The 288,358-nt window shown below is 37.7% G+C and overlaps 7 protein-coding genes and 2 long non-coding RNA genes across 21 annotated transcripts; 6 read left to right on the top strand and 3 right to left on the bottom strand.

The window, feature by feature from the left end:
- The first annotated feature begins 8,954 nt into the window (after window positions 1-8,954).
- Window positions 8,955-76,377, top strand: LOC133534528 (embryonic polarity protein dorsal). 6 transcript variants are annotated; one of them, XM_061873692.1, is made up of 17 exons: window positions 9,469-9,710; window positions 28,116-28,181; window positions 37,535-37,691; window positions 45,507-45,659; window positions 46,016-46,197; window positions 54,070-54,302; window positions 54,490-54,645; window positions 54,868-54,946; window positions 56,540-56,617; window positions 63,382-63,420; window positions 63,546-63,643; window positions 64,047-64,205; window positions 64,781-64,948; window positions 65,006-65,230; window positions 68,969-69,052; window positions 69,373-69,533; window positions 70,307-76,377. In XM_061873692.1, the coding sequence occupies exons 1-17, from the start codon at window positions 9,695-9,697 to the stop codon at window positions 70,317-70,319; spliced, it is 2,067 nt and encodes a 688-aa protein (XP_061729676.1). In that variant the 5' UTR covers window positions 9,469-9,694; the 3' UTR covers window positions 70,320-76,377. The 6 variants fall into 6 exon arrangements, with proteins under 6 accessions (XP_061729675.1, XP_061729672.1, XP_061729676.1 ...); XM_061873693.1 differs by lacking the exon at window positions 68,969-69,052; XM_061873694.1 differs by lacking the exon at window positions 65,006-65,230 and having other exon boundaries at window positions 9,470-9,710.
- Window positions 76,378-79,425: 3,048 nt separating this feature from the next.
- Window positions 79,426-112,735, top strand: LOC133534529 (embryonic polarity protein dorsal-like). 3 transcript variants are annotated; one of them, XM_061873695.1, is made up of 9 exons: window positions 79,426-80,866; window positions 88,220-88,279; window positions 98,224-98,385; window positions 99,889-100,076; window positions 100,612-100,868; window positions 101,406-101,558; window positions 111,011-111,131; window positions 111,394-111,449; window positions 112,338-112,735. In XM_061873695.1, exons 1-9 carry the CDS (start codon window positions 80,733-80,735, stop codon window positions 112,668-112,670), a joined length of 1,464 nt encoding a protein of 487 aa, XP_061729679.1. In that variant the 5' UTR covers window positions 79,426-80,732; the 3' UTR covers window positions 112,671-112,735. The 3 variants fall into 3 exon arrangements, with proteins under 3 accessions (XP_061729679.1, XP_061729680.1, XP_061729681.1); XM_061873696.1 differs by lacking the exon at window positions 79,426-80,866 and adding an exon at window positions 80,900-81,029; XM_061873697.1 differs by lacking the exon at window positions 79,426-80,866 and adding an exon at window positions 81,093-81,215.
- LOC133534530 (uncharacterized) lies at window positions 85,263-86,320 on the top strand. Its single transcript, XR_009802047.1, has 2 exons — window positions 85,263-85,501; window positions 86,079-86,320. It is a non-coding gene; the product is annotated as an uncharacterized LOC133534530 (long non-coding RNA).
- Window positions 86,316-87,909, bottom strand: LOC133534531 (uncharacterized). Its single transcript, XR_009802048.1, has 2 exons — window positions 87,445-87,909; window positions 86,316-87,348 (listed from the first exon to the last, which is right to left on the bottom strand). It is a non-coding gene; the product is annotated as an uncharacterized LOC133534531 (long non-coding RNA).
- A 31,950-nt stretch (window positions 112,736-144,685) lies between the features above and the next one.
- LOC133534523 (embryonic polarity protein dorsal-like) lies at window positions 144,686-207,239 on the top strand. 4 transcript variants are annotated; one of them, XM_061873679.1, is made up of 10 exons: window positions 145,090-145,499; window positions 160,303-160,377; window positions 161,007-161,165; window positions 168,805-168,995; window positions 169,864-170,120; window positions 179,472-179,624; window positions 180,378-180,492; window positions 197,563-197,652; window positions 198,070-198,134; window positions 206,253-207,239. In XM_061873679.1, the coding sequence occupies exons 2-10, from the start codon at window positions 160,319-160,321 to the stop codon at window positions 207,141-207,143; spliced, it is 1,980 nt and encodes a 659-aa protein (XP_061729663.1). In that variant the 5' UTR covers window positions 145,090-145,499; window positions 160,303-160,318; the 3' UTR covers window positions 207,144-207,239. The 4 variants fall into 4 exon arrangements, with proteins under 4 accessions (XP_061729664.1, XP_061729665.1, XP_061729663.1 ...); XM_061873681.1 differs by lacking the exons at window positions 197,563-197,652; window positions 198,070-198,134; window positions 206,253-207,239 and adding exons at window positions 183,929-184,881; window positions 186,016-188,578 and having other exon boundaries at window positions 145,086-145,499; XM_061873680.1 differs by lacking the exons at window positions 197,563-197,652; window positions 198,070-198,134; window positions 206,253-207,239 and adding an exon at window positions 183,929-188,578 and having other exon boundaries at window positions 144,686-145,499.
- A 3,600-nt stretch (window positions 207,240-210,839) lies between these two features.
- Window positions 210,840-213,387, bottom strand: LOC133534527 (WASH complex subunit 3). Its single transcript, XM_061873687.1, has 3 exons — window positions 213,111-213,387; window positions 212,867-213,031; window positions 210,840-211,287 (listed from the first exon to the last, which is right to left on the bottom strand). Exons 1-3 carry the CDS (start codon window positions 213,162-213,164, stop codon window positions 210,970-210,972), a joined length of 537 nt encoding a protein of 178 aa, XP_061729671.1. The 5' UTR covers window positions 213,165-213,387; the 3' UTR covers window positions 210,840-210,969.
- Window positions 213,388-214,434: 1,047 nt separating this feature from the next.
- Window positions 214,435-238,773, top strand: LOC133534525 (pre-mRNA-splicing factor SPF27). 3 transcript variants are annotated; one of them, XM_061873686.1, is made up of 5 exons: window positions 214,435-214,544; window positions 220,623-220,786; window positions 223,629-223,841; window positions 238,154-238,307; window positions 238,585-238,773. In XM_061873686.1, exons 2-5 carry the CDS (start codon window positions 220,632-220,634, stop codon window positions 238,714-238,716), a joined length of 654 nt encoding a protein of 217 aa, XP_061729670.1. In that variant the 5' UTR covers window positions 214,435-214,544; window positions 220,623-220,631; the 3' UTR covers window positions 238,717-238,773. The 3 variants fall into 3 exon arrangements, with proteins under 3 accessions (XP_061729670.1, XP_061729668.1, XP_061729669.1); XM_061873684.1 differs by lacking the exon at window positions 214,435-214,544 and adding an exon at window positions 219,210-219,456; XM_061873685.1 differs by lacking the exon at window positions 214,435-214,544 and adding an exon at window positions 219,747-220,170.
- Window positions 238,774-244,348: 5,575 nt separating this feature from the next.
- On the top strand, window positions 244,349-249,873 carry LOC133534524 (putative E3 ubiquitin-protein ligase UBR7). The gene is made up of 2 exons (XM_061873683.1): window positions 244,349-244,745; window positions 246,645-249,873. Exons 1-2 carry the CDS (start codon window positions 244,584-244,586, stop codon window positions 248,292-248,294), a joined length of 1,812 nt encoding a protein of 603 aa, XP_061729667.1. The 5' UTR covers window positions 244,349-244,583; the 3' UTR covers window positions 248,295-249,873.
- An 11,542-nt stretch (window positions 249,874-261,415) lies between these two features.
- Window positions 261,416-279,770, bottom strand: LOC133534519 (ubiquitin thioesterase otubain-like). The gene is made up of 5 exons (XM_061873676.1): window positions 279,614-279,770; window positions 279,219-279,518; window positions 273,462-273,683; window positions 263,687-263,797; window positions 261,416-261,539 (listed from the first exon to the last, which is right to left on the bottom strand). The coding sequence occupies exons 1-5, from the start codon at window positions 279,719-279,721 to the stop codon at window positions 261,453-261,455; spliced, it is 828 nt and encodes a 275-aa protein (XP_061729660.1). The 5' UTR covers window positions 279,722-279,770; the 3' UTR covers window positions 261,416-261,452.
- Between the last annotated feature and the right edge of the window lie 8,588 nt (window positions 279,771-288,358).

Here is a 288,358-nt window from a genome sequence, read left to right as displayed (position 1 = left end):
CCGTAACACTCGTTTAGCAGTCCGCGTCTTAATAACCCGCTGGACCAGACGGACAGTGGCCGGCAACACGAAATTAGCGACCATATTCTGCGTCGAAAGAAAAACGCATGAAAACTCGAATACACGCGTTTTCCCAAACATAAGACTAATCTAGATAGATTATATACCCCCAAAAACCCCCATATACCAAATTTCAGCGAAATCGTTAGAGCCGTTTCCGAGATCACAGAAATATACATATATACATCTTATATCTTTAAACGAGCAATTCTTGTATATATATATATTACAATAAATAGTTATAACCGAGCGAAGCTCGGTCGCCCAGGTACTATATATATATACAAGAATTGCTCGTTTAAAGGTATAAGATACAAACTGAAGTCTTTCAATGAAATTTGTTTCAGTAGAGTAAGTACAATCATTCAATTGACCATCACATTATGAATATACCCACCCGCATTTCAATTACGTCTCCGTATTTGGAATTTAATTGGTTTAAGGGTCGTTTGTTGACCTTCGCAGTACTTCTTAGCGTCCCTGAAATTATGCGTCACGCATGGTGACTCATTTCTGAACCTACTGAAATATGAAACGCCCACGCCAAGATACGTGACTCATCTTAAAATCTTGCCCTCGATTCTCAGGGACGTGATATCGCGTCCAAAAATACAATCAAAACTCAGTTCTAGTTCTAATAGGTTCTAAGCTTAATTTTTTTTAACAAATATAGCCTGGATTTACGTTTAGACCCCTGAGACTCCAGGGGGCCTACCGCGATCTTTCACTTTTACTCTTACTAAGACTTATTTAGAGTGACAGAGAAAAATGCCCGCAATTGACGAACTTTGATTTTCGCGGTTATACCAGAGCAGAGGGCTTACCGCGAACCACGTTTGACGTATTGCCTGCTTGTCGCACTTACGTACGAATTTACAAATGCGACAGAGAGCCAACCCGTTGAATGTGGTTCGCGGTAGGCCCTCAGCGGTTTATTTACGAGATCACATTCGCATGCAGTCTTTGTTTTATTTTTTTATACCTATGTTTATAGTTAACGTTTTGAATTACTACCTAATAAATTATAATTTTCATACGCTTTTAACTTTGAGATTATTGCAGGTAATCTTATAAGTCCGTGGATTATTGAGAATGAGGAATGAGAATGACACCTGTAGCTTCAAAGATCGGAAAGTGGCGGGAAAGAGGAATTCAAAGAGTGAGTGAAATATTCGTGTTATCTCTTTTGCGCACATACAAAAAGTTTCTTGCAGAAGTCACATAAATAATGCGCATGCGTAAAATTGCGTCATATGAAGAAGAGGCGTTTTTATAGTTTGCCTTACTGTATATTTTTACTAGCTGTTGCCCGCGACTTCGTACGCGTGGATTTGTATGTTGGTGGTTATAAACATAAGCACAGAACATTATGCAGCAGAAGGTAGCTGTAGGGACGGTTAATCACTAGTTGATAATTATACAACGCATGAGATTTTTCTGACACAACCTACGAAGTTTCAAGCCCCAAAGTGAAAAATAATTGTCCTCGATATAATCCTTCTCAATCCCTCAAGAATATTTTCAAATCCACTATTCCGATCGAATGCAAACTTTTTTTTCACCAATTTAGGGGATTAATACAAACTTTCAATGAACGCCATTACTCAGGGAGTCAGGGAATGAAAGGTGATGTGTATCAGTTTTCGTCTATTTGAATAGAGGTAATGCCCGTTTACCAAGTTTCAAGTTCCTAGCTTAAAAGTTGTTTCCATCTACAAATCTTAGAGCAGAATTGTATCCCAATAAATTATTTTGGATTATAAGAACATGTTAAACTACTTTTAGGGGACCTGTAATGACCATATTTTTGTAAATATTGAATTTAAAATATCTTTTGGCACACGTCACGTGACCAAACTCGAAACGTCATTGAAGATTCTGATGACGTCACAACTCTCAGATTGACACTGTTGACAGTTAGGCGATAAACATCAAATGACAAATGTCAGTTGACAGTTCGTATCTTCTACTTATGTGTCAAACCGTAAACTGTGACGTCACACAATTTTCAAAGAGCGTTTTGGGCGCGAAAGCATCTGTCAAAATATATTTTGTTAATTTAACATATTTAAAGCCGTTTTTAGTATAGAAGTTGAATTTTAGGGCAACTTTAAGTTAATGTAGAACCTTTCAGCCCCTTATTCACCACCTTAGGGATGAATTTTCAAAAACGATGAAAGTAATTTTCATGTATTTTAATTATTTATCTTTATCTTAAAATAAAATTTGAACGCTATACATACTCTCATCCTCTTTTTAACCCTTTAGGGGTTGAATTTCTCAAAATCGCTTCTTAGCTCTTGTACACTTTATAAATGCAACCTAGTGTATAAATTTTAACCTTTGTAGTTGTGTTTTAACATTTGTAGTTTCGGCTCTGCGTTGATGTATCAGTCAGGACACGTGCATTTATATATATAGATAGATTATTATGGTCCGGTAGGAAACTCTTTACGAATAAAATAATCATGATTTCGGCAACATAGTTGCATTTCCATAATTTACATAATAGTATTTTATGCAACAGTTGTATAAGAAGGGTCAGAAAAGGCGAGTGGCGTGAGTAACAATGTGCAGCCGAACATTGTAAAGGAATACGCCACGAGCATTTTTTGACCTACTTATACAACGTTGCATACAATGCTTTTCCTACGAGTCAACAAAAATAATACTTTAAATTAGTGTAGAATCATATAGGTAAACAAACCAAAAGTATACAGCTAAGATACGCGAGGCGAGCATACATTCTTACGCGCCTGGCCCGCCTGACCCGGCTGGTCAGCGACACCTTCTCGTAAGTCATGAAAATGATTCATCAAGTAACCAATTTTTCAATTTTACCCGGTCGGTATCGGTTACCTTCGAGTGCCTTTGGAAGGTGATTAAATACCTGAATAGCTGTTACAAAAGTGCTCTTTTTGAATATTGATGTGTTTATTTGTGGTAGCATAATATTATATCTATATTGCGTCCTAGCGTTGCACTTTGTTGAAGAGAGAGAGAGAGCTGTAAAATAATTAGGCTGTTTTTTTACAAATAAACTTACTTCTAGAATATAGATTCCGGTCAGTGTAAGGAAACGTTTCTCTTGAAGTGAATCTCTAAAATTCATAAATTATTTTTAGGCATCTTTTTTGGAGTATGAATGTTTTATTCACATCCACAGAATTACTCCAGAAAATAACTCCGTAGGTTAATAGAGGATACATGTTACCATAGTAGGCACTAATAACTATATTTTCAGGGCAATTCTCTGCTAGTATGGATAAAGCGTAACAGTATTTGAGTAGTTTTTTGTTTATTTGTTCGATGTGAGTCTCCAATTTAAATGTGAATCTACTTGTACACCTAGAAATTTAATACCTGTTTTCTTCCTCTATAGTGGTTTCAGATTCCGAAATACTTAGAGAGACAGGAAAGGTCCCATAGTTTATAAACGGAATAAGCTTGGTTTTATTTAAATTTGATTTGAGATTTAACTGGTTAAGCCAATCTGAATCCTGAGTATTTTATTTTCCATTTTGTTCGAGCCTTCCTCTCCTGGTTATCTTAAACGTAAATTCACTTTCATCACCCTCCGTCCAGGATGTGAACTCCGTTCCTCCCGTTCACTCAAACTCTCGATTCCTTCTCACCGTACTGGTTTTATTTTATGTCTAACTCTTTCGCCGTTGAGGCAATCCGTCTCTGGAATTCCCTCCTGCTCTTTATTCAACAAGCCCCAAGCAAACCCGGCGACCGGTTTGGCCTAGTGGGTAGTGACCCTGCCTACGAAGCTGATGGTCCCGGGTTCAAATCCTGGTAAGGGCATTTATTCATGTGATGAGCATGGATATTTGTTCCTGAGTCATGGGTATTTTCTATGTATTTAAGTATTTATAAATATTTATATATTATATATATCGTTGTCTAAGTACCCTCAACACAAGCCTTATTGAGCTTACTGTGGGACTTAGTCAATTTGTGTAATAATGTCCTATAATATTTATTTATTTACTATAATATTTAAACCCGTTTTCAAACGACTACTTCGCAAGCGTCTTCCGTCAGAAGAACTTAAATAAGGTTCACCATCATGTATATGTAAATAATTATATGTATTAGTCTATCTTTTATACATCATATAAGTAGTAGTATTTAACTATTTATATATTTTTAATATTATTTGACTTCACGTTTAATGTTTTCCTTATTATTTGTTATTATTTTTCTCTGCACCAACATACATAAATGTCTCTGTTTGACCCAATGGTTGACTGGTAGAGAATGCCTTTTGGCATTAAGTTAGTCATTTGTACATTTTTCTATAAATAAAAATAAATAATTTTAGTGAGAGGTACATTTATATCTCTTTGAAAAGTAATATTGGAACGATCACAAGAGAAAAATATGGTGGTATCATCGGCAAACAGAACACACAATTGGTCCGCTATAGTGGGAAAGTCATTTAGATATATAAGGAATAAAAGCGGCCCAAGTACGCTTCCTTGAGGTACGTCAACAACTACTTCCTCATAGCCTGAAAACGGTTGCTCTATAGTTTTATTTTGCTTATTGTAACTATCCAATTGTAGAGCTTGCTTTCTATCACACAAGTAACTCTGAAACAATTTTAGGGCATTTCCCCTAATGCCAATATGATCTAACTGTTGTAGCATTATGTCATGTACAACGCAATCGAATGCTTTTGACATATCAAGCATTAAGGCAACGCAGGCTTTACCCGTATTTATTTGGTTGGTTTGGTTAAAATATATATTTTTAAATATTGAAAAGATTAATTTTGTTGATTTGCCTTTTTGAAAACCGAACTGTGAATGGTTTATCATTCTTTAATAAAAACCGTGTCAAACTTTTCAAATATCTTACTGAGCGTTGGTATATAGTAAAGTATTAAAATAAAATTTCCTATTTCAGTTTTTGCGCCCTGCTTATGTTTTAAGTCATCCGGGTAACATCCAGTCGCGAGCGTTAAGGTTAATTATGTACACGAGAGGTTCAACTATATAATGTATACATGCTTTTACAATTTGTGTTGGTATTTCATCGTATCCTGAACTTTTCTTACTTTTTAAGTTGTTTACAATCTTTTTAATTTCAAGAGAATCAACAGGAGTCAAGAACATACTGTTGCAAATCCGTTTGGACACAGATCTGTAGTTATTTAGTTGTAAGGTATCAGTCTTATTTAGATTGATGTATTATTTAGGTATTAAAAACATCTACTATTTCGATCGAATTTGTATAAGTTATCCCGTTATCAACTATCCTGTCAATTGAATCTGGAATAGAATTATATGAACTTGTCGTCTGTTTAATCAGACCCCAAGTTGCTTTGAATTTATTTACACTACTCTTTACAAATTTTAATGTTATTTAAATTTCATGTCGTTATTGATTTGTATTTTATTTTATTATGTAATGTAATTTGTTTTAAATGTATATGTAAATCATTTTCTGGATTAAATTAATTTCATTCATTCATTCAAAAAATTAAGATAAACGATAAATTATGAATTTCATTTAAAGAGGTGACATAATTTTATTTATAGTGGCCTTTTGTGGCGGAGCTTTGGTTGCAATTACATATTGAGGTTTCCCATTTATCCAGGTCCCAATTAACCAGGTTTCCAATTCTTCAGTAAAGAAGAAAAAAGAATCCTCACCCTTTTATTTGGTAGCTAGTATTAGCGTATGATTCTCTCCATCTATGTTTAAAAATGAGATAGTCCCTGATTAAACCGTATATAAATATAATATTCCTAAAGATGGAGATTAAGCCAGCTGTCACCGTAGCCTCACACACACAGCCACGTTTTTATGTACGATTAACAATGAGTAACCAGACGTTGTGGCCATGTCGATAAAATCATATCGATAACTGTTGGCACTTTTTAAAGAAAATAGAAATAGCAATAGTTTATTCGTGGCAAAAATATACAGATAAAAAGAGGAACAAAAAGAAACATATACATAACTTTACAACAAAACAATTTCAATTTTAATTTTACTTGACAAGATTTAAACTACCTAAAATGATCAGATAACCATTATAGCACAACTTTCAATATTATTATCAGGCAGTATGATTTTGCGAGTTTGATATTACAATTATCTATGGCAAAAATCTATGGTACAGTCAACATCAATAGTAACGGATGAAACAACGAGCCAAAAGTATCTGATATTCCGGATAACTTTTCCAAATCTAGATAAATATCTAAAGTTTATCTACAAAAGTATATCTTTTACAGTCTAAACTGTTCTACATATAAAACCATCACTTTTTGTTAAACTGTTACAGAATGGTAGACACTTTTGAAACCTTGTTTGATCCGCTACTTTTGATGCTGACTGTACATCGGCCAAAACCACCTAAATTATGTTTACTGCAATAATTGAGTTATTTTATTATACCATAAAGTATTCATTACCCATTAGCATTTCTATGATGTTAAATTTTAGTGAAGATATCGAAACTTCAATTAAGTTAAATTAAATTAAATAAACATTTATTTCAGAATTAAATTTCCATAATATATTAGTAACTTACCATTAGAAGTATTAGAACAAATTAAATTATTTTCAGAAAATATTTTAATTTGTTTATATTTGAAGTAGAAAGACTATTATATAAATTATAAACTGAAAATAAATGTCATATAAATAAATAAATAAATAAATATTATAGAACATTATTACACAAATTGACTAAGTCCCACAGTAAGCTCAATAAGGCTTGTGTTGAGGGTACTTAGGCAACGATATATATAATATATAAATATTTAAATACATAGAAAACACCCATGACTCAGGAACAAATATCCATGCTCATCACACGAATAAATGCACTTACCAGGATTTGAACCCGGAACCATCGGCTTCGTAGGCAGGGTAACTCCACTAGGCCAAACTGGTCGTCATATACTAAGAAAAAGTGACCAAGGCCTCCAGTGCCCCAGGCTGGAATCGAACCAGCGTCCTCTGCTATCGCGGCAGGTGCCTGAGCCACTCGGCCACCGGGGTCACGGCAGCATTGATCGAATTTTTCAAGTATATGCTTTCCTGAGGTCGGGCCAAGTCCCCGAGTCTTGGAAGCTTGCAAACGTACAGCCTGTACCTAAGAAAGGTAGTCGTGCTGACCCGTCTAATTATCGGCCTATCGCGATCACCTCCATACTCTGCAAGATTATGGAGCGTGTACTGAACACCAAGCTCCTGGCATATCTCGAAGGTAACGATCTCCTCAGTGATCGGCAATACGGCTTTCGCCGGAACCGGTCAACTGGGGACCTTCTGATTTATGCCGCCCACCTATGGGGCGAGGCCATCGAGAGACAGGGTGAGGCTATCGCCGTGTCCCTTGATATTTCCAAGGCCTTTGACAGAGTCTGGCACGACAGCCTAATAAGTAAGCTCTCCGCGTATGGGATCTCGTCTGGCCTGCGCTCCTGGATCACTGACTTCCTGAGGGACCGATCTATTCGAGTTGTCCTAGACGGATGCTCGTCTGATCTTTTGGCTATTAATGCCGGGGTACCTCAGGGCTCAGTCCTCTCCGCAACCCTTTTTCTGCTGCACATCAACGATCTGCTCAAGCCCGGCATCTTTGGGTACGCAGATGACAGCACAGTTACGGAGGGAGAGTTACGCGAGGGCCAGTGAAGGTGACACCAAGATCCTCAGGGAGACCATGGTGGAACGTTTGAATCTGTCCTTGAACGCCGTGGCCGAATGGGGCGAAGCCAACTTGGTCGGATTCAACGCCACCAAAACACAGGCGTGTCTTTTCACCGCAAAACGGAGCCAGTTCACCTTGGCTCCCACTTTCCGAAATGTGTCCCTTCCCGTGACTAACACTTTAGTGCTTCTTGGTCTAAGTTTAAAATCGAACTTAAACTTCGGGTTGACTATTGAGTCCAGGGCTAAAATTGCTGCCAAAAAACTTGGTGTCCTATTTAAGGTGAGGCGGTATTTCACGCCGAAACAGCTTCTCTCCCTATACCAAGCACAGGTCCGCTCGAGCATGGAATACTGCTGCCACCTATGGGACGGTTCCGCCAAATATCAGCTGGCGGCCCTGGACTCGATAGAGCGCCGGGCTCATAGACTTTTTGGCGATGACCCATCTATCAAGTCAAAATTACAGAGCCTTGAGCATCGCCGTCGAGTCGCTAGCCTATCGGTGTTCTATCGGATACATTTCGGAGAGTGTGCACAGGAACTGCACGATCTGATCCCACCTTCCCCTTTCCATCATCGGACTTCCAGGCGTGGGGAGCGAATGCACCCGTTCGTGGTACACATTCCATTTGTTCGCACTAAACGGTTTGCCTCCTCTTTTTTGTTACGGACGGCTAAAGAATGGAATGCGCTCCCGCCCTCTGTATTCCCTGATAAATATGACCTCGGTCTCTTTAAAGCAAGAGTGAATAGGCTACTACTGAATCGGTGAGCTCCATCTTAGGCCCTGTCTTCACTTTCCATCAGGTGTGAGTAGAGCCAATCGCCGATCAGTTTTTAATAAAAAAAAAATGCATTTCATACTGAAGGCTTATGGCGCCCCCTAGCCACCCCTAAGGTAGAACAGTATGGTTCAAACCTTCTAACTGGATCAAATCAGGTGATACCGAGCTAGCGAGGCCTTGGTCACTTTTTCTTAGTATATGACATTTATTTTAAGTTTATATTAGTAACTTATTACCTAATATATTACTAAACCTATATTAATTATGTTATTAAGAGCTATTCCGTTCTGCTGTGTAGAGTTTATCGATATATAAACATGATCAAAATCGACAAGTCCACATCCCTACAGATTTACACGCACACATATAGAGCTTGCCCACCACCAAAAAGGCTACGGCTTGAGTATTAAATTTTGTATTGAGAAGAGACAACGAGGGGGGCTCTGGTAATACAAGTAGAAATTACAAAAAATGTGAGAATTAATTTAACCCATACTCAAACAAGATTTAGTTTACAATAAAAATAAAAAACGCTTCATGATATTCGCTCAACTGTAGCCAATTGCCATCAGTCTTCCGTAGTGTGCTCGTGTGAGTGGTGTGACGTTGATGCTAAACTAAAGTTTCTCACGCACACTAACGCCCCACATTATTTTTGTCGTGACGCTCACTTCTTCCTTCTTTGTAAAGGTGTTTAAAGTGATATTTCCACCCAATCTGTTAAAGTTTGCAATTGTATTCGCGTCTCATGGGCTTACTTATGAACTTTGAAGTGTTTTTATTGTGATAATCAACATAAAGTGTCAGTTGTCAAGACCATAACCTCTGATTAATTTCTTGGAACCGTGCGTGCTACGTTCGAGACGAGACCTTGATAACTAGTTCCTTGGACAAACGAAGAGACAGTTATTATTATAGGATGCTCATGGAGGTACGTCTTTAGCTTACATCGGTATTGTGGTGGTCGATCGTGTGCGTTAGTTTTAATCGGAAAAGTTTGATCAGTGAGGTAGTGTGTTCGAGATTACAGTTTTTACATTTCGCTGTTAATAGTGCGTAGCGGTCAGTGATGTCGAATTTCATTAAATGTGTGATCTGATTATCGAGTGCGACCGCCGGAGCGCTGTGTGGCGTCGACGACGCATTTTTAATCGTATTAAAGTGCGATGGACGACATCGGAGGTAAACGATGCATGCCTGTCCTAAATTGCTTTGAATGCAAGGACACGGTCACGCTCATGGCACTTGTTTTATGGCATGTAGTTTTTAGAGGCTTAGGCACACTTGCATCTAGGTCTTTTATTTGTAGTAGAGATTGCATTGGAAGCTTTTGGTAGATGTAGTGTGCTGTGGTGGAGTGTTCTATAAATAACTTGAAAGCTGGCCGCGCACTAGAAAGTGATTACTTGCAACAGGTGTTTAACCATTATTTTGATGTTGTTGCCTTTATCAAATCTTTCTGGTTGTTTTCATGTTGTTGACTTATCATTACTGGCAGGATTTGTTTTATATTTATTTTTGATGTCACACAATTCACTTGATAATATATTGCTGGCCCAATATTACAGGGTTCTATGTTTCACTTTTATTGAACTGAAATTTGAACATTGTCGTAATGATATTGAGTCGAATTTCAACTATCTTGAAAATGTAACATAGAACCATGTAACATTGGGCCAGCAATATGGCACTAATTAGCATAATTGCATTATAAATAAACAATTTTTTTGTTAATGTGTTAAAATTATTTAGTGAAATTCTGCACCCACTGATTATCTGCCGCTGTCTAAAATACTGCAATAAATGGATTATTAATCAGTCATTAAACTAAGGTGTGGCAGACTAGCAGGCTACAATAGCTGCTTGAATAAGCATTGGTTAATGTTTCTTAAACCGAATGTTTATTTTGAATAATCTATTCACATTCAATTCTTGTTAATATGTTTTTATCTATATGTATGCCAGGTGTATTGTGATTTTGTGCATATTGTGTAATGATAAAAAAAAAAAAAATGTTTAATTTGTTAATAATACAGGGTACAATTGTATCTATAGAACTTATTTATACACCTGAAATTATTGATTTTTTGTTGTTACCAAAATTACTTCCAGTGGGTATGTGTTATTTATTATCTAGTTTTTTTTACTTTTTTTTTTTTTAATTTATTGAATAAACAAACAATTTACAGTCTAGAATTTAATACAAGACCCATCGTAGGCAAAACCTGAGGAGGTTGGTGTGCCGATGGGGAGTTCAGAGAACAATACATAAATTAATGTCTTATGTCTAATTAAAAAAAAAGAAAACATTGTAGGATTCTTAGTATAAGTAGCTTGTGTCGTTTGATGTCAATAAGTGCATTTTAATTACTTTTTTTATATGTTTACCATTTAAGTACTTTACACAAACATCTTCTGGCTGCATTGAATGTTTACATTAAGTATAATATTATTTATTATTATTGTCTGTCTTTTCATTAAGGCATCAGAGAGAGAGAGAGAGAGAGAGAGAATAGAACTGATGCCTTACACTTTGCTCAGAGCATGAAATGGAGATGGGCTGGTCATGTGGCAAGGCTCAATGATGGGAGGTGGACAGGAAAGGTGACTATAGAAAGAGAGGACATCCACTAGCTAGATGGCAGGACGAAATTGTTGCTACTGCCGGTAAGGAATGGCAAAGCGTAGCAAAAGACAAAAACAGATGAAGACAGCTGGAGGAGGCTTTTACCCAGAAGGCATTTCTACATCAGAAAAATAAAATAAAAATTTAAAAATATATATATCAAATGATAAAATTCTCTGTGGAATAACAAAGCTCTAATAATAATAAAAATAATAAGCCCGCAGGGCAGCTTGTGGCGAGCTGCTCGGGAGTAACGACCCTACGGACCCGAGTACTCCCGAGAGTTGGTCAGGGTCTCCGTTTCCGGCGTGTCTTCGTCGGTCGGAGTGGACCCCAAGGGGACCCGCAAGACTCTCAGGTCTGGCTTGCCTTCATTGGCCGTCCAGAGAGGAGTCGTTACAGTTAAATGCTCCAGGGTTGGAAGTGAAAATTTGCATAAGACGTGAGTTACCACAGTGGCTGTTATCAGCCATTGGGTAGAAAGCGGCGTACACCTCTCGACACCCTTTAGCCGCTCACACCGTGTTGCTCCTGGTCGTCTTCACGACGGCAGTTTCAGGGGCCCATCTAGTGGGCGGCAAGTTACCGCCTGCCTCGATAACTAGTGAAAACATTGTTATGGCAACCTGACGTCTTTGCAATAACTCAGTCTCATTGTCCAACCAAATTTCAATCCATAGACCGTTTTACTGTTCACTTTTTCTAGAAATAGTCCCAATGCCTGCTGCGTCCGGTTCATGGGTATCTATTGTTGCACCTGTGAACGGGTTCCAGCAGGCGTTCTACATGACATTAAATCTCTCCAAGGGGCCTCTACGTGTTGGATCTATATCCCCACGCAAGCCTGTCCGGGTCTTTTGGATTTATAGGCCTGTGAAATCCAAGGAGATAAAAATAATAATAATAAATGTCTGTCTCTTACAAATTCTCGGGACCATGGGGCCCCGGACATTTGGAAGGTGTGCGTGGGGCCGAAGCCAGCACGAAGAGGCCCCTTGTAATAAGACAATTTACTCTTTGTAATGTGACACCAACCGACGATTATCCCTGTTTGCACTATAGTAGTGCACCCAAGGACAAGCCCCGGTTAGTGTTAGTGACTATTGTAAAAAAAAGGGTACAAAAAGAAACAGGGCTATTGGGTTGAGTTGCAAGTGTAGACTAGTAACCGGGACTATGGATGATACTATGGCACCTGCCCTAATCATATGTTTCTAAAAAACACGACAAAATGGACAGGCGGTGACTCGCCAACTCGCAATATGGTTCCCCGAAAACGGTCACTTGCACGGAGCGACAAGGGGACAACATTGCGTGAGCGGCTCAGGGTGTGGAGAGGTATGCGCCGTTTTCTGCAAACAGCCACTGTGCCAACTCGCGTCTTATGCATATTTCACTTCCACCCTGCGAGCATATAGCTCTGACACCCCACTCTGGACGGCCGGTAAAGGCAAGCCAGAGGTGAGAGTCCTGCGGCCCCTGCTCAGTGTTCACTCCAGCCGGCCAATCAAGGCAAGCCGGAGAGAGGGGCCTGACCGACTCTCGGGGTATGTGATCCAAGGGACGTCACTTCCCATTCAGCTCGCCACAAGCTGCCCTGGGGGATTATTTATTATTATTATTATAATAAATGATTAGGTAAAATTAAGTTGTAAGTTTTACTATATTACATTATTTATCATTTACCAAATCTGCCCCACCATTACATTCTCATATTCTTGGCTACAGATTTCTCACAAATTTAATGAAAATTATGCAAGAAATAAACAATGGCAATAAAAAAAGTTTAACTTTGCATACAAAATTATCAGGTTTTGGGAATTCCATGTGGAAATTTCACTATTTTGGAAAGTTACAGATGGCACAAGAATAGATAATGACGGCTAATGTGGCCAGATATATCACAACAAAACTTTGAACCACAAAACACAGAAATAAGGATGTGTTCCAATAAATTTGGCATTTCTGCTGTCACAATTTAATGCTGGCTGCAAGCAAATAAAATGCAGACTCACATACTTAAATTCAATGATACATTTTTAAATAACTCATAATATATATAACTGTAAACCCATGACTGCTTTGAAAAAAAAATCTTCCCTTTATTGCCACATATTTTCTATAGTAAATAATTATTTTAAGTTAATAAAAAAAAACAACCAGAAATTAATTTAAATGCATTTAACTCAACACCACCAACCATAACATAAACCTATCATTATCTCGTTTCTTTTTATGTCTCATTGCATGGTCTGGCAATATAATCACTTAATTATTAATTGACTTAGTTGCAACTATATACCTGCACAGGTGTGTGAATTATCACAAAACTAACTAGATAATATTTATTTTTACTATGTTTTTTCTCCTTTCATAGATTAGGTCAGGGGCACCAACTAGTTTCTTCAGGGGTCCGGACTTGCAATCCAGAAGTAGCGGGTTCAAACCCCGGCTCGTACCAATATGTTCTACAGAACTTATGTACGTTTTGTTTTGTTTTTAATTTATTGAATAAACAAACAAGTTACAGTCTAGAATTTAGTACTAGACCCATCATAGGCATAACCTTGAAGAGGTTTGTGTGCCGATGGGGGAGTTCAAAGAAAAAAAACACAATATATTAATATCTTATATCTAAAAAAAACATTGTAGGATTGTTAGTAAAGTTTTATCATTTACCAGTCGCTTTTCGGTGAAGGAAAACATCGTAAGGAAATCGGATTAATCCCAATACAGCCTAGTTTACCCTCTGGGTTAGAAGGAAGATGGCAATCACTTTCGTAGGAAACTAGTGTCTATGCCAATTCTTGAGATTAGTTGCCAAGCGGACCCCAGGCTCCCATGAAAAATTCTGGGACAACGTTAGGAAGATAATGAGTGGCCGGTTTGTAAAATAAAATGACCATTGCATTCCGTTTCTACTTGCGTTTATTAAGCAAATTTATTGTAAGCCGAGCCTATAATTACATATATAATATTTACCGTACAACTCCACCATACTTTTTGGTATTTTAGTAAATTTTTCATGTACATCATAATTATGCACTTTGCCTGTTTTTAGGGTTCCGTAATCAACTATAGTATCCGTAACCCTTATAGTTTCGCGGTTTTGCTCCGTGATCGTTAGTGCTAGAAAGCTGCAACTTATTGGCATGGATACATAAATCATGCATGGCGACAGAACGGTTTTTTTTTGCTTGAATTCAATGGTGTGACGTATTGTTGAATACAGTAGCGGAAAATAATCTATCATATTTGTGTTTTTTTTACACATTCACTGCCAGGAACCCACCTGGTGGGCGCTCGTGAACTTTGTTCAGATGCCGGACTGTACGCAGCTATAGACCACCGGTTTCTGGGATAGTGCGCCGTTTTTTGTCTGGCAGTAAATGTGTTGTATTTTTTTATGAGAACAACTAAGGCTGCCTAAACGATTATCATGTGAAAGTCCTTTAGATGGCGAGTAAAATCATATACTACATTTGTATGACACCATATAAGAAACTCGTTTTGTACGAGTTTATTAAAAAGTGCATAAAATGACGAATACTCGAAATATGGGTAAAAGTGATTTATTAATAAAGAAAACAACAAAAATTACAGATTCTGCACTGAAAATCAAAATATTAGATTAGTACTTGGTACTGAAACCCTTTGCATCAAGAACAGCTTGGCATCTTCGGGGCAGTGATGCAATCAACTTCGCGAGGAAAGAACTTTGAATGCGTTCCCACTCTTCCTTTAATTGTTCAAATCTTTCGTTGACACTTCTTGCATTTCTTGCACTCACACGACGACCTAGCTCCTTCCATAGGTTTTCTATAGGATTAAAGTCCGAACTTTGGCTGGGCCATTCCAAAACCCTCACTCTACGTTTTTTGAACCATTGTTTAACAAACAATTAAAAACTTGGATTCATCGCTCCAGATTACCTTTTCCCACATTTCCGCAGTCCAAGAAAGATGTTCTTTCGCATATTTTTTTCTAGCGGCTCGATTTTTCTTGGAAATCAGTGGTTTCTTTGCAGGACGACGAGCACGAAGTCCACCAACCATCAGGCGATTACTTACAGTACGTACGGACACAGCAGAAACTGAATTTCCACACGATATTTCCCGCATAATGTCGCTCGCCGGGAGTCGTGGATTGTGTCTTGCTATTCGCAAAATGTTGCGGTCTACCAAACTTGATGTCCAGCGTGGGCGACCAGGTCTGGTGGGCCTTTTGACACCTCTGTGAGCTTTTTCCCGTTTCAAAACCTTCGATATAGTAGACTGATGAACTTGAAATTGCTTAGCCAGCGTCGATTGTGTGAAGCCATTATAATTGCTTCTTGTATAGCTACTGTTAAGTTTTTATTTCCACGAGGTCTCCCCATGACGGAACTGATATTTCTTACAAATATGATTATGAATTAGCCCGATATTTCGTTTTTTATCGAATTAAATACTACTAGTGACGGACGCTAAATTCCAGAAAAATGAATTCAAATTGAATTTCGAAATATGTACCGGCCTGTTAGCGTATAATTGGTTGAGAGAGAATAAATCACTATAACCTTTTTTGATTAGTTATCAACAAATCCAGTTCTTGGTTTCATATAATTTGAAATATTTTACAGAAAAATCACAGATTTTTTTCCGCTACTGTAGGTCTTTCAAAATGTATAAGGGTCCAACAACCATGTTTTGATTAAGTGAGTTATCGCTCCGTAAGAAAAATGAAACCGGCCAAGTGCGAGTCGGACTCGCACAGGAAGGGTTCCGTACCATTATCTATAAAAACGGTCACCCATCCAAGTACTGACCCCGCTCGACGTTGCTTAACTTCGGTGATTGGATGAGAACCTCAAGATTGGAAAGAAATATTTATTTTATTCTGTTTTTAGTATTTGTTGTTATAGCGGCAACAGAAATACATAAATCTGTAGAAATTTCAACTGGCTAACTATCACGGTTCATTAGATACAGCCTGGTGACAGACGGACGTACGGACAGCGGAGTCTCAGTAATAGGGTCCCGTTTGTTTGACCCTTTGGGTACGGAACCCTAATAGGGTCCCGTTTGACCCTTTGGGTACGGAACCCTAAAAAGGTGTCCCAAAAAATATGAAAAAACAAAAACTTGATACATACTTTCAATGAAAACTATGTATAGCGAAAAGTCTTCTCTTCATAGTAAACAAACGTACTTATTAATACAAAGCGCTGCGAAGGTAGGTGGTAGGTACTCCCTTATGCTTGTAATGTACATGATACTTACTAATAGCCCCTGTTTAGCCTATTATGATAGAATGGTAACTACGGTACCTAATAACACTAAGCAATTGAGCATGGCCCGACATGCTCCGCTTTTTTATCTTTTGTTTTAGGCATACCCTGATTACTCATGATTAGGTAAAAAAGGAACATTAGTGTTCTTTAATTGGTAGGATGATAAATTATTTGATGATACACATGAGTTATACAATACACCATTTGATTGAAGTTAGTGATGTGTTATGTACTTACACAGGTACCTTTCAAAGGCACTTATTCTACTGTGATGACTAATCTGTCGGTACAATAGATACCTATAGCGACCTGCATATGTAGCATCACAAATCACCTATTTAATAAAGTGCAATACAATATATACTTAAAATACCAGAATTGAATAAGGTTAACATTGAAAGTTAAAAGTAAAATGTTAGCGCGGCCGAAAGGTTCGAAGGTTTTTTGGCTGGAACTGAACGATTTTTATGCCGAAATCGAAACTTCAGTCGGACACTTACTTAAGTAGGTAGATGGAGTTATTATGAATAAATTTCTAATGTGACTAATTTATTAATATGGTCTTTCTCAAGGAACAGAAATGTTCGAGACGTTCGAAAGAGTCGGATCTTTTCGCCGTAATGTAATTAGGTAATCTAGGTACCTATATGATCAATGCCTACATGTATATAAATATTTATGTAGAAACTGATAGTTGTGTCCGTTACTAGCTGATCATTTAATGAGAAAAGTGCATTGATACCGAAATCTAATTGATGTCAACTTGATCTTATTTTGACATTTCAGCCGTGCATCTCGCTCGTAGATATTTTGTACCTCCTATTTTGGCATGAGTAAGATCGAGAGACACAGGCCGTACCCACGAATGCGAGCTTCACTTGGGTGCTATATAATTTTAATTGTTATGCGATTTTAAATGATTATAAAAATTGACATTAGAGTTATTAAGTTTATGCCAAGTAATAATATATAAATAACATTACTTATGTTATGCTAACGCAGCGGCTTACGGGAGCGAATATCTCGCGAATGCGACGCGGCGCGGCGGCCCAACGGCAATCGCCGGGTCCACACAGAGCGAGCACACGCGCGAGGCGATTTCCTCACCCACAATACGGCCAGTGTAGACTGTAGACGTGTACGTCTACACGGCGGTATTGTGTGTGAGGAAATTGCCTCGCGCATGTGCTAGCTCTGTGTGGTCCCGGCTATTCGCGTTCATAACGAGATCGCCCACGTAGGACACTTCCATAGGATTGAATTCACCCGCGCCGCGCCGCTTCGCGTTCGGGAGTTATTCACTCACGTAAGCCGCTGCGTAAAGGCATGCGCATATACATAATAAATTTTAATAAATGTGCGTAAAATCATTACGTGCCTATATATACCTACCTATTTCAAATAGGACATTTTGATTTATGTATTTTAATATAGGTATATACAGGGTGCTCGCGAGGAACCCATATAACTTTACCAGCATATAGCTGAGGTCGTAATAATTAAAAAACATTATATAAACATAGGTCGAAATTAGATTTTTAACTTTTTTAACTTTTCATACAAATTAAATAAATTATTTTTGGTTCACCAGTAACACAATGCCTTAGGACGAGCTGGCAACGTTTGTTATTGTCTCTATCTCTATCAATTTATCGTCAATAATGCCTGCCCACATATTGACTGAAAATTGATGTTGGTGCGAGGATTCCCTGATTGCGTGCGGGTTTTCCTCCATTCACATATGACAGTTGCGTGAATTGAATACCCCTGATCTCGTGAATTGAGCTTCATCAGTCCATAAAATAGTTTTAAGGAAATTTGGGTTCTGAAGAAGTTTTTGATTAATTCTCTAACAGTAGGCAAGTCTTGAAAAGCCGTCGTTTTCGATCAGTCCCTGAACTTTTCTGAGGTGGTAAGGATAAAGACCATACTTTTTCCAACATCGCCACACGGTGAGGTCGCTGACCCCACACATCATGCCTACGCGTCTAGTTGACAAGGAAGGATCTTCCGTAATTAAATTAAGTAGCCTGTCTTCAGTCGCGTCATTCAATCCCACAGCTCGCTCGGAGTTGTGCGGCCGAATTCCTCTTTCTCGCAATTGTCGAAACATGTCCGTAATCGTAGAATAATGGGGCACACGCCGATTAGGGTAGCTTCGCCGGTACTTCTCAACGGCCTGCACGGAGTTACCGTTGCAGAAGCCGTACGTAAAAATAATATCTGCGACATGTTCTGGTGGGAATGTACGTGGCATTGTCGGTATACTTTTTTTTTAAATGTACTTTTTGGTCTTCAAGCAATGCAACAAAAATATGACATTTAAAGGAAGTCATAATTAATAAGTCAAAGTAAGAAAAAATAAAATCCTAGGCAGCCATCTAGCTGTAGATACATATCACTAGAACTAAGTACCTATTGCATGGATCCAAAAGTTAAAAATATCGCACTGTGAAAATAAATGTTTTAAGTACGCATTAAAATTATTACCAGTCTATTATTGTCGATACGTAAATAATTTTAGTAATATTTTATCAATCTTCATGGATTATGATACATACTGGCCACTTGGAAATTTCCTTCGAGTGTGTTTTATAAGTACTTTAAATAATGACATCAGTCACATGAACGATGGATGACATTGTTGGTATTGATTCTAATATCAATATGATGTCTCACGTTTATAACATTTATTTAAACAGTGCGACGAATAATAATTTTCCTAATAATTGGACAAATCGTGCGGTTTAACTTAGACGGCAGACTTTTTAATCAGTGGAAAGGAGAGTAAATTGGTTTTTTAGTGCTGCTCAGTGAAAAATGTATTAAGGATGCTGTAATAGAAAATACTGCGAGTACTAATACTGAAGCAGTATCTAGTTGAGTGGTTACGGATTCACGGATTCTACGAAGTGCACGTAGACGAACAAGCTGGTAGAATGAGAAGGGTACCTATTGCAATTCCTGACAGTGATCATACTTTTTTGTTTGTAGGGTAATAAATAAATAATCTTATTAAAATTTGTGTTACTTTATTTAGCTTTAATACAATCAAACAATAATGGTATGGGTAATAAAAACACTTCGAACTGTTTATTTAGTTTCATGTGTAGTTTTCACGATTTAAACTGAATAGGTGTCCAATTTTTACCCGAAGTAGCAAAAACTTAGCTTCGTTGTTCTGCCATCATAAGAAATCAATCGATCATTAAGAAATATGCATTCTTATGAATAAATACGTGTCACTTCAAAATAAAACTAAGACGGTTAAATTTATCAATTCTTGGGCGTTAAGTAATTTTGTTTATCAATACTTCACTAATACCATTGTTTTAGTCGTGGACTTAACAAAAGCAATGATCATTGATCATACTTTGGATTAAGTGATAGAATTTTAAGATTCTACGTATTTATTTTCAATGACACATGTCGATGATAGTGACAGGAACGAGCTTCTGCAATTTACGTCAGACAGATAATGTGATGCGGTCTTGCAACGTCGCTATCCTAAAGGTGCATTATACTGGATTTTTTCTTAAATAAAAAATATTAATTACTCGCAAACTAAGCCGAATCCAGTTTACTTTATATGACATTTTATTTTCTAAAGATGGTCAAGAACATGGTGGTAAAGTTATATGGGTTCCTCGCGAGCACCCTGTATATATATATATATATATATATATATATATATATAGTTCTTTACGCGGTCACTTCCCTCTAGAAATACTTACTGTGAAGTTATTTCTAAAGGCTTGAAAGTACAAAACTAGGCTATTTCATAAATTCATATCCTACCTATTATTAAGCGTCTTGTAAGAGTTGTTGGACTTGTTGGCGGACATAAAAATGCATTCTCGCATTATTGCTTGCTACCGGTGTATTTATTCAATAAACATTTAAGGATTGTACGGTACATGTACCTATAATTCTAGTTACATTAGAATTACATCAGTAATTATTCAATGATGCCCATGTTTTATGAGTTGTGTATTTCGCTCGGTGTAGATAATGTGCAGTTGAGATAACGACGATAAGACCCGCATTTGGCATGAGACAATCATTTTTCAGACATTTTTTATTTTATTTTATTATTTAGCTTTAGAGCTTGATACACTTTACTTAATTCAGTTCAGAATCCTAAATGACTTGGTTACTAGGTGTAATGGCGCTTAGCAAGTAGGCTTTGTAGACCAGTTTACTAAAACACTAGTCGATATGATTATAATTGTTTTTTAAAACACTCCATATTTACCTACTATGTATATTGTATTCGTTTTGAACACTACCACCATTTTGGTGGTAACTACTGCGAAAAAAATCTTAGTTGTCCCCAGTGGTGAAACTGAGAAAGTCACATATTTTGACTAAGATGTAGAGTTTGTGAAGTTAAGGCATGTAGAGTTAGAAGCTTGGCTCTACATGAGATCTAATATCTTTGGGAGTGCGAGCCATATGGTCTCGTCTTGGCTTGGCGATATTTGACATGAAAATGTTTTTGGTGGGATTTCACTTTTTTTTACAACACATTGCATCTTCGCCGCCACAGGGCTGACACTAACAGAAAGGTACTAGATTTAATACTTCTGATTATTATGTGGTGGTTGCTTATTACTTATGTTGCGTAGTTTCATCCCCTAATTTAAATGATGGGGGTGATTTACTATTAAATTCCTGCAATATGTATTTTATTATTTATAACAAGGAGTCTATATGTCAATTTTCAGAACTCTAGCACAAAGAGTATTGTAGTCCTCTAGCATCTAAATTTGCAGAAATCTCAAACTTCCATCCCCTATCCCCATCCCTAGTTTAAGGGGTTGGGTAAAAGTTTTAGTTTTTTTTGTTGTTGCGTAATAATACTAGCTAAATGAATCGACATGGTATAACTCTTTGCAATCAACGATTTATTTGATTTTCTGTCTCATTCTTGACGCAGGTGCCGTATGCATTGCATTCCTCGATCGCGCATCGATAAAATAATTACTACTACTACTTACTAAAAATAGTATAAATATATATTTTGATAAAGTACGGAACACTACTAAAAATGTGTAATTTTATTTTTGATCGAAATGATCGATTACTTTTTCGTCAGTCCAACATGCTCATGTATAAGAAAACTAAGACTACCAAAATTATGGTGAAAGGATTGCAAGGCATACGTCATATCGGACCCTCAAAGTGGAGTGGCTATACATACTGGCTATCATGATTTTGCTAAGTGTCTTCGACGTGTCCGGATCGATGCATACGTAGGAAGGTATTTACCTAGTTCTTCTTATTGAACTATTGTTCTAAATTCTACTCTACACTTTTTCCTACACTAGATAATGGGCTAATCGTATTCAATTGTAACTCTTTCTAAACATACTATGTACGTACGTCCTATAGGTGTACGACTAATATAGCTAATATACGAAGGTGGAAATCTCATTTTATAGGAAAAAGTGTAGGTAAGTATCGACGTAGCTGTGTAAAAATATACGTTAGGTACACAGAGTTGCAAAAGTTCATACCCACTTTATGAATGAATTCCATTCATAAAGGGGGCATTCACTTTTGTATCTCTGTGTACCTAACTAACCTACTGTGCTTTCGTTGTAGCTTGATGCCGTATATCAGATATCATTTTAGTACAATGTTTAGCTTGTAAACTTAAAAAAAAACACTAAATATTGACAACTCACACCACACATAGGAAATATCTACAAATCTCCGTTTTATTTTCAATACATTAACTAGCAAACTACTAGTTAATGTATTGAAAATAAAACGTATAATGCCTGAATATAGGTAAGTAGTTTAGGTATTTCATATTTTATTACTTACCTCTTCATCATTATAACACGTTTATTTTTTTATGTTGAAAAACCGTTCTTAATAAGTTGTCTGAATGGAACGGAATAGCTGCCGAAACGCAGAGGCGTTTTTCTTACTGCAAGAATGTTTTAAGTTTCCAAAGGCAACATTCGATATTGTTTTTATACAATTTAAATATACCATACACAAATAATCGTAAATAACTCCATATAAACTCCTGCCTTAAAACCCTCCCAACGCTCAAGATTCCTCTTTTCGAACCACTCGCTACGCTCGTGTTTCAAATTTGGAATCTTTCGCTTGTTCGGGTATCAATCAACGCACGAGCGGTTAAACAACAACTTTGTAAAACAAATAACTAGGTATTATGAGTTCTAAGTGTATACCTAGCCCACATTCTTTACCCAAACAGGTAAAACTTGCCTCAATATAAGCCTTTCGATCAGTAGTAAGAGTAAGTAGGTAAAACGTAAACTTGTATGCGTAGGTGGTAAATTTAAAATTACACGTATAGGTAGATAAGGAAAATCTAGTGACTAAAAGCGTACACTTACGAATAGCTCTTAACACTGTGACTACCGAGAACCCACCTGGTAGGCACTCGTAATGTTCGCTCAGATGCTGATTAATCCCGCCTGGCGGGTTGTACCTATAAATCTACACGCCACGCCAAAGAGCCCGCTTGACGGGCTTACATTGCATCTTCGCCGCCACAGGGCTGACACTAACAGAAAAGTACTAGATTTAATACTTCTGATTATTATGTGGTCGATAAGTAGGTACAGTTGATATTTAAACAGGCATGCGGCATTGCGTTGCACGTCTTAGCCTGCCTGGTGAGTTCTGTCGGTTTCTGGGGTATTGTTCAAAATTTGCCCGGTTGCGAAAGTGTTAAATTAAGTTCAACTTTTTAAAATCTGACTGTTTGGGAATAAATTAGGTATTTCCACTTGCGTAAATGCGTTCTCTTCGATTAGCCCGGTCATTTACGTAAATATTTACGGATTTTTAAACGAATGTTTTTTTAATTAACCATTTGGTTCATATATTGCAACATTTCGACTGTTGTACCGAATACAACCGGCAGGCTGATGCCTCGCTTTATTTTTTATTTAAAAAAACTCATTGGTACGAGCCGGAGTTTGAACCTGCGACTTCCGGATAATGTTCTTCCAGGCTTCCATAAGGGCCGATACAGACTGACAGGAACCCGACTGCAATTTGTATGTATATATGTTTGCATGTACATATAGTTGCAGTCGGGATGCAGTCCGTACCGGCCCTAACGCTTGTGTTGTCATGTTGTGAGGTCTGAGACTCTTGTAATGACTAGACGACGATATATACCTATACTGCCCTCCTAATCAAAGAGCATATAATCACTACGTTTTAAGAGACGGGACTCCCATACTAGCGAGTGGAATCAGTTTGTTTCGCAGATCATTACCAAAATGTAAAAAACTGTCAAAGAACCATAGTACCAACATAAGCGGTTTAAATAGTGTAGTATGCTACACGCTTGCGTTTCTTATCGATATCGATAAAATGGGGAGGATTGAAACATAGACTCCTGTCTAAAAATGTTGTACTCGAAATCAGGTTAGAATCGAGTCCACATTTAAGTTGTGTTATAAAGTGGATAGTTCTATGAGTAGACTAATACGTAGTAAAGCTTAATGTGGGCCCGGATTTTTTTTTACAACACCTTGTTGGGTAGGGGCTTTTTCTTCCCCACTAGGAAGGCTCAAAGTAGCACTTTTCTTCCATACTAGGAGGGATCAAAGTGACACTTATCTGTTCTAGAACACATTTTTTTTCTCTTTTTGCATACTTTTTAGGTTAAATTAAATTTGTACCATAATAATTTCCTCATAGGTGATGAGAAAATCAGTTTGTAAATTTATCACGTGGTAGCAAAAATATTTCCACCTTAGGGTGGTATTCCACCTATCCAATTTCTTTGTCCAATGTCATTGCGTCTCACTCTCTCATTAAGCAAAATGTGAGACGCAATACACATAGGACAAAGAAATTGGATAGGTGGAATACTACCCTTAGGCGTTAACGATACGACCTTCAAACCTTCAAGAAAAGAGCGTACTCCCATCTTAAATGCCGGCAACGCACTTACAACCCTTCTGGTGTTGCAGGTGTCCATGGGCGGCGATAATCGCTTACCATCAGGTGATCCGTCTGCTCGTTTGCCTCCTCTACAAAAAAAAAACACTTGATTCCCTCACTACGCTAGGATTCTATTTTACAATACCTCGTTACGTTACACTCAGAATGTAATTATAAAATCCTTCGCTATTTTTTTTAATTAAAAGCTCTATTTCAAAATGATCTGCACATAGATAGATAGATAGATAAAATCTTTATTCAACCACAACTTACATGCTTTGTGACACAAACAAATAATATACATGTTTCAATAAATGGAACTTTTCTATGGGAAGATGTATCAGCTCTTCGTTCCCAGCAAATTTCACCCACTGCCTGCATCTGAAAACATACAGCCATGGACATACATGACTTTATCTACATTTTATATTCCAAGTATTTGCTAATGAGATGATCAACTGATTATTTAGCGCTAATATGCATCTATAAATCATGTATTTTTGGCATCCAATTATCAACAACCCTTTATCAATGCTCTAACTTTTATGTATTTATATATCTGTTAATCATGAGAACCGGTCTGGCCTGGCCTAGTGGGCTGTAACCCTGCCTATGAAGCCGATGGTCCCAGGTTCAAATCCTGGTACGGGCATTTATTTATGTGATGAACATGAATATTTGTTCCTGAGTCATGGATGTTTTCTATATATTTATATGTATATATCGTTGTCTATGTCTAAGTACCCACAACACATGCCTTATTGAGCTTACTATGGGACTGAAGTCAATTTGTGTAATAATGTTGTATAATATTTTTTATTTATCATAAAAACAGAGACTAATTTACTTACATTTCAGGTTAATATATTAAATAATATCTAGATACAAAAATATGTTAAATAATGGTCATTCATGCATAGATGATAGATAATTTTCCACTGAAAATCTTGGACGAATTAATTTTGTGTCATATTGCATGCAAGTTCTCAGGAAATTTCACATATTTTATTTAATTTTTTTTTGACGACCGGTTTGGCCTATTGGGTAGTGACCCTGCCTACGAAGTTGATGGTCCCGGGTTCAAATTCTGGTAAGGGCATTTATTCCTGTGATGAGCATGGATATTTGTTCCTGAGTCATGGGTGTTTTCTATGTACGAGTATATAAGTATTTATAAATATTTATTATATTATATATATCGTTATCTAAGTACCCTCAACACAAGCCTTATTGAGCTTACTGTGGGACTTAGTGAATTTGTGTAATAATGTCCTATAATATATATATTTTATTTTATTTACACTGATATACAAATAAACATACAGTTATCGATAGTTTTAGTACATCCCTAGTTCACAACTAAAAAGAATATAAAATATCAAGCTTTCGATGTGTTTAAAGCCTGCTGCACCAAAATAAGGTCAATAGTATATAAAGCAATACGTACCGGTCTTTATCCAAGGGAAATTTCGCTATAAAATTCCTTTTTTCGTGATTTTCTCGAGTGGCTCGTTTGGCAAATATTTCACACTTAGTAAACCGTTTTCTCGGTGGCATTGAAACAAACTCGCTCTTTACTCTGATTACGGTTCACTGTTTTCGATATTTTCACTAAATAAAAAAGAAATTGCACGAAATACTCGAACAAAACATTGAAGCCTTCATAACAAACAAAACAATTAGGCTGACAGTTGACTTGATGTAAACTTGACATAATTAATAACACTGACGTTTTCTTTTTCTTCGTTGGCAAAGATTTTCGAAACAAACTCCATACAAAACTTTTTTGTTCCTAGTTGCGTCAGCCTGCTCCTAATCGTCAATAGCTCTCAAAAAATAATCAATGTTAACCTAATAGTTCCATTTTCAAAATTTGTAATGGAGACAGCACTATTTGGCGTAGGCTGTTTGTTTTAATAAAAATAATAATTCAGCCTATATACATCCCACTGCTGGGCACAGGCCTCCTCTCATGTTCGAGAGGGCTTAGGCTATAGTCCCCAACCTGGCCCAATGCGGGTTGGAGATACACCTTTGAATTCTTCGCGGATGTATGCAGGATGCAGGTTTCCTCACGATGTTTTCCTCCACCGAATAGCTAGTGGTGAATATCATATGATATTTCGTACATAAGTTCCAAAAAACTCAGTGGTACCAGCCAGAATTTTTTTTTTTAATAAACTGCAATATTTTACGATGTGAATATAGGTTATACTGAACACACGAAATCACGAAAAAATAAATTGGCTGGTTCATACTTAATTGCTGGTCTGATGTGGATATTTTCTATGGGATAGTAAATTTTTTTTACGATTTCGGGGTTAGTAAACTTCCATAATGGACCATAACTCAAGAAAAATTATCCATACCATACTCATAATAATATCCCATACGTAATATTACGTTATACGTTTCCCTGACAGAACTAATCGAGTTATGATTGTAAAACCAGAAAAAAAAACGTACATTTCCTCATCAGTTAGCAGTAAGTGTAGCCCAATAGAGTACCATTTGAGTCATGCGGTCATCACTCATCACCTACCTCCTACCTACTATTTACTATACTCTGGCAAGCCAGCTTTGTCACTAGATACAGGCGGCAAATCTGAAAAATGTAGGCGTGAAGGATGGATTGCCAATAAAAATTATAATTTCGCGCCTTTTTCTACGGACAGAGTTAACTTGCCAGAGTATATGAAGTATTTTTTTTTATAAATAACGTAAACAAACACGGTGTCCCTGGCACGAACGTCCAAAATGTAAACCTCTCGAAATTTGACTCTTAGGCTGAATGATTTTATTTCGACAAGTCGAATGCTTTCGACACGAACAGTACAGTAGGCAATATAATATACGTACGTCTATATACAGCCAGCCATTGTTTGAAGAACTTTTGACACTGAAATATCCAATCCATATCGTATCTTTAGCAAATGTTTGAAGTATCTTAATGTTCGAATCGGGCCGGATAGTCTTTGAGAACTAATTTTAACTAAATTTAGACTGAAACGTTTAGTACCAAGTTTGTTGACCTTTTTGCAATGCATGCGTGGTGTGCGTGGGTTATATTTTTGCCTTAGAGAGCTTCCGCCTCCAGACGTTATTGATGTTAAAACTGTTCGCTATTATTCACCTTTTAGTATTTATCGTAGAGTTGCAGTGCCCAATTGCACTCACTCATTAAGTCAAATCATTAAGGGTCTTGTCTATGGGAAATCTGTCCTTCATTCAACATTTAACCTCCTTTCCTAAATTTAATTTTCTAGAGTTCCCGTTCCCGAATTATTGTGGTAAATACTTTCGTATTTTTTACTGACTCAAGTGCATGCATTAAGGCGGGATTCCACCAGTGTGCGGCACTGTGGCACAAGCATGTTCAGTACAAAAATGCAGATGTTGTATTCGGCGTTCGTACCTGCACTAAACAGATAGAGACTAGATTTTTGTCACCAAATTCTAATTCCAATAGGTCTGGGCCTGGGAGACCATTTCACTCGTCATCATGACACTATATGATATATAGTAATTAATGATTAGTCGAATAGGCGACCTGACTGTAAAAATCACCACGTGTGCTGATTTGACTGTCTAACTTAAAAATCGTCTTCTACTCAATTTATTAACTTTCACCTAAATTATTCATTGTACATAATGTCTTTGGGTGTAAGCTAATTCTTATAGTCAATAAATCAATATATGAAAGAAAAAATTATGACTAAGAGTGACGCCTCTGTTTTCTCCACAGACGCCCTGCAGGGTGTAACGCACAATGACGAAGAGGCTCCCCCCGACCTGAACATAAGTGAAGTGTGTAAGTATTATTTTATAATAAAATACTTATTTTCCTTTATGTAAATTATGTATATATTAGCACAGCCCATAGATTGAATTGGATGTAGCTGCATCCTCAATAGTATGGCAACGAAGAGTGTCGATGTTTGCATACCTACCTAACCTACAATGAAGCATATAAATTTTTGCATACCCACAATGACGTCACAAGAAGAACACTCACAGTTAGAATTAAAACTTAGAACGCATAGGGGAGCGCAACTGAGTGGTGCGAGCATTTTGCCCCTCTAAAAAAATGACAAGCGCAATACCGTTACTTGCTGTGTCTGTCAACTACTCCAGACTGCAGGTGCATTTGCAGCGTCTTGTAAAGATACCGGTCAGTTCAATATACCTATGTTCTGTGCATTAGACTACACCTAGTTTAAATATGGCGGATCCTATTTCGAGAAGATAAAAGTTATAAATTCGTTAAAATAAGCGTACCAAGAAGTGAACTTGTATTTTGTAGCTTTTTATTATAAAACCCGACCCTTTTCAATTACCTGTCATCTATCACTTATGCAGATTTCAAACAATCATAATATAGAGTTTCCTTTAATGCTATTAAATAGCTGTGAAAAGATTTTGTGTCATTTCGACAAAAATTGCATGACAGTGACGAATAAGGCTTGACGTATGAATGATCTACAAAATCATTCACGCCAACTGATGACGCTGGTGAACACTCACGCATTGTGTGTCAAATGACCACTTTGCTCACTGCCTCGGTAACAAGTCAGGTCTGTTTGTCCTGTTTCAGTAGATGCCCTCTTATAGTAGGAGATACGTTATAAGGAATACATATATACTCTTATCCGTTATTTATTTGTGATAAAAAATAAATGATAGATAATATTCACAATGACACATTGCCAATAGGTTGCCTATTAAAATTGCGTACGGACTCTACGGATAGAAAAAAAAACGCTTTTTTATATTGTTATTTAATAGTATATAAAGCTTATTTTATAAATATACTAACTGTAATAGGATGCCTTATTAAAAAGTTGGTTCATGGTGGCCTAGATTAATCGATCTAATTACAGTTAGATAATATACGATTAAATAACAATAAAAAACCGGCCAAGTGCGAGTCGAACTCGCGCACGAAGGGTTCCGTACCATTACGCAAAAAACGGCAAAAAAATCACGTTTGTTGTATGGGAGCTCCCATAAATATTTATTTTATTCTATTTTTTAGTATTTTTTGTTATGGCGGCAATAGAAATATATCATCTGTGAAAATTTCAACTGTCTAACTATCACGGTTCATGAGATACAGCCTCGTGACAGACGGACGGACGGACAGACAGCAGAGTCTTAGTAATAGGGCCCCGTTTTACCCTTTGGGTACGGAACCCCAAAAAGGAAAAAAAAACTGTCCGTACGCAATTTTACTAGGCAACCTATTTGCAATCAATGTGAATATTATCTACCTATCATTTATTTCTTATCACAAATAAATAACATATATAGTACATATTCCTTATAACGTAACTTAGACCAATAAATCAATTAATGGTATCTCATAAACAAATTATGTTGAAAATGGAATTTGATATTAATATAGGCATCTGCACGACAACCACGAGTTGGCTTTTGACATTTACGTTAGCGTCTGCGTGATACATCAGTGCGAGCGAGATGGACTGTGATCGAGTTTACGCAGTCGTTAACTTAAACGTCAAGTGTCAACTCGTGGCACCGACTACTTACGATTATCACATCTTACTATTACCGTCCAACTCGAGTGGTGAGCGAGAAACTCGAGAAAGACCGAATTTACTACCTTATTAATTAACGGCTCTTTACCCTTAAGCCGCCGGACATACTATACACATGTTACAGTCTCTGGATCCACACACTTTTTCATTCCGAGATATTTTCACAATGCATATTCCTAATTTGCTCAAGTGCCTGAATATGCTCAGGCAAGACCTTGTTCAACAAGCATCACCAATAACCGTAATGTAGTACCGTAGTCCTCCGGATGCAACTGTTACTCGTACAACTGAAATCACTCTACTTATAGGCCCCTACTAAATGGTAACTCAATGCGAATTAGCAACCAAGTTAAATCGAGCCCCTAACAGAGTAAGACGTGTGTCATTTTTGCTCTTCTGCATTGGTATGTACTCTTACTATTGGGTGTCTCTAGCATTGTTCCCAAAGGCAATTACATTCTCTAAATGCATTAAAATTGATTATTGGCAACTCCACGGTTCAGTTGGAGTTGCCAATAATTAATTGAGTTCAAAAATTAATTCATTCACATACGTGAATCTCTTCTTGCATTCGCTTGTATTCGGTCTCTGTCGCGCTGAAAAGCTGCATTAGCCCAGGCGATGTTTCTCTGAATATTGACGACAATGATCGCAGTTAGTATTGGTATCCTCACCCTACTAACCTAACCTAAAGGGCTAACACACAATTACACGATACGACGCCGTATCGTGGGACGATGCGACGCCATGTCAGGTTGCGTCGTCGTGTAACGTTGGCGTCGTGTCTTGGCACGATACGACATCGTGGTCCGGTACAATACGATGTCGTCTCACAGCACAATACGATGTCGTGTCACGTTGTGGCGTCACGTCGCGGGGCGATACGACTTCGTGTCATAGTATAATACGACGTCGTGTCTCGTTGCGACGCCGTGTCGTGGAAACCTACGATGTAAACCGAAAATGTTTATAGCATTAAAGAAAAAGACAAAATTATGTTCAAATCGGGGAGAGCGACCCGCACTAAGATACACCGATTGCGAACATTGATTAACACAGCATACGAGTAGGCTTGCCATCTCTAAAATTTAGAGTCTAGAACCCGGACACGTCAACAGGTTTTTTTAAACAGGTTGTGCGTGTGTCGTGGGCGGCCTAAGGCTTTAAGTTTTTAAACCCGGACTACAAATGAAGTCCTCCCCGGACGCCCTCTAAACTAGGACAAATCCGGGGAAACCCTACATACGAGTCATGCTAAATTGCATTTATTTATTTGGTGCTTATCGTTTGTTCGACCGCCATACTTTATATATATATATACACCGTGTTTTTTTTGATTTCCGTTAATTTCAAGGGTGCATCCCTGACCTTAAATTAAGTAACACTAACACTAGACCCTACTCATAGTTTTGTGTTCCTGCCGGTGAGTAAGGTTGCCAGAGCTCAACGAGGGGGGTGGGGTTAGGGTCGGCAACGCGCATGTAACTCCTCTGGAGTTGCAGGCGTACATAGGCTACGGAGACTGCTTACCATCAGGCAGGCCGTATGCTTGTTTGCCACCGACGTAGTATTAAAAAAAAGTAATTTCTCAAAGACACCGAGATATTCTAATTAACTCAATTTCGGAGATAATCAATATTTAATTTTTATCTTATAAGGCCCTTTTGAGCATGTACACTTGCCTTAGGGCCTGTTTACATATTGATTAGTGTTTAGTATGAGATAATATATTTGCTACTAAACGTAAATACTATCTCGGACGAATGATGTTCGAAATGATATTGATTTGTCACAGTTTTCAATTGTTTGGTTGAGTTAAATGTAATGCCCGTGTTACAACAACGCTATATATATATATATATATATATATATATATATATATTTGTGTTCAAAAAAAATTGTATTTAAAAAAAATAACTTTATAAGAAAAAAGTTTTTTTTTTTTTTTTAAATTAACTATGCCATTTAGTTTCCCTTAACGTTCTTACCGATAGCCCAAAGTTAACGGAATTCAATAAAACACGGTGTATATAATTTTATATATTACATACAGGTAAAGAAATTTATACTTTAATCGGTATACAATATAGGGCTTGCCCTGGCGCTATACTAACACACTACACAATCTACACATGGTGCGACTCCCGTCTGCATTACGACCGCGGTTATCTCCTGACACATACAACGTGACACGACGTCGTATCGTGCTGTGAGACGACATCGTATTGTGCTGTGAGACGACATCGTATTGTGCCGGAGCACGACGTCGTATCGTGCCACGGCACGACACCGCAACGTGACACGATGTCGCATCGTCCCACGATACGACGTCGTATCGTGTAATTGTATGTTGGCCCTAACACTTATGATTATGAGAGAGTCTAACTATGTCACAGATTCAGAAATGTGTGGTAGCATTGGAATAGTTATTTGTACAACAAGAGAGCAAAGTTTGATATTTCTTCGAGTGCTTGTTTTGAGTCCCGTGCAAGCGAAAGATTCTAGAATCTTGAGCGTAGTAAGGGACTCAAAAGCGCACGAGATGTAAATAACTTTGATCTCGTGTAGTACACAAAATTTTTCACGTCAGTCAGACATCAAAAAATACAACCTGAATAAATTTAATCCAGACGGACGGATCACTATTTCACTCATGTTTTCTGAAGGTATTCTAACAATTTACTTTAATTACCGCAATAAAACAAAACGAAAGAAATTTCAATAAAATAATACGAAAATAATGAATTAATGAACATCAATTGACAGTTCAATCGACAACTTTTTTTTGTAAAAAAAAACTTTGTAAGATACGGTCCGAATTGCGGATACTACTATTTTCCAACTATAGTAGAGATCGTTAAAAGTAGTTAAGAGCAATTCCTAGCTGAGCAACTTTTCAAATCTCGAATTTTTGAAGCTATGTTTCTGTCGCGCTGCGGTGGGCGGGAGCCGGAGCTATCTAAGTGTGAGTGCGCGCACACAGACGCGAGACTCGTGCGCTCGCTCATTGCGCGCCGTTCCGTCGACATCGCCCGCGAGCCAGACGGAATTTATTCTGCGCTGCCCGACGCAAGTTGTTTTTGTTGTTACCACGTAATATTGTTTTTCATTTTTATATTATACTGTATCTATTACACCCTAATACCAAACACCCTATCACCTGTACTAAATGTATTTTACACCTATGATGACGAAATAATAAATGATTGATTGATTGATTGATATTAATTACCATATAGGTAAAAACTGCAAAGAAGAATGATGTCTCAGCTTCGGTTGTCGTCGTACAGTCAAGTGCAAAAATATGTATCGAAAGAATCGTCTCATAAATATGGTACTACGCTCTTATTACACTGGAATAAGATGCTATGGGACATATTTTTGAGTAAGATGTGTACACCCATATTTTTACACTTGACTGTACCTATCCGTATCAGTAAGTTGGGAGTGATCATGGTGTGTTGTGAAATTTTGTAAGTAGGTATATACCTATGGTTACAATCTATTTAACTTGTAGTACGATGGGGCTAAACTTGGGCCGCCTTATTGAACAACGTATATATCGCAATGACAATCTGGGTAAAGTATGTTGGGATAATGCCGGACAATTTTGGGACCAATTGAGAGAACTCGTGAAAAAATGATTTTTCGTGATCGCAACACGTGACAGATTCTTGAAGTACGTAGCGAATTGTTAAATAATAACCGTAGATTCGGCCTGAATTTTGGTAATCTTCAATATAAAACGGTTTTAGTATTGTACCTGTGTAAAGATGAGACATACTTTTTTTAGGGTAACGAGTGTTTTGCCATCAAGGGAGAACATTGGATGGTGAAAAAAAGTTGCTTCTAATGGAAAGAGAATAAGGTATCACAAAGAAATAGGTCCGGTGTCTACCCTTTTGTATCCGATCTTAACCCGGATACAAAAATTGGTAAAATTGTGGCTCTCAAACTTTGATACCTATGTCATAAGGCAATTTGAATTTGACCTCTTATTGTAAGGTTTACCCGAAGTAATAAAAAAAAACCACTAAAATAATAGATACGTTGCGTAGTTTTGACAATTTAAGATTTGGTGAACTGTACAGGTTTAGGGAAAGTGTAAATGTATTGTTTATTGAATGGAATGTACTGGAAGATATTAAGTACTTAAGTAGGAGGGACAAAAATCAAAATAAAAAATAATCGTGCCCAGTCATTTTTAATGAAGGTCGCCAAAAAAATAAAAATCAAACTTAGAAATCAAAAAGACTAAGTAGTTCTTTAAAAAGGTCAAGGTCACTGAGAGCCCATCTTGAAGTGTGGAAAATAATTAAAATTGCGATTTTGTTGGTTTAATTTTGCAATTATGTATATATATATATATATATATATATATATATATATATATAGTTGATATACAATCTTGAAGCATTTTAAGGAAACTACTTTCGAAGCCCTATCTCTATTTTGTATCCGAAACTAGCAATGTATGTATGCGTGCACATCTACATATGCATCCGTATGTGTAGGTACTTTATTGCGAAAAATTGCTCATTTGCTATCTATTTTACTCGATTTTGTTATAAATTTCAACATGTATCATCATCCCTATACAATATAAATACTCTTTATTGCACACCTCAATAAAAGAAAACAATACAAAAGAAAACATACACATAAGCACAGGTAAACAACATGCGGTCTTATCGCTAAAAGGCAACCTTTGGGTTGCGGAAAGTAAAAAAATTACATTGTCAGTAACCGTCGCGCTGGTAGTGGTACTGGATAAAAATAATGGTACGAAAGTGTGATCAAGAAAACAATAAATGTGATAATTAAGGTCAGTAGGTAAATTGAAGTAAATTTAAAGTTTGATAATCACTGCTATTTTTTAAATAGGTAAAGATCTGATTGTTTCTGGTCCGATCTTTACCTGGAAGGGTCAAGATCGGATATCGGTCTACAGCAGTGCTAGGTCTGTTAACACAATTACAAAAACAAACACAGTTTCATCACAATACGCAAAATAAATTACAGAGCGAAGATCGGATAGAAGGAAGAATTCGCGAAATTTACCTTGCTCTCTGTGATTGCACATAGCACAAGCCCGACTCCCTGAGCGACGCGGGGACACTGACAGTCGAGGCGCAATGAAATGGCGTCTTACACAATACAAGATACAAGATACAAGAAATTTATTGGTAAAAGTCAATGTTTTACAGGTCATTTTGAGTTAGGTACATATTCAACTAATACTAGTAGGTACACAGCATTTTTTGGATAAATGTCACTTATTATAAATACAACGTTGCCAACACGTTGCTTACAATTTTGCCAACATTAAAAAATAAAGCCAAATTAGAGGGAAATGAATGTCCTACGTTCTTCACCCGCATCCGGTATTTACCCAACATACCTTAATCGTTGAACCGCCGCATTTCAAAATGGCCCTTATTTTGATATCGGATAGCCGTAATGTAATACGGCGGATTATACAATACGACTGCGATACTTATATATAAATCCCCTCGTCAATGTAATTTCATTAAATTTGCTATCTATGTAGTGGTAAACATCAAAGTAGTTATCATTTACTTGTGACGCACAAGTGTGAGCAATGTAAAATACTATATTTCTAAAAAAAGTTGCCTACTACGTAATAAAAGAAAATGTGATTATTAAATTATAATACGAAAGGTGGTCAAATCGCAAAATGCTGTCGTTTTATTTAAAATAATGAAATAATTAGACCAGTTCCGAAAGTACCGAGAAATCCCGGTTCTTTAAAACAGTACCGGTTCTGCAATCCCTAATAAGGATGTTATTCCCATCACTATTCCTTCTGTGTACGTATATTTAGAAACTGTCTCCGCCTCCAATTCGTGCGATAAGGACAACTGCAGCTCGGACCGAAATTCACTCGCAAAAAACTTAAAAATCGAGGTTTCGCTCTCGACTGTTTCCTCCTCCAAAACGCAACTAATCATTATGAAATTTTGGAAATTGCAAGAGGAAGAAGTAATCTATGCCGCTATGTTTTGATTTTTTGGATATTTTTTGTCATATTTGTATACTGTGCCTTTTTTTACAGCCAATTCAATTTAGCCGTTTTTGCGATTTTCGAGGCGCTGTATCTTTCTTCAAAATAAAATAATCCAAAAAAGCAAAACATAGCGGCACAGATATTGATGATATTGATCTTATTTGAAAAAATCACTGCTCTAGGTTAAAAATCCAGGGAGGAATCAGTCGAGAGCGTTTGTATAGAAAAATCGCAACTAGGAATTCCTCTTAAGTACAATTATTTACTGCGTAACAATTGCGTAAATTTGTATAAGTTCATTGTTTTGATTGTATAATAAAATACGTAAAATATGGTGTTTTTATTAAATTTTAAACTTTTATTTCATTAATTAATTGTTACGAATGAAGACTCGTAGGGTGTTTTGAAACGATGCGGTCTGACTTATTTCGGGGGTCTATTATAAACCGTCAATATACCGTTGAATTACGTATGCAATTTTTTTGTCTCTTTCTTTTTGCTAATGACGTGAAAGGGATAAAGACAATAGAATCCAAATATTTCGAACTTGTATTAGGCCCCGCACTTTGAAATGACATTCGAATCTAAAGGTCACTTGAATGTTATTTTGTCTCACTCGGTGAGCAAAATGCGATTTTGCTCACTGTTTTTAAGCAGCAAATTACCCTTGTTTGAGCTGCTGACGTGAAAAATACATTTCAAAACATTTTAGTGCCATGTTTATACAATATTTGCATAACTAGGCCATATATTCGTATGGGAAATAAATATGCAAATTATTACTTATTTTACATACGTTACGTAGGCCTGCTCAGACGATCGCTGGGTATTGAATATTACGTGGTATTTGTATTATTTTCCCATTCAACAAGTCGGGAAAAACCCGCGGTTTATCCAAGAGTCGTAAGCGACTACTAGAATGGTTTTTATACTTTGTTGTTCCTATCGTTGATTCAGTATTATGTTGATGGTTGGATGGTTTATTTGTGTGCTGAGTGTAAAATGTGACAAATACAGTAGACTCTTTTTAGTGAAATAATAGAGTTAACCGTGCGCTGTCCACTCTTGGTTAGTTTCTATGTGTACCTATTGTTTGTGTAAAATGGGTTATTGCTGTTACATTCACTCCATACGTGAGTATTCTCATTAAAGAAGTTCACTAGCAGTTACAGTTTTTGCTGGTTTACTGTGCAGTGAAATTAACACTAACCCCCTTATTCATAAACGTGTACTAAAGTTACGACGCCGCTAATCATCGTTTGTCCCTTTCCGACGTATGGTATGATGGAAAGGGACAAACGATGATTAGTGGCATCGTAACTTTAGTACACGTTTATGAATAAGGGGGTATATGTATTTATTAGTTACTACGGCTAGTACTATTGTCAAAATGTATAAACAAACAGCTAAGCTGTATGTAAATACACCTGTTGTATGCAAATTTACAAAGCTCTATCACTTAATCATTTACTAATTTTCTGTTGCCTCTCTTTCTATCAACCGCATTTGTTACCTTTCGCAGTGTTAATATTAATACGTGTTAAATAAGTATTCTCATGATAATGTTTCGTTGCACAGTACATGCCATCTCGATAGCGGACCCGACGTTCGGCGTCGGCGTGGAAGAGATGTACCGGCAGCCGGCAGTGCCGCCGCCGTCGGCGCCGCAGCCCTCCGGGGCTCCCAAGATGCCCTACGTGCGGATCATCGAGCAGCCGGCCGGCAAGTCGCTGCGGTAAGTCAATGCAATAACATGATGTATTTTTGCTGTCGTTCAACGTCGGTTTACGAAGTATACATTTCGACACGAATTCTATATCGTCGGATATGAACATCCGACCAAAATGATTTTAACATAACAGTTATGAATAGAGAATTATCTTTAACAAACTGACTGTATTCCTATGATTTTTAGTTATACAGAGATACAGAAAGTGCATAAAATGTGTGTCATTTTACACCTGCAGCCTATGGATCAACTTTACTCAAAAAACTTACAGCGCCCTACTCGTGCAATATAATAATGCTTTTAGGATGCTGTTGGGGCTGCCGCGCTATTGCAGCGCTAGCGGTATGTTCGCGGAGGCGCGCACCGACGGCTTCCACGCCATCATGCGCAAGCGGGTGGCGTCGCTGGTGCGATCAAATGAACTCAGTGGGTCAAATGAAGTTTCGGCGAAGAAAACAAGACTTAAACTTTGACGAGTTGCAATTGGTCTGTAAAACACCCAATACTCATAGTATTGCGTTTTAATAGTGGGGTCACTTTTACGCGGATATTTTGTTTGACGTTAGACTTCCATGTTTTTTTCGTTCGCTGCTTAACCCAACTATATAAGAAAAATTCATAGTAGTTTATGTGACTGCTACATAATGAAAGGCATTAAAACACAAGTGTGGATTTAAGAAACTAACGAAGGACCACACGAGTGTTTTAATACCTAATTATGTAGAGTTACATACACTATTTTATCTACACACATATAATAAACTGTCTATGATATATTCACTCTTTTGGCGGAACTCGCGGATATGTGGCGGCGTCGCCGAAATATGTTTATCACTCATTTTAAACGATTTTTTTGCTATAGTTACTTTAAAAACAACAAAAAAACTCATTTTATACTTAAAACTAATTAAAAGATAAACTGTACGTCAAATGGCGGTAAATGAAAACTTTTTTCACGCATGTCACACATTCGTAGTTTTTTTTTAATTCAGAGACAAACTAGAGTCGGGGGGCTATTTCCGTATCGTTCGATACTAACTAACATGCGTGATTTGTTAAAATTGTGTGCAATTTACATTTCATGACGAACAAAAAGGAATCTCGACTGATATTAGAATATAGGTCGAATCGAATTGCTTTTTTTAGGGTTCCGTAGCCAAATGGCATAAAACGGAACCCTTATAGTTTCGCCATGTCCGTCTGTCTGTCTGTCTGTCTGTCTGTCCGAGGCTTTGCTCCGTGGTCGTTAGTGCTAGAAAGCTGAAATTTGGCATGGATATATAAATCAATAAAGCCGACAAAGTCGTACAATAAAATCCAATTTTTTTTTTTTTTTAAGGTACCTCCCCTACACGTAAAGTGGGGGTGAAATTTTTTTTTCGCTTCAACCCTAGAGTGTGGGGTATCGTTGGAAAGGTCTTTCAAAACTAATAGGGGTTTTCAAAAAACATTTTTTGATAAAGTGAATATATTCGGAGATAATCGCTCCGATAGAAAAAAAAAATGTGTCCCCCCCCCTCTAACTTTTGAACCATAGGTCCAAAAAATATGAAAAAAATCGTGGAAGTAGAGCTTAAGAAAGACATTAAATGAAAACTATAGCGGACATGATCTGTACCCCTAGTGTAACTTTGATCGACATCATAACGTGACGAACGCGTTTGCGTTAAGTCTCATTTTGTATAGGATTTTGAGTTTCCAAAACGTCCCGCTTGGCGCGCTCTTTCGAAATCCAATACAAAATGAGACTAAACGCAAACGCGTACGTCACGTTTGGAAATCGAATTTATTTACACTAGGGGTACAGTTTAGCTGTTTTTGAGTTATCGCAAAAAGTTTTCCCTTCATAGTAAAATCTTTCTTCCACTACTATGGTGTCTCTCGTGTCCGTCAGCTTCGCTCTTCTGGCAATCTATCTCTGTCTATACCATCTCACCGAACTGGTTACATGTCCGATTCTTTCTCTATTCAGGCAGCTCGCCTTTGGAATAGTCTCCCTGTCAAAATTAGACAGTGTCCGAACAGGTTTGCTTTTAAAAAATCCTTAAGTGAGCACTTTGCTGGCAGTACTGGAAAATCTTAATGTTTCTGCTTTGTAAGTTCATCTGATTTCATATATATATATATATATATGTATGTATATGTAAGTATATGTATTTGTATCAATATTATTAATATATATGTATGTTTATGTATGTGTATTTTTTTATGAATGTATTGTGTTCGTACATGTATCAATTGTATCACCTATACCTATGTTTTTGCACCGCCTACAACTTATCTGCTTTGCCTACAGGTTGACTGGTAGAGAATGCCTTACGGCATTAAGTTCGCCTATTGTACAGTGTGTTTTCTTATGTGCAATAAAGATTAAATAAAAATAAATAAATAAATAAAAAGACTTATTTTAATTAGGTACTGATTATGCAAATTTGAGGTACCGTTTCATCCCTTGGTTAACAATTTACTATACTTTAAGCTCCAGTTTAGCTTATTGTGACGGAAGAGTAACTACGGAACCCTACACTGAGCGTGGCCCGACATGCTCTTGGCCGGTTATTTTCCGATATGTTCGAAATTCGAATGTCATTACCAAATCGATTTTGATGTAGTAATGAAGCAATAACAAGATTTTCACAGATAAGAAATTAGTTCTAACAGATTTAAAGGCATCATAGTGGGTTTATGATATGTGTGTACATAATAGTATTTTATGCAACAGTTGTATAAGAAGGGTCAAAAAAGGCGAGTGGCATGAGTTACAATGTGAGCCGGAGCCGAAGGCGTAGGCGAACATTGTAAAGGAATACGCCACGAGCATTTTTTGACCTACCTATACAACGTTGCATACAATATTTTTCCTACGAGTCAACAAAAATAAATCTTAATTTAGGTAAATAAAGCAAAAGTATATAGCCAAGACGCGCGAGCATACCTTGTTACGCGCCCAGCCCGCCCTGGGCCGCGGCCGTCTGGTAAGCGACACCTCGTAACTCATGAGGCCCTGGTACTTGCTACTTGCTAAATTAAATTTTTAAACAGGTTTTTCTCAATTTTGGCCACCGTAGACTACGGAGACTAACAAGCAACGCTAAGCGGTCTTCGTAGTCTATGGGTGTTGCTATATTAAGGGTGTCACATGCGTGTTTCTGACTTATGAAGTAATTATTTTTACTATGCAACCAAATGAATATTTTGTAAGTTGGCAGCAATGCACTTAGTTTAAAACTGTATTCGTTTTGGTTTTGTTAGGTTGGTAGCCATTAATCGCAGTAACGTTATAGCGATTAAAAGCACAAGAGCTTTTATGAGGAATAGACAATATAGACTTTTCTTGAAACCTTTTATGTATGTTCTTATATTCGTGTTAATGAATGCATAAATGACAGATAACAGTAGAGGAGTAGGAAAATGTATTTAAAGCGGCTCCAGTTGTGCTCCCTATTGAGATCACAAATCTAACGAGGAAGTTATAAAGGATTACGTGTCATGTTTTATCAGTAGGCGTGACGCGCTCGCCGCTCGCGCATTCATCAGCGCCGCGCTTTTGTCGACTAGACGCGACGTCCCTCAGTGACGTCTCCGCGGTATTTATATACCCTGCCGTCATACAACTATTTCACGTCTCGGATATTTCAGAGGCGATTATGTCAGCGGCGTCATTGAGATTGAGTGAGTAAAGAAAGATTACCCTGAAAGTCTGTGCTTCAATATTGAATAGGCATATGCCTATGATATGGTTACTTATACGCGACAACTATGTCACGACTTATATCAAGATCATTTAGTTTATCGATCTGTTGCGATATGTGATGTATTATTCTTAGTTTAGATATAATAAGTAATAACATCACACTTCCCTATGGCCCTGGTTCCGTACAACGAAATTGTACCTATTATTGATAACGATTAATGCTAACATCTCGAAAATATAAAGTCATAATCGTGTATTTAGTAAAATATAAATTAACAACGCAGGTAGATCCGTTTATAATGAACCCATGTACGAAATCATGCAATACAAATATTGGCATAACTATTTCAATTACTAAATATTTGCACACTTTCCTGCTAACATAGCTACTTTCACAATTCCTTTTAGACTTGGAGGCCGATTATCATTTAACAATTTGTTAGTTATGATTTTGTTATGACACGATTCTAGGTTTAATCTTGGCCTCGGTATTGAAGCTCGAGTGTAAGTAATATATGACATATTTAATTAAAACTGCAGTAAGTACTGTTATTAATAATTCACCAACATCTGAAGATATGCCTTTCGTTTAAGGATATTGCTATAAAAAATCAAACATATTATTGACGGATAAATCTGATAAACTCTTATTTCTTATAATGTGGCCTGTTAAAATTACTGTTGAGTGTAGCTAATAATAAGGTCTTAAATGTATTATATAACATTTATTAATAAATATGATTGCAATACAATACATAATAAATACATAAAATACCCCGGGTATTCAACACCTGCATACAATTTGCTATCTTCTACATACTTACATGTATTGGGGTGTTATGGTCCATAACTTATGGACCGTCTATCTGTAGCGCTAACGAGTTGTTAACAACCGGCCTATTGAAGGCGCTAGTGCTCCATGAAGCTGTTATGCATGCAGTGGCCACACCCTGGTAAACTGCGTCGGTTCGCGGGCTACACTAGTGAGGGGACCCTGCCTTTGGTAGATTAAACAGTGCAACCCTCCCGCTTCTAATACATAAAGTTTATCGCGGTGGGGAAGGCAACTCAACGCAGATATGTATTTGAGCTTGGCGGACCCGGCGGAATAACAAGGCGATGTGGATGGCCTAGGGCTAGGGCGATGATAGCGGGCATGTAGGTATCATCGGCCAGACACATCATCTGATCTCATCTCCGGTCATATCGGTTCTCCGTTCCACTGGATCAAGATGGGTGAGGACGAGTAAAGTGCACCTACCTTTGCGCTTACGTTTGTGCACTGTAATATCTTCTGTTTACCTGACTGTTTCCGAATTTGGACTCCGAATAGTGGAGTTATTACATGTATAGGCACGTATATCGCATGCAAGTAAAGTAAAAATGTACGTCTGATTGAATATATTGGTTTAACAACATTTTATTGGACTGTAATGTTCGTTTGTTAGCATAAAAGTTGTAGATCGTTTCCAGATGGCTGAGGCTTGACGTTTAATTTTACGACATCGGATTCGGATCCGGTACCTATTGATCGGATTCGCACCGGTTATAAAGTATTTATGGGTGATTCCGGAATTACTAAAATGAATCTCGTGATACTGATACACTGGTTACAATACAATACATAGCCTAGCTGGACGCCATGTATATCTGCCCTACCGATGCCGTCCGCTGTGGTCTCTTGACTTACAACAAATTGTAGGTATAGTTTGGAAAAAAAATATCAAAGACGCGTTAGACTACGATTACTACGAACGACATTTACAGTAATTTCAGCAGTAAACTTGTCGTAAAAAGGCCTTACATTAGTATCATAGTACATTAATAGTAGGTACTAAAGTTACAAAATGGGAAGGATGATGACGGATTGTAAACGTACACGACCACTAAGTGTGTGACGACAAAACAAACAAACACACATGTAAAGACACTTTAAGTGTTACTTTGTAGTAATATATTACTAATTAATAGTTATTTGTTTTACAAGGGGGCAAAGTTGTTTTTTAACCGCTCGTGCTAGCTTATATTGATACCCGAGCAAGCGAAAGATTCCAAAATTGAACCATAAACGTAGCGAGTAATTCGAGAAAAGTGGAATTTTGAGCATCGCGAGGGTTCCAAGAGTTTTTTCATTACACCAACGAGAGGAAAAAACTAACTATGAAATACCAAAAAATAAACCCAAAATCAAAACCAAATGAACGTAATGAAAATGTTATCATTCAGAATCATCATTATAAATCAATTCTACCAGCTAACATAAGGAAACAACTCAAAATTTGCATCTGATTACTTTACCCCAAATGTGGATAAAATGCAAACAATAATGATGTGTTTAGTGTTTAGGTACTTAATTTGTTTTCAATATAGTTATAAAGTTCTTTTCCGCTGATCGTCAAATACTTACAATTACTAAGCCTCAAAAAATGGATGCGTCGACTATTTAACTAAAACGCTTTGTCGGTAGTTAGATGGAGTCCATACCTATTGGTAGCATTAAAAAGGCTCCTGTCCTGCGGCTGTCACGGTCGCCTTTTTATCACTTATCACTATGCCTGTCACGTTTTAAGTAATGTGTGCGAAAGTGACAGGCATAGTGACAAGTAATAAAAATGCGACCGTGCTTTAGCCGCTGGACACTTTTTGTTCATAATTTTTAACCGACTTCAAGATTTCAAAAGGAGCAGGTTATCAATTCGGTTGGTATGTTTTTTTATGTTTGTTACTTCATAACTCCGTCATTTCTGAACCGATTTGAAAATTATTTTTTTTGATTGAATCTATATATATATATATATATATACACAGATTGGTCCCGTTTTTGTCAAAACTCAGTTCTGATGATGAGATCCATGAGAAATCGAGGGAACTCTTCAACGCCGCATAGTTCACGTTCGGCAATTTGTTCTCTTCGCATGTGTGTGAAGCAGTTAGGTTTCCAAGGCTCAATGAAGTCAGTCTTTTTTTCTTAAAAATTATGTTCGATACCAACGAACATGCGAGATTTGCTAAAATTGCTTGCAATTGTCATTTCATTTCGAACAAAACGTCATCTCGACTGATATTAGGATGGAGGTCAAATCAAATTGCTTTTTTCATGAGATGTTCGACATTTGAATGTCATTATCAAATCGATTTTTATTTCTAATAACATTTTCACAGATAAGAACTTGATGCTGGTAATTATTTGTGGATTTTGAAAACATCATAGAGTCGATTATTATTAAATTATTGTTATCAATGATTCTTTAATGAATACCTAACTACCTTGGGTTCGTTAGCCGATACACGGCTTATAGCATTAATAGTAACGGCAACACACTTTAGGCTTTATCTCGGTGCAGTAAAGTTTTCAAACGGCCAGCTAACTGTGTTGACGTTAGTACAAAGTAACATGAAAAAATTACTATAGCTACGCGCGAACCATGCGGCGAGTATTAAGCTAGCAGGAAAAATATAGGAAGTATCGGAAGGCAGGCGATACAAAAAGCGATAATTTGCCTGTAATGGCGGTAATAAAGGCTTCTGTCAATGGCTGGTAATTGGCCCGGCTATCTCACTCTGCCGATGATTGTATGATTTGTATGTTTACTACAGTTTAGAATAGTCACGACTTTGTTCTATAGTACAAATAGAATAGTAGTTACGAGTAGTTTTCCAACAAAAGTTAAAGTTCGTGTTGCTGTTTGGATGTGTGTGTTGACAGTGACACATCTTTGAAGTAACAGAGTAGATACTCTAAACAGATGTTTCTACTAGAACAGTAGCCTTACCACGACTGCCTTAGCAGTGTCAAACTGACATTTTCGCTAACGCACAAAGAGTACGAGCGAGATGCATAGAAAGTAAGAAACGCACTCGCCAGCGAATATGTCAGTGTCAAACTGGTGGTAGCCGTACTGTATGTTTTAATTGATCATCAGAAATTTAATTGTGACTATTATTTTTCCTTTGTTCAATCGTGAATCCTCAAAACATACACGCCTTATTTTGGCCAGCCGAGCCACGTAAAATAAGCACGAGTACATTTTTATTACTTCCACGCTAAGCTTTAATTTAAATTTGACAATCGGTTATGAATAACGCCATTGAATAAATTTTACTACATTAAATTATATTGTCACCAGGTTTCGATATGAGTGCGAAGGCCGGTCAGCAGGCTCCATTCCTGGCGTGCACAGTACACCGGAGAAGAAAACATACCCCACAATCGAGGTGGTCGGCTACACGGGGCGATTTGTCGTGCTCGTGTCGTGTGTCACCAGGGACAAGCCTTACAGGTAACGCTTGACTGAGCTTAATTACAGCTACGTACTCATAATATAAAGATTGGTTTAATTGAGATTCTTCCAAGTCTACACATCTAACTTATTTATTACGAAGGAAGAGCTGTTGTTGTGTTTGAGCTTTATTTAACGAGTGAGATTCCATTTTTGGTTTGATATAAACTGAACAAACGCGATTTTCGACTAGGGCTGCATCAAAACAAAACCTTACTGATGCAGATCCGAGTAACATGAAGGAATTTACCAATAATCTATTCAAATAACAATTTCACTACCACCACTTTAAAATGCAGTGAAAATCTATATTATCGTTATCCGTGCCTGTGTATATCGTTCTGGTGATTCATCAGGCCGCATCCTCACAACCTGGTGGGCCGCGAACCGCTTTGCAACCGCGGCGTGTGCACCGTGGAGTGCAACGCGGACACCTCCATCGTGCAGTTCAGCAATCTCGGCATCCAGTGCGTCAAACGCAAGGACATCGCGGAGGCGCTGCGCGTGAGAGAGGAGATTAAAGTCGATCCCTTCAAGAGTGAGTGTAACCCATTCCCACATAAAAAAATGCTTTTGACATTTTCTACCAGTCAAACTATATAGCTAAAGTCAAGTAAATAAGGTCAATGTGGAGAAGACCGTCTATCAGGTAAGACCGTCTATATGCTCTTCTTTCGTGTCTAACTCTTGCGTTTGTACATACTCTACTAAAAGAAGATCGGTAGCGCAGAAGGAGTGAATCTCTTCCTTTCTGAATATGTCTTAGCTAAGTACGTATACAAATACGAGAGTTATGATACTTACTTACTTACTGCTGTGGCGCAGCGACCGGAAGTGGATCTTGGCCTCCGACACCAAAGACCGCCATGCTTCTCTGTCCAAAACCATTTCAGTCCAGTCGACAGCGCCGAGTTCGCTAAGGTCTTTTTGCACTTCGTCTCTCCAGCGGTACCTAGGGCCTCCAGACGGTCTTCGGCCATTTGGAACTCCAGAGTACGTGCCCTCCAGACTGCACGATCCTCACCCATCCGGATTACGTGCCCGAGCCATTGGAGTGAGGTGGGAATATGCCCAGGTTTTTCATATCCTCTTTGTCGATTTCCAAAAGGCCTACAATAGCATTGATCGCGAGTCGCTATACAATATCCTCCGAATATTTAAAATACCCGAAAAACTGGTGAGGATGATAAAAGTCGCAACCAGCACGAGTAAAATTACTGTCAACACGGGAGTCGGACTAACGGACCAGTTTGACGTAGTCACAGGGCTTAAACAAGCAGATGCAGTTTTCCCGATGCTGTTCAACCTAGTGCTCGAGTATGTCATTAGGAAGGCCACAATTCCCGATGGCGGAGTGGAGTTGAATGGCAGACACCGGTTTGTTAGGTATGCCGACGACCTGGCCCTTCTAGGAGAAAGGGCTTGTCCGCAGAGCGGTCCAGAATCTAAAGGGGGAAGCTCTGAAGGTTGGCCGACGAATTAAACACACAAAACTGAGTACCTTAATATGAAGAGATACAAAAACACGAGAATTCGTAGGAAAGATCTCACAGTGGGAGATACCTGCTATCTCTTACTCACTCACCTCTAAGGCGTGGAGAGGTTCAAGTATCTTGGCTGCACGCACGCCAACCAGAGAGAGGGCGAGATACAAGTCCGGATCCAGAACGCTCTACGCTGTGCTGCACAAAGTATTAGTGTCCAAGCTAATGACCAGGAACACTAAGCTCCGGATATACAAAACGGTCATAAGGCCAATCCTTATGTACAGATGCGAAGCTTGGACATTAACACAAAGGGAAGAGCGCGCGTTACTGGTAGCTGAGAGGAAGATCTAACGAAAAATCCTAGGACCCACACGTGGAGATGATGGAACCTGGAGACTCCGCAGGAACCAGGAGAGTGAAGATCTGTTGTCCGAGCCGAAAATCATTGGAGAAACGTAAGCTGCCAGAGTTATGATAAAATAGAAAATACTTATTACTCTAGCCGCCCAGAGGTCTAAAACAAAACTATGCCTTGCATTTCATTGCATTCTGAGTCTTTATTTTTAATAAATCAAAATTGCTGTTGTCTGAATAGGTTTCGGGGTAGTGGATATTAAAGCTTAATGAAAAATAGTGGGTCATTGCGTAATAACAGTAAACCGATAAACCGGCTTTGTCAAAACATGTTGAGACACAGAGTTGAATCAGAGACTTACACAAACTAAAACCACATACATACTTTAACACTTATATAGAGTTGAATCAGAAACTAATACAAAATAAAACCATAGTTTACACTTATAAATTGACCTTAGAAAAGATGTATAACTGTCTTCATGGATTTCGCGCGATATTTATAACGTTTAAAATTAAAATAATCGTCGACCCACAGGGCATTCCTCAACGATAGCGATAAAGGTCACTAATCTGTCTGGTCGCTATCCGCGGTACGAGTAGGTATGTTTACCCAATTAATATGATCAAACACTTAAATGAGACTTAAATTATTATTGCCTTCAAGACGTCAATAGACGCGCCCAGTTACGGAATAATATCAGCTTTCGTGCATTTCGGCAAGGTTTACGACGGCGCGTTGCATATAACAGGTATGGCGTCCAAAGAGTTAACAATAGAGTTAATATTTTATACAATCGGGATATAATAGAGAGCTTTTCAGTCGAGTACCGCGTTTAGGTAACGAAGTTTGCTGTGTTGAGTTGCCTAAGTGAGGTACGAGATCGAAAAGCATGATTTTATCACTATTGTATACGATACATTTTCTACGAGTCAACAAAAATAATACTTGAAGCAAATAAAATCTTTTATTTTAGGTAAACAAATCAAAAGTATACAGCAATTTAACATACGCCAACAGCCCGCGATACCTTCATACTCGTACGCGCCCCGGCCGCCGGGACCCAGCGCGGTGGTCAACGCCCCGTCTCGTAACTTATGAGGCCCTGATGATACTTGCTCCATTCTAAATTCAATTTTTAGACAGTTTTATGAAGCAATTGTTTCTACTATATAACCTAAAAAGAAATAATTAATTTGAGCTATCCTTTTGTTTCCTCCTCTTGACCGCGGCGAGCTGTGATTGGTCAATTTCATTATAGTTGACTAAACCGTTTCGAAATTAATATTATAGTTGAGTTGAGAGCCCATACAGGAAAAGTACTCAATTACAGTTTGGTATACGAAATCTTAATTCAACCATTACAGTCGACGAGTACGAAAAAAGGCATTGCTTGATTGATAAGAAGGAATTAATGAATGAATCGATTCAGCCATTCTCCATGATGCGTCCAAACGATGTGTTACTACAAATTTATAAGGAAATAACAAAGTATGACATCACATCATGCAAAGAACGTGTCGCATCGCTTGACTCATTTAATAACCGTCAAAACCGCAGAATTAGGTCCCTGTACCCTGTATTGTCATTATGAATTCTGTTATTTTTAGTCTAATATTCGCTACCTTATAATGATTACAGTTCAAGTTTTAATCCTCTATTACGATTTCTGGTTCACTTAACTATAACAAGCCCGACCGAACACAATCCATAAATCAACAAAGCTCTACCAGATTAGATTCACTGCCAGTGGCGAATCGCGTTATTCTATCAATGTCCGTGGCGAGAACCAACGCGTCTATAACTGCTTTATGACCCATTTTACTGTCCCACTTGGCTCGCGTGTACTGAGGGATTATGTTTGTACATACCGTAATGCACGATTTACCAGAAATATGTAATTACAAGAAAACAGTTAGTAATGCAACTATTGCCACGAAAACAAGACGTTATGCACCAAAATACTTTGAAGGTGCTACCAAAACGCTTGAGTAAAGAATATATGAGTTATCAAGGAGTACGCGTAAGTATTAAAATCAAAATATCTTAATGGTAAAAGTCAATCATCTGGCAGATTAATTCGTTAATCAATTTGGTGTAGATACTTACTATTCATAATAATAACAAAGGTATAATTAATAAGGTTTTATTATACCTAACGAATACTACGTTCGTTATAGTACGTATGGTGTCAGATCCCATTTTGTATTAAAATGTGACCTGGCATAAAGCTGGCAATGAATAACCGAACTAGATTACTGCAGGTCATAGTTGAAAATAACACGATTGGCCGCAGCGCGTCATGGCCGGGAATAGCGGGACGGAAATACTTCTTTTGTAGCTCCAGCCGGCCCGTAAGCCATTATTGGCCTAAGCCCTAATACCTCGGTCTAATATTATTATTATATAATCATATCTACTTCATTCAAAGAAATATTCGGCCAAGGGCATTTTGACCTCAATAAAAGTTTTGGGCTTTTAGTGGTCTAACTTTTGTGTGATTTATTTTGAATTCGAACTTCAATTTTTCAGTAAAGGTGGTTAGATGCGTTTAATTTTACGTATATACCGGCCGGTAAATACGAGTATGTTACCGTCATCCATTAAAATCAAAGGTTTATCCTCAAGGCGTGAAAAAAAAATCCCAGAAACTTTAGATATCTAGCATAATCTAGACTAAGTAGCCTAGCGCTTAATCAAACTTGATAGCGTGCAAGTGAGTGTACGAGGGGCGTCTGAAAAGTTCTAAATCTAAGATAGAAAAAAAAACAACGGGTTGCACATCGGGAGTGCCAGCAGAAGTGAAAACTTGAATATTAACGTTGTGCATTTTTGATATTTTGGAATGGTTAGGGAATAATTTTGCATGAATTGCTTTAATTATCAGTATAAAAGTACTATCATTTATGTGGTAAAATACAATATTCATTTATTGCGCTATCGTACACAACCATGACAATTTATATTACATTAAAAAGTTTATCTCTCAAACGTGACCACAAATTTTGTCTGCATCAAGTTTTGAACATTGCCACTTTTGGAACATCTTCTTCTTGTGTGACAGAGATCCCTTGAGTTTTTCGTTCCACCAACTGCAATCCTTTGCAGTACTGTGGGGGCCTTTGGACACTCCCAGTATTTCAGCAGATCTTGATCGGCATTCTTATTCAAACGAAGACCACATAGTTTCAGCGTTTCATAGTGTATTTCGGTATCAGTTTTCAGGTAGTCTTCTATTTGACTGAGCAGCAATTTTCCTTTCGGGCCTTCCAATTCCTTCCACTTAGTTCTGGGTGTTCTGTCCACTATGGTTTTTAAAGGGCTAGGTAGGTCATAGACGATGTTGCGATGTTAGAGCCTCGCCAGGTATTACTTTGCAGTCTTTGAATTTTTGTTTGACGGCCCTGTCCGCAATGATGAAATCTATTTGAGATGTTCTGCCTGCACACTTATAGGTGACCAGGTGTTCTGGCTTTTTCCGAAAGTTTGTATTTATCAGGGTTAATGAATGCCTTGCTGCAAAGTCCAGGATTGCTTCGCCTTGTTTATTTAATTGCCCCACCCCAAATCCGCCATGTGCTGCGTCGGATGTGGTATTTTTGGTCCCAACATGGCCATTAAGATCACTTGCAATGATTTTACATTCATTTGAGGGTATGCCGTTGGCTAGCTCATCTAAATCCTCCCAAAAAGCAGGGTTTTCTGCTTCCATACAGCCAGTTTGGGGGGCATATGCTGATATGATATTATAAATCTGTTGATTTTCCATAGCTAATTTTACCGCTATTAGTCGATCGCTTTTCCGCGTGACATTTATTATACGAGATTTAAAATTCTTATCGAGAACTATTGCCACTCCGTTCCTTTTATTGTGGGTTCCATAGTAGGTATACGACCTGGTAATCATTTCCAATATCTTTAGATTTGGAACCTTTCCATTTAGTTTCCTGCAGACAGCAAATGTGTATATTCCTTCTTCTTAAGATGTTGCTCAATTATGTTTAAAGAACTTTATTTCTCAAAAGAAATTTTACATTTCACTTTCAAATGAGAATATATACTGAATCAAAATTGAATCAGTGAGCATCGCAAGTTATACAAAACAAACAAAAACAATAACTAATTAGACTAAGACGTTTTTGTCACAATAATTAATAGTAGCACACTGCAGGTAGCACTATAAAAGTCCAGAGACTTAAACTTAAAATACAGAACAAGTTCGTTTTAGGGAATAAGTAACACAAATACATATTAAAAACAGAACGATCCTAATAACCTACACTTTAAGTTCAATTTGGTATACATGTGGCCATCAATACAGTGGTAACCAGTTTATCGATAATAATTCCTTGTTTCCGAGCTGCAACGCCCAGGGCTGGACTTAGACGTTATTAATTACATACTCGTGTAATTTATTTTTAAATTTGTTAAAATGGTTGCAGTCTTTTATGGATTTCGGTAATTTATTGTAATATAGTGCTCCTTTTTTTTTTGCCACTTTTGGTTCGCGTTAACTTTATACAAAGATCGTTGGCGTTACGTAACGGTCGGATTCCCTGCTCAGATTTAGTTTTAAAGTTTAATTGAGAGTGGATTTTCTTATATATAATTTTGTATTTTGTTTGTGTTTTTGTATTCATAATTTTGGTTTCAGAGTAGATTATTCGGCTGGCTGTTAAATATTCATATCGAAATAAGGTTTTTATTAATTTATTTTGATCACTCAAAATTTGCAATTGTTTTAGCGCAGTTTTAGTAGCACTACCCCATATCTCTATGAGATAGTTCAAGTGAGATTTCGCAAGGGAGTTATAAATGGTGTAACGAACTTGGTTAAGTAGACATTGGGCTGTTGGGATGTTGCTCAATTCTTGGCTTCTACCCGTAAGAGACCCCAAGTTCCAGGTTGGGAGTCTTATTCTTGGAGAGCTAGGGAGCCGCCGTTGGACCTTGATCTCTTCCGCCGCCTTCCCTACTATCCTGCCCTACCTGGCAGGATAGCTCCAGTGCAACCTGTGGCTTCAATAAGTAAGCGCAGCTTGTCACTGGGTTTTGTGCCGCCTCCGCCTGCTCTGCCGTACCGATATCCGCTATCTCCGCCTTTGCAGCCGTTGCGGTCTTCACCCGTACCCTAGGCAGGGGGCCGCGTTATACCCCACAGCACTGGGTCCCCGTACGAACTTCGCCACCTTCTCGACCCGGCCTACTGAGAGGAGGAAGGTGCCCACCCCCGCGACTGGGACGCACCGAACGAGAAATGCTCAAGTGACAAAAATAGAGAAGTTAGCTCTATATCCCCAAGAGCCGGGTTAATGGTCATGTTTGGTGCCATGACCAAGAATCATACTTTCAGCGTTATTACGCGCATTTCAGCATATGCTCCAATATCTGGCCAACGCGAGCCTTGAAGGATTGGACTTCAAATGAATCGTGCAAAGCCTAATAGCAAGATACATAGGGTTGAGATAGACGGGCAGATTATACAATATGTCAACGAGTATATCCACTTGGGCCAGTTAGTCACTTTCAGCAACAGTCAAGTCAAGGTATTGACCGCCTTGTTCAAAAAGTCTGGCAGAGCGCTCTAAAACACCCATAGCTGATGTAGGGAAGAAGACCGCCAGGCTGAAGTGGGACTGGGCGGGTCACATCTGCCGCATACATCCGGATAGGTGGGCTAGTGTAGCGAGTATAGCCACCAAATGGATGCCGCAAGTTAAGCGAGGACGTGGCAGGCCTAGACGGAGGTGGCGGGACGACTAAGACACCTTCATCAGTAACTGGCCAGAATTAGCACAACAACGGGAGCTGTGGAGATCACGGGGAGATGCCTTTGCCCAGCAGTGGAACACGAGGCTAATAAATAAATAAAAACCGGACAAGTGCGAGTCGGACTCGCCCACCGAGGGTTCCGTACAAACAATATATTATTTTTTTATATCGTTTTGTTTATTTTTTTTCGTACGAAATATTACTTGATATTTACCAGTCGCTTTTCGGTTAAGGAAAATACCGTGAGGAAACCGAACTAATCCCAATAAGGTCTAGTTTACCCTCTGGGTTGAAAGGTCAGATGGCAGTCGCTTTCGTAAAAACTAGTGCCTACGCAAATTCTTGGGATTAGTTGACAAGTGGATTCCGGTTCCCACGTTCCGTGGCAAAAATGCCGGGACAACGCGAGGAAGGGAATATGATGACAAATTTATAGTTTTCAGATTTTTCCCTGTATTTTTAAGTAAAAGACGATATTACTTGCCAAATTTTTCGTTGTTTTGTGACGTTATTAGTTCTTGGTCAACGGGAAGTATCTTTTAAAATTATGAAATAATTGTCAGAGTCTTCGCGCGACTCAGTCTGAGTGGAAAATTTAATTCCGTGGTTAATTCATTATTATAATTTGTAAACCTAGGTGTCTCATATATATTGATAATATCTTAATACTTTAATTAAAATTTATGAAAGTTTTGCATATAAAAGTTACAACGCCATATAATATTTGAACGCGTGGCGTCCAGTTCACCTTTTCGTTTCGGCTTAAAGTTCATAAAAAATCTCTTGTCCATTCCAGCTGGCTTCAGTCACAAGAACCAACCCCAAAACATCGATCTGAATGCCGTCCGGCTGTGCTTCCAAGTGTACATCCCCGGTGGCAACACCAGCAAGATCAAGCAAGCGCTGATTCCGGTGGTGTCGGATGTCATCTACGACAAGAAGGCCATGTGCGAGCTGCAGATCAACCGGCTCAGCACGTGCGCGGCCAGCGTGCGCGGCGGCACTGAGCTCATACTGCTCTGCGAGAAGGTAAAAACCGATTTATAGTATACATTATCTGGTTACAGTTAGGTTTCTTCTTAGGTAGCTAACTGTATCGGGATAGTTATACACACGAAACATTATCTACTAGACTATTTTTTGACGTTCGACGGTTGGCGGTAAAAATTGTTAACCCACAATCCAGAAACGTTTAATAAAATCTGATTTTGTTCAGGTGACCCGCGACGACGTGGACGTGGTGTTCAGCCAGGCGTTCGACGACGGTTCCCTGTGGGAGGCGTCCGCCAACATCGTGCTGGTGCACAAACAGGTCGCCATCGCCTTCCAGGCGCCGCCCTACCGAGACCCCATGTGCATAGAAAACGTTAAGGTAACTTACTAAAGGCTTAGGTAGCTCTCGTTCACCTGACGCCTGCTTTCTATTGTAGTCGCCTTTCTATTTCTGAAATTGACACGAATTTGTTTGAATAAAACGCCTATATATTACAACAATAAGCAAATAATTCTGTGAACAGCGAAGTACAGAGTCAGATAGTTAATAAACGAGATGGCGAGGTGAATCAAGCTTCTTAAACTGATTTTCCATTCGCAGGTGAAGATATTCCTCAAACGAGTATCGGACGGCGCCCGCAGCGCGCCGGTGGACTTCGAGTACACGCCCGACTATGCAGGTACCACGCGCAAGGCGCTCTCCGACCGCGCCGTGCTCTCGCTGCTGCTCGCCGACCGCACCGACTCCAACAACAACGACGACAAGCGCGCCAGCTGCTCCAGCGACAGCGTCAGCGCCAGCGACTCCGGCGACAGCGGCGAGGCCGACATCGCCGACCTTAACGGCACCGCCTCCGACCCGCCCCTCGAAACCGAGAGGGGCCTCGACGAGCTCCTCGACCAGGTCGCGGAGCTCGACGAGATCTATACCGAGAATCGCACGCGTTTGCAGAACGTCGCCAGCGCGGAGAGCGAGGACGCCGACGACTTTAACGACGCCGGCACCTACACTAGCCTCCAGCTCGCGTTCAGGAACCCCGTTCTGATCTCCGAACCGGAGCAGTACGAGGATGTTCAGGTGCAGACGTACCGCGGCCCGATAATAGAATTTGCGCCCCTCAAGCGGGACACGGATGACGAGCGCGCTCCCCCTTTACCTCCCAAACGAGTTCGCAAAACTCCTTCGGTTGAGGGTTTTAAAACATCTCAGACTTCCGTGAACAGCTTCCTGAAGCCGGGTCGGCAGTTACCTATAACGCGTAACTTAGACACCAGCCGAACTGAACTTACCATGGCTAGGAGCGAACCGGCGTTGCCGCCTGCGCCTAAGAAGCGTTCCTTCCTCTCCCGTCTCTTTAGACGAAAGGAAAAGTCACCCGCACCTAGTATTAAATCTGAAGGCAAAGCGAGCAAGAAGAGTAAACCGGTGGGCCGCTCTGTCAGCAGCGTGTCCGGTGTGCGACCGTCCAAGTTCAAGTCGTCCGTGTCTCACACGTCTCTGAAAGATAACGCGTCCGGTACAGGCCTTAGCTATGCAGATAGCGTCACCCACATTTCGCTCCACGGGGATGACAATGAGAAGTCAACTTCCCAGACTCGTCTATCCCGGCCCGCGAGCTTACACCCCTTGCCCCCGACAGATGGCGATACCATCCTTGTGGCTGAAAGCGTTTTAGCCTTGGATGCTTCTCAGTTTAAAAAGCTCCAGGACGACTTGGATTTAACTGATGCCGAACACTACGCTTTATACATGGCGGTCGCCCCACACGCTACAGTGTCCGAGTTTGACGAAACTAGTTGTTACTACTCGCCGGTAGATGGAAGCAAATTTCAAAACTAACCGGTTGTAATGGAAATAAAACAATTACTCCCTATAATTAGGTATAAACACTAGTCTGCAACTTGACAAATCTAGTCCGCCCGGTACTTAGCCAAATTTTTCTAGTATTTTTTCTTTAGAATAGTAACTTACTTACAGAGGCCTAATCTCTGCACCAACTTTAAGTAAGGTAATAACGCGGTATATCTTCTTCGTCTAGTGTTACTTGAAATCTTGACGATGGTAGGATGATATACAATGTCGTCTGAATGCGTCGTTACCACGTATATCAAAACCAAAATTTATTGTATTCTGTCATAATTCTACTGAAGTATTTTTGATATGCATCGACACAATTCTTTATTTGATAGTTTGAATGACAGCTGCATTTTGCTGTTGGATATGGTAGTGTTAATGTAATGTGTGTTAATAATGTTTTCTTGCTATTTTCTAGATTCGGATTATTTAAGTAATAAAAAGCGGAAGACGGCGCAGAATATAGATTCTTTCTTAGCTACGTACAAACAAGACAGTAAGTTTTGTATTGTATTTACACTATTTACGTTACTTATAGTAAGGGTGATGGATTATACGATAAACAACTCATTAGTTGGCATCTCATCCATGTATTGATTCTGTCATTCATTAGCTGCAGATAATATAAAGTATTGATTGGGTGTGGGGCTTAAGAATATGCCAATTGCTGAGATGTTTTATCTGTATATTTTACGAGCGGCTATTGGCTATTTAGATATCTATATATCTTTCCAAAGTATAGTTACAGTTACAGTACAGTAATGGACGTGGATGTTTTCATCTTTCCTCTTTGTACGTTATTAATTCAAAGCCAGTGGTTGCCGTTATCGGATTATGGTGGAATGTGTCAAGTTTAAGGAATTAATTATTTTTATATAGGTATATTCTTGTCAGGTTCAAAGTAACCTGATCTGCTAGCATGAGTTGCGTTCTCGCGCGCGACTTTATCCATCTTGTACGACTTCAAGTATGGAATTGCGCGAAAACGCAACTAATGCTAGACGATCTGGTCGAGAAATTTTGCTAGATTTAAGTATCTTAGGCAAAATTTGGTAAAACATATCTCAGTAGAAAAATGCCACTTATTGTACACATACACGATTTAAAGTTTCACTTCAAATTATAAACTTTACTTTTTGTTAATTAAAATTAAATTAAAAGAGTCTATAGGCGTCTTGCTAGGGCTCGCAAGATTTATTTTTCTTATTATTATTGGGAATTTATAATTAAATCGTGTATTGTACAATATATGGGATAAATGGTGTTAGATGATAACCGCCTTATCGTTCGATATGCCTCATTTTATATCTAAACATGTTTTTGATAATGTTTACCATGTGTAATTTTGGACAAAGCCATTATTATTACTGGCGCTTATACATATACATACATTCATTGCGTGCACGGTATCCTACACACACTCCAGGCGATGCGTGGGAAGGGGACGTGTATATATAGTATATAGTGTTGCTACTATAATTTGTTTACCATTTTATATGGTTGCATTAAACATCATAGTATATACAATTTATATACTCGTAATTATTCGTGTAGTATACTGCACACGGTCTAGGTAATTTTAAATCAATGGTGGTGGTGTTACTAACTAAAAATGTACAAGTATTTATTGTCATAATTGTTTTTAGTTATTTGTTGTTAATGTGAAATTACTTTACCTATTACTCGTATTTACATTTTGTTCGGGTTCGATTCCCGGTTGTTCGTCATGTTGATTTCTGGTTTTGGAACGTCCAGTGTTGTTGTGCATTTGGTTTTAAGTAACTTATAAAGTTAGTTATTTTAAACGTTGAACTTTGATTTGTATTTTATTTAGTTACGTTTTTTCTTGGGATATTTAATACTAGTTGTAAAAAATTTCGTGGCTTAAAATAAGTATATTATGTCAGCGATCTGTTGTTACATACATACATCTGGAATAATGTCACGAAGGAAATAGGTCTCATACAGAATTATTACTGCACCGTGAAATGATATAATCTTCTTGTTCCTCGCGATGTCCCTGCATTTTGCCACGGCTTACGGGAGCCTGGGGTCCGCTTGGCAACTAACCCCGAGAATTGGCGTAGGCACTCATTTTTACGAAAGCGACTGCCATCTGACTATTCAACCCAGAGGGTAAACTAGGCCTTATTGGGATTAGTTCGGTTTTCTCACGATATTTTCCATCACCGAAAAGCGACTGGTGAATATCAAATGATATTTCGTACATAAGTTCGGAAAAACTCATTGGTACGAGCCGGGGTTTGAACCCGCGATCTCCGGATTGCAAGTCGCACGCTCTTACCGCTAGGCCACCAGCGCCAGCGCCGTGAAATGATATATAATATAAAGATATTATTCTATTCATGCTTTTAAGCCTTAGTGTCATGGAATAAGGTTCAGAAGTGTATTGTGTATCCTTGTACTAGCTATATCTAAGCCATTTAATATAATGATGTATTTTAAATATTGTAATAATTAATTATTATGTATAATTAATTATTACAATATTCTATCTTGTAATTTAAATATTCTGTATAAGACCTATTACCTATAGGGTCCGTTCTAACAACGTGCAACGGAATCCTAAGTTAGAGCTAAGAGCCACTATGATTGCATAGTGTTGCACTCTGCAGTTCGGTGTTACTAGTACAAAGTCTATTTAAATACACTGCATATTTGTATGCTAATGTGAGTATGTGTGCTGCGGATATCAAAGATTCTGGACGTTAATTAATGTATATTTAAGTTTCACTATCATTGTGTTGGTTGCTATTTATCACAGATTCCAGACTTTTCATCACGTCATTCATACATGTAAATTATATTTGTATGAAACTTCACTGAAGCTTAATTTTGGCAACTTAGCAGTACGTAGAATACTAGCGAAAGGATATGAGTTATATGGGTAATTATAAAAGTAGGGTCGAATTTATACTAGGTGTCTTTATTCCCGATTAGCCATGATTCAGGAAGGGAATTATAAAACTAAAGTAAAAGTAGCATAACGTAAATATTAATACTTAAGTTGTGACAATACGTTGACTTGTGCTGTTGAACATTCACACAACAATAGGCATGATGACATATTTTGAAAAACTGTTCTATTATGTTTAGAAACATTTATTATGTACAACGAATAAGATTTTTCTAGAGAAAATAACCGTTAAGTAGGAAAAACGTGCATTTAAGTTTTTAAATTTAAAATTGGCGCTAAAACGCTTGTCAGTGTCATGGCGTCTCGAGTGACGTCACGTTTGTAAAAACAGAACGCAGACCTTTGGCGTTTGCTACCTAGATGCTCGATTGATCATTGAATAAACATGAATTCAAAAGTTTACAAGTCTTTCGCAGTCCCTCAGTGTGGTGACACATCAATTAAAGCACCTGATAAGTTGTTTGTGTTCGTCCCACAACAGAAAACAATTCGTGACAAGTGGCTTAAACTTGCTAGGCGAAATGCAACATCAATATCACCCAGTACTAATCTTTATTTTTGTGATGATCATTTCGACGTGAGTATTTATTTTACTTGTTCCATGACTTATGATTAATATTTATTTGATATAAACCAATTTGTATCGTAACCGAACGATGTAAAATAAAAGCGCAAAGAATCACTTTATTTGGGTAATGGCCGTTATGGGTATTTGTTTACACAAGTGTGACGTCATGCGCTCTGATCGGTGTTTAACATATCATGGCGGGCGTCCGTATTTTTAAGTTTAATTTTATTCAAATAAATAATAATCTCTTGCTTAATAAAAAAATATAAGCATTTTTCGAATTCTATGATTAAAATTTCACCAAGAAAATACCATATTTTAGTGATTTTCAATTACTGTCATCTTGCCTATTCTGCCCCACCAGGCATAACAATCGCATGCCGCATACGAAATCTGATAAAATAATGTTCGAACTAGTTTTCTCACGTATCTAAAGATTTATAATGCCTGGTGGGGTACAATAATTGCGAAGAGCAATGTAAAAATATAGCATATTGAGCAATGTTAATATTAATGTGTTATGATGAACCTGGAATTATATTCCAAACTTTATAAAAGTACGATATTATATTTATGTGCAATATTTCATTTATAATATATATGTATTTATTATAAAAATATGTTGTACACAAATGTTTCATTATGCTATGATACACGCTGCCTTTCTCTTTCTATTTATATATGTATAACAGAGGCCTACACATTACCACGTAACTGTCATTAAAGAAAAAGTAGTGGCACTGTGTTTTCCAGCTTTCTATACCTAAAAACAGGTAAAGGGCGACTAAGATATTATATATAGTCTACAGTGAAATTAATGTATTAAGCAACACGAACATAACCGTCATATTTTCGTAGAAGTTCGGCGTTTATGCTTGCGTTGCCAAATAATATATCTATTTCACTTAATTAAACAGACTATAAGTCGTAAGAAAGATGAAGACATTGAACATGAAGTGTTTCAGTGTTTCAAATGTACGCAAATGCACACTAAAGGGTATCTAAGACATCTCAATAGGACAAAGTTAACGGTACTAGTGGTGAAGGTGCGTTCAGGTGTTGATCGACGAATGTAAAACCCCAGACAGTGTCAGCAATACACTATCAACCGCGCTCCCGAGCTATCTGAATGCACTTTCAATGTAAAAAATACTTTTTAATGTAAAGTAAGATAACCTACTTAATAAACAGCGAGAGTGGGAATCGAACTTACCGCTATTGGTGCCAAACTTCCCATTTATAGGGTTCCGTAGCCAAATGGCAAAAAACGTAACCCTTATAGATTCGTCATGTCCGTCTGTCTGTCCGATTCTGTCACAGTCATTTTTTCCGAAACTAAAAGCTATACTGTTCAAACTTGGTAAGTAGATGTATTCTATGAACCGCATTATGATGTTTACACAAAAAAAAAACAATAAATTTGGGGGGTTCCCCATACTTAGAACTGAAACTCAAAAAATCTTTTTTCATCAAACCCATACGTGTGGGGTATCTATGGATAGGTCTTTAAAAATGATATTGAGGTTTCTAATATCATTTTTTTCTAAACTGAATAGTTTGCGCGAGAGACGGGTGCGTCCTATAATATATACGCACTTTTGGAATAATTTCAGTTTACAAACGTTAAAAATGTATACTAATCTTATGTATAATAAAGTAAACGTATACTTTCAATTAGTATAACATAAAAATAATATAACATACGACATACATATGGCTGTTTGGTATAATATACATATAAGTTAAGCTCATTTCATATAACTGTCATAATATATACATATTAAAATATAAATATCATCTTATATAATTAAGTAGTAAAATTAGTAGGATGACCTAGAATTTCAAACCTCATAGAACACACTACTAGGAAAAAAACTGGGTTAGGTTAGGTTAGAACTGTGACCCCCTAGATAAATAAATTGTTTCCAGAATAGGTAGCAGGTTAGGTTAGAACTTCGGAAAAAGAAACTGTTAACAGAAAAGTGGGTTAGGTTAGGTTAGAACTGTGACCCTCTAGATAAAGAAATTAGCACCAGAATTACCACAGAAAAAAGCTGCAATCTGTAATAGATAAATACGGAGCAAACTACGTTGAAATATAAATTCGCATAGTATAGATGTTTCAAATACATTGCTCATTTCATAATAATTTAAAAACTGTATCTGTTCATTAACTAACAAACAAAAATATATTTAAATAATGTAATTTCGGTTGAGGAAAAAAAAAACAATCGATTATGCAATGAAAAGTACATTATATTTTGCAAAAATACATGCAGTTGACCAAAAAAACATGTCGTTATTTTATTGTTTTTAATGATATTTGTTTTGTATGTTATATTATTTCAACGTTATACCTTTCTAATGTTATCGTAAACAATGATATATGTAGTGTTTATTTTACAATTTACAATTATAGAATTCGTTGTTATACATATTGCATGTTATTGCAATTGAATGTTATTCCGATCAAAATTATACAAATTGAATTTATACATTCAGAGTGATATATTATAGGTTTGTATACGTTCTATTACTTACCCCGAGAGACACTTCCAAAGTGGTAAAAAGTGTGCCCCCCCCCCCGTTACTTCTAAAATAACAGAATGAAAAATAAAAAAAAAATATATGATATACATTGCCATGCAAACTTCCACCGAAAATTGGTTCGAACGAGATCTAGTAAGTAGTTTTTTTTAATACGTCATAAATGGTACGGAACCCTTCATGGGCGAGTCCGACTCGCACTTGGCCGCTTTTTTTTATATAAAACACGGGATCTTCGCAGTGTGAGCGAAAGATACTATCGTATTGCCTGCAACATTCAACAACGTTACTAAAACATACATATACAAAGTATAAAACTATGAGTATGTCAAACAATGAAATGTATTTGAATTGTTAAAGATTTTAGAGGAATGTACAATATGCAAAAGATCCAATGTTTAAACCAGGCTGCAAAGCGATATAAGTACGAATTTTATCATTCTGTAGTCCTTTATATCTAGTTTTTACACTTTTATAACAATATATTTTTGGTACACAAGCTTGAGTGACATGGAAACTATTAATTAATACGCTAATAAAATATTCAGTGTTTTTTTTTTCATCGCACAGCCAAATTTCCTAAATCTGAAGAGGTACGATGTTGTTTTGTGGCATGGTTGTGTTTGAATATCCCAATAAATTTCCGTTGCATAAAGAAGGATTTTTGTATACATATACTGAAGAGAAGTAAAATATGTGCCTTAACAATTTTTTTAAATATGCTTCTTTATGTAACGATGTTTTCAAATGGTTGTATATAAAATAGTTAGTTTTTCATTATATTTATAGTACATGTTAGTAATCATTGAGTTCGACGTTTAAAATGCATGTATTATTTCATATCCTTTTAGTTTTAATACTTACTAACTGTTTATCAGCCTGTATTTTATTTTGCGTTTAGATGGTATTTTAAGATAATCAGATCACTATAATCTGCATGGTTGTTAAGTAGCTTAATTTAATAATGGCCCTTCCTTGGTTTATATGGTAACTTATTTTCGTATCGAAACGACGAGCACATTGTGTATCTCACTTATTTTATTTTCTTATGTTCATCATATCAGTTGCTAACCCACTGTAAGCTTACGCATCGTGCTTGCCGTCCGAACTACTCGTATTGAGTGGATATTGCGTTTTTTTTATTATTATTGGATTATTATCCATGTAACGCGCAAAAATAATACTTAAGAGGTATTTTATTTTTCAGTTGGATTTCACGAGTCTGCCATTAAAAAGGAACCAAGAGGTAGGTAGTCAAAAATGATAACATCCGCATATCCGCATCCGCATAAATTCAATATTTTTCATATACTAAATAATTGATTGAAATGGTTATAGGACATGCATTTTAATGAATAAAATATTTCCCAGACACGAGCCCGGCGCTGCAAGTCCACAGCCCGCCGATGGCCGGCGTGGGCAGCCCGCACTACCCGCCGCACTACCGCGACCCGGCCGACCCCTACCAGGTCAGAGCCCGCTGCCCGCTACCGCCTCCACTCGAGCGCAGTACGAGGGCTAGCTTCAGCCCTACTCAAGGCTTTTGTGACGGTTTCCCAAACAACAACCGATAGAATTAATCTTGACACTAGTTTCGCATTAAGAGGGCATCGTCCGTCCAGTGGCGCCCTCGTTATGGGAATTTCTGTATAATCCAATATATTAATGTAACTGTGTGTTAACTTGTGATCTATATACTTTTGACTTCATCGCCTAAACGGAATAAAGTGTTCACCATTTGCCGTTTAGGTGACAAAGCAAAACTTTGGGTTATTACAAAACACAATCCCGGTGCAGTCTTAACATCACAAAGTAACTCTAAAATAGATTTTAATATAATATAGTTGTGATATAGATAACCTTTTTTTACAGCAATGGATGCCGTCCGATCCCAATTTAGGCGTACCGAACACGAACCCATTCCTGCCGCACGCGGGGGACCCGCGGGGCTACTGGGGCCCTCAAAACTTCGCACAAACCTCCCCGACGCCCAACCACGCCGTGTCGCCCAACATGCTAGGATTAGGAGATGTAGGTCTCACTTTGTTTGGTAGAGCATAGCACAGGCAGCGTTTAGCGTGGACGTGCACAGTATAGCGTGAAATATGACCGGCACATATTTCACACTAAACTATTTCCATTTTTGAGAAAAGTATTAGAGTTAGGAAAAAGTATTAATGTGAGTAATAATCCGTAATCAATTCTTAACAAATAACGTTAAGTATATTAATTATTTTGATATGATGCACCATTTTTATGTTATAGCTAGATAAACTTCGATAAAATTTAGCCGTTAAACAAACTGGTTCTCCGTATACGATTTCTTTCAGTACTATGTTATATTCTAGTTTAATCTAGTTGTAACAAGAAAATGGAGCATCTAACCAAAAAAAAATATTATAACCTTTTCTGTTAACATTTTAATAATGATTATTTTTTTCATTGACATTTTATTCCTCAAATGTAATTAATCGTTTGTCTTAATCTGTCATTTCATATTTGTAAGAAAGGGATTAAAACAAATTAACTAATTGAGGCTTGTAAAGTTTTATGAATAATTGTGAAACTTAGCCAAACGTATGGTATTTATTTTTGTTGTAATTTAGGCAATGTCACCGCAACACCGGCTGTCGCCGAATATGCAAAACATGTCAGGGTCCTCCATGGCGATGAACCCAAACATGGTGCAGATGTCGCCGCTGCAGGGTAGCTTGTCGCCCGCGCACCAGCCGTCCCCCATGCTGCACACGTCGCCCCCGCACATGCAGTCCATGGTAGGTCACACAGTGGAGCGTGCCGGGCCCTCCATGATGAACCCGAGCATGGTGCAGATGTCGCCGCTGCAGGGTAGCTTGTCGCCCGTGCACCAGCCGTCCCCCATGCTGCACACGTCGCCCCCGCACATGCAGTCCATGGTAGGTCACACAGTGGAGCGTGCCGGGCCCTCCATGATGAACCCGAGCATGGTGCAGATGTTGCCGCTGCAGGGTAGCTTGTCGCCCGCGCACCAGCCGTCCCCCATGCTGCACACGTCGCCCCCGCACATGCAGTCCATGGTAGGTCACACAGTGGAGCGTGCCGGGCCCTCCATGATGAACCGGAGCATGGTGCAGATGTCGCCGCTGCAGGGTAGCTTGTCGCCCGCGCACCAGCCGTCCCCCATGCTGCACACGTCGCCCCCGCATATGCAGTCCATGGTAGGTCACACAGTGGAGCGTGCCGGGCCCTCCATGATGAACCCGAGCATGGTGCAGATATTGCCGCTGCAGGGTAGCTTGTCGCCCGCGCACCAGCCGTCCCCCATGCTGCACACGTCGCCCCCGCACGTGCAGCCCATGGTAGGTCACACAGTGGAGCGTGCCGGGCCCTCCATGATGAACCCGAGCATGGTGCAGATGTCGCCGCTGCAGGGTAGCTTGTCGCCCGCGCACCAGCCGTCCCCCATGCTGCACACGTCGCCCCCGCACATGCAGCCCATGGTAGGTCACACAGTGGAGCGTGCCGGGCCCTCCATGATGAACCCGAGCATGGTGCAGATGTCGCCGCTGCAGGGTAGCTTGTCGGCCGCGCACCAGCCGTCCCCCATGCTGCACACGTCGCCCCCGCACATGCAGCCCATGGTAGGTCACACAGTGGAGCGTGCCGGGCCCTCAATTCCTAAGCTATAATCCAGTAACTTTATACATTAGCGTCTATGTCAAATTCGGTAGTTCTGAATTTTTGCAGGCTTTTTTATGATGTTGGCTCAATGAATAATCCAGTGACCTCGAGCGCCGAACGCAATTTTGTCAAAAATCGAGAAAACCGCGAAAACAACGTGGTTCTTTTAGATTTGGGCGATTATAGCCCTAAAATATTAGTTTATGATAGTACCTTCTCAAAGCGTTTTTGAAGTAAACTAAATTTGCTACAATACGAGACTAGAATCTCCGTAGACCTAATAGTTTCCGAGATGAAGCCTTCCAAAGTTATTAATTTTTTCGAACCTGAATTAGTAGTGTAAGCAAGTGCAGTGAGCATGCACTTCTCAGGCGATGCCGCTTGGCTCGATTGTTTCTTAGGTCAAGCAAAGCTGATTTGACCCCGTAGCCACGAGATCGCACCGTGCCTATCCGGGACTGCCGGACTGGTCTGCCTCGGCTACGGTTCTAGCCGTAACTTGGCTCCCTGGAATTTATTTCCAAGCGTGTGAACTAAAGTTCTTAAAATGTCTCCGCTGACTGTACCCGGCTCGGCAAGCATAAGGAGGAAGCAAGTGATGATGATGATGGCGAAAGATTGGTGATGTGCGGAATGGTACAATTAGACGAAGTTTACATTTATACACGATGCTAGTATTAAAAGAAACGAGTTATAAAACAAAACTGAGTTTAGAATGTAACGGTCAAATTTTTAATTAAGTGGCAAGCGAATTCACACAATGAAATAACATAGCGTAAGAAAGCCGTTAGAAATATACGTAAATATAAATAAGCGTAAGAAAGGTTCAACACTTACCCAATGGGATTTAAAGCACTAGAAAAATTCTATTAGTACTATACGAGTACGGAATATAAAAAAAAAAATCGTATAAATCCTCGCCGGGCACGACTAGGGCTTGCAATTATTCGCCCATTTTTGTATCCAGATAATTCGAATATTTACTAACCGGATATCCGGATAAAAAAGATAATTAGAATATTTAATTTTTATTTAATAAAACTCACACGTACTTTATAAAAAGTATAATGTGATCAAATTTTACGTATAACAGCAAGTATTAAGATTTTTTAGGCGTTCTGCCATTTTGTCGATGCTTTTACGGTGACAATCAACCAAGTGCATTTTTTATAGAATGGTTTATTAAGATTTTTTTCTAAGTAGATTATTATGACGTATAATTTGATTACATAGGCGTAGCCACGCGAAGCACGTATTATACGCCGTTCTAAAATATCCTTGTAATGTGTAAACATACAGTTGGTAACCGTTAGGTTAGGTAAGTTAGTAGTATTATTAATTATTGTGTTGGGTTGAGATGTTAAAATTAAGAAATGATTTTCAGCAATAATTTCTTACACAACCTTTAATTGCTTGATTAGATGGTTTTTCGAATTGGTGGCACAAACTGTATTTGTAACAATTTATGGGTTATAGAGATTCTTCAACATTCCGTTTAATGTTGTTTGCCTGCAATGCGACATTATTTCCTTAATGATTTCAGTTGATCAAAAGATGTTTAGCTTTATTTCATGTAAATGACTACCATGAATTTTATTGCTAGTCCTTCAACAAATTGGGCAATTAACATATGGGACAGAACGTGGTTTTGATGATATTTAGAGATTCGAATGTGTCTTTTAAGTGTTGAGACCATCCTCTTCTCGTTGAGATATTACAGTGCATTTAAGATTAATCAAGATTTTCATTACAAATTTATTCAACTGCAAAATTCTTCACTACTACTTTACAAAAAGGACCTTGGCCCAGAGGGCAACACACCACAGTTCCCGTCTTTTAGGGCCTTGTCACTCCAGCCTAGCGGTATCTAGGACGTCTGGATGGCCGTTCTCCACCCGGGTGCCCCACATATGCTGTCCTTACAGCTCAATCCTTTCCTATCGTCTCCAGGTAATCAAGCAAGCGAAGTGCTTTAAACTCGCCAATTATATTGAGTGCCGCAACCAGCTTCTATAGCGTTTTCATTACCAATTTCAACGTTTTTCATAGTATTCTTGAAAAATTAAATGCGATTTTTGACATAAATGGTATTCGAATTAAGTATTCGTTTTATCCGGCTATCAACTAGTAAATTGAATGGTTATCCGGATTGCAAGCCCTAGGCACGACCGACGTCGCTGCCCGAAGGCAAGCGAGCGTGCGCCGGCGACGGAAGCTAGATCTCCTCTCATCGTCTGGCGCGCAGACCCGCGCGGAGAGAGTCTAGTCTAGTCGCGGCTAGTCGGTTTACTTCGAACAAAGGAATGTTCCGCGAAGTACAGTGCGACGCAATAAGAAGGAAACAAGTTGTGTATAAATAATATTAATGTGTCATTATTTTTGTGTACCTATTTTAGACAAGTGTTTTATTATTAAGTTATTTTTCTTGTTAATAAGTTACAAGTTATTTTACAATTTAATTTATGTTTTTATACGTTACAATACATATACTTACATGATTTTCATTAATTGTGCAAAAATCAGTTTTACTTTTATGAAAAGGTATATAAAGAAGATTTTAAAAATAAATTCCTCGTTCCTAATTATACGAAAATTATATAACTTGCCCTAGAAGCTAAGAGCAGGAAGAAATGTAGCGTAAATTGGACCTGGTGAGCGGACTCTTTCCCCCCTCTTTTATAAACATTGAAAGGCGTTATCTCGGAAACTATTAAGTCTACAGAAATAATTCTAGTCTCGTACTGTAGCAAATTTAGTCTACTTTAAAAACGCCCCGAGAAAGTAATATCAAAGACTAGTCCTTTACGGTTATAATCGCCCAAATCTAAAAAAAAAACCCAAATGTTCGCGGTTTTTTAGTTTTTTGACAAAGTTGCTATCGGCGCTGGAAGTCACAAACTTGGCTGATTATTCATTAAACCAACATCATAAACAAGTCTGCAAAAAATCAGAACTACCGGATTCGACGCCAACGAATCCAATTACAAAAGTCGACAAAGTTACTGGATTACTAGCAATATTGAGCAAACATTTTTTGAAAGATTTGGTATCTGCTAAGTATCAAATACGCAGCCAGCAATTGCCTCCTGACATCGACAATAATGTACTATCATTGACTTGAGTTGACACTGCAGATGTCGCCGCTGCAGGGCGGCGTGTCGCCCGCGCACCAGCAGTCCCCCATGCTCCACGCGTCACCCCCTCACATGCAGCCCATGGTACGTCACACAAGATCTTTATACGTTAAAATAGTTTTATATGCATAAAGTAAGTGGTATTTTTATTGCATATATGTTGCATAGCTCTAGTATATATACCTGCTATCAATGTATGATTAAATCGACAAACAAATTTTGTGTTAGTAACAATACTTTTTATTGCACTGTTGTACACACCTTACACAGTTTAAAATACATGTAAAGAAACATTAACAAAGGCAACAATAGTAATGTTGTTTGAAATGGCCTAAAATGTAACGCGTAGAAAATTTTACACAATATGACACGAATACATAGTAATAATTGCTGTCTTTACTCAGCAACATGCGGGGCAGGCACAAGACCTGGGAGCGGGGGCGCCTCTGGACAGCGACATGCAGTTCAACTCGGCGGACCTGTCCGGCATCATCGCCACCCTCGGTCCGCCCGAGCTGTCCGACAGCCTGCGAGCGCTCTCCACCAGCGAGCTCATACCGACCATGTATGTACGCACACGCGACCAATTGTTCAACTAGGTTGATTGGTCCCACCTCATACAGAAAGGCAAAAATTTGTATGCATAGGTATTTTTCGATACATGGACCCCAAGGTCACTATGAATTAGTAGCAGTTTACCTAAAATTTTACCCATGGACAAAATACGTGTTAATTTAAATTTTACAAAGCCACCATTACACACCCTAAAGTTCTGGTTATACGTTAGAACTGCTCTACAACGCTAGCATATTGTCGTTTGTACGCCTGTTTACAATAGCTTCAAATCAAAGTGTACACTTGTTACAAATTCAAGTACAATCATCCTAGTAACATGTCAGTTTTACGCTTACCTACACACTTTTACGTTTTTACGGCAAGTAATGATTGTTTTCGTTTTTCTTTTTGTCATTTTATAACGGTTCTTAGTTAATATTGTAATGGTCATGTGTATGTTCTTTTTTTTGGTTTTTAGTTTTATGTTTAGTTTTTATATCAATAATAATGTTTGAATTTTTAATTTGTGTGTCGTTGGCTTACGTGTTGCCATTATCTCTAGTGTAAGTCAGGTCCTCACAGAAAACCAGCGCCACGGATTGCCGCAGCATTATGCTGAGTGGGGATTCTATTTTAGCGTCCAAATGTTTTTTTTATGTCTGCATACCTTCTTTTTTAAGTACTATGTTGTGGCATTAAATTCTTTCTTTCTTCAATAACTGGATTAATGCAACAAAATGTGCTGATTACCACAAATAAATACCTCAATATTTCTATTTTCAGGCAACCAATGTAATTTTGGTCAAATATTTGGCGAGCTGTAGGGTCTTCTGGAGCTGACCGCCTGGATGACGACCAAAGACAACTGTGACCAATTCTCGCTGGAAAGGGCCACCGCGAGTGTTTAGCCTGAGTAACCTCCGGAAATCTATGGGAAAAATGCAAAATGAATGTGAAAGAGCTCCGACACGAATTACTAAACTTATGACATGAAAAGAAGTGACTGGTGTCGACCTAATTAATTTAATTTTCACAAAGACGATAATTTAAAAAAGGAGTTATAAGCTTATCATCAAAAGTCTAAGATTATGTCTTGCTTCTCGAATTCGGACTCCGGCGTTGGTGAACTGTTTGAAATTCTACATTATGCTTTTCATAAGATTCTTAAAGTAAATCTTCCAGTGCTATAAAATGATGAAAACTTGATAATGTATGACATATTCGTGTATGGAACTCAACTCAAGTGCTATCAAACTTTTTCTTATTTAGTAATAATATTATAGCTAACAGTCCAATAAAATTGTGCTCTAGTTTAAGTAAATTTATATGGTCTGAGATTTTTTATATTTCAATATGCTCGCTTTTTAACTGTGCGAGTATGATTACCTGTGACTTAGTCAAATGGATTTTATCATTGAATGAGACAGATCTAAAGTTGTTTTATTAGTTTTATGCGGTATCATATCGTTAGCTGAATTCCTTGAGAATGTTTAATAAATGACTGGCAAAGAGGTTTAAGTCTGTACAGCTCCCAACTTTTTCTCGGTATTTGTTGTGTAAGTAGTGAACCGTTTGAATTTTGATACAAAAGCAGAGTTCGGCTTTACCACAATATGTAAAATTAAAATAATTTTGGATATTGTTGGGTATAAAACTGTGGACACAACAATTTAGAAAGCGGATATTTCGCTTATCTGAAATTTATGTAATAATAGGTAGGTCTATTACTTAATGAGACGTTTGGTAAGAAGTTATTATGGTTATAGTTAACAGTGGGTTGGTTGAATGCTTGAAACTAAACTGTATAAGAAGTAAGTAAACATCACTTTACACACCACCGCAATTATAACTGACATCACATATTGTGAAAGACATGCAACTCTAAGGAAATTTATTTTTAAATTCAGATTAAATAAATGCTAATACTTAATACAACAATTAAATACATGTAACAAAACATTCATGCTTTGGAAAATAAAATATCTGTACCATTTCTGTAACTCTAGAAATGTTTATCATGTTATTTACATTTCCAAAAAAAAAAAACTGCTGAATATAAGTACTTTGTACGTACCTACTTATAGGTTTGTTTAACACCGGTTGGTAAAGAAAGGGATAACATAATTGACACGCGCTGCGCTACTAAGTTGATAGCACTTGTGAATGTACTTATACAGGATTTTTTCGAAAAAACAAACAATAAAATAATGAAATGATTTATTATTAGAACTTACCAAATTATTAAGAACTATTTATTACATATTATACTATTAACAATTCAAAACAGAAAATTATTTATATTTAAAATATTATGTTCTACACCCCTCTTTGTTCATCAATGAATGTTACAATATGCATGCTACGCTGAATTTATTTCATGCGTCTAGTGGCTATTGAAGGATGAGTTTATGCATTTGATTTGTTATCTTATTGTTAAAATCCCAATGTTTTGTGGCGTGATTTAAAATATCGTTTTTTTTTTTCTTTTTGTAATTTTCCGATAGTAGTTGAGTTCTTGTCTTAGTTTATGGTGTTAAGTTAGTATCTTGCTGTATCATGTATGGGACGAGTAGAACGTGTGTGTGTCTGTGTATTCTCACATCAGGCCTTATGCATTGGTTTAGTTATTCCAACACAGTGAATAAGTTGACGATCTCAGACAAGGGTTTTTAAAATTATAAGTTTAAATTATGCTTACCTCTCTTTTTTAACCCTGAAATCTACAATTTTATGGTTAAAAATAGTCACTTGCAACAGTCTATCATAAGACTAGAGCAAAAGGCATATCATGATCGTAAGATAAGTGAGGCATACATTATTTCACAACCTTATTTTAAATTGAAATATTTTTAACTAATCAGGATATTATGACAATATAGGTTTCTCATTTGTTTAAGTTTCTTAATATACCAAAACAGTTATAGAAATATTACGGCACTTAAAAATACGAGTTTTATAAAAGTACTGCTTAAAAAAAAACTATATTTCGTATCTTATCACAAGAGAAGGATATTTTAAATTAGTTGAAATAATTTGCCTTGGGTCTTACTATACGCAGGATATAACAAATCGTCTATTTTACTCTTAAATATAAGGCTAAAACTGAGTCCGTTAGTTAACACTAACTTTTAACCAAAAATAAATAAAAACGCTCATTATTTTATACTTCACGTTATTTTTTGGGCTTTATTGAACTTAAGCATTTTTAAAGAATCAATACGTCTAATAACATTGATGCTACACTTATGCTCTTGTAAGTCAGTAAGTCCTTATAACTTATCAATTGGCCTTGTTAAGAGATAAAAAATCTCATAACTATCGTAAAATATTTAAATTTTCTATTTCATCTCGTACTTTTACGTTCAATAAGCCCCGGACCTGGCCTTGTTACCCGCACTTACAGTGGGCCTTCAAACCAACACGATAAGTTCAAGAATAATAGAGAAGATTTAATATAAATATATACATAAAATATTATTTTTCCTTTCCTCATACAGTTAGTTACCTTCTGTTTGTACCCATATACATTAAAAAACGACTTGATAAAAACGAACTTTGTTTTCGTAAAAAATATCATCAAGTGCAGCCGCTACCTCACTTTCTGGCTGTATGGATGCTACTGACAAATTAGCGGCGCGTGCGAAGTCAAGCGTTGTTGCCAGCTCGTTATATCTGCTACTTCTATGTTTGCGTGATGTGTTGAACAAAATCATACCATTTATAAACATATTACATATTTTTGTAATAGTGTAATTCCTATTTGTGAATAGTGGGCCTTGTTACCCGTCGGGCCTTATATGCCTCACCTACCTTATTTTCTTGGTACCTTTCTAACAGGCAGCGCCAAATGAAGGCGGGTATTTTGTCTCTGTCACTCGACGCATGCGATCAAGAGATGTCGAGAGTTTATGCAATATAATGACATTAATGACGTCATATGGTTGTGTTATTGATGAAAAATGTTTTAAAACCTGAAAAGGTGTTATTATGTAGTTGTTTACGATAAATGATATAACTTGTACCAAAAAAATATATTTGGAATTAACTATGCTGTTCAGTAATATAACGGATCAGACCAGGTAACGACATTTTATTAATTTCAGCTCGTTTATTACCATTAAGCAAGCCAAAGCCATTCGCAGCATTTGCGCCAATATAACCTTATTTAAGTACTTTTTAAAGTGTTATGAAACTCTTACTGCAAACGAATAGATTTACTTCTTGGGTTCATCTCACGGCGTATGACGGTTGTTTTGTAGGCATCATCACAAATAAGATTGTTCTCAGTAGTGAGAGTCAGAAATGGCGGGATAAAAATAAGCAAAAAGCATATCATAATTTTATACCTAATTTGTATTAATTAGTACCTCCTGTAAAGAAATTGTACGGGAGGTACTTAAAGTTATTACTAAAAAACAGTAAACCCGCCATTCTGACAGTCAGCATGGCTGGTGTACTTATTATCCGCGAACTATGATCCTGCGATTATTGATAAATTCTATAAAAACCAAATTTTTGTACCTTCATATTCAATTATAATATGAGCCAATTTTATTTGTGGTTTACTAATTTTACTCATTTTACTTTTTACATTGCTGTTACACTCCGCACACTACACTACACACCGTGAGAGTCAGAATGGCGGGTGTACCTAAATAAAATTAAATGAAAAGCATACCATATTTTTGTACCTAATTTGTACTATTTAGTTCCTCCGTTAAAAAAATGTACTTCACGGTACACAAAGTTATCATCAAAAAACAGTACACCCGCCATCCTGACAGTCAGAATGGCGGGTGTACTTTATTACGCTATGTTCCCGTGGTTATTGATAAATTCTATAAAAGCCAAATTTTTGTACCTTCATATTCAATTATAATATAAGCCATTTTATTTGTGGTTTCCAAGTTTTACTAATTTTATATTTTGCTTGCTATTACAATTTCGCAGGCGTTATCATTTTTCAAGTTATCGATCTCATTTTTAAGAAAAAACGTTAAAGTATAATTATTTTTATTACCTATAATGTTAAATCTGTTAAGTTCAAATAACTCAGAAAATCATGTCTTAAAAATGATTTTTCTTAGGAAGATTTCTTTGAACTGGCGCCTAGCCTTTTTTAAGACATGATTTTCTGAGTTACTTGAACTTAACAGATTAAACATTAAAGGTACTAAATCCTGGCTTAGTAAAAATAATTGTACCTTAGCGGTTTTTCTTAAAAATGAGAACTTAAAAAATTATATCGCCTGCAAATGTGTAATAGCAAGCAAAATATAAATGAGTAAAACTAGGAAACCACAAATAAAATGGCTCATATTTTAATTGAATATAGCGTAATAAAGTACACCCGCCATTCTGACTGTCAGGATGGCGGGTGTACTGTTTTTTGGTGATAACTTTAAGTACCGTGAGGTAAAATTTTTTTTTAAGGAGGTACTATTTAGTACAAATTAGGTACAAAGATATGGTATGGTTTTCATTTCATTTTATTTAGGTACACCCGCCATTCTGACTCACAATTTTTCACCTTACAGACTTCATTTTTAAGAATAAACGCTACGGTACAATTATTTTAATTACGCCAGGAACTAGTACCGTTAATTTTTTATACTACTTAGGTGTCAAACAAGAAAATCGCCCACCTGGTGATAAGCAGTCTCCGTAGCCTGCAACGCCTGCAAATCCAGAGAAGTTAAATGCGCGTTGCCGACCCTAACACTCCGCCCCCTCGCTGAGCTATGGCAACCCTACTCACCGGCAGGAACACAACTCTAAATCTGTTTAATCTGTTAAGAGGCTGTCAATACCTAAAGCGCGCACACTGTCTATTTGTATCGGAGTAAATGAGATAGCAATGTCGCATGTTACTGGGCCTGGGCAAGGGAATAATAAGAAAATTATTTAAATGAAAAAAAAAAGTGGATTATTAGTGTAATATTTTACTCATTAGCGGTTTAGATATAAATGTTTTGAAATTGTGATTTTAAGACCAATCTTTGCAATTATTTTCTATCGAGCCGATTTCGTTCAATCATGTATCGAATACAAACACGGTCTTCGAAATATAATTAATATGAACATATATTTTTCTTGCTTGACTAAAACAAATAGTCTTTCGTAAAAAACTGTTTAAGTAACATCAATTTCAAGGACATTGGGTGTTGACAGCCGCTTAAGTTTAATTAACCCAGAACAGAAAATTATCTTAACTAAGGCCAGGCGCCATGTCAAGAATTCTTCCTAAGAAAAACTATGTATTGTAAGTACATAAATGAGAGTGCGAGTGAACCGTAGGGGACAGAGGGCCTACCGCTTGCTACCGCGAATACCAACGATCGCTAACTAACATACGTGCATTATATCGCGCAAATTAGACAATTTGCCATAGATGGCGCTGGACACAATTATACTTGGTATAGGTACTTCTGATCAAGTCTTTCGCCTTTACTAACTATAGTTACAAAAAATTGGTTTTTATAGAATTTATCAATAATAGCAAGATCTTTGCGCAATAAAATACCTACATTCTGACTGTCAGAATGGCGGGTGTGCTGTCTTTTAGTAATAACTTTAAGAATTAGTTACAAAAGTATGGTAGGTATGCTTTTTGTTTATTTTTATTTAGGTACACACGCCATCCTGACTCGGGAAAGCTTTGTTAATACCATCACACTAGACATAAAAGTTGCATTATCCGCAAAATAGATGTGAATGCTCGCAATTGTGCTATGTAATTAATGTAATGTAACGAACACATAAAATGTGGGATTCAGTAGTAGATGTAACTTGTACATAATTAAAAATAGAATTTTTATATTTATGTTACGATAATAAACTTTATTGATATGTGACTGATCTATTTACTCTTATTTTCTCAGCCACCCTTTGGTATTAATTTATTATACATATAGCGCTGTATCCACTGTCAACCAAAATGAAGTAATTTGCATTGAAATTTATACCTAAATATGTGGAACTTAGAAGTAAAAAAATAAAATTATGTACCCAAACATCGGCCAATCTATGGCATCCCCAGAAAGAACGTTTAAAATTTGGGTTGACACTCGAAAATAGCGTGATTTGCTGAAATAACGAGCAATTTGCAGTTAAAAATGACAAACGCGGAGGGTTATTCCCACTAGTTACCACTAAGTTGTTACCAATGGTAACTACTGGGATTTTTTTTACCACTGGTAACTACTGGGAAAAAAAATTCCCACTAGTTACCACCAACTTGGTTTGGTGGTGACTACTGGGATTTTTTTTCCCAGTAGTTACCACTGGTAAAAGGTGGGATTTTTTTTCCCAGTACTTACCACCAAAATTTGGTTAGCTTTCAATACTAATAAAAACAGTATAAATATAGAGTTCCTTAATCAATAATTAATTAAACGTCGAATTAATTATAAGTTAATCAGTTATTCGTTTCATAATAAGTCGATAACTGTTTCAGTAAACTGCCTTAAAAGTGATAAAAAATCGGTCTTTGACTGATTTGTTGGTTCGTTCGTGTAATTGTGACGTTATTTATTACAAAGGACTTTATTGTCCATGGCGCTTACGCTGTTTTTTTCCTTTTTGCCATTAGCCTCGAGTGTATGAGAGCATTTATCTTATACGGGCTACGGAGACTGCTTACCATCAGGCGGGCCGTATGCTTGTTTGCCACCGACGTAGTATAAAAAAATATATCTTATTAATTGTAAATTGAGCTAACTGTGACGTTATCTATGAAACCTGGATCTTTTGTCAAGGACGCTTACGCCACACTGCGTAGCGCAGCGTTGTATTTGTACAGGAGCATCGTTGATAATGCGTAAGCGGCATCGACAATAAAGGCCCTTTCAGTAAATAACGTCACAATTATACGAACAAACAAACAAATCAGTCAAATACCGATTTTTTTTACCACTTTTAAGGCAATTTACTGAAACAGTAATCGACTTATAATGAAACGAATAACTAATTAACTTATAATTAATTCGAAGTTTAAATAAAGGAACTCCATATTTATACTGTTTTTATTAGTATTGAATGCTAACCAAATTTTGGTGGTAACTACTGGAAAAAAAAATCCCAGTCGTTACCACTGGTGACAACTTGGTGGTAAATAGTGGGAATAACCCAACGCGGATAAGGCCGTAGGCAATACTTAACTGTCTCTGACCCCTGGACTTCGTATCTCTATTGATTTGATTGCGAGTGTTTAAAAATAACCAGCATATTTGATTACGCGTAAGGTTTCCTTATCTTTGGCATATTTTTTTGTTATAATTTTATTCTGCATAATAACTTTAGGCATAATATATTGTTAGCATAAACTCACTTGGTATTGGATAGTTGCGCATACGTACTCTACGCATAATTTTGATTGATCGAAGTATCTTTTGGCGTAAATTAATGTTCGAATTGAGACCTGTTTTCTGTTTCCTTTCGCATGATGCTATTTCTTATATTTTTTGTTGCATAATTTGGTGTTAAGCATAAACAAGCGTAAAATCTTTGCCATAGAAAATTGTTGCATACTTGCAAGGAGTTATACTCGTATATGTTTGTAGGCCGAATATTTTTTGGCAGAAATAAATTTGCCGAATGATTTTCAATTCACAAGAACATGAAGCTGTTGGATGTGAGTAGCTCCGGCGCTACAACAGGAGGAGGAGGAGGAACAGCAGCCCTTCCGCCCTTAATGACGAAGCACGGACACTACACTCGGCTCCCGCGCTCCGTCACAGCGGGCGAGGGCTGCCCTTCCTCCGCGCCTCCGTTTTCGCAAATGCTCTCTAGAGGTAGGACAGACAAGACCACGTGTAGTGAGGTGCTCTGATTCGGTTTTAGATGACCCTGAAATTTTGGCGACCATTTGATATAATTCTTATTTTTTGCAAATTAGTTTTAAAAACGGCTGATCATTTAATTTCTTTCCATTACAAGCCTACGCTTTCTTTAATTTTAATATTCGTCGAAAAACGGTTCTGCCAAATAGGTTATGCCAGATACGTTTTGGGTCACGGAACTTATGCCAAATGGACGGAACCCTACGCGTAAGGCTGGTATCACAGAGGCGTCGCATCCGGCGACTGGACGTATTCCCATTTGTCCCCGCCGGGCACAGATGGGAATAGGTGTTATAGGTAATCCGCGTAATAATAATGTATGGCCGCGATCACGTGGGGCGGGGACAAATGGGATTACACCGGCAACTGCAGGAGTGTGATATGCGCCTTACTTACTGATATGCGCCTTATCATATAAAATAATTCACCTTTTTAACCATCGCGCCTAAAAAGTTTGAGCAACAAGATGGCGAGTGAATATCAACAAGGGGTGACTTTATTTTTAGTTATTGACAAGAACTACATCTTACATCAGGCTGGCTCACTTTGTATAGCTGCCGACTTTGGGTACATTCTTTTTAATTAATATCATCGGCATTTGTTGAAATACAGATAGGTACAATATGTATATATTATACCTATACCGGGAAAATCTGTTTTTAGTCAGTCACAACTACATTTCGCAAAGTGCCTTAGTGGAAACTAGAGTTAAACCAAGCTAAGTTGACAGCGATGCGGGCGACTGTGCAAGTGTTATTTAAACGTCGTAATTTCATAGAAGTTTGATAGCCCAGACTGTGCAAGCATTATTTAAACATCATAATTTCATAGAATTTTGTTACTTAGCTTGGTCTAACTCTAGTTTTTTTTCTACTTTTGTTAAAAAAAAACATTTCAAACTAGTTTTGACTATCAAAACACTTCAAAGTTGAATGTTATAAGAACCTCGCTTCACTCGCTCGTTAAAAAAAAAATTAAGAGGGGAGAATAGCATTTCGAATCCATAGTAGTTATATTCTCTTTGTTCGAATCTAACGAAATAACGGATTTAAGAAAATCCATTATAGGAGGAAACGTTTTCTAATAACTATATCTTAACAAATCACTATGATTTTGATGTCGCAGGTTTTCAGTTATAGGTTTCGCTTTAAAAAATAAAATAAAATATTTATTTTTTGTTTTGCAAATTTTGAAGAAAAGGAAAATATATAAACCATGTCTTTTGCTGTGTCAATGACATACTATAAAATCATAGAGAATGGAAAATATTTAGAAGTGCTAAACGTTTTTTCTTTTTGTACGGACGATCACGTGGTATAATTCCCTCTTAATGTAACATATCTGTATAAAATAAACCTATACTTAAATACCCTAGCTCCGGGTCGTTCTTGATGCAGGCACATTTGAGCTTGGAGGGGCGCAGGGTGGATGTTGCGAGCTGGTATTTTGTTTGTGTATAACGATTAACGAAATATATAATAGTATACATATCCGATCAATAAATAAATATACTACAAAGTAGTATTAAACAAAAAATGCTTTTAAACTAAAATATAAATTGAAACTATATAAACATGTAAAGTTACTACACCTACCTATTTAAGACCCGAACCACAGACTGCTCCCGAGGCAGCGTTGTCGCGTTGGATTGCGAATTCACGATGGGCAGCCTCTGCATTAGAGAAAACCCAGAGCGTGGGTCAAGGCTCCTTTCAAGCAAGTGGCGACCCGGCGAACCAGCATCCTGACGTCTCGACTGTGACGGAGTCCAATAAATACTGAACTTATGACTATAACTACTATATAGTGGTGAGCATTTTTCTCTCTTCAGGGACGCCACATGCTTATTAGCCGCTTCTGCCGACAGTGCGGCTATAATCTCTGGGAGGCGGCAAAAGCACTGACGCACATGACATCCCGAAGTTAGCCCTTTCCTACTGCACTAGAGTCAAGCCGTCAACCCTTTTGCCAGCCAAGCGGCTGAGGCCTGGCCTTTAAAGCATGCAGGGGATTGGCATACATCCCAGGCCAGGCGGAGAGCAACGGTCGCACACCTGCATGAGTCGTTGTCTAACATGGTGCCTAAATTTGGTGAGGGTATCCGGATTCTGGCCTCAAAGCCGCGGTCAGCATAGCTCTGTTAACCTAGCAGCGACATGTATGAAACCTCAGATCATAAAAGGTTATATCTATGTATGAAACAGATGCTTTACCCCTACTTCGTCCCATAATAGTTGGCGATATTAACGGTAGCGGTACTGGCCGCGTAGCCAACGTTACAATCGTTCACGCTCCGTAGCGTATCGTAGCTATCTCTCTCTATCACTGTTCTATATTAGTGCGACTGTGACAGTTGCGTTTCGTTCGCCATGGAGCGTGAACGATATACACGTTGGCTACGCGGCCTGGTACGCCAGAGATATCTTAGAGCAAGAGCTCAGAGTAGCAAACACCTTCCATTTTTTGGGGACCGACAAGCATTTATTACGGTTTCCCCATGTAGGTATGTTATTTATTGATAAATCAACGCGCAATTAGATAACGGAGCGGAGGTTTGGTTTCTAGTTGATGCTTGCAAAAACATCAGTATTGGTTAAGTAACCACAGTGTCGTGTACTAGCCACATTGGTAACAAATACACTGGTCGTGTTTAGTGTTTAATCCAGGTATGTAGGTACACATATTTAAATATTATACTCGTATATTAGGGTAGAGTACCGTTACCTACATAAGTAGATGCGAAAAAAATCTCATATTTTAAGTATGTTGAATAGCATTTGTGTGTGGAAAATGGAAGTATTTCAAATAATGAATAGAATTAGGCGTTAATACTTTGCGGAAATCCATACTAGGTAGGTAATTAACAACAAAAAATATTACTTTGCTAATCCGCGAAAAGATAACGAGCTAGTCAATCAGTGCTAACCCATTATTTTTACATGTAAAAATAAATACGCAAATAAATATAACAACCCACCACCAAAAATACAAAACGTGACACGTGTTTCGCCTCTGTACGAGGCATCTTCAGGAGATGCTGGAGATGTTGACGGTCTGACAACTGACCCGGGTCTGTTTTTCAGTTCAGAGTACTTTTTTACCTTTTTGGTACGGAACCCTAAAAAATTAATAGGTATATAATAATCTTAAAATTCGCTCTTACGAAATAAAATAAATTACGAAGAACCTACCGCTCGCTATCGATTTGACCCTTGTGAGTATACCGAAAAATAAATATCTATTTTGTGTTCCTAACAATGAACAGTGCCAGTAATCTAATTGTATCTCGATAATTTCAAGGAGTTTGAATCAATGTATGTATCCCTAGTATTAATTTTCGGCTAGTCAAAATATTTTAACCTTTCGTTTGATCTGTACTGAACACGACACCCTGATTGACACTATGATTACAGTGAAATAAGTTTACTTTGGTCCTGTGGTACACGATTATAATACACCGTGTTTTTATTGAATTCCGTTAACTCCAGGGTATGGGTAAGTAAATAGCATAGTTAATTTTCAAAAAAAAATTCAATTAAGTATTTTAGTTTATAAAAAGTAATTAAATGTTGCATATAGCGTTGTTGTAACAGGGCATTACATTTAATTAAACCAAACAATTGAAAACGATGACATATCTATGTCATTTCTAACATCAATCGTCCGAGATAGTATTTGCGTTTCGTAGCAAATGTAGATACACACTCGTACTAAACACTAATCAATATGTAAACAGGCCCTAAGGCAAGTGCATACGCTCATAAGGGCCTCTTAAGATAAAAATAAATTACTGATTATCTCTGAAGTGGAGTTAATTACAATACCGGTACCGGTCTTTGAGAAAATTACTTGACTTAAGCTCAGGAATGCACCCTTAAAATTAACGGAAATAAAATAAAACACGGTGTATAAAGTTCGTTAAGTAATAGTACATTACGATACAAGTGCGAAAAATAGGAAATTCGAAACGAGTGACGATAAATTAAAACACGACCGAAGGGAGTGTTTTAAATCGACACGAGTTGCGTATAACCTATTCGCACATGTATCGTACAACGTTTTACAGTACATATGGCCCTTTAAATGTTCGACACAGTAACGTAATATGCTAATTTTCGCACTAGTGCGGTAAAGTAGCACCATATGTACTGTAAATTATTTAATTTTGGTCATCATGAGGATATATAAAGTTCATTGTGGTTAACGTCCACTTATGTACATGACTTAGTTAAGTACCTACTTTTTAGGGTTCCGTACCAAAAAGGTACAAAAGCAACCCTTATGGTGCGACTCTGTCCGTCCGTCCGTCTGTCACAACGCTAAATAGCGCGAGAACCACTTAAGCTACCTATCGATTTATGAACAACGCTAACCTTGACACATTGAAAGTATAATTTTTTATTGTAATTTTTAATAACTATGGAAAATGCTCAATATAAAGAGGAGGCAATATTTCAAAGTCTAATGACTAGGTCAAGTGGGGTACCTCTATCTTAGTAATTTTTTATTATTATCATAAAACATTTCCGAACACTGTTTGCAATTTAACCAACTTTATGTGTGTTTATTACACTTAAAATTTCTATGATATTACATTAAATATACCTTTTTTTAAATAACAGAACAATTTTTGATATCGGTTCACATGATAGAGAATTATCCTCGAAAAACCAACATACGAGCCCATCGCGCAAATTAGTTAGACAATTTGCCCATAGATGGCGCTGTACACAATTATGCTTAGTATAGGTACCTACTTAGTATAGCGACCTCCAAATTTACTCTCAATGCGTAATTAACGATCTACCTAAGAGTATCGGCTCCATAAATCGGGACTTGGAACACATTTCCAGTTGGAGCAAACGCTATGGGCTGAAAGTTAATCCGTGTAAGTCGCAAGCTATAATTTTAGGCAGCTCTCAACTCATTTCTCGGATTGACTTTCTTAACTTACCTTTCATAGTGTTTGATGGTGTCCCGGTTCCATTATCGAGCCAGGTAAAAAATCTTGGAGTTATATTTGATCGCACACTGTCTTGGGTACCACAGATAAGTGAGATCAGTAGGAAGATGTTTGCTTCTCTGGGGTCACTTCGCAGGCTTCGTGGCTTCTTGCCGCTCGCTACCAGAATTGCGCTTGCTCAATCTCTTCTTCTCCCTATATTGGATTATGCCGATATTTGCTATCTTGATCTTACAGAGGACCAGCTAAATAAACTTGAGCGCCTTCAAAACGTCTGTATAAGATTCATATTTGGATTACGCAAATATGACCACGTCTCTGAATTTCGTACCCAGCTCAAGTGGCTCCCTATTCGTCATCGCCGTAACTCTCATATTCTTGTACTTCTTTATAACATTCTTTTCAACCCCTCCACCCCTCTATATCTTAAAAAGCGTTTCAACTATCTTTCCTCGGTCCGCTGTGCGGAGATGCATCTCCTTGCTCCACCACCTTCATCATCAAAATTTTATAGCAACTCTTTTTCTTTTCGTGCTGTTCGGTTGTGGAATGCTTTGCCATTAGACATTAGACGTGCTAAATCCATTCCCGTTTTCAAAAATCTTTTGAAGACTCACTACCTTTCGCTGCCTTAACTTGCCTTTATTTATGATTGTATAATAATATATATAATGTATGTATGTATACATGTATTTATTTTATTAGTATGTAGGTATGTATTATATTGCTTGCGTCTTCATTTTGTTGAATTATATGTATATCGGCACTACCCGTTCAATGTTGTAAGTTCATTGTTTCCTGCTACCCAAAGGTTGTCTGGAAGAGATCGCTTCTTAGCGATAAGACCGCCTGGTGTTACCTAACTTTTACGTGTTTTTTCATTTCCTGTCTATTTTTAAATGTATGGTGCACAATAAAGAATATTTACTTACTTACTTACTTACTTACTTACTACTTCTGATCAAAAGTCTTTCGCCTTTATAGTTGTACGAAATAATTCAAAGTTTGTACGGAACCCTCGGTGCGCAAGTAAAACGAACTCGCACTTGACCGGTTTTTTTTAAATAAAATCCACTTCTAGTAAGTAGTTCATAAGTTGGAATATATATTTTTTTTAGAATAAGTAAATACACAAAATACGTGTGGTAAAAAAAATTAGCACTTCTATATTTAAAGTCGACCCTACCACTCAAAGAGAATTTGAATTTGCGGCATCTTTTCGAACGATGGCTCCATACCTTTGGCCTATGCCCGGGTTAATGAATCGTTCACCATCATATTAAGTAAAACAATCATGCTTCTTTTCTGTTATTAAGCTTTTTGGTAAGGAAAAATTTGAGTTTCTACAACCATGGACACCTAACAACACAAAGATACAATACAACACAATTAACAAAGATTAAACCTCTTTAACCGTTATAACAGCACTTTGATTATGAAGAAAATAAAATGTCACACTTGAATAAGATACAATTTTTAAAAAATAACCAGGCGTCGATGACATTCAATTTGCACGTCACCATAATGTCACGTGTCCGTCTTACGAATTTTGAATCTGACCACGTGACCCCTGACGCGAGTTTAACATTTTTCCCCATCACAAAAAGTGCACAGCGCCGCTAAAGAAGTTTTCACTTCAAAAAAAAAGTTTACTTTGACAATCCACCTCTATTGCGAATTATGTTTGCTGCAAATAGAACGCATCAATTTAAGTAGGTGCAGTTCTAGGTGATATGTTCTGTTAGGCTGATATTGATAATAGGTATATCATATATCATTTTATTTTCGTAATAGGATTTTACAATCACTTTATGACGTCAAATAGTAACATTTACTAAAAAAATAAATTTAGTTATAGTCTGTCAAGCAAAGTCTGTCAGTAGCAATGTAAAGCAAACTGAAGTATGGCAACACTCACAGAGCAGTAAGAAAAGCAGCAATGTACATCGAACCGAAACATATTTTTTTCCGCTGAGCGCGCTCTTCGTACGTCAACTAAAATTGCAGCTCGCGGTTTATTGAAGCATTTGGAAATTGTTATTATTATGAGAGGGACAATTTAAACTGGAGTAAAAACGATGTCAATCAATATGATAAACGAGATCAAAAAATACCTATTTGCAAACGGACTATGCTGGAGAAAATAATGTTTGAATCAAGACATTGCTTCCGCAGGTAGCTGGATTTTAATAGGTATATTATCAGATTTCTCGGTTGGAATTCAATATTAAAGATATATCACGATAAAATGCAATACAAATGCTCCTTTATGCAACCTTCAAAAGCTAATTAGACATATTTAGGTAGGTACAATCGAAAAATATATCAATAGATTGAATTAAAATAAAGGTTTGTATGCTTAGTAAAAGGTGGACGCAAAAGGCGAGCGCTCGCATTCTTAACCTTTGGTATGCTTAGGAGCAGATCTGCTACATATATATTCAACTTAAACATGAAGATGTCATAGCTAAATAAATGTAAAGGTTAAGGCATTTGCACTTGAGTACTTTTTACCAAACGAGCTGTTAGTAGGTACCTATACTACTGAATTTAACTAGAATAAAACAATCCATTGTTTTATATAGGTAAATATTAAAACCTAGGTAAGTAACCCCTGAGCCATCACTGGCAGCGGTAGCCCTGGTAGGGTATCACTGTAACTATTCTTGTCACAATTGCAGGGCTTATTAAATATCAAATATCTGGACTATTTACATCATTTCATCATCATCATGGTTTTATTCTGTTTTAGCAAACTTAGAAGACAAATAGGGAGCAAAGAGAACATGAGCACCACGGTAGAAAGCTGTTTTTAACATCAGTTCAGAAACTGAAGAAGCCCAAAGAAAATAATTATGCCACTTGTTAATTGTAAATTAGTGTATTTCTCTTGAACAATGTCACATTCACATACCAGTGTAATTTTGAAATGGTTTTACAATATATTTATATAAATATACAGATTAAAAATAAATAAAACACAACTGCAGATATTTTGGTGTTCATTTAATTTCAAGGCAATTAAGATACGGGTCACTTTAGCTTACTTACACTTAATTCAGGCCATTCATTGAAAAAATATCATTAAGTTATCAATGTTACTGGTCCACTCCAACCAAGCATCAGAATACTTTGTACCTAGTCACTTATTGCATCTTAAGCATAAAACAGATCTGTTTGAAAATTTGTAATTTCAAGTTTAAAGTTTCCATTCCAAGTTTCAAAATGTATTCTTATAGTAGTAGTTACACATAAAACTTAGTCTAAAGCAATTTGCCTAATTTATAGTACAGAGATATTCCAATATCTCTGAGACCACTCTTACATGCTAGCTTGGTAAGGTTTTGCTCACACTACTGTTTTTATACAGGCTAAAAATGTTAGATATTTACATGTATTGGCTAGATCATATTTTATATGTAGATATTTAAAAAAGTCATTTAGATATCAGGAGAATGCTGTTAAGAAATTTTATTAACTTTCACATTAGTCTATTCAAGACTTGTCAGGAACTGACACAATTTCAGGTACTCAAAATATTAATAAAAGATACCTTGACAATGGAAACTTAACAACTTCCACTCATGTGAGTAATATGGAGTTATATTGTTTCTGGATAAAAGAAGGTATGATTTAAATGTTAAAATATTTTTCTAAAATTATGCACACTGAATAAATTATTTTAATTTATTGAACAAACAGGTAAAGCGACTTAAAACTTCTTTTAAATAGGTACATACCGACTTCAGAAAGTATAAACTAGGATTTTCCATAGGTATACATGTGCAATAGCTGAGTGCATGAAACAAATCAGCCTAAATAATATATTTTCGTGATGATTAACAAACGGACAACTTTACAATAATAATCTAAACTATTGTCCCAATTTTTTTAGTTTTTTTAATTAACAAGTTTATTTTTCGTCTTGTTTGCGTTGTACACGTATGTACGTAAACCGCCGTAGGTAAGTTTTGTATGAAGAGAAACTTTTACGAACGCCTTATATTGGGCGAGTTTTAATCCTGCAACAAACATATGGAAGTATTAGGTTGATGTTGCGAAAGAAAGTAGGTATAATCAAGGTTCTTAAACGTCTTAAGATTGTTTAAAAAAGTTACCTTTGAAAATATTTGAGGACTTCGTCTGTTGATATTGGGAACAATCGAATCAGTTGCGGTTTCGAGGGCACAATTCGTGGTCTTATTGGATATATTTAGGCATACGTTTTATCTTTATTTAAGTCTTTTAACCCTGAAACAGAAAAAACTGCACATTATCTTAAAAATTCTCCGGGATCTTGAAGTAATTATCATAATTTTACTTACATTGTAGGCATCTTGACTTTGCTTATGGTCATGCACAATATTATTTAATATATTGATATTTATTTTAATGCTGGGAGCAGAAATTTCTCTTGAATTAGCACCGATTCGGAATGTAAACAAACAAGATGGACGATCCACATTCTACAGATAAAACACAGATTACACGCGATTTTGGAATTATTCGAACACAGTGTTGCTAGCCCGCGATTTTTCAAATTTGCCGCGTTTTTCTACTGACAAGATTTGCTTGACCAACTATATCTATTTACACCATACACATACTTATTAACTCCAAGGGTTAATGTCTTCTAGATAATCTGAGATTTTGTAATATCCGTTAAGGGATAAAATAAGTAAATCATTCATTGGCCAATGTGTTCGTTTTTACAATAAAATTCCTTTAGATTTTCAAATTTTGCCATTAAATCAGTTTAAGTCAGACATCAAACGGAAGTTGTGTACATTTTTTTACACAACTTCCGTTTGCCAATGAATGATTTACTTATTTTATGAAGTCTAGTTATAGTAGGTACAAGTTTGTTTTTGTGTAGTGCTTTATTGTTTGCAGCATGCCGAAAGACATGCCTCACGTCACCATCACAGAGCAGCCTGCGGATAAATCGCACAGGTACGACATGAGGCCAAAACGAATTTAAACGCTAACGTGAAGACTTGCATTTCACAGCCCAGTCCATTTCACAGCTCCAACCCCCGGGGTTAGGCCCACTCTCTAATGATGATGGCGCAGTTAAGCTAGTAGAAGCTACCCCAGGAGGATACTAGCTGTGCTAGCGCTGGAGAATCCCTTGCTGGGCTTCCATGCTCAGGTAACATTATATGTACATGGACGCCGAGGCTGCCCCACGTCGTAGTCTGGTGGGGGGTGGGGGGCAAAACCGCGCTCTATGCCAAGGCAAGAGCAAAGCAGCTTTGGCACCCCCTGCCACCCTGACCGTGGACTTCTGCAACATCAGGGGTTTACATTTCAATCTTAATGCTGTCCACCTACACCTCGAGACAGCAAAGCCGGCCTTGCTCTTTTTGACCGAGACGCAGATATCGTCTCCAGCGGACACATCATACCTCTCCTACCCTGGGTATGGACTGGAACACTCCTTTTCGCCTAGGACTGGGGTGTGCGTGTACGTCAGGGTTGATATCAGTTCTCGCCGCCTCAGAAATCTTGAAGGTAGGGACTTGTCCACCTTATGCCTGCGTATAGACGATGACCATCCCCGCGTCTATTCGTGCCTATATAGGTCCTATAGCGGTGATGCCGAAACTGACCGACTCATGGAGCAGATCCAAACGGCTGCAGACTCTGTGCAGCTACAGATCCCATCCGCTGAGATCATTACGAGTATACTTGGCGATTTTAACGCCCACAACGCCGAATGGCTTGGTTCAAGCAAGACTGATCATGCGGGTAGATCTTTATATAACTTTGCTCTGGCATTTGGCCTGACACAATTGGTTAGTACGCCTACGCGAATCTCAGATGTGGAAGGCCACGAACCTTCCCTGTTGGACCTTCTGCTGACCTCTCATCCGGCTGACTACCGTGTATCCGTTGAAGCCCCACTCGGTTCTTCGGATCACTGCCTGATCCGGAGTACGGTGCCACTGGGTTCCTGTTGGTGGCAAATCCCAAGCCTGGTCTGGTCGTTCCTGCAAAAAGGCCTCTCGCCGGAAGCAAGAGTGTTACCAAGCCTGGGTAGATGCAGCGGCAGTACGGAATGTAAAGACTAGCGCATTAAAAAAGGAATTTAACTATGCCTCCAGGTCCTTCAAAAAAGTTATTGCCAGAGCATAGTCGCTGCACATTGGTAGAATTGGCGAGAAATTAAAGCGCCTTCCTTCGGGAACTCGTGCGTTCTGGTCTCTTGCCAGAACTATCCAGGGGAATTTCTGCAAGCCATCTTTTCCGCCTCTGTACATAGGAAATGATTCATTGGCCCACGACGCAAAAGACAAAGCCGATCTTTTAAGTAAACTCTTTGCGTCCAACCCGACTTTGGATAACGGGGGATACGCGCCGCCGACCATACCGCGGTGCGAGAGCTGCTTGCCGGATGTCCGGTTCAAGCAAAGTTTAGTGCGTAAAGCACTTCTTTCCCTGGAGACTTATAAGTCGAATGGGCCCGACGGAATCCCTCCGATTGTGCTGAAGATATGTGCTCCTGAGTTGGCACCGGTCTTAACGCGTCTTTTTCGGCTCTCTTACTCTTCTGGCGTAGTCCTGACCTCGTGGAAGTCAGCTTTGGTGCACCCGATCCCTAAAAAAGGCGACCGCTCAAATCCATCCAACTACAGGCCAATAGCTATAACCTCCCTTTTCTCGAAGATAATGGAGGAATCAACTGCCAGCTCCTTCGGTACCCAGAGGACCACCAGTTGCTTAGTGACCGACAATACGGATTCCGTAGAGGCTTCCAGTTTAGAGAGATCTTCTAGTTTACCTGACACATATCGTTGGGCATAGGCAATCGAGACAAAGGGTGATGCATTGGCTGTTAGTTTGGATATAGCGAAAGCGAAGACATAAAGCACTTCTTTTGAAGCTACCATCTTATGGGGTTCCCGAGAGATTATGTGTATGGGTCAGGAGCTTTCTAGCAGGCAGAAGCATAAAGGTTGTAGTTGACGGTAAATGCTCAGACTCCATGACTGTGAATGCTGGTGTCCCCCAAGGGTGTGTGATATCACCCACCCTATTCCTTCTGCATATCAATGACATGCTGCAAATCAGCGGCATTCATTGTTATGCTGATGATGATAGTACGGGTGATGCCTCTTACACCGGCCGCACCAATATCTCTCGGGAAAACGTCATCGAGAGCCGGAACAAACTTGAGTCTGAAATTGAGACTTCCCTAAAAGAAGTCTCTGAATGGGGTCGACTTAACTTAGTCCGTTTTAACCCTACCAAGACACAACAAGTTTTCGCGTTTACCGCAAAAAAGTTAGAGTTTGTAGTGTCACCTCGTTTTGAGAGCACTCCCCTGACTGCCACAGCCGGTATCGGAATCCAGTTCCGCGGCCATCTAGAGGGTAAGGCTAAATTAGCCTCAAAAAAGCTCGGTGTGCTCAACAGATCCAGACAGTATTTCACACCGGCCCAACACCTACAGCTTTATAAGGCGCAGGTACGCCTGCACAATCTGCACATGGAATACTGTAGTCCCTCTGGACCGCATCCAACGAAGAGCGACTCGAATTGTCGACTGCCAGCGTATTTCGGATCGGCTTGACTCCTTGGCGCTGCGTAGAGATGTGGCCTCGCTCTGCATTTTCTATCGCATGTACAACGGGGAGTGCTCCGAGGAATGGTTCGGATTAATCCCTGCCGCTTCTTTTCGCCATCGCCCTACGCGACAACATTTCCATCCTCATCACTTAGATGGTTGGCAGTCCTCAACTGTGCGTTTCTCCAGGAACTTTCTACCTCGCACAGCTAAACTGTGGAATGAACTGTCACCTGCGGTATTTCCGGACCGATACGACCTTTAAACCTTCAAGAAAAGAGCGTACTCCTATCTTAAAGGCCGGCAACGCACTAACAACCCCTCTGGTGTTGCAGGTGTCCATGGGCGACGGTAATCGCTTACCATCAGGGATCCGTCTGCTCATTTGCCTCTTCTATCATAAAAAAAAAACAGTAAAAGTGCTCGGCTAAAGTAGGCAGGTATGAAAGTTAAGAAGTGATCAACGGTACGCAGGTGTCTGTCTAGCTTTGTTTTTATTACATTCACTATTAGTCTAGATTAAAAAAAATCAAAATCGCTCTCCTTTTTGATGTGACTGGCAAATCATATTGCTTCTTAGCAACCGGGTTTTTTATTTTTTTTACCTACCTGTAGTTGACTCTGTTCACCCAGCTCAGATCACCCGGGTCAATTAAGTAAACTAAAAATACACTGAGTTCACCTACGATTTTCTTGAGGGTATTAAGTAAACTTTAAGTATATGTAATTCCCCTTTGTTCACCTGAGGTGCACAAAGCTAACAGACAGTAAATTTAATGTACCTGTGACCAATTATGGGTGTATTAAGTTTACTTTAGGTTTATTTAATTTACTTTTTCTTTACTATGTTAACGGTTAGCAAATTTAATGCATCAGTGACCCATTATGGGATTTATGTGGTTATAAAACTACGTTTAGTGTACAATACTGTAAACCTATTATGGTGTAGGTACCTACCTAATTAGTAGTAGTAGAACACCTTATTGAACTAAATAATTTATAGTTAAAGAACTGTTACCTCGGTGTTTTTCAAAAAAAATTTAGCACTGTAGTTTCGGAGATAAGAAGACCTCAGCACAGGAGTGGCGCGACAGTATCTCACTTTTGAGATAAATTACCAGTCCCTCTCTAATGAATAGCGGTACAAAAATACGGGTAGTCTATTTCGCGGGCTATATACTGGCGCGCCACTCCTGTTCTTGGCCGGAAGGTGGGGGAATGGTTATTTTTTGCCCATTTCTTAAATAACTTATAAATTATTTATCTTTAATTTATAAAGAAATTCTCTTAATGAGTCCTTTCATTCGATATTTTAACACGATATAGTTTGCAAAACTTATTTATTTAATTTTTAAGCGTAATTTTTTTACGTGTCATGGCCGTCTTTGGGTTACAGACTTAGGTACTCCAATGTCTGTACCAAATGTTAACTGTAGTTATTAACTGGTCACATAGTTTCGGAACAAATAGGCTACAGCTGGACAGATGGGTAGACGTTTTTGACCAAGGTACGGAAGCCTAAAAATCGGTCAAATGCCTCTCGGGTGATGGAGTCTCAAACTATTCAGTTTAGAAAAAAATGATATTAGAAACCTCAATATCATTTTTAAAGACCTATCCATAGATACCCCACACGTATGGTTTTGATGAAAAAAGATTTTTTGAGTTTCAGTTCTAAGTATGGGGAACCCCCAAAATTTAGTGTTTTTTTTTTCTATTTTTGTGTAAAAATCTTAATTCGGTTCATAGAATACACCTACTTACCAAATTTGAACAGTACTTATAGCTCTTATAGTTTCGGAAAAAAGTGGCTGTGACACAATCGGACAGACAGACGGACATGACGAATCTATAAGGGTTCCGTTTTTTGCCATTTGGCTACGGAACCCTAAAAATCTCAGATATTTAAGGCGTCGTTATACAATGTGTCCGGTCAACGATGTCGGAGCCGTTAAGGGCGTGTAGTACAATCGATTTCATCGATAAATCACCACGTGTTTTTTTTTTAAGTCAAGGGTAATTAAATGGCGGCATTTTTAATTTTTCGAACACCTGAGCACGGGTGCTCGTGGTATTTTTGGCATTATCTGTCAATTTTTCGTCCCACGAATACAAAAAATATCTTATTGGATGGCTAAACATGTAAGCAATCGATTAAAGCTAATAATTGTATGCAAACATTTCAATAGCAAGGCAAAAAAATTTATTAAAAGTAAATAATCAGAACAGAAACGCATTACTTTTTCAGTTTTTATTTTTTTATGTAAAAACTAGGTCGTTTACCTACATTTTTTTTGTTTTGTGTTTGTAGTACAGGATATTGGCTAGACATCAATACCAAAATTACGGATCTGACATAATAACTTTAGAAGTTACAGAGGTCCCAACATGTGCCTAAAAATGTGTTGTTTTTTTAGAGAAGGAGAAAAAATAAAACAAAGCGCTAATAATCATTTAAATTTTAATAAAAATCATAACAAAAGTATCTTAACGCTAAAGATGACTAACTAGTTGAGTAACTGCTCAAAATAGCCCCCTCGATTTTGTAGACAAGCAGTTGCTCTTATCGCAATATGCTGCGTAGACCGCCGAATCATCTCCTTATCTTCTCTTAACATGTTTCCATGTTCAATTATTCTTTGCACTAAATCTTCCCTTGTGCCCGGTATGTCAACGTACACTCTTTGTTTCAAGGTGCCCCATAGAAAATAATCGAGTGGAGTTAAGTCCGGTGATCGAGGCGGCCAAGCGACATGTCCGTCACGTCCAACCCACGGGACATAATGCTCATTCAAATAATTTCGCACATCTCTTGCAAAATGTGGAGGAGCACCATCCAGCTGCAAAATCATCCTCCTCCTGTATGCTACTGGCAGCTCCATTAATGCGTCATGGAACTGTGTTTGGAGAAATTCTAAAAATCGTGGGCCATTCATTGTCCGAGGTAGAATAATTGGCCCAACTAAAATATCGTCAATGATTCCCGCCCAAACATTTACTGAGAATTGGTGCTGGAACGAACTTGGTCTCACAGCATGAGGATTCTCCAACTGCCACAGATGCTCATTGCGGTGGTTTACGTATCCCAATCGCGTGAAAGTGGCCTCGTCGGTCCACATAATACGTTTCAAAAACGTTTGATCTATTCGTGCTCTTCTTGTTATCCAGGAACAAAAAACTGATCTTGCAGCGTAATCTGGTCCAATAATGTCTTGTACTCGTCTGAAATGGTAATGGTGTAATCCTTCTCTTTTTAATACTCTCCAGACTGTCCACTTGCATAAATTCATCCTGTTCGCTATTCTTCTAATGCTCAGTCTCGGGTCCTGTGTGACTAATCTTAAGATCTCTTCTTCGTCCTGGGGTGCCACAAGTCGAACACGTTCATCCGCGGGTCTTCTTATGCCGTTCTCAGCGAGCCGTGCATGAATTCTTATGAATGTGCGAGAATTCGGAATGGGTCTGTTAGGAAACCTCCTTGCGTACTCTCGCGTACAGCAGCATTAGCGTTCCCGTTGCAAAACCCATAAACGAAATGTATGTCAGCAGTGTGCTGACTAGAATAGTAGCCGTCTTCCATTTTAACAAAAACGGAAAATAAACAGCAGGTCCAACAACTAACAAAAGTTTCAACAATAACACAATCGAACTGAAGTAAGCCAAAGATAGCAGAAGTTTGTTATCACAACGCAGAGCGAGGGATGACTGATTGATCTGGCAGCACCCCTTGACTTATCTACCTGCTTGTAAAAGAAAAACTGGGAGTGGGGATGATAATTCTTGGGATTATCTCAAGTTATTAATAAAGGTAATTAACAGGGTCATATTTGAACACGTGTTATTTTTGAAGTATCGAAGATAGAGCTATGATTTTGGTATGCATTTCTAGCTAATATCCTGTACTACAAATGCAAAACAAAAAAAATGTAGGTAAACGACCTAGTTTTTACATAAAAAAATAAAAACTGAAAAAGTAATGCGTTTCTGTCCTAATTATTTACTTTTAATATTTTTTTTTGCCTTACTATTGAAATGTTTGCATACAATTATTAGCTTTAATCGATTGCTTACATGTTTAGCCATCCAATAAGATATTTTTTGTATTCGTAGGACGAAAAATTGTCAGATAATTCCAAAAATACCACGTGCACCAGTGCTCAGGTGTTTGAAAAATTAAAAATGCCGCCATTTCATTACCCTTGACTTAAAAAAAAAAAACACGTGGTGATTTATCGATGAAATCGATTGTACTACACGCCCTTAACGGCTCCGACATCATTGACCGGACACATTGTATACAAAATGCACTCAAAGTCTTTATTTTTTGAATATTTAACTCATTAAATATTTTTTTCAATATTTTAATAATTAAATACGCGTTTGGGGCATTTAATTTATGTACACATAGTAAGACTATTTTAGTATAAAAATGTGTCTAGTATGAGAACTATGAAAATTAGTATGAATGATTAATGTATCAATCGTTTATCTCAATTGATTGGGAGTGTAAGGTGGCATTGTAATTAAGAAATATTAAATATTGTTAAATAAGCCCAAATTATAAGTTCGTTATATCTAACGAACTTATAATCGCTCTTAATGCTGAAGCCCCGCAATTGATACATAAAACCAAAAAATATTCTAAATGTTACGGACGTTAGGTAAATCACGTATGATATTATTATGAAGAATGTTTATTAATATTAGCTAACAAATTGTTAAGAAAATTTGGGGCGTTTATAGAGTTCCGTACCTCAAAGGAAAAAACGGAGCCTTTATAGGATCACTGGTGCGTCTGTCAGGCCATCTGACACAGCTCATTTGCTCCGAAACTACCTACTGGATCAATAAGTTTTAAATTTGGTACACATAATCTAAATCTGTGACCTAAAGACGGACATACCTAGAACGTACATAAATTAATTTTAAACATAGGATTTTTGGGCTAAATGAGATACAAATGTTTTGCAATTTATATCGCGTTATGTATCAAATGAACGGGCTTATTATGAGAATCTGATATAAGTAATTAAAATTTAATGATATTAATAGTTTAGAAGTTATTTGAGTAATTATTCAAAAAATACACAGTCGCAATGGTTACTTAAATCGTGGTGTGACTGGTATGGAGAGCTATTGCAAAGATCGAGTTCCACGTAGGGCCGAAGACCCGAAGAGACTGGGAGAGGCGCGTCTACACTTGATACCGAAGGTCGAGGCTTCGAGAGATTGGTGCTCAAACACAGAATAATAGTACAAGTGTCTAAATACGAAGGCCGAAGACTAAGCTCCGCGTAGGGCCAACGGACTCGAGCCTCCTACAATTTACACAAATATCTTAATTGCGAAGACCCATGGCCGAGTTCTGCGTAGGGCCGAAGGCGCCAATACGCGCGAAAGCCAAGTTGCGGCAGGTAAGTATTTAAACACATTAGAGCATCAAGCGAGACCGAAGGCTTCCAACCAAGGAAGTAAAGTACTATAATACAGCACAATGTAAGTAGGCGCAATGAAGGCACGCTTCCTGCAACTTTCAAAAGTAGATTGTGAAAGCCGAAGGCCGAGCTCCGCATAATGCCAAACTCTGGAAGCCTAATGCGTCTAAGAAAGGCTCGCCATTTCATTTAAACACAGAATAATGGTACAAGACGTGTGTCAATGCGAAGGCTGAAGGACTAACTTTCCGCAGTTTGACCCTCGGCCTCGCTTAGCTGCGCTCACCTATCAGCCCTAAACAGAGCTCGGCTTTTACTAATGAGAGTATCTTAATAATTTCACGGATGTATTCAACCTTTAACTTACCCCGGAAACGCGCACCTAGTAGACGCTATGGGTCTTCAGTCTTCGCTGATACTGGCTCCTTATAATCCCAATTAATCGATTAATAAAACGATTGATTCATTAAATATTTTGTACGAATTCTCATATTGCTTATATTTGACCCATTATTACACCAAACAAGTTTTACTGTGCGCACACAGATTAAATGTCTCAATAGCTTTATAAATGGCTAAAATATTGACTAAACCATGAAATATAATATAAAATTAAAGTACATTTTGAGGCATAACGAGGCCTAACTACTGGGACTTGGTATTTCGGTGCGACGCTGAGGATTTATTTTTTTATCTTTAAAGGGCTGTATATTTTGAACCATGGCCTTTTATAGGTACTCCAAACTTTCAGAAAATACGCGTTATTATTACTATTATTTTTTGCAACAATTGTTATAAAAAAGTATATTTAAAAATTGTGAGTCTCCATACAACGAACTCATTATCTATCTCACTTCCGGTCAAGATTTAGATGGGGCAACCAGGAAATTCGGATTCAGCGGGATCAAATTAGGTAAACAATCCAGGTGGTTGCCAAAAAGTAATACGATTTGCCAGTAGACATGGATTTTATCAAAAATATGACCTAACTATATTATGGTCGTCGATTATTTTGATGGCAATACGGATGGATAAACTATCTTGTGATTCGTTTTCTAATAAAAGTTACTTACCTAGCTTCACGCTCACACACACACACACACACACACACACACACACACACACACACACACACACACACACACACACACACACACACACACAAACTCGCGCGCACGCTACATGGATATGATTGTAACTTCAAACATTAGTGCTAATAATTCATAACAATCACTGTTCATTTAGAGCTACCTTAAATATTAGATACCTACTCTAGACTGTAGCTACTTAATCATATAATATGTACATAATACAAAATTAAATATTACTTAAGCGTAATCGTTGATTATAGTATTGTATAAAAGTAAAGATTGATGTGTCGTTTTTGCATATACTACGTGTTTACAACTAACTCTGCATTGCAAGCGCACATGGTTGTTAAGTAACCCTCTTTTTTGTTATGAACTCATTAAGTTAGGATCACCCGTGTTTGGGTAATCGTTATAAGAAATGAATTATGTTTGTTTTATATAAATTACTTTTTGTCAAACGCTTACAGATAAAATCCAGAGAAAACTAATAGAACGGCGAATGCTGTTCCACCGTGATACAGTTATATAACTAGTACGGGGAACAGAAGACGCTTACCTACTCCTATGTTTAAACAAATTAAATGATGTGTACCTTTAGCCTTTAGTGCATATATAATATATGTATACCTAAATTAGCGTTGTCCAAATGTAAGCAGTTGTTACTTTTATGGGACTAAATAAAGATTATTTATTTTATTTTTTTTTTTTTTTAATTGTGGCATTGTATGTAGGTAAATAGGTATTGATTACTGCAGGAATCGAAAATGGGCGTCTTTATCGTAGCGCCTGTGTCGATTTCAGGTTTCGCTACCAGAGTGAGCAGGAGCGAAGACGAAGATCCGTCAGATCGATCCTGGGTGTGAGTAGCACATCGGAGCACAGGACATACCCCGCCATACGCGTCCACGGGTACAAGGGGCCCTTTGTAGTCCTGCTGTCGCTGCTCAATCCTCACAACAACTTGTAAGTATTTAGCTACCTTGTATTAGTTGTACGCGTATTGCAAAAGTTCTTTACTCAATAAGGTAAGTGAGGCATATAAGGCCAACTTTAATTTGAACTGATTTTTACAAGTAATTAGGGTATTATGTAAAACTCACGCAATATAGGTTTCTCATTTAATTAAGTTTCTTCATAAGTATACCAAAATAGTTATAAAAGTATCACGGCACCCTGGGAAAATAGACGTTTTATAAAGATACTAAGGGCCTTGATTGAGCAGAGTATAGTTGAGGATTGCAAAAAATATATTTTGTCAGTAATAACAGATTTTAATTGTTTTTAACTTAAGAGTTATACAATTAACAATAGGTATTTGGTATCTTCACAACAGGAGGATAATTTTAATTAGCGGAAATAAATTGCTTTGGGCCTTAGTATCTTAAAGTTTTAAGAAATTGTCGAGTTTACTCGAGAATAGTAGGCTAAAACTAAAATTTAATTTTCATTAAACACACACAGCTCTTACACAAATAGAAAATCAATGAGGCCCGGGACCGAGCCTTGTTACTCCCGCTGACATGGGCCTTCTTAGGAATAATATTGAATGTAAAATATACAATTATATCTTTTCCTTCCTCACACAGATAACTTCTATTTGCACCCATAAACATTAAAACACAGAATGAAATAAGAAACTCGATAAAAACAAACTTTGTTTTCGAAAAAAAAAACATGAAGCCCAGCTGCGACCTCCCTTTCCGACTGTATAGGGCCCTCCACACTCGTGCGCGAATCGAGGCGCGAAGCCGCGAACGCGAGTGTGGAAGGCCCTCGCGTCGATTTCGCAGATTGTTCACGCCTTTGCGCCTTATTACCCGTTTTTTGTCGGTATTTGGCCCGCTTCAAAGGAGACGCCAAGCGCGAACTTGCAAGACTCCACACTCGCAATCGCTATACGCCGCGATTCGCTCACGAGTCGGTTAATCTGTCCTTCTATGGCGGCTACTTGGTTATATTGGGTGCGAACTTGATCAACCAAAAATCAATTTGCTAGTTCACAGTTTGAATCAGTGCCTTGCCGCAAACTAAATCCGATCAGCTGACGCTTCGGTGCCATCTTGCCGCGAACCAAACTGCGAAATAGCCGTGAAGTTGTGCGAGTGTGAAGTCTACGTCAACGTCGCGGTATGTTCGCTCCGCTACCTAACTTATTAGTTATTTGGCGCGCTTTCTTTATAAGGATCAGGATATTTCTTGGCTAGTTTTTATACCAACAAACTAAATTTTTGAAAAGTAACATACTTAGACAAATATAAAATAGCCTGATACGTAAAAACTAGCCAAGTCAATTCCTGAACTTTAATATACCCCAAGTGAAGTAGAACTTGGCACCCATATACTTAGATCTCAATTATTTTACCGGCAAAATCAAACAACGATACCAATAGAATAGAATAGAATAGAATAGAAAGTTCTTTATTATTTAACATTTTTGTTACATATAAATATGTCCATTATTTACAGAGTTCATCCTAATAGCATCTGCACGGTATTGAACTCAGAAAATTACAAATGCCGAAATGGAGTGCTCTTCATCATCTCTGACGAGCCTGAAGTTGTCTTCGAAAACTTGACCATTCTGTGTACAAAGAAAGATGACATAAATAAAATGTTACATAGTCGCAAGTCGATAAACATCGACCCATTTGCAGGTTAGTTTTACTCCTCCTTCCTTAATCTTACGGGCCTAATTCATAACCTATAAAAGAGTACCTACCCTGTGTCTGCTTATCATACTTTCTAATCTTTAGAATTTGCTAAAGTCAGTTAACTAGTAGAGTGAGGGTAAGCTAACTCTGCACTATTTTGAATAGTACAGAGAGTGCAAGTGTTATTTTAACAATTGTTTGTGATAACACTATCACAAACGTCAAACTTTTATTAAATTATGACGTTCACAAAAAACTCGATTTCACAAAAAATTATGAGTAGGTAGTGTTGCCTACTTCAATTGCAATTTGGAAAATAAACTTCCGGCTATAGTTCGATTTCTTGACAATATTTTCCAAATGTTTTTTTCCGTAACTTTAGAAAAACTCATTGTTAGGTATAATCGAGTTCATTGAATCTCTCGTTGATATAGGTCTTACGTTCAAGTCATAGTCCCATTTAGCTCCCAGTACTCCCTTCATCAGTACAATAGAAGGAAGTAGGATATTATTCAGTTAAAAAAATATTTGTTTACAGCCGGCTTCTCGCACATATCTGATCATCGACTTATAGATTTCACGGCGGTCCGTCTCTGCTTCCAAGTAATTCTACCGGGATCGGACTGGACTCTAGCTGACCGTTCTGTCTTTTCGAAATACACCAAGAGTCTAGTTCCTGTCGCTTCAAATGTCGTATACGATACGAAGAGACACAATGACCTCAAGATCGTGCATATTACCTACAGTGCTGGACCCCAAACGGGAGGAACTGAAATGATTTTACTATGTGATAAGGTAACCTTTGCGATTAAAATTTGAAGATTCTGTATACGTACGTGACTTAAAACATCGCTGTATTGAAAGAACGTGTTTACAGGAGGTACTTCAAAAGAAAATCTCAAAACCGCGAAATTAAACTCAGTTTACCGCGTTGTACTTAGTAACTTGATGATGCATGATGATGTGGTACTATTTGTGTTTTCAAAGTAACTACCTAGTTACACTATTATACTTATATAAGATCTATTTTAGTTTATAAATCATAATTACAAGTGCAAGCATGTATCAACTGCCCGCCCTTTAGATTTGGTCAAAGGCGACTGAGGAATAGGAACGGGTAATGGTGTTAGCCGCACAAGGCGCGAGCTAAAGACGGTGGTTGGATTTGGGCTTGGCTACTTTTTTCTTATATTAGATTCATTCATCAATATGGCCCTATCGCGAAAAACGGAAACCGAAATTTCTTTTTTTTAATCTGTTTCTCTAAATTGGAACGGGCCTGCATATTATATACCTACATGTAACGGAAATCTCCTTTTACTTTGTTTTCAGTACTCAGGGCAGATACCAGTTGTCGTATTCGAAAATGGACTTGGATGGAGACAAACTGTTACACCGAAGATGTGTCACAAACAGTTGGCAATCGTGTTCCTGGCTCCTCCCTACAAGGAAGAGCGGGACCCTAGATGCCCAGACTATCTTAAGGTACTTAACTATGAAAGCATTTTATCAAGACTGTCAGTCTGATATGAGCAAGATCATTAAATCAGGGTACCATAAGATGATACATACTTTTTAGAATTCTTTATTTACAATAACAATATACATAATGGATATATACAGAGAATTACTATAACTAGCTTATATCTTAAATAGGACTGTCAGTCTGATATGAGTAAGATCATTAAATGAGGGTACCATAAGATGATACATACTTTTTAGAATTCTTTATTTACAATAACAATATACATAATGGATATATACAGATAATTACTATAACTAGCTTATATCTTAAATAGGACGGTCAGTCTGATATGAGTAAGATCATTAAATCAGGGTACCATAAGATGATACACACTTTTTAGAATTCTTTATTTACAATAACAATATACATAATGGATATATACAGAGAATTACTATAACTAGCTTATACCTTAAATAGGACTGTCAGTCTGATATGAGTAAGATCATTAAATCAGGGTACCATAAGATGATACATACTTTTTAGAATTCTTTATTTACGATAACAATATACATAATGGATATATACAGAGAATTACTATAACTAGCTTATATCTTAAATAGGACTGTCAGTCTGATATGAGTAAGATCATTAAATCAGGGTACCATAAGATGATACATACTTTTTAGAATTCTTTATTTACGATAACAATATAAATAATGGATATATACAGAGAATTACTACAACTAGCTTATATTTTAAATAGGACTGTCAGTCTGATATGAGTAAGATCATTAAATCAGGGTACCATAAGATGATACATACTTTTTAGAATTCTTTATTTACAATAACAATATACATAATGGATATATACAGAGAATTACTATAACTAGCTTATATCTTAAATAGGCCTTTGAGGCAATGTACCAAGGATGCTGCGAGGAAGCCGCCTGCTCTTCGGTCATCAGTTACGTCAACCAGACGTTTCGCGATTTCTCCAAAAAACTTGTGCGCGCTGGGATCCCATGGACCTAGAGTTTCAACGCCAAATGGTACAAAATGGTACTCTCTACCGAGGCTCTTATATTTATTGCGTTTCAAATGAATTTCAAATTTTTAGAATTAGGTCACTAAATAGCGATGTGTTGGGTCATATCGAGACACATCCACTGGTCAATTATATCGAGACACATCCTGCCATGGTAACAAAGATGTATTACGATATATTTAGCCACTTTGATGGCGCTGATTGTGCCCTGGTCATGTCAGCATAACTCTATCTCTCTGTCTCCCTTGTTCTTGACAGACGTTACGGCGGACCACCTTTCTCACGATCGACGATGATAGCGGTCTGGTACGCCTATCAGTAACAGCTTTTAGAACGACTAAATTAAATAACGGTTTGTGAAGCGTTTTACAGAAGGGATAAAACTATATCCATCCCTTTTCAAGGGCCATAAATGCCATAATGCTAGCACAGCGAAAAGACAGTAAGATTCTCTCTGACTATGCACGAATGAGAAAAGATCCTGGCCAAACTATATATTCCATGTTATCCTAATATCCCACATACATATAAGTCATGGTCACCTTAATTAGAAAGAGATGCAACGGCCTAGTTTGACTTCTCATGTGAACACACTTTTTGGCCAATGTAGACTGTCCGGATTATTTTCTAAGTCCGTGGTCACTGTTCATTTATACGTGTATACACAGTGAACGGAAATTTGTGTGAGCCTAATTTATAATTAAATTCCATCAAATCTACTAAGAAATATCACTGTCACAATGACATCTTTCAACGTCAGTATAACGGGCCAGATGTCGTCAACCTTTTTGTAATAATAAAAAATATAAATAATTATCTTACTTAGGTAACGAACATAATAAAATCCGTTATCCGTTGGAATACGGAAGTTACGTCAAAATATGCGACCGAAAGCGTTCCACTTTGTCGCTTGCCATAAGGACACCTTGGCAGGTTAATCGAAGATACAAGCAATTCTCGTCCTTATGGTAAGCGACAAAGTGGGACATTTTCCTGGTTTCGGTCACATAGACTCCATTTTCTATACCTTTAATGAAACTACATAAATGCAGGGTTTTGTTAAATGTGTCGCCCTTACTTCGACTGTTAGATGTATATATATACAGTGTGGAAAAATAAGTCGGGCCCTGGAGGGAAACTAGCTTAAATCCTTAAGCTGGCTCATTTTACTTAAAGGAGACATTCCTTTATTTTTTTAAAGAAACAAAACTACATTCAAAGATTTTCTAAAACTCGCTAGCCTCGCCCGGGACTCGAACCAACTAAAATTAAAAAACAAACACTCCCTATTTTATTATACTAATCGATAGTATTATTATTCAGGATAACACTTCTCTAACAAATATTTGGTTACTGTTCACTTTCAACAAGTAAAAGACACGTTCTCTTATCCATTCTGTGTTCGTGAAACGAACAAACAGGTCAGGTTTTCGTTTAATGTTTGGCGTGGAATCAAAAGTAATATGGTTGTTTTGGTGCACATTTACGAAGGACATCTGAATGCAGCAAAATACATTGAAATATTGGAGCTTCTACAAAATCAATTAAACCTTCTACCGGAAGAGGAACGAAATAATATCATTTTTCAACAACCTGCCCACAACAGCAGAATTGCCAGGGCTTACGTTAATGAAAATTTCAATGCCTGGACAGGTACAAACGGGGCGATTAGATGGCCTGCAAGAAGTCCAGACCTGACGCCCATGGACTTCTTTTTATGGGGTCATGTAAAAATACAGTAAAAAATGTTATTTATGAAATTTGCTATGAAACCGTTCAAGAGCTAATGGTTGCGGTGGAAAATGTTATTAGGGGCATACACCACAACACTTTCCTGAAGGCTACAAGAAATGAATTTCAACGGCGACTAATTTTGTGTAACCGGAACGAGGGGGAGTTAATTAATTTAAGTGTAACAAATTGACAGTAAAGTAAAGTTAATGTTAGATTTAACGATCATTTTTATTTTTAAGACCAAATGTTTGTTAGAGAAATTTTATCCTGAATAATAATACTATCGATTAGTATAATAAAATAGGGAGTGACTGTTTTTTTAACTTTAGTTGGTTCGAGTCACGTGCGAGGCAAGCGAGTTTTAGAAAATCTTTGAATGCAGTTTTGTTTCTTTTTAAAAATAAAGGAATGTCTTCTTTAAGTAAACTGAGCCAGCTTAAGGATTTAAGCTAGTTTCCCTCCAGGGCCCGACTTATCTTTTCACACTGTATATTAAGTAATTATTTATTCACTATACGTACAAAATTAATAATAATAAATGAATAATACACATATCTTAAGACGATAATGTAATTGTATTAAAACGGAATACCAAACCAAATGTTGTTCAGACCTGAACTATTACCATTGTAAAACGAACATTTCTACCTCAAAATAGTTTTAATTCAATATATACGAATGGGACTGCTTTTTTATAAGTCTGATTATTTAAACTACCTAGTTGGTTACTAATACCACACATAACGCTTATCTCGTCGTAACTATAATGAATTGGGGCTTAAAACAGAATCGTATCGCAGTAATTGCGTTGCACAAATGTGGGCACCCGCCAAACATGATTTTGAAGTTGCTTGAAAACCTAAAAATCAACAAATAATTTGTTTATCGCACAATTAATAGATAAAATAGTACTCAGAGCTTCGATGACTGCAAGAGGTCTGGAAGACCACGCACCGTTCGGACCCCAGCTCTAATAAAGGCAGTGAAGGCGATTAAAGACTATGAGGCTAGAGAGAAGTCGCGTGCTATTGAAGCGGTATGCACAAAATGGCCACCGAAAAATACCTACTATTTACAGATGAAAAAATTTTTACCATTGAAGAATGTTGTAACCGCCAGAATGACAGTGTATGCAAAAAACAGTCAAGAGGCGATTGCGGCTGTTCCGAAAGTGCAACGAGGCCATCTTCCCTCTTATGTGATGATTTGGATGGGTGTGTCATACTCAGGGCTAACACAGGTTCATTCCTGTGAAAAAGGTGTAAAAACTGGGGCCAAAGTTTACCAGGAAACGGTTATCGAACCAATAGTGAAGCCCTTAAGCCACACCCTATTTCAAAACCAGCCATGGGACTTTCAACAGGACTCAGCTCGTGCACATAAGGCAAAAACAACTCAAGCCTGGTTTCGAAGGAACAAAATTGACTTTATTGCCCACGAAGACTGGCCGTCCTCCAGCACGGACCTTAACCCCCTGGATTATACCATATGGCAGGTTATTGAGGAGAAAGCCTGTGCTAAACCCCACACAAATCTTGACTCCCTCAAGTGGGCCATAGTTAAGATAGTGACGGAATTAGACATGACAATCGTGCGTGCCGTTATTGATGACTGGCCTCGTCGTTTGACTCGTTTGAGGGCCTGTGTCGAGGCCAGAGGAGGCCATTTTGAATGATATTATCATATGTAATTCCTGATTTTGTGTACTTCATTTTAATATATAGTTTATTCAACTTTCGTTCGTATATTTTATGCAGATAAAGATTATTGCAGTAACAGAATTTTGTAACCAACTAAGTAGGTAAGCATTTAAATGTTGTATCTCAAATTTATAGTAAATTATTTACTTACGTGTATTCTTTCGCTAATAATATATTTACTATTTATGGAACGTTTCATTTTACTGGCAACACAGTGGTAGATTTGATGGAATTTAATTATGAATTAGGGTACAACATAGAATCCGCCTTTGAGAATATTCGGTTTAAAGAATCTTTATTGTCTATGAAATTGCAGAAATTTCACTTAAAGACAACATATAAATAGCTAACTTAAAAAACATACAAGTTACGCAATAAACAAGCACTGATTATGACAATGTTTAACAATAACACAGTTGCATTGAGAAACTAATGATTACAGGATACTCGTAAAAGACAACAATAAAACTAGCAATCGACCCTATGGTTTGAATATAAGGTTTAGATTTGATTGGTTAGTAATAGGAACATACGTGGGTATCTTTTTTTGTGTGACTTATGAATGCCAGACTTGTTTGCAGAGCCAGTTAAACGAGACTTTTAAGTAGTAGTTAATTATTGGTTACAGAAAAGACAATATTTTGACAAATGTGTATTTACGTGAGTTAATAAAAATATATTATAATTTATTAATAATATTTTAAGTACATTACTGTATTTTATGCTTTTTAGATATATGCTTTAAAAACCGTGTATATGTATTAACTGAGATGAATTAAGTATTTTAAGCATGTTTTTTTTGAATGCATATATTAATGTTATATTACGTTCTATGTAGATATATTTTCTATTTGCTTATTTTAATAGTGTTAATTTGCTTTGCTTTTTGGATCTATGAATTAAAAAAAATCTGCGTACAAATGAACTGCATACAGTCGCAGAGGCAGGTAATTGATGTTATTTTATTTTAATAGGTGTTAACAATTTAATTTTATTTATTATAATTATTTTGTTTTACTGATATTTTAGCTTAGATGGCACTTGATTATGTTAATTGTTATGTGATATTGTTTGTAACATGTGATTTTAATTTACTTTTGAAATTTTTAAATTTTTTGGTATCTTTTAGAGTTTTAGGTAGGTTATTATATAATTTAGCACCATCATGCATCAAATTTTGGGTTCCGTATCTGGTTCTAGGGAAGCGTAGTGCTAAGTGATCCGCTTTCCTGAGTTTCATTCTTTGGTATTTACTTTTTGTGTTAAAGGTAATTTCCGAATGTATAGTACCATCCAGTATCTTACGTATTAAGAGACATGTTTTATATACATAAATTTGTTTTAAATTCATGAGACCTGTTTTTTGATAGTGTTTTTGTGGATGTTAAATAGTCGTAATTGAATAGTACTTTCATAACTTTGTTTTGCGCAATGTGTATCTTTGAGGTTGGACATTGCTGCATTGCCCCAGATTTCAGCAAGATATTCCAGGTGGGGTTTAATTAGAGCATTGTAGATGTTAATACGAACTTGTTTTGGAAGACAGTTTGAAATGTTGCGCATAGCGGCTATTAATGACGTTATTTTAGGTCTTGTTTTAGCTATGTGTGCTTTCCACGTGAGTTGACTGTCAAGGATCAAGCCAATGTACTTTTCGTGGTCTTTCTTTTCTAACAATTCGCCATTTATATATAAGTGTAAATTTTGTTCAATTTTTTTTTATTTTTGGCGGAAAAGATAACATAGCACGTTTTAGCGGTGTTAATAGTTAATAAATTACTTTGAAACCAGTTGAATAGTAGGTCTAGGTCTTGCTGAGCCTGTTGGATTATACTGGAGAGCGAGGATCCAAAGTAAAACAAACAAGTGTCATCCGCATATAACGTTAAATGGCCCTGAAGTCTTGCTTCATGTAAGTTGTTTATATATGTTAAAAAGAGCAAGGGACCTATAATAGAACCTTGTGGTACGCCACAGTTTATAGCCAGCGGGGAACTTTCGTACTGGCCTAGTTTAACTATTTGATGCCTATTTGTAAGGTAAGACTCGAAAATGCTGTACGCCTTGTTTTTTTTCGGTTTGTTTTAATTTTTTTAAAAGCAAAGGATGGCTGACTGTGTCAAATGCCCTTTCAGGTCGACAAAAACCCCTAATGCAATATTTTTTGAGTCTATATTGTTCTTTAGTTTGGTAATAAGGTCTATAGTAGCAGAAGATGTATTACTTTTTGGGCGAAAACCATACTGTCTTTTAAACAAGAATTGAATGGAATTTAGGTAGTTAAATAGTCTGTCATGAATAATTTTTTCGAAAATTTTGGAGATTGTAGGTAAAACGGAGATTGGGCGGTAGTTTCCGGGCTCCATTTTCGACCCAGACTTGTATATACAATCTGTTAGTTCATTTACTATTGATTTTTTAATGCATTTTAGGGTCTTTGTATTAATACCGTCCACTCCGGCACTTACGTTTGAGTCCAGATAAGAAATGATTTTTAATACCTCGTCAGCTGAAGTTGGTTTTAGTTGTTGTAGCTCATTTTCACAGTTAGTATTTATATTTAATAGTACATTATTTATTTGTCTAAATTGAGTTGGAATATCGTTACATAAATTAGAGCCAATAGTTATAAAATATTCATTAAAGCACTCGCAGATTTGTTGTGGTCTGTAATTATCTTATCTTGATACTGGAGTTTTGGGGGAATGTAATTTGATGTAATTTTGTTTTTGGATAACGCGTTTATGAGACTCCACATTTTTTTGGATCATTTTTGCACTTGGCAAATGCGCTATGGTAATATTTTTTCTTAGCTTTGGTGATGTTGACTGTTAATTTGTTTCGTTCCTGTATAAATTTCTTACGTATTTCTTAGTTGTTAGGTTCTTTCTTTAGTTTTCGCCATAGTTCGTCTCTTGTGTTAATCGCCGAGATAATAGCTCGGTTAATCCAATCATCCTTCGGAGGGTTCAGTATTTTGGTTTTTACAGTCTTCGACCGTTGTATCTCTATCTTGATGTACTCTTCTAGTCTGGAGTAAGTAAACATGGTCTTTGTTTGTGAAGTTTTGATCTAACATTATCTTGTTGAGTTTATCATAGTCCACTGCATCATATTTTATTTTGTTTTTTTCGCTTCTGATATCTTTTTAAAAGCTCTAAGTATATATGTTTATGGTCAGACATTGCTGAGTCTATGATATGGAAATTAAAGTTATCTTCTATTAGGTCGGTGTAGACGTGGTCTAGGATCGTCTTGCATGTTGCCGCCTCACGTGTGCAGTACTTTTCTTCGATATTATTCAGGATGGAATATGGCATTGGGTGTCCTCTTCTTTTAATACGTCAATGTTTGAATTGATTTGGTTTGATTTTGTTTGATATTTTACAGTTACTATTTAGCTTGACATGGGGTGCTTGCGATTCGAATATTCGACTTGTTTTGATATTCGAATATTCGGTCGCTCAGTTTTCGAATATTTGAATATTTTTTAATACTCTAAATACATCAGTCATCCGCTATACTTACAGTTTCTGTGTGTTTTGCCGGGTATTTTATTACAGTGAACGGTAACGGTACGTATCCAAATGCGAAGGAAATAATAATTTTATTGTTTTTCTCTCGAAAGGTTTCGTGAAATTACAGCTAAACCTAACTCGATTTCAAAGAAAACCAAATCTAAAATTATCAGATTTTTCCCGATTTGATCAGACAAAGTCCGCTGAGGTCTACCCCTTCCAGCTCCGTCTTCTACTTTTCCCTTATACACTCTCTTTCACTCATTCTTTCCACGTGTCGAAACTATCTCAACATACCTTTTTAAATTATTGTCACTACATCTTCGTTCAGTCCACACGTTTCTTTTATCAAACTGTTCCTAATTCTATCTTGTAATATCACACCACACATACTTCTCAACACTCTCATTTCCACTGCATCCACTTGGCTCTGATGCCTCTTCTGCCATACCCAACTTTCGCTACCATACATAAGCCTGGCTGTGGGCACCAACACCCCTCTATGCACATCCAACCGTGCTTATTGTGACACCTTCTGGCTGCTCTTAAAAGCGTTAAGTGCCCCATTCACACCATTTCCAGCATTTACCCTCCTTTCAATGTCTTAATCATGCTTTCCGTCCCTAGTGAACAAGGTTTCCAGATACACAAACTCTTTCACTTGTTCCACTCTTTCTTGACCAATCAAAATTTCACAGTTTGTCATATTTTCTTCCTTTCTAAATACCATTACTTTCGTCTTGCTTACATTTAATTTCATTCCTTTCCTTTCAAAAGACCCATGCATTCTAGTTACCATCTCCTGCAACTCTTCACCCGATGACGCTAGCAATACCAGGTCATCAGCGTAAAGAAGACATTTGACCCACTCATTCTCAGCCCACGTTCATCATTTTTCAAATGATGCAATGCAAACTACTGTCCATGAGTAGATTAAATAGCCACAGTGACGCTACACATCCTTGCCTATCACTCTTTTCGATGCTACGAGTAAACCACTCAACTGTCCGTTTACTCTCACACACACAACCGGATAGAGCGGTTCAAAATACAATGGAAAGGTTTTTTATAGGCAACCGAGTGACTAAAAGTAAATATTAAATTTAAATCGGAAAATAATCACCTACTCATTTTTTTTTTCTCTTACGTGTTTGGATGGTTATGGATATAATAATATTAATTCACGCAACGATGCATTCATACTAAAAGTTATTATAAATGTGGGCATCTCAGTAGGATGATAAAATCTAGTCAATTAAGTGGATTTCTGCAAAATATAATTCGTTTTTATTTGCATTAATACGTGAAAATAGTTTTTTTTAATAAAATGATAAAAAAAAAAACGATTTAAAAATATTCGAATATTTCGTCAGAAAAATTTGCTCAATTATTTGCTCGGAGCAAGCAAGTCGAATTAAAAATATACACGCAATTTCAACATTTTTGAATTGTTTTGGTTTGATTTTATTAACTAGGTGCAAGTGTCCCTGCAGCAGTCCAATGAGCGGGGCGGCGTGTTCCGCAGCCAACCCAAAACCGTCGAGTACCTCCCGTTCCCTCCGAAGGGTAGCCCACTCCAGTTCCCCACGCTGTATCGTAAGTATCCGTTCGTAAACTTAATTTTAATTTAGGCAGCACCTTTAAGAGTAGCCGGGTCGAAAATCTGGCCTAGGAAGTCTTATTCAAAAAGATTATTCTGTCTATCTGTGATTTAAAACAAGAGCTTTAAATAGGTAGATGATCAAAACGAGATGATGAGAGATTGTTGCTTGTTAATTGTTAAATAAATATTACCTACTCGTACACTTAAATATGATATGATAATCTATTGAATAATTATTATTTTTTTTGTTTTAAGCATCATGTCAGCCGCCACCGATTGCAACTCCTCCTCAGATTTCTACAATATGCCAGGTACTTAAAAAAATAGTAGGTATGCCATAGGTAAAACAAAATAGCTAAGGGGCTAATTCTCTAGTTTTGTGTAAAATTTAAATAGACGCATTTTAAAAGACGCATCAATTCAAAAATTACATTGCACCTGAGATAGTATAGTTACAAACAGCTTACATAATTATGGCAATAATTGCGTACCTCATGTATAGTAGCTAGGTGTAGTCAGTACAGTGTGATTGTGATTGCTGATTTGGCTAAGTGTAAATTATTGTACAATATCTATACATTGTTTTTAAAGAATCGAAGTAGTATTTTTTTTTGTTTTAAAACTTACGGCCCGATTCGATGAATAACGATACGTACGATAACGATAAGTTCTGGTTTAGATACGTTTTCATTTAGATATCGTTTGTATGTCGTATAATTGACAGAAGCAGCTCGTTTAGGGCAACCAATGTTACTTTGACGTTAGAAATATCGTAGATAGATCTTATTAGGATCACAGCGGAATCGAAATAAACGTCAATTTTGACATGTCGTTTAGTTATCGATCTTTTAAAGATCTTTCAAAGATCTTAAACGTATCTTAATCATTATAAATATTATAGGACATTATTACACAAATTGACAAAGTCCCACAGTAAGCTCAATAAGGCTTGTGTTGAGGGTACTTAGACAACGATACATATAATATATAAATACTTAAATACATAGAAAACACCCATGACTCAGGAACAGATATTCATGCTGATCACACGAATAAATGCCCTTACCAGGATTTGAACACGGGACCATCCAGCTTCGTAGGCAGGGTCACTACCCACTAGGCCAAACCGGTCGTCAATCATTCTTCGAATAGGGCCGATATTCAAGTGACCAACAAGATATAACTATTTTATTTTTCAGGATTATGTCCAAGAAACTAAAATGGTCTCTAATTTTGAAATGGATGACGTAGAATTGACTGTAAAAGCTACTAATGCAAACCATTCCGTAGCAATCCCTAATGTTAATGCCCCAAGATCTGCAGCTAGTTTGCCGTCGGAAGATGAAAATATGAATGTAAATAAGCCGGCACAGGACAACATCCTTTACAAGACTTGTAAAACCGGGGAAATTCTTAGTATGTACCTTGATGTTATAAGCGATACCTACGAAAAACATGTCAATAGATCTATTGATGATGTTGATTATCAAATTGAAAATATATCGACAGATTTTAATATACTGAGTGTCTAAATAATAGTGTTATTTAAAGGCAATAATCTCGACGATGGAAAAATGAAATACATAAATACAGCAAAGCCCACGGATTTTCATTTGCCACGATCCTGACATAACTCTTTCGCTTCTTTCTCTTTCATAACATTCCTCACATATGCTTGCTAGGTTTAGGGTGCTCTTCACTTAGCCTTTCTTCAGGATTTCCCCGATTTGATCAGAGAAAGTCGGCCGAGGTCTACCCCTTCCAACTCTCTGTTCTACTTTTCCCATATACACTCTCTTTGTTAGCCTTCTTTCACTCATTCTTTCCACGTGTCCAAACCATCTCAACAAACTTTTCTCAATTTTTCATCTTCGTACAGTCCACACTTTTCCCTTATCACGCTGTTCATTTTGTTCTATCTTCAGCTTTCGCTACCATACAGTATAAATTAAAAATTAAATTAAATTAAATATAATTTATTTTCAGGCAACTATGGCCCATATATACATACCTTACAGACTAACATACATACAAAAATAAAAATCTTAAAATATAAATATCATTTTGACGACGCAGTTTTCGGTTGCGCCACCTGTTCTGAGGGCCTACCGCGAACCACGTTCGACGTGTTGCCTCTCTGTCGCACTTGTAAATTCGTACGTAAGTGTGATAGGGAGGCAACCCGTCCAACGTCGTTCGCGGTAGGCCCTCTGGTGCGGGATTCGGCAGATTCCCACGAAACCGCCGAAATATCACACCTTTCGGCCAGAAGTCCGCGCTCGCGATGGTTTCCAGCAGCGGCCGGACATCGGAGTCTTAGTTCCCGTTTTACCCTTTGGGTACAGAACCCTAAAAAGTACTTGGAAAATAAATTTGTGTGCTACATACATCCACAAAATGTCTACAAACGTTTTACGTGACAACTGCTTATAAGTTAATATGTACACTTATAAAGAATAAAGTAGAAAATATCTTATAATAAAAAAAACCGGTCAAGTACAAGTACGACTCGCTGCTAGGGCTTGCAATATCCGCCAATTTTTGGATCCGGATATTTCAGATATTAAAATTTGACGGATCCGGATATCCGGATAGTTCGGATAATACGGATCCGTATAAAAAAGGTTACGTTCTGTAAGGATTCGGCGAAAAAAGGACTAGTTTTAATAAATAGTAAGTTATACTCACAAAATCATAAGTAAATGGAGTAAAAGTTACATTTACTTCTTAAACGACAAATTTGTCAAGCATGTATACTGCTATATATACTGCTATATATATGTATGTATGCTTTATATACTGGATTGATCAAATCACATAAGGCGTGTCACACTAGGCGTGGCCCTTGACTCCCACCTCAACTATCATGACTATATGATATAATTGACGCGTGACTGCTATAAAAGGTTAGGTTTGTGGCGCACTTCCTCACCTTATATACTATATTTTCTTTATCTTACTACACTTAGTACTGCGGATATACTGACTGTGTATATTGCGTCTAGACTTAGATAGATTAAATGTGATCTGGGAGAGGTGGTGCATCCTGCCGTCATTCAGTTCTTACTAGTACGGAGGAATAATTTCCTACTCTTACGAATAATATACTATAAAGTTAAAAATGTATTAAAAGGAAATAAATAAATTGAATTGAAATTGAGTTGAATTGAAATTTGTAATCAGGAATTCTAGGGATTTTCATGACCCAGGCATCATAAAGCTCCTAGCCCTAGCCCTAGCCCTAGTGAGAAGCAAACTCGGGTCCGCCTCCATTGTTTGGAACCCTTATGACGCATCTTATGTCTTACTTCTGGAGACAGTGCAAAAAGTATTCTTACGGTTCCTCTATAAAATAATGTATGGGTACTATCCGTTCTTATACCCAACCAAATTTTTGCTAGGTATACTGGGTTTCAACTCTGGAGGTAAGACGTCATTTCGTACTTCACACTACTGCTTGCTGTATCCTGCGCTGGGAGTCGGACTGAATCCAGCTGGCGGAGGAACTAGTACATGTGTTCTTTCCCTCACGGACCAGATTCGAGTTCAGACCTTGTGACCGGAGACACCGGCAGTCCCGGCTTCGCGTACGGCATCACGTAGGAATTCCCCTCTGGTTCGTTCTTTGCTCCTTTTGAATGCGCTCCTCGCATCAGCCTCTCTGTGTGGTTTGTTTGCAGGCAGGCAGGTTTTGTGAGAAGATGGATGCAAGTCCTTCTACAGTTTAAAGAGTGCTAATTATTTATTTTTAGATGCTAGTATGTATTGTAATTTGTGATGAATTGTATATTGTTTTAAATTTGATGTATATGTCTTTTACTTTTCGGTGTATGTTAGCAGTAGTTTGGTATTTTTACTATTATGCTGTTTAACTTGTCCGTAATTAATAGTTCCATATGGTCGGATGTGAAAAAAGTTAATTTTTCAGGAGAGCCAAAACAAAATTGGCACTATTGTATTATTTCACGAACTGTGTGGGCTACCAGACTTTTTTTTTATTGAGAAATGCCTTTAACCTTCTATTTTGGCAAAGAAAAATCATTGCACCTGTGTTTTCACAAATAAATAATCTCTCTCTCTCTCTCTCTTAAGATGGAATTTGAAAATAGCAAGGAATTGAGCGCGTCTTAATTCGATAGGAAGAGAGTTCCACAGGCGAACAGCCGGAAATGTGAACGAACAATTATACAATTTTGAGGAGGAAGGAGGGACAGAAAGAAGCAAATTTTGTGAGGATCTACTAGAATTTAAATAACTGAAGCGTTCTTTGAGGTAACGGGGAGCTGTAGGATTAAAGAGTACACTATAAAGAAGACAGAGAAAATGAAGGTTACGACGATACCGGATTGGGGGCCACTTGAGTTGCATGCGAAAATGAGAAACGTGGTCAAATTAACGCAACCCAAATATAAACTGAATACAGATATTTTGAATTCGCTCAAGCTTATTTCGTTGCTTTTCAGTGCGATCTAGATAGGATATGTCGGCGTAATCAAGTATCAGAAGGAGAAGAGATTGTGGCGATTGGTAAGAAATCACGTAGTCTTCTAAGAGAACCAATAGCAGCAAATAGCTTCCTAACCTCACCCACTTGAGGCGCCCAGGATAAGGAGCTATCCATAATAATATCAAGATTCTTCACCCCTTGTGCCAAAGGACGTTTTCTCAAACTTGCTATGAAATGATGACATTACTTAAGTCAAATTAGATCCGGAAATACTACATATCAGGTGCGATGAGTGAAGATGATATGTAAAGGAATTTCATACTGCCTTACACACCTAGGACTGTAAAGTAACCTCCTTTTGTTTTTTAACGTCAAATTGTGACACAATGTCTTGGCATCCAACCATCAACGGCTTGCTAAGCAACGGCGGTGGCGCATCGCGCAGGCGCGCGGACTTACGCGCGTAAGGTTGTACACCGCCGCTGGTAGAGTGGCGAGCGGAGTAGGTCGCCACGAAACAAATTGACTACAATTTTTTGTTTTAATTGCAAGTTTGAGAAAAGCACTATATATATCTCGGCGAGAAACGGGGTTGCCGGCTGCGTATCTCTATCCGGCCCCGGCCTCTATAGTAATGTACTATTTCACGACAATTAAACTTTTAATTTAAATTGAAAATTTGGGAAAATCTGGTTTGTTAGTGGAACTTTGGTTTTTGATCCAAATGCGCGCAATCACCAAATGATGTTTACCGCAGACTCAAAATGTTTCTATTATTCAAAATTTTAAAGAATTTATTCGTTATTTTCTTGCCAAGTCGTAGAAAATGCGGTATCGTTAAGCGGAAATTCCGCCTGACGCTGATTCGCGGGACAGGATAAAATCTTTCTTTGTAATATAAATTTCTACTACAATATCCTTATTTTAAGGTATAAAATTACAGCTCACTTTATAACTCAACACCGATAAACCCTCCACTTTTAAATAATCAAATGAAGCATTTATTTTTAATACCAAACTTTACTCAGGAGTTATGGGATACGTTAAAATATGACTTCCTTTTTTACTTTGGGTCTTGTTTAAAATTTAACGTACCTAATTGCATTATTTTCGTTTGAATATGAAGTTAATAAGTTATACATCGATAAAACTTAGTGTAATTGGAGTAATTGTCTATGAAAGTGGTGGGACAATGATTTTTTCGACTTACAACGAAAATTAAAAACGCCCAAATTCACATCTCTTCTGTCGATCGTTGAAAACGTGATCTACCGAAACAAGTAATGTGGCGATAATGATGAGACTGATAACGACCGAGCGAGGGCACAGGCGCTGACCTCTGGCTTATTGGTGGCACAGCGCGCCCGATTAGGGTTCTCGGAATACTCGTCGCCAGACACTTTCGATAGGTTTAGAACAGGGGCGCCGCGACAGTATCTCATCCGCGAGATACGAGTAGACTAGACTACACGTCTCTCCCTGATTAATACAGTTAGAGAAGGACGAGTGGTCTACTCGGCGGGCGAGATACTATCGCGGCGCCCCTGAACTAAGCCCACTGCTGAGAGGGAGAGAGAAACGACCCAGGAAACGAGTAGGTATGTTATTCCGAGCGGAATGAGGAGGTCTTCAAAAAAATTAAGCACATCTCACGCGACCTTATTTAAGAGCGATATTATGTTTCGGCGTTGAGCGAGCGATGTACTATTATAGTGCATATGGTGCTGCTTTACCGCCCTAGTGCGATAGTTAGCCCATTACGTAACTACGCCAAAAATTTCAAGTGCAATATTTACTGTGTAAAACTTACAATACACGTGCGGAAAGGTAATTCGTAACTCGTGTCTATTTAAAATGTATCACCACTCGTTGCGAAGTTCCTCCTTTTCGCACTTGTATCGTAATATACTATTACAGTACATATGGTAGTTCTTTACCGCCCTAGTGCGATAATTAGCACATTACGTAACTATGCCAAAAATTTCAAGGGCCATATGTACTGTAAAACGTTGTACAATACACGTGAGAAAAAGTGATTTGCAACTCGTGTCTATGCTAAACTAGATGCCATGAGGTTTTTAATTATTGCAGGTTTCATTAGATGTAAATCCAGTTGATCATTGCTATGACACAGTTCATTCATTGACCTCGAAGCTCGGAAAAAGTATGAATTTTGACGATAGTTGGTTTTGGTCGGTGGAAGTGACAAAGGTCGGTAGTGTCTAGAAGAAGCTCTGGGGATATGAAAACTAATATTCATAATCAGTTCTGTACCCCTAGTGTAAATTTAATGGACATCATAACGTGACGAACGCGTTTGCGTTAAGTCTCATTTTGTATAGGATTTTGAGTTTCCAAAACGTCCCGCTTGGCGCGCTCTTTCTAAATCTAATACAAAATGAAGTCTCATTGGCGTACGTCACGTTTCGAAATCGAATTTATTTACACTAGGGGTACCGGGCTATCAACAGATCCGTTTAAGATTTTAGTTAAATAACTAAGTCAGTGACTTTTCTTCTCAAATCTAGGGGAAGAAAATGGTGTCGACTTATCCATAGAATTTGTTTTCGAAGTTTGTGCCACTGAAATTTCACGCTTAAATATGTTAATTGTAGTTATATATTGGCCGAACAGCCAAAGAAATCCAAACATATATTATGAAAAACTCGAAAACCTTTTGCAGATTATAGTTACAAAAGATGTTACCAAAAACGTTGTCATAGGCGGTGACTTCAATGTGAAAGTTTTAGAAAAATCTGCTCTTTCATTCTCACTAATCAACCTCTTGATTAGTTATAACTTCCAGCAATTAGTAAACGAACCCACACGAATTACAGATTAGTACATGCTCAACATGTATAGACTTACTTTTTACCAATTGTCATAATAAAAATAATGTTGTTTCTGTCTACGAATACGGTTTCTCCGACCATAAAGGCGTTATATATACCTAACAACACCAATAACCAAGATCGTAAAGTTTGGCTTACTAATAAAAGGAAATTTACTTATTTATCTAATATTAACTGGAGTACTATTATTGACAGCAATAATAACATCAATGAAAACTTTTACTCCTTCACAGCTACTATACAAAAAAATGTAGATACTTTGTATGTTTCTGAAGTCTAAATCATCTATTTTATCTAGAGGAGTGCCGCAAGGGTCGATCCTAGGCCCGCTAATTTTTATTTTGTATACAGCTGATGTCCGTAACGTAATAAAGCATAGTAATTTCCACCTATATGCTGATGATATCCAAATCTACATCCCATGTAATCCTACTAATGTTACTGAAGTAGTTGCCAAAATAAATGAAGACTTGAACAATATAACAACTTGGTCATCTTCAAATTCTTTAGTGCTAAATCCTAGCAAATCAAAAGTTATGATTTTCGGTTCCAAACACCAATTAAAACAAATAAACAGCTATAAACCAAAAATGTTCATTTCAGGCGAAGAAATAGATCGTGTTTTTGAGTCGCGTAACTTAGGCGTTATAATGGACGAGTCTCTTCGTTTTGAAAGTCACATTGCAGATATTGCCATAAACTCGTTTTATAGACTAAAAATTCTCTATAGAATTCGTGATTTTCTTAGCGAAGACCTTAGAATCAAACTTTGTGATACGCTTATACTCTCAAGGTTTGATTAAGCAGATGTAGTATATGGTCCACGCTTATTAGCACGGACTGATCGCATTATACAAAGAGTTCAAAACGCATGTGCGCGCTATTGTTTTAGAATTCCCCCTCGAGCGCATGTGAGTCCTTATTTAAATGCATCAGGCATTCTCAAAATGGCTTACAGAAGAGAACTCCATCTATCTTCATTGTTGTTTGGTGTATTAAAGTTCTCAAAACCCGAGTACCTCTTTGAAAAGCTCACCTGGCGCTCAAACACTTATATGAAGTATGGCCTTAGATCGGTCAGCAACAAATTGGTAGCTTCACATCATTGCACCTCTGCTTTTCGAGGTAGTTTTAAATACACAGCCACTAAGTGCTGGAATAATATCCCGCCACCATTACAGATTTTTAATAGTCTTAACAGTTTTAAAACACGGCTTAAGCGACACCTTCTACATATTCAAAATGCACTACCTCTTGGCTGTAGAGCTATACCTTCTTATCTCTTATAATAGCCCAGCCAAACATAATTCATTAACTATATTCTTAATAAGTACAAATTTACACTCAACTATATATCCTATCCTAACTTATATATACAAAAAAAATGCTTTATTATTATTTTATTAAAATACTCTAATATGATATTGTACACAAACTAAAGCACATACAAAAACTGCACAGTAGGTACACAAATAATTTTATAAATTGCACTCCGTTTCGTCACATATACACATACACACCCATCTAACTGTTTTCTTCTCTTCCTTTTCCTAATGTTTTTGTTTTGAAATTTGTTTTCTTATGTTTTGTTTTTATTACTAGGGACCGACTGAAAACCAGCGTTGCAGTACATTTACTGCAACTTTATGCTGAGTCGAGCCCCTTTTTAACATCACGCTGTTTATATGTCAGCCAACGCATTTTAGTAGTTTTAAGATTTTATGTTCAAATGTACCAATGCGATATTTGTGATGTTAAATAAAACTTTTCTATGTATCCCTAAAACGCAAGCTGAAGTAAAAAACAATTGAATAAAAAGTCCTGGTTAACCACAGGTATAAAAACATCCTGTAAACACAAACGTCTCTTAAAAATACTGATCACCAAAACAAATAATCCTATTTTACATAAACACTATAAACATTATGAAAAACTGCTGAAAAATACTGTAAAAAATCTAAAAAGCTGGATTATATTAATAAAATTAAGAACTCTAATAACATCACCAAAACCATGTGGCATATGATAAAGAAACGGACTAATAAACTTCCAAAAAAGAACAGAATAAATATTAAATTAAACATTAACAACAGTATAACAGATGACCCCAGTATCATAGCAAACTACTTTAACAATTTCTTCGTATCGGTGGGAGCAGGTGATGGACCCTGCGTGCGTAACGCAGCCGGACGCCCTGTGCTCAACCCCACTCCTAATTCATTCTACCTACAACCAGTCACTGAAATAGAAATTCATCGTATTATACGAAACCTGAAAAATAAGAGTAGCTTTGGACATGATGAACTTCCGCCCGTCCTTATTAAAAAGTGTGCAGACGGACTGTCCGCACCCTTAGCCTATGTAATAAATCAATCTTTCTCCGAAGGCATAGTTCCAGACTCGCTTAAACTATCCATCATAAAACCTATTCACAAAAAAGGCAAACAAACTGACTGTAATAACTACCGCCCCATAACTCTTTTACCAACCTTTTCCAAAATCATAGAAACCGCTATGTCAAAACGACTCTACACATTTTGTGAAAAATACTCCATATTTAACGAAAACCAAAACGGATTTATAAAAAAAAACATTCCACAACTTTGGCAGTTTATAATAATATCAATAAAATATTAAACATAATAAATAATAAACAATATGCTATAGGCGTATTATTGGATATGAGCAAGGCCTACGATAGGGTATCATATGATGTTCTGTTGAAGAAATTGTACGGTATTGGGGCAAGAGGGTTTGTACATAAATGGTCTGACTCTTACCTCAAAAATCGAGTGCAATTTGTAGAAATAGAGCACCATAACAACCACACAGCAATAATTTCACGCATACATTCAAATAGAGTAAATGTTATTCAGTCCATTCCACAACGTAGTGTATTAGGTTGCTTACTGTTCTCTTATATACATCAACGGTTTGCCCTACTCCATTAATACACCTAGTATTTTATTTGCAGATGATATCTCAGTAGTATTTCCGTGCATAAATAATAATAATCTTAATTCTAGCCTCACCCATATCCTGACTGAAATAGATTCTTGGCTAACCGAACATAACCTACAATTGAATTTCAGCAAAACAAAATTAATGCAGTTCAGACCACACCACCTGCACCACCAGACCAAACCAAAGACAACCGTTAAATATAGATTTCTCATACAACAACATTAAACTGGAACAAACCGATACATTTCCCTTGTAAGGATTAACCATCGACACAAACATTAATTGAAAAGACCACATACAGAAAATAAGCAATAAACTATCCAGATTTTCATATGCCTTATAAGAATAAAAAAAAAACAACAGATTTAAAAACTGCCACTTCCGCCTATTATGCCTACGCCCATTCCATACTCCGCTATGGCATACTCCTTTGGGGTAATAGAACGAATGCCAATAACTTATTTATTCTACAATAAAAAATGCATCCGAATTTTATCGAACAAAAAACCAAGGGAAAGTAAACGGCCACATTTTAAAAACCTGGAAATATTAACACTTACCTCCTTATATATTTTTGAAGTTTGCATTTTTGTCAAATTACACAGCTCTTTCTTCCTACAAGCAAAAGACCGACATGCAAAACCATTAAATCTCCGCTAAAATAACTTCCTTTCCTTGCCCACTTCTACCTTAAAAATATTTCACTCCGGACCACACATGATGTGCATAATAATCTTTAATACACTTCCGCAATCAATAAAAGAAATAGTAAACTCAAAATTCAATAAAGCACTTAAAATACATCTAAAAGACAAATCTTTCTATACGCTGCAGGAGTTTTTTGATAATGGAACGTTCAATTAATACCTATGCTAAGAGTAGGTAACTTAGGTCTTAAGTACTGCCTGTGATCTCAAATAATTGTCTGTAAATCTTTGTACTAGTTTGTTATTTAGTTATAAGACTGCTGCGCCCTTGCAGGGTACATATTATGTAACTTTGTGTACTTACCTAATATGATTGCAATAAATGCTTTGTCTTGTCTCGTCTTGTCTTGTCTGACGCACCTATCACGATAACACAAGTCGTAGTTTTAGTTTTGAATTGAAAGAATTTTAAAAACTTTATTTGAATGGACTCAATTCGTTTAATGTAGATGTCGTAACAAGGATTCCACACAACGGATACATATTCGAGGATAGATCGCACAAACGAGCAGTATAATACTTTTATAGGCTTTACTTTTTTAAATTTTGATGTTGATCTCAAGATAAAGCCTAGAGACCTGGAGGCTTACTGTACTATTTTGTTTATATCGTTATGAAATGTGATTGTGGTTGAATGTGAATTGGCCATGCTAGTTGAGTTAAGTGTGTAGTTGAACAAGATTGGGTTGGGTTTGCGAGTAAACGACATGGTATGACACTTTGCAACATTAAGGTCTAATCTGTTTTCGATACAGTATTTAGAAAATCTATTTAGGTAGTCGTTAACATTCTTAACAGCTCTATATATTTTAGTGTCATCAGCATAAAGAAGAAAATGAGAGAGTTTAAAAATACAGTGGATATCGTTGATGAAAATGACAAATAGTAAAGGACCTAACAAAGATACTTGCGGCTCACCGGAAGGAATGCCAACCCAAGATGAAGTAAAACCGTTTATTGCAACCGCTTGAGATCTATTTTGCACATAAGAAGTAAACCATCTAAAAAGCTTTCCGTGGATGCCGCAATTTAATAGCTTCTGAATTAGTACCTAATGTACCTATATGATGGTCTATTCTGTGACCTCCATGTTACGTAAAGCATAATCACAAAATATTAATAAATTAGACTGTGTAGACTTATTTTTTACAAACCCATGTTGTTCGGCGATAAAAGATATTTTAAGAGATGAATAAACTTGGCTATGGACGATTTTTTCTAGTATTTTAGGAAAAATACATAACCTAGATATAGATCTATAATTTTTTTTATGTTAGAACGGTCACCAGACTTATGCACAGGAGTAACAAAGGCAGATTTCCAGATTCTAGGCACTGTGCCTTCAGCCAGGGATCGACGGAAAATAATACAGAGGGGTTTAACGAGAATTTCAGCACAGTTTGAAATTAAGATAGGCGGTATAAAGTCGGGACCTGCACCTCTGTTAAGATCAACAGACTAACAGTTTAAGGACATCGTTAGAGTTAATTTCAATGTCGCATATGCTAGTGCTAGTAGCGGTAGGTTCAGTCAGGTTGAACGCTACTTGAACTACTGCAGAGAAAGGTAGTTTTGAAATAATCGGCAAATAAATTGCAAACAGATTCACCAGTATCGGCTTGAGTAGAATCATATTTCTTAACAGCTGGGAGACTCTGAGATCCTTTACTAAGCGATTTAGTGTAGGACCAAAAATATTTTGGGTTATCTACAACCGCGTTTTCGACTCTGCTGATATAGTTATTGTAACAAGTCTCTGTCGAAAACTTAAAAGGCCATATGTACTGTAAAACGTAAAATACATGTGCGAATTACCTATTCGCACGTGTATCGTAAAATTTCCTACTTTTAGCACTTGTATCGTAATGTACTATAAATGTTGTTCGGTATATTACTATTTACTAATACTTACTAATTACAAGAACAAAAACTTGCAGTACTAGGATCAAAGTTTCTGGTCGCAGTTTACACGCACACAGTAGGTATAGCGTTATACACGGCGCCCGCCGCACACATGGGTGTTATCAATTCGGTTGTATGTTTTTTTTTAAATGTTGTTACTCCAAAACTCCGTCATTTTTGAACCGATTTTGAAAATAATTTTTTATTTTGAATATATATATCCAGATTGGTCCCGTTTTTGTCAAAACTCAGCTCTGATGATGGGATCCATCCATTCCATGAGGAAAAAAGTGACATTTGATGAAGTGGAACTGCTGATGATGATCAAAATGGAACTCTTCAACGACGCATAGTACACGTTTGGCGATTTCTCCCCTTCGCTGTGTTTGTTAAGTAAATTAAATTTTCAAAACAATTTTTTGTCAAGTTCGTGTTCTGACGATGGGGACCATGAGGAATCCAGGGAACTCTTTAAATATGAAAGGCATACATATAATGTTTTTTGTATTTTCTTTGACAAATACAAAAACTGTATCGTATGAAACTAAATGTCACTTTTTAGGGTTCCGTAGTCAACTAGGACTAGGAACCCTTATAGTTTCGCCATGTCCGTCTGTCTGTCTGTCTGTCTGTCTGTCCGAGGCTTTGCTCCGTGGTCGTTAGTGCTAGAAAGCTGAAATTCGGCATGGATATATAAATAAATAAAGCCGACAAAGTCGTAGAATAAAATCTAAATATTTAATTTTTTTGAGGGTACCTCCCCTACACGTAAAGTGGGGGTGAATTTTTTTTTCTGCTTCAACCCTACCGTGTGGGGTATCGTTGGAAAGAGCTTTCAAAAATAATAGGGGTTTTCAAGAAACATTTTTTGATAAAGTGAATATATTCGGAGATAATCGCTCCGAAAGAAAAAAAAATGTGTCCCCCCCCTCTAACTTTTGAACCATAGGTCCAAAAAATATGAAAAAAATCGTGGAAGTAGAGCTTAAGAAAGACATTAAATGAAAACTATAGCGGACATGATCAGTTTAGCTGTTTTTGAGTTATCGCAAAAAGTTTTCCCTTCATTGTAAAAAGATTTACTAGCTTTAATTAGGTACTGATTATGCAAATTTGCCTATTTGTTTAATTCGGGTGAAAGGTACCGTTTCATCCCTTGGTTAAAATTTTACTATACTTTAAGCTCCAGTTTAGCTTATTGTGACGGAAGAGTAACTACGGAACCCTACACTGAGCGTGGCCCGACATGCTCTTGGCCGGTTTTTAATATTTAACATCGTATTCCTAAAGATAAGAAGACGCCCTTACTGGAACAAGTTGTACTCTTTGTTTCTAATAATGAGTGTAATCTCCTGAATTTCGTCGAGGAATATTATCAATTTTACATTATTTCGACTTTTCTCGTGATAGCGCTCAAGGTTACAGAACAAATTTAGAAAGTCTGAACATTGACAAATGGTATTAGTTTTTGGCTTAGCGCGAGTTAGACTCGCGTCCTAAGGGTTATGTAGCATCACACATTTTTGTATGATGTGTAAAGATATTTTTTTCATAATGATTACACATCATATTTATTTTAAAAGCCTGTATGACAAAAAATAATTGAATATGTAATATATTTGGACAGTTAACAAGGGAGGTCCCTATACAAAAAACATGGGTAAATATTTTTTTGCTTTATTGTATTGTATGTTTCATTTTTATTGTATCTCTATAGCGATTTCTTACCACAATCTCGGTGGTCTCGTGTGATATTAAAAGAAATGTAGGTACTGCATAGTGAATAACTACAATTTACAAAAACTGGTTAAGCATGAGTCTGATGTAAAAAATAGTACATTACGATACAAGTGCGAAAAATAGGAAATTCGAAACGAGTGGCGATAAATTAAAACACGACCGAAGGGAGTGTTTTAAATCGACACGAGTTGCGAATTACCTATTCGCACATGTATCGTACAACGTTTTACAGTACATATGGCCCTTTAAATGTTCGACACAGTAACGTAATATGCTACTTCTCGCACTAGTGCTATAAAGTAGCCCCATATGTACTGTAAATTACATTATAAAATTGTGATAGTACGGAAGTCTTGGGCCATGGGGCGCGTGTACGATTCGCTCTTGGCCGGTATTTTCCTAACTAAAACTTGTTATTTATTGATAAATCCCCACGCAATAATAGATAACAGTGGCAGGGCCTCAATACGTCGATCGCAAAATATATGACTATATTCTTACCTCTCTATTTTAATGAGTATGTAAGAAAGAGAAGTCGTGAATGTCGTGATGTCTTTTTAAGTGGAATATGTTCATTTATAATGATAAGAACTGACATAATTATCAGTAACCTGTGACCCGTTAGTTAAAGTATAAGTTATGTACTTCTATCTATAGTGTTGTGTCGAATTTCATGAAAAATACCCGCTGCCGTACGTTGTGGCAGAGATAAGTTTTTCATTCAGGTATGTACTTCTACGTGCATAATATTAATAATATACATAAACACCTGCTGGCTGTAGCTCCAATGGGCAGCATATATGGAATTATGGATGCCAGGATTGACAGGACAGTAAAAAATGGTCAAAGGTGTTAGTTTGATCATCGAAACATAATACAGTGCCGTTGGTATGAAACACAATTTTCAGAAAAAATATGACATACCTAAATATCATGTGATTGCTCAACATTGCGTTTAATGCATAATTTTTCCCAATTTAATAAATACACTGGTGGATTTTCCTATCTATTCGATAGTTTTATATGACAAAACATAATCCTTGATAAACTGTTATTTTATTACTCACTACTTGTCTTTATCATATTTCTAATAAGTAGTAATAAAAAGACGACCATTTTAACTGGCAACCAATTCTTAAAAGAACCAAGAACTTGACTATTGTCTGGCCTATGATGGCTATGGTCTTAAATGTTTTGTTGTGTAGGTACCCAAGTGCCAAGCTAATTAAAAAAATAACAATATCATCATCATTATCATCATTACCTTCACAACGACGAATGGAAAGCTGAAACCTTCTCAGCACATATCTTACACGTTTTTACTCCTTACCTTACTTTGTATAAAGGATCACCGGGAGACGCAGAAAAAACTTTTAACCTTTTAAGTAAATACCCGTATACGGAACCCGTATTCACAAAGACAGAAATCACTACAATTATGAAATCAGACCCAAAAAAATTCGCATGGATACGACCTCATAACAAATCATGTAGGGTCAGTTGTCCTGGTTGTCCAATGTTGATACAGACACAGTGAAACTGCGATACCTCGAAAACACGGTGTTGCCAGCTAGTGCCTGCTGTCAATCACGGACACACTCAAGGAACACCGCACCCGCGCCTCCGCAGCACGCAAGCAAGCTTCTGAGAAGGAGCACGTTGCTGCGAGCGTTACAGTGCATTCGTACGGCAATATTTTTTTTACCTATGTTTCGCAATTTTTAACCTAGATGTAGAAACGAGTTTGGTATTACTTAATTTTTTGTTGTGTTCTATGTATATTAAAGTTTATTTGGAGCTAAATATTTGTAGATTTCGTTCACTCTTTGGTGCAGTATTTTAAAATGGTTTTAAAAAAACACCCTGTTTACTCACAATAAAACATTTGTACACTACACGTACAATGAAACAGGTCTCATGGTCAGTTCTTTGTCGTTTTATTGTAGACCTAGTAAGAAATTGCGGAGTAAGTAGTTTACCATTTTTACAATACTTAATTATGCACTTTTAGGGTATAAGTACTACCTGTAATTAATTATATTTTTTTCTCTTTTTGTAATGTCTAATTTAAAGAAGTAGGTATGTTCATTTATTTTAATAAAACGTGTGATAATTTAAAACGCTCTACTTTTGTTTTATTTTTCCTATGCAATTTATTAAATTATCAAGCTACTTGGCCGCACAACATTGTTTCAATGTTGTTCACCTACCCGTGACATTCTTTGTTGACAATGACAATGAATTGGCATTTAAGACATTGTATAACTATGAAACAGCTCAGGTGATTCAATGAACACCATGTAGCAGTCCTACACCATATCAAAACTCTTTTTTAAAATAATTAAAGAATATCGTAGAATATGTACAATACAATACAAATTCTCTTTATTGCATAACCTCTGATAAAATGTACATGGAAATAATACATGAAAATAGAGATAAACAACAGGCATGGTAAGATGGAAGTCAACTCTGTACGCCGCTACCAGGCTAAACTGCGGGGTGATACAGGGGCGCTGCATATCACCAGCGCTCTTCAGTGTCTTCATGGATGGGCTTTCACAAGTCTTGACTAAAACCGGGTTCGGCTCCATCAAGGGCACAATGGCAAACCACCTAGCGTATGCTGATGATATGGTCCTGCTTGCTCCATCAGTGGCCGCTATGTGAGAGTTACATGCAGAATGCGGAAAATACGCCAGCCAGCACAACATGAAGTATAATCCAGACAAATCAGAATGTACAGTCATGGAAGCGGCAAATATGCAAAAATTGTGGTCGGATTACACCTGTGCAGCAGTGGAAGAAATGCGCGTGCCTGGCGGGCATTGTTCCGGCTGCCGCGCTGGTGCAGCGCCAGCGCCATGTTCGCGGAGGGATGCGATCCGGGCTGGGCCGCGCTACTGAGAGCGAGGAGCACAGCTGCCAGGCGAGAAATACGTCCTCCAATACGCTGCTGTCCGCAGTGAGGGAGTGGGACGGTAGCCCGCTTCATGAGCGGAGGACCTAGCTCAAACCGGTCACCATGAAGTCGGGGTGAACCTCTCCTAGTCCTATTAAGTGGTTAATGCTAAGTTTTAATTTTAATTCTAATTATAATTGTCTTATTTAGTTATTTTACTTGTACTATTAATTGTAGAGTTTAGTTTAAAGTCTTATTTTACTATATATACCTATGGCAATTATTTCTGGAATAAAACAATTTCATTTCATAAATAAAACATAATAATAAATAAAGCATGATAGACGAAGAAAAAATTGCCAAGGCCTACAGTGTTCAGAGCCAGCTGGCTTGAACCAACGTCCTCTGTTTAGCAGCGTCGGCAGATGCCTAGACCACCACAAGCCTTCAGAAAATTGTCATATACTTGGAAATTTCGGCCCATGCCACGGTGACCGAATGGCCGAGAGATGAAACACACATTTTATATATTTCTGCAATATTTTAAATCATTCCATATCTCGGAAACCTTTCAAATAATCAACTTAAGTCTGCCATTATTGTCCCTTTCCTTCCTTATTAATTTATTGAAAGAATATATATGTTAGGCCTTCATGTTTCACCTATCTATGAATAGAAGACAATGTCATATTTGAATTGACTTGACTTATTGATTGCGCTATAAAATAAAATATATAATATTTCGATATTATTATTTAATGTAATCTATATATATAAATGCACGTGTCCTGACTGATTGACTGACTCATCAACGCAGAGCCGAAACTACAAATGATAGAAAGTTTAAATGTACACATAAGATTTCATTTATAAAGTGTACAAGAGCTAAGAAGCGACTTTGAGAAATTCAACGCCTAAGAGGGTTGTGGTACATCCCAAAATAAAAAAGGAAAATACCTATTAACATTTAAGTTACACCGTTTCAATGTTTATTAACCCTGTTTCATGGTTGATTGTAATTAAATATTTGATCAACAACTTACCCTACTGCAAGAACTGCCTGAATCTGGTATAATATTCCTTACGTCATTAATTAACGTCATGAAAAGATTGAAAAGACTGCAGTTACTTCTCATGGAGCAGAAGATTGCTCAAATTCTAATGCTCCTGAGACCAGACAAAACGCCCAAAGAAGCAAAATCATATTTGACGACCACTGGTCTGGCCTAGTGGGTAGTGACCCTGCCTATGAAGCCGATGGTCCTGGGTTCGCACCCCGGTAAGGGCATTTATTTGCGTGATGAACACAGATATTTTTTCCCGAGTCATGGGTGTCAAAAAAAACACCTTATATGTATATAAGTAGGTATGTATTTATCTATACAAGTAGGTATGTATATCGCGTCGTCTATAGTACCCATAGTACAAGCTTTGCTTAGTTTGGGGGATTTATCCAATCGAATCCTGAGTTTTTGACTTACATAGGTCACTTAAATTTTTTTAACAAATTTTGCACGAAAGCTAAAAATATCAAAATTGCTTCTAAAAATCAGCAATATCATGTTTGAGGAAACTTAAACGTGCCAAAAATGTAAATTCAAAAACATTATATCGGAGATCCCGGGCACCGAGCACGCACATCCATCTCGCTCACGCTTACGCTCAGTGAGAGAAGAAGACGAATTTACGGGGCCTTAAGCGCGAAACATTTTAGATACATGAATGTTTGCCAGGCAGGAACTAGTCCTGCAGAATGCTGCCAAAGAGCATATAATCACTACGTTTTAATGCTGCGTCTAAATTGATTGATAATGATTTACGGTTACGGTGGTACATCAAGTAATGTATTTTTTTAAAGCAACATACACCTTGTAACATGGCAAACCTGCATGGTGCAGCCACCGCGCGTACTGGCTGGTGATGGAAAAACTATGCCAGTGTCGCTTGTCTTCTGTGTTTTTCATGTAAAATTATCTCGACTATTTGTAGAAGAATAGCACAACTTAGATTAATTTAATTGAATGTTAAGTATTTAAAGCTTAAATGCTATATAATAATAATAATTCAGCCTATATACGTCCGACTGCTCGGCACAGGCCTCCTCTGATGCTATATTATTGTTAAAAATTACTTATTAATGGGCTGTCTAATTAATAAGTTTCTGTCATTAAGGTATTATGTAGTACTAGAGAAGACCACTGGAAGAAAATGCTTCCACACCTCAATGAAGTGCCGACACTTCACTGCTTTTAGTACGTCTCCGACTACTGGCGAGATGCCACGCATGTGTCACAAATTAAAAAAAAACAATAAACATTAAAAATACAATTGTGCGTAATGAAACTGTATTCTAATAATATCAAGAAACATAATAAAAGCAATATATTAACAATCCACTACGAAAAAACTCTTGTTTTAAGCTCATTTAGATTATTTTGAAACGTCACTTTAAACACTCGCGGTGGTACGCCATTTTATTTGGCGCATAGATTAAATTTCGCAGATGTAACACGTACCTAGGTACTAATGATTATCCACCTTATTGTTTGCAGAATATATACATACTAATGATATATTACTCTTTATCTCGTATTTTTTTAAGTGTTTTTCTCATATTTAAAGGGTATATTATGCTATAAGCGCCATTTGATCAAAATTCCTACGAGTACGAAAGTCATTTGAGAAAGAGTTTCATGACTATTTTTATAAATTTTAATGTCGTCCGTGTCACATATGTAAAACGATTTCAATACACTGTAAGGAAATAAATACATTTTATCTAGATTCTTCACAGTGTGTATGTAGGCAGAAAATAAACTGTTGTCATAACAGTTTCGCCTCTGGCTAGCTACACAGCTATGCTTATTCTATAGCTTAGTGACAGACTGTGCATAAAATTCGAGTGGCACAGAGAGCCATGGAGCGCGCCATGCTCGGCATCAAACTTCAAGACCGAGTGAGGAATGTCGAGATCCGACGTCGCACCAAGGTGCAAGACGTCGGACACGTCATTACCAAATTAAAATGGAGCTGGGCGGGACATGTTGCCAGGCAGAGTGATGGCAGGTGGGCCAAAATGCTAACGGAATGGTGGCCGCTTACAGACGAAAGGAGTGCCTGGCGTCCGTTGGCTCGTTGGGTGGACGACATTCGGAAGACTGCGGGTCACTTCTGGATGAGATTGGCTCGGGACCGGGATAAGTGGCGTACTAGAAGAGAGGCCTATGCTCAGCAGTGGGTGATAAAAGGCTGATATGATGATGATGATAAGATTAGTGACAGACGTCAAACGCCGAAAATGGCGGACACAATTTGTTCTCGATAGGGACCGTGCGCGTTGGAGGGTCTGCCATCTTGTGGCCTGAATCGGAACCATAAACATGTATATTTACACGTCACGTGTTTTCTTTGTGCATAGTAGGTTCTGCCATCTTGTGGGCTACATCGGAACAATAAACATCACATTTACGCCTCGCGCGAAAAATCTGACGGCTCCTGTGCTGCCTCCTACAGTTCATGCACGCTCCCTATAGCCTGTCTAGTATATTTATGTCAGTGGTTTCTGTTTATGTTTATAATTAATCCAAGTCCTATTTAGTACGTCACTGGTCTTGTTACGAATGAGGCTCGAGTTAGGTTCCGACCCGAAATCTAAGAACGCACGATTGTTGCAGCTCTTTGTTATGGTTTAAACCGGAAGACTATATCTGCTTCACTACTTACTACTTAGAAAGTGGAGGGTCGTTAGACTTAGACGGATTTTAAACGGAGTTTCGTGAAACCTTTTACATGATATTTTCAAAGAATAAGCCGATTCAGAATATTCGAGTTCCTGTGGGTAAAAAAAAAATGCTACATTCGACTACAGGTAAAAAGTCTGGTGTTATAGACTCCCGTCTCCCGTCTTCCGAATCAATAGACTACCTATCTAAACTTTTTATTTTGAGTAGGTGTAAGTGGAACTTTTATTTTTAATAATTTCGGAAAGAAAAGAATATGGTGGTTCAGAAAACCCCTGCATCATATGTATAATCCCATCCTCGCCCGAGTTCGTTTATACGAGTAGCAAAAGATGGCTAAGTCGCAAGTTTTCGTGTTTTCTAGGTTTTACGTTTTACCCAGAAGAGGCAAAGATAATGATGTCCTTGCTGTTGACGCAGACTGGCTTAAACACTAAACACGAGTCATCAACTTTTATTCCCAATTACCTATAGGTAAACAATAAATCATGACCAATATTTAGGTAGGTCATGTGCGCAATTTAACCGTGGCCCCACTACTTTCACTCACAGTGGGTCCACGGGTTTTTTTTTTTACTTGTTGTCCTACCGTCCTACACTCGCGTGCAAAAGTATTGCATCACTTTTCGTTTTTTCGTCCGCACCTAAATATCTTTGTAATTCTATACCCGAATCTAAAAATGTTGGTATCAACTGATAGCTTATAATGTAACGCATTAGCAATTTAGTAATTTAAATGAAATTTCGAATCTGGAGACTTAAAAAAATCACAAAACTGAACGTAGTCGCATAATGTGCCAAAAATAAATCAGGAAAGTAAAGAATAGAAGCCGTTTTTTTAGTACAATATAAAATATTTTTATTAAATTAATACTTTGTGTTACCACCCCTAACCCTCCTCACACAAATCAAGTGGTTTTTCATAGATCTAATTATTTTTTTTATGTGAACTTGAGGAATAGCCTCCCACTCCTCCAGCAAGGCTCCTTTCAGCTCCCCAGCAGGATTCCGCTTTCGCACCATCCTTTTCAGGTAATCCCACAGGTGTTCAATGGGGTTAAGGTCCGGGCTCATCGCTGGCCAGTCCATGGTGTCGATGCCCACTTCGAGAAGGTAGGCTGCAGTTGCCCTAGCGGTATGACACGGGGCATTATCCTGCATTAGGATGAACTCCTCCTTAAAAAATACCGGAATAAGGAACAACATGTTTCTCCAGGATATTAGTGATGTACTTGGGAGCAGTCAATCCACCGCCACGGCCCCCGCAAGACACGAAAACCAGCTCTATCCGCCCTTCGTAGGAAATGCCGCCCCAGAACATTACACATCCACCGCCATAGGCGACCCTTTCGGACAAGCAACATTGAGCAAACCGTTCTTCTGGCCTTATGTAGACACTTCCTCTTCGGTCACATCCATTCAAGCACATTCTGCACTCGTCCGAGAAGAGAACTGGGGTCCATTGCTCAATGGTCCAGTCCATATGATTTTCAGCAAACTCTCTTCGGACTAAACGGTGTCGCGCCAGCAATCTGGGCCCCGTTGCAGGCCTCCTGGGTGTCAAGTTCGCTTTCTTAAGTCTTCTTTTTATTGTCCACTCACTGGCCGCCACTCCTCGTACCTCACGCAGACGCTGCTGGATGGTAACGCTTGTCTGATGTCGATTTCGGAGAGATGTTGTGACAATGAAGCGGTCATCCCTCTCTGATGCACACTTTCTGCGGCCGTTTCTTGGTCTTGAAGTAAAGGATCTAGTCCACTGGAACCTCTGGTAAACTCTGCAAACTATAGATTGGCTTAAATTCAGCGCGGCAGCTACTGAACGTTGGCTACGCCCCTCTTGCAGGAGCTGAACGACTTGGCGGACTTCAGCTTCAGTGGTTTCCATTTTTCCAGGTCTTCTTCACGGGAAAATCTGGGACTTCTGATAAGTGACTGATAACAACCAGCAGTGGAAGTCTTCTCAATTCCCCCTCAGAGGATTGGGAATGCTGTTCGGGGCGTTGGCCTCCTGCAGCGGTGTCAAACCTCCAGCCATGAATATGGCTGGGTCGTCGGGGTGGGGCCTCGGGTGAGGCCCCAGTGGTCGTGTCCGGGTCTTCTCACACCGGCAAGATCAAGCCAGCCAGGTGAGACCCCGTTGGGGGAGGCCCAGCCAGCGATCGTCAACCGGTGTCAGGGTGGTGTCGGTCTGTGGTGTGGTCAGTCCGGTGTGGCAGGGGTTGCAGGCGCGAGCTACGCGGCAGAACCCTGTGGTCGGGCGGGCGCGCGTGGTACGGCGCTATGCCACGGAGGTGGCTCCAGCGCGACTGGTCCGCGCGCTCGAACATCCGACCCGCCAGGCGAGCTACGAAGTCCCGTAGTGGTTCTGCTCTCAGGTCCCGGGCTAGGAAGTCGTTCCTCACATAGCGAGGGGCTTCGACGATGGTGCGTAGAGAGAGCAACTGCCGAGTGTCCAGTCGCTTCCTGTTGCACTCTCCCACTAGCGCGTACCACGCGGGGGCTGCATAATTATGTAATTTGAGTCCCGGGGAAAGACGTAAGATAGTTTTTATCCCAAAAATAATATTTAATTATTAATGGAGTGAACATTTTGAGTGTAAGTTTGGTGTGGGGAATCAATAACCAATGAATTGATTGAGACGAAATTTGATATTGATATAGTTTGAGTTGTGGGAAAGGTCAAATAATCGTTTTCATCCCCGAAATTATCACGTAAGAGTCTAAAATGGAGGTGGAAGTTAATAAAGGGAATCAATTATTTCTTACGACTTTTCGTAAGAAATAAATCATGTTTAAGCATTTTTGACCAATTAGGTAGTCATCCCTTTAGGAGGTGAAATATACAAATTCCACGCAGCCGAAGTCGCGGGCAAACACCTGGTATCTATATATTCATAATTATAACCCTAGGCAAACTAAATCTTAGTTACAATAATACGACGAAACATAATATCTAAACCTAATAACTATTTACAAATCATTTAGTAGCGAAACGTCATCATCGCCATTATTGTCGAGAACCTAACTATAAACAAACTTAAACGTAAAATAAATGAAGTAGGTACTTACTTATAACTAAAAATAAATAAAAAATAAACAAGATAAAAGACGTAATTAAAATTAAGTACTTACATTATGATCAATATCATTATCACTAAAAAGTAAAAAAAAAAAAAAAAATTGAAAAAAAAAAAGCAAAACAAAAATAACTTAATTTCATATCTTTTTTTTAAAAGGGAACCGCCTTCAAAAAACTAACCCATTGAAAACCACAAAATAATTTGTATATAGCCCACCCCTATGTGTCCACGTGTCCAGTCCCTATCACGTCGTAAAGCAATTTTCTGCCAAAAAGTAATTAATACTTAATTTAAAAAAAATTAATAACCATCCTGGTAAAACCTGGTAAAATAAAAAATACAAAACACATATAAACACATTGTAAAAAAGCGGCCAAGTGCGAGTCGGACTCGCGCATGAAGGGTTCCGTACCATTTAAGACGTATTAAAAAATTTTACCACTTTGGAAGTGTCTCTCGCGCAAACTATTCAGTTTAGAAAAAAATGATATTAGGAACCTAAATATCATTTTTGAAGACCTATCCATAGATACCCCAGACGTATGGGTTTGATGAAAAAAAAATTTTTTAATTTTTATGACGTATTAAAAAAAAACTACTCACTAGATCTCGTTCAAACCAATTTTCGGTGGAAGTTTGCATGGTAATGTATATCATATATTTTTTTTAGATTTTTCATTCTGTTATTTTAGAAGTTACAGGGGGGGGGACACACATTTTTTCACTTTGGAAGTGTCTCTCGCGCAAACTATTCAGTTTAGAAAAAAATGATATTAGAAATCTAAATATCATTTTTGAAGACCTATCCATAGATACCCCAGACGTATGGGTTTGATGACAAAAAATTTTTTTTTTTTAAATTTTATGACGTATTAAAAAAAAAACTACTTACTAGATCTCGTTCAATCCAATTTTCGGTGGAAGTTTGCATGACAATGTATATCATATATTTTTTTTAGTTTTTTCATTCTGTTATTTTAGAAGTTACGGGGGGGGACACACATTTTACCACTTTGGAAGTGTCTCTCGCGCAAACTATTCATTTTAGAAAAAAATGATATTAGAAACCTCAATATCATTTTTGAAGACCTATCCATAGATACCCCACACGTATGGGTTTGATGAAAAAAGATTTTTTGAGTTTCAGTTCTAAGTATGGGGAATAGGGTGGATCATTCAATGTATGAAAAAAAAATTTTTTGCTTCTGTCCTTTTCGGCTGCTATGCAAAAGTTGTTACACCTACCTAACATTCATAATATAAAATATCAAAGAGTTACATTCATATTTAGTACTGCCCCAAGCTAACGGAACTTTTACAAAATAGTCTTATTTGGCGTGATTTCTGTTACCCACTATTTAATACGATTCGATTATTTTACCATCGAATGTTGATAAATCGGTCAATTATGCCGTGGTGTACCACTACAAATATTTGTGTCATTTATTAAATTTGAAACCCTTGATGACACTACGACTGGACCTCGCAGCGTTTCAGGCGATATAGGGAAAGCGTTGAAAGATTGTGAGACACTTCCACTGAAGCCCTTTCAGGCAATGGAGTGTACTCTGCCTTTAATTACAAATAAAAGTGATTTGAGTACGGATCAGCTTTATTTGTTTCAGTTTGGGATCTTGTAGTGAAAGTCTTACTAATAAAAACCCGGGCAAAATAGTACATTCAAGAGCTTACAATAGGAAACTGGATTCTGCGGTTGTATATTTCTACGTCTGCACCGACAGAAAATTTGGTATTATTAGTAAATTTTGTAATTAAATTCTATGCCCCTATGTGATTTTCGATTAAAACTGAACCACTTTGAATTCACGGAGCCAAACATTTACATAAAACCATGATGCTATCGCGATACCTTCCCCAGCACATGAGAGTCATCGTGGACCGTGTTATCCACGGTATGGCTATTTTGGGCACCCCAGAAATATTTTATTGGTCATGTTAGCTGATGAAGGAGAGCAAGTGAGAGTTTCAGCTTTACAAAGTATTGTAAAAGCACGAGAATCGGTCACAACATCTCTGCGAGTTTTCGTGCTGCCAAAATTTAATTTAGAAGCTGAAAACTACACGGAAAACTATACAAATTGGAACCAAGTTACTTTGACAGAACCATCACTAACCAAAAATGAAAGCAAAGATTTGATTCTTGACTGTATTTAAAACCCACTGTTAGTCGAAACGCAGATTATACCTCGTATAAAAAAATATCGCTACCACACTCAAGCCACAGAAAGGTGCGTCAAAATAGTCACTGAGGCAGCTGCAGCAGTTTGTGGCCCATTCAGAAGGCATGCATTCATCAAAACGAGATTGAAATCTCGAAAAATTATTCCATTTTTCAACTCCAAAAAAGATTTTAAATTACAGTGAAAAACCTACAATTAACGTTTTTTCATGTTTTTTTTTTTTTATATGGACTATTGATTATGAGCTTTATTTTCATTCCATATTGTTTTTGTAATCCTTAATAACGATTAGAGTATAATATACAGTGACTTCCTGCTTTATATTTACCCACAAGTTCAGTTTATAGGTGGCGGTTTATGGATTTTTTTAGAAAACTTTAACAGCTCTGGGGCAGTATAAAACATTGGAATAAATTAAAAATTTTTACTCATCTGATATAATGTTAGTGGGTAACAAGTTTCTTGTGGTAGCCAAAATCAAAATTCAAAAAAAACTATTTTTGATCCACCCTAATGGGGAACCCCCAAAATTTATTGTTTTTTTTTCTATTTTTGTGTGAACATATTAATGCGGTTCATAGAATACATCCACTTACTAAGTTTGAACAGTATAGCTCTTATAGTTTCGGAAAAAAGTGGCTGTGACAGAATCGGACAGACAGACGGACATGACGAATCTATAAGGGTTCCGTTTTTTGCCATTTGGCTACGGAACCCTAAAAACCTAACCTAGGGTGCTGCCAGCAGCGGGGCAGGGCCCAAGCTGCCGGTGGTCAGGGCTGCAAAGAGAGGAACCGCCAGACTATCCGCGCCGTGTCCAAGATCACCGCCTTCTGCATCTGACCCTTGATCCAACCACCTAACGAGAGTCTCTCAAGGTGCTGGTCGAGACTCTTCGCTATGAGTCCGTTCGCTGAAACGACTATCGGGACAATGATCGTTGAATCAACATCCCACATGGTGGTTATCTCGTGAGCCAAGTCTAGGTACTTACTGGACTTGTCCTTCTCGGCTTTCACGAGATTCTCATCATGGGGGATGGTGATGTCGACGAGCACAGCCCGGCGTTGCGATCGATCTATTATCACAATGTCAGGCTTATTGGCTACAATAATTCTGTCAGTGATAATAGATCGATCCCAATAGAGCGTGGCACGACCATTTTCGAGAACTGGCGCAGGTAAGTACTTGTAGTACGGTACTTCGTGGTCCACAAGGCCGAATAGAAGAGCAAGTTGCTGGTGAGTAATCCTGGCTACGAGATTATGTCTGTGCAAGTACTCACCGTTAGCAAGATGAGAAATGATATGCCTGAGTGACTCTCCGGGACGGCGGCATGCCCGACAAATGTCGACCGTACCGTCCTTCAGGATATATTTCCGATAGTTGTTCGTCATCATCACTTAGTCCGCAATTGCACAGGCAAAACCCTCGGTTTCTCCGAAGAGGTCCCCGAATCGTAACCAGTTCACCGACGCGAGCAGGTCCACGTCGGGTCCCGTGAGGGCCTTGTAGAACCGCCCGTGTAGCACCTTACTCTCCCATGCCGCTTTGCGATCCGCAGTACTTAGTACCACAGGTTGGCGCCAGTTCTCGTTTGCCAAGGAGAGCGGCGTGAGTTCCTGTCTACTGCCACCACATCCCGATGCATCCCACACTCGTTGTTAAGGAAATAATTCCTGAGATTGCACACCTCGCGGTTGTGGAGATCTTTGGCGTTTAGGAAGCCTCGACCTCCACACTTCCGTGGGATGTACAATCTCATAACTGACGAGCATGGGTGAAGCATACGGTGTGTGGTTAGCAGTAGTCGGACCCTCCGATCCAGGGCGTCCAGCTCGGTTTGAGTCCACCTTAGTATGCCAAAGGAGTATGTGAGTAGGGGTATTATCCAGGCGTTGAAGGCGCGCACTTTGTTGCCTCCTGACAAAAGACTGTTAAGGACTTTTGTGAGCCGACTGAAAAAGCGCTCCTTCCTTCCTTCCTTTATTATTATTATAAAATTGTACACCTTTGTAAACCCATATTCAACAAATAAATAAATACAAATACAAATACAAAATTTAGTTGTTTCTTCGCAAGTGTGATGAAAAACATTGTGTGTAACTCCGGGGATAAGAGTATTGCAAACTCGGGTCTTTAATTCTCTCCAGCCTGCGGCTGTCGGGAATTACGACCCTCGTATCCAAAATTTCACTTACCCACTTTTGTTGGACAATGTACTAATCGTATTATGTATCCTAAATCCCAAACTAATCAACTCGAACATACGGAAGCTGTAACGTAAACGATTGCAACGCAATCTAAGTTGATAGGTAGTTAGCTACGCGTTTATCCCCATTTTAGAGCAAGTAAATATTAACATACCTATATATGAACATAATATACTTAATACGTCAATTTTAATGACTCATAAATGTAACGAGATCATTACTTGCAGACGGAATATTGTCATAAAGTCTAATTATGTATTATACAGAAGTAAAATCAATAAGTAATTAATTAATGTAACCAATGGCCCATGTCGCATGTCTTCGTGTCGCCTGGGTTTTTCCGCTGGGTTTTCCTTCTAAGTAGTGAGGCAAAGAATAGGTAGTGACCAATGACGCACCACAGGCTGCGCATATCATGTGTTAGCGCGTTTGCTGTCAACGAGTACCTAGCAAAGATGAAATATGTTATAATTGAGTCTGGCGAAACTTTATAAACCTGACCTGCGTTTACGAGTTCTTGGTACGAATCTAGGGGTCATTCAGGTTATATGCAGTGATCGGCGACCGATAATATTTTATGTCACATTAAAGTCAAACGTAATGAGGTAATGACTAATATTTAAGTCTATGTTGTTAAAAATAAAACCATATATAAAGTTTATTGTTAGGAAGTCACTTAATTTAATCTTTTACCTTAGTATAAGTAAGTAATGTTTTAGTAAGTACCGTAGTATAGTAAGTTATAATATTTTTTCTATGTCAATCGATTCCTTTTAAAATTGAGGATCAGCAGAATGTAAACCGATATTTTATCATTTTTATTTAACAAGCTTCTAACAAACATGTAATAAAATAATAATTCGATGTTAAAAACTGCATACATTTAAATATTATTTGTGCATGAAATTTAAATAGAATCATAATACTTTCGTTGAAAAATTGCTACCTGGCGCCGATAATTGATTATATTATGATACGAGGAAAAAGCACACAGTTAAGATAAAATGTCTTATGAGTAGGAAGTTGATCCAGCGATCGACACAGCGATGAACCTGCGATCGTTTGTGCAATGTGTAAAATCAGAGTGCACATGCATGCAGGGCTTTTTCCCCTCTTCAACAGCATAATGTATTGTACCATCGCTTTATCTCCAACGAGCTCGTAAAAGCCCTCTTGATACTTCATAAATGGATGCGGAAATTGGATTTTATCTACAAGAGTGGCAAATAGATGCAAGTTACGATTTTTAATTTAGTCGTCGTCGAATGTTGCAGCTGATTTGCCTGTATTGTTTGCGGACGACACAACCATGTTGGTTAGTGCAGAATCTTATGACCAGCTAAGCCTAAAGATAAGTGATGCTTGTGCGCAGTTACAGACCTGGTTTTTACAGAATGACTAAACTCTACAGTATTAAGCATTGACTTGTATAAGAATTTCAATTATTTGACTATTATTCTTCTTCTATAATAAACACAAATGGGTGGAAAAACAATTAAAAACTTAAATTAAAAACTTATAAATAAAGGTCTCGACCTGGTTTTCAGCAAATGGACTCATACTAAACTGTTCCAAGTCAAACGTGATGCTATTCTCAGATTCCACTGCCACCATGCAGGCCAGTAGTCCGATGCCAGTGTGTGGTTTATAGTTGACTGTAACCTTAACTGGAAGCACCATGTTGGGTTTACTAATGTTTAGACGAAAATTATTTAGCAAATTCTTAACTCCCCGAACTACGTATCCCATATTTTTATTTGGTCAAATTATTATTTCCCAACTCAACGTTTCGCACTGATATCATTTCCCAACTAATGATTTGATAAATTATTGTTAGACAAATTATTACCTGGGATTTTTTAAAGATGTCAATTATATTTTCGTCAAACGTATTGATTGGCATACCTTGACTTAGCAACATGAAATTAAAAAATTATATATAAACTTGAACATATAAAAAAAAAGTTAGTCACCGGGCGAGATTCGAACCCGTAACAGACGTTTAGCAGTCCGCGTCTTAACCCGCTGGACCAGACGGACAGTGGCCGGCAACACGAAATTAGCGACCATATTCTGCGTCGAAAGAAAAACGCATGAAAACTCGAAAAACACGCGTTTTCCCAAACATAAGACTAATCTAGATCGATTGTTTACCCCCAAAAACCCCCATATACCAAATTTCAGCAAAATCGTTAGAGCCGTTTCCGAGATCCCGGAAATATATATATACAAGAATTGCTCGTTTAAAGGTATAAGATCCTATTTTGTATAGCATAAGTGTCAGTGTGTGTGTTCTTTTCTCTGACAATTCTATCATTTGATAAATTTGACTTTACTACTTATTTATTGCATTGCGTTGGTGGTTGGATTATTGGAATGGAACGCGTTTACAGTTTTAGTTCTATCTTTAAAAATTACAGCTTTGAAAAAACATTTCTTCTCTCGTGTCGAGGTTCCCTTAAACAGTGGATGCCCAGAAAGCAGCGGTGCTGACAGCCCGGACCGTGGCGTCTCTCAGGTCAGATTCAGAGCACGAGTGCGGGCACGTGGGGCAATCCAGCAGGTGCGCCATGGTTTGTGGTGCAGTGTCGCAAGCATATTGGATAGAGTGGCCACGAAGCAGTCCCCATTCGACCACGCTCTGTTTACAACGGCCAACCTGAGACCTGAGCCTGTTCATCGCCTTCCAGATGGGCCATGGTTCCTTGTAGCCGGGTGGTAAATGCTCCGACACTGGTACATGTACGCCTCCGCCAAAGTGAGCAGCGAGCATCGGAGTGTTCGCCCACCAGAGGGCTGGTACACCTGGTAAAACTTTTGCGGCTTTTAAGGCGGACGGGCGGCAGGTTATGACCGTGTAGCGGGTGGCGTGGGTCAGTCTGTTGTTTTCGCATTTCGCTAGCACAGGCCACCTCTCTGCGGATGTCTGTAGGGGCCACACCCGCAAGCGGGTATAACTTGTATAAGTTATAGTAAGACAGGTATCGTTGACTGCGGCTGTTACAAGGCCCGCATATGCAGATCGATGCCAGACTGGACAGGCAAACTCACCTACTGAAACACATAATGCCAGTCCAGTAGTACGCATTGTATGTGCAGTCGCTCCCCAACTTGTCGATGTAAGTCTCAACAGCAGGTTATTACGCGCGTGACTATACGGGTGTTAGCGCAATGGGTCTTAAAAGTCAGTGCTCTATCTAGCGTGATTCCTAGGTATCGTGGGTAGGGGCAATGTTCAATCGCCTCTCCGTCCCACATCACGCATAGGGGCCTGTGCGCTTGTTGGTTTCGCAGATGGAATGCACAGGTCTGCGTTTTGCTGGGATTGGGCTGAAGGCAAATTACCTTATAGTACGTTCCGAGATGTTCTAGCGCCTCAGACAAGGTTTCCTCGACCCTCTCAAATGAGTGGCACTGTGCTGCTAAGGCCAAATCGTCCGCGTATAGAAACCGTTCCGTTCCCGGCGGGCAGGGTTGATCGTTTATGTAGATACCATTTTTTTGTCGACGCCAGCGGCTCTTTTCCGCATTGAGTTGGACCTAGAAGCTGCGGTTGCGGAGTAGCTCACTTAGAACCCGGACAAAGCCCCTGTCTCGTGTGATGATAGCACCTTTATGTAACAGGATCCTGATGTTGACGGTGTCATAAGCTACTGATAGGTCAACAAACGCGACGCCAGTGACAATGCCGAGCTCAAAACCATCCTCGATGTGCTGCGTCAGCTTCAGTGTCTGGCTAGTGCACAACTTTCCAGCTCGGAATCCAGCCTGCTCTGGTATAAGTTGAGGCTCCACAACGTGTGGCAGTCGATTTAGCAGCAGGCGCTCAAACAGCTTGTATGTATGGCACCGCAAAGAGATAGGGCCGTAGCTTTTGGCGTTGTCGGGGGATTTTCCTGGCTTTTGCAGGGCGACAATATATGACTTTCGCCATGCTTTTGGAATGTTGATCGTTGCCAGACAGTTGTTGAAGAGCTTGAGAAGCCACGACATTGCCCCCAGTCCGAGGTGTTAAATTTGCTCAACCATGAGATCATCCACTCCAGACGCTTTCCCATTTTTGAGGATTTTAATCGCGGCACGGAATTCGTTTAGTATGAATGGTTTTACTTATATCACTGTCATCTTCGTGATATTCCAGAATTATTGAGGGCCGGAATTGTTCAGGGTTGACCAAGCTCTTTTACTGTTGTGCGTCATGTCGATGTTGGCAACAGTATCTTCCCATCTTTTCCTACGCGACTCAACAGTGAAAAAACATTGAAAAAACATTAAAAGTCGATGATGCGCTTGCGTTGTGCAATTCACAAATGAGATAATTTTACAGATCTGTAAATTTCCGATGTCTATCCTCTCCTTAAAAACCAAACAAATTATCACGGTTCATAATATAATCTAGTCACTTGTATAAAGCATAGATACTTAAATTAAATGTGTAATAATTAAATTGAATAAAATTAATTACCTAATGATATGAAAACCATCATGAACATGACATGTAACTTGGCGTTATAAATAAATTATTTGTATTTTGTATTTGTTTCATGTAAATATACTGTGTATTGAATGTTTTTATATACGATCACTATGTAAATCTTTATGCACTATCGGAGTACCTAGTAAATGTATCAAAATACAGATCATGTAAAAACATTGTGTGTTGTTTCCTCGGCGCCATGTTGATTATTACTAAAAAGGAGAGAAAAGGTGAACCCCCCCCCCCCCCCCCATAGAAATTTCTATGCAAAGGTGTTAAGCTATAATAGTAAGTATTACTGACTGGTAATAGCTAAATACACAATATAAGAACAATCGAAATTAGTCAACAAATCAGTACGGGGAAATTTAAATACTTATTACTGAATGTCTGATACTGTGTTGACAGACTATTGTGTTCATATTAGTATACTTTGATAACAAAGTAGACCGGTATAACTAGACCCCGCTCGCTCTACCGTTAAACATGTCTAAATAATAATTTGATAATAATATCCAGTTTATATGCCCACTACGTCGGGCTCTGTTTGAGTAAATGTAATAGTTATATGTACAACAATTAATAGCGCATTTATTGCTCGAAGCTTAAAGTTTAATTTTGCCTGCTGTTTCCGTGCAACACGTGGTGATTAACCGCGAATCTTAGCCCAATAAAAATAGTTTATAAGTACGGTATAGTCATCTCATACGATACCTACTTCAAATGAAGGCGTAGGCGTCGAATAAGTGTTTTATGTGAATTTAAACTCTAACCATAAAAACATAAGAGTGTAACCGACTGTATTACATTAGAATAGCACATTGAGTCACCGTTCGCGTTGTAGTTTCATTCAGAATGTCAGTGTGATCCGAACTGCGTTAAGCGCAGCGCTGGCTAAAGCCATGTCAAATACCAATGTTTTAAGATCTTGTTTATAATAAGTCAGTACTGTGATATATATTCGTATATATTAAAATACGCACTACTTACTTTTGTTTTTATTAGATAATGTGTAAAACACAAAACTGTTGTGATGTTTGTTGTTATTGAGCTACGAATAAGTGTGAAGTGTTGAAAATAGTATTTTTACCATTGGATTGCCTGGATTACTGCATAAACATTGAAAAGGCGTGGTGAGTGCTGTATTTAATTGAAATATTTCAACGGGGAATAACTGTGATCCTTACTTGCGGCATCCAGTTTGCGCGCGTTATCACGTTATGAGTTATGATAATTTTATTCCACACAACTACATATAAACATGTTGATACCGAAACCACTTCAATGTATTTAACTTTATTTTGTTCGTATTAAAGTGATAACCGGTTATCAATTTATGTGACCCAAGTTTTGAATTGACGCGAGGAATTTACCTCATTTGTTTGATTAAGAAACATTTTTCCTTAAGAACCGTAGTGTGGTTTCGATCACGTTTTATAAATTCCTAGTTCACCTCGAACTGAGAACTCGCTGTTCGCCAAAAACTCTATGGAGGAGATTCATAGAAATCTATTTAACTTTGACGTCAGATTCATATTAATCGGCTTTCAGATCATCAGTTATCAATTTTGGTCATAATCAGATAATTAATTCAAATAAGAAGAAAACCATGTGGACGAACTTTGTATATTGTTGACCCCGTCTTGTATTAAAAGTCCTATAGGAAATGCATCTGCATCGGTGGCCAGAGTCAACAGTCAACTAAGGGCCGATATAGACAGACGGACTGCAACCCGACTGCAATTTGTATGGGAACAAATTGCAGTCCGTCTCTATCGGCCCTAAGGTGCGCGCGGGGGGCGCCGCGCACGTATTTACGCAACTGTTGGAACGAGATAGAAGACAGGGCGGTCTCTCTCGCAAGCGTAGTAATGAGAATTTTTGCGGAAGGGGCCAGATTGCTGCATTCTCAACTATCCGTTTTATGTATCCGGTCCGGCGATTGAGAGCGAGATGAAAGACATGCTATCGCGATCGCTAGAAGTTCAACTGCACACTTGTTGAAAACGGAAAGACAGGTACTTTGGAAATTAATAATATACTTAAGTTACCCTTCGGCTGAAATTGCGCTTCTAGCGAAGGAGATGACCAGTATAGCAAGACCCCTCACAAATAGCTTTTGGACATTAGAGGCTCTTCTAGCTCCATAACTCCTTGATTATTCTTCTTCTTCTTCTCAGCATATATGCGTCCGCTGCTGAACATATGCCTCTTTCATGGATTTCCATGTTGTTCTGTATGCGGCGGTTCTATGCCAGGTCGGCCCGGCCGTCTTTCTGATATCGTCCGACCATCTCGCTCGTGGTTTTCCGTCACCTCGGCTTCCCAGTCGAGGTCTCCAGAACAGTACTCGCTGGCCCCATTGGTCATCATCCCTGCGACATATATGGCCGGCCCATTCCCACTTCAGCTGCGCAATTCTTTTGGCGATGTCGGTAACTTTTGTGCGTTGACGAATGTCCACATTCCGAATTCTGTCTCTTAGGGATATCCCGAGCATCGCGCGCTCCATAGCTCTCTGTGCCACTTTTAACTGGCGGACCCTTCCGATAGTCAACGTCCATGTCTCGCATGCGTAGGTCATTACTGGGAGGACGCATTGGTTGTAAACCCTGGTTTTCAGTGTCTGCGGGATTTTGGACCTGAAAACATCGTCCAGCTTGCCAAATGCGCCCCATCCCAATTGAATGCGCCTACTAGTTTCAGCATCCAAGGGGTTACCGTCTAGCGTTATTTTCTGACCTAAATATACATAATCACTTACTCTCTCCATCGTTTTGCCTTCCAATGAAATGGTTGCCTTTTCAGCAGTGCTCATCCACTTTTTCTCCATATTCATTTTTAGACCAACTTGCATCGATATCTGGCTTAGATCGTTGAGCATTTGTTCGAGATCTTCAGGTGTCTCTGCGAGTAGAACGATGTCGTCAGCAAAGCGTAGGTGGTTTAAGTACTATCCATCTATTTTGATACCTATGCCGTCCCAGTTGCAGTGTTTAAATACGTTTCCTAGTGCATTTGTGAAAATCTTTGAAGATATTACGTCACTTTGATTAGGGGTTACAAACCCGGTTTCACCGAAATCGAAAAAACCGGGTTTACAGCCAATTGCAAAAACCGGGTTTTAACTTTGATAAAACCCGCTTTTAATTTATTGTGATGATCAACAAGCATTTTAGAGTTTACTATTATAATATTTTAATCAATACAATACATTATACGCAATCAATGTATAAATAAACAGCTTACTATTTTCACTAAATATCCCTTAATTTCCCATACTACGTAATTTAACATTGTAGTAGTAATTTAGTTTATTGGAGTAATAATTATAACAAAAGCTCGCTATATTTACCATGTACAGTTTTCTTCTTCTTTTTCGTATCATCATGACTGCGGGACGTGAAGACTGTGGACACGTTCACTAGTGCTTTCTTAGACGCTCTATCTTGCTTGGGCCCGATGTATACAATATACCCAAGACCTTGGACTAATAATTCTGCGGACGGAGCTTCGGTAAAAGCCAACTAGGATTCCATCATCCACCAATTTCCTAGTATTTACGCGTGACACACAGATATTGACAGTTATCTCTATGCCCTCATCCACCAATTTGCCGTCAGTCGGGTCGACATGTCATTTGAGTAAAAAGATATAAAATATGCCGACATGCGTGATCAAGTGTTGTAAGAATTATACAGATCGGACGAAAAAAAGAGATGGGATAACTTTTTATAGGTAAGTTTATCAATTATCATGTTATCGTACGTAAAATCACGATATTTTCATTTCAATTTCTGCGGAACAGGAGTATGACCAGTAGGTTGAATAGGGTATTTTCCCGAAAGTAGGGTAATTGATGCCCTTTTTATTAAATCGTTATGTACCTATAAGAGATTATTTAGGTAAATGGATAAATTATTGATTGTGAATTTTAAAATAAGTCGATATGGTAATTTCCCGAAAATAAGGAGATTAATGACGCTTTTGACTAATATTTGATAGTAAACCTTTGTTTGTTATGTATAATTTTTTTGTTTAAAATCAGATGTCTCTAATATCTTTTAACAATTGATTTCTTCTAATGTTAGGATTTTATAAATGCATGTAATTTGAGTCCGAAGTTATTATGGTGCGCATGTGTTAAGACTTATAAAAGCATATACCTACGTAGATATTTGTTTTTTTTTAATATTTCAGGATTATTTATAAATTTATAAATAATTGAAATTTATAAATTTTCGATCTTTGTTTATCATGCTTTCCGATCTACAACATATTTTTTTGTTTAAAACTTATGGTTTTAAGATATGTTTTAAGTTAAATGTATAAATTAAAAAGCGGCCAAGTGCGAGTCGGACTCGCGCATGAAGGGTTCCGTACCAGTTAAGACGTATTAAAAAAAATCTACTTACTAGATCTCGTTCAACATTTTACCACTTTGGACACACATTTTACCACTCTGGAAGTGTCTCTCGCGCAAACTATTCAGTTTAGAAAAAAATGATATTAGAAACCTCAATATTACACGTATGGGTTTGATGAAAAAAAAAATATTATTATTTTATGACTTATTAAAAAAAACTACTTACTAGATCTCGTTCAAACCAATTTTCGGTGGAAGTTTGCATGGTAATGTATATCATATATTTTTTTTAGATTTTTCATTCTGTTATTTTAGAAGTTACAGGGGGGGGGGACACACACATTTTTTCACTTTGGAAGTGTCTCTCGCGCAAACTGTTCAGTTTAGAAAACAATGATATTACGAACCTAAATATCATTTTTGAAGACCTATCCATAGATACCCCACACGTATGGGTTTGATGAAAAAAGATTTTTTGGGTTTCAGTTCTAAGTATGGGGAACCCCCAAAATTTATTGTTTTTTTTTCTATTTTTGTGTAAAAATCCTAATGCGGTTCATAGAATACATCTACTTACCAAGTTTGAACAGTATAGCCCTTATAGTTTCGGAAAAAAGTGACGGTGACATAATCGGACAGACAGACGGACATGATGAATCTATAAGGGTTCCGTTTTTTGCCATTTGGCTACGGAACCCTAAAAAACGGACTGATATCATTCCGATGCTAAATATTATTAAGTAATTTAAATAATGTTTGCATTAAGTAATTATGCAACATTACGTATTTTCAAGACCTATTCAATCAGGTACATATTTATTGTAAAACATAAAACAGTGCAATTTTTTTTTTAATAATTGTACAATAATTATTACATCAGGGAGAATATGTTTTACATGGTATCACTCGTCTACACGCACACTTTCAAGCCATCCGCCATTCCAGTGTCACAGTTTGTCATAAACAAAGAGCATATAATCACTACGTTCTAGTCATAAGTCAAATTACCTCTGATAATATCTTTACTCTATGCCCAAGACGTGGCCATACGGTCATCCCTAGGTAGTAAGTACGCTTCTCTCCAGGTCTTTAGTTTTGCAGATAGGCTGCTGAGGTGTTCCTTGAAGTTGAGGATTCTATCCAGGGTGATTCGAAGATATTTAGGAAGGAAGTTGTGGCGGAGAAGATTGCCCCTAAATTTTACTCTCAGCTTCTTGTTGGCCAGTTTGTTGCACAGGTGAAAGCAGGAGACCTGGGGCACAAACGCCACCGGCAGAAAAAGGCATCTAATAGATATAGGTCCTTTTCCAGGGTATTTTGTCCCATTTACAAGCCGTCGTCTTGTGTCACAAAGGCCAGGTCATCAGCATAAGCAAACTTCCGCGAGGTGGTGTTAGGCAGGATACGACTCAACCTCAACCATCGGTATTTACATCGCTATTTGCATAGGTCTGAACCTATGACAACTAATACTGAGCGATGTTGAAAGTGTGGGAAATCCGCTAGTACATTGATATGTACTACAGAGTGATCTCTGTGGCCAATGGCGTACCGTCCATTGCTCTTGTTGTCAAGACTAGGTCCACATTGTGGTCACTTCTCCATCAAGCTGATTTGAATGTTCCTTTGCCTTTATTAGAAACGGCTAAGTTTTGTTCCTATCTGCCTGCTAGCATTATCGCCTCCCATTGCTACCAGATTTCCTATATCCCCAGCTGGTGTGGTGGCTATTGAAGTTTCCAATGTAAAAAGGGATAGGTGCTCCAAGTATGGAAGGGGTGGAGTAGGCCAACAGCTACGTGAAGGCTTATACACTTTGGGCTCGAATAAAATGGTTGAAATCTGTCGGGTTATTCGAGCCCACTGTGTATATGTTATGTTGCATATCCTCGTCATTGACTAAGACGAAAATGTTTCCAAAAGTATAGAGAAATTTGAAGATGGCTACGAGTAAAAGTACAATTTAATAAGTTTTAGTACAAGCTTTTACCGCTGACTGTACTTTCCTTTCCACGAGCAACTAATATTCATCAAGACAATTCTCACGACCTCAAACACAATTAGTTTGTGTTGTTTTATCACAGAGGTCTCATGGCCACGTCCTGTCTCCATCATCAGATCAGCTCCATGTCATCATAATATTGCATTGTCATCCGATTTACATTTATATGCAAAATTCTATCTCAATTAGAAATCGAGGAGTGGATCAAATTTAGCTTCCAACATTTGACCCACACTTACTAACAGACATAAGGGTCAGTTGTTATTTGTTTTCATCATCATCATATCAGCCTTTTATCGCCCACTGCTGAACATACATTTTGCGCAATTGTAAATAGAACTTGAATTCGAAGAATAATGTTATTGTGACATCAAAAACAATTTGTTTTTGCGATGACTAGTAGCCTTTTTTTAGGGTTCCGTAGCCAAATGGCAAAAAACGGAACCCTTATAGATTCGTCATGTCCGTCTGTCTGTCCGATTCTGTCACAGCCACTTTTTTCCGAAACTATAAAAGCTATACTGTTCAAACTTGGTAAGTAGATGTATTCTATGAACCGCATTATGATGTTTACACAAAAATAGAAAAAAAAAACAATAAATTTTGGGGGTTCCCCATACTTAGAACTGAAACTCAAAAAATCTTTTTTCATCAAACCCATACGTGTGGGGTATCTATGGATAGGTCTTTAAAAATGATATTGAGATTTCTAATATCATTTTTTTCTAAACTGAATAGTTTGCGCGAGAGACACTTCCAAAGTGGTAAAAAGTGTGTCCCCCCCCCCCCCCCCCCAGTAACTTCTAAAATAACAGAATGAAAAATCTAAAAAAAATATATGATATACATTGCCATGCAAACTTCCACCGAAAATTGGTTCGAACGAGATCTAGTAAGTAGTTTTTTTTAATACGTCATAAAAAATTTAAAAAAATTTTTTTTTCATCAAACCCATACGTGTGGGGTATCTAAGGATAGGTCTTAAAAAATGATATTTAGGTTTCTAATATCATTTTTTTCTAAACTGAATAGTTTGCGCGAGAGACACTTCCAAAGTGAAAAAAAGTGTGTCCCCCCCCTGTAACTTCTAAAATAACGGAATGAAAAATCTAAAAAAAATATATGATATACATTACCATGCAAACTTCCAACGAAAATTGGTTTGAACCAGATCTAGTAAGTAGTTTTTTTAATACGTCATAAATGGTACGGAACCCTTCATGGGCGAGTCCGACTCGCACTTGGCCGCTTTTTTGCAGTTGGTAAACTAACTGCGACTTATAGTTTTACAACGGCAAAGTTCAGTTTACGAGTATCACTCATTACAAACAAATTATGGGTGTTAACACTGTTAACCAATTTATTATACAGGATGTTTTTAAGTCATATATCATATAGAATATATAGGTCATTATTTATTATTATTGTAGTTTGTGGGCCTTTGAATGCCACGTCGACCAGGCATTGGTCTATTGTGACAGCCCTTTAAAGTTCATTACTGATGTCCGTTGAATCCAGGAAATTCCAGATTCTTTGGGCCATAATGTTCTGTACCTCATAGGGTTGCAATACGTGCCGCCCTAGGTGGGTACTTCTTTTTGACATTAGTGGTCCACAGGAGCAGAGAATGTGCATTGCAGTCTCCTCTGACTCATGGCAGAACCTGCATGTCGCGTCTTGTTTCTTTCCGATTTGGTCACCGCGCAGGCTTTGTGTCTTTTGAGCCCTAGAAGCTCCCTAGCAGTTTTGCTGTTGAACCCTTTGATTAGAGCTTTCGAGCGTTCTTGTCCTTTTACGAACTTCCACCAATCGTTTGCCCTTATTTTTTCTAAATTGCTGAGCAGTGAATATGCATCCCGTTTTGTGATTCCACAGAACGGTTCTGGGCCGATCAGGGGTGTGTCTGCGCCCTTTCTAGCAAGTTCGTCCGCTTCTTCGTTTCCGTTAATGTCGGAGTGCCCTGGTACCCATCTAAGTGTGACTTTGTTGGAGTTTGCCAGTGCATTGAGGTTTGTTTTACAGTTCTAGACTAGTTTTGAGTTTGACTCAAGGGATTCTAGTGCCAGCAGAGCAGCCTGGCTGTCTGAGTTGATGTAGATATGTTGGTGTCGTAGGTTTTTATCCAGGTTAATCTCCGCACATTTGTTGATGGCGTAGACTTCAGCCTGGAAGATTGAGGCCTGTGTGCCCATGCTGACGCTGGCCTGAGCTTAGGTCTCTCACCATAGATCTCACATCCTACATCAATGCCTTTCTTGGAACCATCAGTGTACCAAATATGGCTTTCCTCTTCGACGTACATTTGGTCGTTGGTCCATTTGTCTCTAGGAGGTATTTCTACTGTGTACAGTTTAGTAAACTGACATTCAGTGTGCGTGTCATCGGTGGGCATGCTAAGGGTTCTATTTGCAAAAACCCAGGCCTTTAGTTTGGTTAATGCTTGAGAGCGCCATTTTGGCTTGTTTAGCATGCATATTCTGTAGACGCACTGCTTAGCCTCCTTTTGCACCTGCAAGTGGAGTGGTATAATATCCAGCAGTGCGTCTAGGGCCGCCCCCGGTGTCGAGGAGAAGGCGCCTGTTGGTTGCTGTTAAACAAGCCGTGCGCTGCAGGCTGTTTAGAGTTTCTATTGCCGTCTTTTGGTTGGTTTTGTTACACCAGACTGCGGAGGCGTAGGTAATTATGGGCCTCACAACCGCTGTGTATAACCACATAGCAATTTTGGGTCTTATGCCCCATCTTGCTCCTGCCATTCGACAGCATGACCACATGGTCATTTTCGCTTTTTGTAAAATATTTCTTAGGTGAGGGTTCCAAGTTAACTTTTGGTCGAAAGTGACCCCTAGGTACTTGACCTCGTCTGAGAATGGTATTGTTTGTCCATTAAGTCTTGGTTCTGTGAGCTTTTCGAGCTTTCGTTTCCTTGTGAATGGTACTATTACAGTCTTGAAGCAGCCTTTTTTATGGGACCAATCCCGAAATCGCGAAAAAAAATTGGCTGTTTCATACATTTTGCATGGTCTGAGGTTGATATTTTGTATGGGAGACTCATTCTTTTTCGCGATTCCGACTATTTTATAAAGTTGCCTCAAAATTATTTATCTTAAAAATATGCTATCCCTACTCGCCAAACTTAGCTCAGAGTAGTTTCCGTGGATTCCTGTCTGCTGATTTTCGAGTACGAGTAGGTAATTATGGGAAATTATCTGTGACATTTAGTATGCTTACAATTTGTGCCCTAATTCATAAGCTATCGAATGAGATTTTTTTTTTAATGTGCGACAGGTAGGGTAAAGGCACCAGTAGTCAGCCTTATAACGCATTTTTAAAGTTTGTACTCTCGACGTTTCTACAGAATTAGTCGGATAAATAAACGCATAACATGGTTAGATCAATTGTTTATTATAGTTTTAAAACAAAGTATGTCAAAAAATAACAATCCTCTTTATAATATCTATAATTAAGATTAAACAAAAAATGGCACTTTTCTCCAGTAGTCAGCCTCTAAAATCCAGTAAGCAGCCTTTGTGTACCCAGTACTCAGCCTTTATAAACTATTAATAACAATGAAATAAAAAACACTATTATTTGTATTAAAGTTAACAAAATTATAATATTTATCATTCCTAGGTAGGAAGCTAGAGTATAGGTAGGTATAGGGAATGCAATAACCGGGCGTTTTTCATTACCGGTAATTTACCGACGCGAGATCCCACTAACCGGTTAACCGGTAAATTACCGGTTATACGTTTATGAAATAAAAAACATTGATTTTGCATTATTATTGATTGTGTCCTTATTTTCGTCAGTAACCTTTAAAAGTAATGACAGTGATTCTATAACAGCACGTTATAGAATCATCGACAAAACAAAATAATGAAAATAAACTATAAACATTAAACAAGATATATATTTACTAATCGTATTAAATAAAAATTCAAACATGTATCATTTCAAAGCGAAATGAACTTGTACATTAAATAAGCAACATTAAACTTTTTTAATTCTTTAAAAATCGCAGTAATCAAAGGGTAACAAAAAAGTGACAGTCGTCATTTAAATGTCATACACGTTTGCATTTACACATCTATCAATATAATATTGTTATTAAAGTAACTAAAACCGTAATCAACATTCATTAAAATCTAGTAAATATAAGAAAAAAAAAATTTACAGCAAGATTAGTTTCATATCATTTTAACACTAGTTACTTTAAAATTGCACTTTAAGAGGCCGTTATCGATTTTAGTCGCAAAAATGTCAAATTGATAGATTAAGCGCATGAAATTGTACACCTTTTGTTAACTATTAAAAATAACAAGTACTGGTTTCTATTAGCACGTCTTGTTATCTTTCATTATATTTTTTTTTAAACAGACTCACTTAATTAGTAATGATTTATTTTTAATGGACGTTTAGGTAAACGCGCGAAAAGCAGTGATTTTGTCGATCTTATTTGTAAATTTCATTAAGTTTGGACTGCTAAAAATGGTTGTATTACACATATCCTGTACTTCAACTTTAATAAACTACATTTTTGTTACTATAAATTTGAAGTAGTGTTAATGAAAGTTAGAAGAAATCAATTTTCTCCAGAAATTACTTCAAAACAAGTGACAATTTCTCTGAAAATTGACTTAATTTCAACGTAATTTTGATACTTAAACAATCTACAACATTTGCTGAAACTGTTCTTATACATCATTTTGTATAATTTACTACCATAATTTATATGAATTTTTAAAAACTATCCCTTCTCGTCACCTATTACCGGGGACGCACGCTTGCGACCTTATTATTAAAAGTCAAGATGAAAAAACGTGCTAATAGAAACCAATACTTGTTATTTAGATATTACGTAACAAAAGGTGTACAATTCCAACGACTAAATCTTTCAATTTAAAATTTTTGCTGTAAAATCTTTAAATAGGAGTTGGAATCAGGAACATGTCATCATCAGATCATTCTGTTAATTATATATAAAATATAGAACGTTGCTTAGACATTCGTGAACGATATCTTGAACACAAGTAACCAGGGCGAGGGATTAGCGACCACTCATTTGTCACAAAACATTGCTTCCTAGTTCCTACTCCGACGAGATCATAAGATGTAGAAAAGTAAGTATTTTAAGTGTCTCTTCGTAATCGTAAACCGTAGTAATTGTTTTTTTTTGTAAGTACGAAGACATAGATGGGCTAATTCAACAGGTTGTTACATTTTTATTTGCCTATACAACGTTCGGTAAATTCCCGGTTACGGCTGGAAATTACCGGTATTTTACCGACTGTAATATTGGTCAAATTACCGGGTAACCGGTTAACCGGTTAGCATTCCCTAGGTAGGTACCTATACTCTTATAAGTACAATTCTCATGCCACGAAATTTGTAGGACATAGGTGCTTATAATTATTCTTGCAAACTAATAAACACTGTATTTATCTTCTTATTTTTTATTAATGAATCTGTTTATTTAATAGAATTCATTATTTTTAAAATCGGTTTAAATGCTGGTGAAACCCGTGCAGGGGCCCGTTAGATATTGGAATATTTCTCAACAAAAGTATGTATACACTTTTGAACCTTATTTAAATGAGTTAAAGTTCATAATATTTGGCAGCGACGTACCAAGGAAGATAATGGCTGAGTACTAGATCCGTGAAACCCAGTGGTCAGCCGCATTAAAACGTTATTTCAAATGCGGCTGACTACTGGGTTTTACTTTAAATTGACTGAGACATGCCTAACTAAATTTGAAAATGTAAATGTAACGGTCCTAACGGTCGTATTGGATCGAAAATAAAAAAAATAACTAATAACCCAAAGGTCAGCCGCGGGAGGCTGGGCACTGGATTTTTTGTAAAAAAGTGGTATCCAGTGGTCAACCTACTCAATTTATAAGTTAAATATTGATATTTCCATTTAAATATAACGCAATTTAATAGATAAACTAACCAATAAACCCATCATTAACAAAAAACAGTAACTTTTTATATTAAAACATATTTTTTCTCACGCGTTAAAAGAACACCGTGTGCAGTAAACATCACCTTCATGAACGAGTATATTTCTTCTCCCCGATACCTCACCGCACCTGCCGCGTTACGTATTAATGAATAAGGAATCAGAGCTCCTATTTGACTACTCGCGATTTGTTTAATCGAATATACCAGATATTTATGACCAATAAACGACTTAAAAGGCTGACTACTGGTCCCTGGCTGGCCACTGGTGCTGTTACCCTAATTGGACCTATAATGGTACATTAACCAAGTGTAGTCGTGTTTGGCGCCATAAAATATTGAAGGGGTGCATTTGTAAAATGGTTGAGAAAAAACATAGGTATGGGGTATCCATGTTCGCAGTAGTAGTAATTCTAGGGCTGCTAGGTTGGCTATTAATGGGGCTCAGAGAATTTGGTTGAACGAAGAATCTCGCCACTGGTTTTCAGTTAGAGATAATTTGAAATTACATCTTAAGGTGTTATATTCAGAACTTTCGTTTAAGTTGCATAATCTCGAGTTCGATATACTGGATCAAAAGGCGAGGTACTTTGCTTCTGAACTTGCACACGAGATGTATACCACCCAGCTTAATAAATTGCATAGGTTAACAGAGTCAAGTTCTAGTTCATTTTTAAGGAGGAGGGAAATGGAACCAACAACACACCATGATTTCCATCCTCGCGTAAAGAATTTAACTAATGTAGACTTTGCTGAGAATGAAATTGGGCTTTTAGGAAAAGGATTAAAATATAATTTCCGGCCAAAAATAACTCAGGGAACTCTAGAGAATTTAGCAGTGGATTCAGAGGTTGCAATAGTGCGGGGCCGTGGTGATGTAGATACGAAGACCATGGTAGCTAATGTTATTAAGAGTTCTAGTCCAGCACAGGCTGAGGGTGCTGTTTCTGATGTTTTGGTGCTGAGATCTATACAACAGAAAGTGCAAGACAATGATCTGGTGGTTTCTAAAGCGGACAAAGGCAATTGCATTGTGATCATGGGGAAGGGACAATATAATCAGAAAGTATTAGATCTTATTCAAGGTGATGGTTTTTCGAGCTTGCATAGGGACCCAACTCCAGGATTCCAGAAAGATCTCAGACATGCAATAAAAAATTCTATGTTTGTTTTTGAAACCGAGCATCAAAAGAACATGGTTGTGCCTATGAATCCACGAGCTCCTTTTCTTTACGGACTTCCAAAAATCCATAAGGATAATATTCCGGTTCGTCCAGTGGTCTCTTACTTGGGTGCTCCAACTTATAATCTAGCTAAGAGGTTGAATTGTATTATTAGACAGAAGTCTCAGTTCCAGCCGAAATATTGTTTGAAGAATAGCTTGCAGTTAATAGAGAAAATAAAAGATATTAACATACCAGAGAATGCTGTCCTTCTTTCATTAGATGTAGACAGTTTGTTTACGAATGTGCCATATGGGGATACTTTGGATATTCTTAGGGGTCTTTTTGAAAAGCAACGGTTGCATCCAGGGGAGGTAGATGAGTTGATAGATCTTACTGCGATTTGTATGAAACAAAATTATTTCAGATTTGGGGGACAGTATTATTTGCAAAGTGATGGTTTGGCTATGGGTTCTCCGCTGAGTCCTTTAATGGCGGATATTTTTATGGACCATTTTGAGAACCAGCACATTGTAGGCAATAATAATATATTATATTATTTTAGATACGTAGATGATTTGATTATTTGTTGGACGGGGAGCATGGGCCAACTGGATGCTTTTATTGCTGAACTTAATAGTAAGCATCCGAAAATCAAGTTTAAAAAGGAACTGGAGCAAGACAACTCATTGAATTTTCTGGATTTAACAATTTCGAGAGTGAATAATAGGCATCATTTCCAAATTTACCGTAAGCCTACACATACTGATTCGGTCATCCCGGCTTCTTCGACGCATCCATGGCAGCATAAGTTGGCTGCTTTTCATTGTTATGTGCATCGGATGTTGACTGTGCCTCTTTCTGATGAACACTATCGAGCTGAACTAAATAATATTTATCATTTAGCAATTTCGAATGGCTATGATAAGTCTGTTGTGGATGGAATCATCAGAAAAAAGCGAAATAGTATAGTCAACAATATGTTGTATGCTGCACGATCCTCTGAGCCGATTAAGAAATACAAAGCGAGCATAACTTATGTTGGCAAATTGTCAGATGCAATTTACAAAATTTTAAAATCTAACGACATTCCTGCGGCTTTTAGGACAAACAACACTTTACACTCTAAACTTTGCAATGGGAAAGATAAGATCGAGAAGGGAAAAAAATCTGGAGTTTATAAGCTTACTTGTGATAATTGTAATAAAGTGTATGTGGGGCAAACAGGCCGTAATTTCACTACCAGGTATAAGGAGCATGTTGCGTCATACAGACACAACCATCCAGAAAAGTCAAATTTTGCGAAGCACTTGATAGACAGTGGCCATGCTTTACCTGAGAATCATTCTTTTGATATTTTACATGTTTGCGAGAAAGGATTGCGTTTGAGTGTTCTGGAACAGTTGGAAATAATTAGGTACAACAATAGGGGGATGATTCTTAACGAACAGTTGAATGTTGCGTCATCGCCGTTATTACGAATTTTTCCATCTCACTCACACTTGCACAGTAGGGGGACTGGTCAAGGTATAAATATGGCCGACCGTTCTAGACAGCTCAGTCAGTTGTCGGGTGTCAGACCGTCAACATCTCCAGCATCTCCTGAGGATGCCTCGTAGAGAGGCGAAACACGTGTCGAGTTTTGTACTTTTGGTGGTGGGTTGTTATATTTATTTGCGTATTTATTTTTGCGGTGGGAGGGTGGGAACATTAATTGCATGTAAAAATACGCAAGTAAGTATAGCGGGTTAGCACTGATTGACTAACACGTTATTTTCTCGCGGATTAGCAAAGTAATATTTTTTGTTTTTTTTTTTAGTTTTTTTTTTTAAATAGGTATGGGGGGTGATTTGTCGATAAAAGTCATCGTACTCGTATTATACCTGTTTAACGGCTCCACTACATAAAAGCATAATTACTCGTACTCAAAAATCAGCAGCAGACATCATCAAAATTAGTTCCACGGAAACTACTCTGAGCTAAGTTTGGCGAGTAGGGATAGCCGATAAAAACGCCCAGGGTGCCGATATCGTCACTCGAAAATCTGTGAAAAACGGCGTAATGCCATTTTTTAAATACAAGTGATTGAATTTGGGAATCTAGTGGTATTGACGGCTCGTTTTCAATTATATTAGTATAATATAAATGCCGAGTACTCGTAGTGGAAATAGAAGAGAAGAGAAAATCGAACGAAATACAAGAAATCGAACAGTCGAAATTCATTAAATCGGCCCCCAGATCGATAATTTTGAGATTTAACTTTGAAATCCACAGATGCAAGTATTTGTTAACCTTGGTTAAAAATTAACGTTAGTTAAACCCATTATTCTGACACTGTACAAATGTACATGACATTTTAATGAAATACATTCCGTATACGTCACGACCTTCCCATCATAAAGTCTAAGAGTGTCAGTCATTATAATTGTATCTTGTTCCCAGTTTGCCAAAAGACATCATGTCAAGCTCAAAGCCATACGTCATCATCACAGAGCAGCCTGCAGGCAAGTCGCAGAGGTAAGATATGACAATACAATTTAAACTATCATTCAGTTGTCCCAAGTATGGTTTACTTGGGATTGATGCAGCATGTCCTTTTCTTCCATATCTGTCATTTCATCGTTCACATCCTTAATTTTTATATAAGTATGTAGTTTCTCACTCAGTCCACCCACCTTCCTTTAGTTGGATTTTCTCTTACATTTCTTCCTAATAGCGTTCTCTTCACATGACTCTCAACAATCTGTATCAAATGCCCATAACCACGCTAGGCGGAGGCATGATGCCCTTAATTTTTTGGGTGCTACTTTTAAGCTTTAATTTATATTTATATCCATTCCTTATCTCATAATACTTTCAATCTCTTTCTATCCGTCACATTTAATGGCACGGATTTATATATTTAAGGTTTGCCTACCCACTCACATGCTTTTGCTAACTGTAGTTACCAGCTGTCATGTGACCCTTATTTTATGATAATAATAGAAGTCACTGAAAAATATCAAGCACGTGAGTGGCTACAGATGCCTTATACCTACTTAACTGTGAGAGTCTTATTCGCAGCGCTAATGACACTTTGGAACTGTAAATGTTGTGGTCAGGAAAATGTGAAATGGACTACATAAAGTACCTACTACATCTTCCAGGTTTCGCTATTTAAGCGAGGTGGACGGCGCTCGTTCCGTCGGGTCGATCCCGGGCGTGAGCAGCACGTCGGAGCGCCGGACATACCCCACAATACGCGTCCACGGTCACAATGGGCCGTTCGTGGTGCTGCTGTCGCTGCTCAATCCTCACAACAACTTGTAAGTAGCTGATCAGCATTTTCATAATCAGAGTAAGCACCTTTTGCTACTTCCTACAACATATTTAACTTATAGAATTAGACCAAGATAACTCTGCAACGATTTTGTTAGCATAGACTGTGAACGTGTTATTTACTTATAGTCATAATTTCATAGAAGTTTGACATTTAAAAATAATAACACTTCCACAGTCTAGGCTATCAAAATCGCTGCAGATTGATCTTGGTCTAACTCGAATACTTAGGTAAGTATAATAACTTTTTTCTACCCAAAACGGAAAATACTAAAATTTAAGCTCGTGATGTTTGGAATGTATTGAAAATATCTTTAGTATAAAGTTGAAATCAAGATATCTTGAGGAATCTTATAGCGTATAATAATTATTTTACTTCAAGATCATTTTAACTATGAGGTAAGTACCTACATACGGAATAAAAAATAAAATCTAGCAGCATTTCGTTATCTACCTTGAGTAAGTTTGTTAAATAGATCTCTAACTCGCGCCAAATAAAATAACAGCAGAAGACCCATATTTCCAGTTGTCGTAGGCACACTGTCATTGTCGCGTGTGATAGAGCTATTCACTTATTTAATTAACTCGGGCATGCGGGCACGCTATTCCCATTACATCTCATCAACCGCATCGCCTCAACGATCCAGTATATTTATAGCTACGTTAGCTACGAGTACCTATAGTTCGTTTTTTAGGGTTTCGTAGTCAACTAGGAACCCTTATAGTTTCGCCATGTCCGTCTGTCTGTCTGTCTGTCTGTCTGTCTGTCCGAGGCTTTGCTCCGTGGTCGTTAGTGCTAGAAAGCTGAAATTCGGCATGGATATATAAATCAATAAAGCCGACAAAGTCGTACAATAAAATCTAAAAATTTAATTTTTTTGAGGGTACCTCCCCTACACGTAAAGTGGGGGTGAATTTTTTTTTCTGCTTCAACCCTACAGTATGGGCTATCGTTGGAAAGGGCTTTCAAAACTAATAGGGGTCTTCAACAAACATTTTTTGATAAAGTGAATATATTCGGAGATAATCGCTCCGAAAGAAAAAAAATGTGTGCTTAAGCTATGGCATAGCAGCCCGGGTCGGCTGTTGGGTTTGCAGGGGCCACCAGGAAATAGGTGCGTATGTAACTAAGCACTTGGGCTGGAACATTTCATAAAATAGGCATATTTAATATCTATTTGGATAACAAGCGTGACCCTTCAGTTCCTAAAAAAAGGTGCGCTAACCTACAGTCAGCAAATTTGATTTCTTATCACCCTTACATAAAAAATATACATGCTGAGGTGCTAAGCTAATAAATTACGCTCATTGTAGGCACTTAAACAAGATGGAGCAGGGGTTAAGCAAGACAAAGTATGTGGTCTAAAACGATGACGAGTATTTTATCAGCACGGTTTTCGACCCGGTGATGCGCCGGTTTATTGGACATAAGTGTCCTAGAAATAACATTTCCTGTCATGTATTATGTCAGTGATTTCCTGTAATAAATTAGTTTTTGACAAATATACCTATCTTATCATTGTTGTGTTGTTTATGAAAGTTATTGCTTCTTGGAAAAGTTATGACATTACATGTGGCAGTTATTAAACTTATAGTGAACCATATTGATTGTAGTAGTTTTTACAAGCTTTTATTTAACAACTTGCAAGGTACTCGTATGTATGTATGTTCGGACATAGAGAAATAAGTAAGCATAGAGTGCTCACTCCATTTATCAGTTTTCTTACCAAAACGCTTATTATTTTCGTAGTCGACATCTAGCGTCAAGAAGCGGATTTATCAGTACCACTACTTGACACTGGATATCACGAGTGTCGCGACTGACGAAAAGTGTATTGCTCAACTAATTATAACTACTTAATAATACAAGCAGAATGAGTTGAAAATAGATTTTGGGTTATAATATTAGCTGAAAATTGTTGAGCATTAGACTTTTTGTCCATCGCGACATCTATTGTCAAGTAGCAGTACTGGTAAATCCACTACTTGACGCTAGATGTCGACTACGAAAATAATAAGCGTTTTGGTAATAAAAGTTATAAAACTGATGTATAGGGTGATTACTCTATACTTACTTATTTCTCTATGGTTCGGATCAAATCCTAAATGTTAATTCGTTTTGAACAAGTTTTAAAATCCGTAAAATTGCAGATTCGCAAGCAAGTTTTGCATAGGTGCGACGAATATGTAAGGTGGGTGACATGCAACATTATAATAATAATAATAATTATGCCTGCCTTGATAACACTGTATATCACAATGTTATGGCAGGTGTCCGGAACTCTTAGCAATAGCCCAGTCTTATTTTCCACCCAAATTCAAACCATAGACCAGGACTCTTTCCATTTTTCTGCAATAGCCTCCAATGCCTGGTGAAACCGGTTTATGGGTATCTATTGATGTACACATGAATGGGTTCCAGCAAGCGTTCTACATGACATCAAAGCTCCTCATCAAACGGCCTCTACGTGTTGGATCTATATCCCCACGCACGCCTTATAAATGACCGGGCTTAAAAACCCGAGAGTTTGTAACGGAGATACAAATAATAATTATTATCCATCAGGGCAGCTTGTGGCGAGCTGTTAGGGAGTAACGACCCCACGGACCCGAGTACTCCCGAGAGTCGGTCAGGGTCTCCGTCTCCGGCGTGTCTTCGTCGATCGGAGTGGACCCCAAGGGGACCCGCCGGACTCTCAGCTCTGGCTTGCCTTCATTGGACGTCCAGAGAGGAGTCGTTAGAGCTAAATGCTCCAGGGGTGGAAGTGAAAACTTGCATAAGACGCTAGTTGGCACAGTGGCTGTTATCAGCCACTGGGTAGAAAGCGGCGTACACACACCTCTCGACACCCCTGAGCCGCTGACACCGGTGTTGCTCCTGGTCGTCTTCACGACGGCATTTTCAGGGGCCCATCTAGTGGGCGGCGAGTCACCGCCTGCTTCGATAACTAGTGAAAACATTGTTATGGTAGGTGTCCGGACGTCTTTGCAATAACCCAGTCTCATTGTCCTCCCAAAATTCAATCCATAGACCGTTTTACTGTTCACTTTACTACAATAGTCCCAATGCCTGTTGCGACCGGTTCCTGGGTATCTATTGTTGCGCCCGTGAACGGGTTCCAGCAGGCGTTCTACATGACATTAAAGCTCTCCAAGAGGCCTCTACGTGTTGGATCTATATCCCCCCGCAAGCCTATCAAAAGACCGGGATTTATAGGCCCGTGAAATCCAAGGAGATACAATAATAATAATTATTATTATTTATTTATTTCAAAAGACAACAATGGTCCATGATCATGGACACAGGAGGTAGCCATAAGGAACTCTGTGATAAAACAATATAATCTAATTGTATTTGGGTTTGTTAGATTGTGGACTTTGCGGGGGCAGCGATGTATTTACATCGTTGTGCAAAGCGTACGTCATCGAAATTCTACACGTCTCTTAAATTACCTCAAAAAAGGAATTATTAGCGCCGTCAACGACTAAAACAATGGCAAGGAAAATGATGAAATATTCGGGTTGTCATACATAGGTACCTAAATATGCAATGACTAGGCTATTGACTCATCAAGCTTCAGGAAATAAATATTAAATCAATTCGACTATGAATTTCCAACTCACAAGCCAATTTCTAACAGGTTAAATACTTAAATACATGAAGTGGTTAAGCTTTTCATTTCGAAACTTAATAAATTATGGTGAGGTACCCGTTGAATCAATCAATATCAGCCTGATTTAATCCTGCAAATAAAAATAACAAATTAATAACGCGTTTTTACGTTTATACACAAGGTAACATAAAATTCCCATTTACTCCTAAATTTTAATAAGTTTTTTTGTAAAAAATGTCATTAATAAAAATAAAAATAAAAAATAAAATAAAATATTTTTATTTCAGAACTTCTAGAATTCCATAATAAATTGTTAGTACCATCGTTATAGCTAGGGGTTAGTAAGTACATTAAAATCAAATAATAAGAATAATAAATAATTAATAATCTTGACATAATAACAATGAAATCATGATTCATAGTAAAATAAAAATTAGTTGAAATAATAAATACAAAAATAATTAATATATTAACATGTCAAATTCAAAATAAAATAGACTAGAATAATAATTACAACGTCAAAATTTACTACTTTTATTCATATTCCCATAAATAATGATTTCATTAATGATACAAGCTTTTATCGCTGACTGTACTTTCCTTTCACCAGGCAACTAGTAGGTACACAATTCTAAAAAACCCAAACACAGTTAGATTGCGTTGTTTCATCACAGAGTTCCTATCACCTCCTGTCTTCGTCATCAGATCATCACGATGGATATTGCATTGTCATCCAACTTACTTAAGCAAATTTTCAGCGTCATCGGAAACCAGGAAGTGGGTAAAATTTTACTTACTAGATTTCACCCGTACAAATATTAGGTACATTGCATGTTAAATAAAAGCTTGTAAAAATACCGAAACCACCGCGCAACCGAATAAACTCTCTGAAGGTGTTCGCAACAAGACAGCGCAAGTGTTATTATAAACATCAAACATCTATGAAATTATGACGTTTACTTAACACTGGGCTATCAAAGTCGCTGCCAACTTATCTTGGTTTGACTAACATTTTCTTGGTTTTACCTTCGTAAATAAAAAGCTTTGAATATGACTTTAAAATTTGTACAGTACAGTAGCTGCCTAGCTGCAGTCGTCAACTTCGTTCATCACGTCACAGAAAATCCATAATCATTTTAATTACCTACCTATACTTTAACACAAATGTTATTTACACAAATCGAAATTGACTGACCGCTTCTCGGAAAACTAGATAGGTGTCACCGGTGATGGCACAACCCCGGTCTCATATCTTTATACTACGTAATAGTATTACTTACTCATTTAAATATTCACATATTTATTAATGCATTGGTACAGTTTTCAAAACCGTAAGCAAAGAGCATATAATCACTACGTGACCGTAAGTATATGCTAGAAGAAAGTGGTCAATGTGTTTATTTAGATTACTCAATCATCATTGTAATTTTTAATCATATTTATAAAAGAAAGTAGTTGAGATATATTCTTCTCTCTTTTTCTCTTATAAATCCTAAATCATTTGAGGATACTGGTGCTTTAGAATTTCTAAATCAGTCAATCCCTGTAGGAGCTGTGCATTACACAATAACTTTACAAGTTTCTTACATAGAAGTATATATGTATGAACAAGTAGAACTCATAGTAAAACGATTCACACACCTTACAGTAACTGACCACAGGGACGAAGTTATAAGTTCACATTTTTACGTGAATGAATTAAGGTGTACAAGAATTATATTAAATATATTAAAAATTAAAACGGGTCACTCGCATATTTTAAGTAAAATGCGTTTTCAACATAAAATACGTGAGTGACCCTTTTTAATATATTTTTCACGTCAGCAGCTCGAACAAGGGTAATTTGCTGCTTAAAAACAGTGAGCAAAATCGCATTTTGCTCACCGAGTGAGACAAAATAACATTCAAGTGACCTTTAGATTCGAATGTCATTTCAACGTGCGGGGCCTAATACAAGTTCGAAATATTTGGATTCTATTGTCTTTATCCCTTTCACGTCATTAGCAAAAAGAATGAGACAAAAAAGTGCATACGTAATTCAACAGTATATTGACGGTTTATAATATACCCCCGAAATAAGTCAGACCGCATCGTTCCAAAACACCCTACGAGTCTTCATTCGTAATAATTAATTAATGAAATAAAAGTTTAAAATTTAATAAAAACACCATATTTTACGTATTTTATTATACAATCAAAACAATAAACTTATAAAAATTTACGCAATTGTTACGCAGTAAATAATTCTACTTAACTACTTTTAACGATCTCTACTATAGTTGACAAATAGTAGTATCCGCAATTCGGACCGGATCTAATAGTTTTTTTTTTTTACAAAAAAAAGTTGTCGATTGAACTGTCAATTGATGTTCGTTAAGTCATTATTTTCGTATTATTTTATTGAAATTTCTTTCGTTTTGTTTTATTGCGGTAATTATAGTTAATTGTTAGAATACCTTCAGAAAACATGAGTGAAATACCTAGTGATCGGTCCGTCTGGATTAAATTTTTTCAGGTTGTATTTTTTGATGGCTGACTGACGTGAAAATTTTTGTGTACTACACGAGATCAAATTTATTTACATCTCGTGCGCTTTTGAGTCCCTTACTACGCTCAAGATTCTAAATTATTATTATAGAATCTTTCGCTTGCACGGGACTCAAAACAAGCACTCGAAGAAATATCAAACTTTGCTCTCTTGTTGTACAAATAACTATTTCAACACACTTGCTCAAAACGACGTTTTTATTCCACCGATTTTTGACTCATAATCCTAGATATTAAATACGCGTGCTTTTTCAGTAGGTATATTATAATACTCGTGCTTTTTTATTATATTATCATATTATCCGACTGAGTTAAGAAGGTAACTGATTGCTAATAATATACATGGGAACAGAGCCTTCTTAATTGAGTAATACATTTTTTAATAAACTATTAGGTTTCAAACGTTAGTTCAAAGAGGTTTTATCACACCAAACATAATTTGTAGATTAAATTATCTATTAAATTACATTCACGACTTAAACATAACATTTTATCGATGTGATCTCCATCCGTCGAATATAAATACGAAAATATAGTCTGTCAAAGGGCTATCTCATTTCAAACATAGACAGAGGGAGTCATACTATCTTTGTCTTACACTAGTACTAGCATCCAAAAGAAAAGGATGAGTATAGTTTTTATTGTTCTTATTTACTGACAAATTGGTTTGACCAACTATATTAGCTTTTTTAACATTTTTTAAATTGGCCGTTTGTCGATTTCGTTCGCGCCTTTGCCATGCGCGCCCATTAGAATCGTGCGTAAAAAAAAAATAACGTGCCAGCCAGTTTCCGCATTTGTCATAAAATTTGAATAGTTTTGCATGTTTTTAGTTTATATAATGACGAAAATGTCATTTTCAAGCATTAAAAATAAAGAACAGATAAAATTGACGCTGCCAGTAATACTAACAGAGGCAAGAGCTGAGAACGATGGCCTTTTACCATCAAAATCGGGTGAAAAATGGAAAATCAGCAAAAACGCCCAATGTTTCTTGGAAAACGTGTTGGTAGCTTACTTCAATGAACTGGCGAATAAGTGCCTAGCCCAGTACGCTTTGGTGCAATTATTCGATGTTAAAACTGTAAGCCACCATTTTGAAAATTGTACTTTTACTGTTTTGACAAAAAAAAACGAATTTATAAGTTTTATTTTTTCCTCGCAAGTGTGTTGAAAAACGTCGTATGAAACGCGTGTGCATTGGTCATTATACACATCGGCTTTCTTATTGCGCGCTCGCTTGCAGCTCGCGCACACAATATCGCCTCGTGTGTGATGAGATGACCAACTTAGCACACTTGTATCATAATGTACTATAAGTTTATTATATAGTCTGTGTCTCGCAGAAGTTTGGATATTAACAAGAGTCCATAATGAAACCATAATGAAACATACACCCTTGTTATTGTCATCATAATCCGACTATTGGTCCACAACCGAATTTATTTATCAATGTTCTTTCCAGAGTTCACCCCCACAGCATCACGGGATCGGATCCGCGATACACATGCAGGCATGGCGTGGTCTTCGTTATCTCAGACGAACCTGAAGTAGTCTTCAAAAATATAGGAATTCTGTGTGTTAAGGGGAAGACCGAGAAAGACGTTAAATCGGCGTTAAAAAGTCGCAAGGAGATGAATATCGACCCTTTTGGAGGTTAGTAAGCATTATAAAAAAAATATATTAAAAGTAATAAGTATTCCCTTGTCTTCAAATTTCGTAATGGGCCTAATCCAGTAGAGAAAGGAGAAATACTTCCGAGATTTGTGACGTCATCAGAATCTTCAATGACGTTTCGAGTTTGGTCACGTGACGTATGCCAAAAGATATTTTAAATTCAATATTTACAAAAATATGGTCATTACAGGTCCCCTAAAAGTAGTTTAACATGTTCTTATAATCCAAAAGAATTTATTGGGATACAATTCTGCCCTAAGATTTGTAGATGGAAACAACCCCATTAAAACACTGGCTCGGATGAAATGGGTTGTTTTATGCTCTTGTTGTAATGTATAGTAGCCATCAGACAAATCGGGGCGCGAAGATGTTCACAAATATCTAAATCAAGCATTAAACTAATTTTACTCTCACGTGTTTTTAGTCACTCGCGCGACAAGTTTCGGAGAGCCTAGGTCTCCTATTGTGACATCCTAGGCATTTGACATGTCACGCAAGTGACTAAACACACGTGAGTGAGTGTAAACTATAAAATTAGTTTAATGTCTCACGACAGTGTAAATTAGATCTAAATCAAGCCTCTAACCTCTAATTAACCCTTAAATGCATGATTTTTTGTATAACTTTTTAATAAATTGAAATAGATGTGTCATGTTGTATAGATTGAGGGAAAAATGAGTAAAATATATGCATATTGAGCCACGGACCATCAAATATACGATGCATATATACATCATTATGCATTTAAGGGTTAAGACATAAAGTGTATATTCATATATTTTTGAGCACATGGGCCGCTCCGATATATCTGATAGCGACAGTACAATCAATCGACTATTACTTACAGCCGGATTCTCGCACATATATGACCATCGCCAAATCAACTTCACGGCAGTCCGTCTCTGCTTCCAAGTGTTTCTGCCGGGACCGAACTGGACTCCGGCCGACCGTATGGATTTACTTAAATACGACAGGGGTCTAGCTCCTGTCGCGTCGGACGTTGTATACGACGCGAAGAAACTAAATGACCTCAAGATCGTCCACATTACGAGCCATGCTGGGCCCCTAACGGGAGGGGCTGAAATGACTTTGCTTTGTGACAAGGTATGCTGTTCAAAAATAGGATAACTATACATATTTTTGTTTATTCTAAAATTTTATACATTAAGCGTCTTCCCGTCGGTGACCGTGATCCCATGTGTAAGTGTGCGCTTGACGGCAATTCGTATCAATCTCGTAGAACGTTCTTTGCTAGTTTTTTCAGTTTATATGCCTACAAACTCAAGTGAAAATTTACCCGTTTTCACTGAATGTTTAAGTGAGATTAGTGCAATTATTGACAGCCAAGAGGTAGCATCAGTATATATGTTGGGTGACTTTAATTCGCACCCGGGCGAGCTGTTTGGCAACGAGCTCCTGAGCTTTTGCTCTGAGCAAAGGTGGCGGTGTGCGGATATGGATGTTTTAGGCGCTGACTCTAACACATACACTTTTGTAAGTGACATACATAAAGACTGTAAACGTTGGCTAGATCATTGCCTGGTGACTGAGGCAGCGTGGCAGAGTGTAGTTGACGCTAAAGTGCAACAAAATGTGTTTTGGTCTGACCACCTACCTTTGGAAATAAAATGTAATTTAAGTTCTGTATCGCCAGTATTAAGTTGTGGGGGTAGGGTGGTTACGGAAAATAGAGTGAAATGGGGATCTAGAGAGCTATCAGCAACGGAGCAATATAGGGCAATATGTAATGAGAGACTGAAACATATTGAATTTCCCTCCGTTTTTCGTGACTGCTCGGATAAGGTTTGCCATAATGAGGATCACTATCGGCACATTGACACTTTGTACAAGGACATTGTTTGTACCTTAAGGGCAGGAGCAGTGCGGACTTATATTGAACGACCTAGGAGGAGGAAGCAGTATGTTGCAGGTTGGAATAAGCATGTGAGGGAGGCTCACAGAACTGCTAGGCTTTACTTTAATGAGTGGGTATTATGCAATAAGCCGAGATCTGGGACCATTTATAATAACATGCGCGAGTCGCGTAAAGTTTTTAAGGCTAAACTTAAATGGTGCCAGGAAAATCAGCAGCAAATTAAAATGGATTTAATGGCTAGCCATCACTCATCGAAAAACTTTAGTACGTTCTGGCAACAGACGAATAAATTTAATCTAAGGCCTAGCCTTCCTGTGAGCGTCCAGGACAAGTTTAATCCTAAGGATATAGCCAACCTGTTTAGCGAACACTTCCAGGTCAAGTCTCCACTAGATGGGCCAATATCGGTGCTCGGTGCTCGGACGTCTGGTTCATTGACCTTTTTTAATGCTCGTCAGATTGAGCTTTGTATTAAGAACATGACTAGAGGTAAGTCACCTGGACATGATGATTTGAGCATCGAGCATCTTCAAAATGCGGGTCCTCATCTTCCTAGAGTGTTGGCACTGCTCTTTAATTTATGTATTTGCCACTCGTATCTCCCGGCTGATCTTATGCGTACAATTGTAATACCGATCATAAAAAACAAAACTGGAGATATGTCGGATGTTCATAATTACAGACCGATTTCCCTCGCAACTGTGATATCAAAAGTGTTAGACAGCCTCCTTGATAAGCAACTTAGTGCGCATGTAAGTCTGAATGAGGCACAATTTGGCTTTCAGTCGGGATTGTCTACTGAGTCAGCTATTTTTTGCCATAAGAGTACGGTCAAATACTACACTAGTAAGAAAACACCAGTGTACGCTTGCTTTTTAGATTTATCGCGGGCATTTGATCTGGTCTCATACAACATTCTATGGGATAAACTGGAAACAGAAACAACCCTTCCACCTGAACTGCTAGCGTTGTTCAAATATTGGTACGAGAACCAGATCAACAGTGTTCGATGGGCGGGCGTGCACTCGAGTGACTACAGACTGGAGTGTGGTGTACGGCAGGGCGGGCTCTCCTCACCCCGGTTATTTAATATTTATGTTAACGCACTGATTAGTGAGCTCAGCAACACCATGGTCGGATGCTCTATAGATGGTAATTTTGTCAATAACATAAGTTATGCTGATGACATGGTGTTGTTGAGTCCTTCGGTCAGTGCGTTAAGGAAGCTCTTGCATATTTGTGAGAGCTACGCAGAGTCGCATGGTTTAAAATATAATGCTAGAAAAAGTGAAATATTACTTTTTAAAGCGGGTAATAAAACATATCCGATACCGCAGTTTCAACTTTCTGGTGTTGTTTTGAACCATGTGAAATCCTTTAAATATCTTGGGCACTGGGTGACGGAGGACCTTACTGACGATGTAGACATGGAGAGAGAGCGTAGGGCATTGGCTGTCAGGTGTAATATGCTGGCTAGGCGATTTGCTAAATGCACTAGAGAGGTTAAAATAACCCTTTTTAAAGCATTCTGCCAGTCATTTTACACCTGTAGCCTATGGACGAATTATACACAGCGGTCATATAATGTCCTGCGCATACAATATAATAATGCATTCAGGACCCTGCTGCGGCTGCCCCGGCATTGCAGCGCATCGGGTATGTTTGCGGACGCACACACCGACGGGTTCCACGCCATCATCTGCAAGAGAGTGGCGTCTCTCATGCGCAGGCTGTCAGGCGGCCCCGGCGCGCTCCTGAATGCATTATCATCCAAATTTGATTGTCCTTTTGTGCAGAAATGGAATGACATTCATATGGCTTTATGACATGCTGCTGCTGACATTTTATTTTTTTATAGTCTATTTAATCTGATTTTAATTTTCAGTTGAACTTGATTTTAATTATGATATTATTTTAATTTATATATTATGCTAGTTCATTATTTAATAATAATTTTAATTAATTAATTTATTTGTGACTGATTATTTATTTAAAATTAATGTAATAATTATACTGTGGATACTAAGTTACTAACATAGTCTTAAAGAAAATTTGTAACTAATTTACATATATGGGTATAATACCTGAAATAAATAATTCAATTCAATTCAATTAAGGAATTACGAGACTGCTCATGCTATTATGAATAAATAAAATGTCAAAAAATAATTTAAAGCTTGAACACAGTAAAACATGGGCACTTAAAGTAACAAAAATAAAAATGTTATGGAACATATTTTAAGGAAATTTTTATTGCATTTATTTACTAGACTAATAACCATTTTTACAAATATACACAATTATTTTTGCTTTCTATATGCCATACTGCGTGCTTTGCGTCGAATCCGGCTCATTAAGTCTTGCACAGCACTGTCAGGATATCTTTTGCAAGCCCATTTCCATTTTTTTTTTGCAATTCAGCTGCCGATTTAACTTCTCCGCCTCCTTTTTAGGGTTCCGTAGCCAAATGGCAAAAAACGGAACCCTTCTGTCCGATTATGTCACAGCCACTTTTTTCCGAAACTATAAAAGCTATATTGTTCAAACTTGGTAAGCAGATGTTATTCTATGAACCGCATTAAGATTTTTACACAAAAATAGAAAAAAAACAATAAATTTTGGGGGTTCCCCATACTGAAACTCAAAAAATCTTTTTTCATCAAACTCATACGTGTGGGGTAGGTCTTTAAAAATAATATTGAGGTTTCTAATATCATTTTTTTTAAACTGAATAGTTTGCGCGAGAGACACTTCCAAAGTGAAAAAATGTGTCCCCCCCCTGTAACTTGCAAACTACCATGCAAACTTCCACCGAAAATTGGTTTGAACGAGATCTAGTAAGTAGATTTCTTAATACGTCATAAGTGGTACGGAACCCTTTATGGGCGAGTCCAACTCGCACTTGGCCGCTTTTTTTAGAATTCCTTTCATAATTGCCCAATATTCTTCAATCGGCCTCAGTTCAGGACAATTTGGAGGATTGCACTCTTTAGGTACCACTGCGAAATCGTTATGTTTATACTACTCAACTACTGCTTTAAAGTAGTGACAGCTCGCAAGGTCTGGCCAAAATAATGGCTGTGAGCTATGACTGCTTGAAAAGGGCAGTAGACGCTTTTGCAAACTTTCTTTTTTGTAGATTTCACCGTTTACTGTGCCTGTTGTTACGAATGAACGACTTCTTTTACCACAACTACAAATAGCTTGCCATAAAAGGATTTTTTTTTGGAAACTTCGATCTCTTTTTTATCTTGCAATCTTCTGGGGCCTCCTTACGATTCTTAGAAGTATAAAATTCTTGCCCCGGTATCCAATACAACGCATCCGAATTTGTCAAGGTTGTCGTACAACTTTCGTGATCTCTGTTTTGCAGACAGATTTTGCTTAGCGTCGCGATTGGGTTCAGCTAGGGATTGCAAACCGGATTGGTTTTCAATCCGGCCGGATCCGGCCGGATTTTGGCCGTAGTCCGGCCGGATCCGGCCGGACCGGATCCGGTTTGGTATAGGGGTATAAAAGTTAATTAAATGACATATTTTTCTAGTTTTTTGCGTAATACGTATTCCTAAATCTATAACTTGAAGTTAATAAATAACTTCTTAACAATAAAATAGAACTTGGTAGTAAAAAGTGTCAATGTCAATATCACTTTAAAAACAAAAATTTTAAATCGGTAATTTATTATATTTAACCATTCAAAAGTGCTCAAATTTTCGTTTACAATTATAAATTTGCTTAGTTTCCAAAGCCTGATGATGGGATGTGGGGTGGAAATTGGAGCTCCTTGAAAGGACAAGTTTTCGTAACTGTTCTTTGATTGAATTCTTTGTAGAGACTGTTCGAAAAGAGAAGAGTCGTGGAATGTATTGGGCCCCATAAATTCCACGACTCTTCTCTTTCCTCACAAACTCTAACGTTGACATCCATTCTAGCATAGAGAAATAAGAAGTACATAGATTGCTCACTCCATACATCAGTTTTGGTACCAAAACGCTTATTATTTTCATAGTCGACATCTAGCATCGAGTAGCGAAACTCTCAGTACTGCTACTCAACAATAGATATCGCGGCAAACAAAAAGTCTAATCCTCAACGATTTTCCGCTAATATTATAACCAGAGTAACCGGAACTCTATTTTCAACTCCTACGCTTACTATTATTTATTACTTTTAACGAAGATATTTTACTTTTAACCAATTATGATATTAAATGCGCTCTAGTATTATCTTGCTCTAATTTATTTGTCCGAAAAAGTAGTAGACTGTATGACTTAAAAAAATTGCATTTTTTTATTTATGGAAAAGTATATTGGTCAAATTATAAGGAACAACACACGACACGACGATCTCATGCGAAAAATAATAGAATGTAGGATTGAAAACCATCGCGGAAAGGGAAAGTTGCATAGATCAAATAAAGAATTGGCTAGACGTAGAGTAGCATGTACCAGGAGATGAAGGAAATTGCATAAGATTGGATAAAATTGTAAAGACAAAAGATTCTCTCTTAAATTTTAATAGAAAAGAATCTATATTTTATCATATATATACATATATCGGAGAAAACTAACGATTATCAATATTATCATATATTCTTCATTCACACATATTGATGAGCCCAACTGTAGTCGGTTAATCTCCTATCACAAGATTATGACACGACATGAACCTTCTCTTTAGCATAAATTACAAATGCCTCCCATGGCTTCTCCATCCTTTAATTTTTCCTTCTATTACAGTATTTATGTAATCATCATATCGTGCCACCAACATGAAAGAAGAAGAAATCCTCTTCTGTTCCCAGTCATCGTCATCGTTAAATAAATACATTTTTATCTTACTAAATTTAAACTTTTTCATTCGTTTTTTGTTCTGTTCAACTTCATACCTCGTATCCGTTGCCTTTTCCTCATCTGAAACGCACAGCGCGTGCTGTATTTAGGCGTTTATTTATTTTACCGGATCCGGTCCGGATCCGGTGATTTTTACCGGATCCGGTAGTGCCTGAAAAGTGCCGGATCCGGCCGGATTACCGGATCCGCCGGACCGGATTGCAATCCCTAGGTGCAGCTTTTATTGAACGACTTTAATTCAGCTCTAGACTTAGTTTTCTGTACATATGACTGCGACATTTTGACCTTTTTTTGCGACATCTAGGGATTGCAAACCGGATTGATTTTCAATCAGGCCGGATCCGGCCGGATTTTGGCCATATTCCGGCCGGATCCGGCCGGACCGGATCCGGTTTGGTATAGGTATATTGAAGTTAATTAAATGTCATATTTTTCTAGTTTTTTGCGTAATACGTATTCCTAAATCTATAATTTGAAGTAAATAAATAACTTCTTAACAATAATATAGAACTTGGTAGTAAAAAGACTAAAAAGTGTTACAATGTCTATATCAGTTTAATAACAAAATGTGAAATCGATCATTTATTATATTTAACCATTCAGAAGTGCTCAAATTTTCGATTACAATTATAAATTTGATTAGTTTCCAAGCCCGATGATGGGATGTGGGGTGGGAATTGGAACTCCTTGAAAGGACATGTTTTTGTTACTGTTCTTTGATTGAATTCTTTGTAACGTTGACATCCATTCTAGTAAGAAAGGAAGATATTTTACTTTTAACCAAAATGATATTAAATGTGCTCCAGTATCATCTTGCTTTAATTTTTTGTCCGAGAATGTAGCAGACTCTATGATAAAAAAAAATGAACTTTTTTTTAATTTACAGGAAAGTATATTGGTCAAATTATAGGGAACAAAACACGACACGACGATCTCATGCAAAAAATAATAGAGTATAAGATTGAAAACCATCGCGGAAAGGGACTCCCTAAGAAAAGTTACTTGGATGAAATAAAGAATTGGCTACACGTAGAGTAGCATGTACCAGGAGAAAAAGGAAATCGCATAAGATTGAATGAGATTGTAAAGAATCAATATTTTATCTTAATTATATATATATAATCGGAGTAAACTAAATATTGATGAGTCCAACTCTAGTCGGTAGAGTACGGCCGACTTAATCCTGCTCATTTGTTCACTATTATAAATCTCCTATCACAACATTATGACAGAACATTAACTTTCTCACTAGCATAAATTACAAATGCCTTCCATGGCATCTGCATCCTTTAATTTTTCCTTCTATTACAGTATTTATGTAATCGTCATATCGTGCCATCAACACGAAAGAAGAAGAAATCCTCTTCTGTTCCCATTTATCGTCATAATAAATATATATATAAATATCTTACTAAATTCAAACTTTTCATTCATTTTTTGTTCTGTTTAACTTCATACTTCTCACCCGTCGCCTTTTCCTCATCTAAAATGCACAGCGCGTGCTGTATTTAAGCGTTTTTTTTATTTTACCGGATCCGGTCCGGATCCGGTGATTTTTACCGGATCCGGTAGCTCTTGAAAAGTGCCGGATCCGGCCGGATTACCGGATCCGCCGGACCGGATTGCAATCCCTAGCGACATCACGGGACGATAACTTCGGATTCGCTGTAAAAAGCCGCAAGACATGGGCTTCTTTTTCTTATCCTTTGCGCCTTGCTTACGTGCACTTCCCGGCTTGCGATCTACTGTCAATCGTTCTCGGAACCTTTTAAAACTAAACATACGGAAGATTGCGGTAATTTTAAAAGTTTTGCTAATTCCCTATAGCTTAAAAGGGGATTTTCAGTATGTTTGCGCAAAATAATTTCACGTTTCTTGTGTTCAGATCTCGCCATCGTGAAAACAAATGATCAAAGTGGAACGCTGTCATAACAGTTTTTATTCATGATATCAAATAGTTTTTATTTAAGAAGTTTCCATATTGTATAAATAAAAATATATTTGCATTTACTTGTGCCCACATTTTACTGTGTTCAAGCTTTAGTTTATGTTAAACGAAAACTATTTTCCCTAAAATTAAGACTACACCGCATTTTTACGCAATACGCAATCCATCAATTGCGAATTACTTTGGTGTGTAACTCGGCCCACTACCCCACTAGGCACTAATAGACCGCGAGCCAGGAACAGATTTCCATGACCAATCGCCTCCCGGGCGAGAACTCGTATAGTGGTTAACGGCTATGTGTAATGAATCCTCGTGGATGTCAGCTGCCGCTCCGGTGGTGGGTTGAAGAATGACAGCCACCGAAACACGTAAAAAAATGTAGTCATCGCCTCCCTTTTAATACTTTGTCAGATGATAGTTTTAAATCCTGTTGTTAATTTAAAAAATCGTCAGCCGGTTGTATCGCGGTGGAAAGAACGTCAGCTGGTCGCATAAAGTAAAAAATAAGCGCTTTACCTTTTTATGATAGTAATAACAAAATTATAAAACTTTGCATGTAGCATTGGATTTCGCGCCTTTTTCTACTGGCAGAGTGGTTTTACCGGCTATACCATGTACTTAAGTTTAAGCTTAGTTTTAGGATAGGTAGGTTACCTACCATAAAAAAATTGTACGCCCTAGCAGGCAACTGTTGACACGTATAATGTAAAAATAGACCACCTTTGTATGTACACAGTTATACAATAAAATTCTATTCTATTCTATTCTATTCTATTCTATTCTATTCTATTCTATTCATTCCATCAGGCCTCTCAAATAAATGGAACGGAACGGATCACGCATTACGCATACTTTGCGGACATAAATGGTAAGGCGCGTATTTCTTACATCATCATGTAACACACTATCAATCGGGAAGCGATGAGTTTTTTTACATGTTCATGTCATCAACTGACGGCCTCTCCACCGCGGTACAACTGGCTGACAATTTTTTAATTCAAGATGGCATCTAAACTATCATCTGACAAAGTATCAGCCGAGAGGCGATGACTGACGATATATGTTCCTGGCCCGCGGTCTATAACATTCGTGAATTATTTTAAGGTAGATAAATTTGTGAATTATTAAAAGATTTGTAAATTGTGTTCCGCTTTAGGTACAGTCAGCTGCAGAGATAGTTGACTCTCTGCAAATAAAGTTATCTCTGCAGCTGACTGTACCTACATATCCCAAGCGCTCGTTTAGAGAAAAGGGGGTTCGTTTCGCGTGCAAATCTCGTCTCTTACTCGAGGCTTACCAGTTACCACACCATGTCAGTTTTGAACATAAATTCGTTACATTGCAGGTAGTGTCGCTTACTTCGAAACAAACGTCAAGTTTTCTTCCTCTTCACAATTTGGTCAATTGGTAATAAATAACAATCAACGAATAGACAATATCTATCATTGTATTGCTCAGTAACTATGAAATAATCAACAGGCGGCTGCAAAAGTGCATACCCACTTTATGAATGGAATTCATTCATAAAGCTGGTGTGCTACTATTTAATGTTTGATTTTTGTAATAAAATATCTTGAACAACAGGGTTGAACATTTTGAACAACGTTTCACGTGAAAACTTGGGGGCCTAGACAAACGCCAGTGACTATTTCCATACATTATTTAAGTTTCGATTAGTAGTTTCTGTCATCGACGCCTGCTGACTTTAAAACCATGCATCGAAGCCTTATTTTGCATGCATCGAAGATTTATTATAATATATATTTCCCTGATTTCAGTACACAGGACAGAACCCGGACGTGGTGTTCGATGACGGACGAGGGTGGTCGCACACTGCCACAGCCAAGATTTACCATAAGCAGCTGGCGATCGTGTTCACGGCTCCCCCCTACCGGGAAGAGCGAGACCCCAGAAGCCCCGACTATCTTCAGGTATCGCCATGAACCTCTCATTGAGATGGATTCTCCGTTATGATTTTAAAAAAATCGACCTGAATAGAATCTAATTCATAAAACGTTTAAGAAAAAAAAATCGAGAATAAATCATTTCAAAGGGATATTAATCTATTCGTAATAAGGTTACGTTGATTACGTAAGTTTGCGTTTTTTCAGCATAGTAAGTATTTAGGTATAGGTAAAAAACGTAAGTAAGTCACCTGTTATATGTAGTTGTGACGTGTTCGAATGGACATTTGTTTTGTTTATGTGTGTCTTTTAAACATGTATTGTCTATTCGAACACGCCACAACTAGGTACATACAACAGGTGACTTACTTAAGTTTTTTACCTATAAGTACATGTACTTAATAGCGAAAACTGCGGGGTTAGTTTAATTGACCAAACTCATTGCAACTTTTCAGTGGCAATAACAGATTAACTTTTAGGTACAATAACTTCGAATTACTTAGTCAACCGGGCAAATAAACTCACAAAGCCACGCGCCCCGGCTACGATATCGGGTAATGCCAAAGACCAATGTGTACTTCTAAACTAAAACATGTCATTACTTATGTCAGATCTAAAGAAACATAATCCATAGACTTACAGACTTCTGTTACTTTTGGTTCCAGGTGTAACTAGAATTATCTTAATTATAGGTAGTTGGGTTTTAATCCTCATATCCATTAACTAAAATTCAGGAGCGATTCCCTATTTGCAACATTGACGGAAGTTGTCATTCATTAGGTGCAAGTGTACCTGCAGCAGTGTAGCGAACGCGGCGTGCTGCGGAGTCAGCCCGCCACCGTGAAGTATATATTCTCTGAGAAGAACAGCACGCTTTTGTTCCCTAAGCAGACTCGTAAGTATCACCTTACTTATTCCTTTATGGATCTGATGCTGCGCTGTCGGGTGGCTACTACCTAGAAACAATAACGCAGAAGCAGGATCGGGGGCAGATAAGATATAATTCTTGATTCTCATGTTAGCTGCTCTCCGGCGCTGCCTTTTAATTTCGCCTTTTACGTTAGTTTTAACAACGGCTGACAGCCATTTAGTAGCGGCAGAAGTAGGAGAATTATCTAATTCACGCAATTGCGCTGGACGCTTTAATGATCATGATTAAGCATCATACATACACGAGTATATACCTACTCTTATATAATCCTGAACAATCTATGAACGTCATGGTTGGCAACAGGAATGATGACTCATGTTGAATTTTATATAACTTAATCTGGCACACGTCACATAATAAAAATAAATTGTATGGGGGATTGACCTATTATTACGATATGCATTATACAAAAAAAAATCGTGACAAAAGGATTATTCTACTATTTTTTCCAATCAGAATACGATACCCATTATTATTTTTCTTATACTTTGAACATGTATGGTGTTTAAATATAAACTATCGTCTTTAGTAACTCCTTAAATGAAACAAAATTGAAATTATAATTAGTTGGGTACATTTCGTTTTTTCAGTACAAATTTTACTGCCGGAACCAGGAAGTAGGCAATTTCTGGATATGGTGGAGCTAATGCTACACGGCTTCGGTTTCCTATCGTACCGCTTTGGTTCTGTACCGCGTACAGTTTGAGCCCTAACATAAGTATCCATTTTCTATACAGCTACTATTGCGACGTGGCTACTTAAGTTGGGGTACTTGCTGTACCAGCGCAACGCAAGCGATGTGCTACGCAATATATGAATATGAATATGACAGAGACGTTAGTCTCAATCAAGTATCGATCGGGTCAGTTTAACGTAATGCGAAAAACAGCAATTGCCTTTCCAGCCGGATCAACTAGAGCCTGGCCATCGAATCGTGATTCAAAAAACTAACCGCACAAAAACATATAGGCACATACGGTATCCCCCAATCAACAGAGTCCTAAGCAATAAATATGGTCCCATCCGGTAGAAAGTATACCAAAAAGTTTTAATTATGGACTGATTAGACAGAGAATAACAGAGTAGAGATAGTAAAAAGAAAATAATATAAACAAATTAGGTGTAACATTTAACCTATTTTTTAACAAGAATGAAAATTATAACATTTTTTGAAAAAAATCTTTATAATTATTAAAATATTTCTCCTTTTTAGGGTTCCGTACCCAAAGGGTCAAGCGGGACACTATTACTGAGACTCCGCTGTCCGTCCGTCCGTCCGTCTGTCACTAGGCTGTATCTCATGAACTGTTTTAGTTAGCCAGTTGAAATTTCTACAGATTATGTATTTCTGTTGCCGCTATAACAACAAATACTAAAAACAGAATAAAATAAATATTTCTTTCCAATCTCGAGGTTCTCATCCAATCGCCAAAGTTAAGCAACGTCGGGCGGGGTCAGTACTCGGATGGGTGACCGTTTTTATAGATAATGGTACGGAACCCTTCCTGTTCGAGTCCGACTCGCACTTGACCGATTTTTATTTGTACCTCAATGAGCTAAATACTTTGTATGTGTTTGTACCTGATTTCCTCTGAACCTACACTAACTTTTAAAATTTGCCAGGGAAATTACTTGAACTATTTTCATAATATTAAGAATTAACGTTAAAGGTCAACATCACCTTTCTTTGGCCAAGCTATAGTTACAGTGTTTTTCCCTAAAAAAACGCAAGTTAACTAATTTCTTTCTTGTTAATCGATGCGAACTAAAAGTTAGCTTTTTCATGTAATTTTATATTCGTTAATACAAAGTACCTGGGCGACCGAGCTTTGCTCGGTTATAACTATTTATTGTAATATGGTGGTGTATAGGTGATAATCTTAACTACATTTTTTTACTAAATTAAACATGTCTAAAACAACAAAAATTTAAAAAAAAAATATAAACTTGAACATATATAAAAAAAAAACAAAAGTTAGTCACCGGGCGAGATTCGAACCCGTAACACTCGTTTAGCAGTCCGCGTTTTAACCCGCTGGACCAGACGGACAGTGGCCGGCAACACGAAATTAGCGACCATATTCTGCGTCGTTAGAAAAACGCATGAAAACTCAAAAACGCGTTTTCCCAATCATAAGACTAATCTAGATCGATTGTTTACCCCCAAAAACCCCCATATACCAAATTTCAGCAAAATCGTTAGAGCCGTTTCCGAGATCCCGGAAATATATATACATATATATATATACAAGATATACAAGAATTGCTCGTTTAAAGGTATAAGATAAGTAAATACTAAATGGTCCGAGCGGAACTTGAACCCCTAACGTGATTGGCCTCGTGAAATCGTAGTATAAAATACGATTGAAAGATCGGGGGCCATAGCGGCGCTCCTTGTAGCTCAATCGGATTTGCATTTAGATCACTTTCATTGGAAACTATAGTTTCGTAACAGACGCTTCTTTTTATTATAAAAGAAACGAAAAAAGTAGTTTAGTTGGACTAGAAAAATAAATTCTTCCATTTCATAATATGGCAGAAAACTAGTAATACTACTTTACTAATTTTCTGTGCTAGTACTAGTGACGTTAATGTCGTTTTCGGCACGACCCGCAGATACACGCGAAGGCAGGCCTTACCTAAGACGTAAAGTGTTCTACGCTACACCTACATATTTATTATAAAAAGTAGGGATAAAACTTCGCACACTCAATTTTGTCTACTTATCGCGTCGTTGTTAATATTTTATTTTGCGGTTGTAATCGATGTAAAGAGTCCTCTCGCTTGGTGTTTTTGCTATGCCACAGCGCCAGTTACGACAAAAGCTACAAGAGTTTGTGTCCCTCTTCATGAAGCCAAGCGCAAGCTACGGGCGTCGCCAAAAAACAAGTTAAGTAACTAAATAAGTAACTTTTCCTATTTGTTACTCATTATTGTTGTGGTTTTGTTTGTGCTTTGTTTTTCATATCCTATTTAATGTTTAAGATGCAAGATGGTGATGGAATTTTACTAATAATTACGGCAGTATACGCATTTCTAAAAGATATTTGGTGTCGTTGGTCTGAAGTTGTGGAATTCACCTGCCGTCCAAGGACGGGCAGTGGAAAGTTAAGTGTATTGATCAAATAACATACTTTTTGGTAAATTCATGTTTCGGTGGCCGGGCTTAGATCACGATATAATGTACCTAACTAACATAATGAAATTAATAGGAAATAAATTATTTTATCAAATCAATTCGTTAGTTCATTAATACAATTATTCCCCAACATACATTTAAAGGGATTTATACATTTTATCACATACAGCTTTATCAACTAAGTGGCTATATACAAAGTAAATGTCTTCCTCGGAAACTATTTCAAATGCAAACCGAATTGTTATCCCATTTTTATTTCAGAGTTGGAGAAGCCAAGGATATCATTGAAACAAATAAGAATGCACCGCCAGTCTCCTGGTAGCCCTGAAGACAGCCACCAGAAGCGAGGGCGCAACTCGAAGGATGACCACATCACCTCGCAAACGGATGATAAGTCTGATCTCACTGCGTCTGGCCAAACTGATGTCAGCGGGAGAGCTGATGCAATACCTTTATTTGATCCAGAAAATCCAGAAATATTAACACAGGAATGGATTGACAATATAGATCATCTCGGTTTTATATACAATTGGTCGGATACAGTGAAAGCCTTTTACATGCAAAAGAGGCTAACTGGAATAGCCAAAGATTGGCTCTCCTCAATACGTCACAGTGACAGTTTGACCTGGCCCGAATGGAAAGACAAATTATTAGAAGCCTTTCCTCCTCGGAGAGTAAGCTACGTGGATCTTTTGCATTGGAGGTCGAAAATGATAATAGAAGATAAAAGTAAAATAAAAACGAACAGTGTGCACGAGATGAATGCGAAAAGAGCATACGCTTGTCTCATTGAAGGTTGGCCTTTACGAATGAAGACTCCAGCTCATTGGGGCCACTACGACAAAGGGTACGAGACGCACCACTCTTTACATCCTAATTACTTATACCTTGCAGATAGAGTAGACCCTCGAAATAACACTCCGCAGATTCGACCGATAAATTTGAATAAAGCTGATCATACATTCGGCATGAACAGGTATGATGCGATCAGTCCAGGTGAAGAGAGGAGAGGAGCCTGTTGTTGCAATGATGATAAGGCTTGTGAGATAAGTCGTTGTTCAACAATCAGGCAAAATGAAATGAGACCATCATGTATCATTCAACGCAATCAAATACCCCTAGACAGAAGCTGGCATCAGCCATGCTCTACATTAACGTCTAGCTCCTCCTCGCCGTCGATTGCAAACCCGGCAACGGATTACTCCAATGATCAGGTAAATAATATATTTTGTAATAAAAGCAGGCGAGGCAGGGAAGTACGGCTAATTGTTAAATCGTAGCAGCCTATCTTAGTGGACTCCCCGAATGGACGTCTGCAGACCTTTATTCATTTAGCAGGGCGATAATTCTGAATTCAATTCTATAACTGAGGCCAGTTATCTACAAAAAAGGTAAATACTTTAAAAAAGGGAGTGTAAATCAATGTCATATGTAAAATAGGTACAATTGTGTATTTGTATGAAACTACTTTATTAGAACGTTAATTTATCACCAGCATTTAGTTCTCCGACAAGTCTGTACTTCAGCTAATGCTAACACCCTTCAAACGTAGGGTACTTTTCAGTGACACGCTAATCTTTGACTGCCAACCAACAAGTACGTTTGATAAATCACGTGCAGTTGCAATTTTGGCAATACCAATACACATGAATTTTATATTTTAAGAAAGATAAAAGATCCAGCCTTTGTTATATGCAAGATTCAACCATGTATAAAAGAAAAATAAATAAACAGGGATCAAAAACCTTGAATAGGTCGTATATTTTTTGCATGTTTTTTATAACATTTTACGAATATTACATAGAATTATGCACAACTGAGACAGCAAATAAGGTACGTTAAATTATATTGTAAGTAACTCAGCAGTTTGTAAGCTTTCAACCTATATATTTGAATAATATGGGATTTGTACCTATAGCTTTTTTTATCAGTCAAAACCTTTGTGACAGAACTTATGCCCTGACTAAGTAGTAAAAATTGGTATTGGATGACGACCCGTCTGGCCTAGTAGGTAGTGGGCCTGCCTATGTAGCTGATGGTCTCAGGTTAAAAATCCTGGTAAGGGAATTTATTCGTGTATTGAGCATGAATATTTGTTGATATTTTCTGTATACCTATTTAAGTATTTTAAATGTGTATAAATTATATATATCGTTGTCTAAGTACCCACAACACGAGCCTTATTGAGCTTACCATGGGACTTGGTGAATTTGTGTAATAATGTCCTATAATATTTATTATTAATCAATAGCAATATTCCTGCCTTGCCTGATTAACTAGTTAAGTTAGAGTTGGTGTGCATTCGCTTCCTTTAATTTATTTAAATACCAACAATTTCTTTGTTTCAGGACTCAGGGGAGCCAAAAAATTTGACTGTATGATATTAGACTAAAGAAAAGGTTTACGTTACAACACAATGTTGTGGTACAAACTAAACTATATTTTATACTATGGGTTACCTACCCGTATGGGTAGTAGCCATAAACGCTACACATAAAATGATTACTTACGAATTTTCGTTAAGTCGATCAACATTACCCGGTTTGAAAACATACTGGCTCTATCAAATAGCTACTAAATACTTAAATTATATCATTCATAATAATTGGGATGCCTTTTCCAAACGAGACAATACGACGACGATATTCTTAACTCTTCACACCTTTTACCACTTAATGGATATAAAAATCCTTCAGTCATTAGATATAAGTTAGGGAAATCGTATTTACGTTTCAATTTGTATAGTTTAATATTGTAAGATTTGTAAGTACATAGTGAAAAGTTCCAGTACTTCCAGTACTTAGTAGTCATTGAAAGGTCCGTTACAATAGATCGACTGCCGCATGGGGCTTGTGCAGAAATCACGCCAGGTTTTTTTGGGTTATTTTTTGACCCCCCTCCCTTGGTGATATTTCTTGAGGTTCTTGGCTACCCCTCCTCCTCCACATAACCTCACGTATATTTTTTGAAACTTTTTTCATACGACCTCATTTTAAGATAAATATTAATAATAGTATTATATTGTATATAGTATAAACCTTGTTTATTTTTGTTTTCGTTTTGAATGTGATGAAATTTTCGTAAAATAGACTCGCTATTTTTGAAGTGAGAAGTGAACATTCTTGTTTAACGAAACTAAGAAAAAGTATCTACTCTAGTATCTACTCTAGTTTTATTTAGTTTCATAGTTTCGTTCACTGTAGAAAAATATACGTGAGGTTTCTTTATACCCCCCTCCCCCAACGTAAGTCGTAATTTTTTCATGAATTAACCTTAAGCAGTGTCCAGACCACACAATTTTCACACAATCTAATTGTGACCGATCAAATTAGGAGGTACGGACGCAAAAATGCCACTTACGACGCTTGTAAAATGCTAGTATGCGCGTTTGGAAACATTTTTAAGGATCCGTACGTCAAAAAAAGGGGGCTTGTGCGAGTCGGACTCGCCCATGAAGGGTTCCGTACCATATATGACGTTTTAAAAAACAACTACTTACTAGATCTCGTTCAGTTCAAACCAATTTTCGGTGGAAGTTTGCATGCTAATGTATATCATATATATTTTTTTAGAATTTTCATTCTATTATTTTAGAAGTTACAGGGGGGGGGGGGGGGGCACATTTTTTTACTTTGGAAGTGTCTCTCGCGCAAACTATTCAGTTTAGAAAAAAATGATATTAGAAACCTAAATATCATTTTTAAAGACCTATCCATAGATACCCCACACGTATGGGTTTGATGAAAAAAGATTTTTTGAGTTTCAGTTCTAAGTATGGGGAACCCCGAATATTTATTGTTTTTTTTTTCTATTTTTGTGTACAAATCTTAATGCGGTTCATAGAATACATCTACTTACCAAGTTTGAACAGTATAACTCTTATAGTTTCGTAAAAAAGTGGCTGTGACATAAACGGAGAGACAGACGGACAATGAACATGACGAATCTATAAGGGTTCAGTTTTTTGCGTAGAGCTGAAGGCCCGGAGCGTCCAACCTGTGCATGATTCGTGAAAATTTCACAATGTAGGTATCTTACACAGTGGCCTCGAACAAAAGCATTCGTAAAATATCTGTGAACAATTCGGTATTTAATTATTTTTATTACAACTTGTTATAATCCCACGTATTTTAGATTTGTATGAATTAAGTAAAATCTGTTAAATGACATCACTTCTTTCTGACTGATGCTTGCTGAAATATAAGCCACCGCGCCATAACACTTTCCGTTACATCTTGTTTATGATGACCCGAATGGGTCGGATTCGGGTTCTTCAAAACATTTCACTCACGTTTCACTTTTTTTTTAATCTGTGTGAGTTCGGGTGGGGACCGTATGAACTACAACGTCATTTGATACAATGATAAGCCCCATGGCAACAATTCATAAAAGTGATGCTAAGTTTCGAAAAAAATGTAAAAAAATTAGAATTAGAAGAAAGCACGTAAAAAAGTACCACTTCCGGTTACAAAAAAAAGTGAAATTCACGTCATTTGATACGAAGATGAGAGTGGTGGCAACAGATAGGGTTTTATATGTAGCTTCAGAATCCACTCGTCTGCCAGTTCCTATATGGCCGGAAGTGCGTCTGCCGGCCACTTTAAAGGTACTAAAAAGAGTGGAGTGGCCCAGCAGACGCACTTTCGGCCATTTAGGAGCTGGCAGACGAGTATTTTCTGAAGCTACAGCTACAGCTTAGCCGGGTTTTTAATTTCAAGCGCTTGTTTACCGCCTTAAATATGAAATTGGTGATTGAATTTTGTACGTGTGGACGCTAGATTTAGTTTGTAATCAAATTGTCCCGTCTTGACACCCGCTTAGTTATGCCCGATGTGAACACATCTAATCCAGCACTGGATCGCATTGGAATAATGTGGGCCGGCACTGGAATATATTCATTCCAGGTTGCATTCCAATCCAGTGACTGTATTGACGGTCTACTTTTTGATTCTACCTTGCCCAATACATGTTAACGTTTCAAACAGTGTTAAAAAGATTTGATCCAGTGCAGCACTGGTTTCGTTCACTGGACCGGAATGCTACTGGAATAAATGTGACCCGGGTATTAATTGAACCAGGGCTATTACAGCGAAAATCGAAGTTCGTCAATTGCGGGCATTTTTCTCTGTCACTCTAATTACGTCTTAGTGAGAGTAAAAGAGAAAGATCCCCGCAATTTGCGAATATCGGTTTTCGCGGTAGGCCCCCAGGCCCCACGATGTAGGGTTTTCTGCCCAGCTTGGACACAAATTGTACCTACCTATTTTACTTAAAACACTTTTTGAATACCTGTACAATGTAATATTTGAATTAGTCGTTCACAGGCTACAACTTAAAAGCGAAATTGATGTAATTGCCTATGCTATATGGCATCCACTGCTGAACTGAAATGTTTTTGATAAACGATTCTCCAGGGATAGGTAATATTATATATTCTATAAGTACGATAATGTAAGTAGTATCATTACGATGCAATTTACAAAATACAGTGGAACCTCTATAACTAAAATCTCGAGTTCTCGATATAGGGAAATCCTCGTTAACACGAAATAAAATGATATTCCCTTCCCTTCAAAGCAGAGAACCTCCAAAACTCTAAATGTTTAAACTCATTAAGATGATGCAGCTCAAGCAATCAACATTCAATTTACGATTTAATACAATACAATATATTACACTTTACACCAAACCAGCTGGTAAAGGTTCTCGTGATTGTTCAAAATCTGATGAGAAAGTTGCATTTTTTACACATGATGGTAGAAATCACTTTTAAATGATGATTTTGAATGATAAATACTGAATAACGTTCATTTAGATTTGATTGGGTTTGATTTTGATATTTTACAGTTAGTATTTTCCTCGCGTTGGTGTGGTGAAAATTTTGTGTTTCATTCGGTAGCAAAATTTGTGTAACGTTGCGAGGGTTTCAAGGCACGACTGGCACGAGGGTTAAATAAACTTTGCCTAGGAGTAAAACAATAATGTTTTATCATGTTTGTTTTTAGGCCGGCACAGAACTTACAACACCTCTGGTGTTGCGGGTGTCAACGGGCGACGGTAATCGCTTACCAAGTTACCATAGGGCGGTTCGTCTGCTCATTTGCCTCCTATATCATAATAAAATACCTCTATACCTCGAAGTTATCTTACTAACAAACCTCTGTAGTGGAGGAACAAAATGATTTTACTCTACGCGTTTGAAACCTCTTTAAGACAAACATATTTACAAACTCACCCAAAGATAGCCTCTATAAGACGAAAGCTTATTAGCACTTTTTGGCGTTTCCTCTGCGATTCGTGCTATCGAGGTTCCACTGTATTATTAATAAACACGATTTAAGAAAGTCCACCAAAGGGTAAATTATATTAAGAATTAAGATGCCAATGTGCCTGAACTGCATAGTCTCAATTTATAAATATTCTACGTTTATAGAAGTAATTGAACTGTACATATATAGGTATACAATACAATATATTATTATAACTTATTATTCTAATTAGAAAATGCCACCAGCATCCTTGGTACAATGCCTCAAGGGCCTAATTTAGATTTAAGCTAGTAATAGTAATAACTCTGTATATATCTATTATGTAAATAAAGATTTAAAAGATCGGAAATCACATGACATTTAAATATAGGTAAAAAAATTAAAGCGCTTGTTATGATATGATATGGATTATATATTGGTGCATATATATTATATTAAAAAAACGATTTTTCGAATAAACACAAGGATTTAAAATTATCTTATTATTTCAATAATTATCTCTCTCCCTATAGCTATAAACAAAAAATCCAACACACGATGTCGTCGTGTTCAGTACGAATCAAACGAAGGTCGGGGGCTAATGATAGGGGCATTGACATATATCTAAGGACGGGCCTTACGGACACTAAGAATGGTGCTAGATTAGTGGTGTCACTGGTGTCACTCACAAATTCGTGGCAATCGTGCAATCTAACGCAACTAGTTGCGACCAATTGCGCGCGTGATGCGAACTCATCAACCAATCGCGTTGCTTGTTTCAAGAAGGTCATGTTTGGACTCGTGTAACTTGTGAAATGTTGTCAACTTTTAATTGATGTTCTGTACTATCATTTAACAATAGAAAAAGTACAATCAGCTGAGGTCCGACCGAGATCTCGGTCTCGGTCTCGGTCTGGCCAAAATGGGCCGAGATTCTTGCCGAGACCGAGACTAGGCAATAAGTTATCATTGGTGGATTTGAATTTACCGCGCACGAGCGCCCGTTTCTAATTTAAGCCACCCGTTGGTTGCATCGCCCGCTTGGTGTGACGTTTTTTGTTATTTTGATTGGTTTCGTACCCACATTTTAAGCCAATTACTTATCAAATACGATGTTGGGATCGGATAGGCTCGGTTGCTAGCAATGACTTGTTCTTTGGTTCTTTTCGTTTTGTGTTTGTGTTATTGCGGAAGAGATAATAAATTAGTGTATATTGTTATTGAGATGTAACTTATATTAATTTGATGTGGGTGTAAGATGACACTGGATATTTTGATACTTAATATATTTTTGTTTACGGGAAAAGGTAAAACAGTAGGTAAGTACAAAACAATACCTGTGGCGGATTACTTTTGTGGAATATTGGACATAATTTCTTGCTAACTTTGCAGATGCTTCTATGTAATTTTGACGAAATTCGCGGTGTCGTTGTTGAGACAGGTTGATTTTCATTTAATGTGGCTTAACTTAATAGCAAGTCAGTAACTGAACGTTAAACGACGAGCATTGTCACAATTTAACGGACCATAAAGGTGCGACCAGACCGCAGCTTAAAAAACGGTCACGATACGGAATCGCAGTGACGCGTCGTATGCGTACCGTTTTTGACGCATGCTCCCCACACCGCTGCTTAAAATACGCTGACGCACCGTAAATTGATCTGTATAAAAATCGCTAAAAATATTACACGGAGATCTTATGGCAGACACCACACCGGTGACGTAAAAGACGCAACTGTTTTGTAAATGCAGCGTTTTATACGCAAAGATTTGCGAACAAAAAAGATTCGCGTGAAGCACGTCACTGCGATTCCGTACCGTCACCGTTTTTTAAGCAGCGGTGTGGGGAGCATGCGTCAAAAACGGTACACATACGACGCGTCATTGCGATTCCGTATCGTGACCGTTTTTTAATCTGTGGTCTGGTCGCACCTTAACGCTGGAAAATTACGTTTTCTGGGTTACAATATATAACTTTTTAATTTTGATTATTGCTATTGTACCTCTTTTTGTACACATCCGTACTAGAAAAACCGGTCAAGTGCGTGTCGGGCAACGCAAAATGGAGGGTTCCGTACCTTCATACAATACAAAAAGCCAGACAAGCAAAAGAGCGAATGTTCGTGGCACTTAATTCGTTTTAATAAGAAAACATTCAAAATATTTTTTTCTGAAAAAGTATGTATTACAGCTTAACCTTACTAAGATGCGACTTACATAATACACCTTCGTTCCATATATCATTATAAAATATATCGTATGGTTTTCGAGTACAATGGTTGTGACATACGGACAGGCACAGACAGACTGCAATGGCGAAACTATAAGGGTTTTTGCCATTTTGGCTACGGAACCATGATAACTTTCTCTTATTGGTCGTCGAATTTCGACTATTAAAACATGTTGATTGCAAAAATCGTATTTTTTTCTTCTATTTTATAAAATTCTCGGTCTCGGTCTCGGCCGAGAATCCCATTGAATCTCGGTCTCGGTCTCGGTCTCGGCCGAGACAGAAAAAGCGTTCTCGGTCGGACCTTACAATCAGCAACCTCGTTTTCGAAAAAAAGATAAAACGTAAAAAAAAGGAAATTTTGAAGACAATTTCAAAAGAGGAGGTTATCAATTCGGTTGTTTTTTTTTATGTTTGTTACTCCATATCTCCGTCATTTCTAAACCGATTTTGAAAATTATTTTTTTGTTTGAATTTGTAATAGAACCCAGGACCTTCCACGGAGCTAAATTTGTTAACGACCACTGAATTCTGTCATCGATAAAGTTTTACACTGACGTTAAATGGCAAAAAGTTGACATTAACTTTTGCCTAACTCAAAAGAAGCTTTTACAACAGCCACCAACTAAATATTTAATTGTTTTGTACGGTATACCAAAAAAAAATTCTTTGAATACTGTAAATTGGTTTAAGGGATAAGTTTACGTTAATGTTCGAAGCACTATGTCGAAGTTCAAATTGATAAAAACACGTTGTACTCGTAGATGTAAATCTGAAATAAACATTTTCATTTTAAATTATTTTACTTTTATAGTTTTACTTTCCAACTATATTTTATTTCAGGTTTAACCCGTCGAACGACCACCATACAACAAATTGATGCAAAGCAATTTGACCCATATTGATCTGTGGTATCACATGTCGACAGCGAACGAAAAAAACATGGAAGACTAAGGCCAAACAAAATATCAGCGTAAAAGTGGCCCCACTAAAGGGTGTCCCGGAAGTAAAGAGACAACTTTCAAAGTCTTACTGGCTGAAAATGTTATTAAAACAAAAGTAAAGTTTTGGTGTCATTGCTTCTATGGTTTCATTGTCTGTCATTTCAAGCGCGAATTTCGTTATTGCTTATTCGTTTTTTCAAATTTAAGCATCGGAATATGAAGCACTTGCTAATAGGATTTTTCACAATTGCCTTTATTTTACGAGTCTCATATTAAAAAATATATATTCAAACACTTTCTTCAAGGAAGAGCTAGACAAACTAGCATATATAGAATAAAAATACATAATGAAGAAACGGTTGAGATTAGTTTTAAGAAGGTTCTGGGAAGAAATAGGACAATCACGCTACCTCGAATCATTAACCGAGTTAAATCGATTTTTAATAAGACTCCGTTAACGTCCGTCAGAGTGGCAGCGGATAAATTAAAAGTATCTAAGCTGTCTGTCGCCAGAATGAAAAAGGAACGATCTAGGTTTAAAAACATATATGAACCAAATTACTTCCAGACATATAAAGGACCAAGAGAAACGTGCAAAAAGAGAGACGAAAAGTTTATAAAATTTAACTGGAAAAAGTACTCTGCGTTTAGTGACGTTTGTTGAACCAATACGGGGCGTTATTTATTTGCTAACTAAATAGCTCCGCGGCACAAAGTTGACGCCCCGCCTGCTTCGGCTGCCACACAAGTGCAGGTCATTTTGCAGAGCTAGTTCGTCATCTATGTTTATTATCAATCGCTGCTACTGAGTCGCTACGAGCTCAATTGAGTTAGGATCACACGTGTGATACTAAGATATTTAAATGACATTCTGATATTTAAATTATAGTTTTAGAACTAGTGTGGTATGACATATTATAAGAAAGAAATTCTATCTTTCTAGCTAGTGAAGTAGGGTGAAGTAGCGCGACGTTGCCGGACTTCGCGCAACTTGTCTAGCGATATCGCGCGATACGTGTCGCTAGTGTGTGTCATGAGGCGGGCGATATCACCCGAAATGTGCATAGAGGGTTTATGATTATGTGTACTTATACTAATAATTTGAAATGAAAAAATATAACCCATAAAATTTCCTAATTCCCCAACATACTCATATTTTTTGGTCATCTAACTGATAAGAAACTGAAGACAAATGCTAGTTAAAGCGAGGTTATTTTAGTCAATGCGGCTAGTTCCATCTGAGAGAAAATCCGTAAACAAGCGTTTTACTTTTTTCAACCGTCTCAGCGGCCGCGTAGCGGTGAGTCAGAATGGCGCGTGTATCTAAATAAAATTTAATGAAAACCATACCATATTTTTGTACCTAATTTGTACTATTTAGTACCTCCTTTAAAAAAAATTGTACCTCACAGTACTTAAAGTTATCGCCAAAAAACAGTACACCCGCCATCGTGACAGTCAGAATGGCGGGTGTACTTTATTACGCTATATTCCTGTGGTTTTTGATAAATTCTATAAAAGCCAAATTTTTGTACCGTTTTTGTACCTTCATATTCAATTATAATATGAGCCATTTTATTTGGGGTTTCCAAGTTTTACTCATTTATATTTTGCTTGCTATTACAATTTTGCAGGCGTTTTCATTTTGCAAGTTATCGATCTCATTTTTAAGAAAAAACGCTAAGGTACAATATTTTTATTAAGCCAGGAATTAGTACCTTTAATGTTTAATCTGTTAAGTTCAAATAACTCAGAAAATCATGTCTAAGGTTAATGTAAAATTTAAAAAAATTATATGTCCATTTACCTATCGCACATAAAAAAAAATCATTCGATAGCTTATGAATTAGGGCATTAATTTCAAGCATAAATCTTAAAGAAAATTATCCACAGTTACTCGAGAATTGATACCGTTACATACGCCAACTTTGCCACCAGGGGGAACATTGCCCAAAACACAATTTCTAAGGCAATCTACTAATATCTAAAAAAGTTACAAAATTATGGCAACATTGATGACATTGGTAGAAAGTAAACTATACCTGTGGCAACACAGAATAGCGCGTGCACTCCTGACTTCATTCAGTAACCAGTCGGGACTTGTCGAGTACGGAGTGTATTTTTGCGGGCCAATTATTGAGAAATTTTGGAAGGGAATTGTACATCATGGCGAATACACAGGTATGTTGAATCGATTGTATGTAATGTAAAACCATGAGCTGAGTATTTTGATGCTAGGTTCGTTACTGTAACTATTATATTACAAAAGTTATTCTGATGGGCAAAATTACCCAGTAATGTACCGTCGTATGAGTGTCAACATTGCCCGCAGTAAAAAAATGCTTAGGGTTGACACTTTTTTTTACAATTTTTTTTTTTTATTAATGTGCAAATCTTGCAATATTTGTATGTACGTACATATGTTCGGATCAAATCTTGCAAGCCATTTTTCTACCACTTTTTGGTATCCGATTGAGCTGAGATTATAGCATACTACTTCTACTTCTACTACCAGTGACAATACAATCTGGTAGTGACATTCTGGTTCAACCGGGATCGTCTCCACATGAGGAATTCTTTTTTTTTTCTATGGTTAATATATAATGGAGTCGAAAACTATAGTTTCATTTTTGATTACTGGCCGTTTTTCAGAAAAAAAATTGAATAACTATTTTGACATACCACACGTTTGAACGCATTTATAGCTTAGATGCCTTAGTCTTCCGTAAAAAAGTGAATGCCTTATTGTTTTGAATACTAGGCAGTGTTATTAGTACTAGAACAGTTCAATCTGAGCGGAGCGGAGCGAATGATTAGGTAGGTGAATAAAGTCTGAAATTGTACTGTGTACTTACTCTATTTACGTAGATTTTGGTCGTATCAACATTCAATAAAAGTTTGCCCGTTGAACTTTCTTTGAATGTTGAAATGAACAGAATGTAAAGTTATTTGTTTAAGACTTTTCTCCGAAGAAATATTAGACAAACAAAAATTGCGTTACTGATTTTATTAAACTTAAGTATATATTTCTATAAATATCTAAGTTTATTGATTTTTGTTTAGTTTAAGACATTTAAATTTATCACAGTATTTGTGTTTGATTACCTTAAGTAGAATTTACTTATGCCGAGTGATGATTGATCTCAATTATGCTACAGAAGAAAATGTTGATTAGATTTTTATATAACGTTATTGAAATAAACAACTTTGCGCCTTATTAATATTTTTTGTTTCTTACCTACCCTACCAACTTTGTGCAAATTAATGTTCAGTTTTTATTATCTTCTCAATTTTGACAACCCTAGCACTTTTAAATCGCTACACGCCGTTTGTATGAAGAAGAAAAAATGTACAGGCTAACATTGCCCACTCATTTTAATAGGAAAGTATTTCGAGCATGTATTATTATGTCGAGTAAATTTTTGAACCGATCGCCTTCATTGCCAAAATACTTTCATTGGTTTTTATGGCAACCAAATATGGTCTATAGTTGCGCTAAACATCACGGTGGGCAATGTTGGCTAAAAGTCCAGATAACTTTACCCGACCTCAAAATCGGTCATATGATGGAGAAAACGTTGATTAAAGTTAAATTTGCAGTTAAATTTAAATGCGCATGATCTCGGTGTTACCACAGATACATAAATATTTCCGAGGTTTCATACAAAAAACTAGAATTTTTTTAGTTTTTCCCAAAAAAGTGGGCAAAGTTGGCGTATTTAACGGTATCAAAAAAAAATTTTTTTTTTTTACAAGAAACCAAAATTTACCTATCGCACATAATAAAAAAATCGTTCGATAGCTTATGAATTAGATAGGGCATACATTTGAAGCATAAGTAAATGTGTCAGAGAATTTTCCATTATCACTCAGGAAAACAAAGATAAAAATTGTCTACAAAAATTTACTTCTTTTTACATTTTATATTTTTATTTGATTTGTTACTTACTTACTTTTATTATTGTTAAATGATAGTACAGGATATCAGCTAAAATATAAAATCAAAATGGTAGTCCTAGTTAAAACATTTTACTAGTTACACGAGTCCAAAACAAGACCTTAGTCCAAACAGCTCTCGATTTTAATTTTTTAAATATGCGATAGGTAAGTGGACAGATAATGGTACATTAACCAAGTGCAGTCATGTTTCGCGCCATAAAACTTTAAAATAGTTGAAATAAAAACATAAGTATGGGGGATGATTTGTCGATAAATTTCATACGCGGTTAACGGCTCCCCTATAAGTGTACAAACACATTGTATGTAGGTGTATGTAATTGTGAGTAAACAATATACATATTGTGGTCAGTTTGTGCTGCCGTGAAATTGGAAGCATTTTTTTCGCTTCTTATGTTAGTGTATGCCATACCTATAGTTATAATTGTATCGTGTATGAAAGTTAACACTCTTTATTAGTTTAGTTACTGACACATTTCCTAATAATAAATATTAAGTACCTATGTTGTTTTTCAGCACCGGGCTATCTTGCTGACATTTACGCAAAAGGCAAAGGGAGAGCCAAAACCAGCACGAAGACAAGTGATTCTTGCGCGATGCCAAGTAGTAAGTTAAATTTTCACTTATGTCTGCATAGTGCCCATAGAGAAATATAATTAAAGAAAGAGTGATAAATTCCGCTACTCGATAACTAACCACTACATGGTAATAATTAAGTGTAACTTAATAAAAACTACTTAATTAATGATTACAGGGGTAAATTCTATGTCTGGTTTGATTTATTACCCGTATTGGATTTACACCCTCTATGGAGTAGCAGTCGTCCACATTTCTCTTAATCAGTTTCGACAATGTGAGCCTTTTCTTTGCTTTTGTCAGAAACTTTTGGACCACCCACTACCCACTGCCCACAAAGGCCTTCTTGCCTATCGTACCTAAAATACTTTCCATGATATAAATCAAAATATGGAAATAATTCCATAACCCATTATTTATTTAACAAATTAATTGTCTTGTTTTAAGCGTCAAGTCAGGTGCCGTCATTTTCACCATACCAGAATATCAAGATCTCTTCTGCCAGCTACCAGGTAGGTACTTTAATAATTATGATTATTAGGGCCAGTTGCACCGTCGTTATACTTTTTCCTGGTAATACCGAATACGCCCATATAGCTCAAGAAAATTAATAAAATCAGGAGAAATAATTAGTGTAGTTTTGTAAATTGGTACTTCTAGTTATACCTTGTGGTGTCCAGATAAACATACTAAAAGTCTTCGTGGGCGGGGTTGTGCTGAGGGTGTAGGGTTGGGTTGAAGGTACTTTTTTACAGAGCTTTGCTTATCTTGATATCTTGAATATCTGTACAAATAGCATTATAATTACTCCGGACAAAAGTATCACAATAAGATTTGCTACAAATTTGATTATGTTTATTTTTACTCTACAATCAATACTTTAGGAGCTATAGTGCTCAAAGAGACAAAAATAGACGATTTAATATATAACTCAATTTTTTAGTTAAAATATAAAAAAAGCCGGCCAAGAGCATGTCGGGCCATGCTCAGTGTAGGGTTCCGTAGTTACCCGTCCGTTAAAATATACTTATTGCAAAATCTCAAAAACTAAGACTTACGATCAGATATCGGCGGGGGTGAGTTGTTTTTACGTCATTAATGTCTTGTAGATGTGTCTTGTAGATGTTAATATGGATATGGAGTATCCATATATAAATATTATAAGAAAAAAAGCGGCCAAGTGCGAGTCGGACTCGCTCATGAAGGGTTCCGTACCATTTATGACGTATTAAAAAAAGCGGCCAAGTGCGAGTCGGACTCGCCCATGAAGGGTTCCGTACCATTTATGACGTATTAAAAAAACTACTTACTAGATCTGGTTCAAACCAATTTTCGTTGGAAGTTTGCATGGTAATGTATATCATATATTTTTTTTAGATTTTTCATTCCGTTATTTTAGAAGTTACAGGGGGGGGGACACACTTTTTTTCACTTTGGAAGTGTCTCTCGCGCAAACTATTCAGTTTAGAAAAAAATTATATTAGAAACCTAAATATCATTTTTGAAGACCTGTCCTTAGATACCCCACACGTATGGGTTTGATGAAAAAAAATTTTTATTTTTATTTTTATGACGTATTAAAAAAAAACTACTTACTAGATCTCGTTCGAACCAATTTTCGGTGGAAGTTTGCATGGCAATGTATATCATATATTTTTTTTAGATTTTTCATTCTGTTATTTTAGAAGTTACGGGGGGGGGGGACACACTTTTTACCACTTTGGAAGTGTCTCTCGCGCAAACTATTCACTTTAGAAAAAAATGATATTTGAAACCTCAATATCATTTTTAAAGACCTATCCATAGATACCCCACACGTATGGGTTTGATGAAAAAAGATTTTTTTGAGTTTCAGTTCTAAGTATGGGGAACCCCCAAAATTTATTGTTTTTTTTCTATTTTTGTGTAAACATCATAATGCGGTTCATAGAATACATCTACTTACCAAGTTTGAACAGTATAGCTTTTATAGTTTCGGAAAAAAGTGGCTGTGACAGAATCGGACAGACAGACGGACATGACGAATCTATAAGGGTTCCGTTTTTTGCCATTTGGCTACGGAACCCTAAAAACTACTGACTAGATCTGGTTCAAACCAATTTTCGGTGGAAGTTTGCATGGTAATGTATATCATATATTTTTTTAGATTTTTCATTCTGTTATTTTAGAAGTTACAGGGGGGGGGGACACATTTTTTCACTTTGGAAGTGTCTCTCGCGCAAACTATTCAGTTTAGAAAAAAAATGATATTAGAAACCTAAATATCATTTTTGAAGACCTATCCCTAGATACCCCACACGTATGGGTTTGATGAAAAAAAATTTTATTTTTAATTTTTATGTCGTATTAAAAAAAAAATCTTACTAGACCTCGTTCAAACCAATTTTCGGTGGAAGTTTGCATGGGAATGTATATCATATATTTTTTTTAGATTTTTCATTCTGTTATTTTAGAAATTACGGGGGGAAATTACACACTTTTTACCACTTTGGAAGTGTCTCTCGCGCAAACTATTCAGTTTAGAAAAAAATGATATTAGAAACCTCAATATCATTTTTAAAGACCTATCCATAGATACCCCACACGTATGGGTTTGATGAAAAAAGATTTTTTGAGTTTCAGTTCTAAGTATGGGGAACCCCCAAAATTTATTGTTTTTTTTTTCTATTTTTGTGTAAACATCATAATGCGGTTCATAGAATACATCTACTTACCAAGTTTGAACAGTATAGCTTTTATAGTTTCGGAAAAAAGTGGCTGTGACAGAATCGGACAGACAGACGGACATGACGAATCTATAAGGGTTCCGTTTTTTGCCATTTGGCTACGGAACCCTAAAAAGGGATAATCGTCGGTTGGTGTCAAATTACTGTCAAGTGAGTAAATTGTCTTATTACAAGGGGCCTCTACGTGTTGGCTTCGGCCCCACGCACGCCTTCAAAATGCCCGGGACCGCATGGTCCCGAGAATTTTTAAGAGACATACAAATAATAATAATAATAAGAAGAAGACAAGACTGAAATGATTAAACTAAAAATAAAATTCATACAAAACGAGTGCTAAGCTTTTTTATTTATTGCACATTTAATTTTCTGTGCTATTGTAATAAATAACTATAAGTTTTTCTATATTTTCAATTTTTAATTTGTTTTGCCTTGAGTTTTATTTAAGCTTTATTTGTATATAGAAAAAGATCCTTCTACATCCACTGATGTGAGTGGAGTGAAATGGATATGTTATGGACCAAGTGATAAATTGGGCATTTTTCATAATGCCCGGGCATTATGAAAAATGCCCAATTTGAGATGGCAATGTGGTAATAAATATGCAAATAATTAAATTGCCCGGGCATTATACATACTGCCTCTCACCTATTGGGCAAAGTAATAAAAAACATTTTTCAATACTATTATTTTTAATTTTAACATTAAAGTGAACGTAAAATTCCTTCGTTTCCTAAGATGCATTTACCTATGATTATACAACTAGAAATATAACCCAGAAGAAGCCTAAAGATGCTGCTACAAAACAACAACCCCTACAACCCTAGAAGAAAGCAGCTCGCCCCCCCCCCCTGCCTCATTTCCCTCTCGAGACTATACCGCGATCTACAGGATGAACGTGTTTCTCTTCCTGAACTCCATTATAATAGAAGCATGGAGGGGGAAGTCTGGACCACCGCAGTGTCACAGCTGCCAGGGCTGCAGACACCATTCGAAGGACTGTCATAGCGCGCAAAAGTGCGTCCATTGTGCAGACCTCATCCAGCAACAAAATGCCGAAGGCCAAAAGAAGAGACCCGTACATGCGCCAACTACACGGGCTCTCATCTAGCCAGTCACAGGAGATGCCCCGTGTATCTAAGAGAGGCCCATAATTGGAAGGCTGGCATAAACGCACACACGGTCCGTAAGAAGGCAGGCCCAGTGACGAAGGCTAGCCTTGCAAAACCCACGGTGGAGTAGTCGGCGCCCGCCTCCCTGATGGCGCTGGCGAATGCCCCTACTCAAGGCGGCGAAAGAGACCAACCAGCGGCCACCAACACCACCAAAAAGGCTACAAAGAAAAATAAAAAGAAGACGAAGCCCACAGCTCCTGAAGCCGCAGCTCCAACTCCAGCAGCAAGTGAAAAGGATCTGGCTGTAATATTATTATCGTAAGGCTTTATTGAAATCAAATTTTCAGCGTTTAATCTTATATGGACATCTATAGCTCTATATAAGTTTGACAGCCAATCCCTGGCATCCGTAGTAATTGCGTGCAGATTTTCATGCCTCCCGAAATACGTGTCTTGGGGCATTCTTCCACAATGTGCGTAGTTGTTTGGTCTGGCGCGCCACATTCAGTTTGGTGAGGGTTTGTAACCCCATTTGTGGAGGTTGTATTTACAGCAGCTGACGTCGGACCTTATTCTGTTCACTGTAACTCAGATCATTCATGGCTCATCTAGACCGGGTGGTTAATTTGTTGGATTGATCTCGATACTGTTGGAAAACTGAGTTTGTGTGCAGTACGAGTGCCAGTTTTCCATCCATTCCAGATTAACGTCGAAGAATACTGGGCCCTGGATTTGGGAGTCTGACCAGATAGGTCTACGAGATTTGAGGCGTGCGTTAAAGAGGCTACCCTGTTTTTTTTTGTTTGTTTTTTTTTTTTATGTAGCTAACCAGAGTCCTCTCTTCCTACATGGTTGAGAGGATGAACCTGAAGAAGCATGCCGTCGCAGTATTCCTCGCCACAGAGAAGGCGTTCGACAAGGTCTGACATGAGGGCCTGCAAGCCAAAGCTGTCAACGTCATCGGCCCCACGTTGAGTCATACACGTTGTCAACTCCTTCCTCACCAACCGACGCTTTCAAGTGGCAGTTGACTTCGCGGGAGTCCCACAAGACAGCTATTTATCGCCATCTTGTTATGCTTGGTACACCGATGATATCTCGGTGGTTGGTCGCGTCAAGCTGGGTCTGTTCGCAGACGACGCAGCGTACTACGCGTCGTCCATCACACCAACCCACGCCTCACTGAAGATCCAGCGCTAGCTTGATGTCCTACCTGAGTGGCTGACCAAACGGAGGTTCTAGGTGAACGTCACTAAGACGTAGCCGCTCTTCACGAGAGCAGCCCATACGAGCAATTACTAGGCAAGGAGATATTGGGGCAGCACATAGCAAAATACCTAGAGGTCACACAGGGGCATCACAACGGAGCAACACACGGAGGAGTTAGTGAGACGGGCTATAACTGCGCGTACCCTGCTTCGTCTACTGCTCCACAACCGCCATCCCCCATACGCACAAAGCTGGGGATCTTTAAGACTTACTTGCCAGGACTCTCCTGCTAGGAGACGCTGAGTCTCCAAGCGATTGTTAGAGCGCCGCCAAAAAGGGCCAGAAATGGCCACCTCAAAACCCCCAGAAAGGGAAGTAAAAAAATTAATTTGGTTTTTACTACAATTCGAAACTGAATGACAAAAATAAGATCCGTCCGCGTCCATCCGTATTCGGTTTTAATACAGTCCAAAACTAAATAAAAAACAGTGAGTGTTATACAGTAAACAGTGAAACATTTGACGTCCGTACGTTGCTATCGCGGACTCTGGTTGGTCAACGCGTGTCACGCGTTTGTTTTCCTCCTCGCACTTCATCCAATGTATCTCTTTATTATCAAATTGCCCAACGACCACGTAGCAATATTCATAATGACTAGACAATGTGATAAATAATGAAGTTCAGATAATAATTTATCACTTGGCCTGATATAGCTTGCCATTATTCATAAATTCATAATGCCCACATTAATCACTTGGTCCATGACATGTATACAATAATAATTATATGATCTAAGGAAGCTTACTTTAATGCTAGATGAAACTTTTTTCTCACTTAAGCAGTGTAAAGTAGATTAATCACATTCCGTAGGTTTTGATAGCGACGTGACGTGAAGGCAGCCGAAATAAAATAATTTAATTAATTTATAATTATCAATTACATATGAGGCAATTACCATTAAATGACAGGTATGTCCATGTTATGCAAAAACTGAAAACAGCTCACCCCCGCCGATCTCTGCTTATGATGAATAATTACGAAAAAACATTTTGTTGAGTTGTAAATAAAAAATTACAAAAATAGTCTCTATGTTAACTTAAACAGCCTTTAGCTCCTAAAGTATTGACCCTAGAGTAAAAATTAACATTATCAAATTTGTAGGAAATTTTATGTTAAAACTTTTGTCCGAAGTAATTATAATGTTATTCTTACAGATATTCAAGATATGAGCCAAACTCTGAAACAGTTTCCTTAACCTTTCCCTCTACACCCTCAGCACAACCCACCCTCGGGGACTTTTAGAATGTTCATCTGGACACCGCAAGATTATCATTATAATTGTACCAATTTAACTACACGAATTATTTCCCCTGATTGCCCATATTGGGGTTAATTTTCTTGAGGTAATGAACGGATTCCCACTCTTTTACAAGCTTTTATTTAATTTGCCCTGTTAGTATGTATGGGACTAATCTTGGAAGTTAAATATGACTAGGGCTTGCAAAATATTCGAACCGGTTTTGATATTCGAATATTCGGCCGCTCAGTTTTCGAATATTCGAATAATTTTTATTACTCGAAATACATCAATCATCCGCTATACTGTGTATTTTGCTGGGTATTTTTACAGTGAACGGTAACGGTAGGTATCCAAATAGCGAAGGAAATAATATTTTTATTGTTTTTCTCGCGATAAGTTTACAGCTAATCCTAACTCGATTTCAAAGAAAACAAAATCAAAAGTTATCAAAATTTCCCCGATTTGATCAAAGTCCGCTGGTTTCTACCCCTTTCAACTCTGTCTTCTACTTCTCCCTTATACACTCTCTTTATAAGCCTTCTTTCATTCATTCTTTCCACGTGTCGAAACCATCTCAACATACCTTTTTAAATTATTGTCACTACATCTTCGTTCAGTCCACACGTTTCCTTTATCACACTATTCCTAATTCTATCTTGTAATACACATACTTCTCAACACTCTCATTTCCACTGCACCCACTTGGCTCTGATACCTCTTCTGCCATACCCAACTTTTGCTACCATACATAAGTGTGGGCACCAACACCCCTCTATGCACATCCAACCGTGCTTTTTGTGACACCTTCTGGCTGCTCATAAAAGCGTTAAGTGCCCCATTCACACCATTTCCAGCATTTAGTCTCCTTTCAATGTCTTTATCATGCTTACCGTCCCTAGTGAACAAGGTTCCCTGATAAACAAACTCTTTCTCTTGTTCCACTCTTTCTCGACCAATAAAAATTTCACAGTTTGTCATATTTTCTTCCTTTCCAAATACCATTACTTTCGTCTTGCTTACATTTATTTTCATTCCTTTCTTTTCTAAAGACCCATGCATTCTGGTTACCATCTCCTGCAACTCTTCACCCGATGACGCTAGCAATACCAGGTCATCAGCGTAAAGAAGACATTTGACCCACTCATTCTCAGCCCACGTTCATTATTTCTCAAATGATGCAATGCAAACTTCTGCCCATGAGTAGCTTAAACAGCCACGGTGACGCTACACATCCTTGCCTATCACTCTGTTCGATGCTAAACCACTCAACTGTCCGTTTACTCTCACACAACCGGATAGAACGGTTCAAAATACAATGGAAAGGCTTTTTTATAGGCAACTGAGTGAAAGTAAATATAAAATTGAAATCGAAAATAATCACCTACTCATTTATTTATTTTCTCTTACGTGTTTGGATGGTTATAGATATAATAATATTAATTCACGCAACGATGCATTCGTCTAGAAATATTTAATACGTCTAATTTTTGCGTTTCGACTCGTTTTTATAAATGTGGGCATCTCAGTAGGATGATAAAATCTAGTCAATTAAGTGGATTTCTGCAAAATATCATTAGTTTTTATTTGCATTAATGTGTGCAAATAGTTTTTTGAATAAAATGATATAAACAAAAAAACTCTTTCTCGTTCATTTTCTTATTTCTTAAAAATATTCGAATTTTATTCGAATATTTCGTCAGAAAAAAACATTCGAATACCTAAAAGTTTCGAATATTTGCAATCCCTAAATATGATCCACTTTTGGTTTCCGATGAAGCTGAAAATTTGCATACATATGTAAGTCGGGTGACAATGCAAGATTATGGTACCATCAAGCTGATCTGATGATGGAGACTGGAGGTAGTCATAGGTACTCTGTGATAAAACAACGCAACCTAATTGTGTTTGGGGTTTTTAGAATTGTCTCGATGAGTATTAGTTGCCTGTGGAAAAAAGTACGGTCAGCGATAAAAACTTGTACCAAAAATGTTTTTTTTTATTGCCAAAAACTTATATTATTTGTGACACGTTGTATTTATTTTTATGTAGTACCCACAGACGACATCCAATATATATATATATAGTGACGGCCAAAGTGGCCAAATATGTTGGAACACGTCCTTGTTTCTATAGTATCAAAGACGTGTTGCGATTTATTTGATAACTTTGGCCGTCGTTGTTTATTTGACGCTGATTGTACTTTCCTACCTATTTTGTTAAATAATACATTGGATAACACATTAATGAACAATTAGGTATGAAATGTGTCTATATGTTTTTCAGGAATTTAGTGCATCTGTTCAAGAAACAGACTTCAGTGCAATTACCGGACATGACCAGTACGTGAACAATGGCAGCAGCTATAGGCCACTTAACCCGAGCAATATTCCAGGAAATGATATGATATCTATTCTTAATAACATCCAAGGAAATAACATGGCATTATCTAACATGAATAATATCCATGAAAATAACATGATCCCTAATATTCATGCTGAAGTGGACACTCGTGTGGCAAATACAAACCTTAAAGCTACGGTGCTACCAGAAGTAAATGTCACACCGGGGTCATACATATTCTCGGCAAGAATTCCGGCAGGCACAAAAGTAAAACGATCGGTCTCCGAGCACAACCGTGGCAAGGCCGACTCTGACGAACTATCGCCAAAACGTGAAAAGGTGATGACACCCGAATATCTTGGTTGTGATGCGTCGCCTGCATATATTAATTCAAATAACCAATTCCACAGTTCAAACATGCAAATACAGAACGATGGAGTTCCAACATCAGGAGAAGAAAGAGTAATCCAAACAATAATCAATGATATCTTGACTGATCCTTGCTCCAAGGGTATTTTCGACGCAGTATTCAATAATGTGTATGCAGTTGAAGCCTGGCACGAAAATATTAATTTATCCATGACTGCTGACCTTAATAACATTAATCAAAATAATTTAGATCCGAATAATATTGGCCATAGAATTCATAATGATGAAATATCAATTAATGAAAATTATAACTTGAATGAAATTACCACCCATAGTTTTATGCCTAACAATATTGGCCATAACCAAGATATGAATAATGGTGATTGTCAACACAATGTTGTAGAAATAGATTTTGAGAATGCCTTATCTGCAGACTTAAAACGCGGACTTAATGTAAGCGAATAATAATAGTGTAAGAAGATAAAAATAAGTAATTCCTAACGATCTCATATTTTCTGAAAACGCCACATGTTCTGAAACAATAAATGTAATGTACCTATACAGTGTGTAAATCTTATACGGGCGAATCTCTTAACGGTGGTTAGTAAAACGCCCTGAAAACACGTGTAAATTCAATCGCCTGAAAACACATGTAAATTCAATTATTTAGTGCGATGGCCAAGTCTCAATATATTTATATAAAACATAAAAAAAAATTAATATTGATATGCGTCACTATAAGATGCTGTTAATTATTACGTAACAACTTAATGCTTCGAGTACGGAGATTCCAGACACAATTGATTTTCAATTGTTATGGACCACGATCGTGGTCTTAGAGACTGGACGTATTAAGACAGAAAGTCGCTTAAGTAGAGACTGAATAAATTAATAACCGACTTGGTATTACATGGATCTCACAACTTTTTACCGCAGAACAACTGAGTTGCGAGACTTGGTTTTTTTGACAAGTATTGTTTTTGATGGGATCGCATTTACAATTACTTACTCGAGCGTTTCTTGGTACAATTCGAAAAGGGAATCGCTGCCTCTACAGAGCTAACGCTAACGCTCGATTAGCATTTTGTAATGCATCACCGTAAATTATAATCATGCCCATTTCTTCGGGAGCAGTAAAACTTCTGTATTGAATGACTGACAAATTGTCAAATCAAAGTTGAAATAAAATAAAAAACATTTAACTTTACCAAAGAGTTTGTCACGTTTTGAAACGTACCAAACTTTGTGGTGTTCAGACGGTTGAGTTAATTCTCGAAATCAATTTTGGTAATAATACATTAAGTAGACGAAGTCAGTTCTTTGTTGATAAAAATGATAAATAAATAACATTTAATATCTTTAACATACCTAGTGGCAGTCTGTCTACTAAAATAACCACAAAACATTAAACGCAGTGTAATACTAGGTAAGTTTGTAAATGCGTAGTAATCGTTTCGAATAGATATTCTGGTATCGCAACCATGTTTACAGTACATTGCTACTGATAAAATAATAATTATGGGGTCACAGTTAGTCCTCTGGAGTTGCAGACGTACATAGGCTACGGAGACTGCTTACCATCAGGTAGGCCGTATGCTTGTTTGCCACCGACGTAGTGTAAAAAAATATATAAGTTATTTCAGTGTTAGCAAGTCAAACAGTATCCGACGAAAGGATGGATTTATATATAAACCCCTTTAGTTCGGCGCTTTTATCTGCAATTGATCCAAATGCCCTAGCATTTAAAGCGCTCTACGGCTGGCTTCCAACGGTTCCATCCAGGTCGCCCTGATCTTGTTAAGGGCTCAATTTAATTTGGTTGTTAATTCTCGTTGAGTTACCATTTATTTATTTCTCTTCAGGCCGCTTGTTAACGTCAGTTGTTATTTTCAACGGACAACGGACAGTGTTACGCGACTACATCGTTTTGTATGTGGCTACCGACAGCTACACCCAGGAAAACAAGACATCGTCGCGTAACACTGTCCGTTGTCCATTGAAAACAACGGCCGTTAACAAGCGGCCTTATGGTTGGTATTTTCATGAATATTTAGGATAAGGACGATGAAATGGCTTTATTTAGTGTTTTGTTAACAAAAATAGAAAACCTCAATAAATATTTGGGCGCCTCGCTCAGATACCAATTTTCGCTCCGCAGCGAACGATACGCTGTCTTCTGATAGAGATAGAGAGAGATTATTACGAACGATTGCCATCTTGGCGGCAAAGCGCTGGTGGCCTAGCGGTAAGAGCGTGCGACTTGCAATCCGGAGGTCGCGGGTTCAAACCCCGGCTCGTACCAATGAGTTTTTCGGAACTTATGTACGAAATATCATTCGATATTTACCAGTCGCTTTTCGGTGAAGGAAAACATCGTGAGGAAACCGGACTAATCCCAACAAGGCCTAGTTTACACTCTGGGTTGGAAGGTCAGATGGCAGTCGCTTTCGTAAAAACTAGTGCCTACGCCAAATCTTGGGATTAGTTGTCAAGCGGACCCCAGGCTCCCATGAGCCGTGGCAAAATGCCGGGACAACGCGAGGAAGAAGAAGAAGATTGCCATCTTGGCTATGCACCCTGAAAGACCTCGAAGGAATAAATGGTGACTTCAATTGTCTTATGTGCTCCGTCTGGTAGTGAGATGGTTTAGTGCGAACGCATAGTTATACCCTCTAATGGGTGAATTCCATCGGGGTAAATAAAATTGGACGTCAATAGTAGTGTGTATGGATTAGGACAATGCGCCAAATGTATCGGCAAACTTCTACTAATATGTTTCCACTTTCCACATAATGTAATGCCTATTTTTATTTATTTGTAAAGCTATTTGAAAAAACTGTACATAGGTTTTGACACGTAGTCTCATCATACGCTACTATAGATGGTGACTACATGTAACTATCTAGATAGTCAATAATCATTGACTGAAGGCTATTATTAATAATTCAGCCTATATTCGTCCTACTGCTGGGTAGGTACAGGCCTATAACCGCAAAAATCGAAGTTCTTTTTTTCTTTCACTCTAATTACGTTTTATTGAGAGTAAAATAGAAAGATCCCCGCAATTTGCGAATTTCGGTTTTCGCGGTAGGCCCCAAGCCTCCTAATGCGCGAGAGGGCTTGGGCTATGGTCCCCACACTACATACATAGGTATAAGTAATTAATGCACTAAGGATACATATAGGTAAGTATATACAATTCCTATGTTCGTTACGAAATTGCCATAATAAGTAGGTAAAGTGTGGGTTTAAGGAATATACAGTGTGTAAATCTAATACGGGCGATAAATTAAACCAGACATAGAACTCATTAGTGTAATCATTAATTAAGATTTTTTTAAAGTTACACTTATATAACCTATTTTTGTCAATCGCAGAAGAAAGTTTCTGGCTCATGGATAGATGATCACAGAACATAGAAGTAATAACCCCTTAAGTGACATTCTAAACAACTATGAATTTGCTATGTGCAGGCTATGTGTAATGATTAGGGCATCGCCCTATAACGCTTATTAGATCTATCTATACGGTCGCCAGGCGCTTGGGAAAGAGGGCCGGTCAACGGTAGCTAAAACAGCAGTTTTTCGTTCCACATAATTACCAAACCACTTCAGAAATATTAATAAACCTACTTTCACGATCAACATTCCTAATTCCCAGTTGAGTTTAAGTGAAAAATTATCAAACAATGACATTGACAAAGTGTGTGAAGATTGAAGATATAGTTTCAAGAATGTCCACATTTGGCGTCGCTTATATTTCTCCTTTCCGCTTTGCAGATACACACATAAGCACATAACATAACATAACAGAATTAACAGACGCACGATGTGTGCCTAATGATCGCTGAGATGGTAAGGAGTGCCATCTTGCTCGCACTTTCTGAAGGTGTTCGATGTTCGCGATAGAACCTCTGTATACGCCGATTGTTACTTTTATTTCTTAAAAAAAAAATCATTTCTGTAAATTGACCATTCAATAATTGATGAAATATCCTTTCAATTATAGTTTTCTTAATATGAATTTTATATATAGGTATAAATAGAAATAATAACGAAACTATACTATTGTGCCTCAATCCACTCTATACTAGTTAAACTAATACAAGTAATGATAGGGATGCTGTTGTCTGTTTAAATAATTATAAAAAAAATTGAATCATTGGCATGTAAATAAATAAATTTATTTGATTTTATACATATATGATTGTAACATTTCATTATTTACATAGAACCCTTTTGAAAAAATATAGTTCTTACATAACTAAGTTCATATAATATTTTTAGTTATCCTATTTGTTAATTATTTTATCAAATACAATGGGGTCTAAGCCTTCTAGTGTTAATTTCAGTTTAACAGCCTGTAAAGGCACCCCCACCTGTACCATTTTTACAAACCTCATGTACTCAGGAGTTACAGCTGTTTCCTCCGTGGCAGTCTCATTTGCCACCCTAGTATCATTCCCTTCAGATGTTTCTGGGTTTGTACTGTGTGATGGCTCTGCACCATTTACTGGTATACTATGTGGTTTACCTGCATTTTTATCTTGAGGTTCGCGGTCCTCAGTCATACTTTGTGATCGAATGTTTACTTCTGGAATTGATGATAGCTGTAAATATATTTTGCTGTTAAGATGCAATAGAAGTAAGATTATTGGAAAACTGACTTGAAAAACAACATGATATGCATTTAATTTTTAAGCAAGTACAGTAGAATCCGGTTATACCGACGCCCAAGGGACCACTGATATTACGTCATACTAACAGGATGACAGACTGACAATTTTAATATATATTTTTTAAATTAAAATAATTACATCATTTTGTATTTATTTATTAATATTTATACAACCATCAAAGAAAAAAAAGGAATGGAAGCTGACATTGAAACTAGGATAAACAGAGGTCTACCAGGTTAGATGCCCGGAAAACAGAAACATTGTCACCCTAAATTTACTTGGTGTTGTTCCATAGAGCAAGTTGGGTGTACATATTGGAGATCAAGTGGGAGGAGGTTACCCAAGCTGCTGAGGACAGGAGTCAGTGGAAGAAAATGATTCGAGCCCTACATCCCAGCAGGGAGTAACAGGATAGAAAAACAGCTGCTTCTGCTAGATCTTCTGTCTGCTTGTTATTGTAACCGGACTTGACTGTTGGATTTTGTGTAAAATTCTGTCATTAAAAGCAGTCAGTCTCTATAAGCAGAGTCGTAACAAACATTTGTACTTTCATAGTAGCTGATTCATAAGAAAACCAAACATGTGCCTATACTAATATTGTTAAAAGTGATTGGTTGATATGTGGGAGGTCATACTAACTGGACTCCACTGTATTTATATTTGCCTAGTATATTCTTTTTATTAATATTTACAAGTTGAGCTCCTTGAGCAAACAATACTCAATATTTGGATTGTTATTGTGTAAAAAATATTCAGGCAAAAAACCAGTCGGTAATGGATTACGAAGGTTTTCAGATTACCGTCGGCAATTTTTTTGTGGTAGTAAAATCATGTAATTGGTAATCAAATGACAGTTTTATATATTTTCACATATTAAAGAAAAAATACTCTTCAGCTTAAAATTACTACGCTTAATTTCAGAAGCACTCTTAGTCAAGGTAGAAAGAAAAATCTGTGACTACTAAAATCTTCATATTAAGGCATGCACCCAACCAATACTATCTGGGTACAGCGATTACCGAATTAGAGAGGGTTCCAGATTAGCCAGTATCCACTGTATGATCAGCACACATAGAAGTTTTTGTGGCAAAATAAAGTGTTTGACAAAATGAAATATTGACATGTCTATTATCAATGTTACCTTAACATTACCTATATACCTATATTTTATGAAGTGAAGATAGCTACTGCAAAATACACAACATGTTCAATATCTTCTTTAATATATTGGTCGTTTTCTATTCTTTTAGCACTGTATACTAAGTTTATGTTTTTATTTTCAAGTACAAAATAAATGTAATAAAGAAATTATGTAAAGATTTGTAATTAATTTTTATGCTTGAAATTTCTCGGTAATTACAGCAAGTAGGATTTACATCTCTTAATTATTAAGCTATGACTGACTTATCGATAACAGATTTATCGAAGTTAAATTTTTTCAAACAATCGCTTTTTGCCACAAAAACTTCTATGTCTGATGATCAGTAAAGATAAATAGTATAAATTTTACCTTAGCTTCCAACAAAACCATGGTAGCATTAACTTTTTCAAGTTTCCGTTCAAAATGCATTAGTTTTTCTTCACAGTCCTTTGTAAACTTATTCAAAAACTGTACAGTAGTTACGAGAAAATGGTTAACAAACGCCAAAGTTCTCTTCTGCTGCAACCCAGCTATCTAGTAAAAATTTAACCATCGTGAAAACTCCAGGTATGTTAGGCAAATTCAAGATTTTGATAGAATGAAATCCACCTACTTTAGATAAATCACTATTTACTTCGTGACTGACGGCCGACCCTTGTAAATTCATAATTTTGTTCAAATAAAGGAACAATAAACAGCAGATTGAATAAATTAAAAAAAAGCAGTTTTATATTAAGATAATTCAGCACTTTGAAGCTATTCAATTAAATTAATATTGGAAAATCAAAAATCTCGTTTCTCGCAAAGTTCAAGCAATATATTTTTTTTTTACAATTATAGCCTGGATGCGAGTCCTTTAAGCCAAGTCTTTGTTAATAAAATTGTCATTGTCAAACGTCACAACCATGAAGGAATATAATTTTATATTAAAGTGGAGAGCGCAATGATTTTGTTTTGCCATACCAGATTAAACCTTATGACCGAGCTAGAAAGACTAGAGAAAACGGTCCACTTGAGATAGCAAAACCAGAGCCCTGTCTCACTCGCACATGTTGCCAATGTTAAAAAGATAACATTGTGGTAGTAATAATATCAATATACTACTAAAAATAATTACCTTCTTATACAATTTTAGGGCAATATTCAAATTTATAAAATTTATTTAAAGTGAAGTTCAATAAGTCTAAGTAAAGTTTAGGTTAATATTACACACAAATACAATTAGAAACAAATACACACAAAACAATTATATATAACTAAACTACGAGTACAATTCGAAATAATCTATCTTATTCTAAAAGACCTTCGTGAGCTGCACCGGGTGCAAAGATGCCCATCACACTTGCCGCGTTACCGCGCTGGATAGCGATGGCCAACCTCTGCACCAGGTACGAACCCGCGCGGGCATCAGAGGTCTTCTCCCTAATCCTACGTCCCACTTCCCTTATAAACGCTATGGCGTCAGACCCCTAACACCCCGTTGTCTCGAAGGCGAGAGGTACAAAATAATAATTCGCTTCTAGAACAGAGTATTTTGCCCTCTTTCTCAATGCTGCCAACTCTGCCGCAGCGCCGGTTGTCCGCACCGTCCGGCCGAGGTGCGAGGCGGCGAACGTGCTAACTAAAACGTAGTGATACTAGTGATTATATGCTCTTTGGTGCTAACGCACGTGGCGTCCCACAGTAGGCGCTTCCCCTTCTGCCATGGCACCAAAGTTAACCCTTCCGGCCTTTTGCCATCAGTGCGACAGAGGCCCGGCGGTTCAAATTAGAGTTTTGATATCTTTTAAGTAATTCGCAATTAAAACAAGCATGTGCACAATAAAAAAAAAGTATTAAATTTAATATGGTAGAAATTGTAGTAACTTTGAATATTAGTTGGTATCCCCAACTTGCTGACATATTTTCGTGTACCTATTTTCAAAATACTTTAATGGCGCCGCTTAGCATTGATACGAATAATATTGCAAAAAAAAAATGGTTAAAAATGTTGTGTGACGAGTTGCAGGAGTGAAATCTATGCTGATTGTGGAACATCTTTTCACAGGTAAGTGACAATTATTCAATTTTACGATAAAAATACAACACTATATTGTCAAACTTATTAGGGTGACTATGATGTCGGCACGATATTAATTTATTAATTTATTTAAAACTTTGATTCAGGCAACAAGGCCCATATTACAAATCCCTTACAGACTAACATACATATACATTTTATAAAATTACAACTAAACACTATTTAGGCGACAAAACGGCGTGGCCCCGTTGAATCGGCTGCTCTTGTCGGATTAATCGGGCTTACTTCTTATTACGTACTTAATTTAAAAGTTATCATTATCTAAATAGGTATGTCTTTATTTCGCATGTTAAATGTGGTCGACGTAATGAGAGCTATTTTATAATAAATAATTGACAAAATTTAAATCCAAAGTCCTTAAAACATTACAAACCCACATGTATACATAATATTTTATTACTGAAACGTTGCTTCAAAATATTTATATATATTTAATCGATTCTACATAGGTTAGACACACATATCCGTCCGTAAGACAAGGCAGCAAATTAGAAAAATTTAGCTGCAATCACAGATCTACGATGATGCTTACGCTTAAAGTTAACTGAAGTGTGCAAAAGGGAAGCCATCATGTATGCCACAGTATATGAACATCCCATGAGTGCGAAAGAGGCAGACTACACATGAAAAAATTTGACCAATTACCATTTTTGAGTTCGACAGTAGTCGCCCACGGCCGACATTTATGATTTATTCATTTACAAACACATGGAATCGTAACACCTTTATTTTTAAATTAAGTAGGAAATATAAAACAATCGAAAACTATAGTACCTATTTTGTTAAATTAATAGCATAAAGGAGACACGAAGCGCGAACTTGCAAGACTCCAGACTCGTGATCGCTTCGGGCCGCGATTCGCTCACGAGTCAGTTAATCTGAACTGTCATAACCTTCTATGGCGGCTACTTGGTTACATTATTGCGGGCATTTATCGTCTTAAGCCCCCTCCAGACTAAGCGCGTGTCTCGGCGCGACTTCGCGGAGCGAACGTACCGCGACGTTGACGTAGACTCCAAACTCGCATAACTTCACGGCGATTTCGCAGTTTGGTTCACGGCAAGATGGCGCCGAAGCGTCAGCTGATCGGATTTAGTTTGCGGCAAGGCCCTGATTCAAACTGGGAACTGTCAAATTGATTTTTGTTTGATCAAGTACGCACCCAATATAACCAAGTAGCCGCCTTAGAAGGTTGTGATAGTTCAGATTAACCGACTCGTGAGCGAATCGCGGCGCGAAGCGATCGCGAGTGTGGAGTCTTGCAAGTTCGCGCTTCGCGTCTCCTTTGACGCGGGCCAAATACCGACAAAAAACGGGGAATAAGGAGCGAAGGCGTGAACAATCTGCGAAATCGACGCGAGGGCCCTCCACACTCGCGTTCGCGGCTTCGCGCCTCGATTCGCGCACGAGTGTGGAGGGCCCTTTAAAGCAGAGGCGTTTTTACTCACCGCAAGAATGTTTTAAGTTTCCAAAGGCAACATTCGATATTGTTTTCATACAATTTAAATATACGATACTCAAATTATCGTTAATAACGATACTTAGGTAATAATAGTATAATATTTTATATTTACAATTGTTTCTGTCTTATAGTAAAACGTTGTTGGCTAAACGTGCGGAAATGTCATTCTTCACTCGTCCCGATATCTCGGTACTCGTGAAGTAATGACATACTTTCCGCACTAGCATCGAAATGTACTATTTCCGTTTCACCAAATATCAGTACATCGCTTACAATATTTGAAATGTAAAAAAAATAGTTCATATGCAAAAATATCAAACAATGAACATTTCTGGCAATTAGAGACAAAGTATTTTTACATTTCAAATATTGTTAACGATGTGCTGATATTCCGTGAAACGAAAACGATTATCGAAATCGGGGAGTGAGGATGTAATTGGCGGTAAACCCCCTCCAGACTATGCGCGTGAATCGCGGCGCGACTTCGCGACGCGAACAGACCGCGACGTTGACGTAGACTCCACACTCGCACAACTTCACGGCGTTTTCGCAGTTTGGTTCGCAGCAAGATGGCGCCGAAGCGTCAGCTGATCGGATTTAGTTTACGGCAAGGCACTGATTCAAACTGGGAACTGTCAAATTGATTTTTGGTAGATCAAGTTCGCACCCAATATAACCAAGTAGCCGCCATAGAAGGTTATGAGTGTTGACAGTTTAACAGATTAACCGACTCGTGAGCGAATCGCGGCGCGAAGCGATTGCGAGTGTGGAGTCTTGCAAGTTCGCGCTTCGCGTCTCCTTTGACGTGAGCCAAATACCAACAAAAAACGGGGAATAAGGCGCGAAGGCTTGAACAACCTGTGAAATCGACGCGAAGGCCATCTACACACGCGTTCGCGGCTTCGCGCCTCGATTCGCGCACGAGTGTGGAGGGCCCTTAAAGTGTGGATGTATTTTCCGCTATCTAGAAGGTTCTTGAAAAATTGCTAAACAATAGACTAACCAATTACTTAAATCAATTTAATATCCTATCGAAAGCACAGTACGGCTTCAGAAAAAGTGTTTCGACAGAGGACGCTGTTACTGAACTACCTTCACTTATTATTAATAACGTAGATAAAAACAAAAAATGTTTATCAGTTTTTCTAGACCTGAAGAAGGCTTTTGATACCGTGTCGGTTCCCATCCTTATTAACATATTGGAAAAGAAAGGCATAAGAGGCACCTCTCTATCTCTCTTTAGTAGTTACCTCCAGAACCGAATACAGAAGGTAAAACTAGGTAATTATATCAGTGATGAACGCCCCATATCCTACGGAGTACCACAGGGTAGTGTCCTAGGCCCTACGCTGTTCCTAGTCTATATAAATGAATTATGTAACATGTCTATTGAGGCTGGAACTATATTCACTTATGCAGATGACACAGCTGTGGTATTCTCAGGAGACACGTGGGAGGAAGTTCGCCTCTCTGCAGAATTTGGCCTCACCAAAATCGCTTACTGGCTGCAGGTGCAGAGACACTTGCTCACCCTAAATACTATCAAAACAAACTTTATTTGCTTCTCCATCTGTAACCGTACACAACCAGGAAATGAATTCTCAATCAGGATACATAATTGCTGCAACCAACTAGCCATCTGCTCCTGCCCATCTATTCGCAAAGTGGAATACACAAAATACCTTGGAGTTACGATCGACCAGCGTCTCACGTGGCACCTTCATGCTGAGAACATAATGAATAGGATCCGCAAACTGATCTGGACTTTCCAAAATCTTAGGCATGTAGTGTCAAAAACTGTGCTTAATCAAGTTTACGTATCGCTGGCTCAATCCGTCATCACATACTGTATCTCTGTATGGGGTGGTGCCACAAAGACTAAGTTTCTTGAGCTTGAGAGAGCTCAAAGAGCATTGCTAAAAGTCATACACCGAAAGTCGTTCAGATTCCCAACTAACGAACTCTATTCACTCTGCAATTTATTGTCTGTGAGAAAATTGTACATTCTAAATCTTATTCTAAAAACACATAAGCGAACTACATACAAAACAAACAATACTAAACACGTAGGAAAAATATTAACGTAATTAAAACCCATACAGGGAAAACTGCATTTGCCAGACGACAGGCACAATCTTGCAATCTGTATAATCGGATAAACAAACACATTGACATTTATTCCTGCACTACATAAGAGTGTAGGAATAGGTTAACTAAATCGCTAAAAACTAAAAGCTACAACGACATAGAAAACTTAATTCAAAATAAGTATAGCGAACATTGATATAGACCCAAACAAACACGCACACACACACACACATACACACACACGCGCGCACGCACGCACGCACGCACGCACGCACACACACACACACACACACACACACACACACACACACACACACACACACACACACACACACACACACACACACACGCACACACACACACGCGCGCGCACACACACACACACACACACACACACGCACGCACGCACGCACACGCACGCACGCACGCACGCGCACGCACGCACGCACGCACGCGCACGCACACACACGCACGCACACGTCTATTTTATATTAAGTACCCAATGCATCTCTGGTATCATAATAGTGTCTTGTTAAAATGTTTGTAAATGAAAAAATGTTATCTGTTTTTCTATAGTTTAACATACTTTCTACATCTAAGTTACTGTAAATTAACCGCGTGGAAGAGCGGTGCTCTCTTAGCACAAGTGTTTTCTCACTTAAAAAGAGGCACCAGCGCATATATTGTAATTTGTTTTTTAAGCTACTGAATAAAAATATTTTATTTTTATTATTTATTTATTTATTTTGCATTTTAGGTACTATCACAGATTATTAATTAGTTACTTCGTAAGTGTAAAGGTGGTCGCCGTACGTGCGTTAAGCTATAAGTTAGAGCGAGAAAGATATATTATGACCGCACCAATGTTGCTGTCCGGTGCGGTAGTCTGTTAAGGCTTTAATTCTTGAATCTCTCTCTCTCTCATAGAGTAACTTAAATCTATGTTCTATGTATAAACTTCACTTCATGTTCACTTCTCCTTAAGGGCTCCTCTACATGATGGCCCAGCGTAGGCCAGCCTAAGGGACGCAGCTATGCGGTGGAAGGAGATAGCAATGTCACTTGCTCCCTCTAACGCATAAATGTGTCCCTTGGACTGGCCGACGCTGGGCCATCGTGTAGAGGAGCCATAAGGTCTATAAACAATTAATATTTATTATGACATTTATGACGCTTATTTCAATGGCTTATTTATAGAAAGTAAACTAATACACTTTAGAATTATATTATCAATGATATATATATGGTGACAAAATGGCAGGAGAAGTTGTAGTGGATGCATTACCGTACATTGACCAAGGGTACGATGATCCAGGAGTTCGAGAAGCGGTACGTAGGAAACCTAACCTCGATATTTTCGTAATGTTATCATGTTATATTTTCTTTTTACCCATGATCTTTTATAAATTATCATGTAAAATGCAATGAAATACTGGGTGATTTTGGGGCGGTGATCAGGGGCGTAGCTACCGCCGTATCTGCCGTATCAATTATACGGGACCCTCGGGCCACGGGGGCCCCCAACGTGCGTTTTTGTCAGAAATCTTTACCCTTCCTAAGGGCCCCCAAACAAACAAAGTTTTCGGTGATTTCTAAAGTCAAAAATGTATTAAGGTAGTTATACTGAACAAGGTTTCCTATGGGAGTGATATAAAAGTAGTGAAAAATATACTTCATAAAATATACGTTTCGTCTATTTCGGTCCCTTTGCGATTTTGTGGTTAGTCTGATGGGGAAATTTGTATATTACTTAACACATTTTTGACATTCACGATCACAACCCCAAAATCACCCAGTACGGTAAATATATTAATTTGTGACAAATTAATATGGTAAACATATTAACACATTCACTGCCAGACGAAAAACGGCACGCTACCCCAGGATCCGGGCAATATATATAAGCGCCCACCAGGCGGGCGCCCCTGCGTGTGCCAGGGCTGTGCTAAGTCTCATAGTCAAACATCCTAGTACTTTTATTTTGTTAGTATGGATCTACTCACGCCCTTCACAACGTGATGCATTTACAAAGGAATAATTAATGTAAGTAATCATAAATTACATATAAATTAAACCATTTAATCCGTGGCAAATAATTAATTATAATTTGATGAGGATTATCGGGTCATGCATATACATAGGTTATTCTCCAATTTGTAATATAAGATATTAAAAAGTGATTGATGCATGTCTATATTGTCTATAAATAATATTATAGGTAATAAGTAAATAAATGTCTGCCGGTGTCAACCCTGCGATATGCCTGTGAAGATGTGCGCTCACCAGGTGGGTTCTTTGTAGACGGTAGTCGTCTATAGCTGTGCATAAAGTGAACTCCCGCAGTGGGTTGTCAGGCATCCGAGTAAAGTTTACGAGCGCCCACCTGGTGGGTTCCTTGCAATGAATGTGTTAATTTGTGACAAATTAATATGGTAAACATATTAATTAGTGACAAATTTGTTTTTTTATTATCAAAATGGCCCTTTTTCTTTCAGGCACTTTCTATGGTAGAAGAAGAATGCCGTCGCTACAGGCCAACTAAAAACTACCTTGAAAATGCAGGACCAGAACCTAGCACGGCATTCGAAACTGCAGCTCTACAGAGAGAGATGGAAAGAGTACAACAGCGCCTCCCTATGGAACCCTTATCCATGAAAAGGTTCCACTTTCATTAATTATATACACAGTGTAATTTGTCTATTATGACTATACTTATATTGACTAACTGCTTATAATGAAGTAATTAATGTGCCAAGTTTAGTTTTCATATAAAATTATTTTATAAAGTCCGATAATATAACTTCGCATATGCATCATTATCTACTGACAGGGACCTTAGTATCGATATGGAGTTATTAATCCATAGTCTACAAACAATAAGCTAAGAAATTGGTGCAGACCTCTAGTTGGTATCTTTGTTGTTTGTTTATGTATTTCTTAAACTCTCAGTGATCACAAACCAATTTAGGAAATTCCTTTTTGTTTTAAAGATGTTTTTCACTGTTGGGCTCATACCAATGTCATCAGGTTGGGTTGAGTTATTCCCAGTTGTAAACATCATGTTACCTACTATATATAACAGCCCCAAATTGGTTTCTCATCATGGGTTTTATTTCTCATGTAAGTGTAATTGAACTACTGCAAAATAAAAAGCTGTTCGCAGTAGTAACCAATAAGGAAAAAATCCTAGCTGTAACACATTTTTATTATTTTTTGTGGTTTTCTACTGCAACCACATGATAAAGCAGAGAGATAAGATTGTATGCAGTTGCTATTATGACGTAATGGTATCGGAATATCAGGCAGCTGCATACAATAGAGTAGTAGTCAAAACTGCACAAGCCATAAAAAGGTCAAATATGGCGTTCTCTGAATAAAAAATTTCCTTTGGAAGATTAAATTTTTGTATTCCTAAGATATATTTAACGACGACGACGGTAGTCCCGTGCCGCCCACCATCCCGCTGTGCGTATACTCCATGCTAGAGATCTCATTCACACAGAGGGATATTCAGCGGGAGTTGCTATCGCTGGATATTCATAAGTCTAGCGGGACAGACGGCATACCAGCGATTGTGCTTAAGCAGTGCTCCTGAGTTGTGTCCTCTGTTGGCGCGCCTTTTCACACTCTCTAGCAAGAAACGGCATGTTCCATCTTCGTGGAAGACGGCCCTTGTGTACCCTGTGCCTAAAAAGGGCGACAGATCGGACCCATCGAATTACAGGCCTATCACTATTACCTCTCTTCTCTCAAAGGTCATGGAGCGTATAATTAACGCAAAGCTACCTACCAGAGCTCTGAGAGATACCTAGAGGAACCCATCCGCATACTCTCTGACAGTCGGTCAGTACTACAAGCTCTGCAAAGTTATACTTTAACCTCAGGGCTAATCTACGAATGCCGCAAAGCTCTATCAGAGGTATGCACCACCACCAGCGTTTTACTGCAGTGGATCAAGGGACACAGCAACTGCTGCTCCGATAGCATGGACATTAACTATGGCGTTCCGCAAGGTTCTGTGCTATCCCCAACGCTGTTTTTGCTGCTCATCAATGACATGTTGTCTAACGACGACATTCATTGCTATGCAGACGACAGTACTGGGGATGCCTATTACACAGGCCGTGCCAACATCCCTCGTTCTGTGGTGCTTGAGAATCGTGAAAAGCTTGTGTCGGACATTAAGTTAAGAGCACTCTATGCAGAGTTTCGGTGTGGGGTCGGGACAATCTAGTCCGATTCAACCCCACCAAGACACAAGTTTGCGCGTTTACCGCTAAGAAAACCCCATTTACATTTAGTGGTCCCACAGTTCCAAGGCTCAGTCTTTACCATGTCAGGGAGTATTGGGATCCTCGGTGTCGACATTTCCAGTAACGTCCAATTCCGTAGCCACCTGGAAGGAAAGGCTGCGCTGTGGCATCCAAAAAACTCGGTGTGCTCAATAAAGCGAGGCGATACTTACTCCGGGGCAAAGACTGGTGCTATATAAATCGCAAGTCAGAACCCATATGGAGTACTGCTGTCACCTTTGGGCAGGAGCACCTGCATGCCAGCTTGGACCATTCGACTCAGTCCAAAGGCGCGCTGTACGAATCGTCGACGATCCCAAGCTCACAAGCGGTATTGAACCTTTAAGTCTAAGGAGAGACTGCCTCCTTGTGTGTGTTCTACCGCTTGTACAATGGGCTGTGCTCTGAAGAATTGTTCGACATGATGCCAACGGCCGCTTTCTATCACCACACCGCTTGCCATCGGCAGGGTGTTCATCCTCACACCCTAGAACCTAAATGGTCGCGTACTGTGCGGTTTAAGAAGAATTTCCCTACGCGAACGCTTCGGCTGTGGAATGAGCTTCCTACCGAGGTTTTCCCGAGGGGCTAAAAAGGAGTGTACAGGTTTTTAATGGGTCGGCAACGCGCATGTAATAGCTCTGGTGTTTCAGGCGTCCATAGGCTGCGGTGACTGCTTACCATCGGGCGGGCCTTATGCTTGTTTGCCACCGTCGTGGTATAAAAACAATAATTAAGAAGTGGAGCCACTGGGTGGTGCTGGTGGGGCAGGGGGTTTAGCGTTGAGGTCTGAGGTTAATAATTGTGTAAGTTTAGGTTCTAAGTGATGTTTAGTATCATTTTCAACTAAATCAAAGATATAGATTTCAACTAAATCGGTTGAGCAGTTATTGATTCCCCAAATCCCCATACAAACCTATACTTCCCTTTTCACTTTTAAGGTATTTTTTTTGGGATAAAATCTTATGTTCTTTCTTACTATTTTAACTAAATTGGTTTAGCGATTTTAGCGTGTACAGGAATTTTTAAAAAGTTTTATTTTTCATATTTTATGTTTTTACTTTGGGTTGGGTTGGGTGTCCATGTCAATGAGGACCAATCCTGCAAAGGAAATCTTTTGTTCACGCAACAGCTTATTTTTATTAGGTGCAACTTCGACTATAGTAATTTGCCATAGCTAAAAAATGCTTCTCTTATTGTTGTCCATAGGTATGAGCTACCTCCGCCGCCCGCAGGCCGCCTCGGTGAGCCGGCGGCCTGGGCCGAGTCCGTGGACAACTCGCACGCGCAGCTCTCTCACCAAGCCACTCGAGTGCTGAATCTTGAGTTACAACTGCACTATGGGGCAGAGTCCTGGCGCTCCTATCTCAATACGCTCCAAGCACTTGTCACTAGTGCGCAGAATGTGCATACTAATTTAAGGTAAAAAGACAAGTCTATAATAAGTTTTATGGCAACATTGACATATATCTAAGAACGGGCCTTACGGGCAATAAGAAAGGGGCCAGTACAGCGGGGTCACGCACACGAATTCGAGCCAATCTAACCCTACAACGCGATTGGTTGATGAGTTCGCGTCACGCGCGCGATTTGACGCAACTATTTGCGTTAGACTGAACGATTGGCAAGATTGGCTATTATGTCTGAAATTGGCGAAATTCAGAAAAGTTTATATGACAGTTTAGTCTCTAAATGTAATCAGAAATACACTTAATTTTTTCGGTTTCCTCATGTCACACCTTGTAGAATTTATCAATAATAACGGATAGCGGGATCATTGCGTAATAAAATACACCCGCCATTCTGACAGTCACAATGGCGGCTGTACTCTTTTTAGGTAATTTAATAACTAAGTACTGGGAGGTACACCAGTGTATCTCATGAACCATGATATTTGGACAGTTGAAATTTTTACAGACGATGTATTTCTGTAGCCGCACCGCTATAACAAAAAATACTAAAAAGTACGGAACCTTCGGTGGTCGGACCCCACCCCACGGCTCTCACTTGTCCGATTTTTGAATTCATTGGGCTGATCATGACAAAAAATTATAACTGGTGATCTGAAAGACCGCTTAATATGAATCTGTAGTCAAAATTGGAATAAACGGCCGCTATCTTGAATTTCATAATTTATGATGAAAATTTATATTAATTTTTGCAGTTAAAATTGTAAAAAACTGGTCGCCATCTTGATTTTTTTTTGTATTTTTGGTACATACTATATTTGGTACATACGAAAAATTGATGTTGAGTTAGGTCAAGCTAAGTTGGCAGCGATTTTGAAAGCACAGACTGTGCAAGTGTTATAAAGTTCTATGAAATTATGACGTTTAAAATCGCTGCCAACATAGCTTGGTTTAACTATGAGGATCTGAAAGGCCCTTTTACATAAATCCGTAGGCGAAATTATAAAAATCAGACTTCTTGAGTTTCTACCATTTTTAATAAAAAAAAAAACAATTATTCAGGTAATAAAGCCTGCTTTTACAATTTTTTTCTTCTGCCAAACTGCAAGACAGTTTGCTGGCATAGGGAACTCCATTGATGTAAGTAAAAGGGTAGGTATGTGACGTTAATAGTTGACAAAACGAAAATCTGGTCCAGCTCCCATTCATTTGCAAATACTACACACCATTATAATGTACATGTGCACAACGAGCAACAGGGATAACCAAATATAGTTAACAGTGCTGCGCAAGCGAGACCCCTATATTTTGCGTATTCATTCCTCGAGGTGCAACAGAGAAAAACTAATAACATTATACAAATGTGTAGACGAGACGTACATACTTCTTACATTGTCGTCTTAAAGTGATATTAAGTCATTTCGATGTTTAAAAAATATCAATGATTTGATATTACCTAATCTTAGACCGTCTCTCTCAAGCAAATATCTGAGCGAGCGAGTTACACTGAGATTAATATCAAATGATTGACTATCATATTTTTAAAGCATGAAATTGACCCTTGTTTTTTACTTCTGAAACCCTGGTCGACTATTCACTATGTTCAACTAACCTATCGCCTCGAGAAAACCAGTATAACGATATGATCTCAGTTGATAGGGATCTCGAGGTTTCACTTCTGATGGTTTTTCGGAAAAGATAGGTACGCTTGACAAGAGATAATGTAATCACTGGTAATTCGTAGTTACTCCTGGTATTTATATATTCCGCACGACTCAAGATAACCAATATAAAAGTGTGAACCTTGTTTATTCATAGTTACGATACGTATACGGATTCATTTATATTGGACAAGTTGTAAGTCATGGGAATAAGCGCCTTCAACGGCGGTCTTTATTAGGTAGCGTCAGGAAACAAATATTTATAAAATATATTTATAAAATTAAAATAAATAGGCACTTGATTTATTTTATGGAAAACAATTTTTTTTCGCTAACACATTAAATAAAATATGTAAAACTGTATGTATTTTATATGTAAAACCGATAGTTTATCTATACAATTAAAAAAAATATGCGGAGAGGGCGGTATAAAAAGGAAAATTATAATGTATGGAGAAAAAAAAAATTGTATCAAAAACGAAACCGAGCATCATTTTTAATTTTCACAATTCAATCGCTAGGCATTTCCACAGCTGCAGCTCGTTTTAAAATAGAAATAAGTGAAAGTTTTTTCTCTAAACATTATAGTTTTCATTTTTTTAACGTTAATACTGATTTTAAAGTTATATTTTTTTAAATCATTCCCTATCGAAGGCGAAATTAGCAATGTCCTACTTTTCTCGATTTGAGACGGCAGCGTGCCCTTACATTAGAATGTTCAATTTAAAGTATTCGTTCTGATTTTCATCGTTTTCATTTTCATCACCTTAGTTGCTCTACAAAGAGGACAAATTAAAACAAATAGTCGAACGGTAAATACGTAGTTAGGGAGTTTCGTTGTGTTTATCATCAGCAGTTCCACTACACTAATTGTCAGTTTTTCGATGAAAATGCTTAATTTGTAAACAAAAACTACAAAAATCACTATATGTGTACCTATAAGATTTTAATTGTTCCCTCAATTCTTCATGGATTCCATCATTAGAACTTTGAACCCGGGACGGGACCATCGGCTTTATAGGCAGGGTCACTGCCCACTAGGCCAGACCAGTCATCATACATTTTACTTGACAAATAGAGATGATTATTATTTATTTCTTTTGTTTATGATAAAAGGTTAAATTTGATTGATCTAATATCTGTTCTAAATATTTTTTACACAGTTTTCAACATACATAAATACATCTTAAAACTACACTATAACTCGCATTATTAAAATTGTAAATCCGAGCTCTCGTTAAAAATGCTGTCCATAGTTTTCCTATTGTTGTTCAAGTACTATTTAGTCATTTTTGATGGACTATTCCCGATATTTGGATTTCAAGTTAATGCAAGATATTGTTTTAACAATACTATCAGAAAAACTGGATTTTTGGTTAACAACCGGTTATTCGTATATTAAAATAAAAACCGGTTACATTCTATAGTTTCAAGGAATAGGAGCACATGATTTAAAAAGTTGCATTATTTATAAAAAAAATTGCTGACTCTACAATGCATGAAGCGGGCATGCCTACTTGACAATCGGATAAACGTGTTTCTCACATGGGTAATGCATTATTTAGCTGTCGCGCTCACTCAATAACAAGGAAATTTTTAATTTTATTTAGAAAAAATTATGTTTTCAAATGTTATAACAGTACTTACGAATGAAAAGTGATACGGTGAGCTTTGTTTTTGTGCTTGGAGCTATTGAAGCACTGGAAAAAGGCGCAACACGGCATTCTTTGGCAATATTTTATCGAATTTGATGACAATGTTGACACTTTAGCGTCACCCGTACGACTAATTCAATATAGGTCCCGGAACCTATATTTTGTGGCTCACGATCGAGCGCCTGGTACCTCATCTACCACTATTACGTACATCAATGGGGAACTCCCTTAAATACAGATGGGTTAGCTTATTGACTAGTTAATTAATAAGTAAGTACCTTATTGCTTATTGTGGTGGTAATTTAATTTTGTATGCTGGGCATTTTCCGCAAATCGGCAACTATTGTGCCTATTAAGTTGACTGTACCTTGTTCGAAGCCTTCAATGGCGACATTCGTTTCATACTGGCAACACCTCAGTTCCAACGACGTCAGGCGCAATACCGGCTTTTATAACGGTTTTTTTCGAATCCAGCTGGCAGGCTGCGCGCCAATGCTGTTTCTGGCAGAGGAAACAGCTATAATTAAGTTAAATTTCGTAGTAATTTTCTAAATTATTTCAGTTCCATTATGGATAGTTCAAATCCTAATAATGTTCAACATGATCCGTGTATATCGGCTTTACCTGAGCACGAGCGCATGACCAGGTTAGAGGATGTAGTGTCCAAATTAGCCCACGAGGTATAAGGTCTTTACGTGACAATTTTATTAGTCGCCGCGGGAATACTCCAGTGATTCGGACGTGTTATCAATTGTCTCGCCTGAAGATATGGAGACCAAGGGATATTAGTTTCAAACTTGAGACTACCCTCAAGTCGTCGGGCGCGATAACTTCAAAAGAGCATACTGAGATTTTGGACAAGTTGCAGCATTTCAATTCAAACAACTGGTCGCAGGTACGGTACATAGATGCTCAGAATACGTACGTGTCATCTCCTGGCTTTACTGATTTGGAGAATAATAACATGATAAAGTATTTTGATCGTAAACGTGCCCTCGCCGTTACGGTAAAGACTTGCCGCTGTGTCTCATGCTCTCATCATACAAAATGAGAAATTGAAAGCTGGCTTCGAAACCTTAGTGTCTTGGATAGGGTTCACAAGGTGATTGCACTGTTGAAGCGGTAGCAGACTAAATCAACGAGGTATTCTCGGAGCGTGACTAGTCTCGGATGCACTTGGACCTCTTGCAGATGGTCTGTGGCCGTCGGGCAGACATTATCCAACAACGGAGAGATGGAGTATTGCATTGCACTTCGTCAAGGATCGCTACATGAAGGAATCTCTTCGAAAGATCCCTCCAACACAGGAACACCTCTTCGATGACTAGCGGTTTTCTGACTGCATAACGAAAATGGCGCAATTGACAAGGTATTTTTCTGTCCACGCACTACTGCGCAAGGAGTTGCTAGCAAACGAACTCTTACGCAAGGAGTTTCACAGCCGGAACAGAGTACCTAAGAAGGCTGCGGACTATCCTAGTTTCCGCGTGTATCCTGGGCCCTCTGCTGCTCCCGCCCAGGCTCCGCAGGACAGAAAGCGTAAAGCCGGGCCATTTCGATCCAATCAGCGAAGCGACAAGTATTACAGGACCAGGCAACGTAAGCGATCTCGCAGGCGCTACGACTGACTATTTCAGCTTCCAGGCGGGTCAACAGGGGCTTTTTATAAAACAATGGAAGGCCATGGGAACTCCAGGCTACATAATCAAAATTCTGTCTGTTACCGGATACCCTTTGTCAAAAAACCGCCTCTAGTTCACCCCTCCAGACTTTTGTCAAAATTATCCACGAAGGAAAGTCCGGAAATGATCGTTCAAATGAAAGGCTTGATAGAACAGGGTGTGCTAGAGCCGGCTCCGTTGACCCCAAGTGGCCCAAGTTTTGTATCAAACATGTTTCTGGTTCCGAAAAAAGGTGGTAGCGTGCGTCCAGTCTTCAACCTAAGGTAACTAAACAAGTACGTATATGTGTGTGACCAAATTTCACCTTATCAATACGAGGGTTGAATGAAAAATTTGCAGTCTGGCCAATTAAAAAAAAAACTTTTTTCTTTTTTCTGCCGCCATTTTGATCTGTCTTCCCGCGAAATTTCATATCGTCTATATTTAAAAGCATATAGATATCGTGAAAATGGAGAAATTAGAGCAGCGTGCTGTGATTAAATACCTGCATAAAAAAGGATTGATACCGAAGCAAATTTATGATGATATGCAAAGTACATTATGGCAATCCTGTCCATCATATACGATGGTGAAAAAATGGGCAGCTGAATTCAAGCGTGGACGAGATAGTATCACAGATGACCCTCGTCCCGGGAGGCCAACAACGGTGACTAACACGGACAATGTGGCAATTATATGCGAAATGATAATGAAAGACCGGCGATTAAAGGTGCGGGAAATAGCTGACATCGTAGGCATCTCTTATGAAAGAACTCAAAATATTATAGTCAACGAATTAGGTTTTTCCAAGGTGTCGGCGAGATGGGTCCCGAGGCTTCTTTCAGTGGAACAAAAAATCGCTCGCCGTACTAATTCACGTGAATGTCTAGAACTGTATGAAGCCGATACTCAAGACTTTTTGGACAGATTTGTAACTATGGACGAGACGTGGGTCCACCACTATACACCAGAGACCAAACAGCAATCGAAGCAGTGGGTTCGTCCTGGATCTCCGCCTCCCAAAAAAGCCAAAGCAATTTGTTGGCCAATAAAGTCATGGCATCTGTTTTCTGGGATGCAAAGGGAATAATAATGGTTGACTATCTCCAGAGAGGTAAAACTATAAATTCCGACTATTATTGCGAGTTATTACGCAGATTACGCGAGGCTCTGAAGATAAAAAGACCTGGAATGTTGACAAAGAAAGTTATCTTCTACCAGGACAATGCACGTGTTCACACGTCACTAAAGTCGATGGCGGAGATTGCCAAATGTGGGTTTGAATTATTGCCCCACCCACCCTATTCACCCGATTTAGCACCATCGGGCTTTCATCCGTTCCCCAATTTAAAAATAACATATGGGTGGTATGAAATTTTCAAGCAACGCCGAGATCCAAGCTGAGGTGGATGCCTATTTTGAAGGTCTCGAGGAAAGCTTCTTCAAAAGTGGTGTAATGGCTCTGGAATCCAGATGGAACAAGTGCATTCAACTCGACGGGGACTCTGTAGAATTAATAAAAATAAATTAAAAAACCTGTTTTGTTTTTAATTTTATTATACAGGCCGCGAATTTTTCAATCCACCCTCGTATGTACAAGGTCCCAGACTTTCTTCAACCACGAGATTGGCTAGTAAAGCTCGATCTCTACAACGCATACTTTCATATTCCGGTCAAGGCCTCACACCGGAGATTCCTAAGGATAAGGTTTAACACCGGCTTTGGCAGGTGACCTCCTTGCCGTTTGGCCTCGCATCATCTCCGAGGACATTTGCTCTAGTCACCAATTGGATTGCGGAAGTGCTGAGATCTCGCGGTATCAGGGTCGTCGTATATTTGGACGACTTTCTTCTTGCATGCCAGAGCCGATCATTACTTCAGAATCAGATACCCTACAGATCCTCGAGGGTCTAGGCTGGAAATTACGGAAAGTCCGCGTTGTTTTCCCAGAGGTCCATGGAGTTCCTGGGTATTCGTTGGGACCCTAAAGCAACCTAAAGTGCCTCCCAGAGGCAAAGATTCAAAATGTTGTGCAAAAATGCCGAGCTATGGTAAATCTCAGGTGCGCTTCATTAAAGCAGGTTCAATCTTTACTGGGTCTAGTGAACTTCGCCAGCTTCGTTGTTCCGAGGGGTCGTCTCAAAAGCAGGCTGTTGATGACTTTTTGCAATCAGCTGCTACTCATGTCCCCAAGAACGAAGGTAAAGCTCCCAGTAACCCTATACACCGAGCTGGATTGGTGGATCAACCCCGTAACTGCCACATCGCTTTTTCACCCTCCACCGCCCCAATTTTTTTGACTACGGGTGCGTCATGCCAGGGCTGGGGCGCTCAACTCAACAACAAGCAGTTAGCTGGCCAATGGTCACAGTGGGAGGCTCGTCAACATTCAAATCTCCTAGAAATGATGGCAGTACAGAAGGTAATAACATCGCAAAGCCGCTTACTGACGCAATCGTCTCTAATGATTATGTCGGACAATCGAACGGTGGTGTCATATCTGCGCAACGAAGGCGGTACGAGGTCACTGATGATGGAGATGACTTATCGGCTACTGGAAGCGTTGGACCGCTATCACATTCATATGACAATCCAGTTCATTCCCGGCAGATACAACACTCTGCATATGACTCTACATATGACTCTACATATGACTCTCGATTTTCTATCGACCTCGTATGATGATCACCATGGTAAGACACACCAGTTATATCCACCGAGTAAGTCACTTGTGCCAAAATTACTGGTCATCATAGAGTTGTTATCATAAAACTGATTATATTAGTTAGTCATAAAATAGAACCATATGTAGGTAGATATTTAGGTTCCTGCCGAAGCTATTAAGAGCCACAGCGAAGGGATGTCTTGTGTTGGTCTATGGCAGAGCCGTAAATTAACTGGTATTATACGACACGTATACTGATATTCCTATTCAGAGGAGAGAATGTTCTAAGCTTATTTTCTTCTTTAAAGCTGAGGTTGATTTTCCTTGCCTCCATTTTTCTTCTTTTTTTTTTCGATGGGCAAAGTATAACACACAGCATGAAGACTGTAATGTTGTTTAGGATCCTCAGAATGTATATTTTTATTTTCGCTTGGAATATGTCATTGAAATCATGGCAAACAATTCATTATGTATGATAGCCCAAGACCAACACATGCACCCGATCAAATCGGAAACCATCCTCATTTTCGTCAGGTTGAGACAGTTTAACTCTTTAACAGCCAACGTTTTTATAGTGCTCCCAGCGTTTTCTGCTTTGTAGAGGCAAGCGACTACGAACAAAGAACCCGCCAAGTAGGTTCCCGGTACTCCACACCATTAAGTTGGCGACAATGATGATGACGTCCAATAACTGGATCGCACGCTGGTCAGTATCATGACCATGCATATGTTAAAAGTGAGTCCGACCGCCTAGACTTTGCATGTCATTTTAAACTACGGTGGTTTTCAGTAGCTCCAACAAGTCTTGGCTATTTGGTGCAAATAATTTCCGGTCATCCATGTACAGAAGGTGAGAAATGACTTCACTCTGTCTCCGAAGCCGGCAACTTAGTCCTGAATCCTTCAGCAGGGTGCTGAGGGGATTCAGAGCTAGGCAGAACCACAGGGGACTCAGACTATCACCCTGGAATATTCCTCGCTCAATCCTTATAAAATCCTGCGGACCAGGGCGGTCATCCCCGCCTCCTGGTTGACGAAGGACTGTGGTCCACTGCCTCATACATGCGCTTAGGAAGGCTCTTAAAGCTGTATCAACTTTATACAGCTCTAAGACCCTCCCCAGCCATGAGTGAGGCACAGAATCATAGGCCTTCTTGTAGTCAATCCAAGCGGCTGAGAGGGCTCCCTTGTTCCGCCGGATTTGTTGGCAAATGGTCATGTCTATGAGGAGGAGCTTATTAGTACCACGGGCACGGGACCCAACCCTACATCCATTTTGAGCGGAGGCCAAAATGTTGTTAGCGACAACGTGCGCGTTTATTTTTGATCTCAAAATGGATGTAAGGCTTGTAGAGTGTAGGCAAGAACGTTATGGGTCTGTAGTTCTTTGATTCCGTGGTACTACCAGACTTATAGAGCAGGAAGGTCTCACCAGTTGTTAAGGAAGGTGGAAGCGAACCAAGCTCAAGGGCTTGTTGAAATTGTGCTGCCAAGCGTGAGTGCGAACATCGGAACCATTTTAGCCAGAAGTTGTGCAATCCATCAGGCCCAGGGCTTTTCCAGTTCTGGGCCGTGCGGATGGCACAACTTACTAAGGTCCGACCGAGAACGCTTTTTCTGTCTCGGCCGAGACCGAGATTCAATGGGATTCTCGGCCGAGACCGAGAATTTATAAAATAGAAGAAAAAAACACGATTTTTGCAATCAAAAAGTTTTAATAGTCGAAATTCGACGATTTATCAGAAAAAGTTATCATGATCAATTCGTAGCGCTATTAAATAGTATTTTTTGGGTTCCGTAGCCAAAATGTCAAAAACCGCCATTGCCGTCTGTCTGTGTCTGTCACAACCATTTTACTCGAATACTATACGATATATGGAACGAAGGTGTATTATGTAAGTCGCATCTTAGTAAGGTTAAGCTGTAATACATACTTTTTCAGGAAAACTATTTTGAATATCTTCTTATTAAAACGAAGTTAGTGCCACTAACATTCGCTCTTTTGCTTGTCTGGCTTTGTGTATTGTATGAAGGTACGGAACCCTCCATTATGCGTTGCCCGACACGCACTTGGCCGGTTTTTCTGGTTTTTCTAGTACGGATGTGCACAAAAAGAGGTATAATAGCAATAATCAAAATTAAAAAGCTATATTGTAACCCAAAAAACGTAATTTTTCAGCGTTATGGTCCGTTAAATTGTGACAATGCTCGTCGTTTAACTGGTCAGTTAGTGACTTGCTATTGCTACTAAGCTAAGCTACATTAAATGAAAATCAACCTATGTCTCAACAACCACACCGCGAGTTTCGTCAAAATTGCATAGAAGCATCCGCAAAGTTAGCATGAGATTATGTCCAATATTCCACAACAGTAATCCGCTTACCTACTGCTTTACCTTTTCCCGTAAACAAAAATATATTAAGTATCAAAATATCCAGTGTCATCTTTCACCCACATCAAGTTAATTTAAGTTACATCTCAATAACAATATACACTCATTTATTATCTCTTCCGCAATAACAAACAACAAACACAAAACGAAGAACAAGAACCAAAGAACAAGTCATTACTAGCAACCGAGCCTATCCGATCCCAACACCGTATTTGATAAGAATGATAAGTAATTGGCTTAAAATGTGGGTACGAAACCAATCAAAATCACAAAAACGTCACACCAAGCGGGCGATGCAACCAACGGGAGGCTTAAAAACGGGCGCTCGTGCGCGGTAAATTCAAATCCACCAATGATAACTTATTGCCTAGTCACGGTCTCGACAAGAATCTCGGCCCATTTTGGCCGAGAGCCGAGACCGAGATCTCGGCCCGATTTTTGGCCGAGAATACCGAGACCGAGATCTCGGTCGGACCTTACAACTTACGTCATCGGGGCCCCCATAAGTTCGATGGACTCGCACTCACGTTCGACAACACTCATCCACCTCCCCTTGGTGTGTTCGACAGGCACAGACCAGATGCTACGCCAGAAATCAGTCATAGCAGTAGCATCTGGCGACCGCGTGTCGGACGCACGAAGGTTGGTTTCCTCCCACTTTCGGTATACCTTCCTTTGGTCACTCTGAAAAAGACGATTCTGCTGGAATCGATCCACACGCTTTCTGTAGCGGCGAATACGGTTTGCCCATGCATAGATTTTCTGCTTAAGAAAGTCGATGCGCTCCGTGAGATTGGCAACACTGAAAGAAATGTTTGCATAACTGTAACAAAATTTTGGTTACTGTTTACACAAAAATTGGGACTTGCGAACTATGTATTATATGTTACAAAACCGTGTTTGGCTATCAGTGTTCAGGTACTGGGTATACACTACAAAATAAGTTTGTAAATTTATGCAAAGTTTATTTTCTTATAACCGTAGTTTAGTTATTTAGTAAAGTTACAAAACCAGTTCGGCTATCTATTTTTTTCAGTGAATATAGTCGCGGGGCTCAATACGCGTCCCCGCGAACGCCTGATTCACAAAGTGCATTACTCGGGGGCGGTGGTTGCCCTAAGAGTTCTAAATGAGTTGATACGTCGCTCGATCCGTATTTGCCATGCGGGGGCACCTCCGACGGTCCTAGGTGCACGTTCAGCGTCCGGAAACTTGACTCGTCCAACACGGCACGCAAGGGCGGATCCACCGTTGTGGGCACGATGGGCATGCCCACAACCCTAATAGGGTGCCCTATTGATTCGCCTAGTAAAATTACGCTGATTTTCGTTTCGCAGACGCTTTGGCAGAGGACGGTTTGGCAGAATTTCATTACGCAGAGTAGTCAGTTGGCAACTTGACATAACATTGATAAGCAGATTTACTTTTCGTAGAATAATCGTTTAGTAACGTCACAATTACCCGAGAAACCCTTGGTCGAAACACGATAGTTAGAGTGATTTTTAGTATTAATTAGAAATTCGAGCATCTTAATATCAGCTGATACTTATTTACAAAAAATATTATTATTTACTAAAATTACAGGGGCCATTGTTTTTAGCTTAAAGAGTCTTAGAAACCTGAAACATTTACAAATATTAGTACAAATTTCTAAAAATAATACCAGCTTTTAATTTTCAGACGTAGGAGTTTTTTACCGTAGTTATCTGTTTAAACGGCTCCATGGATTGCAATAAATTGCTTGCGATTTCCGATACATTACTTTATACGCCGATAATATGTATGTAGTACCGCAATTGCAAAACTAACGAAACTGTTATAATTTAACTGTCACTTTATTCGAAATTAAATTTAAAAAAACGTTGCTCGAATAAAATTTGTTTAATCGGATAGATTACTCTGCCAAATGAAATTCTTAGGTTACTAATGGATTACTAAGTTTTTTGCTAAATAAGAAAGTAAGGAATAAAGAAAAAAAAACACCAATTCAAAGACCCAAAAGATTACCAAAAGTTTTTTGCTAGATTCTCATTTTCCAAAGAATCTATCGTAAAAACAAACGCCAAATTTTTCCACTCAATACATAGCATAAAAATGTATTGCATGCGATTTTTTTTAAAAGGAAAGTTTATACATTTCCGTATTTTAAATTTTTTTGTCCCTATTTTTATTCCTCGAATTATTTAGTTGCCGTGTTTTCATAAAAAAGCGGCCTTTCCACGAAATGTTTACAGTATTTTTTTTATTAAGAACCCTCATGTTTCAGCTTCCTATCTCTGTTATTTTCTGAGATATAAATGTATAAAACTTTTTATAAATAATTTAAAAAAACCCACACTGGCTAATGCGATTTACTTAAACTTTTGGTACGGTAATCTCTATGTAGATACTATAATATTCTTTAAATAATATTTTATTTTTATTTAAATAAATAAATAAAAATAGACTAAACATGTTTGATAAACTAAAAATAGTTAAACATTTTTAAACCAAGTGAAACATTTTGGTCTAATGAATGTTGTTTAATTATTGTTAGGGAATGGTAATTTGTTAAATTGAAATCTGTCAAATAAGTATATATAGGGAAAATTTGATTGAAAAATGAACATTTGGAAATGAAATTTGGTTAATTTTTTTTTACCCGACTGCCAAAGGGAGGATTTTTTCGAGTGTATGTATGTATGTATGTATGTCTGTTTCTTTGTGGCCTCCTGTAGCCTAAACGGCTTGATGGATTTTGATGTATGAAGTATCGTTAGATTCGTTTTGATCACGGGAGTGTCATAGGATGTCTTTTTGGGGGTAACTAAAAAAATATAAATAAAAAAAATTATTATAAAAAAAAAACAAAAAACCCGACTGCACACTAAAAAAGAGGAAAACAAGCCCCACAAGAATATTGTTGTTGATGGTAAGTATCGCAGGTGGGAACCAACAACCAAAATGGCTACAAGTAACCCTCTGTTGGTCCCCGCCTGCGATACTCGTACTTACCATCAACAACAATATTCTTGTGGGGCTTGTTTTCCTCTTTTTTTGTGTGCAGTCGGGTTTTTTTGTTTTTTTTGTATAATAATTATTTTTTTTATTGTAAAATAGCAATATCCCGCAATCCTCCCAATAATTGTAATTGAACGGTATGTGAACCTAGACTCTACCAAACGTTAGTCGACTAAAAGTTACATCTAGGTACGAATAAATCCCTTTGCAAAACGATGTTCGGCGAAACGTTGTCTGCAAATCGATAATCTACAAAAAATAGGTCTGAGAATCTTTAGGTACCCCATTATAGTCATATGACGTAACACTTTCACGGGCTATTGAGATCGATAGGCTGATGATCGTTCATGAACGTTGACGATCATGACTCATGAATCATGATTGTTCATGAGTGAGTTCGTACTCCGACTCGCACTTGGCCGATTTTCGGGTGGCTGTGACCACAACCTTTTTTGAGGGCTGGATCCGCGCCTGACGGCACGCCGCGATGGCTCCGCAGTACATGATAGCGTGCGCATCATCTAAATCTGTACTAGTCCACAGATATGGGTCTGGTAAAGCGTTTAGGGCTCCCATTAGCGAATGCTCTTTCTTTCTTCTTCCTCGCGTTGTCCCGGAATTTTGCCACCGCTCATGGGAGCCTGGGGTCCGCTTGACAACTAATCCCAAGATGTGGCGTAGGCACTAGTTTTTACGAAAGCGACTGCCATCTGACCTTCCAACCCAGAGGATAAACTAGGCCTTGTTGGGATTAGTCCGGTTTCCTCACGATGTTTTCCTTCACCGAAAAGCGACTGGTAAATATCAAATGATATTTCGTACATAAATTCCGAAAAACTCATTGGTACGAGCCGGGGTTTGAACCCGCGACCTCCGGATTGCAAGTCGCACGCTCTTACCGCTAGGCCACCAGCGCAATCCATTAGCGAATGCGTGAATTATTATTATTATTAAAACTAGGCAAAATTTCGAAGTCTAGTGACTAGGTCAAGTGGGGTGTCATTGAAAGAGCTCAAATTGTACATTCTAAAACATTTTTATTTTTTTTCATACAGAAAAAACTTGATTTATGAAGGAAAATGTGGAAAAATACCGTCCCCCGTCCCCCCATCACCGAAGTTTACTAACGAAAAATTGAGACAGAGTTTACATAATATTCACATTACTATTATATTTTATAGGTAGGAAAAATATAATCAGACCTCTATCTTGGTAACTTTTTTTTTAATTAACAAAAAGCCTTTCCGATTTCAGTTTAGGGACTAACTATTAGTAAATTTGTATGTTCCAGAAAGCAGATAGCGGCGGTGAACTGGGAGCGCAAACGGTCGCAGACGGCGAGCGGCACGAGGCTGCGCGCACTCCGCCGGCGCTGGGCGCAGCTCGTGTCGGACAACTACCGCCTCGAGCGGGCGTTGCTGCAACTAGACATACAGCTACAGAAGGTGCACAAGCATATTGATTATTATTATTCTCTTTAAAAAAAAATGTATGTAAACACGTAAATAGATGCCACATACAAGTGTGAAAATCACCAAGACCTCAAGTGCTGTGGGCTGGAATCGCGCCAGTGGTTTGTTAAGAGTTGCATTATGTTAACCCTTCCCACATGCGGCTCTTCAAACATGTGTTTTATTTTCGATGAGTAAGACTGACAATCGATTGTCATTTTTGAACTGTCAGCCTGGTAAAGGGTTAAGAGTAAATGTTCTTTGATTACAGGTGCAAGGACAGGCGACGGCGGATGACGGTGAACCCGCTGATCTGGACGCGGTGAAAATGTTGCCAGACAAACTCAACTCAGAGTCGGAAAAAGAAGTGCAAAAGAAGATTGAAGACATGTTTGCGGATTAAATTAAGATACCATTTATTTACATACGTATGAGGAATAAATGATTAAATGATAACTTATTATAATGTTTTTTTGTAAGTCTAGTAATTAACGCGTTCATTCCTTGCTATTTTTGTTTAAACTACGTCAGTGGCGAACAAGCATACGGCCCGCCTGATAGTATAAATAAATAATAAATAAATAAATATTATTGGACATTATTACACAAATTGACTAAGTCCCACAGTAAGCTCAATAAGGCTTGTGTTGAGAGTACTTAGACAACGACATATATAATATATAAATATTTATAAATACTTAAATACATAGAAAACACCCATGACTCAGGAACAAATATCCATGCTCATCACACGAATACATGCCCTTACCAGGATTTGAACCCGGGACCATCAGCTTCGTAGGCAGGGTCACTGCCCACTAGGCCAAGCCGGTCGTCAAAGCAGGTCGATAGTAAGCAGTCTCCGTTACCTATGTACGCCTGCAACTCCAGAGGAGTTACATGCGCGTTGCCGACCGTAAATCTATCTTGCCATCTTATAAAAGTTCGGCCCCATTCGTACAAGAGCTTTTACAACGCGCGCTAAAAAAGCGTATGGATGACGTAAATGGATAACCATGTATAGTCTCCCTGTTCCGAACACGGCGACTGTTTCAGGTTTCTGTCGTATGCGGGTGTGAGTGGTGTAACATGTGCAATGTCGTTAACACAGACGCAAAGAGTTGACTTACCAAAGAAAATTTGAATTTCGCGCCTTTTTCTACTGACAAGTTGGGTTGTGTGTGTGTTTCCTTGTGTTGGCAGCAAAGCCGTGGAAAGGTGGTTAAAATGTAAGTACTGTGTTGGAAAGTGAAGTTTACATTTATTGCTAAACATGTGCACCTTCAAGAAAGGTATTATAACAATCGTTATTATTTTAAGTTTATTATAAAGGTTAATATCTTAATGATGTCTTGTGAACAACTAATTCCATACCTAATAATATACAAGTTATCGATACAGTCATATGAACATTTTTTCAAGCCCTAGCGTAAAGTAGCAGTTTAGGTTTTTACACAAAATATTCTAAATTATTGACTAATATGATGAAATATTAACACATAATTGAAGAATAGTACATTATGATACAAGTGTGCTAAGTTGGTCATCATCATCACACACGAGGCGATATTGTGCGGGCGAGCTGTAAGCGAGCGCGCAATCAGAAAGCCGATGTGTGTAATGACCATAGCACACGGGTTTCATACGACGTTTTTCAACACATTTGCGAGGAAAAAACAAAACTTATAAATTAGATTTTTTTTTTCAAAACAGTAAAAGTACAATATTTTCCATTGAATAAAAGTTTACTATGCCGCCAATTATTTTTCACCGGATTTTGATGTTTATAAAGGCTATCGTTCTCGACTCTTGCCTCTATTATATAATCTACATATAATCATAATTAAATTCATCAAATCTACCACTGTGTTGCCAGTAAAATGAGTGATGGCTTCCCTTTCGCACAATTCATCTGTCTGTCAAGCGAAGCGTGTGAGATGTCTGTGATCGTAACATACCACAACATTCCTCATACGCCGGTTTAGGGTGCTCTTGCTTGGCTTTTCTTCAGGATTTCCCCGATTTGATTTGATCAAAGAAAATCCGCTGAGGTATACCTATTCCAGCTCCTTCTTCTGTTCTACTCAAAAATGTGATCTATGTTAGTTAATGGATTAGTTTGGAGTATTGCAGTCACCTTTGGGATGGATCCGCCAAGTATCAGCTAGCCACCCTAGATTCTATAGACAAACCCGCTAGGAAGCTTATTGGGGATGCGAGATTGGTAGAGGCTAGACTGCAGAGCCTAGAACACCGTAGAAAGGTAGCCTGTTTATCGGTATTCTACAGGATACATTTCGGGGAGTGTGCGATGGGATTACATAATCTTATCCCCCCATCTCCGTTCTGCCACCGTGGGACTAGACGCGGACTTGCGTTTCACCCTTACGTCGTTACTTTACGACTGATTCGCACTAAACGCTACGCATCCAGCTTTATCATGCGTACGGCTAAGGAGTGGAATTCACTTCCTGCAAATCTATTCCCAGTCCACTATAACTTGGACCTTTTTAAATCGAAAGTGAATAGACATCTTTTAGGTAAGCATGTTCCATCCTAGACTACATCGGCACTTTCCATCAGGTGAGATTGTGGTCAAATGCTTACCTTTTCGGAATAAAAAAAAAAAAGTTAATATTGTTATATATCTTTAGTAAAAAGTATAAAAGTTTTGCGAGTTTTTTTATTTATCTTTCATTATAATAATCTATGCACAGGGGGTAGACATGAGGAATGTAGTGAAGTGGTAGTGAACGTCAGTAGAGATGGACTTGCTCTGTTAGTTGTTGCAGAAAACCTACATTGGCGTAAAATTGAATCCCAATTATGCAAACTACGTTACTAGACACGAATTTGGGTACATATGGAAATATTTTTATCAAATATTTCGATTTGTTATTTTTAAATAGTCGCACTAAAAGAAAAAAAAAACAACTACTTAAACACTAAACTAAACTGCAATAGATGTCATATCTGAAATAGTGACGAAGCACTCCTGTGGTAAAGGAGGATATAGGAGGTGCAAGCACATACATTGACGACCTGTCTGGCCTAGTGGGTTGTGACCCTGCCTATGAAGCCGATGGTTCCGGGTTTCAAATTTAAATCCCGGTAAAGGCATTTATTTGTGTAACGTAATAAGTATATTATATACACCGTGTTTTTTTTCCGTTAATATGAGGAGTGCATATCTGAACTTAAATCAAGTTATTTTGTTCTGTATATAAACTTTACAGTGCATATGGTGCTACTTTCCCGCACGTGTGCGGGAATGAGCACTTTCCGTTTATATGTCGAAACTTTAAAGAGCCATATGTAAGTACTGTAAAACGTTGTACGATACACGTGCGAATAGGTAATTCGCAACTCGTATCGAATTAAAACACTCCCTTCGGTCGTGTTTTAATTTATCCCCACTCGTTGCGAATTTCCTATTTTCTGCACTCGTATCGTAAATAACTATTACATACAGATAACAGTAAGTCTCATGGATCTAACTTATATCTAGGTAGATTAGTACCTTTTATAGATTTACATATAATTATAGTAAATCAATTTAAACATTCGCATACATCAAAATTTCGTCAATTAAAAATAAAATTAATATATTTGATAATTTTAGTCACGGGCGAAGTTTTTGTCCGATAAATATTCATTAATGGTATAGCATGTCCTTTTTATTAGCTACGTCTTTAATTTAGTTTAAACATTGGGATATTTAATATTTTAAGGCATTCAGGTATTGAATATATATTTTGGACGACATGCCTTATATGCTTCTCCTTAATAGAGGAATTTTACCACTTCTTGTTTGTATTGCATGTCTATATCTACTGTTTCTCATGATCGCATTCGATCTTAGTGGAAACAGTTTCCGATTAAATTTAACAATAACTGTCAATTCGTAAATATATAGGCTTGTAAGTCAGTACAGTGAGTATTGTATTCTTTGCGGTAGACCCCTGATCAAATTGGTCAATTACTCAATTTGATCATCCCGTCTGGAAGGGCGTTTGTCGATTGTGCGTATTGCAAGACTATTTTATTCGTATAGCAACACAATACCATCTTTCCTCTCTGTCTGACCTAAAAAAACACCCAGCTTGTAGTTGTCCAGGCTCATGCAACTAGGAACAAAATAAGTTTTGTATGGAACTTGTTTCGCAAATCTTTGCCAACGAAGAAAAATAAAACGTCAGTGCTATTTATTCTGTCAAGTTTACATCAAGTCAACTGTCAGCCTAATTGTTTTGTTTGTTATGGAGGCTCCAATGTTTTGTTCGGGTATTACGTGCAATTTCTTTATTATTTAGTGAAAATATCAAAAATAGTGAACCGTGATCAGAGTAAAGAACGAGTTTGTTACAATGCCACCGAGAAAACGGTTTCCTAAGTGTGAAATATGTGGCAAGCGAGCCACTCGAGAAAATCACGAAAAAAGGGATTTTATAGCGAAATTTTCCTTGGATAAAAACCGGTACGTATTGCTTTAGATACTTTTGACCTTATTCTGGTGCAGCAGGCTTTAAACACATCGAAAATTTGATATTTTATATTAGTTTTAGTTGTGAACTAGGGATGTACTAAAACTATCGATAATTGTATGTTTATTTGTATATCAGTGTAATAAAATAAAATATGTGAAATTTCCTGAGAACTTGAATGCAATATGATACAAAATTAATTCGTCGAAGATTTTCAGTGGAAAAGTATCTATCATCTATGCATTAATGGTCATTATTTAACACATTTTTTTTAAATCTAGTAATTATTTAATATATTAATCTGAAATGTAAGTAAATTAATCTCTCTTTTTGTGATCAATAAAAAATATTATACAACATTATTACACAAATTGACTTAATCCCATAGGAAGCTCAATAAGACATATGTTGTGGGTACTTAGACAACGATATATACATATAAATACATAGAAAACACACATGACTCAGGAACAAATACGCATGGTCATCACACAAATAAATGCCCGTACCAGGATTTGAACCTGAGACCATCGGCTTCATAGGCAGGGTTACTGCCCAGTAGGCCAGACCGGTTCTCATGATTAACAGACATATAAATACATAAAAAGTTAGAGCATTGATAAAGGGTTGTTGTTGGATGTCAAAAAAACATGATTTATAGATGCATATTAGCGCTAAATAATCAGTTGATCATCTCATTAGCAAACACTTGGAATATAAACTGTTCATAACCAAGGCTGTATGTTTTCAGATGCAGGCAGTGAGTCAAATTTGTTGGGAGCGAAGACCTGATACATCTTCCCATAGAAAAGTTACATATATTGAAACATGTATCTGCAGATCATTTTGAAAATAGTGCTTTTAATAAAAAAAAAATAAGAAAAATAATAGTGAAGGATTTTATAATTACATTCTGAGTGTAACGAGGTATTCCAAAATAGAATCCTAGCGTAGTGAGGGATTCAAGTGTTAACGCCTAAGAGTGGTATTCCACCTATGCAATTTCTTTGTCCAATGTGTATTGCGTCTCACATTTTGCTTAATGACAGAGTGAGACGCAATGACATTGGACGAAGAAATTGGATAGGTGAAATACCACCCTATGGTGGAAATATTTTTGCTACCGCGTGATAAATTTACATACTAATTTTCACATCACCTATGAGGAAATTATTATGGTACAAATAAAAAATAAAAAAAATTAATTAATGGTAATTAAATTAAATAATTTAACCTAAGAAGTATGGAAAAAGAGGAAAAAAAAGTGATCCCTCCTAGTAGGGAAGAAAAGTGCTACTTTGATCCTTCCTAGTGGTGAATAACAAGGTGTTCTAAAAAAATCGGGTCCACATTAAGCTCGACCACGTATTAGTCCACTCATAGAACTATCCACTATATAACATACAACTTAAATCTGGACTCGATCCTAACTTAATTTCGAGTACAAAATTTGACAAGAGTCTATATTTCAACCCTCCCCATTTTATCGATATCGATAAGAAACGCAAACGTGTAGCGTACTATACTATTTAACTTGCTTATGTTGGTACTATGGTTCTTTGACAGTTCTTTGTCGTACATTTTGGTAATGATTTGCGAAACAAACTGATTCCACTCGCTAGTATAGAAGTCCCGTCTCTTAAAACGTAGTGATTATATGCTCTTTGGTAGTTGTCGTCCTCGACTTGGTTGGCGCCCATTTGTAACCGGCTTTTCTACTTTAATTTTAATTTCACTTACTAAGCCTTTATAAGTCGGTTCAATTTTTCATATTAGACGTGCTACGATGTCTACCAATGGTAACAACGGTGAAGATACAGAAATGGCGGAGTGCGAGGGCGAAAAAGTAGTAACGATGATGGACGTACTTCAAGAACAACAGGAATTCGAAGAAGACGCTAATGCCGTTCTTGGAGCTTCAGACGACAAAAACTGTACATACAGTAAGGTAATTAACCAATCATTTTCTGGGCTTCATGCAGAAAGCTACGAGCAATGGTTCATTTTAATGTTTGACGTCTCGAGACCCGTTACGACAAGAAAATGTCTGGTTAAGTGGTTGCAAAAAGATGTCGTCTATGGTGTGCTCTTAAATTCATCTACCTGCTGAAAGTGGTACCATGATGAACAGATTCATATATTTAAAAGCATAATCAGCTGTTATGAATATTTTCTGGTGTATCGAAGCCCGCAATTGTAATAGGCATTAAGTATAACCAAATTTGCTTTGTTCTAAACGATGATCTCTAAAAACTTTACCATCTAATTTAAACTAAACTTCAATCAATAATTCTTATGGCTAACAACTAGGTACTGCTACAAAATTGAAGAATTCTACCATTCCGACTAAGGAAACCATGACAGTAATGTAAGGGTACCTATACAGAAACAACATGTCTAGTCACATTTTCCGACAATGCAGGGCTCTTAACATGGCCACTGTGGTAGGGGGTTGAAACCTCATGCAAAGTGCAGTTATATTACGAGTTAGATTTCTTGCCGCAGTGGCGTTGTTAAAGAAGAATGAACTATTACTTACATCTTCTGTTACTGTTGTATAATACATATATGAAAAAAATATTTCACTTATCTATAAAAACCTATTCACATTTTTAAATCATTACAATTTTTCTCAATTTAAATAAGCAATAAAATGTTACTGAATTGACTAGAGATGTCCTTTGCATGTACCCTTCAATTGTACTTAATCTACTTCAAATGACACTAACAATGTTAAAATTTTTTGGAAAATTTGTACTTCTGTCTTTCAATTTCATGTTTATCATATTTAGCAATCATGCTCATCATTGACTCTAACAGTAGTGATCGGGGTTTTGATGCCATACCGCAGTATATCAAGTTAAAATAGTAATATGGCCTTTAAGCCTGCAATACTGTTTAAGCTGCTTGAAAAAAAAAATGCTTTTCTAGTATAAAATATACATCATTAGGCAGGTCCACACAGAGTGAAGCGCTGTGTGTGGTTTCCTCGCCTGAGAGTGCTGCCTCGGCCGAAGTATGTCTACACTGGCCGGTTTGTGCGTAAGGAAATTGCCTCGCGCGTATGCTTGCTCTGTGTGGACCTGCCTATTCAATAAACAGATTTTGAGGTCATACGCCCTGAGTGGCAACCAAAACCCTGATCACTGTCTATCAGACACAAATCAAGACACTGACTATAGTTACCAAAATTCAAACATGATTCATAAGCCATTGCCAAAACTATTATATACATAAAAGTTATGTACCCACACATTGTGTAATTTTAAAATATTATATTATAAGTGTTACAAACATATACATAATAATAAAGACTTGATGACCCTTCAGGTGGCATACATCATATTTTTAGAATTATGGAAATTGTAACATTCCGTTATTATTAATTGAATTTCAAATAGACTTGCCGCACTGTGTGAATTAGTTACATGAAGGGATAACATAAGACTCAACTGTACTTTTCTTTCCACAGGCAACTAATACTCACTAAGACAATTGTAACAACGCCAAACACAATTAGTTTGAATTTTTTTACCACAGAGTTCCCATGCCCACTTTGGCCACCTCCTGTCTATCACCAGATCAGCTCCATGTCATCATGATATTGCATTGTCATCCGATTTATATATGTATGCAAAATTACAGCTCAATTGGAAATCCGGAAGTGGGTCCAATTTAGCTTCCAAGATTGGACCCACACTAACTAACAACCATACTAACAGGGCAAGTTAAATAAAAGCCTTTAAAAAGCTTAGTAATTTTACGCCCCTATCTATCTTATTGCACAACTGTATGCATAAAATGTTTTTGTATGTAATGCTAACCTAATTAATTTTTTTCTTTTTAGGGATATATAAAACGCCAAGCAGTCTATGCATGCCTGACTTGCTGCAATGACGCCAAAAATGATCCTGACAAGCGTGCTGGTGTGTGTCTTGCTTGCAGTTTGACATGCCATGAGAACCATGACCTTGTAGAGCTCTATACCAAACGCAACTTCTGCTGCGACTGTGGGAATCCCAAATTTAACCACCCCTGTCAATATACTGAAAACAAGACATCTCTCAATGATGAAAATATTTACAACCAGAATTTTAGTGGTCTCTATTGCACCTGCCACCGACCTTATCCAGATCCAGATGGAGTTGAAGAAGAGATGATTCAATGCATAGTATGTGAAGACTGGCTTCATTCTTCACACTTGGAAGCTACTGTACCTTCCCCTGAGCTATATGCTGAAATGATTTGCAAAGCTTGCATGGATAATAATGAATTTCTCCATGATTATAGTAAATATGCTGTTAATAGTGATGTTGATGTAGTGAGTATCAGTGAGTCTGATGAATCCAAACACTGCAATGGAGATACAAATGAGGTGAATGGACTTAATGTTAAAACAGATACAATTGAAAGTGAAAGTGCTAATGATTCTGGCATATTGACAAAAGTTGATAATCCCACTGAAGCTACTGATACTATTGACGAAAATAACTCGAAAGAACAAATGGATCCAAATCTGCCAGTCACTGAGAAGTCTGATGATGAAAATTCAACTAATGAGAAAACTAATGAAATTCAAGCCGAACCTGTTAAAACGTCTGATGAAAATCCTATGGAAAATGACCTAGGAAACCCCATTGAAGAAAGCCAAGCTAAAGACAGTCAAGAAGGGAAGCCATCTTCTGATGAAATTTCTGATAATAAGTTAAGTGACAATGCAAACGCTGTTAGTTCTGAAGACCAAGAAAACACAGATACAACTAATAATGAAGGAGATGGTACTGATGTCACTGAACAACATGAAGACCCTGCTAATACTTCTCAGGTATCTAATGCGGGTGATGTCAATGGCGATCAACCAACAGAAGTTAAAACTGATGAGGGCTACAAAGTTGCCAGTCAAGAGAAGCAAGATCTTGCTGATTTGAGTCAGGTGACTGCCAATAATACAAATGTTGAAACTTTACAAGTAACCAATAACTACTTAGAAGATGAAGAACCAAAGGAAAATAAGCGAAAATTACCCACAGAGGATTCTTCACTTGATATTAATGCCAAAAAACCAAAATTAAGTGAAAGTGATTGCATTAGACCACAAGGTGAAAGGAAAATGTTCAATGGCGCAACATTTTGGCCGTGCCATTTCCGACAAAAAATGTGCACGTGTACTGAGTGCATTACCATGTACAAGGACTTGTCTGTTTTGTTCCTAATAGACCCTGAAGATACAGTTACTGCTTATGAAGTTTTAGGCAAGGAAAAAACTGATGGTGCTGCCACTACTCAGTATGAAAAAGGCCTGGAAGCTTTATCATCTCTAGGGAGAATTCAACAGATTAATGCTTTGACAGAGTATAACAAGATGAGAGATAAGTTACTTGATTTTCTCAAAAGCTTTAAAGATAGAAAAGAAGTTGTTAAGGAAGAAGATATAAAGGCCTTCTTTGCAGGTATGAAACCAAAAAGAGAGCCAGATGGTGTGTATTTCTGCAGATAATTTTTTATTAAAATAGTGACCATTTTATTATCCTTTATATTCTTATTGTAGTAATTGATGTCATTCCCACTAGTATTAAATAGGTATCTTATTTAAGGTTAACCAGTGATTTCTTAACTTAAGCTCCCTCCAGACTGTGCGTGAATCGCGGAGAGAGGATATTTCTGCTCGAGAAATTTGTCCTTCACCAAGGCGGGAAAAATAAATTCAATGCCGCGAGAACTCGAGAAATAAATCTCTTGTGATAAGTAAAAAGAAAACCGCGTATAACGCGTGATGTGTCTATAGTGTATTTCATTAGGCAGTTAAGTAAAACAATTGTTTTTTAACATTTTCTTGTACTTAAAACATTTATTAGTCAACCAACCAAATAAAAACTGCCTTGATCCCTCCCACTGGCTTCAATCGATTTTCATGTTTTGAAACTTTTGAACCTTCAAATGTCTAGAGAATTTGTATCTATTAGGTTTATTCTATACTTCGTTTTTTTAGCATTAGAAAAAAGGATAACTATCTTGACGTGTCTTTTTATTGAAAACGCTATAAAAAAAATAGTAACTATTACTTATGAAAGCAAACTACTCGTAATAGTCTTAATGTTAACGACCGTAGATGATTTATAATTATTAAATTTTTGCCGCGACTTATTTTTCAATTAAAATACACGTCAAGATCGATTATCTTTCTAGTGCTAAAAACACGAATATAAATATAAATAAATAAATAAATAAATATTATAGGACATTATTACACAAATTGACTAAGTTCCCCACAGTAACAAATACAAATAGGTATTATAAAACTTAATTACTATTAATAAATCATTCATCCCGATATATTCCTCTATTAGCAAAAAACATAATTTTAGCAGCTTCATTGTTACGTTGAATTAATAATATGACGTAGTAAAACTTCTGTAAGTTTCGAGTGTGGTTTGTTTACATTTTGTTAGGTATATACCTAAAGGAATACACTAGCATATCCCACCTATAGTTTTTTTTATTATTTTTTTACAATTTATGGTATGGTAATTTGCAATTTATGGTAACTAAAAAAAATACCATTTGTTTGATTATTGATCTCACCTCCGACTCCTATGACTCCTAATCTGATTTGCAATAAAGCAAAAAAATTAACAAAGTATGGTGTTTTTAGAACCTTTCAAAATTTCTCGAGATACTCGACAATTCCTGTGCCTCGAGAAGTAAAAAAGGCCGAGAAACCAGAAACCCTAATCATTAGGGAATAGTTAGTATAGTACAGCGGAGGATTGCGTCTTTTTGACTTTAGTACATGTACTACAGAAGCCTACAAACTATAAGGGTTCCGTTTTTTGCCATTTGGCTACGGAACCCTAAAAAAGCGTCAACTCAACGAGTTATAATTCACTTAATGGCGTCTTATTTGACGCAGGCCATAAAACCGACAAAAAATGGGGAACAAGGCGTGAACAATCTGCGAAATCGATGCCACACTTAGGTACGTTACCTTTGCGGATTCGCGCATGAGTGTGGAGGGCCCTTTATAATACCTTCAAGTAATAATTGACTCGATTTTTTAATAAATTGTTTTAATCTTACTTTTGTTTTCGTAAAATCTCTTTAAATACCAAACGTTCCCCTTGTTACCGATCTGCCTACCGGACGAAACTTATATTTTATGAAAGAAAATATATTATGTTCCTGAACATAAATAGGGTAAAGGGGCCTGAAGAAATATGGTCAAGGCTATTTTTAATTAGTTTTAGAAAAAAAAAAATGTTTTCATATTTCTCCGACTTGGCGTCAGGTGTATACCGTATCTTAGACTATTGTGGAAGTGGTGAACTACCGAGTCTTCGGGTGACCGACAGTAAAATTGTTCGTCTAACTCATCAGCTTTATTTTTGGTTATTCCCACTAGTTGCCACTAAGTTGCTCCCAGTGGTAACCGCTGGGATTTTTTTTCCACTTTTTACCACTGGTAACTACTGGGATTTTTTTTTCCAGTTCGCCGAGCTCGCCCAGCAGTTGGCGATAACAGGTGAAAGTCAGAATGGTGGGTGTACCTAAATAAAAATAATTGAAAAGCATACCATATTTTTGTACTATTTAGTACCTCCATTAAAAAAAATTGTACCTCACGGTCCGTAAAGTTATCATCAAAAAACAGTACACCCGCCATCCTGACAATCAGAGTGGCGGGTGTACTTTACTACGCTATGTTCCCGTGGTTATTGATATAGTACATTACTATAGAGGACGCCGAGATTTGTATAGTGCTTTTCTCAAACTTGCAATGAAATAATTTAAAAAAAAAAAATAGGATGATGATGATGATGATTGTTTCATGTCCTAATGTGATAGGTTATTCAGTGCGTGGGGTATTGAAGGGGAACAAAAATGTAATTATTTTGGCGCTACCACGCACGCCATTACGCTTTTTTCTTTTCTTTTTCTTTCTTGTTTCTTTTTTGTTGTTACCGAAAGGGGAACGAAAATTTGATTATTTTTACGCTACGATGCACGGTTTAGGAGATACAGCCCTATAAAGATTTCTGCATGACTGGAAAAAATAAAACTTTTTGGGGCTGTATCTCCTAAACCGTGCGTCGTAGCGCAAAAATAATGAAATTTTGGTTCCCTTTTGAATCCCAGAAATAATATTTAACAAACACAAAAAAGAAAAAAAAAACACAAAAGACAAAAAATGAAAAAAAAAAGCATACTGGCAGAATTTTGGTTATAGGTTTTTTATAGTTGAATGCCAAGACGTGCCATTATTTGACGTTAAAAAACAAAAGAAGGTTGCCTTACAGGCCTAGGTGTAAGGCTGTATGAAATTCCTTTACATATCATCATCACTCATCGCACCTGATATGTAGCATTTCCGGATCTAATTTGAAGTAAGTCATGTCGACATTTCATTACAAGTTTGAGAAAAATTCTATAAAAGCCAAATTTTTGTACTTTCATATTCAATTATAATATGAGTTATTTTATTTGTGCTTTCCAAGTTTTACTCATGTTATATTTTGTTTGCTATTACAATTTTGCAGGCGTTATAATTTTTCAAATTATCGATTTAATTTTTAAGAAAAAACGCTAAGGTACAATATTTATTTTATTTAGGTATTTTTATTACCGTAAAATGCTGCAACTTTGCCATTTAAGCTCAATTTTGCCTATTTCATTTCAATTACGATCTCTCGAATTTGCTTAGTTTTTTCTTGTTTTTTATCATTTGATAGTAATTTTCATTATTCTGGCAACACATATTTCATATTTTTACAATGGTAACTCCATTGTTGCTCCGCCAGTTACGTATCATAAGTCGGCGTGAGGGGCAACATTTTTTTAGTGTCTCGCAACTTTTGAATTTTTATCTACGAAAAAGGTGTTTTTTGAGAAGTGGTAACGTCCCAGGGTAAGTAAAGACTGTCTATTTCCCGTAGGTTTAATATTTTCAAGAAAAGGACATGATTTCAGCATAATAACGTACTAGGCAATATTGGGCAGTGTTTTGGAAACTTGAATGACACAATTTTGCCTGGGTCTAGGGCTGTCACTAGCTGAATTTTATAAATGTACAGAAAAGAGTAAAAATAAGCTTGCCTAAACTGTTTAAATTAGTTTATTTATTACAAGCTTTTTATTAACTTGCAATGTTTGTTTGTTTAAGTCAAATTTTGCAAGTCGATTTTCGCCGACTTTCTGTGTGGGTACCTATGTAGATCTGCTGACAATGCAATAATAAACTAACGTTAACAAAAAAAACTTATGGGTATTAAAATGAAAATTATAAAAAAAAACTTATTGCAATCTGTTATTATATTTCTATTGTAGTTACTTGTAATTGTATATTTATTGTATTATAATTATGTTGTATGTTTACAATCAATTTTCAACCACTTATAAGCGACCAATTGAGGTGTTTGACATACTTATGTAACTTGGGTGACAATGCAATGTTTATGGTACCATCGAGATGGTCTGATGATGGAGACCGAAAATAGCAACTTCTAAACTACACATAATAAACCCACTGTGTTTAGGCTCATTTGATTTGTCTTGCAGTTATCTTTTTTATCGAAATCTGGGTTGTGAGGTGTCAGATCGATTACAATTGGAGTTCAAAGGTGATGGGTGATTAGAACTTTACAATGAAATAGAACTTTACACTATAATAATGCACTGAAAATTAGCAAAATAGTGTATCTGCAATGTACTTGTAATAAAAAAATTAAAATAAGTTCAAATTATTAAATATTAAAAGAAAAAGAAATCAAACAACATTATATTACATTTGTTTGTTGATTATTTTGTAACTAACAATATAAATAGATTTTTTTACTAACAATATTTTTTTGGCACAACCCTACAGTTAACGATATTTTTGTATAGAAAGTTTGTGGAACCTGCTACAACTTTACCTATTGCATGTGAAAAAAAAAGTATTAAACTTATGGCCATAATTTGACTGCCAGGGACAAGCATAATGTCTCATGCACAAGAGTAAATATTATTGCAAATAGCAACACATTATTTATGGAGATATCCGTCTAGGCAAAGTTACGTCTTAGGCCTACAACTTTGCCTGTCACTTTGATTGCTTGTAAATCGGAAATACAGTATGATTAGGTATTAAGATTTGAGTCTTATCTGGTAAGGCATAGGGTATGTTTTCCGACTAATACTCATGAAACTCATAATGAAAAATAGGTTCACAGATATAAGAAAAAAACGTCAAAATCCAGGCAAAGTTGCAGCGTTTTACGGTACGCCAGGATTTAGTACCTTTAAGTACTAAATCCTGGCGTAATATAAATAATTGTACCTTAGCGTTTTTTCTTAAAAATGAAATCGATAACTTGAAAAATTATAACTCCTGCAAAACTGTAATAGCAAGCAAAATATAAAATGAGTAAAACTTGGAAACCACAAATAAAATGACTCGTATTATAATTGAATATGAAGGTACAAAAAAGGTACAAAAATTTGGCTTTTATAGAATTTATCAATAACCACGGGAACATAGCGTAATAAAGTACACCCGCCATTCTGACTGTCAGGACTGTTATCACCAAAAAACGGTACACCCGCCGTACTGTTTTTTGGTGATAACTTTAAGTATGTAAGTAAATATTCTTTATTGCACCAACAATTATACATTTTACATACATGTAAACCTACAAATGAATTTTAAAGGAAAACAGAACCAGGTAACAACAGGCGGTCTTATCGCTAAAAAGTACCGTAGTAAGTACCGTGAGATACAATTTTTTTTAAAGGAGGTACTAAATAGTACAAATTAGGTACAAAAATATGGTATGGTTTTCATTTAATTTTATTTAGGTACACCCGCCATTCTGACTCTCACGATTAGTGATGGGTAGGACATCAATTTAAAATGAGTTTGTATGAGTACCTCATTCTCTAAAATGAGGTGTTACAATGTCTTACTTCAAATGAGGAGAGGTACTAGCACTTTTGCAGCATCGACTATTCCATCAACTCCAACGGCAGCAAACCATATTTAATGTAAATACATATTTAGGCATTGCTAAACTTCCTTTTAAATATTTACTTGGAGTGCAATTCTGGAGGTTTAAAACAGAACTTTTAACAACAGAAGACATACATTTAAGAATCAAACTAAGGAGTTAAAGTACATACATCCTATTGCAACTTAATATGATGCTTTTATGAAACTTGTTCTAATTTAGCAGTTTATTATTTTTATTGTTAGATTGTTCAGTATCAATCCTTGCTACTTGATATCATTTTAAGTTTAACATTCATATATTGAAATAAATACTAACCATAAACTGCCAGACAAACAATTAACAAACTAAGGAGAACAAATCCAATATTTTTTGTACCATTATTATATAGAAATTACTAACTTACCACCTCATAATTTATCAGTAATAATAGCATTGTAATATGATAACAAACGAAAGCCTCAATAACGTTCGCGCGGTAATGCCACCGGCGTGTAATATACACTTGATTTTTGTATGCAAAAGACACAAAGAAAGACCCACAGGTATATTTTATCGCGAAAACAATGTTAATATATTGTTATTTTGGTATAATTATAAGAATGGTCACTGATCACTATTTATAAAACACAACTAAAGATTACGAACAACTTTTTCGAGTTTCTCGTACTATAAATATGTCAAAATCATAAATGATCGAAATACTATACGAAGCACGTTAACAAAAAGTATTACAAATTCAAATCGTTAAAATGTACATGTTTATTTCACCTATACAAATTATATTTACTTTTTTATTAATAAACTAATGTAAAATATCATATTTTGTGTACGCCACTATATTATATTTCAATAATTTAAATAATATTTTGGTCTCTTAAACGATAACTGTTTCTAACTAAGCTAGCTTCGTAAATGCCCAGTGAGACTTGGTTGGCATTTCAATCGCTTATCAAGTAACCATTTCACTGTCCAGTCTAATTGATTCAGATTATACATGACACCAGCAATATGAGTCTTGAGGTCAGGTTATACTGGTATGCGCGTTAGTACAATAATAGCTAACAAATATGGAGGCCTACCGCGAACCACGAAGTTTTGCTTTGCTGTCGCACTTACGTATGAAATTACAAGTGCGACAGAGAGAAAAAACTTTCTTCGGTAGGTTCTTTGATGACTTAGATTTTTCGCTTTTGACAAGTAACTTAGCAATGCTAGGATCAAAATGACGTAATATGTATGTAAGCTTGCGGACGCTTACGCTTGTTTTCTTTCGTGTTTCATTTTTAACGTATTTTCGATGAGGTGTTATTGAAGCACGGCGCGTGTCTGTCTCACTCCCTCTTTCGGTAAATCTAATTCATTGTTTCATTTTGAAAGGATTTTTGAGGGATGTCACAGTGAGGCGAGTGAATAAACACAACGCATTTCTCGGTGGACCTTTTGTCCTTGCAATAAGGTTTGTAGTTGGGCAGTTGATAGTGTGAGCGATGAATGCGATGACGTCAATGACTCATTTCTTCATTTGAATGTCGGCGAGCACCGAGCGCCTCGCGACTCTCTTGCGAGTTGTGAGGAACGCGAGTGAGTTTGAAAGGCTGAGAGTTTTTTTTTCAAATTTGAAGTGTTTGAATGGTTTGAGTGGTAAGAGCTGTGTGTGATGCGCGCGAGTAAATGAGTAAAATTAATTGAGGAGTGATGTATGACATTTATGCGGTGTGAAGTTCTGCGACAATTTAACTAAATGAGTGGTACAAATGAGGTGCCTCACGAGTGAGCAACTCAACACTACTCACGATAACAGTCCTACAAACCGGGGCTATATTACGTGTTAACTTTTAATTGCTACGGGAATATCGTCCTACGCGCCGATAGCAATTCAATCAATGTTGTTTGTTAAAAATTTATTTATTTTTACGTATAATAAATGTTTCTTTCATCGTTGATAATGGCGTAAGCGCCATCGACAATAAAGTCTCTTTCAATAAATAACGTCACAATTATACGAACGAACAAACAAATCGGTCAAAGATCGGTTTTTCATCACTTTAAAGGCAGTTTACTGAAACAGTAATCGACTTCTAATTAAACGAATTACTAAATAACTTATGATATAAATTACATATTCATTAATATTTATAGAATAGTTTATTTATATGTTGACAATAAAGTGACAGATATGATATATTGAACGCCGTTGATGATGTTCTCTATGGTAAAATGAGGTTGTAACATTCGTCTGCCCTAAAGATTTAAACCTCCATCTCATCAATTAGTCGACGAGGTGGAGGAGGAGAGAGAGGAGGTACGCCTGCTTCGATGCGGTGCTATAGGATATTGGAAAGTATCATTATTGTTTTTACTATTTTCGTCGCATTCTTTCTATATTTTTTCACCGTTCAAACCGTCCCTGGACCTTGAAATATTCCAATACCAAAATTAGCCAAATCAGTCCAGCCGTCCACGAACTTCACGAAAAGTTACAAATAGCAGCGAGATACTAGGACTTAGTAAGAAAGTAGGTCATAAAAAACTTCCACCTACAACGGCGATTCGAATGTACTATCACAAATTTAAATTATTAATACAACAACCTGAACAAATTAAAAATGAAAGTTTCTTATATCAATGGTTGTTTAAAATGCATAACATCATCCTCATATAAAGCCTGTTGTGATCAAGAGAAATCAAAATAATATGATCCTAGCTAAACTATACGTGAAAAGTAATCCCATACATATTTTTAACAGTGTTTGTTGGAACGACTAGCACATCATTTGTCCGCACAATAAGGCATATTTCTTTTGTTAAAGATATAATTTGAATACTTCTTCTTCTTACTATGACTGTGACAACGGGCCGCCATTTGCTCCGCGGCACAAAGTTGACGCCCCGCCCGCTGTGTGGGGTCATTTTACAGAGCACGTCATCTATGTTTATTATCAATCGCTGTTGTAGACGCGTTTTCAAAATGGGTCGAATGTTTCGAGGTGTCTAATAATTATAGTACTGGCGTAATTATAGAACGGCTATGCGAAGTAATGGCAAGAATTGGAATATTTAACGTTATTTGCAGTGACAATGGGTCCTATTTCACACCTAAAGAATTTAAGGAGTTTTGCACTCGTAATGGAATAAAACATATTACTTCACCTAGTTATAATCCGGCTAGTAACGGAAAGCCGAGAGTTACGTTAAAATAATGTCGGGCAGCAGCGGGAAAGATTTAAATGTAAAAATACAAGAATTTTTATTCCATTACAGGAACTCCAAACACAGCACTACAGACAGATCCCCTTCTGAATTATTATTTGGGCGGAAATTAAGAATTAGGTTGGACTTGATAGTTCCACAAAGTATTGCATCATCCAGCGCACCACTCGGCGTACTCGTCAAAGAGAAACAATGTCAACAGAGTGAACAATATCGTGATTCTCGCAAAGTAAATTTTAAAATAGGTGAGCAAGTGTTAGTGCAAGTTTATCTTAATCAAAATAGACTGTTAGTTAGGGGTCAAATATTTAAAAAAAAACTTGGTTCTTCAGTATATATAGTACAATTAGTGAACCTGAACCGAAGTGTAAAAAAACACACTAATCAAATTTTGAAATATAAGGGGGAGGAGGAACATGTGTCGGGTGACAGTGCAGTGGCAGCCCTTGCGACGGTCCCGCCAAGGGTGGCCGAGTTGGCGCAATTGTCACAGCCTTCATCGGCAGCCGACTCCGTGGCAGACGACTTTCAGATATCCCTCATGCTCATTTAGCATCCAGCGGTTGCAGAGATGACACAGACAGCTCCTCCAACTGATCACTTACCAGAAGCTGGCAGAGTGGAGGACCAGCCAGACCAGGTCGAGCAAGAGACAGATGGTGACAACTCCCTGGAGTACGAGGATGCTGGACCCGGGATTAATAATAGCGACATATCTGTGCTTCCTATCGAACCAGAGGCAACTGAGCCTACTAGAAAACGGTTAAGGAAGAATGTGGACTAATAGGGTTGTTTCCAATTTTTTGAAACGCTTGGTTTAAAATAAATAAAATAAATAATAAAAATCAACTTTTATACTAAAAACGGCTTTAAATATGTTAAATTAACAAAATATATTTTGACAGATGCTTTGGCGCCCAAAACGCTCTTTGAAAATTGTGTGACGTCACAGTTTACGGTTTGACACATAACTACGTAGAAGATACGAACTGTCAACTGACATTTGTCATTTGTTGTTTATCGCCTAACTGTCAACAGTGTCAATCCGAGAGTTGTGACGTCATCAGAATCTTCAATGACGTTTCGAGTTTGGTCACGTGACGTGTGCTAAAAGATATTTTAAATTCAATATTTACAAAAATATGGTCATTACAGGTCCCCTAAAAGTAGTTTAGCATGTTCTCATAATCCAAAAGAATTTATTGGGATACAATTCTGCCCTAAGATTTGTAGATGGAAACAACCCTATTCTTTTAAGCTATTGTTATTCAAGTTTGTAACTACAGAAATATAGGTGGAGGGATGTTATGTGGGTAATCTAAGAAAAGACGGCGTGCTGCGCACTCGCCGAATTCAGTCGAATATAATTGTCAATTTGATCGGCCGGTGTTTAATTTGTCTCAGTTTTCGGCTCCCTTATTCGAGAAATAACACATATAAATACTCTTGAATTAAAAGCAGCTTATTACGGACTAAAAATATTTACCGAAAACGTACAAGACTGTGATATATTGTTGAGGATTGACAATACCACTGCCATTAGCTACATAAACAGGATGGGAGGTGTGCGGCACCCCCATTTGGACGATTTAGCTCGAAAAATATAGCATTGGTGTGAAGACAGGAATATCTATATATTCGCCTCTTATATAAAATCCTGCGAAAATGTAATAGCTGATAGGGAATCTCGCCGAATCAATATCGACACGGAATGGGAAATTTATCAACCAGTCTTTGTACAAATAACCAATCTATTAGGTAAACCAGAGTTTGATCTATTTGCTAGTGCCCAGAATAATAAATGCACTGCTTGTATATAAATATGCAATAAATGCTATGCTTCTTGGAAACTAGATCCTTTTTTGGAGGTAGTTGACTCGTTTACATTTAATTGGCATGGCATAAACTTTTATGCGTTCCCTCCATTTAGTCTGATCACTAGAGTCCTGGAAAAAATTATGACAGACCAAGCAGTAGGAATTTTAATTGTACCTGACTGGCCTTCACAGCCATGGTACCCTTTGTGGTCTAGGCTAAGAAATATTTTTTCGGTCCTGACAAAACATTGTTGTAGGTACTTCCCTTTCAAAACCTGCCATCCACTTCACGCGGACCTTGTTCTGGTGACAGCCAATAAGTTATCAGGGACTCATTGATAACGCGGGGAGTACCATTGGATTCTTTAGATATAGTAATGGCTTCATTTTCACCACAAACTTTAAAACAATACAGTAGCACAATTAAATCTTGGGCTTAGTTTTGTAGAAACAATAACTTAAACATATTAAATGTCGATAGCAGTAATGCAATTTCTTTTTTTACACAAAAAATTTATGAAGGTGCTAGCTATAGTTCCTTAAATACACACAGATCAGCCTTATCAATTATTTTGGGTACGGAAGTGACACTAAATGATTGAATTAAACGATTTATGAAAGGTGTATATAGGCTTAATCCACCTCGGCCCAAATATAATTTAACATGGGATACTAACATCGTGTTAAATTATCTCTCTAATACGTATCCCTACCCGTATGATATTTCGCTACCTAGTCTGACATATAAAACCAGCACTCTTTTATGTATAGCATCTGCCCCAACGAATGCAAACGATTCGTTTTATTAAATTACAAAACATAATATTACAAGATAATGCGATTATTATAAAAAATCCGATTTAATTAAGACGTCAAGGCCTGGAGCTTGCCAACCACTCATTCGATTGCCCTTCATCCGTGATAACCCTAGCATTTGTCCAGCTTTAGCACTTAAAACATACATAGAAAAAACCCAGCATTTAGGTACGTCAAAATTCACTAGATGGACATCTGTTTTTAGGAATTTGCAAACCGCATAAAGAAGTTGGAACCCATACTCTAGCGCGTTGGGTAAAAAAAAGTGCTACACGATAGCGGCATCGATATATCAATATTTGGTGGTCATAGCACCAGGTCCGCATCGACATCGGCCGCGCACAGATCAGGGGTCAATCTTGGAGGTGGTTCGCAAGGCCGCAGGGTGGAGGGACACCTCCAATGTATTCCTAAAGTACCTACTATTATAGAGATGTTGTACAGACAAATCAAGATGATTTTATTAATGCAATACTTAATTAGGTCACAGGCTATTTGCTTTTATTTGTATTAACGTAAAGTTAAGCCAGCGATAAATGTACAATACCCCTTGTGTTCATTTCTTAGTTCATATGATTAATTTCCCTTGTTCTGTTTCATTTGGAATGAAAATTAAAGATGATTTGAACATTTTATATTTTTATTTATTCCTCAATTCGTTAACGATTTGGTAATTATATATCTATTCTGTTTTTTGAATCTTAACTACTTACTCGAAACATCTGCAAGTAAATATATGTAATCGTCTTCGGTCGACACCCGATGTATAATTAAGAATCAAACAAACTTACCTTACAAACAATTTCGATACCTACTGCTCAGTGCTCATAGTATTGTAAAAGTGCTGGGAGGCATAATGTAAGCTAGGTCGTACATGATCAAATATGCAAATATTGTTCACTTTTAGACTGAGAACTTTATTAAAATAATAATAAATTATTTGAGAACTTTATTAAAATAATAATAAATTATTAGTTACTTAGTCAAAACCGCCAAACACACTCAAACGAAAATCTTAAATATTAATCTTTTTCTAAATTGACGCCATCTTGCTTATAAACACTTATAACTTTTTTTAAATACAGTTTTGCCAACAAATCAGTAATAAATGTGAAAATACGGTAGTCTTCCTTGCACAATCACTCTTAAGAACATAATAAATATATCTAGTTTTCAAACACTATGTTGTACGATGTATGATGCATCTTCACCATGCATTTAAGGGTTAAAATAAAGCTAACTAAAATCAGAATGATTTTGACGTTTCTTTTTTTTAAACAAGTAATTAATTAGTCCTATAAATAACTTAATTTTATTTTTGAAGGAAATAGTTGCGGCAAAAAAACCCTTTTACCATCACCAATAACATATGATGATAACAATGAAACATTGTAGTAGTGGCACTATAGTGGTGGTCCGGGTGCTACAGCTATTGCCTACTTTCCAGCTTGGTTTTAGACCATCTATTGCCACATTTCCGAACAGTGGCTGAAAAAAAAATCTTATTTACAATAATGTGACAAACGCGATTTTGTGACAAATTGGTGTTGTCACTGCACTGTTTAACCTTTAAAAAAAAATAGTTTCATTTTATTTAATTTCTACAATTTTATGTAGCACTTAGGTACAATTCTAAAGAACAGCTGACTAAGAAATCTCAAAAACAGCTCAACCAATTAATAATGAAATTTTATTAAAAATATATATTGGTTTAGCGTCGCGGTATGATAGAGCACAACAGAATAATGTTATTGATAGTCAATACTGCGGACATGTAAATAAAAGATCATTCGTTTGTTGTAATGAATGGTTTTTATTGAGGAGCACACATCACGCGTAGAGGATGTCGTAGTGGCCGGGCCGATACAGCAGCTGCACCTTCGGAGAGCAACCTTCGGGGAAGTCGTGCGCAATCACCTGCACACACAGTCATACATAACTCATAACTTCTTTATTGCTCATATATTACAATGAATACAGACCCTGTAAGGGCTCAGCAATTTATTCTTATACAATAAGTACTTATACTTAAAACAAACAAACATAAGCATACATAACATGGCACTAATATCGCCGCTAACATACTGTCGCCATCAGATATATCGGAGCGACCAAGGTGCTCAAACATATCTGGACACGCATTCTAGCATCAAAACGCTAGAGGAGTGTTCAGTTATTTGTGAGCGCCTAGGCCGCTCCGATATATCGAATTGCGATTGTGCCTGTAATGTATTTTCAATGCTTAGGCTACTAATATAACATAAAATCAAATAAGGAGTGGGTTTTTGTTTTTATACGTCGAAGGTTCGGTTTCGGCCAAAAAACTGCTGAAACTTTCGGCCGCGCTGAAACTTACAAGGTTGTATCTATAGTAGTGTCTAGTAACCTTTTTGGACCCGGGTATGTCCTTAAACTACGACCAAAAGAGTTATCGGCATTGTGAATTTCATCTCGCTTTGTGTGGTAGGGCACAGCCAGTGGATGTCATTTCAGATCTAGAGCAGAGCCCAACTGGGGAAGTACCTCCACCTTACAGAAAACCGCAGCCAAATAACTAGACCCTACTCATAGTGTTGTGTTCCTACCGGTGAGTAAGGTTGCCAGAGCTCAACGAGGGGGGGGGGGGGGGGGTTAGGGTCGGCAATGTGCATGTAACTCGGGCGGGCCGTATGCTTGTTTGCCACCGACGTAGTATAAAAAAAAAAGTGTCTGACCGATGTTTCGATTTCGACAGGTTTTAACATAGAAATTATGCTTCGGCCGAAACAAGAGCAAAACCGAACCTTAGATTTCGGTTTCCAATTATTGAACTGCCCGTGGTCCTTTGCTCTGGCGTAAATAGCATGATTTTTTTACAAATTTTGTATTTTGTTACACAAATAGTACCTTTTGTAGCAAAATTGCTACATAATCAACATCTGTCGGTTTATTTTTGAACTTCACCAGTGACTAGCTACCAGCTTGCTCATTTGCGTCTTTCTGTTGTCTCTCTATGCGGTTTCATAATTCAGGCGTTGATGATTAGATGGCGCTTATAGCAAAAACGCGAAAACGCCGACCTTCTTCGTATAATTCCTGGCCGTTTCTAATAAATTAAGTGCATATTTGCGCTTATTTTGAATTTAATTTTTTATGGAATATTCGAAAAAGAGAAGATTGAAGTTATTTTTTGGGCAGATGGTTTTGTGAATTTGGAGTGGAGAAGTCGTTTGTGTAAGCAGTGGTGAGTGAAGTGAAGAAACCTCATCGTTATTGCCCGGTCTGCTGCCATACGCGCTCGCCAGGAAGCGAGTAAGGCTTACCTCGTCGGCCTGTTTGAAGTCGCCAACTTGTGCGCTTTCCATGCTACACAAGTAAACTTGAATCCAGCTGCCGGTACCCTTGCGTGTGCTTCCACATTTGTCAGTTTTACCCTGTTTCCCCCGGAACTTCAAGACAGAAATATTTTAAAATTTTAACGTTAGTTTTTCTAGTTCCAATTTTTATAACCACCTAATTATTTCTTGTGTCATATTTTTGTTTTGCCATTTGTTAAAGATTTGTGATCCGCATACTACATTCCCTCAAAATTCTAAAAGCCCCTTTTGACGGGCTGTTTAAATAAACGGTTCAAAATTTAGGTATCATTCGCCAACGTGTCAACCATCATCGTCCATAATATTCATCACATTAATAATTTTTTTTTCCTCCGTATTTTTCTTACCTTTCAGTCCCCCCCCCCCCCCCCCTTATGCGGAAGGCAGACATTTTGTTTTACGATTAAAAAGTGATCTTGGTGAACTTTGTAAAAATTAATTTTTTTATACAGGGTGAAATTCAATATTGTTTTTTTTTATATATGTTTCAAATTATACGTATTCTGCAAAAGTGATTGTTTTACTGCACTCTACACTATTCACTTCTTCTAAAACAATTTTCACACTTACTCACATTCTTTAGAAATGTTGCCGTCTTATATCTTATCGTATATACAACATGATAGTGTATGCGTACGGCAACCGACGGAGTCCACGGCCGACTCCCTTACAGAGGTTAAACATGAAATACTTAAATAAATTCTTTACCTGGCTGTTGGTGCCACGGTCCATGTACTTGACGCGCACGCCAGCGTTCAGCGCGGCGCTCAGGGCGATGATGTGGATGTGGTCGGACTCCTTGTACATCGGCTCTACCTCCTGCAAATAGGGCATGTCACAGATGTGTCAAAACAGAAACTATCCTATATACATGCATAACTATACAGACGCGATTTATTTATTTAGTATACATTTTATTTTGACTTCAAATCTTATTAGTATTAGTACTCTGACAGTGGGGACCTTTTACATCTTCAGATTTAATGTATTTTTAACCATAGAGACTATACATCTCTATTGTATTGTAGTAATTATTAATTTAAGATTATTATTATAATGTAATGTTTACCCAGGTATTGGCTGTTGTATTTATAAATGTTGTTATGTATTTTTCTCAAACTTGCCATAAAATGATGACATGACTTACGTCAAATTAGGTCCGGAAATACTACATATCATCTGCGATGAGTGAAGATGATTTGTAAAAGAATTTCATACTGCCTTACACACCTAGGACTGTAAACCAAACTTCTTTTGTTTTTTAACGTCAAATAGTGACACAACGTCTTGGCTATGGAGTGTGGAATTAAGAGGAGTGACATCTCTTATGGTAGAACTGTTGCAAGTGTCCAGCTGTCAGCTATAAATAATAGTTCCAAATCTCTCCAGAGTAGCGCTAGAGTAGCTAAGAACCTAGGCGTTATTGACGGACTGAAGTGCGCTGTGTATGATTTGATATTTTTGTTCAAGTATTCTAGGTATTGTAGCGCCACCTTTTTTTTTTGATGACACTTTTTGGTACATGGAGATTTCTTTCCTTACCTCCACCTTCCATAGTCTTGGCATTCAACCATCAACAAGGTACGGTACGGTGATTTGTTGTGAATATTCGTTGCTAAGCAACGGCGGTGACGCATCGCGCAGGCGCGCGGACTTCGCGCGTAGGGCACCGCTGGTAGACTGGCGAGCCGAGTAGTTCGCCACAAAACAAATTGACTACATTTTTTTGTTTTAATTAAGTTTGAGAAAAGCACTATACAAATCTCGGCGAGAAACGGGGTTACCTCGCTTCGCTACGCTCAGCCGTCTATATCTGCTTGGCCTGCAACCCTACGTTTCCAGGCCTCTATAGTAATGTACTATTTCATGTCACTATATGATGTTACTATAAATGTTGTATTAAATAAATAAATCTTTATTTACTTGAAACCTAATACAGAATGTGAGCCTTACGTTCAATTACAAAAAAAAACTTATTTTAGGTTTGTGACAGTTCCATTAGGATTGAGCCTCTGTTTCCTGAACTAGGACAAAGCCTGTGATTCAGGATTCAGTGATTCCTCCGGAGAAATTGGTACAGGTTGTTTTGTGAACTTAGGTACTTTAAGAACAAGTGAAAACACAATAATAATACTAAGATAGAAAGTGACAATGTAAATAATCTAACTGTTATATAAAGAAAAGAAAAACGGCTGACGTGTGTGTGTGTGTGTGTGTGTGTGTGTGTGTGTGTGTGTGTGTGTGTGTGTGTGTGTGTGTGTGTGTGTGTGCGCGTTTGCGAGTGTGTGTGTGTCTGCTACGTACTGACGGTTCGCGAATGTCGTCCTTTGGAGTACCACAGGACAGACAGTTTGTTTATTTCGCTTGCTACTTGCTTTCGCGGAAAGAAATCGGTGTCTACGAAAAATGGTACGATGGATGTACAGCTGCCTAACAGACAGAACACTACATTCATAGTACAGTTGTGTTGTCGGACATCTGTACGGTTTTGACGAAGCAACCTTTAGTACGGCACGCTGAGCGCGCTCCAACTTAAGCATAGCTGTTTTGTCGGCGGCCCCCCAAATAGTGATGGGTAGGACATCAATTTAAAATGAGTTTGTATGAGTACCTCATTCTCTAAAATGAGGTGTTACAATGTCTTACTTCAAATGAGGAGAGGTACTAGCACTTTTGCAGCATCGACTATTCCATCAACTCCAACGGCAGCAAACCATATTTAATGTAAATACATATTTAGGCATTGCTAAACTTCCTTTTAAATATTTACTTGGAGTGCAATTCTGGAGGTTTAAAACAGAACTTTTAACAACAGAAGACATACATTTAAGAATCAAACTAAGGAGTTAAAGTACATACATCCTATTGCAACTTAATATGATGCTTTTATGAAACTTGTTCTAATTTAGCAGTTTATTATTTTTATTGTTAGATTGTTCAGTATCAATCCTTGCTACTTGATATCATTTTAAGTTTAACATTCATATATTGAAATAAATACTAACCATAAACTGCCAGACAAACAATTAACAAACTAAGGAGAACAAATCCAATATTTTTTGTACCATTATTATATAGAAATTACTAACTTACCACCTCATAATTTATCAGTAATAATAGCATTGTAATATGATAACAAACGAAAGCCTCAATAACGTTCGCGCGGTAATGCCACCGGCGTGTAATATACACTTGATTTTTGTATGCAAAAGACACAAAGAAAGACCCACAGGTATATTTTATCGCGAAAACAATGTTAATATATTGTTATTTTGGTATAATTATAAGAATGGTCACTGATCACTATTTATAAAACACAACTAAAGATTACGAACAACTTTTTCGAGTTTCTCGTACTATAAATATGTCAAAATCATAAATGATCGAAATACTATACGAAGCACGTTAACAAAAAGTATTACAAATTCAAATCGTTAAAATGTACATGTTTATTTCACCTATACAAATTATATTTACTTTTTTATTAATAAACTAATGTAAAATATCATATTTTGTGTACGCCACTATATTATATTTCAATAATTTAAATAATATTTTGGTCTCTTAAACGATAACTGTTTCTAACTAAGCTAGCTTCGTAAATGCCCAGTGAGACTTGGTTGGCATTTCAATCGCTTATCAAGTAACCATTTCACTGTCCAGTCTAATTGATTCAGATTATACATGACACCAGCAATATGAGTCTTGAGGTCAGGTTATACTGGTATGCGCGTTAGTACAATAATAGCTAACAAATATGGAGGCCTACCGCGAACCACGAAGTTTTGCTTTGCTGTCGCACTTACGTATGAAATTACAAGTGCGACAGAGAGAAAAAACTTTCTTCGGTAGGTTCTTTGATGACTTAGATTTTTCGCTTTTGACAAGTAACTTAGCAATGCTAGGATCAAAATGACGTAATATGTATGTAAGCTTGCGGACGCTTACGCTTGTTTTCTTTCGTGTTTCATTTTTAACGTATTTTCGATGAGGTGTTATTGAAGCACGGCGCGTGTCTGTCTCACTCCCTCTTTCGGTAAATCTAATTCATTGTTTCATTTTGAAAGGATTTTTGAGGGATGTCACAGTGAGGCGAGTGAATAAACACAACGCATTTCTCGGTGGACCTTTTGTCCTTGCAATAAGGTTTGTAGTTGGGCAGTTGATAGTGTGAGCGATGAATGCGATGACGTCAATGACTCATTTCTTCATTTGAATGTCGGCGAGCACCGAGCGCCTCGCGACTCTCTTGCGAGTTGTGAGGAACGCGAGTGAGTTTGAAAGGCTGAGAGTTTTTTTTCAAATTTGAAGTGTTTGAATGGTTTGAGTGGTAAGAGCTGTGTGTGATGCGCGCGAGTAAATGAGTAAAATTAATTGAGGAGTGATGTATGACATTTATGCGGTGTGAAGTTCTGCGACAATTTAACTAAATGAGTGGTACAAATGAGGTGCCTCACGAGTGAGCAACTCAACACTACCCCCAAACCGGAATACAGTAGGTGACGAGTGATTGACAAAGGGACGAATATGCCATCATTAAGGTTTTGAAATCAGCAGAGTGACGCAATTGCTTGAAAACGAACATAAGTTTCCTAACATGAGAAGTCAGACAGTATTGACTTGTAAAAGAGCCCTTGAGGCCTACTTGCAGAATAATTTTTTGAATTTTGAACTAAGGGCTCATTTAGACGGTATGAGAACTCACATGCAAGTCCGCAATGTAATTAAATCGCAAGCGAGTTCGCGTGCCGTCTAAATCAGCCTTAAAGAAGGAATTGTGCATTTAATCACTTTGACGCGTGTGAAAGGCGCCTTTCGTGTCAAACACAAAAGCAGTCACACAGACGCCACGACAACGAAGTGTCAAAACTGAAATTGAACTTTATGCATATGCATGCAGGTCTATGTTGCTCTGTGGTATGTGACGGATTAATGCGACATTGGCGTTGGACCTGCGGTTCGGATATATCCTTTGTTGGCGTCGAAAAGGTTAAAACCATGACAGTGACTCATTCTCTGGTACTAGTATTGTCAAAAACTAAATAAATCAGCAGTCTGTATAACTATGTGATATTGCTGAGGACTGAGCTCCTCTCATGGTAGCAATTGAATTAGTTGTTTGGCCATGCCACTTTCATTTGTAAATTGCGATATTAACCCATATCAAAAAACAGATATTTTAGCAATCACATGTAGCACTTAAAACATTTGTTTTATTTATATTGTGTATGACTGGCATATAAATGCCATTTTGGACTGTTAGCTCTGTAATAGTTAAGGAGAGATGTATCACGAATATTTCGGAAAATAACAAAAATTGATTAAGTTATAGAGGTCCAACAGAACAACTTCTCTTCAAGTCTTCACTGTGTTGAAGCAGTATTACTATATACAACCGGGTTTTCTGTGAATGTTTTACTAGACCCAAGAGCTACACAGTGCTAAATACAGTCCAATCTGTCCCTTCCTCAAACTCGTTAATTATTCGATTCAGTCTCCTTGAGATGATTATATATACTGTTTTTATTAGTATTGAACGCTAATCAAATTTTGGTGGTAACTACTGGGAAAAGTATTCCCACCTTTTACCAGTGGTAACTACTGGAAAAAAAAATCAATACCTAGTTAACACCAAACCAAGTTGGTGGTAACTAGTGGGATTTTTTTCCCAGTAGTTACCACGTTACCAGTGGCAAAAGGTGGGGAACATATCCCAGTAGTTACCAGTGGTAACAACTGGGTCGTAACTAGTGGGAATAACCCTATCTGATCGCACAAAATGTCAAACGTATCTAAGCAATAAGGACGTTCATAGAGATCTGCTCATCAAAGCAAAACATACCTTTAGCCTTTGTGTTAAGGTTAAATATTAGAACAATAAAAACAAGTTTATTCTAAAGCATGACAATCATCGAAAACAGTCCTATTAGCATCGGTACCAATAACGATTTTCACCTGACACTAAACAATAAAGTTCCATATTAATGGGTATGAAAATGTAAGTCATTTAATACCTCAAAACCTCAAAAGTTTACACCTAATACATAATTTCTTATAATTTAATACAATCATTTATTGCCATCGTATTCCGATTGAGATCAGAGTTTTCCCGATGGAAAATCATTTTGCACTACATCTGTACAATCTTGTCGTCACATACATGTGTCTTTCGTATTGTTCTTCATTTATTTTGATAGGTGCCTCTCGGTCAACTTATTGTAAATTCTTTACTTTTTAGCAAAATCGTCGAAATGCTTGACACACAGCAAAAGCTAAGTGAAACCAAAATAATGACTAATACAAGATGATTTTTCTTTTCGGGTCAGCGAGGGCAGCTACGCGAAAATGGTCTTAAGAGACCTTGCCCCGATTTTAAATTTACTAAGATTCGTGGTGACAGATTAAATCAACATACAAGGTGCGACAAAAAATTTAGAAAGATAAATCATTTATTTGGCAGCTGCAAAAACACACAATATAAAGTTTAAATAATCATAAAAAAGGTCATTTATGACAAACTTTTTTTAATGTCAATCGATTCCATTCATATCCAGGATCAAAAGCTTGTATATGAGACCCAAAAAAATCTCTGAAGTACCATAGAATTTCAGTAGAAAGGAATAGCGTAAAACTAATCAATCAAAGTAAAATATATGTCAAAAAATCATTAAAAAAAATGTCTGATTTTTACTGAGACCGAGACATTAAATTACTAACTGCTTATAATAAATAATAAATAAATAATTATAGAGTTATAAAAATGTGTTCTTGATTACGGATAAAATTTCACCGTGTATAGACTACGGTGACTGCTGACTATCAGGCGGGCCGTGTGCTTGTTTGACACCGTCGTAGTATAAAAACCGCCAAGTTATTTTCAACGTATTTGAACCTAGGTATTTTTTGGTTCCGATTTGTAATTTTTGGCTACGGTACCCTAAAAACGGGGAAAAATTAGTTTCAGAAAATATGCTCTGGCGGGAAAGACCTGATCTGGTTTGCTCTTGAAAAAGCTGTATATTTAGATATTCAAACTCAACACACCAATCAGTTCTTAAACATAAAACCTACTGGGTGTGGTTATTACGTTGAATGGTATGTGGTCATAAAACATCGGTGTCCCGTGCAAATTAGAAATGTTAAAACTATGAAGGTTGAAACCTAATAGGTATTCGTTGTTTATTTTATCTTAGGCACTTCAAAACGTGTCTAATCAACACATTACTATGATCTACTATGAGTGCTACTTAAAGCCCGGTCAGGAATATATGATTATTGTCAAGAGGGCGTTGTTATTCTCATGTATAGGATGACAGTTCAGTTTAGTATTAAAAAACCTAAGTTTTAGTGGTCAGCATTTGACTTATCCCAACGCATCTTAACCTTCTGAACGCCACGCTTATCGTACGCGGCGCGTAATCGTGAACCTTGTCGCTACGCATGAAGGTTAATATTGGGCTGTAGCCGCGCGCGTCATATGACGTCTTTGGCGGTCAAAAGGTTAAATGTAGCGTTGTTTGCCATTATAAAATTAATGCCGCGTTTCTTTGCCATCAGATAGGTACATTAGAGCGGCCAAAGTGCTCAAAAAATATCTGAATTGTTAAAGCATTAGAGAAGACTGTTAGTAGTTTCAAACTACTAGTTTGTCTTTGATTTGCAAACTCCTTTGAATTGACAACTTAATCTATTTTCCATATTTAATATTATTGACGTTTGACAGTTTCATTTAATTGTCTTCTTGCATTTCTGTAGATATCATTTATATTCTGTAGCTTTTGTGAAATATATTTGCGATTTTAAATAACATAATGGCATGTAATAGCAGATAGGTATGAAAAATGGTGGCTTTCCCGTTACTGATATTGCGAACGAACTCGGAATAGCAGTAAGTACCTTGAAATCTTATTCTATTTTAACTACCACTATTGATAAGATGATTATGATAAAAATATATTGTTGTACTCGTAGTCAGACGAGAGCGGCATCCGTGATGGAGAGACCATGAAAGGAAAATCTGACCAAATTATGTACATCGGTACTAAAAATATGTTTTCTTTACAGAGAAATACCGTCTATTTATGATTAGCAAGGTGAGAGCAGGAAGGCGGATTAAACAAACAAGTTATTTGGCCGTCCAAGGTCGATAACGCGGCTCCAAGACGCGAATATAATTGAAAAGGCCCGGAACGAACGATTTATCAATACCAGAATACCACCCAGTTTCCCGGTGTATTCAGTGTTTCAAGTAGCACAATAAGAAGACGTCTCAAAGAAGGGGGTTTGCAAAACCGAGTGCCCGCGCGGAAGCCAGCTCTTATCCAAAGGAATGTCGATGAAAGGCTGCAGTTTGCAGTCACCAATAGGAATAAAAACTTCGACGATGTTATTTTTATGGACGAGAAGGTATTTTGATCGTATGACAATGGAAGGTTAGCACTATGGAGGCCTGATAATTCTCGATACCATGCACGACATGTAGTACCTGATAGACTGAAAAGTGGACGGATAACTATTGGCTTCTGGGGTTTGATGTCAAAGGAAGGACCCGGAGAGCTTGTCGAAATAACTGGGCGGATGAATCCCATGGGATATGATATAATCCAAAAAAATTATGTGGAAATACTCGAAGATTCATTCCTTCCCAGTGTAAACATATGTTATCCGAACTGACGTGTCACATTTATGCAAGATAATAGCTCTGTTCACAAGTCTCGGCTAGTGCAAGCATGGCTTCATGAACACAGAGACACTGTTACACAAATAAAAATGCCCGCGAAAAGTCCGGATCTCAACCCCATTCAGAATTTGTGGTGGAAAATGGTCCAGAAGTGGGATATGGACCCAGTGTAGGACGAAAGAACAATTAAAACGCCATGCAATCGGTGTGTGGGAGTCTTTCAGGGGCCGCGATTACTGTGCGAAACTTGTGGGCTCCATCCAACACTGGCTGAGGGCGGTGAGGAATGCTGATGGTGGTTACACTAAATACTGATTACAATTTTAATGAAATATACAACATTAAGTTCTAATACTCAGTAATTAGAAATTCTCTTTTATTTTAAAAATACATTTATAATAACATTCATTCTGATAGTTTTAGTTCAACGTTAGTTTGTCAAGGGTTAGGATTATCAAAATGTAGAGTGGTTGCGCACGTTCCGTGTCTTGTAATTAATAATAATTAACAGTTGTATAACTAGTCGGGGCCTTTTTATGAATTCGAATCGATCGAATATGGTACGAAACCACTCTTACTTATAAACTACTCCCTTATAAAGGTGCCTGTCCACTGAATGCGACTGAGGAAAAAATAACCAATCGAGTACAATACAATGCAAATATTATTTATTGCATACCTCAATAAAATAGAACTTATACAGTACACATCTTAAAACTAAAGGCAGTAACAGGAGCGCACTTTAAATTTTATTGGTAGTACTAAATAGTTTTTCCTGGCTCCGCTTTGCTCCAGTGCGCAGGAAGCTTAATCCAAGCCCTTTCTTTCATGCATGAGAGGGAGCATGTCTGTCTGTGCCAATAATAATAGCTTATCTGACAAAATTTAGCGGGTGGCGGGTCAGAACGACCGGGGCCTTAGCCAATCAATTATACGACGTAAAGCATAATATATATACAGTACAGTATATTCTCCTCAAATGAGCAGATATCTGTAAACGCCTTTATTGCTTAGATAAGTTTGACATTTTGCTCGATCAGTTATTTTCGACTGCACGTGTGCAAGGAAATTATTCAAAAACAGCGTACTTCGATTTTTAGGGCGTCGTAGTAGTTATGATATAATGGCATTTTTAGTGTGCAGAATTTATTGAAATTTTGTCTTGCTCAGAAATATTTGGACACCTGGGCTCCTTCGAAATATCTGATGGCGACTGTACTGAGGAGAAAGCAGCCGAGCGCTGGCAACAGGGTGACATTGGTACTCGAGTGGCGCGATAGATGGCGCTGCTAGTTGAGAAATTCACTCGATTAGGGCTGAGTTACAAGGGTGTTAACTCATAGAGGGTTCAAGCTTCGGCAGGAACCTAAATATCCGTTTTTTACCCTTGGGGAAAAACAGTTCTATTTTTATTTATTCTAAACTTTAATTATTCTACAGACAATTGTTTTCAAATGTTAAGTTACAATTAAAAAAATTTTTTTCTTCTGTAGACCCTTTCTGCGTAAAAGCCTCCCCCATCTGACTTTTTCTAGTGCTATCATTAACATATAATGAAGGACAGGCCTTACGAGCAATAAGAATGGGGCTAGTACAGCGTGTCTCCCGCAGGAATTCGAGCCAATCGTGCAGTCTAAAGCCACAATGCGATTGGTTGATGAGTTCACATCACGCGCGCGAGTAGCTCGAACTTGTGAGTGACACTACTGAACTAGCACCATTCTTAGTGCCCCTTAAGGCCCATCCTTAGATATATGTCAATGAGTCCTATGCTTTGCCATAAATTTATTATAATTTACTTACTTGTCTACAAAACTCAGTGACTGTCCTGGGTCCTTCAATGAAATTTTGATAAAAGTCTTGTTGTGTTTGCAGCGCTCCAGATGTCACAAGGCGAAGGTACACCACAATGTAGTCCGAGTAGCCCTGCTTATTAAACTTGTCATGAAGCTCCGTGCGGGCTTTTTCCAGCTCTTCAGGGGCACCTCCAGCTTGTTCACCCACTCGTTGGACCACTTCCATAAACTAGAAAATAAGAAAATAATTTGAAGTTTTGCATTTAATGAACTGCACCAACTATATAAATTCAAAAGTGACAAACAATTCCAAACTGGTCCGGATCGTACCTGGTCCAACGGATCTCATTGGCCATTCAGCGCGGTAACGCTGCCAGCGTAATGGGGACATTTGAGCCAGGTACAATTCGTGACGATTATTTAAATTGTTTAAAAAAAAAGTGACCAAGCTTGCGTTGCGGATTTCTTACATATAAACTAAGTTATTATTATTATTAGGTATACAAATAATTAACATATATTGTAAATCGATATAAATAAATGGATTTATTCCAAACAATGATATCCAAATTATTATTATTTGTAAAGCAGGCAGGCAGGCATTTGAAATAACTGATAATGCCTGTATCCAGAGTCATCAATAAAGTTTTCAGTGTTGAGTAGAAATTGCATTGTGCTAGTTTATTCCTAAACTCATTGATGCTTCCTCTGGGAGTTTGTTCCAAGCTTTGGCCACTATGTTGCTAAAGAAGTGTCTATGAGGATTGTTGTAGTACAGGCGAAACACCAGCTTATAATAATGATCTTTAGATGTTTGATGTTATTGCACTCTAGCATCTTGTGAAAATCTTTGAGGTCATAGTGTTGAGTTAGCATTTTGTATGTCTCCATCAGGTCACCATGTTCTCTGTGCTCTTTCAAGGTTGCAAACCATAATAAGTCCAGTCTTTGTTTTTGAGTTTCTTCAGTATCTCGGTGAAACTACGTTGAACCTTCTCCAACTGTTAGGGTCCTACTGGACGTAGAAATAATAATGCGGACTGTATAAAAATAGGCTTGTTTATTCCGCCTTAATTACAAATAAGTTCCGGTCCCGACCAAACAATTATAAAAAATAATTTGGTATTCGTCCGTTGCCGGTGGAGTAGGTAAAGTCGAGTGTGTGCCGCGTGGCACTCGCGGCCTGCCGGGATGACGTCGCGCACTGTCCGCCGCCCGCGCCTCTCTTCCCGTACGTATGTCCAGAACTTAACACCAACATCTTAATATCCTTGATAAAGTAAGGGCTCAATATTTGAAATGCATACTCCAATATAGGCTTAACATATGTTTAGTGAATTTTGAGCATCATATCCAGAGTCAGATTCCCAAAAGCTTTTATGAGGTAGATAAGGCTCTTTGCTTTCTTAACAACATGAATTACATGTTCTTCCCACTTCAGGTCCTCGGGGATTTTGACGTCCAGATCGAGTTGTTAAGGGAGGTTGTCTAAATTATATGTGTAATGAGGGTTGTTTTTACCTATGATGCCTTGATTACCTATGCAGAACAGTACAATTTGTAGAATTCAGGTTTTGGGTAAATGTTTTTTGCTTCATTATTGATGTGAGTACAAATGTCCTTTTGATAATTCTTATTTTATATCATCACCATACATCGGAGTTTTGGGTGTGGGAATGTTTTACACTAGCCAAATAAGTAAAAGGCAGTAAAAACTAATTTAACATTTTCTAAACACATTTGGAGCTTACTACCTATTTCTAATTCATAGTTTGGTAATTATGTTACAAAAACGTTTTAAATACACAAAATCATTCCTGCACACAAAACCCTGATGTATGATCATCACAAAATATTTTACTAAGATTTTCCCGTATGCCCATAACATGCAATATTTATTATTTGTTACTATACAGTTAATTTTCTGTAATATCATAATGAGTTTAAGGTTTGTATAGAGAGCTGCAAATTTGCATGGAGAAATTATAAAGTTGCCATGCACTTTTACGGCTGATGGTATGTTTCATCATTGTAGATATATTAAAAAAGGCTGAAATTTTTTTTTTTTTATATAGCCATTTATTTCCGATTCTTGGGTACAACGTTGTTTAATTAGATATATATATATATATTTCGGTGTGCCTTTTGGCATAGGCCTCCTCCAACATTCTCCACTTAACTCTGTCCTCTGCAACTCTAGACCAGTAAGGTCCCAAGGTTAAGTGGATATCATCTACCCATCTCGTTTTTGGACGTCTTTGTTTTCTACTTCCATCTCTTGGGTACCATAGGGTAACTAGCTTGCTCCATTTGTTTAATTTGCATCTAAGCATGTGTCCTGTAAATGGTCTATCCGGCTTAATATGTCCATAACTGTGGTTTTTCTTCTTATCGCTGAGTTTGAGATTTTATCCCTTAGCTTAACTCCTAGGATACTTCTCTACATTGCCCTTTGACATTTGCCAATTTTTGTCTATCATTGATCGTAAGTGACCAGGTCTCACACCCGTATGTTATGCATGGTAGAATACAAGTGTTGAAAGTCTTACTTAATATGCATACTGATATCTGTGTTTTTCATTATTTCTTTTTGAGACCAGTACTTTTTCCATCCACAGGCTATTCTTTTGTTGACTTCCTTGGCCATTGATTCTTCAGGGGAAATAATTTGTCCCAGGTAGACATATTCACTCACATAATCATAGGTGTTTCCATTTGCTTTTATGTTTATCTCTTTGTTATTGGTCATCAGCTTTGTTTTATTATTATTATTATTATTTAATAAGCAGGCAGGCAGTTTGACAACTGATATGACCTGTATCCAATATTCATAAAGATAGTTATCATGAACGAGTAGTAGATATCATGTGCTTGTCTAATTTATTTTTTAAACTGGTTCACATTTGGTGCTGAAACCACTACTTCAGGGAGCCTGTTCCAAGCCCTCACCACTCGATTGCTGAAAAAGTGTTTGTATGGGTTACTGTGAGCCCTATGCCTTTCCAACTTTAAATGATCACCTCTCAGACGGTTGTTGTTGTTGCGCTTGAACATCTCTTGGAAATCCTTGAGGTCATAGTGCCCAGATAGTATTTTGTACGTCTCTATTAGGTCGCCACGTTCTCTGCGGTGCTTTAGAGTAGTGAGGTTTAGTTCCTTTAGTCTCTCTTCATATGGCTTGTTTTTAAGTTGCCTTGGCAGTTTCGTGAAACTGCGTTGTACTTTCTCGAGCATCTCAATGTCCTTGGCAAAGTAAGGACTCCAGGCTTGAAAAGCATACTCCAGTACGGGTCTGACATATGTTTTGTATATTTTTAGCATCATATACGGTGTTAAGGTCTTGAAGGCTTTTCTAATGAGGTAAATCATGCTTCTGGCTTTCTTAACCATTGTAGATATGTGCTCTTCCCACTTTAGGTCCTCAGAGATTTTAACACCTAGGTCAGTTTGTGCCTTTACAGCCGTTAGTGGAGTGCCTTCCAAGTTGTAAATCTGGCGGGGATTCCGATTTCCTATGTGAAGTACTGTACATTTGGCAGAATTCAGATTGATTAACCATTCCTTAGACCAGCTTACTATTGCATCTAGATCGTCTTGTAGTTGGCTGTAATCTAGGAGTGGGTTAGCAAATAACTTGGTATCATCCGCAAAAGTACTAATACTGCATTTGAGGCGACATGGAAGGTCAACAGTGTATAGTATGTAAAGCACCGGGCCTAAAACTGAACCCTGTGGTACTCCACTCTGTATCTCTCGCTGCCTTGACTTAGTCTCACCAACTCTAACTTCAAAGGTTCTATGTTGTAGAAAGGCCCTTATCCATATTAATAGTTTTCCCACGGATTCCCAAGTGTTCCAGTTTATAAAGTAGCCTCTCTGTGGGAACTTTGTCAAAGGCCTTTTCATAGTCAAGGTAAATTACATCTGTAGGGTCCCTCTTGTCAAAACTTTTAGTCCAGGAGGAGAGGCAAGACAGCAAGTTGGACACTGTAGAGCGATGCGGACAGAAACCATGCTGCTGGTCACCAATCACACTGTGCAGGGCAAGGAATCCTCTTATGTGTTTAACCAGAATTTTCTCCATGGCTTTGCATACTACACTAGTGAGACTTATTGGTCTGTAGTTAGATGGTTCAAGCTTATTTCCCTTCTTGAATATTGGTGTCACGGTTGCCGTTTTCCATTGCTCAGGTAAAATGCCTGTGTCATATGATGTCTGCATTATCATGGCTAACGGGCCAACCAAGGTGTCACACTTTTGCAGCAATGTAACAGGAATGCCATCTGGTCCAGGTGCAGAATCTGAATTCATTTCTTTAGTTACCTGTTTAACTTTATCTATCGAAAATGTAATATTTGTAATACACTCCTCAACTCTAAGGGATGGATCTAGGTGTGGCAGTTGTCCTTGAGGTTCTACCTGAAAGACATCCTCGAACTGATCCGCAAAAACTTCAGCGATATCAGGGGCGCAAGTTACAGTATGTCCTTGTTTATTGCAAACGACGTTAGGTGTGCTGACCTTCGATGTTAGTTTGTTGTTTTGCTCGCATTCATTTCAAGCCCTACCCTGCTGCTCATATCTCCTAGCGTCTCTATCATGTATTTTAATTTATTTGGGCATTCTTCTAATAGGATTAAGTTGTCTGCTAATCATAGGTGGTTTCCCTCAATCTTAAGGCCATATGCTTCCCAGTCTAGTTGTCTGAAGAAATGCTCCAGTACGGCATTGAACAACTTAGGTGATAATGGGTCACCTTGTCTGACCTTTCAGTGTATTGGAAAAAAAGGCTGATATATATATGACATTAAATTATGCCTATGGGTTGATTAGTAGTTATTTTATATAAAATTGAGGAGTTTTAAATATTATCCTTTGAACTATAAATAATAATTGCACTCATTATTTAAAAATGTAAGTGCCTATTTAAGGACTGGCATGGATACACCACAAAAAATCTAATTTTATGAGTATGTTATTCAATAAAAAGCAAGATATTTTTTATGAACCTAATTCATGGCATTGTCATGATGTATGTACATGCTAATTAATGTCGTGAATGCGTTTCCCCAACTTCTTGATCAATTATTAACATGTAAGACTAACACACACTAAGACCCAATACCTATTAGAAACTCAAAAACTAAGTGCCTAAAACTTAACCCCACCTGACCACACCATTACCTGCCGTTACCTATCCACTTGCGTTCACATCGTGTAAATTCATAAGTATAATAACTACGTGACATATTTTTTCTTGCAAATATTTACAGTACCTACATACACACAGTACAAATATATGTAACATGCATAAGTATATATTTAAACATATAAGTACATTGACTAGTGCTGCACTGGTCGTTTATTAGTGTAGGTTTTAAGGTTCTGACGGAAGATCAGCGCTGTGGTCTCCGCAGCATTTATGCTGAGTCAGCGCCTATTCTTTACCACAACACATGACCCTCTACTATTATCTCTATTAATCTAAAAATAAGACACGTAATACATTTGATTGTTGACGTAATTATTGATATTAGTGTCAAACTGTATGTTACTTTTTCTTTGTCTCTTGTCAATTTTCTTTCTCTCTTGTTATTTGTTTGTGTCACAAAGCATGTAAGTTGTGGTTGAATAAAGATTTTATCTATCTATCTATCTAAGAGACGTTACAAAAACCTCGAAAAAAACACCAACGCTGTTGTCTGACATCGTAACAAAGAAAAACAAAACAACAAAAAGTAACCTAAAAAAATCGGTACTCACCGTCTCATAAAAATCTTCGACTGTAAACTGTGAGAAACCTAATGCGACGAGAGTATCCTTCGAATTCTTTGCTAGCTCGTGGAATTTTTCATATTCCGCTTTGTCCGTCAGGAGATGTTCTAAATACGCGTATGAAAATGCCCGGAAGAAACAGTTACCGTCCGGTCGCGTTCTCCGTATATATTTGTACTTTGCCGCTAAATCTTTTACTTTTAATAGATATACGGGGTCTTCATTATACTCTTTTTCTAGCGACGACAAATGCTCCAGTTCTCCGACTAGAGGAATGCTCTCTGAAATCTGCAAAACAAACAGTACACCATATTTTGTATTGCTAAATTTCAACTGAGCAAAATAATTGAGTGCTTCATAAGTGGACTTTTTAAAAAGCTTACCTCTTTTTCTATCTCCCGTTGCTGTTTCATAATCAATTCATCTTGATTTATCGAATTATCTGGTATATTACCGGTACAGCCGCTACTGCTCGATGCATCGTCCGCCATTTTCAAATAAAATTGACAGATGAGATGACGACAAATGACAATCGAGCGAAAACATTGATAGTAGGTTCAACTAGATCTGCTATACCATCGCACCATCGCACCCTTAGCAAACTATCGAATCTGCAATTTTGGTGAAGTTGAAATGTGCTCTTAAATGTTAATATGTTATGAACAAGTTGTAAAATCCGTAAAATTGCATATTGGCATGTTTGCTATGGGGTGAGGGACTGAGCATACACAATGCGCCAAATTAAAAACGCGTTAACATACATGACTACATACCAAAAACAGCATACTAAAATTTACGGTGGGGAATTTAAAAATGAGACTGACGAGGACAAACAATCATAGCGCTTTCTACGCTTCTCCTACTGAAAGTTCTATAAGAGCATCTCGTTCGGTCATCTGCCGGCTCTACCATTTCATCTCTATATGTCTATACTATTGTACCTCTATGAGCGAAAAGCATTGAGGGTAGGAACAACTAGATTTGCTGTACGCGTGCGCTCGTGAGGAACAGAACATACGCAATGCGCCAAATTAAAAACACATTTTAGAATGTCTGACAACATACCAAAACAGCTTACGTAATTTGGTTGGGTTATTTGTTGCCCACCATAAGCCATACTATATAAAATTATCATTTGCCGGCCCTACCATTTCATCTCTATACTATTGAGTACCTCTATGGCGAAAAGGCACTTGACGCGTTCAGAATCAAATTATACGATGCGTTCAGAAATCTGATGGGTTGTTGCATAAGGAGCATATAAAGCACGACCAGAAACATATGATCATTGTCAAGAGGGCGCTGTTATTCTCATGTATAGGGTGACAGTTCAGTTTAGTATGAAAAATGTAGTTCCAATGAAATTCCGCAATATGGCGCGTGATCATGTATTACTGGCAGAGACTTGTCATACGCTTCGCTTGACAGACAGATGAAGTGTGCGAAAGGGAAGCCATCACGTATATGAACAAGCCACGAGTGTGAAAGAGGCAGACTACATATGAGAAAACGTAACCATTTTTTGAATTCGAAGGCGGCCGAGGCGGCCAAAATCATATTGCCGTATTTTTTAACGTTAAAAATATACGAGAATCAAAATCAAAAATAAATATTAAGTAATTTAGTGAAGATGGTGTCATGTTGTGTGCCGGATTGTTGTGTTTCAGGGCCAAAAAACCCAGGGAAATACTCATTTCACAGGTAATTATGATAATCGTAGCGAAATTTTCGTAACGATATTTTATCAAATTAACAGCATAAAAAGTGTAAAAAGCCAATTTATACAGTTCATTATAAGTTTTTCTTCAATTGTGTGTTAATATTTCATGATATTAGTCAATAATTTAGAATATTTTGTGTAAAAACCTAAACTGTTACTTTACGCTAGGGCTTGACAAAATGTTCATATGACTGTATCGATAACTTGTCGGTATATTAGTAGGTATGGAATTAGTTGTTCACAAGACATCATTAAGATATTAACCTTTATAACTGACTTAAAATAATAACGATTGTTATAATACCTTTTTTGAAGTTCAGCGATAAATTTAAACTTCACTTTCCAACACATTACTTACATTTTAACCACTTTTCCACGGCTTTGCCGCCAACACAAGGAAACACAAGACAGCGTATACACACCCAACCCAACTTGTCAGGCGGAAAAGGCGCGAAATTCAAATTTTCTTTGGTAAGTCAACTATTTGCGCCTACTGTTAACACTTAGCATGTGTTTGTGTTAGCGACATTGCACATGTTACACCACTCACACCCGCATACGACAGAAACCTGCTTTATCAACGCGAGTCACCTGCTTTACCGACAGCGCCGCGTTCCATAATGCTTGATCGGACTACGTTAGTAATTTAGTCAAGTAAAAACGAAAAAACGTAAAAAGAGCGTACCTGAGTCACCTAGCAGGTGGACGTCCTATCGGACGCCCTAGGTATCGCTGGAGCGACATGGTGGAGGCGGATCTGCGCGAGCTTCGAGTCGACAATTGGCGAGAGGCCGCACAGGACCGAGAAAAGTGGCGCTGTCTTGTGTCGGAGGCCAAGTCTCATTTTGGGTCGCTGAGCCAACGGAGTAAGTAGTAAGTAAGTAAACGTCCCAGAACACCAAACCAGGTGAGAAAAATAAAAAATCGCAATTTCGAATTAACTATTCGCAAATGTATTACAATACATATGGCCCTTAAAATGTTCGATATAGTTACGTAATGTGCTAATTATCGCACTAGTGCGGTAAAGTAGCTCCATATGTACTGTAAAATAAGTAACAATATATATTTGACCATTGTGACACATGTGTACCTATATATTTGACCATTTTGATGCTGACTGTAACGACTGTAACTGTAGCCTCGGTTATCACTATCAGTATTGTTATTTACTATGCGTCCGCTGTAAAAGAAAATTAAAGGTACTAAAGGCGCTAATAAGGTCTAATAGTAGTAATAATACTCATACCTATTACATTTTTTATAACAACAAACACATTTGAAAAAGTAGTCGATAAAGCAGTTAAACATCGATAGATTATTAATATGTTGTAACATGACATCACTATTTTTGTTCGCACATAGACAATTTACGCACACACTTGCATTTCATTTTTGGTCACACTTTTGAAGTTTGACAGTCGTTCTATACTATCCTATTTCTATGATTACTGGTCAGGCTTTAATAAGTCAGTCGAGCAAAAATGATCTGCGCGTGAATCGCGGCGCGACTTCGCGGAGCGAACATACCGCGACGTTGATGTATACTCCACACTCGCACAAATTCATGGCGATTTCGCAGTTTGGTTCGCGGCAAGATGGCGCCGAAGCGTCAGCTGATCGGATTTAGTTTGCGACAAGGCACTGATTCAAACTGGGAACTGCCAAATTGATTTTTGGTTGATCAAGTTCGCACCCAATATAACCAAGTAGCCGCCATAGAAAGTTATGACAGTTCAGATTTACCGACTCGTGAGCGAATCGCGGCGCGATGCGCTCGCGAGTGTGGAGTCTTGCAAGTTCGCGCTTCGCGTCTCCTTTGACGCGGACCAAGTACCGACAAAAAACGGGGAATAAGGCGCGAAGGCGTGAACAATCTGCGAAATCGACGCGAGGGCCCTCCACACTCGCGTTCGCGGCTTCGCGCCTCGATTCGCGCACGAGTGTGGAGGGCCCTACTGGAGCAAGAAAAGGCGTGTACTAACCACGGACTTATAAGATTATCCGGATAGGGTACCTTGGCCAAAAAGTGTGTCCACATGAGAAGTCAAGGTGGGCCGTTGTATCTCTTTCTAATTAGGGTTATATGTATCTGGGATATTAGGATAACGTGGAATATATAGTTTGGCCAAGATCTTTACTCATTCGTGCATAGTCAGAGAGAATCTTTCTGTCTTTTTGCTGTGCTAGTATTATGGCCCTGAAAAGGGATGGATATAGTTTATTCTCTTCCGTAAAAGGCATCACAAAATATTACTTAATTTCGTCGTCCTAAAAGCTGTTACTGATAGGCGTACCGGACCGCCACCATGATCGATCGTGAGGAAGGTGGTCCGCCGTAACTTCTGTCAAGAACACAGGTATGAGTAAGAGAGAGAGAAAGACAGATATGCTGACAGGAGTTTTTAACCAAGGCGCTTGTCAATGGAGCGTAATAGACATTAGAGAGAAACATATTATCTTTTTCTTACGATAGTATTATGGAGCTTGTTAGAGTCGAGCCTACCGCGAACGCCGAAGTTCGCAAATTGCGAGCATCTTTCTCTGTCACTCTTAACTCCTTTATATCTCCATGTATAAATTATTAACTAATATAAACGGGACTTAATCGCGTGTTAAGTTTTATGTTTACGTCCTACGTTCCGAGGACGGCGTTGTCCCCGTGGTCTCGAAGAAGACTGGCTAAAGTTGACATCAACATCTTCTAGCCGCGCGAGTTTTACGAACTACTCGCACGACCATGCCATACGATATAACAGTGTGGAAAAATTTATTGGGATGTGGCGGGAAAGTGCTTAAAACCTTAAGTAAGCAGCCTTAAATAAATAGGTAAAGAGAATTAAAAAATAAATATGCGATTTTCTTTAGGGGGTGTTGGCACTCTTGAACTCCTAGAGGCGCTTTGGGATGCACACACTAAACTTAAAATAACAACATTACTTCCGCTGGTGATTTGCCCGTAGTGTTATAGGGTGTGATCCTGAACGTGAACAAAAACTCTCTTAAACGCTGGTGTTGGGGTTCTGTGCCGGATGCAAATCTTGATTTAAAAGTCCTTACGAGGCGTTCCGCGAGACCATTGGTTCTTGGATGGTAAGGGAAGATCTAATATGCAAAATGCCTTGATTTTTACAGTATTTTTTAAATTCTGATGATGTGAATTGTGGGCCGTTGTCAGATACAATTATTTCTGGGAGACCAAAGGTGCAGAATATATCGTCTAACTCAGTGCACAATTTTGATGTTGTAATATTCTTCATAGGTTTAATTTCTATCCATTTCGATAAGGCATCGCTCAAGACTAACCAGTAAGTACCTTCAAAAGGTCCTGCAAAATCGATATGGATCCTTTCCCATACTTTCTCAGGGATAGACCACGAGTAGACAGTCGACACTATTTTGTTGGCATCTACAACATCTCTTGACATACTGATGGTCTACGTCTTCATCAATGGATGGCCACCAAACATAGAAACGTGCAAGTGCCTTCATTGCTGATATTCCAGGATGGCCTCTATGGAGGTATGCAAGGACTTTGCGTTGTAGTTTTTCTGGAATCACCACTCTACCTTGCCATAATATTATTTTGTTTTCTATTGAAAGTTCATTACGCTTTTTGAAGAAATGCTTAACGTCACTGGTAAAGTGTATTTCTCTCCAGCCGGTTTTGATGCATTTTAAAACTTCTGATAATATGACGTCTTGGCTGGTTGTCTCCTTCAAAAAATCCTCAGAGAGATGTAAATCTGCCATTCTGGTTCCTAGAAAACATGACTCAATGCGATGTACAGCACACTCTGTTTCTGATGGCTGTGTTTCAGAGTTTGGTAATCTAGAGAGGCAGTCGGCTAGTATGTTGTTTTCACCTTTCTGGTAACATATGTCGTAATTATAGCAGCCAATTATTAGTGCCCATCGAACGAGTCTGTTATTTGCTACTTTGGGAAGATTACGCTGAGAACCCAGTATATGGATTAATGGCTTGTGGTCAGTAAGTAAGGTAAATTTGGTTCCTCGTAAATATTGGTCGAATTTCTTGATTCCAAACAAAATGGCGAGTGCTTCGCGATCAATGACTGAGTATTTCGTCTCCGCTGTTCGAAGTTTCCTTGAGGCAAAAGCTATGGGTTGTTCTGTGTTCCCATTCTTGTGATACAACACGGCTCCCACGCCTTTCTCTGAAGCGTCACATGCTAGTAAGATTGATCTGTCTTCGTCAAACGCAGTCAGTGGTTTTGATAAGGTAATGCATTGTTTAGTGGCTTCGAATATCTGATTCATGTTCTGTCCAACGCCACGGTTGCCTATTACCAGTAAGTTCATGAAGCAGCGCATATTCCGTGTAAATGTGGTATAAAACGTTCATAGAAATTTACAAGACTCAGAAATGATCTTAATTCTTTAGCGTTGGTAGGTGTCGCAGCTTTGGAAATTGCTTCAAGTTGCTGTTTTGTCGGGCGTATGCCGTTTTTGTCTATAGAGTAGCCAAGATATTCTATTTGATTTTGTAGAAATGAACATGTTTGTAGATTTACTTTTAGGCCTGCTTTCTGTAGTCGCTCAAAGATGACGCCAAGCGTGCGTAGGTGTTCCTTCACGTCTTCTCCGGCTATTGCAACGTCATCAAAATACACTGCTGTGTTAGGAATGTCCCTTAGTAATTCATCTAAGTAATGTTGAAATATGGAGGGCGCTGTTGATATTCCAAAAGGCATTCTATTATACCTAAAATATCCTAGATGTGTCGATAGTGTTAGGTATTTTTTTGATTCCGGTGCTATTTCAAATTGCAGATAGGCGTCCTTAAGGTCTATTGTTGAAAATATTTTCCCTCGTGCTAATTTCTGTCGTAGTTGATCGAAAAGTGGAACTGGGTGTAAATGTTTAATCAAAACAGGGTTTAACGTACTTCTGAAGTCTCCACAGATTCTTATATCACCGTTCGGTTTCACGACGTTTACTGTGGGTGTCGCCCACTCTACTGGTGTCACGTTAGGGTCTACGGGATGTATAATGTTATCTGCCACAAGGGGCGTTATTTCTTTTTCAATATTTTTTTTTATCCCATCCTCGTCGCCAATAAATTAAACTCAATTTGTAATAAATATATGCATGTATTATATAGACTTTTCTTTGACAATAAAAATTAATGACATAAGTGATGTTCTTATTTAAATGTTCTAAAATACCAAAGAGTAAAAAGGGGGTTGGGTCATTACACCCATGACCCAGTGGATTTTACTGACGTAATTTTGGACTCAAACGGACTAAAATTTAAAACAAAAAAAGCGGCAGCAGATGCCATGAATAGTAGACTCGCGAATGCGGAGTACCACCCGCGGACGTACTGCGCGCGTTTGATTTGCTTCGCGTCGCCCGCCCGCCCTCGGACCGATGCATTAGACTGAAACCATTTACACCCGACGAAGTATACCGCATAATAACCTGTAGTTTAGCTAAAAAACCAACACGGGATATTTATGAGCTCTCTGTGACGCTGATTAACTCCTCTGCAGCAGAACTATCTCCAATATTTGCCATCATCTACAACCGGTACCTCCGCGAGGGCGTCTTTCCCGATCCACTAAAGGAAAGCCGCATCTCTCCGCTTTACAAGGGTAAGGGAAGGAGGGACGATCTGGACGGCTATAGAGCTGTCGCCATCATTCCCGTAATGGCAAAAGTTTTTGAGTACGGTTTAAGCTCGAGGTTAACAGATTTTTTAAAATCAACGGACGCGCTATCCGACAAGCAATTCGCATATCGGAAAGGGCGTTCTACAACCACACTAACACGAGCCGTAGTTCGGCAAATAATGGAGGCACGCGAGTGCAAGAGCCAAGTCGCTGTACTGTGTTGCGACTTGTCGAAAGCATTCGACGTCGCGGATCATAAATTCCTAATCAACAAGCTGCAACACTACGGTTTCGAAGGCTCTGCACTTGCAATAATGGCTGACCTATTACGCAACAGGTCGCAAATTGTAGTCGCTGATAGCGGTCAAGTGCGATCAGACGCAGTCACCACGAGTATGGGCGTAGCACAGGGTTCGTCCGTATCCAATATCCTCTTTACGCTACTGCTAAACGACCTTCCGAACGCCATTGATACCGGACAAACGTTCATGTACGCTGATGATGTGGCTGTAGTAGTGAACGCCTCCACTTATGACGAGCTTGAACATAAATTAAATTTGACGGCTGCATCAGTGTCAACGTGGTTTATGGCTAACGGACTTATTTTAAACACCAAAAAAACCCAGTTCCTCCACTTTGACCTATCTAGCCGCCAATCGAGACCGCTGTCAGTGTCGGCTAACAGTACGCTCATCAGACAAGTTACGAATTCTACGTTTCTTGGGTTCGAGTTAAACAGCAGTCTCACATGGAGCTATCACATAGACAAAGTGTGCAGTAGACTAGCTACGGCATGTTTTGCACTTAAACGATTGGCGAGATTACTTCCAACGGAAATGGTTCAATCGTGTTATTTTGCGTCCATACATCTTCAGTATGGGGTCGAGCTGTGGGCGGGAGCCGCTGGTTGGGAGAGAGTCTTTCGTCTACAAAAACGAGCAGTAAGAGCTATAGTGTGAATCCCCCAAACCGAAACTGCCAAGCCACACTTCAAGTCACTAGGCATCTTGACTCTGCCATCTCTTTTTATTTTCAATATGGCAGTGACCACACGGGAAGAAGTAGACGCAACGCCTAACTGTACCGTAGCCACACGCAGGTATGAGACCCGCAGCGCGCGCTGGAAAGCTACCTTGCGTGCCACACCGACTCGCAAAGTCAGGAAAACTCACACACGTCATGGGTCGCAAGATCTATAACCACCTCCCGGGTGATATCATCGCTACACATAGCATAGCAATATTTAAAACAAAACTTAAAAAATGGCTGATAAAGCAGGCGTTCTACGATCATAAAGAATTACTCACTAGCAATAGTTCCTAGTCTTAAACTAAAATAAGTATATATACAACTGTATCTAAAATATTGACATGTAATTATTATTACCAATAAAATAATATGAATATAATATATGAATATATTCTGTTTTTTTGTGGTTCATTCTGAGACCTATCTTCTCTCCTTCCTGCTCCACAATTCTAGCCATGGCCTCCAGGTCCCTTTTGTTTTGCGCCAATAGCCCCAGGTCATCAGCATACCTGATGATCTTCTGTCCGCCGTTCAACTCTATACCCCCATCATGCATAAGTAATTTTCGGACGACGTATTCGAGTGCCAAGTTGAATAGCATTGGCGAAAGGGCGCCTCCCTGTTTCAGGCCTGTGATAACTTCAAATTCAGCCGTCAGTTCTCCGCAAGCTCTTACCCTCATCTTACTGACTTTGGTAGCGAAAATGATCATTTTCACCAATTTTTCTGGCACTTTGAAGTAC

Source organism: Cydia pomonella, chromosome 2 (assembly GCF_033807575.1).
Source record: "Cydia pomonella isolate Wapato2018A chromosome 2, ilCydPomo1, whole genome shotgun sequence".
Classification (NCBI taxonomy): Eukaryota; Metazoa; Arthropoda; class Insecta; order Lepidoptera; family Tortricidae; genus Cydia; species Cydia pomonella.
Note: the sequence above shows the minus strand (reverse complement) of the source record. Positions and strands in the feature narration are given on the sequence as shown.

Excerpts from the sequence above, each read along its gene's own strand:
- LOC133534529 (XM_061873695.1), top strand. The coding sequence starts at position 80,733 with ATGGAGCGTGAACGATATACACGTTGGCTACGCGGCCTGGTACGCCAG. Across the intron at positions 100,077-100,611 it reads AAACATCGACCCATTTGCAG|CCGGCTTCTCGCACATATCT; the intron begins GTTAGTTTTACT and ends ATTTGTTTACAG. Across the intron at positions 101,559-111,010 it reads GATGCCCAGACTATCTTAAG|GTGCAAGTGTCCCTGCAGCA; the intron begins GTACTTAACTAT and ends TTTATTAACTAG.
- LOC133534525 (XM_061873684.1), top strand. The coding sequence starts at position 219,382 with ATGGCAGGAGAAGTTGTAGTGGATGCATTACCGTACATTGACCAAGGG. Across the intron at positions 219,457-220,622 it reads ATCCAGGAGTTCGAGAAGCG|GCACTTTCTATGGTAGAAGA; the intron begins GTACGTAGGAAA and ends TTTTTCTTTCAG. Across the intron at positions 238,308-238,584 it reads TAGACATACAGCTACAGAAG|GTGCAAGGACAGGCGACGGC; the intron begins GTGCACAAGCAT and ends CTTTGATTACAG.
- LOC133534527 (XM_061873687.1), bottom strand. The coding sequence starts at position 213,164 with ATGAATTTACAAGGGTCGGCCGTCAGTCACGAAGTAAATAGTGATTTA. Across the intron at positions 213,032-213,110 it reads TAAATAGTGATTTATCTAAA|ATAGCTGGGTTGCAGCAGAA; the intron begins GTAGGTGGATTT and ends AATTTTTACTAG. Across the intron at positions 211,288-212,866 it reads TGGTTTTGTTGGAAGCTAAG|CTATCATCAATTCCAGAAGT; the intron begins GTAAAATTTATA and ends ATATATTTACAG.
- LOC133534519 (XM_061873676.1), bottom strand. The coding sequence starts at position 279,721 with ATGGCGGACGATGCATCGAGCAGTAGCGGCTGTACCGGTAATATACCA. Across the intron at positions 279,519-279,613 it reads AACGGGAGATAGAAAAAGAG|ATTTCAGAGAGCATTCCTCT; the intron begins GTAAGCTTTTTA and ends TTTGTTTTGCAG. Across the intron at positions 261,540-263,686 it reads ACCGTGGCACCAACAGCCAG|GTGATTGCGCACGACTTCCC; the intron begins GTAAAGAATTTA and ends CTGTGTGTGCAG.
- LOC133534524 (XM_061873683.1), top strand. The coding sequence starts at position 244,584 with ATGTCTACCAATGGTAACAACGGTGAAGATACAGAAATGGCGGAGTGC. Across the intron at positions 244,746-246,644 it reads AAAACTGTACATACAGTAAG|GGATATATAAAACGCCAAGC; the intron begins GTAATTAACCAA and ends TTTTCTTTTTAG.
- LOC133534528 (XM_061873688.1), top strand. Across the intron at positions 37,692-45,506 it reads CCGGCCGGCAAGTCGCTGCG|GTTTCGATATGAGTGCGAAG; the intron begins GTAAGTCAATGC and ends TATTGTCACCAG. Across the intron at positions 46,198-54,069 it reads TAAAGTCGATCCCTTCAAGA|CTGGCTTCAGTCACAAGAAC; the intron begins GTGAGTGTAACC and ends TGTCCATTCCAG.
- LOC133534523 (XM_061873679.1), top strand. The coding sequence starts at position 160,319 with ATGTCAAGCTCAAAGCCATACGTCATCATCACAGAGCAGCCTGCAGGC. Across the intron at positions 168,996-169,863 it reads GAATATCGACCCTTTTGGAG|CCGGATTCTCGCACATATAT; the intron begins GTTAGTAAGCAT and ends TATTACTTACAG. Across the intron at positions 180,493-197,562 it reads TTTGTTCCCTAAGCAGACTC|CACCGGGCTATCTTGCTGAC; the intron begins GTAAGTATCACC and ends GTTGTTTTTCAG.